We start from the raw sequence: 251,637 nt of genomic DNA, 5'->3' as shown, positions 1-251,637 counted from the left end.
AAAGATAAACGCTAGATAAACTGACACACTTGACATGCATGTTCATACACTGGCATGCTGCATAAACCAAAAGCTTCCTTCATCACTGAGTGACTTATTATTATGACTGTAAGGACCGTGAGAACTCAAAGCCTGAGGATGAGGTGGGACTTACATAACCTGGCTCCAGACTATATGTAAACTGGAACTTCGGAGAGTATTAAATATTAGCTGTTCTTTCAGGCGCACTAGTTTGAAAATGTCGTGTGATAACAGTAAGGCTGATATGTCAATCAACTCAGTTAAGAACGAGAAGTTCCGCATGACTTGTGGGTGAGCAGTTTTCTTTGTGGAACCTGAATTTAAGTTTGTATCCAACCTCAGCTGACTTGGGTACAGTAAAGGCTAACGTCAAACTTGCTAGCAAGCTGGTTTCCTTAACTGTGAATGATTTGTCTAAGCCAGCGGTGTCCAAATTCAGTCCTCAAGGACTGGTAGATGTTTTAGTTCTTTTCCTGGTTCAACACAACTGAGACAAATGATGGCTTGTTAGCTGACCTCTCCAGAACATTATGACGTGCTAGTTAGAGCGATTCAATCAGCAGTATTAGAGCAGGGACACATCTAAAAGTGGCCAGACACCCCTGAGCCAAGCTGTGTGTTTTTCAGGGCAAAGACTTACATGCTATCCTTTTTCATTCAACTAACATATGTATGTGGGCCCACCTTATGGGTTTTGCTCAGTTGGATGGGTAGAAAGTCAACCTGGGTCGACAACAGAGTTTTTGTGTGGGGGTTTGGTTGATTCAATGCAATGCATAATGACAAAACCGTTTGGTCACCCTAGGTCTACGCTGGGGCTTTAAATGGTGTTGAGAGAATTGCTTCAAATTGCACAGCACATCTAGAACTCATACCCACAGCTCTCATGTGGGTATGAGTATTAGACAGGCATAACGGGGTTATGCCTGTCTTCCTATATGGGTCCCAGACAAGCATAACCTGGTTATCTCTATCAAACGTCTTCCAAAAGTTGTGGTTTCAAAGCCACTATAATTTTCTGTCATTCTGTTCTTATGACATTTTAGTTTGTCTAAAGTTTCCCAGTCTTGGTGTGAAAACTAAACAGTCATCTTTTTAAGGGAGCATTGTTTCTAAACTAAAGTTGGTAAGACACAGCCGGTATGTCTATATACAGTAACTATAGCAACAACTGGTTCTGGGCATTTTTACAGTTTCTGCTCAGTAATACCGGTGCCTACAGGGATTCATCCATAAGGTACAATAGAAACCAACCCCACCATACCTTTTCTATGTTCAGTGTTTGGCTCTAGTCACCATATGATGGCGTGTGAACCTGTTAATCTGTGAACTGAAAACTTTAAAAGATCATAAAGTCGTGTCAGCCCCAGTCAAAGCCCTCACTTTGACTTTGCCTTCAGGGGAGCTACCATGAGGCTGGTAATTCCCAACCTGGGGCTGGATCTACGGATCCAGAGCCACCAGTAGCTGGAGAGGATGGAGACGGAGGAGGTGAGCGACAGGCCCAGGTGGGACAACAAAGCTCAGTACATCCTCACCTGCGTGTGCTTCTGCATTGGAATTGGCAACGTGTGGCGATTCCCTTATCTGTGCCAAACTCATGGAGGAGGTAAGCTTGGGTGGCCATCACTGAGTCGAGTGTTTGTGAAATTTTGCAAAATGAGCCATAAAGCTCAAGCTGCATTGTTGCTAAGATGACTTTACGAGAGCTTTGCAAGAGAGGATTCCTTTTTCCAGTTATTAGAATAATAATTCCCACATTACCTTGCATTTGAAACAATTATAATTAATTATTATCAAGAGTTGCATAAAAGTTCAGTCCTGACTTTTCATGTTTGAATTAGGGTGTTTTAGGCTCCTAATACAGTACTTTATTTTTTACATATATATGATCAGATTTGGGAAGAGAAGAGCTGTAGTTCCAGGTTAGAACTGACCCCGACCCTTCGCAGGTCCACACAGTCATTCACCCACACTAAAATAGCTACACACTTGGCAGGTATTATTGTCATTCTCTGAGCATAATCTAAACAAAGTTGATCAATCTTAGCTTCCAATTAATGTGTGTACAATTATAACTCTGAGAAAAATCATGAAGTTAAAAAACAAAGAAGGAACTCTTTATTTCTGACATGCCTACTTGCTTAGTCCTTTTCTTAGCATTTTATTACCATTTATGGGCAGGTTAAAGCAACAGTGCCAGCATAATGACACAATTATGTGTCATTATATTTATTGGTATCCCTGGTAAAGATATGCAAAGCCTCTAAAAATAAATTCATCACCAACTTCAGTACATTTATTGGTTTTGGGGACATTCCATGTACGTCATGATCTCAGGTTTATAACTGTGATAGAGATTTATTTCTCGTAACCATTTACTCTCTCCCATGCTTCACTTGAAGGCGAACAGTCAATTGGTGGCTGTGTGGTTGTATTTGCACACAGCTTTCACACAAGACGCAGACCACCGGTGGACACCACTACCACTTCAGTATACATCACACACTAATCATATAGGTAAATGAAACAGAGAGGGCACCGTGCTTTCGCAATTGACATTGCAATTTGCAACCAGAAGGTTTCAGCCGATTGACTATCTTTGTAGGTATTTTGTGAAGAATCGTATAAATGTACTTAACTCCTCACCATGTCTGATAAACATTCCTCAAAAGTATTCATGTCTCCTGCAGATACAAAAACTCAACAGCTGCAGCAAACTAGTTGAAGCAAAATATCAACATGCTGTCCATTACCACATAGAATATACCCATGAACTTCTGACTAATCGCACAGAGTTCTGCTCGAACAGAGCCTGGTGTCAAGAAGGGTGTTGGGAAGGGAAGGAGGAAGCCTCCTTGTGAACAAGATGACACAATTTCCGTCACGAGTCTAAGTCAATGAGAGCCGATTTCCTTTGGATGAAGAACGGGAGAGCTTTAAGAGTGAGTGGGGAAGCAGTCTTCATTTTTCCAACCTCTGAAATATTTCAGGTGCCTTTCTGATTCCCTACCTGATCCTGCTGGTGCTACAGGGAATGCTTCTCTTACTGCTGGAGTTCGCCATTGGTCAACATCTGAGAAAAGGCAGCGTTGGTGTGTGGAGGACCATCAGCCCCTATCTGACTGGAGCTGGTGAGTAAGGGAATGAAAACACAACTGGCTTCTTCTTCAGTGAGAAATCAGATGAGTATCACCACATCCTGAACAGGATACGGTACCTCTTCACCCTGGATGTGTGTGTTAAAAGTCTATGTCAAATAAGCAACATACACTTTGTACTACAAATCCATATGAGTCTTCAATGCATGTCTTTGCGTTCCAGGTAAATGAGTTGATCAATCCAACAACCTGGTTGGATGCAGGTGCCCAGGTGTTTTACGCCTTTAGCATAGCGTGGGGCGGCCTCATCTCCTTCTCAAGCTACAAGCTACTGTTCAGTAAGAAGCTTTCAGTGTGTTCTGGACTCACTTCATTGTCAAAAATGATTTTGAAGACAAAAGGTTAAGTATTCTGTCGCTTTCTTCCCTCCCAGCAACAACTGCAGGCAAGATGGTGTAATGCTGACCGCAATAACAGGTCTCACTTCAGTCTACGCTGCCTCGGTCACGTACCCCATCACTGGCCACTGAGAAATACGACACTCGTGTCTCAGAGTAAGTGCAAGCAAGACTAATGTTTGCCTTTATGTGGTTTGTTCAAATTTAGAACAAAACTTGTCTCAGGGATCAAATAAATCATTTACCCATACTTTAGAGTCCTACTAGCTTGGGTTTATGTGATCACCACATATACATATACTGTATATATATATTGCTAAGAAAATCAGCTTGGTCAAGTGGAGTCTTGAGTTTGATTGGCTAAGTAACTATGTGATGTGTTCCTGCTCCAACTACCAATTCCCTTAATTCAGGTGTGTTGAAACAGGCAATCAACTAACTGACTTGTTAATGCCACTGGTTTAGATCAAAAACCTTCACGTTTTTGAAGGTTTTGAAGGAAAACGTGAAGATCAAAAACCTTCACGTTTTTGAAGGTTTTGAAGGAAAACGTGAAGATCAAAAACCTTCACGTTTTTGATCTAGTTAAAAACCAGACCCTTATTCAACTGAGGACCTGTGGCAAGACTTATTGTAAACTGATCTTCACAGACGTGGCGATCATCGACCTCGATGACATTTCTTAGAAAGTACTGGAAAAAATACCTTAGATATGAAAAGCTGTTAAGACATGCACCCCAAATGACAGTGATGTAACATCTATAGACCAAAACACTGAAGTCAACAACAGCTCACTAAAAATCAGTGACATGTGGTGAAGTTCATGACTGGTGAGGGACAAGCTCCTCAAGAGTCAGATGTAAAAATCCGAAATTCAATATTGAAGTTTATAGTTTAAAGTTGGCCATAACTAATTAAATCGGTTGAGTATGCCTTAATCAATTCAACAATATAATAGAGAGAAAAATGAAATATTTTATATGAAGTCACTTTTTATTTGAATGTTTATTTGGCTGATCCCTCTCTCTTCTAATTAAAATAGAAAAAAAATCGTATATGATCTTACCTTGATTTTGATATGAAGTCCGTGTACCTATCCCTCTCCATGAAAATGTCACTCTGTAATAAAAATAAGAAGCAAAACGTCATTCTCTCCTATTTTCCTTTCAATTCTAAAAAATCTTGCAGCCAGAGAGCGTGGCCTTGAACGGTTCTGTGACGACTCTTGTTTCTTTTCCTCGACTGTTTTCAGTCTTCAATGCGTAGAAGAAGAACAACCTCTGTGTGTCTATCAGTGAGGCACTACGCAGAAATGCTAAATATGTCACTCACATTCATTAAATATATCTGGAGCGTCAACATTGAACTTGTGCAACTAAACAAGCCTCAGCTCTCCCCCTTGACCAAGATATAGGAGACAAAAGTGAAGGATAAAATAAAAAAAACTGAAGAACTTTACAAAACTTCAAAGTGTTCAGGGGTTTGATTTTTCTCATTCCTTCACGTACTTGACGTTTCACCAACTGCTCCACTCACAACCTCACACCAGGTTTCTGGTTGTGATGTGACACAATGTAGGCATTGTGATGTGAAGGTTTTCACATTTTGACAAACCATCAACTTCCACACAGTGAACAAAATATACAAAAAAAATGTTTTGTGACAGAGACGGGGGTTATAATTTAGGAGAAGGACATTTTAAAAATCAATGTACAACTAAAATGTGGAGTAGATTTATGGAATGGATTGAATGATGAGTTCACAAAAAGTACAAATGTAAAAAAAAACTGTTTCAAATTTTGCTTATTGGGAAATATGCTGAGTAAGATGAGTGTTTCAAAGTCCATATATGCCACTGATGATATAATTTTTTTTTTTAAATAATTGTACATTTAAAGATAAGAATGTGAGATTTAAGTGTCATGTAAAGTGGAAATTATTTATCTGGTGTTTGGAGATTTAACTGTTTATAAGCTGATGATTATTAAAGAGGTAGGAACTCATAAGACCTCGTATCTTCCACCTGCTCCTTTTTGAACAGATAATGCAAAATTGCATGCCAATTGGGTATGACAGTTTGTTGTAATTTTAATTTCACATTTTTATCTTCTTTCTTGCTTTTACTTTTGTCTGTTTCCAGGAAGAGTTTCCGCTTCAGGCATCGGTACCGCACCCTGCGTGGATCTACGCCGTCATCTTTCTGCTGGCGGCCATGCCCGCGTACGCAGTATGTCGGCTGGTCTACGTTAAGTGCAAGCAGAAAGGAAAAATTTATGAGCTTAGCTTTATCTTTGGCAACACTTTATGTATTACTGCAGAGTGTTTTGCCTATTTATTGTCATAGATGTATTTCAGTGATGCATTTCTGTTTACTCAATCAACAACACTTATAAAGTGACATCACTTTATCCATTTTCTATAGCTTGAAAATATGTTTTCCTATTAAAACATGCATGTCTTATTGCCAGGCAGAGTAACATTTTGGAGTGAGTGAATAAAAATGAAATATACACTATATTTTGCATTCAACGCATCATTTGTTGCCAACAAAGTCAGCAAAATTACTTCCTTTTTTTTTTAAAAATAAGGCACTAGTTGAAACACAGAGGATGTAGAAGAGTAAACCGTCCAGTGGAGGGCGATCTTACAAAGACGAAACCTGAGGGTGAGCAAAAACAAAGAGGCATCTAAACACAACCATGTGGTATTTGCATGAATAAACAACCAGAATGTGTTCATTTTCAAAGACTTACAGGCTCTACGAAAAAGTACAAAGAAAAGTTTGTCAGTGTTAGAAATGTACTACTCATGCATTAAAGCTTATATCCAGCTCTAATTGCTCCTTTGTGCTGTCAGCTGTTTGGCGTCACTCTAAGGATTTCTGTCAACGGTTGCACACACAAGTAACCCGCGAAACATCGTGTTTTGTTCTTTTTGTTCTTGGCTTCTGTCTGAGCAGAACTCCCTCCTTCACGTTCCCCCTGCAAAACGAAAAGCGCTGCTCAAACCTGATCTTCGGCAACGTGCACACACAAACAGCCTCCATAGAGGTTTGCACAGATTTTGTAATAAAAATATTTCATCACATGAATATATTAATAATAAATACATGGCGCCCTACAGATGTCTTTTTTTCACCTCCTTTGCCATCCTGCCCAGATGTGTGGTGTAAGGAAACAGATGTGTGGTGTAAGGAAATGCTCAGGATCTCGACTGTTCATATTTGCAGGTTTATCTTATGATCCCTTGGAGTTTAAGTTCTGCTTGTCGCCTTCTGTTTTTGTTGTCCCAGTCACGTTGCGTGAGCGATTCCCAGTATCTGTCCTGCTCTGAAGTGTTTACATTTTAATCATTTTCCCTCTGCTCCCCGTATTCATGCTCCCCACACAGCTGTTACTCATTGAGTTCATTCAACTTCCCCCTTCCTCGCTTTGGTAATCATTGCTCTTGAATTTCTCATCCTCAAATTTTCCATCTCTCCTCACTGGAGGGTTTCCCCCCCCCCCCCCCCTGTGTTTCTGGTTCTGCGTTCTTCCTACTGTTTGGTAAGCTCTTCCTTCCTACATCCTCGTGACATTGCCTACTTCCTGTCTGCAGTTGGGTCCTTCAATTTAATTAAATATGGCAACGTAGGAAAGAAGTTATTTTCTTGTAGGCATTTTCTCAGTTTTAGAGATAAACACACATCTGGAAATTTGGCTAAACAAGATGGGCCCCTGCGCTAAGCCTTGTTAACACCCCGGGGACTGAGAAAGTTTTGGATTATTTCAAAAATATCCCTAGACAGTATGAACAATTTAAAAATTTTAAATAAAGTTATTTCAATTACATAAAATTTTCTGAACATTATACATGTAATTGTGTGGGGAAAAAAATTATTGTCTATCAATGTTGGATTATTTTTCCCCCCCAGTGATTAAACACATTCGAACTGAAGAATGCATCAGCAGTAGATGTTTTCTGTCTCCTCTCCATTCTGAGAAAAAGTTGTGGTTATTTTTGCGACACCATTTTAGCCACAGATTTTGCAACATTATTTGCAGAAAGTCACACAGGGAGAAAAGAACCAAGAGTTCAGGGGATGAAAGTGAAAAACAATTTTCTCGATGTGTTGCGCACGGTTGTTGGCTGACAACAGGTTCTGGTTGTTTGAAAGCAAAGTAAAACAAAAAAAAGATAGATAGATAGATAGATAGATAGATAGATAGATAGATAGATAGATAGATAGATAGATAGATAGATAGATAGATAGATAGATAGATAGAGAAAAGAAAACAAACACAGCCATGGTTAAACATTTTCACACTGGTCTGCAATAAAACACGAGGCAATGTGAACAAAAGGAGGACTCACCCAGATGAGACACCATGACAACCAGGGCATGGAAAATTACAAGCCATTTGCACAATTTTGACATAGAATAGCTTGTTGTGACAGCCTGACATTTATTCCAGCCGAGCTACAGACAGTAAAAAAAAATCAGACATCGAGTGCCAAATGCGGAGGTTACTGATTAATTAGCTTTTGATGTCGTTTCGATTTTGACTACAAAACAGTAGAGGCTGTTGAGTCTCATAGGCGTAATTAAAAGATAGCTAAAATAGTTCCTGGTGGAACTTTTGTGGTAAACCTTCATCTTTTTTTTTTCCCTTCTTGATTCATTGATTAGGCTTTACTAACTCCTTATGTTGTTCTAATTTACTGATTTAAAAACCATTCTTTGTTTAAATCTAACTGCTGTGCTACTATGGGAGAGTTGCAGACAGTAGTGGTTGTGGATATGGCTCACCTCCCAGGGTAGAATAACCTGGGGAGGCGTCACAAGCACTGCTAACCACTGATTATAATGTTGGTGTTTTAGTGAAGCTCTTGATTCAAAGCTAAATCCAAAGGCCGATAAGTGGATGTCTGATCATCTGCATTCATGCAAGATCTGCCAATGTTTGCAAGGACTAATTGAGGGCAGACCACAACTGATCACTCCGCCATTTTATGCAACACATAAAACATTTTACAGCTTTGTGTATCCTCCATTTTATTGCACTACTAAAAACTTAGCAGTTTTATCGTCTAGGCAAGAATTATGCTTTGTTTTTTTTAAACTATTACACAGGAACTAAAAAAAAAAACACACACGAGTTAAAAGTTTAAAAAGTGACACTTTTATCTAACCTGAAAACGGATATCAAAATTCCCACTCCCCATAAAGTGACACAAGATGCCAGCTTTTTTGTTTCTCCTGCTTTGTTACATGTACATAAAGTAGCAACAGCTGCTTCACTGGATTGGACATTCTGATCTGTGGTCTGTTCTGAGCAGCCGAACCACAATACGCAATTACAACTTGTCCTGCACTGCAGATGCTCAACAGATTAGCCGTAAGTGGGAAAAGTAAAGAAAGAAAACCTTTAAAAATATATAGAAAAAAATTACCTCATTTGTGTAAAGTCTTTTTCTTTTTTTTTCCTTTTTGTTATGTTCCGACTCGGTCGGAATGTGCCCGACATTCCCGACCGAGCACGGACATGGCCCGCGGTCGGGGAGAGCTGCGGTCACGATGCCTCTGTGCGATCGGTTCTTCCTCACGCAGATGTCGTTCACTGCAGCGCGCAGCATCACCAGGTTATCCATTAATTAGCTGGGAACACTCCAATTTTGAACACGGAGGGAGGTTTAACCACTAAATCACTCGTGCTGTGTGCTCTCACTCCCTGTTTGTGACCTGATTTCACCATAAAAAAAAAAGAAGATCCAATAAAAAGCTGCTGCTCTTGAGTCAGAAGCTGTAGTTCCATTGGAGGAGAGGCAGATAAAGGACAGGGAGAGGAGCTCCGGGAATCACTCTGACAAGACCGCTCCGGACTGTGAAATCTGGACCAAATCAGAACTACCTGCATGAGGGAATAAGACCTGGGTTAATACAACAACTGCGACCTTGTTGAGCCTTCTTTCTTTGGGAGGGAGGTTTATTTGCATTATCCAAGGATGGGGGAAGAAAAGAATTCTGCTACGGAGGAGAGACCCAAATGGGACAACAAGGTCCAGTACCTGCTGACATGCATTGGCTTTGCGGTTGGGCTTGGCAACGTGTGGCGGTTTCCCTACCTGTGCCAGATCTATGGAGGGGGTGAGGATGCTGCCTTTGAGTTCCTCGTATCTCATGTGTGTCTGGATTTCTGACATCAGGAGGACAGGTGTTCGGATCAATGCGCCCAACTTCTGTGTTTACTTCCTCATAGTTCCCAGGGTGGTATGTCAAAAGCTAAAGAGTTCCAGAGAACAGGTGAAGTTGTGCAAGCAGGCATTTCCAGTAAAAGGTGCTCAGCCTCTATCAACTTTACATATTGACTCTGAGATTTAGATTCGCACGGGGAGGATCTTGCGTTTTTGTGTAACTGCCTCAGAATGATTAGCCGGTGAAGTGTTCATGGGTTCTTGGTTACAAATCTAGTTTTCTCAGAAAAAAAAAGCCCCTGTTATTGGCACAAACATTCACTTCATACTTTAGTTAAAACATATCAGAATTGTTATGATTTATTGTATAACGATAAAGCCTCCCAGCCTTGAGGTCTCAGTTTTCATGGTGTTATCAGGTGCATTCCTCATCCCGTACCTGGTTGCGCTGGTGTTCGAGGGCCTCCCCCTGCTGTACCTGGAGCTGGCGATCGGACAGAGGCTCCGCATGGGCAGCATCGGCGTTTGGAACAACATCTCTCCGCTGCTGGGTGGAGTCGGTGGGTGGAAGTTCAGCTCCTAATCCTGCGGGATGCATCCTTGCTTAGCATTTGTTCGTTTCGTGGAGTTAAAATTTTAGAACGATTTAAAACAGGTTTGTCCAAAGTGTGAGCCGGGGGCCACTCTTCTGATTTTGTGTGGCAGCAATTTGAAAATGAGTCAAATTTGCCATCAGGTGGCCGATGCCGACGGAAACTTTTTAGTCTTTAAATTAAGGCAAAACTTTTTACCCAAAAATGTCCGTTTTTTTTTTCTTGACACAGTAAGAATGACTTAAGATGCAAAGTATGTATCACTCCTTGTGCATTCAGCGAATAAGTGACTTTTACTCAATGGCAGACTCAAATATGATTTTAATGAATTTATTGAGGTCGGTCAAAAACAGTAATACAAACTGTAATCAGTCAAATTACAGCCTATATCGATACAGTCAAATACAGGATTTGACTGTATTTTATACAGTTATAAAGCTATTTTTATTATGAAAATATTACTTTCATAATTTGAAAGAGTGAACCAAATTATATTCTTATCCTGGAAAATAGACGTAATTTTATTTTAAATTTTGCCAAAAGGTTTTTTTTCGTTTGTTTTTTTTCCCTCGCGGGGAAGAAGCTTATAAATGATTGAAATGATTAAGATGATTATGACTGAAACTTGAGCCCAATGTAAAGTACAAAAATACCTTGACCTAATACCTTACCTGTCTAATAGGTTATATTTCAGTTAATAATTAAAGCAAGTTAGATATAACTCTATGTCCATTGCGGCTCTAGCAATGGCCTCTGGTTCTGATAAACCTTTAGGTTAACTAATATTAAATACACCACAAAATAAGCTTGAAAATGCTTATTGCTTGTTTGAGCCAACTACTAAAATCCCAGTTTTCAAGGCAAACGTTGCACATTTTGATAGCAGCTCTTTGAAAAATTACAATAAGTTTGATAAGAAGTTGTTTACTTGTGGTATGAAAGCCCGTTTCGTGTTCGGCTACACTGTTTCCTCAGACTTCTTTGGAAAAACCCCTTCCGACTGACTGTTTTTCTTCCTTGTGTTCAGGCATTGCCTCCATGGTGGTGTCATTCCTGGTCTCCATGTTCTACAACACCATCATAGCCTGGGTGCTCTGGTACTTCTTTCACTCTTTTCAAAACCCGCTGCCATGGAGCCAGTGTCCTTTGAATGATAACCTAACAGGTGAGGAAAAATAACAACAAAAAAAAAAGTCCACGTTGGTGTCGTGTTGTTGCTTTGGATACCTTTTATTGAACGCAGTGTAATAATAATAAAAGAATAACGATTCACTAGGAAGTTTAAAGCACAGTGGTGCCAGTGGAAGTTGTCCGAGAGGGTGGGGGAATTTGCTTTGAGAAGATCGTTTAAGCTGAAAACTACAGTTAGGGATTACCACTTAACAGCCGAGTTAACCATCAATCTTTGAGCGGCAATTATTTTTGATGGATTTATTATACTGGCAGGTGAACTGCTTTATGACACCAAGAGTTATTGATTTAAATGTGTTTTCTTTTAAACCTATCCTGTAAGGAAATCAGAAGTAATTTTAAGTAAAAACATCACCTAAAGTTGTTCTTTCTTTTAATATCCCAGTTATTGTGTTATGGGTGTGGTGTGTTCCCATAGGCTACAGCCTCGAGTGTGAGAAGAGCACTCCGGTGAATTACTTCTGGTACCGCGAGACGCTGAACATCACCGAAGACATCGAGATCAGCGGCTCGCTGCAGTGGTGGATGGTCATCTGTCTGGCCACGGCCTGGTCCGTCATCTACATCTGCTTCATCAAAGGCATCGACTCCGTGGGAAAGGTCAGCACGCAAAATCTGTGATTTGGCATGGGCTGCTGGCTGGTACCAAGACGCAGCCAGGTTTTAAAAAGTCAATGTTTCACAATTTTGTGAGATTCTAGAGAACCTGTCGAAATATTTTTCCATCGTTTCATGGAAACAGTTGAATTAATCCTGTTAATGTAACTCTGGTTTAAAAATACAGTGAGGAAACTACGAGCAATGTGCCACTTGCAGGCAAGTTACTTGAGCTGTTTCCTCAACTAAGTACCAGTTTTTGTACTCTCAGTGATACTCTGAGTGATACTCAGTGATATCACAGTATCTCAGTGCTGTTTTTTTTACTTCTCTGTAAAAAACAGAGAAGTACTACCACACTACATGCTAGGTATTTTTACCCCTTCACCAATTTGTACCTTCGTAGTTTTGGTCATTTTCCAGTGGTGGGCACACGTTCGCTAATCGGCTAATGGGCTAACTGTGGAGCTAATTTTGTGCGTTAGCAGTTTTTGCTAATTTTGAGAACATTTAGTGCGGCTAGCTTCCTCTTGCTTGTTTTATACGACTAAATTCTGATTTATTCTGCTATTTTGTGAACTTTCTGTTGAAAAATGATTGAAATCTGTGTTGAAGTTTTGGTCATAAGCCGTAAAAGATTTCTTCTAGTCGTAGACATTTACACTCGTTCTTATTTTTAAGTGGGTGAAAGCTATACTCATGAGTTTCGCTTTTAACTTATTTATTTTTTCCAGAAAGCTCTGAGAAAATTGCAAATATACAACAAATGAACGAACGAGATACAGAATAATTCAACACCACCATAAACAACCAGGAGTGTTAATGAAGTACATGAAAACATTCACCTATATGAATTAGATTGAGAGCACCCTCACATTCTCATTGTGACGCGTTGGATTTCAATATTGCTGAATGTAGCGCTTCAACAGTAGATCCTGCCAATATCTTTTTGGCAAGATATTGATAGTGATCTGCAATATTTTTAGATCACTGTAAAATCAGTTAATAAATGTTATGTAACCTTTTTTTTTCTGAAACAATGAAATGATGGTAATTGACTAAAGGTCATCTGATAGCATTCCGCACCTACTGCAGATGAATAAACAACTACGGTACCTTTGATTTAAATGAAAACCAGAATCTCTTATCGAGATGTTTTGAACCTTTTCAGGCTGTGTATGTGACGGCCACATTCCCTTACCTGGTTCTGACCATATTCTTGGTCCGTGCCCTCACTCTGCCTGGAGCTACTGATGGGCTGCAGTACCTCTTCACTCCTGACGTGGGTTTGCCCGTGACATAACATGTTTTGTACCCTAGACAAAAACAAAACAAAACCAAAAAAACAGGTGTAATTGATATGTTGTTCTCCTTACTGCAGTGGGAAATACTTAAGAGCCCCCAGGTTTGGTTAGACGCTGCAACCCAGATCTTCTTCTCTCTTTCTGTGGCTTTCGGAGGTCTAATAGCATTCTCCAGCTATAATCCAGAGAGGTGAGGCATCAAACAACAGGTCAAGTTGAGAGGCAGGTCAGTTGCCTCTCAACTTGATATGCCTCAAGTTGAGAGGCAACTTGGGGCAGATCAAGTTAATGGGGGGGGCACCCCCAGTATTGGGGGTCCCCCACCCACCCACTATTGGGGGTGGGGGACCTCAGCTTTATTTTTTTTTCTTGACTTTTAGGAATGACTGTGAGAGAGATGCTCTTGTTGTGGGAATAACAAACAGTGCCACATCCCTCTATGCATCCATTCCCATTTTTTCCATCCTGGGGTTCAAAGCTAGGACTGGCTTCAACACCTGTCTAGAAGAGTACGTTTGCGTGGCTATCTGTGGTTGCTTCTACGGAGAATGAAGTGTGGCCCAGCGAAATTTGTAGAAATAGCGTCTCTAATCTCGTCTACAGGAACATCCTGACTCTGACTAACCACTTTGACATCGCAGAACGAAACATGACACTGGAAAACTACGACCAGTGGTTTGATTACTTAAATCTGACACATCCAGGAGAAATATCTTCTTTACCCTTAAGGGTCTGTGATCTACAGGAGTTTCTTGATCAGGTACTCTTGTTTTCTGCACTCCTCTTGTTCAATCATGCCACACACTATGATCCTTTGTGTTGCTCCTTGTCCTGTAAAAGACTAAACATTCTTTTTGTACATGATGAAGCATTTTCTCCTGCCTGACTTTAATCTCCTTCTCCAAGAGTGCTTCTGGAACAGGCCTGGCCTTCATTGTATTCACAGAGGCAGTCTTAGAGATGCCTGGGTCCCAGGTCTGGGCCATATTGTTCTTCGTTATGCTCTTCAGTCTGGGACTGTCCTCCATGTTTGGCAACATAGAGGGAATCCTCACGCCTCTCAAGGAGCTCAAACTGGTCCCAAAGTGGCTCTCCCATGAAGTTTTGACAGGTGATTCAGCTTGTATCCGGTCTTATTCATGGAGGAACTGAACTCCCTCTCTGAATTAACATTTCCCTCACTTCTTTAGCGATCGTCTGTTTGGTCTCGTTTTTGGTTGGCCTCATCTTCACCCTGGGCTCCGGTAACTATTGGGTGGAGGTCTTCAACAGCTATGTGGGATCCGTACCGCTACTCATCATCGCATTTTGTGAGATTATCGGGGTCGCTTACATCCACGGAATGAAAACGTAAGGATTCCTCCATGTTCCCCATGGCCCCTCTTACAATCTTACACAACTATACAATTAAAAAAAATTGAGTTTGGTTAATTATTTCTGTATTGCAACAATGCTTCTTTGTGATAAATGTCATACCAATGGAAAGCCTGTTTATCGGCTTTTAAACGACATCACATTGGCAAGGAAAATTCATTTCTATATCGACAAAGTATTAGAGCCAAGTTAAGACAAAAACATTTTAAACTACAAGAAAAGAGTCACAATATTACAGGAACAAAGTCAGAATATTGTGAGAACAAAGTCATAGTATTACAAGAATTACAAGAGTAAAGTAGAATGACGATAAAGTCAAACTAATACCTTAATAGCATAAATAGAATAAAGTGATAACGAGATTAAAATAAGACAATGAAGTTGGAGTAATACGAGAATAAAGTCAAAGAAAAGACCTAATCTTGTAATACATCAACATCAGTGGTCACGAGAAGATCTGATAATCTTAATAACTATCAAAGTTTTTTTTTCTCATTGAAACAACTTTTTTCTATAAAAGGTTTAAATAAAAAGATTATTCCATAGTGGATTAGTTATGATCCATTGGATAGGATGATTAAAGGTCAAAGGTCAAATACAAAGATAAAATGAAAATTTTACAGTTTATGATTTTGACAAGCAGTGGCATGTCGGAGTACCTTACACTATCACCAAAGTCTGGCATCTCCTCCTTATAGTCACCAGCTTGGTCACACGTCATTGTGGGATGGCATCCTATTCTTGGATTCAAATTTCCCACAAGTCATCCAATGTAGTTCTAATGATTCCGCTGGCATGAAAAGCAGCACCCAGCTGAAAAATGCGTTCAATGGAGTTGAGGTGTAGAATATGAGCCGACCTTATGCTCCACTCTAAATTCTGAAGGTGGTCTCTGGAAATCCCAGCTTTGCTTGGAGAAGGCGCTGACATCTCGGAGTTTCGAGTTTGGTCCCTAAAAAGGGAAGATATGGGATATTTTCATGTCTCGCTGCATTGACATTGCCTCCACAAAAAGATTTTTTGACATTGACAGACAGGATATGGCAAGTTTTCATTACATCGTCCTTAGGAAGTGACATTGAAGGGGCAATAAAGAGACTTTGCTTAAATAATTATTACAGAGAATAATTCTTTAAGGACGAAAAATCAACCAAACATAAAGTTGCTTACCTTTTTGTGCAAATTACATAATCCTATCTTCCATACAATTCCGTTTCCTCTGACAGATTTAGTGAAGACATTTACTTCATGACTGGGAGGAAGCTCAACATCTACTGGAAGGCATGCTGGATGGTGATTAGTCCATTGCTGCTCCTGGTGGTTTTTGTTGCTTACGTGGCTCTCCAGGCTAATGCATATCCAACATATCCTGCATGGAACCCAGATTATGTAAGCAAGTCAACTTTTGCATGACATCATACTTACAGTTGGAAGTTTTTAATTATTGACTTTAAAATGGCATACACACACACACACACACACAAACACACAAAATTAAAACCTCAACAGACTCAACTTAACAAATTGTTAATAGTAGAAAAAAAATTCCTTGATCAACAAAATAGAAACATTTTCTTTCAGCTAAAACGAAGTGAAATCTATTTATCACTTGCCTCAAAAAAGTGACATCCCCAAGGTAGCTGGCTTTAAGCTTTAAAGGTACAGTGTGCGTCAGGTTTATGCTATGCTAGTTCTGCGCTCATTCTTTTGAAAATAAAATAACTTGCCGATTTCTGAACAGCCCAAATTTTCAAGAGCGATATATTCTTTTTTAGTTTTAACTAATGTACAGACACGAAAGGTAATATTGTACATATCAGGCCGTTTAACCTAACCGTAATGAGCAACACATGTCCTACTGTAAGAAGAAATTTAGCTTAGCGTAGAAAAAAAAATGTAATTTGCAATGTCACATTTATATTTCAGCCCAACCCATTTAAAAGCTATTAGTTATGATCAAAAAGATAGAAATATGGTTCATTCAGATCAAAAGTTCTTTCACTGCATTTATTTTCAAAGTATACTCCATTTTTCTGAGCTTCTGTATTTCTTTTTCCTTAGGACAAATTTCCTCAAACTGAGCCGAAGGAATACCCAAAGTGGGTGTTCGGCATAATCGTCCTCCTCATCGTTGTCCCCGTCCTTTCTATCCCTGGGGTGGCCGTCTACAACCTGATCTGCTGTGGAATTAAGAGGTCTTCTGCCAATGTTTCCCCCAACCCCTACAACAACGAAGCCTTTGAGATCGAAACACAGGAACGGAGGAAACAAAGCATTTAAAGGATGAACAGCATTTCCATCCAAAGTCGCCCATTATACTCCCATTAATTTGATTATGAAGATACATTTGAACTGGACATGTGAGATAATAAGAGACATATTTCTACACTTCAATCAATTTTCACACTTGAAAAGACTTTTATTTAACAGTGAATTCCTTCATATACTTTGCATGTCGGTGTAACATGTTCTGAAACAGAGACTCGATTCTTTTATTTGAAAAAGAGATTTCAAAGATTCTGTAATTCCAAATGTCAGAATTTTATTTTTTCAAATTGGATTTGGATGAGTTTATGAAATTGGCATAAAAAAAAGTAGAACATCATGTTGTTAGCATACTGTATTTGAATATTTTCTTCAGTGACATCATGCTTTCTATGTGGAAAACTACCACCACGATTAAACCAAAGTCCACAGACAAACAGTTCAGGGATAAACCCTTGGTAGCTGGGCGATGTTTAAATATTCATCTTTACAAGATTTCCTGTTGTTTAATAGGCCATGTTTATGACGCAGGTTTATCTCCTAAATGTTTTACACCATATGACTAAAGACTGTTTTCCTCCATGCGCTGGGAATAAAAACATCAATTCTTTGGCATGGTGACAGGGCAGTAAAACACCAGAGGTCCTCTCTGTCAACACCAGAAGAAACCCTTGCGTTTTCGTTTTGACATTTATATCCAATGACATTTGGGGAAACCATAACCCTCCCTCTGTCCCAGCTCGACGCTCAGGAAAAGAGCCGCAGCCGTCAACGGGGAAGGGATGGAAGTGTTGCGTTAGCCCGTCAGTTTCTGAAAACGCACCAAAAAAAGGAAGAAAAAAAGCCCGCAAAAGCGCACGCAGGGTCAGTAGGTTTCTGCTGGGACTGCGCACAGGGTGAAAACGTTCCCGCAGAGGGCTGCCGATTACATTCGGATGGCCAAGAAGTCCACGGGGGTCCTGGGGTTTGAGGCCTGACGAACCCTGGCCAGCCTCAAATCCCCCAGCCGTCGCTCCAGTCTGCGCTTCCCTGTCAGGAAGAGGAGAGCGGCGGATGAGGCGGCTTTTTCAATTCTATAGCAATACAATTAAACAATCCATCCAGTAAAATCAGATAAAAGCTGGCAATAAAAAGCAACTCAGGTTTTCATAGAAAGTCGTATTTTGATATTTTACCTTGGAATAACACCTGTAACGTAGTTCACACTTCAAACAATGGGCTTTCTTTTAACGGCAATAACTGCTTTCATGCAATTTATGGATAGCTTTCTTTGGCAACAACATGAGAAGTAAAGTTCTAATTCAACATATTTATCACAGAGTGGGGCAAAAAGCACATTATGGTAAGCAGTAGTGGTAAATTTGTTTGGAGATGAACAGTGTGTGTTAGCATGCGAGAAGTTGTTGGAAAAACTCACATTTGGCCGACATAGGTCCACTCACTTATAACTTTATTATGCCATCTTTAGCTTCACTATATAAGTAAGAATATTAAGTCAGGGTTCAAACTCAAATCCTCAGAATTAACAAATAAAACAGCGATTTATTATTGATGGGCAGGTAATCCAGCAAAGACGAGCAGAGAAGATCCTGCTGCGCTCTAGTTTTCCTCTTAGACCATCAGACACATGAAGAGAAAAAGTGGCTATTTATTTACTTATCCAACTGAAGACTTTGTTAGCCAACAAGTTAGAAAACAGTCAGGATTTTATAAGAAGGAAGAGTGTGGTAGCAATTACAAACCAGTATTAAAATACGCTAATTTGGAAATGACGTCATGTGACGATATGATGAACTAGTGGAAGCTAAAACTCAAACTTACTTCAAAACATTTAGGTATTGATCTACAAATTCATTCATTCAAACCCAGTTAAACTGAATGTAGATCTAGTTGTCATTAAGGATGAACTGTCACAACACTGATGGCAACATTTCATCTGCCCGATACTAAATGTGTAATGTTTGAATCCAACTCTCAGGGAAACAGATGGATGTTTTTATGACCTCTTGCGAATGTTGACATGTTTTGATAAATATGAAATTTTATTGCTTTGCTGACACTTGAAAGGAAAACACTGCAATGTTCAGGATGTGAGAAATGAGAAAAAGCTTTTCTCAATTGTGAAGTTTGATTAAAGTTGATCAGATTCATCTTTATCAGCTGATAATCACTAAACAGTCCCACTCTATTAAAATATTTTATCAGGTATAATTTTGAGGAAAAGTGCTCTATGAAAATGTAAAACATCTTGTCTGATTGGGTGTTTTGGTTTGTTTTTACTTTTACTAGGACACTCATGACTAAAATTATCAGACTCAACTGTTGCCACAGATTTCCAAATAAGTTGATTTGGCTGTATTAAATTTAGGGCTGCAACCATTAATTAATTAATTGCTTCATAAGTTATTTTGGCGATTAATCGGATTTTTAAAAAAGTCAGATTTCATTTCATTCTTCATTAAAACACTTTGGTTTATTTCGTGCAATATAAAAATTAGAAATAAATAATTAAATTCCTTTTTTAAAATAAGAAATCAAACATTTTATATCCTAAAATGTGAAATTATAGTATTTCTTTAGTTTATGCTTGATCATTTGTAGCAAAGGATTCATTTGCGACTTTTAACGACATGTGAAATTCTCGGCCCTTTCTGCTCGACTTCAACACAGAGACGTTACACTGCTTACTCAGATGATGCTCTAAAAATAAAAGCAGTAAAAGTTTTATCAAAATAACATGTTGGGTTTGTTTCGGGTTCGGGCCAATAGTCGGGTTAAGTTGGATTTTTTTTTAGGCCTGAACTAAACTCTACCTCACGTCATTGCTAAAACATTAACTACAATCATTTTCTTGGAAAATGATTCTCTGTGGACACAAACGTTTGTGTAGATGCGTCAGCAGGTCCCTGTAGAGCTGACGGTGTTGAGAGAGCACCAGCAGGAAGCTGAGACAGAAAAGCAGCTCCACCGCCTCGTATTGCACGATGCCTGTCTGGGCTTTACTGCCTAAAATTAGCCCTGAAGAAAAGAAAAAAAAACACGAAACTATGCAGGGAAGATCTAAATACGGTGCTTTTCTTAACTCTTTTGTGGAAATGTTACCCTTGTTGCTGGACCTGAGGAGCTTATTGGCATACTGAGCCATGTCCCAGATCATCTGCAGGAAGTAAAGCGGATTCTTCGCAACTGTTTGACCAAAGGGCAAACTCTGTGCACACACATGAAACCTGGAAAAAAATAAAGATAAAACTAACATTACCTTTAGATAAGTGTGTTCTGGGATTGACAGGCTGAACAATTAAGTTCCAGGTCAGAGCAGATATTGAGTAACAGCAGTTTAGTTTGGTATCGGTATTATCTTAATGAGGTTATTAGGTCGAGGTTGGTGAGTTTACATGGGGAAGGCATGCGAGTCATGCATGTCCTCCCTGACATGTTTAACATGCGGAAATCCTGACGATGCAGGCAGGAGATGGCCGAAGATATCTTGTGGGGCTTTAAACAAAAACACAAGGAATGCAGAAAGAGTCGCAACTCAGTTGTTTTTACCTGCATGCATGCAGCACCACCAGCTTGTAGATGTTCCTGTAGACCGCTTCAAGGGAGTTAGTCTAAAACGACGTGATCGTTTCGAAGCATGAAAGCAAAGAGAGAGAAATATTTTGTCATCTGTGAGTATTTCTGTTGTGCGTTGTACATTTCCTGTACTGTGCAGTACTGCAAGTCTAGTTCTCAACAATGTGCCGAGAGTCAAACCTGTTGGTTTAAATTCATGACAGTTGCTGGCCAACCTGCAGCATTTATGTTGGCCTGGTTACACCAAAACCAGTCCAACGCTCAGTAAAAACTCAAACCTTGCCATAGTTCGATATGGTGGGTGTGGATGAGCTTCGACTGATTGTCGGACCGCAGTCTGAAGGGGAGAACGGCGGCTTTCGCCTTAGATGTGAAACTGTGGGATGAATCTGGTCATTAGAGTTTGGCCGTTCATTTCACTAGTGTTTAGTGGACTTAGATAAGGTCGACCTATGAGGCATTTTGGGAGATCGGTCAATACTTGCATTCCGGCAATGGCAGAGGTAGAGAAGAAACCAATCTGACAAGCCGATATTGAGTATCAGCCAATCGCAGATCTCCCAAAATCAAGGAAATTAATACCGATTTCTCCACATCTATCCAGCCTAGTGTGATTGTTAAAGCTGCAACCAGCTGTGACAAAAAAAGGTCCAAGCCTTTCACTGGCTGTACATTTTTCTAGCATCTATCAGAGTAGAAACCCAAGTTGAGTTTTAACATTTCTAAAATTTTACAAGGTCCTTTCAACTCCAACCTTCAAGTCCAAGAAGAGAGGATGACATTTGAGCCTAAGGATGGCCATCAGCTTCCTCTTCATTTGGTGTCCAGCTGAATGGAAAGACCCCAGAGAGAGGGAGTATCGTAGAGACAGGCCAGCATAGCTGTAAGAGATAAAAAAGAATTAGATATATATATATGGATATAAAATGCATATTGTAAAAGATACATTTTTTACAATATAAATTTTTGTACATTGTAAATATACGATGGATGTAAAAGAAGAAGCTATACGTCTAGCTAGCTGGCTACTTTTCTTACAACCATCATGGTTAATTGCAAATTTGGCTATCTGTTAATATACCCTTGCTAGATAGCTGACTAAATTGCATAGTAAAAAAAAGCTATGCAGCTAGCATTTTTATTTCCCTCTAGCTGACGGATGTTTTTTTGTTACATCCATTATGGGTAAGTGGAATTTTATTGCCAGTTGACTAAACAATGTTCGAGCCATACAACTTATTTATTTGTGATTTGTTTGGGGGGGACATTTCCGTCGTGACGCAGGTTTTGAATTTCATTAACAACAGTCTTAAAGCAACCTTAAAAAGTCTTAAATCCGAGTTGTTGAAACCTGCAAAAACCCTGCGACGAAATTCAGTGTCACATCACAAGTGCTGCATTTTATTGTCATCTAAAAAAAAGACAAAAACCTTGGCAAAGCACTGAATGCCAGGAAAAACATCCTCCATACTAGCATGGGAGTCATTTACGACTTGGCGCAAAGTGCATGGAGGAAGAGGTCACACAGTTTACAAGAAACCATAAAGGAAAGGCAAAAAGTGCAATAACTTGAACCAAACAGACTGCAGATAATGGCTCAGCTGACGACAGGTTTCACCTTGAATAGTCTTTATAGACGTCCAGGGAGTGGGTGTCCAGCAGCAGCCCGCACCACGGGAAGAGACAGTGAGGAGGCAACATGCGAATGTCCGTACAGGAGCCCACACTTCCCGGTAGCTGGAAGTTGACCGCCACCTTTTGTGGATTGACCATTAGACCATACTGTGGTACTCCAGCCAGCAAGGTCCTGCACCCAGTGTTCCGAGTTCAGACTCATTTAAATTCATACGAGTGTTTATCTAAAAACAGATCATGAAAATGAGGTTTCTCATGTATGAGCCATACTTCAGAAAGGTTTGTGCTTGATGTTGGTCTGGAGTAATAAGGAGGAAGTCGTCCACCAATCTCATCAAACACCTGAGAACCAAAGAGACAAGTGAGATCCAAAAACACTGCCCCCTTCTGGAGAAGATGGACCACAACAGGAAGTTTCTGCCCTACCCTTTGCTTTTAGTGATGTCTTTGAATAGAACGTTCTCCATGTGGCCGTAACACAAACAACAGAGCAGACAGGACACGACCGATCCCTGAGGAATCCCTCGGCACTGGTGGTACGTCCTGCAACGCGCGGGGTCGTGCTTTGGAACAAGTGTATTAAACAAACCAGGATGTTTAGTAAGATAAGCATGACTTACTTCTTTCCATACTGAACTACGCTGCCTGTTAGCATTTGGGTGAAGAACTGTGAAGCTTCTTTGCCTCGGAGATCAGAGCAGAAATGCTGCAAAAACGGAGAAAAATTGAGGTTAATGTTGTGGGAAAATTTATTTAAATCCCAACATAAAAGAGCGTCAAATTGTAATCCAAGTCTCACTTGTTCTACTAGGATGGCATGGTGGAGTTTTGCACTCTTCTGCAACGACATTAAAAATCCCTTCATGTTGGTGGATCCCATGTTGTCCTCCAGAAAGTCTGCCTATGGCAACAAAAAATGACAGCAGAGAAAAACAGGCATTTTCTTTCCCCAAAGAAGAAAAGTGAAATGTGAGACACACTTTTGTAGTGGGCTCTGCTTTCCCCGAACGCCGCTAAAGAAATACAGATGCAGTGCTTCAAAAGTCACTCAGTTAGAAATTAGAGACCAACTGTGTGTGATTTAATCTAAAGTTGTGGCAAGAAGAAAAAAATAGTATATATAAAAAGTTCTGTTTGCACTTTGCCACAAACGTAAGGAACAGAGAATGCTAGTCTATATGTAAAAAGCTGCACCCAGTGTGAAACATGGTGGCAAGCAGCATCAGGGCTGCTTTTCTTCAGCAGCTACAATAGCACAGCTTACATCAACACATTCACATGTATTAGATTGACTTAGTCAAAGTTTATCAAGTTAGGAATCTGAGACCAGACGAGAGAATAGCCCAAAAAAAAAGAAAAAGGCATTTTTTTTTGTAAAATAAAATTTAAAAACAATGTGTCTATCACCTAAAACCCCTATTAGGTGTGTTAAAGTTAGAGGCTGTGACAAAATGCGATAGAGCTCTAGGGATGCAAATAGCATAAATATTGTACCAACAATGAATTGTTTTCTCCAGCATGGTCAACGTGTTTTATAAAAATAGATAAAAACAGATCGATGAAACAAACATAATTGGTAAGATTTTTTTACTGCAAGGATTAATAGTTGATTAAAATCAGCAAAATGAGACAAGAGTATGTTCATTTCATACTTATGATATTATATTGAGAATTGGTTGTAAACCAACTACATAAAGTAACTGTGCATATATGGTATATATCCTTCTATACCGTAAAATGATCCTTCTAGCTGCTAGAAGGATCATTTAAGATTCTAGCACTACACTAGTCACATAGCATAGTTATCCATGAAGTTAAATAACAGCACCTGTCTAACAAAGGCCTTTTTCAGGCCCTCGTGGGAATCTGCCCAGATCTTGGCATAGCGGCGGATGGTGAAGAGCTCATTCTGGACGGGACACAAGGCCTGGCCAATCACCTCTATGAGTTTGTCATGCGGCAGGCTCTCGTAGGCTCCGCTCACATCCACCTGTTAGACAAATAAGACACTGATACAAATCTTCCTCAGTTGTCATTTTACAAAAACAGGTATTTTGCAATAGCTTGAGAGAAAAACCAAACTATCAGAAGTTGTGACTCACTTTGACAAAGTAGAGCGGTTGCGGTCGGTCTTTTTGGGCTGGTGCCAGAGAGCTCAGCACCTTGTGAATATCCGTCATCCCCCACACCGTGGCGCCGAGGAGGGATGGAGTGGAGCGCACGCAGGCCCTCAGCATGTCCAGCAAGTCCCGCACCCGTGCCTGGAACAACTGCACGAGGAATTAAGTTACAGCTGTAACTTCCATAAGCTACGGTATCTAAAAGTCCCGGCGTACCCTCGTTTTGGGATCCGTTCCTATAACTCGTGTGATGGGCCTCATGCCGTCTGACTTGGGAATGAAACGAAGTCGGGAGATGACGGTGCCTTTGGGGAGAGACGCTGCCTGAGCAGGAGACAACTCCTCCATCTGACCTTTGGAGAGGTGACCTCTGTGAGAACAAATTTTTATTTTTAAATGAAGCTGTCTGTTCTGTATCCCAAACTCGGGTGTAATCAGAGAACCACCTCAGTACATACTTGAAAGCCAAGTCCTGAAGTTTGGTCCAGACTTCCTGTCGGTAGAACCTGATGGCGTTCTTCTGCCCCACGCTCTCCGTGGCATAGAAACAAGCGCGGACGAGACCCACGACAAAGCCGTCCAGCAGCCAGGTCAGGAAGTGACCCAGGATCTGCGTCCGGTACGCAAGCTCGCTGGGTGGGATTCGGCCTGAAAGTAAGACGAGCCAGTTCAGAACGTCAAAAACAAGAAGCGCAACTAAAACCGCACCAATCAGAGTTCTATGGCAAAGTTCACTTCAACCAAACCAAGACCTCGGCTTTTAGGCAAACCGGAGTTTGGTGTTTAGGTTCTCATCAGAGTTCAATTGTGCATTCAGACCTCCCCAAATGAACCGGACCTTCTAAGGACTAAACGGTGTGTGTAACAGAACCTTTGCTTGCATGAACTGCAGACATCTCTCAACCTTTCAATAACAAAAAAAATAGCATATCTGAGAGCATATCTGACTTACCGGTTTTACTGATCTTCAACCAGTCGCAGTCATTCACCTTCATGTTCCACATCAGCTCAGCCAGCGACAGCCTCTCAAACTTGCCGCTGTGGAGAAAAACCCTGGCTTTGGCGAAGAAATGGACCCGGTTGTGGTCCGAGCCCCACATCTCTCGCGGAATCACAGTAGAGAGGCATTCTCTGACGAACAGGAAGACCCGATGGGGCGCACAGTGTTTAGGTAATAGGGAGTTTAGCTCTCCGGGTCCAGTGTTACACTCTTCGACCAAAGGGCAGATTCTCTGAAGGATCTTGCTGTAAGGGCATTTCTTGTGTTGCCGTAACAGCCGACTAAAGAGGGGAACCATGTTGAAGAACCTCTGGGGAAGCTTTTTCGGTTTCCTCTCTAAGCCGTTCAAATACATCAAGCCCTCAAAGAAGACGACTCGTATCAAGTCTTTCCCTTGTAACCTTCTGGATCCATCGGTGCTCTTTTTCTTCCTGTTGAGAAGGAAGCTGTGCAGGCCTCTGCCGCCGTACAGGAATCCCAGCGTGCGGATAAAACATTGTGAGGGCGGCAAAGGAGGAAAAGCTCCTGACCGCCAACTGGGACCGCCCTCAGTTGATGGCAACTCAATTGTCTGTTTGAAACCAGTCGTCCCATTTTCCACATTCCTCCTAGACGTTGCTGGTTCCATAAACCTAGCCTGTCTTTCCTCAACCGTTTGCTCCTGATTGCTTTCTGTGTTTGCTAACCGTCTCCTCTTTCCTGAGGAAGTCCCCGTCTCCTCCTCCAGCTGATCGAGTCCCCTCTTTCTTCTTCTCTTGTTCCCTTTTTCCTTTCTTCTTCTCCTAATCTGGCACTGAGCCAGATTCTCAACCTCCTGTCTTCTCCTAAAGCGCCGTGACCTTTGATCTCTTCCAAACTGAGGCAAACTGCGCCCCCTAAGTCGAGGCTGAAGATGAAACCCACTCGAGGGTGGGCCCGTGGACACCCTGTCATACACCGGGACGCCGCACACCTGGAAAACGCACGAAGGTGGCACCGCCACGAATACGGAGCAGCTCTCCAGCAGGTAGCGTGTGATGTCTGTGCCCAGGCGCAAGGTGACTTTTTTCCACAGGTCACTGCCATGGACATAGGCGGCACTTTGGGTCACGTCTCCTTGGAATTTGAAGTGGTCTGCGTCCCGATCCTCCTGCGGCAGGGCCAGTAGGTTGTAGCCATGCGCCAGGACGTTTCTTCTTCTTTTCCTTTTCATGGTGTTGAGAACAAAAGCCAGGAGTTCTGGTAGAGTGCAAATCTAGCAACAATATAAAATAACTCATTGTTAGGAAAACCAAACCTCTCAATATGATTGAGGTTGTTTTTGCATCAAAAACATGACATATTTATATTCCACTTTGAAAAGGAATATAAGTACTTTCTCAAAGTACGGCTTATTTTCACAAGTTACATAACATCCTGTTACTGTGCAACTTTGCAACTGTGTATATAACTGTGTTATTGGCTCTTATATTAAAGAGGCTCAAAATCACACTTTTAGGATTAGGAGTTGGAGTTTTTCATTATAAAACATATAATAAATGAGCTATATTATAAAATACATTTTATTATAAAATGTATAAATTTACTAGAATGGCTTGAGTTAGGCCATTTTGACATATACCTATTTCGGCTTAGATAGTCCAACTGGCCTGAAGGATTTTATCTAGCAGGTGCTTTTGTTCTGTAAATAAGGCCATTACCTTATCAGTACCCTGTTAATGGCCTCAACGCATCTCACAGTTGCACAATTGTTCCTTAGACTTCGACTTCGACTGACTTTGTTGTCATTTTCAATGCACAGGGTGTATACAGAACGAAATTTCGTTGCATACGGCTCAGGATAATGTTTGAGGTTCCAATGTTGTGAGTAAAATAAAATACAGTATAAAATATGAATATAAATCTAAATATAAAATATAAAGTGCAGGACTGACAGTAAAATAGAAGTTATTTAGCTCTGTACATGTGCAAGGTATAAAGTGGAGACCAGTTTTTGAGTGCAGTCCAGTTAAGAGTTCAGCAGTCTGATGGCAAGTAGGAAAAAGCTGTTTCGGAACCAGGTGGGCCTGCACCGGATGCTGCAGAACCTCTTTCCAGAGGGCAGCAGGGAGAACAGTCCATGGTGGGGGTGTGAGGGGTCACTGATGATGTTTCGGCCTCAGGACACGCATCCTGCATCGATGGTTGACCTGACACTTCACCCTTTTGCCTGAGCTGGGTGTGGAAGGTTGTTGCCGAAGCAGTTTCTCCTTGTGTGCCTTCTTCTCACTCACATGAGAGTTACCGAACTCTTTTGCAAGCTCAACCAGGAAGTCCACCCGTCTCTCCTGCACCCCAATGCATGCCTGATAAAGCACAGGTGCATTCAGTGCTGCCATGTCAATCATGTTTGCCAGGTTTGCTGACCAGCTGTCACATAGTGATGGAACCTTGGTCACCCCCCGCAAGATAACGACTGAAATAAATGCCATTAGTTCTTGTGAACTAAATAGGTGAAGCAGTCACCTATTTATCCTCCACAGCACAAAAGGCTGCATGCAAATTTGCATGTGCAAAGTCTCCCAGATTTCTTTTGCTTACACTTTTTGCATGATTTTTTTGAGGTGGATCAACACAATTAATTTGGTTAGTTTATTTCTAAACTGTCATGTTATACCCTCTTAGCTTTATTTCAAAGAGAAACATTACTCATTTCTTTTAGAAAAACCTTTGCATATTTTTTGAAACAGATTGTATGTTTTGCAAACTCTATGTACATTTGGCAAAATGACCTGGATAATGCAGCACAACATCATGGATCAGCTGCAAAAGGTCACATCTCTCCCAAAACACTTCATGTATGCTTCAAAACTAAACTGAAGAGCACTACCTACAGGAGATCTGATCTCCTGCAGGTATCATAGATACCCACCCCCAACATGGACTATTCACACTCCTACCTTCTGGCCTGACGGTCAACGACCACATTTACAATTGAAGAAGGGATGCTAATTTGAGCCATCAGAGTCGTCAGGGTGGACTCCGGCCTTTTGGCCCTGTTGAGCCGATATGGGAAGGACTCGAAAACCGTATCATCCTAGTGTTAATAAAAATCTGAAAAGTGTGAATTTGAGCCTCCTTATTATAGCAGTCAATAAAATTCAGGACAACTAAATGAATTTAGAAGTACCCAATGTTTTTTGAGTTATGCACTACTTTGTGCCATTACATAAAAAGCATTCAAACATGCACTTGTTACATGGAGGAAAAAGGTCAAAGTGTATGAATATTTTTGGAAGACACTGTATTATCTTCCACCAGTAGTCAATATTTAGAATGTGTCGATAATGAAGAGGGTTGTTGTGCCCTCTTCATAAAGCTGCTGAGTTCATCTCACCTCGCTGCAGCTGGGACTCTGCTGTAGCTCCTTATCAAAGCACACAAACACACCTCTGACAAACGTTTTGAAGCGGTTCGGGTCAACCTGCTCAACCAGAACCGGCTTCTTTCCTTCCTTGAACTCGATGCTGTCAGCGAACTCCTCCAGCGTCTGTATGTGCCGATACAGAGACCGGAGAATGTTCAACACGGCGGACATATCAGCCGCAGACATAATGACTTAAAGCCCCCTAACTCACGGTGGACACGGACCCCGTTATGTTGGCTAGCAAACAAACTACTTCCTGCCTTGAGGTATTGAGTTCGCCCGCCCGCCTTGCCGTTAGCCAATGAGGATTGGGTTTCCATATTCGTCCAATCAGAAAGCCTCCTACTTCAACGGTGAATCCGGCGTTCACCAATCGCCAACAAGAAAATGTTTGTTGTCATAGATCCCCGTTATGATGAATAGTCGCACGTGAAAGTAAATTAAAATAAATTAATATAAATTAATATAAATTAATTTAATTAAAATAAATTAATTTAAATTAATTTAAATTAAGTAAATTAATTTAAGTAATTAATTAATTACACTTTTAACTGCTTTAAAGCAGTTTAAAGTGCTTTACATGGTTAAAAATAAATTTAAGTACTTAATGTTATTAAGATTGAAATATTTCTATTGTCACAATTTTTTAAACAGACATCACTGAAAGACAGAAAATTACTATTTACTGAAAAAGCTGCATGGGTAGAAAGGTGGTAGCAAACACATCTCGCAACTCTGCAAGGACAAGTAGGTAGACATGACGTAAGGATTCTGTGCATTTGTGAATTATAAAACTGTTTTAGTTCCATATAAAGGTTGCTAAAACTACGAACATCCCAGAAGAAAATCCAGTAAAACCCTTCAGCATACCATACATGAATTTAGAATAATCAAACACGGAATGAAGCAGCAATGATATTTTGTGGCTCATTTAAGCGATAAAAGATGTAAAAAGAAAAGACACATTTCCACATATCACCTCTGATGTCCACCGGACTCTCAGCTGCCATGTCAACTGTCAAACTGAAGGACACGTGTTCAGTTTTCTTGAATGAAATTACTTTGAAGGAAGATTTTGTCATTTCATTGGTAGAGCTATGTAGGAAGTGACATTAATGTTCCAGATGTACATACAGTATGATTAACAATTTGATAGTTGTCATCTGTAAATTTCTAAATGACCACAAGAGGGAGTAACAATATTAGCAACAGTGTTAAAAGTGCAATTGCATAAGAAGTTAATGTCCGGGCTCAAGTTTTCATGGTCCATAGACAATCCTGAATCCATGGTTTGGAATGACAGAGAGGAATATTACAGCATAACATTAAAACGGTGTTTGTTGTGGATACTGTGTCCTGTCAACCTTCTACTGTTTCTGAGGCGGATGATGTCCATCCGCCTGATGACTTTGTGTTGCAAAAGGGAAAAAAGTCAGGAACCTGTTTGCTTTTTGTACGTGAGAGAGGTATTGAACAGAAATAAAAAGAGGAGTGAAGCTATATCATTTTTGATTTTATTGCCATTTCTCAGATATATTCACTTGCCTTCCCAGACATCCGTTAATATGCAAATAAATGATTACATCAGTCAAAGCAAAAAGAATATTATTCCAATAAAAAGTAGGGGGAAAAAAAGGTTAATGCCCAGTGTTGTTGCGCAACACCCCCCCTCCTCCTTTCTGTCTCTACTCTCTCACTCTCGTACTTCCTCTTCTGAGAGGGGAGATGTGCTACCAGCTCTCCGTCTAACGGGTCCGTTGAGTTTCCTAAATCTGCTGGGATTTACCCTGTCCAGAACTGAAGTAAACTCTGTTTAAGCTGGTTTCGAGAAACGATTCGCCTGGTTATCTGACGGCCTACATCCAGGTGTCCCACCCTTCTTCCCCCTGTGAATTAGCCAGACTGAGCAGCCTACAGCCAACTAGTTTCACAGAGCACACCTGTTAACGGTCGCTCGTTCTCTATTTTACAACTTGCATTTGTTATTGAACCAGGTAGGTTTTAGTAACTCGGGCGAGTCCCAAGGTGATGTTTTACGTTTGGGCTACCAGCAACCTAAAAACATTTTCCACCTCTTCCTCTCCAGAATCAAACATCACAGCTATTTTACAACCATCAAAGAACTTTAAGGTGACTCATTAACTGAATGTCCACAACATCTTTTAGATTTTCTTTATGCTAAATATTTTATTAGTAAGGCATTTTTGCAAGGGTCAGTACAGCTTAATTCAGTAGCAGAAATAATCAAATAAGTAAAATCAGTCATCTAGTCTATCTTTCCCTACTGCTGATACTGAGAACTAAAAAAGGGAACCTTTGAGAGAGACGGACGGAGTTTGGCGTTTCGAACCCCAGACCTGGCTTGATGATGAAGAAGGTGTGGCAGCAGGAGGAAGATGTTGATCGGCGAAGGCCAGGATCTCCGCAGGTCTGATGAGCCTCCTCTCCGCATGGATGCTGAGGTCACACAGGACTTGGTGCTGGCAGGAAAAAAGGCACCAGTTCTTCTTCCTTGTCTTTGTCTTCATCTTTGTCTTTGGGGTCAGAACCCAGCCGATGAGAGAAGTGCGATTCGAAGCCACAGATTGTGGGCCTGACCGGTTGGTCCCCATGCGCAGGACAGTCTTCGGCTCTGTGGCCCCGGCTCTTCTTCAGCTGCAGAGTTCTTTGTCCATCTCGATCTTGGCTCGAAGCTGCCCGGAGGATCCAACGAACGGTTCCTCTTTTGCACCCACCTTATATAGGGTTCATCTGTCTGCTTAGACAGATGATCTCATATCCGTCACTGTCTTAAGAGACATCATGTCATGATGTCTGTGCCAATGTCTCAGGGCTGCTCAACCTCCTGTTTCCATATAAGGTGCTGATCATCTCTGCTCTCCTGTTAGTTCCCCTTTTTCCCTTCCTGTCACCTTTCACCTACCATCTACCTCCAACATATCAGTGATGTTTAATTGCAGTTTTACAACCTTTTACACCATTTCAAGTTCAATGTCAAAATCACATTTATATCACATTTATTTTCTTTAGCTTCTCTGATTTAGCATTCATTTATAATTTTATAACCATAACTTATATCACATTTATTTTCTTCAGCTTCTCTGATCTATCATTCATTTATGATTTTAATGTGAGTTATTACAGATGTTTTTCTGAAAAGAAACCAAGAATAATACATGATTCTAATTATTTACTACTAAAGTTACAGTTACTTGTTTTTCTTGTAGGTGTTCTCACAAATATAAGTGTAAGTATTATTACAAGTAAACCAATATTAATATAAGTATTTTACTTTGAATCTTATCAAATTACTCAAAATGTTTAGATTTAATTTTTTAAAACTTTCATGCTTTAAAATAGTCTCAGCTATTTTTATAAATCTGCAGGCTGGAAACTTCCTCTTTTTCCAGGAAACCTGCTTTTCTTGTTTCATGAATCTCTCTGACTGACTATGATTTCTTATGATTAGATAGAAAAAAGTAGAATTAAAGCAAAGTTTGCATGAGACAAAAACAACACACACAACTAGATTTATTTTATTGACACTTAAGTCTACTGTTGGGCCTTGATGTCACTTGAGTGATTCATTTTAAAGATAACTTTATTTATTATTACTGTTAAACTAAAATCTCCAGCATGGGGAAGTGGGATGAGCTCGGATTTTCTTGACACCAGTTAGCATAATCTTGATCGTGTAGTATATAGTTTTGCGATGTCCGTGAATAGATATTAAGTTCTTGATGATTTAGTACATAATAGGTTTCTGCATTCAAAACTTTAAACTTTGACTGTTTCGTTGTTCGTTGGTTACAGAACAACGAAAAATCTCCAGGAAAGCCAATACAGCTAATTGAAGTTACAGTTTTCCAAGACATTTGCACACTCTTACTCTTCCTGTTACCTTAAAGTAAATTACATTACATGGAAAAACAACAAGATTAATTCCTAAAAACAGATTCCAAAAAAGACGGGACAATGTCCTAAGGCGCAATGCCTCAACAACAAATAACCATGAACCAAAGACTATAGAAATAATTAATCAGTCACCCTAACACTGTACACCCCCCCGGCCCCCCCACCGCCCCAACGCCCCAAGGCCTGCTACGAGGAGCTTCGATTAAAATCCGAAGCAGAGATTGCTGAGAGGAAACCGCAGGTTGACATGCAGCAGGCCTATGAAGACAAAATCATGCAGGACCAAAATCTGCTAGAGAAAATGTCCAAGGAGATCGACGACTTCAAGGAAAGAGAGAAATGTCTGCAGAGAGAGCTGGAGCAGATGAAGGGTTCATACCAAGAGCTAAAGCAGAGGTATGAATCACATGCTAGACAGCAAAAGGAGAATTATCCAGATGAAATGAATCATGAGAATGAAACTCATTTGGAAAAAGCAAAGAATGACCTTATTAAACTGATCAATACACTAAAAGCAGAAAAGTACAATCTGGATCAGAGAAAGGCAATAGAGTTTTCTTTCCTACGTTATGAATCAAATAAGATAATAAAACATCTTCAAAGTACTCTGGAGTTTGCAATAGTTACTTACCAGAAACTTAAAACTAAATATGAGGGAAATGTTTCTGCTCTAATAGATCAGGCAGAAATTTTTAACCAGAGTGTAGATAAAGAGATGAAGGTTTATTCAGAGAAAGTGACAAATGACCAGAAGATTATCAACGAGCTTCAAACTCAGAAGGACAATCTAGAAAAACAACTGACTGCCTTCCGACAACGGCACTCCGGCTGTGGGCTTCATTATAAAACCAAGAAGGAAAAAATGAAAACTGGGCGTCAACACAGAGACAGACGAAAAGTGGCAAAGTGGCAAAATCCAGATGAGGAAGACACGACCTCTGTAAATAACATTTCTGACCCTGCGTCCTTGAGTGTGGGCCTTCTCTTAGAGGAAACCCTATCAGAGGACCTTCATGTTCCTCATGTTCCCAAGGATGGAAGTGACTTTGTGGTAGACAGGCTGAGTGACATGGAACCCAGGGAAGTGACAGAGCGCCGTGTGGAAAATCTGTCAGAGGAATCAGGGGAGGCAGTCGACAAAAAGAAATCGCTGTGGAAAAGGATACGACACAGTTTGGGGCTCAGGAAACCACAAAAGTGGAAGAAAAGCAAGAAAACCTCAGAATCAAGCGACTCAGAAAATATGTCTAGTTAATTTATGAACCGTGTGCAAAACCCCAAAACACATTTCTTATTTTAGACCAGAAAAAAAAAAGGTCAGCACGGTGGTGCAGTGGTTAACACGGCATCTTCACAGAAAAGACGTCTTGGTTCTCAACCGGGCGCCTCTTTCTGTGGGAGTTTGTCTTTTCTCTCCGTGTTAAGTGGGGGGTTTTCTCCGGGTGCTCCGGTTCCCCACAGATTTAAAAAAAAAATGATGTAACTTTTGGTGATTGACCAATGTAAATCGTCCTAAAAAAAGTAGCATTGATTTCTAGAAAATTGAATTTGCAAACGGTTCAGATTGTGGAAACAACAACAACAAAAAGAGAAGTCATTTGTTGTGAGAAAAGCAAGAAGCTTGTTTTAGAGGTCAGTCCAGGTCCAGGTCAGTCCTGAACCATTTTCAAAACCCCAAATTACATCTCATATTTTTGACCAAAAAAACCGGGTGCTCCGGTTCCCCCCAGATTTAAAAAATGATGTAAATTGGGGTGATTGACCAATGTAAGTTGTCCTCAAAAAGCATAGGCGTGTGACTTCCTGAAGGACTGCTGTGGACATGTCCCAATATTTCCTGCACTTTCTTTTCTTCATGTTCCTGCATCTCTGTAACTCGGCAGCAGCTGCACGTTGTATTAACAGCCAGGTAAGGCTTTTTAAAATTCCTTTGTGAAACGTAAATGGCAAATCCGCTCAGTGATCTACAATCTCCCCGTTTGTCTCCTAATGTTGTAAATATCCTACAACACTTCTCCATACACACCTGCGCTCTTTTCTTCCCCTTTCTTGTCCAAACAGTTCTTGTGTCTTGCTGCTACCAACCTTCATTATGTTTTTGTTCCTACAAAAACATAATGAAACATAATACATAATACAACACTATAAATTCAACAGTTTGGTGGAATTTAAATGAGAAGAAAATATGGTTGACATTATACTGCATCAGATTACAATATTCTAGGTTATCTACAGAAGGGGTTCAGGGCCACTGAAGTCAGGTTTCTGAGATTAAAGTCACAATTCAGTTGGGGTGTTTTTCAGAGGCCTAATCCGGCCCTAATTCTCTTCCGTAGTTATCCAATGTATCTTTGCAATTATTATATATAATGTTTGTTTACTGCTCAGTTTTACACCAAAACTTTGGATGCATTATTCTTTTAAGATTCAAACATTGCCTCGTTCTTATTTACCTACTTGCTAACCTACATTCTTTGAACGAAAAACATTTTTGTGAAAAGATTTTTTTCCCTTGAAATTCAGTTTTAAAGCAGTCCAGGTACCCACTTAGGTTTTTATTTTCCATTTTTATGTTCAGCATTTTAATGTTGCACATAGTCCACATTTGACTGAATTTCCTTAAATATATCTGGAGCGTCAACATAGAACTTGTGCAACTAAACAAGCCTCAGCTCTCCCCCTTGACCAAGATATAGGAGACAAAAGTGAAGGATAAAATAAAAAAAACTGAAGAACTTTACAAAACTTCAAAGTGTTCAGGGGTTTGATTTTTCTCATTCCTTCACGTACTTGACGTTTCACCAACTGCTCCACTCACAACCTCACACCAGGTTTCTGGTTGTGATGTGACACAATGTAGGCATTGTGATGTGAAGGTTTTCACATTTTGACAAACCATCAACTTCCACACAGTGAACAAAATATACAAAAAAAATGTTTTGTGACAGAGACGGGGGTTATAATTTAGGAGAAGGACATTTTAAAAATCAATGTACAACTAAAATGTGGAGTAGATTTATGGAATGGATTGAATGATGAGTTCACAAAAAGTACAAATGTAAAAAAAAACTGTTTCAAATTTTGCTTATTGGGAAATATGCTGAGTAAGATGAGTGTTTCAAAGTCCATATATGCCACTGATGATATAATTTTTTTTTTTAAATAATTGTACATTTAAAGATAAGAATGTGAGATTTAAGTGTCATGTAAAGTGGAAATTATTTATCTGGTGTTTGGAGATTTAACTGTTTATAAGCTGATGATTATTAAAGAGGTAGGAACTCATAAGACCTCGTATCTTCCACCTGCTCCTTTTTGAACAGATAATGCAAAATTGCATGCCAATTGGGTATGACAGTTTGTTGTAATTTTAATTTCACATTTTTATCTTCTTTCTTGCTTTTACTTTTGTCTGTTTCCAGGAAGAGTTTCCGCTTCAGGCATCGGTACCGCACCCTGCGTGGATCTACGCCGTCATCTTTCTGCTGGCGGCCATGCCCGCGTACGCAGTATGTCGGCTGGTCTACGTTAAGTGCAAGCAGAAAGGAAAAATTTATGAGCTTAGCTTTATCTTTGGCAACACTTTATGTATTACTGCAGAGTGTTTTGCCTATTTATTGTCATAGATGTATTTCAGTGATGCATTTCTGTTTACTCAATCAACAACACTTATAAAGTGACATCACTTTATCCATTTTCTATAGCTTGAAAATATGTTTTCCTATTAAAACATGCATGTCTTATTGCCAGGCAGAGTAACATTTTGGAGTGAGTGAATAAAAATGAAATATACACTATATTTTGCATTCAACGCATCATTTGTTGCCAACAAAGTCAGCAAAATTACTTCCTTTTTTTTTTAAAAATAAGGCACTAGTTGAAACACAGAGGATGTAGAAGAGTAAACCGTCCAGTGGAGGGCGATCTTACAAAGACGAAACCTGAGGGTGAGCAAAAACAAAGAGGCATCTAAACACAACCATGTGGTATTTGCATGAATAAACAACCAGAATGTGTTCATTTTCAAAGACTTACAGGCTCTACGAAAAAGTACAAAGAAAAGTTTGTCAGTGTTAGAAATGTACTACTCATGCATTAAAGCTTATATCCAGCTCTAATTGCTCCTTTGTGCTGTCAGCTGTTTGGCGTCACTCTAAGGATTTCTGTCAACGGTTGCACACACAAGTAACCCGCGAAACATCGTGTTTTGTTCTTTTTGTTCTTGGCTTCTGTCTGAGCAGAACTCCCTCCTTCACGTTCCCCCTGCAAAACGAAAAGCGCTGCTCAAACCTGATCTTCGGTAACGTGCACACACAAACAGCCTCCATAGAGGTTTGCACAGATTTTGTAATAAAAATATTTCATCACGTGAATATATTAATAATAAATACATGGCGCCCTACAGATGTCTTTTTTTCACCTCCTTTGCCATCCTGCCCAGATGTGTGGTGTAAGGAAACAGATGTGTGGTGTAAGGAAATGCTCAGGATCTCGACTGTTCATATTTGGAGGTTTATCTTATGATCCCTTGGAGTTTAAGTTCTGCTTGTCGCCTTCTGTTTTTGTTGTCCCAGTCACGTTGCGTCAGCGATTCCCAGTATCTGTCCTGCTCTGAAGTGTTTACATTTTAATCATTTTCCCTCTGCTCCCCGTATTCATGTTCCCCACTGTTGTTGCGCAACCCCCCCCCCTCCTTTCTCTACTCTCTCACTCTCGTACTTCCTCTTCTGAGAGGGGAGATGTGCTACCAACTCTCCTTCTAACGGGTTAATTGAGTTTCCTAAATCTGCTGGGATTTACCCTGTCCAGAACTGAAGTAAACTCTGTTTAAGCTGGTTTCGAGAAACGATTCGCCTGGTTTCTGACGGCCAACATCCAGGTGTCCCACCCTTCTTCCCCCTGTGAATTAGCCAGACTGAGCAGCCTACAGCCAACTAGTTTCACAGAACACACCTGTTAACGGTCGCTCGTTCTCTATTTTACAACTTGCATTTGTTATTGAACCAGGTAGGTTTTAGTGACTCGGGCGAGTCCCAAGGTGATGTTTTACATTTGGGCTACCAGCAACCTAAAAACATTTTCCACTTTTTCCTCTCCAGAATCAAACATCACAGCTATTTTACAACCATTAAAGAACTTTAAGGTGACTCATTAACTGAATGTCCACAACATCTTTTAGATTTTCTTTATGCTAAATATTTTATTAGTAAGGCAGTTTTGCAAGGGTCAGTACAGCTTAATTCAGTAGCAGAAATAATCAAATAAGTAAAATCAGTCATCTAGTCTATCTTTCCCTACTGCTGATACTGAGAACTAAAAAAGGGAACCTTTGAGAGAGACGGACGGAGTTTGGCGTTTCAAACCCCAGACCTGGCCTGATGATGAAGAAGGTGTCGCAGCAGGAGGAAGACGCCGATCGATGAAGGCCAGGATCTCCGCAGGTCTGATGAGCCTCCTCTCCGCATGGATGGTGAGGTCACACAGGACTTGGTGCTGGCAGGAAAAAAGGCACCAGTTCTTCTTCTTTGTCTTTGCCTTTGTCTTCATCTTTGTCTTTGGGCTCTGAACCCAGCCGATGAGAGAAGTGCGATTCGAAGCCACAGGTTGTGGGCCTGACCGGTTGGTCTCCATGAGCAGGACAGTCTTCGGCTCCGTGGCCCCGGCTCTTCTTCAGCTGCAGAGTTCTTTGTCCATCTCGATCTTGGCTCGAAGCTGCCCGGAGGATCCAACAAAAGGTTCCTCTTTTGCACCCACCTTTTATAGGGTTTATCCACCACCCTGGTGCGCCCGCACCGGCCAGCACTGTTGCTGGGCTTGTTTCATTGGCTGTCTGCTTAGACAGATGATCTCATATCCATCACTGTCTTACAGACATTTCCTGATGTCTGTGCTAATGTCTCAGGGTTGCTCAACCTCCTGTGTCCATTGTCTGCACGACATTTTCTCTGAAACGTTTCACCTTTCACCTACCATCTACCTTGCAGTTACACCTTTTTACACCATTTCAAGTTCAATGTCAAAATCACATTTATATTACATTTATGTTCTTTAGCTTCTCTGATTTAGCATTCATTTATGATTTTATAACCATAACTTATTAATTATACTTATAATCTTAATGTGAGTTATTACAGATGTTTTTCTGAAAAGAAACCAAGAATAATCCATGATTCTAATTATTTAATACCAAAGTTACAGTTACTTGTTTTTCTTGTAAGTGTTCCCACAAATATAAGTGTAAGTATTATTACAAGTAAATCAATATTAATATAAGTATTTTACTTTGAATCTTATGAAATTACTCAAAATGTTTAGATTTCATTCTTTAAAACTTCCATGCTTTAAACTAAGGAATAGTCTCAGCTATTTTTATAAATCTGCAGGCTGGAAACTTCCTCTTTTTCCAGGAAACCTGCTTTTCCTGTTTAATGACTCTCTCTGACTGACTATGATTTCTTATGATTAGATAGAAAAAAGTAGAATTAAAGCAAAGTTTGCATGAGACAAAAACAACACACACAACCAGATTTATTTTATTGACACTTAAGTCTACTGTTGGGCCTAGATGTCACTTGAGTGATTCATTTTAAAGATAACTTTATTTATTATTACTGTTAAACTAAAATCTCCAGCATGGGGAAGTGGGATGAGCTCGGATTTTCTTGACACCACACAGCTGTTACTCATTGAGTTCATTCAACTTCCCCCTTCCTCGCTTTGGTAATCATTGCTCTTGAATTTCTCATCCTCAAATTTTCCATCTCTCCTCACTGGAGGGTTTCCCCCCCCCCTGTGTTTCTGGTTCTGCGTTCTTCCTACTGTTTGGTAAGCTCTTCCTTCCTACTTCCTCGTGACATTGTCTACTTCCTGTCTGCAGTTGGGTCCTTCAATTTAATTAAATATGGCAACGTAGGAAAGAAGTTATTTTCTTGTAGGCATTTTCTCAGTTTTAGAGATAAACACACTTCTGGAAATTTGGCTGAACAAGATGGGCCCCTGCGCTAAGCCTTGTTAACACCCCGGGGACTGAGAAAGTTTTGGATTATTTCAAAAATATCCCTAGACAGTGTGAACAATTTAAAAATTTTAAATAAAGTTATTTCAATTACATAAAATTTTCTGAACATTATACACGTAATTGTGTGGGGAAAAAAATTATTGTCTATCAATGTTGGATTATTTTTCCCCCCCAGTGATTAAACACATTCGAACTGAAGAATGCATCAGCAGTAGATGTTTTCTGTCTCCTCTCCATTCTGAGAAAAAGTTGTGGTTATTTTTGCGACACCATTTTAGCCACAGATTTTGCAATATTATTTGCCGAAAGTCACACAGGGAGAAAAGAACCAAGAGTTCAGGGGATGAAAGTGAAAAACAATTTTCTCGATGTGTTGCGCACGGTTGTTGGCTGACAACAGGTTCTGGTTGTTTGAAAGCAAAGTAAAACAAAAAAAAGATAGATAGATAGATAGATAGATAGATAGATAGATAGATAGATAGATAGATAGATAGATAGATAGATAGATAGATAGATAGATAGATAGATAGATAGATAGATAGATAGATAGATAGATAGATAGATAGAGAAAAGAAAACAAACACAGCCATGGTTAAACATTTTCACACTGGTCTGCAATAAAACACGAGGCAATGTGAACAAAAGGAGGTCTCACCCAGATGAGACACTATGACAGGGGTGTCCAAACTTTTTGCAAAGAGGGCCAGATTTGATAAAGTCAAGATGCCTGGGGGCCAATAGTTTGCTCGGACATTTTTTAACTACAAAAGTGTCATGCAAATACACACTGTTATAAAACAATTTTCATTGTCACAGTTATCTTTATTTTTCAAATGACAAAATAACCAAATATAAGCCACTCAGGCAACTCTAAAAGCAGAAATTCTGCAGATAACATTGAACAAACTGTATGAAATACCTTAAATTTACATGAGTTTAAAAATATCTTTGCCTCAAGAACATTTTAAACAGGAGTTATAAGTAATACAAAATTGTCTGTTATTATTAAATTTTAAAACAAGTGAATTTTGCTCGTCATTTACAATATCTTTCAGAAAGTAATTGTTAGAGATTTTTAGGTATTATCATTTTATTTTCTTACTCTAGTTGACATTAAGTCTATAGATCTTTGTGATTTTCTGTTTAAAGTGTTCTCTTCTTTAAATGACCTGGAGGTCACTACTGTCTGTTCAACTTTACGAGAAATAGGTAACACTAAGTTTCTCAGACCTTAAACCCTTTTGCAAGAACACCTCCTAATTTAGTAACCACCTGTGAGCAGTCGTATTTTGTTTTCTTGACACTATTGACCGAGATTTGAACCGGGCTCAGACCTTTGATCAGATATCACATCTGGACCTGGGTTGTTAGATGTTTGGGTTAGAAACTTTACGACCTCTGTTGTTTTCTTGACTGCCCCCTTGCCTGTTCTCCTTTGACAATAAAAACAGGGGTTTTTGTAAGGGCAGGTCAGAACGCTCTGTAGAACTGATCGGAGGAGAGGTTCGATAGAGTGTTCTCCTTTTGCAAAAGCTCTACATAAAATTCATATACGTTGTCTGTGGTTCTTTCTTTTATTTAGGTTCGAAAGGAAAATACCTATCAGTAATAGTTTGTATCACATCTACAGGTTCATAACCAAATCTTACTCAAGAGTTTAATAAAAATAAGTGCCATAAATCCAAGTGCATAAATGTTCTTTTGGCTCTTCACTGCTGATAGTGACAGACGTTTCCATTCAAAACACTCAGTTTCATGTCCTCAACTCTCAGTGCCACACTGTTACTGCCAGGCAAACATTTTTCTCAAATTCTTGCTTCTTCTCAGGGCAAAATGTTCTCCACCATTTTCATAACACAGTTTTGATAAATGTACCTTCAGTAAAAGGTTTGCCATGTTTAGCTATTAACATTAACATCGTAGCTTGCTTTGGTGGTATTTTCTTTTGACTCAGGCCCAAAGAAATCGCTGTTGTGATGCCAGTCCAGCTTGGAGCTGCTTCAGTTTTTCAGCACGGTCACTTCCTGTTAGCTTGTTGTATGTGTTAGCATGTTTAGTCTGGTAGTGTCTCTTTACGTCAAAATCCTTAAACAAGGCAACCGTCTCATTACAAATTAGACAAGCACAATTGCCTTGATTTTCAGAAAAGAAGTATTGTAATTCCCATCTCTCTTGAAAGCGGCGGCCCTCACTGTAAACTTTCCTCGTTTTCTTTGCAGTGGCCATGGCAGAAATGAGTGGAGAGCGGTTCGCTGCATGGAGGCAGAGACTGATAGTATTAAAGTGGTGCTGCCACCATTTGGTGAAAGGAGGAATTACAGTTTCAAGTTTTATGATTTATTTATTCTGTTTGACAGTGCAGGCGGGCTATAAATAATACATTATAAGACCGAAGCTGCGGGCCGTATGAAATCTGGCCGTGGGCCGTGATTGGCCCCCTGGCCGGACTTTGGACATGCCTGCACTATGACAACCAGGGCATGAAAAATTACAAGCCATTTGCACAATTTTGTCATAGAACAGCTTGTTCCAGCCGTGCTACAGACAGTAAAAAAAAATCAGACATCGAGTGCCAAATGCGGAGGTTACTGATTAATTAGCTTTTGATGTCGTTCCGATTTTGACTACAAAACAGTAGAGGCTGTTGAGTCTCATAGGCGTAATTAAAAGATAGCTAAAATAGTTCCTGGTGGAACTTTTGTGGTAAACCTTCATCTTTTTTTTTTCCCTTCTTGATTCATTGATTAGGCTTTACTAACTCCTTATGTTGTTCTAATTTACTGATTTAAAAATCATTCTTTGTTTAAATCCAACTGCTGTGCTACTATGGGAGAGTTGCAGACAGTAGTGGTTGTGGATATGGCTCACCTCCCAGGGTAGAATAACCTGGGGAGGCGTCACAAGCACTGCTAACCACTGATTATAATGTTGGTGTTTTAGTGAAGCTCTTGATTCAAAGCTTTGTTTTTTTTAAACTATTACACAGGAACTAAAAAAAAAAACACACACGAGTTAAAAGTTTAAAAAGTGACACTTTTATCTAACCTGAAAACGGATATCAAAATTCCCACTCCCCATAAAGTGACACAAGATGCCAGCTTTTTTGTTTCTCCTGCTTTGTTACATGTACATAAAGTAGCAACAGCTGCTTCACTGGATTGGACATTCTGATCTGTGGTCTGTTCTGAGCAGCCGAACCACAATACGCAATTACAACTTGTCCTGCACTGCAGATGCTCAACAGATTAGCCGTAAGTGGGAAAAGTAAAGAAAGAAAACCTTTAAAAATATATAGAAAAAAATTACCTCATTTGTGTAAAGTCTTTTTTTTTTTTTTTCCTTTTTGTTATGTTCCGACTCGGTCGGAATGTGCCCGACATTCCCGACCGAGCACGGACATGGCCCGCGGTCGGGGAGAGCTGCGGTCACGATGCCTCTGTGCGATCGGTTCTTCCTCACGCAGATGTCGTTCACTGCAGCGCGCAGCATCACCAGGTTATCCATTAATTAGCTGGGAACACTCCAATTTTGAACACGGAGGGAGGTTTAACCACTAAATCACTCGTGCTGTGTGCTCTCACTCCCTGTTTGTGACCTGATTTCACCTTAAAAAAAAAAGAAGATCCAATAAAAGGCTGCTGCTCTTGAGTCAGAAGCTGTAGTTCCATTGGAGGAGAGGCAGATAAAGGACAGGGAGAGGAGCTCCGGGCATCACTCTGACAAGACCGCTCCGGACTGTGAAATCTGGACCAAATCAGAACTACCTGCATGAGGGAATAAGACCTGGGTTAATACAACAACTGCGACCTTGTTGAGCCTTCTTTCTTTGGGAGGGAGGTTTATTTGCATTATCCAAGGATGGGGGAAGAAAAGAATTCTGCTACGGAGGAGAGACCCAAATGGGACAACAAGGTCCAGTACCTGCTGACATGCATTGGCTTTGCGGTTGGGCTTGGCAACGTGTGGCGGTTTCCCTACCTGTGCCAGATCTATGGAGGGGGTGAGGATGCTGCCTTTGAGTTCCTCGTATCTCATGTGTGTCTGGATTTCTGACATCAGGAGGACAGGTGTTCAGATCAATGCGCCCAACTTCTGTGTTTACTTCCTCATAGTTCCCAGGGTGGTATGTCAAAAGCTAAAGAGTTCCAGAGAACAGGTGAAGTTGTGCAAGCAGGCATTTCCAGTAAAAGGTGCTCAGCCTCTATCAACTTTACATATTGACTCTGAGATTTAGATTCGCACGGGGAGGATCTTGGGTTTTTGTGTAACTGCCTCAGAATGATTAGCCGGTGAAGTGTTCATGGGTTCTTGGTTACAAATCTAGTTTTCTCAGAAAAAAAAAGCCCCTGTTATTGGCACAAACATTCACTTCATACTTTAGTTAAAACATATCAGAATTGTTATGATTTATTGTATAACGATAAAGCCTCCCAGCCTTGAGGTCTCAGTTTTCATGGTGTTATCAGGTGCATTCCTCATCCCGTACCTGGTTGCGCTGGTGTTCGAGGGCCTCCCCCTGCTGTACCTGGAGCTGGCGATCGGACAGAGGCTCCGCATGGGCAGCATCGGCGTTTGGAACAACATCTCTCCGCTGCTGGGTGGAGTCGGTGGGTGGAAGTTCAGCTCCTAATCCTGCGGGATGCATCCTTGCTTAGCATTTGTTCGTTTCGTGGAGTTAAAATTTTAGAACGATTTAAAACAGGTTTGTCCAAAGTGTGAGCCGGGGGCCACTCTTCTGATTTTGTGTGGCAGCAATTTGAAAATGAGTCAAATTTGCCATCAGGTGGCCGATGCCGACGGAAACTTTTTAGTCTTTAAATTAAGGCAAAACTTTTTACCCAAAAATGTCCTTTTTTTTTTTCTTGACACAGTAAGAATGACTTAAGATGCAAAGTATGTATCACTCCTTGTGCATTCAGCGAATAAGTGACTTTTACTCAATGGCAGACTCAAATATGATTTTAATGAATTTATTGAGGTCGGTCAAAAACAGTAATACAAACTGTAATCAGTCAAATTACAGCCTATATCGATACAGTCAAATACAGGATTTGACTGTATTTTATACAGTTATAAAGCTATTTTTATTATGAAAATATTACTTTCATAATTTGAAAGAGTGAACCAAATTATATTCTTATCCTGGAAAATAGACGTAATTTTATTTTAAATTTTGCCAAAAGGTTTTTTTTCGTTTGTTTTTTTTCCCTCGCGGGGAAGAAGCTTATAAATGATTGAAATGATTAAGATGATTATGACTGAAACTTGAGCCCAATGTAAAGTACAAAAATACCTTGACCTAATACCTTACCTGTCTAATAGGTTATATTTCAGTTAATAATTAAAGCAAGTTAGATATAACTCTATGTCCATTGCGGCTCTAGCAATGGCCTCTGGTTCTGATAAACCTTTAGGTTAACTAATATTAAATACACCATAGATATGATAGCAGCTCTTTGAAAAATTACAATAAGTTTGATAAGAAGTTGTTTACTTGTGGTATGAAAGCCCGTTTCGTGTTCGGCTACACTGTTTCCTCAGACTTCTTTGGAAAAACCCCTTCCGACTGACTGTTTTTCTTCCTTGTGTTCAGGCATTGCCTCCATGGTGGTGTCATTCCTGGTCTCCATGTTCTACAACACCATCATAGCCTGGGTGCTCTGGTACTTCTTTCACTCTTTTCAAAACCCGCTGCCATGGAGCCAGTGTCCTTTGAATGATAACCTAACAGGTGAGGAAAAATAACAACAAAAAAAAAAGTCCACGTTGGTGTCGTGTTGTTGCTTTGGATACCTTTTATTGAACGCAGTGTAATAATAATAAAAGAATAACGATTCACTAGGAAGTTTAAAGCACAGTGGTGCCAGTGGAAGTTGTCCGAGAGGGTGGGGGAATTTGCTTTGAGAAGATCGTTTAAGCTGAAAACTACAGTTAGGGATTACCACTTAACAGCCGAGTTAACCATCAATCTTTGAGCGGCAATTATTTTTGATGGATTTATTATACTGGCAGGTGAACTGCTTTATGACACCAAGAGTTATTGATTTAAATGTGTTTTCTTTTAAACCTGTCCTGTAAGGAAATCAGAAGTAATTTTAAGTAAAAACATCACCTAAAGTTGTTCTTTCTTTTAATATCCCAGTTATTGTGTTATGGGTGTGGTGTGTTCCCATAGGCTACAGCCTCGAATGTGAGAAGAGCACTCCGGTGAATTACTTCTGGTACCGCGAGACGCTGAACATCACCGAAGACATCGAGATCAGCGGCTCGCTGCAGTGGTGGATGGTCATCTGTCTGGCCACGGCCTGGTCCGTCATCTACATCTGCTTCATCAAAGGCATCGACTCCGTGGGAAAGGTCAGCACGCAAAATCTGTGATTTGGCATGGGCTGCTGGCTGGTACCAAGACGCAGCCAGGTTTTAAAAAGTCAATGTTTCACAATTTTGTGAGATTCTAGAGAACCTGTTGAAATATTTTTCCATCGTTTCATGGAAACAGTTGAATTAATCCTGTTAATGTAACTCTGGTTTAAAAATACAGTGAGGAAACTACGAGCAATGTGCCACTTGCAGGCAAGTTACTTGAGCTGTTTCCTCAACTAAGTACCAGTTTTTGTACTCTCAGTGATACTCTGAGTGATACTCAGTGATATCACAGTATCTCAGTGCTGTTTTTTTTTTACTTCTCTGTAAAAAACAGAGAAGTACTACCACACTACATGCTAGGTATTTTTACCCCTTCACCAATTTGTACCTTCGTAGTTTTGGTCATTTTCCAGTGGTGGGCACACGTTCGCTAATCGGCTAATGGGCTAACTGTGGAGCTAATTTTGTGCGTTAGCAGTTTTTGCTAATTTTGAGAACATTTAGTGCGGCTAGCTTCCTCTTGCTTGTTTTATACGACTAAATTCTGATTTATTCTGCTATTTTGTGAACTTTCTGTTGAAAAATGCTTGAAATCTGTGTTGACGTTTTGGTCATAAGCCGTAAAAAATTTATTCTAGTCGCAGACATTTACACTCGTTCTTATTTTTAAGTGGGTGAAAACTATGCTCATCAGTTTCGCCTTTAATTTATTTATTTTTTCCAGAAAGCTCTGAGAAAATTGCAAATATACAACAAATGAACGAACGAGATACAGAATAATTCAACACCACCATAAACAACCAGGAGTGTTAATGAAGTACATGAAAACATTCACCTATATGAATTAGATTGAGAGCACCCTCACATTCTCATTGTGACGCGTTGGATTTCAATATTGCTGAATGTAGCGCTTCAACAGTAGATCCTGCCAATATCTTTTTGGCAAGATATTGATAGTGATCTGCAATATTTTTAGATCACTGTAAAATCAGTTAATAAATGTTATGTAACCTTTTTTTTTCTGAAACAATGAAATGATGGTAATTGACTAAAGGTCATCTGATAGCATTCCGCACCTACTGCAGATGAATAAACAACTACGGTACCTTTGATTTAAATGAAAACCAGAATCTCTTATCGAGATGTTTTGAACCTTTTCAGGCTGTGTATGTGACGGCCACATTCCCTTACCTGGTTCTGACCATATTCTTGGTCCGTGCCCTCACTCTGCCTGGAGCTACTGATGGGCTGCAGTACCTCTTCACTCCTGACGTGGGTTTGCCCGTGACATAACATGTTTTGTACCCTAGACAAAAACAAAACAAAACCAAAAAAACAGGTGTAATTGATATGTTGTTCTCCTTACTGCAGTGGGAAATACTTAAGAGCCCCCAGGTTTGGTTAGACGCTGCAACCCAGATCTTCTTCTCTCTTTCTGTGGCTTTCGGAGGTCTAATAGCATTCTCCAGCTATAATCCAGAGAGGTGAGGCATCAAACAACAGGTCAAGTTGAGAGGCAGGTCAGTTGCCTCTCAACTTGATATGCCTCAAGTTGAGAGGCAACTTGGGGCAGATCAAGTTAATGGGGGGGGCACCCCCAGTATTGGGGGTCCCCCACCCACCCACTATTGGGGGTGGGGGACCTCAGCTTTATTTTTTTTTCTTGACTTTTAGGAATGACTGTGAGAGAGATGCTCTTGTTGTGGGAATAACAAACAGTGCCACATCCCTCTATGCATCCATTCCCATTTTTTCCATCCTGGGGTTCAAAGCTAGGACTGGCTTCAACACCTGTCTAGAAGAGTACGTTTGCATGGATATCTGTGGTTGCTTCTACGGAGAATGAAGTGTGGCCCAGCGAAATTTGTAGAAATAGCGTCTCTAATCTCGTCTACAGGAACATCCTGACTCTGACTAACCACTTTGACATCGCAGAACGAAACATGACACTGGAAAACTACGACCAGTGGTTTGATTACTTAAATCTGACACATCCAGGAGAAATATCTTCTTTACCCTTAAGGGTCTGTGATCTACAGGAGTTTCTTGATCAGGTACTCTTGTTTTCTGCACTCCTCTTGTTCAATCATGCCACACACTATGATCCTTTGTGTTGCTCCTTGTCCTGTAAAAGACTAAACATTCTTTTTGTACATGATGAAGCATTTTCTCCTGCCTGACTTTAATCTCCTTCTCCAAGAGTGCTTCTGGAACAGGCCTGGCCTTCATTGTATTCACAGAGGCAGTCTTAGAGATGCCTGGGTCCCAGGTCTGGGCCATATTGTTCTTCGTTATGCTCTTCAGTCTGGGACTGTCCACCATGTTTGGCAACATAGAGGGAATCCTCACGCCTCTCAAGGAGCTCAAACTGGTCCCAAAGTGGCTCTCCCATGACGTTTTGACAGGTGATTCAGCTTGTATCCGGTCTTATTCATGGAGGAACTGAACTCCCTCTCTGAATTAACATTTCCCTCACTTCTTTAGCGATCGTCTGTTTGGTCTCGTTTTTGGTTGGCCTCATCTTCACCCTGGGCTCCGGTAACTATTGGGTGGAGGTCTTCAACAGCTATGTGGGATCCGTACCGCTACTCATCATCGCATTTTGTGAGATTATCGGGGTCGCTTACTTCCGCGGAATGAAAACGTAAGGATTCCTCCATGTTCCCCATGGCCCCTCTTACAATCTTACACAACTATACAATTAAAAAAAATTGAGTTTGGTTAATTATTTCTGTATTGCAACAATGCTTCTTTGTGATAAATGTTATACCAATGGAAAGCCTGTTTATCGGCTTTTAAACAACATCACATTGGCAAGGAAAATTCATTTCTATATCGACAAAGTATTAGAGCCAAGTTAAGACAAAAACATTTTAAACTACAAGAAAAGAGTCACAATATTACAGGAATAAAGTCAGAATATTGTGAGAACAAAGTCATAGTGTTACAAGAATTACAAGAGTAAAGTAGAATGACGATAAAGTCAAACTAATACCTTAATAGCATAAATAGAATAAAGTGATAACGAGATTAAAATAAGACAATGAAGTTGGAGTAAAACGAGAATAAAGTCAAAGAAAAGACCTAATCTTGTAATACATCAACATCAGTGGTCACGAGAAGATCTGATAATCTTAATAACTATCAAAGTTTTTTTTTCTCATTGAAACAACTTTTTTCTATAAAAGGTTTAAATAAAAAGATTATTCCATAGTGGATTAGTTATGATCCATTGGATAGGATGATTAAAGGTCAAAGGTCAAATACAAAGATAAAATGAAAATTTTACAGTTTATGATTTTGACAAGCAGTGGCATGTCGGAGTACCTTACACTATCACCAAAGTCTGGCATCTCCTCCTTATAGTCACCAGCTTGGTCACACGTCATTGTGGGATGGCATCCTATTCTTGGATTCAAATTTCCCACAAGTCATCCAATGTAGTTCTAATGATTCCGCTGGCATGAAAAGCAGCACCCAGCTGAAAAATGCGTTCAATGAAGTTGAGGTATAGAATATGAGCCGACCTTATGCTCCACTCTAAATTCTGAAGGTGGTCTCTGGAAATCCCGGCTTTGCTTGGAGAAGGCGCTGACATCTCGGAGTTTCGAGTTTGGTCCCTAAAAGGGGAAGATATGGGATATTTTCATGTCTCGCTGCATTGACATTGCCTCCACAAAAAGATTTTTTGACATTGACAGACAGGATATGGCAAGTTTTCATTACATCATCCTTAGGAAGTGACATTGAAGGGGCAATAAAGAGACTTTGCTTAAATAATTATTACAGAGAATAATTCTTTAAGGACGAAAAATCAACCAAACATAAAGTTGCTTACCTTTTTGTGCAAATTACATAATCCTATCTTCCATACAACTCCGTTTCCTCTGACAGATTTAGTGAAGACATTTACTTCATGACCGGGAGGAAGCTCAACATCTACTGGAAGGCATGCTGGATGGTGATTAGTCCATTGCTGCTCCTGGTGGTTTTTGTTGCTTACGTGGCTCTCCAGGCTAATGCATATCCAACATATCCTGCATGGAACCCAGATTATGTAAGCAAGTCAACTTTTGCATGACATCATACTTACAGTTGGAAGTTTTTAATTAATGACTTTAAAATGGCATACACACACACACACACACACAAAATTAAAACCTCAACAGACTCAACTTAACAAATTGTTAATAGTAGAAAAAAAATTCCTTGATCAACAAAAAAGAAACATTTTCTTTCAGCTAAAACGAAGTGAAATCTATTTATCACTTGCCTCAAAAAAGTGACATCCCCAAGGTAGCTGGCTTTAAGCTTTAAAGGTACAGTGTGCGTCAGGTTTATGCTATGCTAGTTCTGCGCTCATTCTTTTGAAAATAAAATACCTTGCCGATTTCTGAACAGCCCAAATTTTCAAGAGCGAAATATTCTTTTTTAGTTTTAACTAATGTACAGACACGAAAGGTAATATTGTACGTATCAGGCCGTTTAACCTAACCGTAATGAGCAACACATGTCCTACTGTAAGAAGAAATTTAGCTTAGCGTAGAAAAAAAATGTAATTTGCAATGTCACATTTATATTTCATTTCGGTCATGACCGAAAGAACGAGATCGCGGATACAAGCGGCCGAAATGGGTTTTCTCCTTAGGGTGGCTGGGCTCTCCCTTAGAGATAGGGTGAGAAGCTCAGTCATCCGGGAGGGACTCAAAGTAGAGCCGCTGCTCCTTCACATCGAGAGGAGCCAGTTGAGGTGGCTCGGGCATCTGGTCAGGATGCTTCCTGGACGCCTCCCTGGTGAGGTGTTCCGGGCACGTCCCACCGGGAGGAGGCCCCGGGGAAGACCCAGGACACACTGGAGGGACTATGTCTCTCGGCTGGCCTGGGAACGCCTCGGGATTCCCCCGGAAGAGCTGGAAAAAGTCGCCGGGGAGAGGGAAGTCTGGGCCTCCCTTCTGAAGCTGCTACACCCGCGACCCAACCTCGGATAAGCGGAAGAAGATGGACGGATGGATGGACATTTATATTTCAGCCCAACCCATTTAAAGACTATTAGTTATGATCAAAAAGATAGAAATATGGTTCATTCAGATCAAAAGTTCTTTCACTGCATTTATTTTCAAAGTATACTCCATTTTTCTGAGCTTCTGTATTTCTTTTTCCTTAGGACAAATTTCCTCAAACTGAGCCGAAGGAATACCCAAAGTGGGTGTTCGGCATAATCGTCCTCCTCATCGTTGTCCCCGTCCTTTCTATCCCTGTGGTGGCCGTCTACAACCTGATCTGCTGTGGAATTAAGAGGTCTTCTGCCAATGTTTCCCCCAACCCCTACAACAACGAAGCCTTTGAGATCGAAACACAGGAACGGAGGAAACAAAGCATTTAAAGGATGAACAGCATTTCCATCCAAAGTCGCCCATTATACTCCCATTAATTTGATTATGAAGATACATTTGAACTGGACATGTGAGATAATAAGAGACATATTTCTACACTTCAATCAATTTTCACACTTGAAAAGACTTTTATGTAACAGTGAATTCCTTCATATACTTTGCATGTTGATGTAACATGTTCTGAAACAGAGACTCGATTCTTTTATTTGAAAAAGAGATTTCAAAGATTCTGTAATTCCAAATGTCAGAATTTTATTTTTTCAAATTGGATTTGGATGAGTTTATGAAATTGGCATAAAAAAAGTAGAACATCCTGTGATTGGTATTTTCCTTACGAACCTAAATAAAAGAAAGAACCACAGACAACGTATATGAATTTTATGTAGAGCTTTTGCAAAAGGAGAACACTCTGCCAATTCTTCCTCCGAACAATCCACAGAGCATTCTGATCGGCTCTCACATGAGCTCCTGTTTTTATTGTCAAAGAAGAACAGGCAAGGGGGCAGTCAGGAAAACAACAGAGGTCGTAAAGCTTCTAACCCAAACATCTAACAACCCAGTTCCAGATGTGATATCTGATCAAACGTCTGAGCCCGGTTCAAATCTCGGTCAGTACTGTCAATAAAACAAAATACGACTGTTCACAGGTAGTTACTAAATTAGGAGGTGCGTAAAGTTGAACCGACAGTAGTGACCTCCATACACACGTAAGGAAGAGAACACTTTAAACAGAAAATCACAATGATCTATAGGCTGAATGTGAACTAAAGTAAGAATAAAATGATAATACCAAAAAATCTCTAACATTCCCCCCTTTTTATCATTTCATTATGCGCGTAAACCTTATGCAAAAGCTAAGCATAGAAAAGAAAAGAACCAATAAATGCAATTTTTTTTTCTCTAAGCTAAACACAGAAAATACACAATGAATAATTAGAATATAATGCAATAAATGAAAAAAAATAAAAGAAACAGCAAAAAATCAAAAGCAGTTTTCTCATCCTTAACACCACTTGTTTAACATTTTCAGTGTAGGAATCATTCAGCAAATGAATTTATCTGTTTATTTATTACAGGACTTCATCATTGTTCAGAAAATCGTCAGAAACTTGAAACAAGTCATCTTCAGTTGTCTCATATGATGCCTTTGCCAACTGATAGTTGATAACAGTTGTGTTAATTGTTTTAAACATCATTTTTCGTAGACAAGGAATAATGCAACCCGTAAAAAGGTAGAACAGAATTAAAACAACCAGAATAGGCGTCACGAGCTTTAACAGCAAATTCCACCATGGTCCAGATGTAAGCCATGAAAGCAAATCAAAAGAGGTTGAGCCGCGTGTTCCACTCTCTACATATTGTCTGAGATCTTCCAGCTCATATAGAGCATCAGAAATAGTTCCTCCAGTACCTGTTTCATCAGGTATAAAAGTACAGCACGTTGGGCCAATGATTTTACAGACCCCTCCCTGAGGGGCAGTGAGGAAACTGCATCCTGTGCCATCACCTATCACAGGTTGTTAAAACAGACATTGCATCATCGACAGGAGTTTCATTAGCATCATAAACATAAGTACAACATTCTCTAGTGTCATCTTCATCAGTGTCAGCATAATCAAACAATGGCTTAACTTAAAGAAAATAAATTTGGCTTTGTCATTCTCCATCAGGGGAATTACTTTAATTTTTTTTATCAAAGAACGCAGACTTTGAATGAGACCACATCCGCAGGGCACCAGGAAAACAGCTACAAAACTGTAATGACAAAACAGAGTTCAGATTTTCCAAAGGCATCATTCATTTGTGTAGTCATCACAAATATCTTCAATTCACTGTGTGTCCGAGTGAATTCTCCAACGCTCGTGGCTCTGTGGCTGCTATCGTCGAAATAAATGTGAAACCGCTTCTCCAAGCAGTCACACTCCTCCTCGAATGACAACAGCTTTTGTTGCAGAGTCCAGAGTCCTGCGTGGAGCTCTGAACTCCAGGCCAGTCTGTGTAGAAAGCCATGAGCAACTCATCACGTGAAGCCTTATCTCCTACTTGTCCAGTTCTGCTCATTAAATGGTGGATGTGATCCATTCAATTTACGTTTCCATTATTTTATATACCCGTAACACAAACAACAGAGCAGACAGGACACGACCGATCCCTGAGGAATCCCTCGGCACTGGTGGTACGTCCTGCAACGCGCGGGGTCGTGCTTTGGAACAAGTGTATTAAACAAACCAGGATGTTTAGTAAGATAAGCATGACTTACTTCTTTCCATACTGAACTACGCTGCCTGTTAGCATTTGGATAAAGAACTGTGAAGCTTCTTTGCCTCGGAGATCAGAGCAGAAATGCTGCAAAAACGGAGATAAATTTAGATTAATGTTGTGGGAAAATTTATTTAAATCCCAACATAAAAGAGCGTCAAATTGTAATCCAAGTCTCACTTGTTCTACTAGGATGGCATGGTGGAGTTTTGCACTCTTCTGCAACGACATTAAAAATCCCTTCATGTTGGTGGATCCCATGTTGTCCTCCAGAAAGTCTGCCTATGGCAACAAAAAATGACAGCAGAGAAAAACAGGCATTTTCTTTCCCCAAAGAAGAAAAGTGAAATGTGAGACACACTTTTGTAGTGGGCTCTGCTTTCCCCGAACGCCGCTAAAGAAATACAGATGCAGTGCTTCAAAAGTCACTCAGTTAGAAATTAGAGACCAACTGTGTGTGATTTAATCTAAAGTTGTGGCAAGAAGAAAAAAATAGTATATATAAAAAGTTCTGTTTGCACTTTGCCACAAACGTAAGGAACAGAGAATGCTAGTCTATATGTAAAAAGCTGCACCCAGTGTGAAACATGGTGGCAAGCAGCATCAGGGCTGCTTTTCTTCAGCAGCTACAATAGCACAGCTTACATCAACACATTCACATGTATTAGATTGACTTAGTCAAAGTTTATCAAGTTAGGAATCTGAGACCAGACGAGAGAATAGCCCAAAAAAAAAGAAAATGGCATTTTTTTTGTAAAATAAAATTTAAAAACAATGTGTCTATCACCTAAAACCCCGATTAGGTGTGTTAAAGTTAGAGGCTGTGACAAAATGCGATAGAGCTCTAGGGATGCAAATAGCATAAATATTGTACCAACAATGAATTGTTTTCTCCAGCATGGTCAACGTGTTTTATAAAAATAGATAAAAACAGATCGATGAAACAAACATAATTGGTAAGATTTTTTTACTGCAAGGATTAATAGTTGATTAAAATCAGCAAAATGAGACAAGAGTATGTTCATTTCATACTTATGATATTATATTGAGCATTGGGTGTAAACCAACTACATAAAGTAACTGTGCATATATGGTATATATCCTTCTATACCGTAAAATGATCCTTCTAGCTGCTAGAAGGATTTAAGATTCTAGCACTACACTAGTCACATAGCATAGTTATCCATGAAGTTAAATAACAGCACCTGTCTAACAAAGGCCTTTTTCAGGCCCTCGTGGGAATCTGCCCAGATCTTGGCATAGCGGCGGATGGTGAAGAACTCATTCTGGACGGGACACAAGGCCTGGCCAATCACCTCTATGAGTTTGTCATGCGGCAGGCTCTCGTAGGCTCCACTCACATCCACCTGTTAGACAAATAAGACACTGATACAAATCTTCCTCAGTTGTCATTTTACAAAAACAGGTATTTTGCAATGGCTTGAGAGAAAAACCAAACTATCAGAAGTTGTGACTCACTTTGACAAAGTAGAGCGGTTGCGGTCGGTCTTTCTGGGCTGGTGCCAGAGAGCTCAGCACCTTGTGAATATCCGTCATCCCCCACACCGTGGCGCCGAGGAGGGATGGAGTGGAGCGCACGCAGGCCCTCAGCATGTCCAGCAAGTCCCGCACCCGTGCCTGGAACAACTGCACGAGGAATTAAGTTACAGCTGTAACTTCCATAAGCTACGGTATCTAAAAGTCCCGGCGTACCCTCGTTTTGGGATCCGTTCCTATAACTCGTGTGATGGGCCTCATGCCGTCTGACTTGGGAATGAAACGAAGTCGGGAGATGACGGTGCCTTTGGGGAGAGACGCTGCCTGAGCAGGAGACAACTCCTCCATCTGACCTTTGGAGAGGTGACCTCTGTGAGAACAAATTTTTATTTTTAAATGAAGCTGTCTGTTCTGTATCCCAAACTCGGGTGTAATCAGAGAACCACCTCAGTACATACTTGAAAGCCAAGTCCTGAAGTTTGGTCCAGACTTCCTGTCGGTAGAACCTGATGGCGTTCTTCTGCCCCACGCTCTCCGTGGCATAGAAACAAGCGCGGACGAGACCCACGACAAAGCCGTCCAGCAGCCAGGTCAGGAAGTGACCCAGGATCTGCGTCCGGTACGCAAGCTCGCTGGGTGGGATTCGGCCTGAAAGTAAGACGAGCCAGTTCAGAACGTCAAAAACAAGAAGCGCAACTAAAACCGCACCAATCAGAGTTCTATGGCAAAGTTCACTTCAACCAAACCAAGACCTCGGCTTTTAGGCAAACCGGAGTTTGGTGTTTAGGTTCTCATCAGAGTTCAATTGTGCATTCAGACCTCCCCAAATGAACCGGACCTTCTAAGGACTAAACGGTGTGTGTAACAGAACCTTTGCTTGCATGAACTGCAGACATCTCTCAACCTTTCAATAACAAAAAAAATAGCATATCTGAGAGCATATCTGACTTACCGGTTTTACTGATCTTCAACCAGTCGCAGTCATTCACCTTCATGTTCCACATCAGCTCAGCCAGCGACAGCCTCTCAAACTTGCCGCTGTGGAGAAAAACCCTGGCTTTGGCGAAGAAATGGACCCGGTTGTGGTCCGAGCCCCACATCTCTCGCGGAATCACAGTAGAGAGGCATTCTCTGACGAACAGGAAGACCCGATGGGGCGCACAGTGTTTAGGTAATAGGGAGTTTAGCTCTCCGGGTCCAGTGTTACACTCTTCGACCAAAGGGCAGATTCTCTGAAGGATCTTGCTGTAAGGGCATTTCTTGTGTTGCCGTAACAGCCGACTAAAGAGGGGAACCATGTTGAAGAACCTCTGGGGAAGCTTTTTCGGTTTCCTCTCTAAGCCGTTCAAATACATCAAGCCCTCAAAGAAGACGACTCGTATCAAGTCTTTCCCTTGTAACCTTCTGGATCCATCGGTGCTCTTTTTCTTCCTGTTGAGAAGGAAGCTGTGCAGGCCTCTGCCGCCGTACAGGAATCCCAGCGTGCGGATAAAACATTGTGAGGGCGGCAAAGGAGGAAAAGCTCCTGACCGCCAACTGGGACCGCCCTCAGTTGATGGCAACTCAATTGTCTGTTTGAAACCAGTCGTCCCATTTTCCACATTCCTCCTAGACGTTGCTGGTTCCACAAACCTAGCCTGTCTTTCCTCAACCGTTTGCTCCTGATTGCTTTCTGTGTTTGCTAACCGTCTCCTCTTTCCTGAGGAAGTCCCCGTCTCCTCCTCCAGCTGATCGAGTCCCCTCTTTCTTCTTCTCTTGTTCCCTTTTTCCTTTCTTCTTCTCCTAATCTGGCACTGAGCCAGATTCTCAACCTCCTGTCTTCTCCTAAAGCGCCGTGACCTTTGATCTCTTCCAAACTGAGGCAAACTGCGCCCCCTAAGTCGAGGCTGAAGATGAAACCCACTCGAGGGTGGGCCCGTGGACACCCTGTCATACACCGGGACGCCGCACACCTGGAAAACGCACGAAGGTGGCACCGCCACGAATACGGAGCAGCTCTCCAGCAGGTAGCGTGTGATGTCTGTGCCCAGGCGCAAGGTGACTTTCTTCCACAGGTCACTGCCATGGACATAGGCGGCACTTTGGGTCACGTCTCCTTGGAATTTGAAGTGGTCTGCGTCCCGATCCTCCTGCGGCAGGGCCAGCAGGTTGTAGCCATGCGCCAGGACGTTTCTTCTTCTTTTCCTTTTCATGGTGTTGAGAACAAAAGCCAGGAGTTCTGGTAGAGTGCAAATCTAGCAACAATATAAAATAACTCATTGTTAGGAAAACCAAACCTCTCAATATGATTGAGGTTGTTTTTGCATCAAAAACATGACATATTTATATTCCACTTTGAAAAGGAATATAAGTACTTTCTCAAAGTACGGCTTATTTTCACAAGTTACATAACATCCTGTTACTGTGCAACTTTGCAACTGTGTATATAACTGTGTTATTGGCTCTTATATTAAAGAGGCTCAAAATCACACTTTTAGGATTAGGAGTTAGAGTTTTTCATTATAAAACATATAATAAATGAGCTATATTATAAAATACATTTTATTATAAAATGTATAAATTTACTAGAATGGCTTGAGTTAGGCCATTTTGACATATACCTATTTCGGCTTAGATAGTCCAACTGGCCTGAAGGATTTTATCTAGCAGGTGCTTTTGTTCTGTAAATAAGGCCATTACCTTATCAGTACCCTGGTAATGGCCTCAACGCATCTCACAGTTGCACAATTGTTCCTTAGACTTCGACTTCGACTGACTTTGTTGTCATTTTCAATGCACAGGGTGTATACAGAACGAAATTTCGTTGCATACGGCTCAGGATAATGTTTGAGGTTCCAATGTTGTGAGTAAAATAAAATACAGTATAAAATATGAATATAAATCTAAATATAAAATATAAAGTGCAGGACTGACAGTAAAATAGAAGTTATTTAGCTCTGTACATGTGCAAGGTATAAAGTGGAGACCAGTTTTTGAGTGCAGTCCAGTTAAGAGTTCAGCAGTCTGATGGCAAGTAGGAAAAAGCTGTTTCGGAACCAGGTGGGCCTGCACCGGATGCTGCAGAACCTCTTTCCAGAGGGCAGCAGGGAGAACAGTCCATGGTGGGGGTGCGAGGGGTCACTGATGATGTTTCGGCCTCAGGACACGCATCCTGCATCGATGGTTGACCTGACACTTCACCCTTTTGCCTGAGCTGGGTGTGGAAGGTTGTTGCCGAAGCAGTTTCTCCTTGTGTGCCTTCTTCTCACTCACATGAGAGTTACCGAACTCTTTTGCAAGCTCAACCAGGAAGTCCACCCGTCTCTCCTGCACCCCAATGCATGCCTGATAAAGCACAGGTGCATTCAGTGCTGCCATGTCAATCATGTTTGCCAGGTTTGCTGACCAGCTGTCACATAGTGATGGAACCTTGGTCACCCCCTGCAAGATTATGACTGAAATAAATGCCATTAGTTCTTGTGAACTAAATAGGTGAAGCAGTCACCTATTTATCCTCCACAGCACAAAAGGCTGCATGCAAATTTGCATGTGCAAAGTCTCCCAGATTTCTTTTGCTTACACTTTTTGCATGATTTTTTTGAGGTGGATCAACACAATTAATTTGGTTAGTTTATTTCTAAACTGTCATTTTATACCCTCTTAGCTTTATTTCAAAGAGAAACATTACTCATTTCTTTTAGAAAAACCTTTGCATATTTTTTGAAACAGATTGTATGTTTTGCAAACTCTATGTACATTTGGCAAAATGACCTGGATAATGCAGCACAACATCATGGATCAGCTGCAAAAGGTCACATCTCTCCCAAAACACTTCATGTATGCTTCAAAACTAAACTGAAGAGCACTACCTACAGGAGATCTGATCTCCTGCAGGTATCATAGATACCCACCCCCAACATGGACAATTCACACTCCTACCTTCTGGCCTGACGGTCAACGACCACATTTACAATTGAAGAAGGGATGCTAATTTGAGCCATCAGAGTCGTCAGGGTGGACTCCGGCCTTTTGGCCCTGTTGAGCCGATATGGGAAGGACTCGAAAACCGTATCATCCTAGTGTTAATAAAAATCTGAAAAGTGTGAATTTGAGCCTCCTTATTATAGCAGTCAATAAAATTCAGGACAACTAAATGAATTTAGAAGTACCCAATGTTTTTTGAGTTATGCACTACTTTGTGCCATTACATAAAAAGCATTCAAACATGCACTTGTTACATGGAGGAAAAAGGTCAAAGTGTATGAATATTTTTGGAAGACACTGTATTATCTTCCACCAGTAGTCAATATTTAGAATGTGTCGATAATGAAGAGGGTTGTTGTGCCCTCTTCATAAAGCTGCTGAGTTCATCTCACCTCGCTGCAGCTGGGACTCTGCTGTAGCTCCTTATCAAAGCACACAAACACACCTCTGACAAACGTTTTGAAGCGGTTCGGGTCAACCTGCTCAACCAGAACCGGCTTCTTTCCTTCCTTGAACTCGATGCTGTCAGCGAACTCCTCCAGCGTCTGTATGTGCCGATACAGAGACCGGAGAATGTTCAACACGGCGGACATATCAGCCGCAGACATAATGACTTAAAGCCCCCTAACTCACGGTGGACACGGACCCCGTTATGTTGGCTAGCAAACAAACTACTTCCTGCCTTGAGGTATTGAGTTCGCCCGCCCGCCTTGCCGTTAGCCAATGAGGATTGGGTTTCCATATTCGTCCAATCAGAAAGCCTCCTACTTCAACGGTGAATCCGGCGTTCACCAATCGCCAACAAGAAAATGTTTGTTGTCATAGATCCCCGTTATGATGAATAGTCGCACGTGAAAGTAAATTAAAATAAATTAATATAAATTAATTTAATTAAAATAAATTAATTTAAATTAATTTAAATTAATTATAAAACTGTTTTAGTTCCATATAAAGGCTGCTAAAACTACGAACATCCCAGAAGAAAATCCAGTAAAACCCCCAACATACCAAACATGAATTTAGAATAATCAAACACGGAATGAAGCAGCAGTGATAGTTTGTGGCTCATTTAAGCTATAAAAGATGTAAAAAGAAAAGACGTTTGATAAAAGATGGCGGAGCAGCCGCTCTATTTGCTGCACTATGATTGGGAGGTGAGTTATGTTTGTTCGTAGTTAACATTTTTAACTGAATAAACATAACCACATATAATAAACATATATAAAAATGACCTTTATATATAGTAATAAACATTTCCACATATCACCTCTGATGTCCACCGGACTCTCAGCTGCCATGTCAACTGTCAAACTGAAGGACACGTGTTCAGTTTTCTTGAATGAAATTACTTTGAAGGAAGATTTTGTCATTTCATTGGTAGAGATAAGTAGGAAGTGACATTAATGTTCCAGATGTACATACAGTATGATTAACAATTTGATAGTTGTCATCTGTAAATTTCTAAATGACCACAAGAGGGAGTAACAATATTAGCAACAGTGTTAAAAGTGCAATTGCATAAGAAGTTAATGTCCGGGCTCAAGTTTTCATGGTCCATAGACAATCCTGAATCCATGGTTTGGAATGACAGAGAGGAATATTACAGCATAACATTAAAACGGTGTTTGTTGTGGATACTGTGTCCTGTCAACCTTCTACTGTTTCTGAGGCGGATGATGTCCATCCGCCTGATGACTTTGTGTTGCAAAAGGGAAAAAAGTCAGGAACCTGTTTGCTTTTTGTACGTGAGAGAGGTATTGAACAGAAATAAAAAGAGGAGTGAAGCTATATCATTTTTGATTTTATTGCCATTTCTCAGATATATTCACTTGCCTTCCCAGACATCCGTTAATATGCAAATAAATGATTACATCAGTCAAAGCAAAAAGAATATTATTCCAATAAAAAGTAGGGGGAAAAAAAGGTTAATGCCCAGTGTTGTTGCGCAACACCCCCCCTCCTCCTTTCTGTCTCTACTCTCTCACTCTCGTACTTCCTCTTCTGAGAGGGGAGATGTGCTACCAGCTCTCCGTCTAACGGGTCCGTTGAGTTTCCTAAATCTGCTGGGATTTACCCTGTCCAGAACTGAAGTAAACTCTGTTTAAGCTGGTTTCGAGAAACGATTCGCCTGGTTATCTGACGGCCTACATCCAGGTGTCCCACCCTTCTTCCCCCTGTGAATTAGCCAGACTGAGCAGCCTACAGCCAACTAGTTTCACAGAGCACACCTGTTAACGGTCGCTCGTTCTCTATTTTACAACTTGCATTTGTTATTGAACCAGGTAGGTTTTAGTAACTCGGGCGAGTCCCAAGGATGATGTTTTACATTTGGGCTACCAGCAACCTAAAAACATTTTCCACCTCTTCCTCTCCAGAATCAAACATCACAGCTATTTTACAACCATCAAAGAACTTTAAGGTGACTCATTAACTGAATGTCCACAACATCTTTTAGATTTTCTTTATGCTAAATATTTTATTAGTAAGGCATTTTTGCAAGGGTCAGTACAGCTTAATTCAGTAGCAGAAATAATCAAATAAGTAAAATCAGTCATCTAGTCTATCTTTCCCTACTGCTGATACTGAGAACTAAAAAAGGGAACCTTTGAGAGAGACGGACGGAGTTTGGCGTTTCGAACCCCAGACCTGGCTTGATGATGAAGAAGGTGTGGCAGCAGGAGGAAGATGTTGATCGGCGAAGGCCAGGATCTCCGCAGGTCTGATGAGCCTCCTCTCCGCATGGATGCTGAGGTCACACAGGACTTGGTGCTGGCAGGAAAAAAGGCACCAGTTCTTCTTCCTTGTCTTTGTCTTCATCTTTGTCTTTGGGGTCAGAACCCAGCCGATGAGAGAAGTGCGATTCGAAGCCACAGATTGTGGGCCTGACCGGTTGGTCCCCATGCGCAGGACAGTCTTCGGCTCTGTGGCCCCGGCTCTTCTTCAGCTGCAGAGTTCTTTGTCCATCTCGATCTTGGCTCGAAGCTGCCCGGAGGATCCAACGAACGGTTCCTCTTTTGCACCCACCTTATATAGGGTTCATCTGTCTGCTTAGACAGATGATCTCATATCCGTCACTGTCTTAAGAGACATCATGTCATGATGTCTGTGCCAATGTCTCAGGGCTGCTCAACCTCCTGTTTCCATATAAGGTGCTGATCATCTCTGCTCTCCTGTTAGTTCCCCTTTTTCCCTTCCTGTCACCTTTCACCTACCATCTACCTCCAACATATCAGTGATGTTTAATTGCAGTTTTACAACCTTTTACACCATTTCAAGTTCAATGTCAAAATCACATTTATATCACATTTATTTTCTTTAGCTTCTCTGATTTAGCATTCATTTATAATTTTATAACCATAACTTATATCACATTTATTTTCTTCAGCTTCTCTGATCTATCATTCATTTATGATTTTAATGTGAGTTATTACAGATGTTTTTCTGAAAAGAAACCAAGAATAATACATGATTCTAATTATTTACTACTAAAGTTACAGTTACTTGTTTTTCTTGTAGGTGTTCTCACAAATATAAGTGTAAGTATTATTACAAGTAAACCAATATTAATATAAGTATTTTACTTTGAATCTTATCAAATTACTCAAAATGTTTAGATTTAATTTTTTAAAACTTTCATGCTTTAAAATAGTCTCAGCTATTTTTATAAATCTGCAGGCTGGAAACTTCCTCTTTTTCCAGGAAACCTGCTTTTCTTGTTTCATGAATCTCTCTGACTGACTATGATTTCTTATGATTAGATAGAAAAAAGTAGAATTAAAGCAAAGTTTGCATGAGACAAAAACAACACACACAACTAGATTTATTTTATTGACACTTAAGTCTACTGTTGGGCCTTGATGTCACTTGAGTGATTCATTTTAAAGATAACTTTATTTATTATTACTGTTAAACTAAAATCTCCAGCATGGGGAAGTGGGATGAGCTCGGATTTTCTTGACACCCCCTCCACGAGGTCAGACCTTTCACATGCTGGGAGTCCATCACCCTCCTGCAGTTCGCCGTCCTCATCCACTAGAAAGAGAAGAAGTTCGTCTGGGATGTGAAGATGCAGATTCTTCATCCTCAGTTGTCACAGAGGGCTCGGTGTAGTCATCAAAACTCCACTTCTCTTGACACCCCCTCTTTGGAGTTTTGATTTCCCCCATGAGGTGATGAATGTCGAAGAAAACTTGGATCGCTCTGATTCTTCTACAGGAACCTTCGCTGGATGAACTGTCGGTTCTTCAGGATGTGGAATGGTTCTTTAGGGAAGATGGGCTGAGACAGAAGGCCTCAAGAAAAAAAAATCAAATTCTGGCTGTTCAGCAGAGCAAAGCAAAAAGCATAAGCATCATGACGCTTTATCCGTAATCATGATCCTATTCCATAGCTGGGGTCGTTAAGGGGTACTGGAGTTGTCAAAGGCATCAGGAATTGTCCAATTAAAAAACTGCAGTCTTTGGACCCGTTCATCAAAACTTACAGCCAGGTTGAAGTGTGATGAAGGTGGAAAAAACACAAAAACAAAACAGTTCCTTCTGTGGATGCAATCCATCGTGTGGGACACAATTAAGTCCTCCGGTTGCTTGTAGGCTTGTAAAATAAGCTTCTGATGCCATGCATTGAGGGGTGAATTCAGCTTGCGTTTGGTTTGATAACACACATAGACTGTAAAACATTTGAGCCGTCTTCAATTGTTTCTACTATCTTCTATTTGTTAAGTCAAATAGATTCAGCAAGTTTTAGATTTTAAATCTAAATGTGTGAGTCCATTAAAGATAAATTTAATCGTAAGTTGTTTTAAGCATTTATTCATTCTGCAATCCTCTAAGAGTCGAATAAACTAGAGTTCCTAGGTCATCAAAAAAAAAAAAAAAAACCCTGTTCATACTAGATGTTTCTGAGCAGAATTCATTGTGATGTACAAAAAATTTTATCAGATCAGAAATTTTATTAATGCAATTTGAAACAAAAATCTAAATAATTCTAAAGTAAAATAGGCATTTACTTTAACTCAATATTGTGAATGAAACTAACAGAGAAATGTCTGCTCCTTTACTAGGTGACAATAGTTTTCTCCCTCCTATTGTGAAATAACTATTTTGTTTAAATTTAAGGCATTAAGTAAAACGCAGAATTCAAGACAAAAAAATTCTAGATAACTTGTCTCTTGTTGTTAAATCAACTTCATAAACTAACTTCTGAGATAAAACCAAAACAATTTTGTGGACTTGAACTACATTTTCAAGGCAGCAGGTGGACTCTCATTTTCAAATTAAACCACCTTCAAATGTTTCACAGTGTACAAGTGGCATCTTCTTTTCTTTAAAAAACAGATTTCCATCCATACCTTCCAGGTGTTGGGTCTGACTTCAATGCCTTGTTACAGAATTGATCTTGGTGATTTTCTATGACGCCGCTTCTTCCTCACGACTTCAGCCCCTTTTCCAGTTTAATCCATCAGGTTGTGACAGGACTTCTTCTTTAGCATAGTCCAATTTCTTCACGGCCCTCCCAGTCCAAAGCCTTGAAGTTGTTCTTTGAACGGCAACCTTCCCGTAATAGTGGCCAGTCTAATATAGGATGGCATGGTGCTTGATTCTCTGGCCATCTTCTCGTAATGTTCTGGTTCGCTGTAGCTAAGAACTGGCTTGAGCACTGCTTCCTCATGGACCCCTTTCTTCATCAGTAGTACTGTGTTGAAGTTCAGTACTTACTTTACAAAATCTTGGGCGTTGAATCTCAGCTTGATCACCGTAGTTGCAGGCCGATCTTGAGCTTTAATCCAAACTCTCTGCCCTGCTTTCAGTGACACTTCAAGCTGCAACTTCCCTTTTCCTTCTCTAAGCAAAAAGGAGAAGTGTCTTCGCCTCCCTGCTTTCTGTGACGTGAACGGAGTTCCTCTGCAGGGGAAGACCTGCTCTTCTAGCAGTTGTCACTGTGTCCATCAGCACCAAGAGGTACGTCTCACCTCTCTTTCCTGTTATCCCATTGGTTCTGCTACATCCATGCAGACTGAACCCCATGGGACTGTGCTCTTGATGAACAAACCTTCCATCCGCTGCCCTGGGTGCCCTGCGTATCGACCACATACCTCAAAGTCACACAGCTGCATCGGATGGGCTGAAGGGACATCCAGCAGTCCTGCTTGCTCAGTTCTTCACGGGGGTGTAGCACGCCTGCATATTCGAGGGCCTTATGCACGCACCGTACTACCTGGTCCCCGTGCTACTCTAGGACCACCTGTCCTTAGGTGTTCTGTCCCACTTCTCGGTACCGACAAAGACGATCTTCCTTTGTTGGACATAACAGTCCACTTCATCATTCCCACGCCAATGAGCTCCCTCATGCGTGTGTGCTCTTTGATGCTCAACTTCTATCTCCAACTGCATTTTTAGCTCAGCAATCTTTTTCCACAAATCTTTGTGTGCCACGGGCTTGCCCTTTGCAGTCTCGAAACCATTTTCTTCCCAAATGGCCAAGTCCTCTCTAAGGGCCTGAGCACAGTAGTAACTGTCAGTTACTAACCTGGCACTCTTGATTTTCCTTTTCACCAGCTCCAGCAATCCTTCCAGTACTGCCGTTACTTCTCCGGCTTGAGCACTACCGGGAGCTTTTCCTTTCTGACGGCATCTCTCTTTGCCGTCTTGCTTCAGAATAAATCCCCAGTATGCCGACTGGTCGGACCCCTTTCTGGATCCATCGGTGTAGATTGTCCATTCCGGTTGTTCTGGCTTCTCAGATGTCTCTTGCGGTCGTTTCTTACTGGTGGGTTGTGCTGGCCCAATTTCAAGCTCCGGGTCCAGCAGGATGTCTTTAACCATGTCTGCGTCTGTGTGATGATGTCAGCTGCTGGTGTTTGTTCCTCTGTTGCCGGATGTCTTCTCGATGGCTGCAGTGGAGGACGCGGTGTGCTTCCTCATCCATCGTCGGCTGATGACACCTTTCTCCGTCTCCTCTGCATGGTTGCTGGCTGGTCTGGTCAGCATTACATCACGAACCACTCCAGCAAGAGTGAGCCAACTTTCCTTTGTCAGGGGTTGATGTTTCAGTTCCTCATTCTTGGAACCAACTTCCCCACTTGCTTCAGGTCTGAGTCACAGTAGCTGTGTAGAAGCTGATGCAGTTCTGTTGAGGTCTCCTCCTTTTCCAAACGATCTGGACGGCCGGCTTCCTCCGGTTTCTTCCCCAGATTTTCCTCCTCGAAGTGATCATCCATCACTCCGTCTCTCTGTCGGTTCGAGTTGTCTATCCCCCAAAGCCTCTCTAGCCTTCGAGCAGGGATGGGTCTAGACTATGTTGGCTACTAGCTTCGCTGTCTGGATCCGGTCATTTATCCTCAGTAGGAGCCATCCCTCACCTGTATGCCATACAGTTACTGCAAGGGTTGTGACTGACGGCCTTATCAGTCACCATTAACTCTATTCCTTAAGAGTTAACAAGCCAAGTGAGCTATTCAGATCCTCACATCTGTTTTTACTAACTTGGCCATAGGGCCCTCCTACTCCGTTGGACTGGGCCCCACGTTGGGCGCCACTTGTTGTTGCGCAACACCAGCAACCTAAAAACATTTTCCACCTCTTCCTCTCCAGAATCAAACATCACAGCTATTTTACAACCATCAAAGAACTTTAAGGTGACTCATTAACTGAATGTCCACAACATCTTTTAGATTTTCTTTATGCTAAATATTTTATTAGTAAGGCATTTTTGCAAGGGTCAGTACAGCTTAATTCAGTAGCAGAAATAATCAAATAAGTAAAATCAGTCATCTAGTCTATCTTTCCCTACTGCTGATACTGAGAACTAAAAAAGGGAACCTTTGAGAGAGACGGACGGAGTTTGGCGTTTCGAACCCCAGACCTGGCTTGATGATGAAGAAGGTGTGGCAGCAGGAGGAAGATGTTGATCGGCGAAGGCCAGGATCTCCGCAGGTCTGATGAGCCTCCTCTCCGCATGGATGCTGAGGTCACACAGGACTTGGTGCTGGCAGGAAAAAAGGCACCAGTTCTTCTTCCTTGTCTTTGTCTTCATCTTTGTCTTTGGGGTCAGAACCCAGCCGATGAGAGAAGTGCGATTCGAAGCCACAGATTGTGGGCCTGACCGGTTGGTCCCCATGCGCAGGACAGTCTTCGGCTCTGTGGCCCCGGCTCTTCTTCAGCTGCAGAGTTCTTTGTCCATCTCGATCTTGGCTCGAAGCTGCCCGGAGGATCCAACGAACGGTTCCTCTTTTGCACCCACCTTATATAGGGTTCATCTGTCTGCTTAGACAGATGATCTCATATCCGTCACTGTCTTAAGAGACATCATGTCATGATGTCTGTGCCAATGTCTCAGGGCTGCTCAACCTCCTGTTTCCATATAAGGTGCTGATCATCTCTGCTCTCCTGTTAGTTCCCCTTTTTCCCTTCCTGTCACCTTTCACCTACCATCTACCTCCAACATATCAGTGATGTTTAATTGCAGTTTTACAACCTTTTACACCATTTCAAGTTCAATGTCAAAATCACATTTATATCACATTTATTTTCTTTAGCTTCTCTGATTTAGCATTCATTTATAATTTTATAACCATAACTTATATCACATTTATTTTCTTCAGCTTCTCTGATCTATCATTCATTTATGATTTTAATGTGAGTTATTACAGATGTTTTTCTGAAAAGAAACCAAGAATAATACATGATTCTAATTATTTACTACTAAAGTTACAGTTACTTGTTTTTCTTGTAGGTGTTCTCACAAATATAAGTGTAAGTATTATTACAAGTAAACCAATATTAATATAAGTATTTTACTTTGAATCTTATCAAATTACTCAAAATGTTTAGATTTAATTTTTTAAAACTTTCATGCTTTAAAATAGTCTCAGCTATTTTTATAAATCTGCAGGCTGGAAACTTCCTCTTTTTCCAGGAAACCTGCTTTTCTTGTTTCATGAATCTCTCTGACTGACTATGATTTCTTATGATTAGATAGAAAAAAGTAGAATTAAAGCAAAGTTTGCATGAGACAAAAACAACACACACAACTAGATTTATTTTATTGACACTTAAGTCTACTGTTGGGCCTTGATGTCACTTGAGTGATTCATTTTAAAGATAACTTTATTTATTATTACTGTTAAACTAAAATCTCCAGCATGGGGAAGTGGGATGAGCTCGGATTTTCTTGACACCAGTTAGCATAATCTTGATCGTGTAGTATATAGTTTTGCGATGTCCGTGAATAGATATTAAGTTCTTGATGATTTAGTACATAATAGGTTTCTGCATTCAAAACTTTAAACTTTGACTGTTTCGTTGTTCGTTGGTTACAGAACAACGAAAAATCTCCAGGAAAGCCAATACAGCTAATTGAAGTTACAGTTTTCCAAGACATTTGCACACTCTTACTCTTCCTGTTACCTTAAAGTAAATTACATTACATGGAAAAACAACAAGATTAATTCCTAAAAACAGATTCCAAAAAAGACGGGACAATGTCCTAAGGCGCAATGCCTCAACAACAAATAACCATGAACCAAAGACTATAGAAATAATTAATCAGTCACCCTAACACTGTACACCCCCCCGGCCCCCCCCACCGCCCCAACGCCCCAAGGCCTGCTACGAGGAGCTTCGATTAAAATCCGAAGCAGAGATTGCTGAGAGGAAACCGCAGGTTGACATGCAGCAGGCCTATGAAGACAAAATCATGCAGGACCAAAATCTGCTAGAGAAAATGTCCAAGGAGATCGACGACTTCAAGGAAAGAGAGAAATGTCTGCAGAGAGAGCTGGAGCAGATGAAGGGTTCATACCAAGAGCTAAAGCAGAGGTATGAATCACATGCTAGACAGCAAAAGGAGAATTATCCAGATGAAATGAATCATGAGAATGAAACTCATTTGGAAAAAGCAAAGAATGACCTTATTAAACTGATCAATACACTAAAAGCAGAAAAGTACAATCTGGATCAGAGAAAGGCAATAGAGTTTTCTTTCCTACGTTATGAATCAAATAAGATAATAAAACATCTTCAAAGTACTCTGGAGTTTGCAATAGTTACTTACCAGAAACTTAAAACTAAATATGAGGGAAATGTTTCTGCTCTAATAGATCAGGCAGAAATTTTTAACCAGAGTGTAGATAAAGAGATGAAGGTTTATTCAGAGAAAGTGACAAATGACCAGAAGATTATCAACGAGCTTCAAACTCAGAAGGACAATCTAGAAAAACAACTGACTGCCTTCCGACAACGGCACTCCGGCTGTGGGCTTCATTATAAAACCAAGAAGGAAAAAATGAAAACTGGGCGTCAACACAGAGACAGACGAAAAGTGGCAAAGTGGCAAAATCCAGATGAGGAAGACACGACCTCTGTAAATAACATTTCTGACCCTGCGTCCTTGAGTGTGGGCCTTCTCTTAGAGGAAACCCTATCAGAGGACCTTCATGTTCCTCATGTTCCCAAGGATGGAAGTGACTTTGTGGTAGACAGGCTGAGTGACATGGAACCCAGGGAAGTGACAGAGCGCCGTGTGGAAAATCTGTCAGAGGAATCAGGGGAGGCAGTCGACAAAAAGAAATCGCTGTGGAAAAGGATACGACACAGTTTGGGGCTCAGGAAACCACAAAAGTGGAAGAAAAGCAAGAAAACCTCAGAATCAAGCGACTCAGAAAATATGTCTAGTTAATTTATGAACCGTGTGCAAAACCCCAAAACACATTTCTTATTTTAGACCAGAAAAAAAAAAGGTCAGCACGGTGGTGCAGTGGTTAACACGGCATCTTCACAGAAAAGACGTCTTGGTTCTCAACCGGGCGCCTCTTTCTGTGGGAGTTTGTCTTTTCTCTCCGTGTTAAGTGGGGGGTTTTCTCCGGGTGCTCCGGTTCCCCACAGATTTTAAAAAAAAATGATGTAACTTTTGGTGATTGACCAATGTAAATCGTCCTAAAAAAAGTAGCATTGATTTCTAGAAAATTGAATTTGCAAACGGTTCAGATTGTGGAAACAACAACAACAAAAAGAGAAGTCATTTGTTGTGAGAAAAGCAAGAAGCTTGTTTTAGAGGTCAGTCCAGGTCCAGGTCAGTCCTGAACCATTTTCAAAACCCCAAATTACATCTCATATTTTTGACCAAAAAAACCGGGTGCTCCGGTTCCCCCCAGATTTAAAAAATGATGTAAATTGGGGTGATTGACCAATGTAAGTTGTCCTCAAAAAGCATAGGCGTGTGACTTCCTGAAGGACTGCTGTGGACATGTCCGAATATTTCCTGCACTTTTTTTTCTTCATGTTCCTGCATCTCTGTAACTCGGCAGCAGCTGCACGTTGTATTAACAGCCAGGTAAGGCTTTTTAAAATTCCTTTGTGAAACGTAAATGGCAAATCCGCTCAGTGATCTACAATCTCCCCGTTTGTCTCCTAATGTTGTAAATATCCTACAACACTTCTCCATACACACCTGCGCTCTTTTCTTCCCCTTTCTTGTCCAAACAGTTCTTGTGTCTTGCTGCTACCAACCTTCATTATGTTTTTGTTCCTACAAAAACATAATACAACACTATAAATTCAACAGTTTGGTGGAATTTAAATGAGAAGAAAATATGGTTGACATTATACTGCATCAGATTACAATATTCTAGGTTATCTACAGAAGGGGTTCAGGGCCACTGAAGTCAGATTTCTGAGATTAAAGTCACAATTCAGTTGGGGTGTTTTTCAGAGGCCTAATCCGGCCCTAATTCTCTTCCGTAGTTATCCAATGTATCTTTGCAATTATTATATATAATGTTTGTTTACTGCTCAGTTTTACACCAAAACTTTGGATGCATTATTCTTTTAAGATTCAAACATTGCCTCGTTCTTATTTACCTACTTGCTCACCTACATTCTTTGAACGAAAAACATTTTTGTGAAAAGATTTTTTTCCCTTGAAATTCAGTTTTTAAAGCAGTCCAGGTACCCACTTAGGTTTTTATTTTCCATTTTTATGTTCAGCATTTTAATGTTGCACATAGTCCATATTTTACTGAATTTCCTTAAGCAGCCAGTGAACCTACTTGTCTACATTTCCACTATGAGCTATACTAGTACCTTACTAACCCAGCAGGTAAGCTCACAAGTCTTTAATCTAACACTAAAGAGCTACAGCTTCGTCTCTGCGTTGTTGAGATGAGTGCCTGTCCTGACACATCGGCGCTCTCCTGTTTCCTGAGCACACTCACTCTATTAATTTGTTCCGCACTGTTTAGTTCTTCAAAAATCTTGCCCTTATAAGCCTAAGAAGCACTCTCTGTTCTTTAGAGAGACATTAAGTCATCAGCCAGACTCACACTGTTAGAAACACCAGGCCTTTATTCGAAACAGAAACCTTCCTGCATGGCGCGTCCTACTTTACAGGCAAACAATTTGGGTAAAGTGCGTACTTGAAATCTATGAAGCTCACTCTCTTTTGCAAATTCAAAATTACAACACAAATGACAAGGCTGTTTTCCAACCAAAAAGAAAAGCATCATCATGTTCTTCCTTGCTGATCACAGCTGTGGTGGACTTCAGTCGGTGTCCTACAGAAAGACAACAATCAGGTTAGATCCTTGAATCCTCAATATTAAACTGACAAAAATACAATGAAGAACCTGTAAAGCAGGAGCTGCTTGGTGAGGTTTTCTCTCAACTCCTCCAGGTCCTTTGTTTTTCTCTTCTGAATCTCCAGCTCTGTCCTCAGCTCTCGGATTCTCTCCTCCAGAAAACGCACAGCTTCCTAAAGAGGGGGTCAGAGGGCAGTGATTAGACAATCCATTGAAGGGAATGCCGGCGCCAGTTTTCAGAGATGCTCAAAAAGCACAGTTTGCCTACCTTGTGGCGACCTGCATCCTCCTGCCTCTGCATGTAGGTCAGTTTGAGTCTCTCCTCCAAACAGGTCCTCTCCAGCTCCAGTTTCTGAATCTCCTCCCTCAGAGGTTTGACCTGGACCCTCAGCTCCTGGGACTGCTCTTTGGCTTTCAGCAGGGCACCAGCCGCTGCCTCTTTTCTCTTCAGCAGTGCCTCCAAAATGGGCTCGTATCTAGGCGAGCAATATATCAACTCCAATTTGTCATCACAGTGTCAATGTACACAGAACATGAATGGCATAAGAGTGGATAAATACAATATTTGAGAGGTTTGCATAATTTAAATAACAGTTGCTTAAGGATCAAGAACTTTCACTGCCCTTGATGCCCATATTTGATAAGGATTTTATTGACTCAGATGCGGTAATTTAAGAAAAATCAGGAATAGATATTTTTGAATGGAGTATTTTTATGCACTCAAAGCATTCGATGACTGTGACAGCACCTGTCTTCCAATGCTTTCAGCCCACCCTGGACGTACTGCTGGACGTCCTCACAGGAATTCCTCCTGCACTCAGTCAGGTCCTCCTGAGGGTTGGAGGTCTGGCCGGAGCTTCTGCGCTGAAGCTCTGCTTCTAGCTCCAACACTTGTTCCTGCTGGTCTGATCTGAGTTGACAAGTCTCCTCTGTCAGCTGCAACACCAAAGAGTTCAACTTTTCCTGGGAAAAGGAAGAGAGGGAGAAAAAATTTTTTACTCAGTGTTTCCTAAAAGATGCGATGCATCTACTGCTGCTGGTGGTGGTGGTATTACCTCCTCCGTCTTCAGTAACTCCACATCACAGCGCTGATTGTTTAGTGTTGCCTGACTCTGGGCACAGTCCCTTGCCACAGTAAACAGCTTCCTCCTCAGCCTCCTGAGTTCGTCTTGCAGTCCCTGTCTCTCCAGATTCACCTTCCATGTCTTCCTCTCTTCCTCTGCCCTCTCTTCCCTGAGGCCTTGAATCTCCCTTTTTCTCTCCTCTCGCCTTCCCTCCTCTTCTGCCCTGAGAATAGTGAACAGCTCCACAGCTTTCCTGTCAATCGACTCCTCGGTCTCCTCTTCGTCCCTGCTTCCCCTTTCCACATCCTCTTCGTCTCTGGGCCCTCTCAGCTGCAGCACCTCCAACAGTAACTCCTTCCTCCGTTTCTCCAACCGCTGCACCTCCTCTATGCAGTCCTCCATCTGAGACCTCAATCTATTCATGTCCGACTCAAGATCCGTTTTATATCTCTCTTCAGTCATGTTTATGTCATCTATTCCTGCTTTGGCAATGTCTTCTATAGTCTCAATCTCTTCATTGAACCTTTGTCCAGTGCTTGTTTCCCCACAGACCTTTGGATCTTGGTTTGCTTGCTCCAGAGGCACTTGCAGATCTGAAAACAAGAAGTCAGGCCTCTGATCTACTACAAGATTACTTTGCCTCTCTGGTCTCTCCTTTGAGCAACCAACCAAATGATCATGTGGGCTTCCTTTTCTTGCTGAATTTATTGCTTCTCCAATCTCACCAGCCTCTGAAGCATTATTGCCTTTGCCAAAAGAATCAGCATTCACTGGCAACAGTGTTTGGCTCTCTGGCTGATCCTCGGTCTGGGCTGTACCAGTAGGATGTTGTGGATCCTTTCGGATGTGCACATAGTCTTGGCCTGCGTCTGCTGCCCGATCTTGTGGCTCGAACTCCATGCCAGCCTCCTCCATGCAACTTTCAAGCATGGCCAACATCCCCAACAGCTGGCCCTCACACTCCACCATGCTGGCACACAGGTTGTTGCCAACTGAGGATAGAGGCATCTCTGAGTGATAAGACGTCCCGTGCCTGTGGATTATTGTGCCTAAGTTTTGGCTTTCTGCCCGTTCGGCTTTTGTTTCAGTCCGGTCCATATGTGTGTCAATGTAGCAGGAGGAACTGCTATCTTGAGGAGAACTGCTTGCTTCGACATGGGTTTCTGTTCGGATCTCCTCTTTGCCTCGATTCCAACTGGACTTACTCAGACTTGCTTCGGAGTAACCCTCAATGTGGCGTGATCTAAAAGGAATACCTGTAAGCTTTTCACAACTTTTCAGTAAGACGTCCATTTCCTGTAGGTATGGCATTGGTTGTTTACCCGGTTTTCCAGTGAAGTTTTGCCCTTTGGGGTTTTGGTTACCATCACTCTGTTCCACGATGCTTCCATCTGTATCCCCCTGTTCTTCTCTGATAAAGAGTGGCCCAAATCCAGTAGATAAGTCCTCTTCTTGGTCCTCCATTGGGTTAGCCAAATTCTTTTACTCTGTTCTGGTGAAGTGATCTCCTTTAGGTCCTGCAACAACCCTTGACAAGAAGCAAGGACTATGTCAGGCACACAACGAAAATCCCAATTTTAAGGTTCCAGTTTTTAAGGTTTTGCCTGGTCAGCAAATCACCTGGTCATCAGCAAGTCTTAATATTTGGTAAATAACACCTCAGCTGAAAGGTAAGAGACACTATATTGCATCGACGTGTTTGTTTTTTTGTGAAAATATGAGCCAACTCAGAAAAGTATTCTTTGACTAGTACTTTCATATGATTCCAGTGGGCCAACCACTGATAATCAAAGACATCAACCTAGTCAGCAAGCAGGAACGCCTCTGTATGAGCAGATGTTTTGGCTCTTTTGCTTCTCTGGATCATTCAGGTGACTTTTAAGACCTCCTTATCAAAGACGAGGTAATTTCAGAACAGTTTGTTGCCTATTTTCTATGGCAAGAAAGAAGGTAAAATATTTAAGACAGTTGCCAGTGCGTAGCCAATGGTGGACCTAATCTAGCTGACCATATCCCATGCACATGTGAGCTCTCATAAGTTAAGCAATTGTCAGATCTACAGGCAGTATGAAGTGAAACCTATTTGGATGAATTCTGAATGCTAATCCATTAAAAGTTTGCCACTTATTTTTTACCTTAAGTCCTGTGGTCATATCAGTGCCTGTCAACGCTGCATCGCTCCATTGAGTTGTGAAGCCAGGTTACCCTAACATATGTCTTCCTCTGCTGTCAGTGCCTTGCTTGGTGTCTCATAACTGCAACAGTGACAGATTGACTCCATACCATCTGTCTTGGTTCTTTTTGGAAGTAACACAGAGATGTCCAGAAAGCATCTAAGATCCAATTCTGAGGAACATGGACTTCAAACTCTTTGGTTTTCACACTCTTTGGTTTTTATTTTTACAAAGTAAATGCTGTTACTCGTATGATCTTGCACTGACTCGTGTTTTAGACAAGTGCCAGAACATTCTGTTTATTACGATCAAACTGAAAACAGCTGTACTTATTTTATGAAGATGTTTCTATCGTGCCAGTGATATACCTCGCTGACACTGATGACCTGTTAACGGAGGGGTTAGGTTAATATGGCGAGACGCTGAAAGTTGTGATGCCACGGGGACTTCTGGGTCCGTGGAGGAGAGCAGTTTTGAAAATGGCAGGCTACTGACAGCTGTCTCGTCAGGAGGCAGGTGTCCAGGCGTCAAAGCTTTTTGGAATGTTTGGACATGCCTCGGCAGGCCTATTCATGATTTCACATATAAACACTGTAATGCCATGGGTACTAAAGCCAGCCTGATGGATTTGAAGCTGTGAAACTCCAGCAAGTGGCACTGCATGCATCCAAGAGCGTTACCATAACATGTCATTGTGTCTATCTATAGACGAGTATGTTTGTTTTCCAGTTTTAAATATTGTAGTGGTTTTTGTAGATTGAAGACTGTCTAGAAGCCTAAGAGGAAACTGACTAGATTGAGTCAATGATGTCTTTAAGGCAGAAGTTAGTAGGGCAGAATGGGCACAATGCTATTTGGATACATTCAAGTTGATTCTAGTCTGTTCAGAACATCTGTTCTCTTGGTTAGCATCACATTTAAGTTTTACAAAAAGAAAACTCTGAGCAGGATAATAAAGCGACCGTCTGTCTTGTTGCAGCACAGATGTGGACAAGAGGCTGCGTCGCACCCAGAGGGACTAGTGACCTACATCTGATGTAAACATACATGTAAACTTTTCCTCTTTTCCAGTAAAAGTCCCTCATTTAATGTTTATAAAGTTGTAAAATATGATGTTTTTTGCTTGTCCTCTGTCTTTGCAGCAGTAGAACATTGTCAGCATCAAAATTCAAACCTGGTCAAACCACAAAATGTCAATTGTAATTTAACTGTACTTACAATTAGCATATATATCCCAGGTCCTTTTTCAGTGTAGCGTCTCCTGATGGTGAATGTGTGGAAGGAGTTGGACAGTTTGTAGTTGGACGACAAAAGAGAGCTGAGCAGTTGGGGAATGAGCGGGAGAATGGGGTGCGGATGAACTCTAAGAGGAGGGGAGGGTGAAAAAGACAGCTGAGCCGACCTCCTTCTTCCCTCACACTCACTGTGCTGCTATGTGTGACCATGACGACCCCAGACATGTTTAGGTTTATTAATAAACACTGGATTTGGAGAAAGACACACAGGAGCACGTTGTTTCAACCTGACAGAGGAAAAGAATTGAACAGAATATATTCTTTAAAGGATTAAATTTGTCTTTTTGTAAGTTGTTCAGTGGTTGTGTAAATGTATACATGTGAGCAATGGAGGCACGTTTCCAACGAAAGAGCGTCGGTCCAGGATTCCAGCCGTGCCTCGTCATTATCGAGGAGTTTTTAAATAGCTGCCTGTACTTTTGTGACTACAGTACTTCCCGAGGGAGGATTGGTTTTCACCTAAACTTCTGACCTCACAAATTCGCCAGACAAGACAGGAAATACAAGGAAGTACGCAGTAGAGACGGTGAAAAATGATCCTTGGAGATGATGCAGAGGGTAATAAGTTCAGCTACACTGAGACAGGGCAGATCTACAGATGCATCCAAAATATTTGGAATATCAAAAGAAATATGAATAAACTTCGGTCTGTCTTACTTCACTGAATTTCTATATCTTATAGCTATAGGCACATATTGTATATAATACATAGAAGGACGAAACAGTGGTTTCAGTCTAGTGGTCCAAAGTCCGGTCAGATAAAAGTACATCTTGCATTCCATTTGAAAAATCAATGTTTCAGACTCTGGGGAGTGGGTTGGCACAAAATCCAAGTTGCTGGAGGTCCAGTGTGAAATTTCCATACTCAGTGATCATCTGGGGAGCCACGTCACGCTGGTGTCTGACCACTGCTTTTCTTGTATTCTTCATTGTTCTTTATTAGTAGTCAACCAGGACATTTTAAAACACAGAGGAGACGAAGGCAGCTGTGCTGCAGCAGGTACAAACACAAAAAGGAGCCTCAACGGCCTCAAGTACTGAGTTTACACACAGTACACTATCTGGACATGCTTTCAGTAGGATTTGTTTCTTCTTAATTTGGTTGGTTAATTTGTTGCTTGATTGCATAAGACAATACATTCAAAGACCACTAGATGGCACACTAGTGCAAACTTTAATCTCACCTGCTATGGGAAACAAACTTGTTGAATTTCTAAACTAATCCTCGAAAACACTCACTGCTTCTAAAATGTATCGAACTCATGACTGAAGAGTAAATTTCAGCACTAGTTGGTGTTGAATTTTATTGGAAAACAAACCTCTGCTTCCCAAAAAACATGCAGGCAGATTTCTCCTGCAAGTTTTCAGTAACAAATTACTGAGCCTATTTTAAAAATGTACTTTATCTGCTGTCAAGAGCCTGTAAATAAATGTCCGTTATCCTTTGGAGATACAGACTCAGGGTTTCTATGAAAACATTTTTGCTCCCTGTAGGCATAAGACGAGATGTAATGTTGATTCAACCCTCTTGACCAAATCACCTTGGTGATTTAGTAAGTCTGGCCTTCGGGAGACTGTAATTTACATGACGTAATGGACAACACGTCACATATGTAATGATGCACACCCACACAGCCGCTGGGATTTAGGGATTTCAGGATTGCTCCCTGTCACGTTTGCCATCAAAAGCAAAGTCTCTTTAGTTTCTTTTTGACTCTATCCTGTTCATTTCCTGAGCAAAGGATGCAGGGAGCGCATGTGTGTTCCGAGAAAACAGGGAAAACCACAGATTTAAGGGGGAGTTGTGGTTCAGGACGAAGTGTCTCGCTGAGACAGGCCATATGCTGGACTTTCTTTTGGATTGCTCTGTTACTTTCTGCTCCAACCTACAGTTTTGTCCAAACTCACCAGAGCGTCCTGTCAGTGTGTCCTCCTCCGCCTTCTGCTGCTCCTCTCCTCCCACCCCGTCGCTGCTCCACAAAGAGCCGTAACATATCGCTGAACTCCTGTTTCCTTTACTACAAAAAGATGGAGAGCACAAAAGGTGACTTTGTTATCGTTTCAAAGCTCTTGTGACTTTTGGAGCCGCCCAGCTAATTGGCTCAGCGGAGGACCACCTATACAGGTCACCATGCTGGGCATCAGTGGCTGCAATCCAGGCATGGGATCAGAGATAAGAGATACATTTTTGTGTGCTTTTATTCAACACGCCCCTCTTCTTTTTTTTTTTTTGGAGCAAAACTTCAAAGCAAACAAGGTTTTTTTTTCCCCCCCAGATGACTTCTAATGCTTTTCCATAAATAGTTTGTTCTTTGAACTGTTCAAATGCATGAAGACTTTTTTGATTCCTGCTTTATTTAGGTTATATGTGGTCTCAACATGTGTAGCTCACAAGAATAATTACGTCTCTTTGTTTTAAAAAAATATATATATATATATATTTCAAATCTTTTAAAAATACATCAAAAATTTTGGTAAAATTTAAATTCATTTTTGTGGAATTGTTGAAAAAGTCATTACAATGAGGAGTTTATCCCCCATTCGTGACATTTTTTCTCCAAGGCCTCCTTAAAAAAAACCCAGTAACCTTAGTAAGTACAGGCTCATTTTAAATCTTGAATTCCTCAGTAAAATAATGAAGAATTTGTTAAACAATTATCTTTATAAAAACAATTTTCATCAACTATTTCAATCTGGCATTAGGGTCAAATGCAGCGCGGAGACAGCTCTTTTGAAACTGCTGATTGATTTAACAATAAATCAAGATTCTTGTAATCTCACTTCTCTTGGGCTGTTGGATTTAACCGCTGCTTAAAATCTGTGTGGAATCTTGCTGAACAGGCTACAGAGCCAGTTTCACTTTTTAGGTAAATCACTGATTTAAGACACTCCTAACCAAACTTGATAGTTTTGCTTCAGGAAGAACACTTTCCTATTACCTACGGAGACCCCCAAGGCTCAATACTAAGCCCTGTCCTTTTAACCCTTAGGTGTACCAGTTAAATTGGATGCTGTTGAATTTTATTTGTTGTTGTGTTTTTCTTTATTTTTTCTATGTAAAGCATTATTAAAACACCACTGCTGTTCTTCTTATTTTTAGTAGTGGTAGCATTATTATTACTACTACACTATCGGTTTACAAATGTTGAAAGGTGATCTCACTGTATTATACTAGTCAATTTAAGCAGTAATAATTACCCATCCATCCATCCATCCATCCATCCATCCATCCATCGTCTGTACCTGCCCATCCTTGTGGTGTTTCCTCAGAGCTGGTGCCAATCTCCAGCAGTCATTGGCCAAAAGCGTTAGCATTTTGATTCACACTCATGTTTTGTAATCCTATTTTCACAATTAAGTTCTTCACTGAAATGCTGCCTTTGTTACTTATCGGCAAACCAATGACTACTTGAGGAGCAACAGAAGAACATTGCTTCCTTAAGTGTCTCTATGCAGCTTTCCCTTAAAGCTAGCTGGTTTTCTGTTTTAAGGACAGAACCAAAAAGCCAACCTCATAACGTCTAGCCTAATTTCTGCAGCAGTGTAACGCATACAGTGATGCCTCTCTACAGCCTAGAGAAACATAATGACAGAGAGCTTATCTGGTGTTTACTTCGATAAGAGAGCTTCTGTTACGTAACTATCAGCCGCACTCGTTGTTTTGAAATTAGGTGCCCATTGTTTGGACATGTTGTGCTTATGAGTCCAAAGGGATCACTTATTAATTTGCTTAAATGGTGCCAAGCCTTTGTATTTCCTCTGACGGATATGCATTGATTTTCCTAATGATCCCAACTCTTTCACCAGAAGCTTGCTTTCATTTTCATTTCAAAATGTGGGGATGTTTCTGGCAGGAATCCCTTTTTAGCAGCAGCCTTTATCCTAAGATGTTGATTGATTCTTTTTTTTCTTTCATCACATGACTCTTTTGTAACAATCGTTTCGTTCAGCATATCACCTTTAAGACGTTGCACAAGCTGATGAAAACGGCTGATAATAGGAGATGGGAAAACTGGAAAAGATTACATCTCCTTTGTTCAGTCATGAGAGACAAACCGTAAATCATGTGTTCGAGAAGATGCTTGTGATACTAAAATACAGGAAAGTTTGACAGGCTTGTTTTGACATTTTAAGCAACACTTGTGGCTGCGGGGAAAGTAGCAACAGTGTTGAGGAATGCTGGTCAATCAGGTGGTGTACCTGCACCTCACTTTGCATGAACTGCAACATTAGGAATGAAGTCTACCTGTGTCAGTCAACACCATGGCAACCAGTGTTTAAATTCACGTAGGTTTGCAGACTGCTTCTGCAAACAGCAACAACTCAGCCACTGAGTGGTAGGCCACCTAAAACAACAGAACACTGAAGGGGACAGAAGTCTAGAGAGATTCGTGGAATAGGTTTCCTCGACCATCCAAGCATTACACTGCCAAGTCCAGTACAAAGTGTCCAATATAATGGCGTGAAGCACGAAGACATGTTCCCTGGTATGATAAATCGCGCTCCACTATCTGGCTAAATTTGATGGATGAGTCTGCCGGTTGCCAGATAAACCTTGCTTGGTGACGGCATTGTGCCCAGTGTAAAGTTAGGTGGGCGGAGACCATTATGTTGTTTGGTTGGAGGGGATTTTTTTGCGTGGAACCCGTTTGCGGATTACACTTTCCTGTTCCAACATGACTCTAGATGCGTTTCCATTGACCGAATAATTGTGGAAATTGGAATTACGAAACTAATTTTGCTTAATGGAAACACACCAATTTAAAAAAAAAAAACATGGACGGGGAGTCAAGGTTTTTAATAAAAGGTTAACGCACGAGGACGAGGTGAGTTTTTCAGCTGTTTCGAAATAACTGCGATGGAAACATTTTTTCGCGAATCACATGAGTCGTGTGATCAACAAGCAGTCGTTACTGCTGGTGGAAAGACGAAGACGACAACAGGAAGTGGTAGGAGGAGGATGGCATGGCAGGACTTATTGTGTGGTTTTAATTGCAATTGCGCAATTGTGTGTTTTCGACATTAGCAGGATATCGACAAAGTTCTGTGGACGTTTGTAATGGAGACGCAGCTCCTGTTACAATGCAAAAAGGTCCATGTAGACATGCTTATCCTGGTCTGTCATGAACATTGGGCTCATTCTGAAAGCTTTGTTTTGTACTTTATGTTCTTTGTGTTGGTTTTCAAGTGTAGTCTTTTTATGCTTTGCACTTCTCTACATACCTTTTTGCTTTTCTAGCTGCACCTGTTGCTTTCTAGCTCTCAGCCTCAGACTTTCGTTTGGTGCTCAGTCACGCTTTGTTTTGTTTTGGTGTTCTTCCTCTGAACCTCATGTTCTCCTGGTGTTTTCCAGCTCCTCCATTCAAGCTCCCTCTACAGCTGTTTTAAGTACACTTAATCAGTATCACTTGTGTCCCATGCCAGCAATCACTCTCACTTACACATATTGCTTCCATTTCATCCGAGTCAGTTTCCAGCTCTTCGTACGGATCCTTGCTGCTCGTCAGTGTCTGACCACCCAAATGGATTTCTGGAAGAAATACTCACAAACACATCCCTAAAAATGATGGGAAACCTTAAAACATTTTTACTTGTTACAGCTGACAAGTGTATGTATGTTGAGGCAAACGTCTCAACAGTTTTGGATTCATTCAATCAATCAAAAAAATATTCTCTTTCCCGGACGATCTGACTCTCATACTTGATACTATTTTCATTTTCTCCCGTGTTTCACCAGCAGCTTTAAAATTCTCCCGACACACTCGCCTCAAATCTAAACACTTAAAGCTTACATTTTGAGTCGGCCTGTTAGTGTAATGAGTCATCGTCCAGCGTGGGCGCAGAAACACAACCCGATGCGTCTCTGAAAGTACAGTTCGCCGGAGCGGGATACCTAATGGCGTGCTGTAAATGCTGCTTAAAATACTTAAGTAGACTGCTATCTTTTAATGAAGTGGGTTTTATGACATTTGCGGAGCGGCCAAGAATGTTCCGGGAAAAAAAAAAAGAGAGAAACAACCTCAGACTTTGAGTGTGCCGGCGTCCTTATTTGAAAGCGGTTTTTGACCGGAGAGGATCGGCGCTCTGTTTTTAACTCCCTTAATGAGACGGCGCGGCGAGTCCCGGCCCCTGTTTTCGCGCTACAGAAACGGCGGGAGGTCACCTCAGGCTTCCTGATGGTGACATCACCGGGCGACCTGCTGCAGAGAGCGAAAACAGATCGCTGAACAGGGGAAAGCAGGAGAGACGGAGGCAGAGGGAGACAAATAGAGGGGCAGTCTGGGTGGGAGGGTTGGAAAGTGGCAGTGGCTTTGTTTTTGTCCAGCCCCCAAACAGCCCCGCGGCGACCACACCCTCTCAGAAATTCCTGCTGCAAAAATACTTTGACTTTTTTAGCAGGGCTGTTAGGAAAACATGTAAGTTTCCCCCCACTCATGTTAGAAAATGTCTTGTCTTTGCCTCTACAGGGCCTTGAAAGGGACATTTGAATATTTTCCCATGTTTTTAGAAGAATTGTATCAAGTTCAGTGTTGTGCAACAACACATCTGGTTTTGGTGTAGATAATTGCTTAGGGTAATTATTAGCAAAACTAGTAATTTACATCAAAATGAGCAAGTCGGGGCACAATCTAGTTAACAAGAAAATAACAGGCAAATAGTTCAGTTTCACTTATTGTGTATAAAGACTGATGTGACTGTTAAAAAGAGAACAGATGAAGAGATGAGTCCAGAAACATACGACACAAATATGGAGTAAATGTCAAAAACGTCTCTCCATTATACAAGTTTGTTGGCAAAATTAATTCAGCTTCAGCGTTAGAGTACTTGAACCAGCAAACTCACTGAAGAAAAAGTTTGAAAATAAAAAAAATCAAGATCTGAAAGTGGAAAATATGTTTGAGACTTAAAATAAGACTTGAATCTGAAAAGTAGTTTTGAACATTTGTTTCAGTTTCAAAACATTTTTCTTTCTGTTAAATTTTCTCCTGGCCCCAATTTAGCTCCATACATGTTCCCTAATGTTCTCTAGCAAACTTCAAAACCCTTTGGCACATCAGCTGGATTTTCACTAAAGGAAGTTGGTTACACTTTTTTTTTTTTTTTTTTAGAAACCCCAGTAAAGAGGGGCTGGAAAAAAAAGAAACAAAACAACTTCTGCAATGCCCAGCAAATTGACCTTTATGCATTGGATTGGGAATTTTCTGATTTTTGTGGCGAACTCTGCACAAAGGTGTGGATTTAAACCTCTGTGTGCGAGTCGCTGAGCAGCTGGCGCTCCACGCAGCTGGCCGGGTTTGGCTCAGACTGCTTTCCAAATTCTGGGAAATACTTCTCAGTTCAATTTGAAACATCTGATGGATTTCAGCTCCAAAACATGGAGTTCTGACTTTATCCAGCTCTTTACATCTCTTGTTGCGTAGCTTATTAGCTCGGCAGGGGCCCCGTGAACTTGCACCGACTAGAATTAACTTGTTCCTGCAGCTGGAAAGAGATAAAAAAATTTGACATACATCCTGTGGGGGTCCAGCGGCTGATGCTTTAACACATCGCAGGCTGAGTCCTACTCACCAGCTCCTCCTCTATCGGCGAGAGGGAAAACTTGGAAGCGGGGAACGTAGAGGATCAGCTCTACCCTTCAGATTGTCTGGGAACAACAGCTGGAGAAAGAAGGACTTCATGGTCAAATCCTTGCCATCAACAGTCGAGATGATTGATCAGATTGAAGTTATAGTGCCTAAAAAACACAAATGAAGTTCTTTTTTTTAATATATATATATTAAGATATTAAATGAACAACCTGTCTCTGTTGCCTGGATGCTGAGCCAAACTACTCAGATGAAGCACAACAAAACATGTGACTTTCATATCCCAGTTTTCCAAAATTTTTGACGTTATTTCAATTGTTTTGTTTTTCATTTTCAGTAAACTTCCAACACACCGGCGGTACGGTGTGTTGGGCAGTGTTGACCGCTCAGCTCCTTCAGACTAGCTAGCAGCAGTTAGCAAGCGCCTGGTGGCGTTTGCTAACTGCTGCTGGTTAGCCTCAGTGATCAGATGAGCTTACGATGTTCTGTCAGTGAAACGCTGTTAAAAATGTTCCTAAAGGGTTAATAGAGGAGCGCTGCTGTGATGACTTCCTGAAGGGGGTTTCAGAAAGAGCTGGAGTTTTTAAAGAGACAGAGGCCCAATTTCAAGGCATCAAATTAGAAAGCAGAGCTTCTTTCAAGTCCTATTTGGTACATATATCATTTTTATACCAACTGAAATAAACATAGATACTTGATTACGTTATAAAATGACACCATGTGCCTGGAAAACACATAAACACATTGATTCAAACTTTTATTATACTCTCCCATTTAATTGTTTCACTGAATAATAAATTTCAACAATTAAAGTATATTGAAAAGAATGTTTTTAGATATTTGATACATGTCTATCCATCTTAATTTAAACCATCAAATGTATTTATGTTGGCTTTTAATAGTTCTTTAGAACTTGTTGTACAGGGGAAAATTTAAAAACCAAAGTATGGAGGAGAAGAGGAGAGTGGAGGGGCTGGAGGGGGAATCTCAGATGAACTCATCCCAGGGAAAACAGTCAGCGGGTCTGGTCCAGATGGAGGCCCGTGGTCACAGAGGACATCCTGGAGGTCACGTCTGCACTCTTCAGGGCTCAGTATTGGATGGTGATTACTGTGGGTCGACCACTCCGGAGGAGGTAGATGAGTCTCGTGACTCCGTGACGTTCCGCCTGAGTCACGTGTTGTAAAAGCTGGTTGTCGTCGTTGTCCTTGCTGTTCTGAAACTTCAGTTTTAAATGCTGATTTTTGACGTACTTTCCTCCAACTCCTTCTCACAAAGCTGTGCTCTAGTGAATTAAGATGTCAAACAAAGAAATGCTGACACATTTTTGTCTTTCTCGGTTTACTCGGTAGTTCTATCTGCTCTTAACGTGGTTTAAACGTCTCTGCACCCGCCATCATCTCCAGTGGGTTTGGTCAGACGAACAGGAATCCCCTCTCCTTTCCCACCGCTCAGCATGGACCTCTCCCTGTTTCTTAAAACTGTTATTACAGCCATAATTCTCCTGCTGTACCCTCATTTCTCCTCTCACCTTCCTCTCCACCCCTCCCGTCCTCTCTGCTGCTCCGCGCTATAAATAACACACTGCCTGCTTTTACTGGAGGTAAAACACTGAACACCAGCGTTTAATTAGCGCAGCCGAAACAGATTCTGGTGTTTCGGTTTGGACGCGGCGCCGTGGTGTTTGTCGAGGCGAGCGCAGGGGGGAATTGTTTGGGTCGGTCGCGGGACAAAAGCAGGCCGGGAATGACAATGCTGCTCGGAGAGAGCGGGGCTTATCCCGGCCGGCAGCGTGGATTTCCTGCCTGCAGTCTGCTTTTGAGTCCCATCAAACACACATGGTCTCACACACAGGTCCCTTCCTGAAGGGTTTGGGTCGCTCTCCTTCAACCGAGTCAGTCAAACCAGATCAGGTTCCAAAATTCACTTAAGTTTTTGCAGATTCTGCCATCCCAGATGTCTGTTGTTTTATGTTTTTTTTTAACTTAAATATTAGAATATTTTGTTGAGCTACTATTTGTTCCACTTTGTAATTTTCCCTTCAGCTTACAATCATAAAATACTTGTGTTGATCCATCATACAAAACCAAAATAAACACTAATGGGACAAAAATATGAAAACAGCTTTAACACTTTATTTGACGGTCATAAACATGACGTAACAACCTGACATGGACACGAGTAAGTCTTCATGAATATTTATGACTGTTGTCATAAAGTGTCATTCGGTCAATCGTGACACTTTTAATACAAAGTTGACATTATTCAAAATGTCTTTGTTACGACAACTTGACATTAACCAAGAAATCACGATCTGACATGAATTTGTTATAAATGTGTTACTAATTAGACTTTAAAAATTATGTCGCTTTATGTTAATAAAGCTACAGTTTAATCGGTAATACTTTTATAACAGATAATGTTATAAAAGTAAACGAATAATGTCAACTTTGTATTAAAAGTGTCACGATTGACCGAATGACACTTTATGACAACAGTCATAAATATTTATGAAGACTTACTCATGTTCATGTCAGGTGTTATGTCATGTTTATGACGGTGTCATGACAGTCTTATTCACAACCCGTCAAATAAAGTCTTACCAAAACAGCTTTTCTGTAAAGTTTTTTTTTTAACCTTTACAGAAAAAGTTGTAAAAAACGTTAAACTTTTTTAAAGTTGTTATGCTTCCTTGAACAGTTAGGTCTATGGGCTATACAAGACATGTTCCTTATCTTTTTTTCTTTTTTTTTTACCTATGGAAAATTATCCTTAGACAAGATTTTAGTTTTTTCAGCTCTGCCTATTTTGAGCTCCTTTCAGAATGAGCTGTTTTAGGGCCTCTTGTCACTTTAAAGCCGAAAAAAACCGCTGCTTGGCCACGCCTCCTCTCCTCCCAACCCAAACGGTTAAACTCGCATATGAAAATGGCTGCAAACAGATGCTCAATTATACAATCGTACATGTTTGAAAAGCAGAAGTGCAGCCTCCTGCACAATCAGCAAGAACGCAGCAAATGGCTTCTGGACGTTAAGTCAAGGACAAAACGCTTATGTTTTCCAGCAGCCATTGTGCAGCGGATACAGTGGTAAAACCAGCCGACTAAATGTTTTGGAGCACCACTGGGGTTGCTAGGCAAAGGGTAGTGTCTGCTGATTTGTGACGTTACATTTGCAACGTTTTTGAAATGGCTCATTTTCTCTACACCAAAAAACGTGGATTTATTGCCAAAAAACAAAGAAAGAAACCAAGTAGTAGAGACCCAAATGGGAAGTACAAAAACGTGCAAAATTGCAACGTCATGGCAGAATCATGCTGTGGAACCACTTTTTTGAGCACTGCAGAAGCTTGTTAGAGATGATGAGAAGATGCATGGAGCAAAATGCAGGATGAGAGGGTCAGTCTTGATGTAACCCACATCTTCCATTAGAATTTGTGATCATGGAGAAATCTGTTTGTTCCAGAACTGTGAATTCCAACGAAATACCTTAAAATCAGCTTGAAAAAGTTGAAAAGCTGTTCCGGCGACGAGCCGTGATCTCTATTGTTTGACCAAACGGCATGACGTACAACCTTGTAATCCTCCACCAGCAGGAAGGAGGCTTGTAAAGAGGCATCCCCTGTGATTGTAGCAAAGAGGAGCCGATTACCTAAGGAGTGACTGGCGATACATTCCCCAGTAGGCTCACGGTGTTCTATGGGTTAATGATTTTGTGCCTCTCTCCACACACACACATTCCCAGAGGGACCTTTAGCAGACACACTGAGGATGACTGTTTTCTTCTCTATTGCCATGGAAACGTTAAACATTTCAGTCTGTTAAACACAAGTCGATGGAGCTATGACTCATTTTAACCCCTCCCCGGCTCGGCCGCTTACAGTACCGAGCCCGCTGTCGTCCCGCCCCACGCTCTCCCACACACACTGGGACCAAAGAAGCAAAACAAAAAAACTCACGTCAGAACCCTCACATGTCATTAATCATCTCACTTTCATAACCTGCCAACAGGTCTGATACATGGGGGGAGTTAATTAAGTTTTAATTACTTTAAATGGAAGCAGAATGGCGATCCGTCACCCCAATCTAACAGGGACATAATGGACACAGAGTGCATTCATTCTCTCTTGGCCGAAAATCTTCCTCAGAGTTTTCCATTGTTTGCCGATGGAACAGGACAAAAACCACTTCTGGCTAATGCTGAGTAGAAAGAAAAAAAAAATCGGATAGAGAGGAGGCGACCTGAACCATATGAGATCCATGTGTTGGAAGATTTTTTTTTTTGCCTCGAAGGTGGACTGACAGTAATGGGTTGAGGCGATGTGTCAGAAATAGACCAGGAATCCCGACGGACAGGTAATCTGCAGCCTCATCCCAGCAGCTAAATGAAGACATTGACCCACAAGTCGGCGGCTAAAGATGGCGCAGACGGAGCCAATTAGTCTTTGACCAAGTTCAGCTTTTCAAAATGTTTCTGGCACAACTTCACCCAGCCCCACGGGGCATGGAGAAGGTCACAACTCAAGCAACACTTGAAGGGCCAACACACAACTTGACGAAAGCCACAAATCGAAACACATTGGTCTCCCAATAAAGTAGTTGGTTTTTTTTAGGACTTTAAGTGTTGCTGGAGTCTAGCAAACGCTGCTTTTACAAAAAATCGGAAGTGTTTGGTCTGTTACAACCGGAATTCAACCATCTATTGTCTATAGCCAATTGTACTTGCAAGGTCCGGTGCCTATCTCCAATAGCCATTGGCTTAAAGGTGTAATACACTCCAGCCTAAAAGTTGGCACATTAAGAATTGACAAGCTATTGGGATTCTGACAGAACCTCATTTCATATAAATGTGTTTTTGTCTGGCGCTGCAGTGGAATTTATTTCTATTTTCCAACAATGGGGAGACAGGAAGCACGTCGAAGCAAAGACTGAGGTACTGAGTCTGAGGTACTGAGGTCGGAAGCTGAAGCTGGGACAATCGCAACAAAGACTATAGCCTCTATCAACTACACCATCCCACACCCTTTTATTTTCTTGACCAGTTGGAAGACAGAAAGTAGAAAACATGTAGTTTGTTTCTGTGCATTGGAAAAAACATTAGCAACCCTTTAGCTTTTCTGCTTTTTGTCCTGCTACAACCCAAAACTACTGCTACAAAACGTATTTCAGAATTGTGAAAAATAAGGAAAATGATGCATAATTAGTTTTGCCAGCTGTTTTGTGAGAGCCTTTATAAGATTACTTTCCAAATGGCATCATGAATAAACAAATGCCTAATTGTCCATACTTGAGGAAATTTGCCGTTGTCTTTAACCCAACTATACCAGACAAGACAGGAAGACCAAGAGACACCTCAGACGGGTCAGGGATACAGTTGTGAAGTGTCACATAGGGTTAGGATGGTGAAACAAAAGCTTTAAGCATCTCACAGACCTCTGTCCATCTGTTATCTGAGAATGTAAAGAGTATGGCACGACTGCCAAGCTGCAGTGAAAAACTCTCCACCTAAATTGACAGGATGGGCAAGGAGAGAAATAGTCAAAGAAGCAGTCCACACACCAAGAGAGCAGCACAGAGAATGGTAACTCTTAAACATGCACTCCACTAATCTGACCTTTATGAAGGAGGAGCAAAAAGTGAGCAATTGTTTTTAAAAGAAAGTTATAAGAAGTTCATCAAGCCAGATTTCTTCCATGCAGGAAACTCTACAAGCCGCGTTTCCATTGCAAATGCGTGCAAAACTTTGTTGGTATTCCGCTAATGTTGGAAAACACAATTTCTCAATCGCTGTGTTTCCATTACATAAGAAACGCAATTAGTTTACTCACGCGACAAGTCATTAAACAACACGCGCCGCCACGATCTCCCTCACTTCCCGCCCTTTCCAACTACTTCCTGTCGTCGTCGTCTTCTTCGTGGTTTAGCGCCAGTGGCAACATCTGGTTGCCACTCCGTTTCCTGTCCGTCCGCCTTCGTTGCTGGATCCCCCCCCCCTCGCTCAACGCGCTCGCCTGCCTGTCCACCCATCGACCCCCAGTGGATGCTCCGTCCACCTGTCTGACCCCCCCAACCCCCGCTGCTGGTCACAAATAAATTCGAACTTACCTTTGCTGGTGTGGCGTTTGTAGTTGTTTCTGCACTAGAGTCTAGTAAACAAACATGTCACCCCATTCCACAGAGCAATCTGTAATTCATGACAGATTTCTTCCACAAAGTTTGCTTTAAATGTGAATGCAAGCAAAACATGACAGACTCGCAGGTAACTGGCCCCTTGTGACTCACCCTACCTGTCTCCCTAATTACGTGTGTGTGTCACATTTAACAAGAGGTGTCAGGTTTCCTCTGGGCTGCATGGGGTCAGGGGACAGCGTCAGGAAAACTAAACATCTCAATCGTAATCTAGTAGCTTTCTTTATATTTGATCCAGACTTTTCTTTTCCTCCCACCAAATAAATGCACAACTCAATCTCAAATCAGCAAACACCGCTGCCTGGCACCGTAACTGGAAAGAATTCAAAAGGCTACGGCGCGAAAACGTGCAAAAGGTGCAGAAGGAAAAACCCACCGAAAAGCTAAAAAGTCAGTTTGGAATGTGGAGAGAAGCAGGCAACGCCGGAGCTGTGGGGCCGACTGCAAACAGCAACGCGAGAGGGTGGAGGAGAGGCTGGCTCTCTGGCAGAGGGGTGGGACAGGCTGTTTCACAGAGCATGCAGCTTCATTCACTCTGCTAAAAAACACACACGCACACTCGCCTATCCCTTGGAAAGCTGTTCTCTGGCCGAAGGGGGGGAAAAAAGCAAGGAGCAGCAGAAGGAGAGGACAGAACGCTTCGCTGAGTAAGTTGCTTAAGATAGTGTCTTTTGCAGATTGTCATGCAGCAAAAGCAAACATGTTTGGATTGCAACGACAGGTAGAGGAAGCACACAGTTGACTCTGACCCTTTTTGATTCTGCTTTAGTCAAACAGCAGGCTTTTCCTCGCTCTCTTTCTGCACTTCCAGCTCATCCTCAGTTACTTTTCTGCTTGTTTGAGCCGCATGTGCGCTTGTAAATGCGACGGTACAAAGATCTGGCTTGCCTGTGCAGGATGGGTGTGGGAGGGATGTGGAAACTTCAGCTGGACAACAGGAGCATGCTCAACGCAGTGCAGCTGGAGTCTGGTGTCTGTTTTTTTCCCCTCAGCCTGGGTTATTTTCTAGCTCTTCTTCTTGACGTCTCACTCGCTCACCCCTTCCCTACGCCTTCCATCTCCGGCTCCACTTTGTGTGTCTCATCCTGCTGATCTCACTGTTATCCCAGGTGGTTGGACGGTCAGGAAGAACTGACACCAGGGGAGAGGCCAGAGAGGGACTCTCATCGAATCCTGGAGAGAAATTTCGCACCCGGTGAATCGTTCCAAGCGGAGACAACTGAAGGGAGTGTTGTGGGGGGGAAAGATATCTACCCACTGGGACCAACCTCACAATGTCCCGGAGGAGGTCTACAGGTGACCTGGTGCCCAGGGACATCTCTGAGATCTTAGCCAAGGAGGCGAGGGCTCAGCGTGGACAGAAGAAGTCGGGAGGCTCCCTGGGACAGGCCTTCAGCTGGTTGAGGAAGAGCCGGAGGAAGAAGAACCTCGGCAACGGAGTGAGCCGTACTCCCACCGGGGTGGCGGATAATAAACCGGGACTTCTCAACCACGACGCCGCGAAGGGTTAGTGTCCCTCTCATGCCGTAGCTTCTCTGTAAATGCTTCACTTCACTGCAGCTTCGGTGTCATGATGGTGTTGTAAACCTACGACGATTTTGAATGTTGGAAACATTAAAAAAATTAAGAAAGTTCCCCATCGGCTAACACACACACACAGGGCAAACTTCAACACGGACTCTTCCTGGCGTTAAAGTTACGGAGCAGATTTTCAGCAGGAAGGTGAAAAAAGCAAATCCAAATCTTTTTTTCTCATAGGGGTAAAACGATTTGTTTTTATGTTTTGTACTAGAAAAACTTGCACATTGCCCTGTGATGGACTGGTGACCTGTCCATGGTGTACCCCTCCTCTCACCTGTTAACCACTGGGCACCAGCACCCCTCCCAACCCCACTAGGGTTAAGGGTATAAGATAACGGATGGATGGATGGAAACACTTGCACATAAATGATTCCAAGAGGGGGAAAAAAATTATTTTCAAGGTCATCGTGTTTGGTCTTATGATACTTCTCTACAGGTCGATCAATCCCAAAAGTTAATCTGTTTCAGTACGTCAGTTCACCTATTGAAACGCATTGTTGTATAGATTATAGGTTAATTATGTAGACTGATGTTGTCAGGCCATTAGATCTGTAAATTACGTCGATTTTCCACTTAGAGCTCATGAAAGCATAACATTTAGCATCATTAAATGCTTACTAAGGTACTTCAAGTCAGACAGCTGCATCAGAAACGTGCCCGTATATTTATTTTTTATGGCCCCTGTTGCCATTTTACACTTTTATTCCAGACCGAAACTTTGTCATTTTGTCTGTTTCTACTCTCATTTCATAAATAATCTGTTAGGTAATGACATACTTTTACTTTTTCCCTCGTTTCCATTGATTATTATTATAATAACTTTAGTAAGTGACTCTTATGAAGTATATAGGTGTATAGGCTTCGGTGAGATAAATAAGATGGAGAAAATGTGCTTTTTGGAGACATCCACGATTACACCTTTTTGTTTTGTCTTTTTTTATGTTAGTGAAAGTTTCACAATTCACAAAAAGATTTTGCTTAAAACACACACACACCCACACACACACAATTTATCTCTTTCTTAAATGGTTAGACACAAAAGGAGCTGTTACGTTTGAGTCTTATCACTGTTACTGGCTGACAGGAAGTACGCCTGTGGAGGTTTTCTCCATTCACTGAGGGTCTGTCATTGATGTTCCTGTAGCAGTTACTTTTTTTCTTTTGTAGATCAGCTATTTTAAGTCTTTCTCGTTTCTCTGGCAACTTTGTTGTGGCTTTTCTTTTAATCGCAGCCTTCTCGGTGATGATTTATATCTGAGGAATGTGTTGGTAAAATGTAAAGAGGGATTTATTCTTGGTCAAGACATCAGTCTACACATCTGTATTTTGGCCAGTGACTCACTGATGCGACTCAGGGGTCTAATCCCCTTTTTTCTGTTTACTGGTGCGTTTGCTTTTTCGGCAGCAAAGAGATTACCCACACTCGCCATTTCCTGTTTTTGTTCCATCCCTATAGCATTCCCTTTCTCTCTTGTCGTTCTGTGTGTGTGTGTGTGTGTGTGTGTGTGTGTGTGTGTTTGTGTCATTGTCATGAATTCAGGACTTTTATTGACTTGTCCAACCAAAACGACTGGCTTCCGTGATTCATTAGTATCCTCAACATTCTGGATGGGTAACAGACAGCGTCTCCTTTAGAAGCCAAAGTTGAACTAGTTAATAGTTTAATAACTTAATAGTGCTAATAAATCCTTAGCAGAGGTCAAAGGCTGATGCTGAAAATGTGTGGGAACCATGTTTTTTTGGCATTTTGTGTCAGGGATTTTTCCAGCGTGAGCCTGAGGAGAACACATCAAGAGGCATGACAGGCAACAGACTGAAGAGGCCAAAGTCAAATAGGACAAATTGTATTTAGGACTTCCAGCTTGTTCCCTGAAGTCATTTTTAGATTTAGGTGAAGAAACATTGCATTAAAATACTTGGTTCAACTCAATGAACCCCAGAATTTGTTCACTGTTTTCCTGTCCAACTTAGCTGAGCTTGTACATAGATCTGTATCGCTTCCTCTTCTTTGTGGTTTTAGGCGACCTATCTACCCATACCAATGTCACTACCCCCTGCTTGGCGAATCAGAAAATAAGGCAATTAAACACGTTTTTCTGGTTTAGTTTAACTAGCCTGTGGTCCACAACGCTGCAGACCTGGAGGTCTTCTGAGGGGAGGATTCCAGAGAGAACAAAAGTAACTCTTGACTGCAGTGAAAATGGTACACGGAAAATAGCACTGCATTTTGGAGAACGTCAAACTCTCTGACTCTCGTGTCTGTTTTTGTTTGTAATAAAAGAATCTATGCTGAAATGGTTTAATATTCGACTTGCAAATTCAAGAAATTGCTTTAATAGAACTTCACCGACAACATAACGTAGGCTAAACAATGTCATACAGAGACACGCCATTCGATACAAGAACAGATGAGGAGCAAAGTTATTGACATCTATCTTCTGGTCTGGTAAAAGTTACCAAGTCATTTCCAAGAGTTGGGGACTCTAACGAGCCCACAGTAAGAGCCAAAACATATAAATGGTAAAAACTGTAACAGTGGAAAACATTCCCTGGTGTGGCAATCCTTCCAAAGTTACTCCAAGAGTATGTCGGCGACCAAAAGTAACTTCTAACCCAAAGTATCCAAGGGAAACTTTTGAGGCCAAAACTCCCTCTAACCAAAAAGAACACAACGTGTTTCCCAAGACTTTTAGGAAAAAATTACATGGACTGATGAGACGGAGGGAGAACTTTTTTGCAATTGCAGCTGGTGTAAAACAAGCAGCATTTGAGGAAATAAAAAAAAAAACCACCATGCTAGCGTTTAGACATGGTGATAGTATAGTGTCAGGTTGCCTTTACTCTTCAGGATCTGGGTGACTTGCCATAATTGGTCAAACTCTGAATTCTGTTCTCCAGCAGAAAACGAAACCCAGGAATGTCAGGTCATCGGTTTGTGAGCCTTTTAGAATGGCCTCCTCATGCAAGCTGTACATTATCACTACAAAGACGTCCAGACTCCGAGCTGCTTTCGACCATTCATAATCACAAGTGGAGACAGCAATACGCCACACAGATGTGATTTTTCAAAAATAAAGCCCACAGTGTTAGACAACAGCCATGTCGTGCGTCATTGACACCAATATACCGTACATGAAGCCTGTGTCAGAGACTCACCAAGGCATGTTGTCAAATCAATAATGATGAACAAACACAGTTTAGTTATCCATTTGTTGGTCAAACAAATACCAAGAAAAGGCATTTGCTTTTGTTGGTAAAAAAAAAACGTGATGCTTGGCCAACAAATCATGTATCTCACCTTCTTACTCTTCTTGTCTGAAATGATTTCTGCATCTTGTTTACTTTCTTAAAACCAGTAGCTAGAGATCACTGGACTCAAAAGACCGTCCCTATGACATGGCTTTGCCTCTATGCCAGATGATCAGGGTTGCACCAATTGTAGGCTTCTTGCCAATCACTGATCTTTAAAAAACTTGACAAGGCAATTTAAATTTTGGCCAATTGCGATTTTTTTTTAAATAATTGACTGACTGACTTTGTGGCCAGTCAGTTTTCTCTTATGGCAGAGCAATAAGAGGACAGTGGCTAATGTTCAGACCTTTGTGGAAATAGATAAGATCAATGGATTAGATCACCTTCACATTTCAGTATCGGCCGATTGCCAATCACCCGAAATTAAGGAGGGATGGTGTACCCCTACTTCTGATGCAGGGTGGTTGCTACATTTCTTAGCAAGACAGGGATATTAAAGAGGTTGGCTGACTTTTCCTTCGCCTCAGTAGATTAACCTCTTCACAAAACACATAGAAAAGTGGCAAAAAGTGGCTCAGTCCCAACTGGCGTTTTGGAAAATTGGACACATGTACAGTGTGATAGCAGCCATCGACAATGCCGCAGTGACATGTTCCCTTTCACCAGAATGTCTTAGAGTTTGCGTAAGTGTGCACTCTGGTGAAGTTTGTACTTTAGAGATTTGAACTCTTTCAGGCTCCCTTTTGAGTGTCCAATATGTTTGCAGGACATTAGATTTTTCTTGCCATGTTGTTACATGAACTAACTAAAATAGTCAACTTAATTGTGTTTGTGTTGCTGATTTTCTACTTTTTCAAATCGGATCAGACATTCGTTTCTCCCTGAATCTCAGTGAAGCCAACTTGTTGATCCTCCTGTCAACGCTGGACGTCTTGATTCGCGTCTGCCTCAGATGCGCCCACTCTGCAGTCCGGCTTTGATCCATCAGTTAGACGTCGAACAGCCTGTCCAGTTTGTCCGGTCTGTTTTTACGTGCTGAATTCCTCTGAGCCGTGCGGCAGAACGCGTTAGCGTGCGTGTGCGCGCGCGCGCAAGCACGGCGGCCGGGATGCCAGATTGGGCCCAGAGTTATGCGATGCAGGGGAGAGATTACAACGAATCACAAAGCCCTATTCAGCCTAAAGAGGACTCTTAGGGAAGCACTCTCTCAATGCTTTTTTAATTAGAGAAACTTCTCAGAGCAAACACACACACACTCACACACACGCCTGCAAGTCTCGCAGTCTTCACGTTTTCATCAAACTTATTACTTTTTTAAAAAAAAACAATTTGCATCTGAAAGTGTTTTGTTCTGCACTTCACGTTAACAGCTACGGGCGCGAGCGCGGATGTCCCCGCGTGGACGGGTGCAACCCTGTATCAGCGGGTGTATCTGTGTTTGTGTGTCAGCCGCATATTGCCAGGGCTTCAGGGCGGCGCCCGCATTCATTACATCACCTCTCCGAGCATAAGGCCTTTATCAGAAAGCGCTGCGACTGTCTGCTACGTGACGCATGGCGCTGTTCGGATCCTGATGTCATTTTCCCATTCCCGCGTGTGCGTCCGTGTGCTCAGACATCGTCTCCTGCACGCGTAGGGCCTGCTCTGTGTGTCACAGACGCAGGCCTTGTAAAACAGTGCTGGTAATGCATGCCATTCCTTTTTGCTTGGGTTTTCCTTACGTGCATGTGTGTGGCTGCCACATCACAAAACACGGCCGGGGTGTGTAGATTTACAAACTGTAATGCAGATTACAGGGCCTGGCAGAGCAACGGAGCTGCCAACGTCTCATTACGCAGACAACGTTGTATATAGCTTTTAGTTCTATTACAGGCCACAACTCAGAGCGGCTTTAATACAGTTTGGCAGGCTAAGGGCAGCGACCGAAAGTGTGCCGGCGTATACAAGTTTAATGCAACCCCGCCATGATGTCCCTGTGCAACCATCATTCACCACACACACACACACACACACACACACACACCCACACACACACACACACACACACACACACACACACACAGTGGCAAGCCAATGAGAGAGGTAATTTTACCTGGGTAAGCAGATACCGCCGACCCTCATCCATCACCGCAGACCTGAAGGTGCAGCTCTTAGGTAAATGTCTCCCAGCAACGCGTTACTGTGGCAGGAATACAGCAAGGCAACAATAAAAACCGAGACATTCATCGTCCTTAAAGGCCAAGACGGTGAAGGTTGTGTATTGGATTGGAGTAAATCTAAAACACGCCCTCATCAGGGTGTGGCACGGCAAATGTCAAAACATACTGAAAAATGGTTAGAGCCATTTTGATGGTTATCTAATTCTAACAGTGGCCTAACGGCATTAAAAGACACTGATTTTTTTGAGTGTGCTTTCGCAAATAACATACACGTTTCAAACTCTGATCACATTTACTGTGGCAATGGCTTTTAAAGAAAGAGTCTGCATGTACAATTTTCATATCTTTTGAAGATATGATTGAAAGTTTGTCTTTATTCAGCTTTGGAGAATCTGTCCTAAAATTTGGTTAAAATCTGGTTCACATTTAGCCGAAAGTTCTACAAATTCCCTATTGGTTACTGCACTTTTATGTAGTCTAGATAGAACCAATATTTTTTTCAATTAAATTTGTCTGTGGGACTCATTGAAAATGTTATGTAATATTTACTGCATACCAGTAGGTGGTGACAACATCATTATAAACCACATAAAAATGCAGATGGATATCCTTAGCCAGGCTAAATCAGTGCTAGGCAAAACATTCGAAAACGTCTCCTAGCATCACTGTAGTTTCTATGACGGCACTTTTTTACATTTTATTTGATTAATTTTTTTTTAAATAATTTGTGGGTAATCAAATTGTCAGAGGCTAAATATTGTATTGAGAAGTAGGGTTGATTGAATAGGCTCCATAGCCATAAAGAACTGTGAAGCAGCCTTTTAGTTTAGCGCCAAAAGGAAACTCCAGATTACAGGCCTTAGTATTGCTAGCAGCTAACAGTTAGCCAGCTAGTTGTGGTACTACTTACTACTACCAATTCAAGACTGTAAATGTGTAGCCATTTCTCCCAGTTTTATGAATTTAACCACTGAAAGTACATGTGATTGATTTCATGAAAGACATACTGTCAGAAGAGTTGATAAACAGTTTACACTTTATATTCTCGGCAGCCATGTTGAAAAATAAACTTGGAGACTTTAGACTTTCCGAGTCGGGATTCTCTCTTCATTTCAGTCTTTTGCATTTTCGACTCAGAATGCCAAGATGTCAAATTTGTCAACAAAACATGGCAACTCGAGAACTACTTCCTTTCACACTTCAAAATAAGAGTCTCAGACATATGGTTTCAAGGCCGTCCAATTAAATAGCTAACACCTGCTTTATCACACTAAGTCATCCTAACGACAACAGCGTACTTCATCTCGTTGAAATATTTTGACCATGTTTGTCTCCTACTTTTTGTTAGCCCTACTTTTTAATTTACTGCAGATAAGCCTGTTTCATAAAAGCACATTTAAACCGATCTTTGTCCACGTTCACCAAACAGAACCCCAGATGCAAACCAAATAGACATCATGGGCAGTTCACCAAATTCCTGCAGCTTTTTCTTTATAGGGTTAGTGATAATGTTTTGTTTCATTGGACATGCAGGATGTTTGAAGTGGTGGAAGAGCAGCTGGAACACATCAGCCTGGACTGAGGGAGTGGGTCTCTGTTTACACTGAGATACACAGTTAATTTCCCCTCAGGACAGTCCGAGTGTGTGTGTGTGTGTGTGTTTGGGGGGCGGGAGGGCTCTTCTTATGTAACACGGATTAACAAATACACCTGTTGAACTCTGCTTATTCCTCCCCACTGAGTCTCTCTGTGTGGAAAGGGTAGGCGACACAATGACAGAACAACCTGGGAATTCAATCCGTCTTTAGCAAAGTAATCGTCAATCCTCTGATGATTTCTGCATGTTCGAACTCAAAGAAGTGCTGCTTAATCGTCTGCTTCTCTGGGTCTCTTGTGTCTTCACAAACGCGCGAACTCTGATGTTTATCTCATGCGGCTCAGGGCGCCTTACGGGAATTGTCGCAACATCGACAATTGGCAGTAAATTTAGCAGCAGTGATGTACCTGGGCGCCTCCCGTTGCCCCCTGCTGGGCTCGCGGTGGTAGTGCGTGTGTGTTTGAAGCGCACACCTTAGAGCAGGGGTCTCAAACTCCAGTCCTCCAGGGCCGCAGACCTACAGTCTTTAGATGTGCCACAGGTACAAAACACTGGAATGAAATGGCTTAATTACCTCCTCCTTGTGTAGATCAGTTCTCCAGAACCTTGCTAATGACCTAATTATTCTATTCAGGTGTGGTGCAGCAGAGGCACATCTAAAAGTTGCAGGACTGCGGCCCTCGAGGACTGGAGTTTGAGACCCCTGCCTTAGAGGGTGTGCAAAAAAGGCACGCTTTGCAGAAGCTTTGACTGGGCGGATGATTCTCTCTGCTGCTGGAGATGATTAGCCTTTTGGGTTTCATCCCCTTTGAGGTTCACTGAAAATGCTCTGTGTTGAGATTAGACCGACGTCTTCGTCAACACCGGCGCCAGTCGCCTGTTTGTGCCGCAGCGTGTCGAGGGGATTAAGTGATACCTTATATTCACATCTTCATGTTCGAGCCCAGCTTAGGCAGTAAGTCCAGACGCAACGCTGAGGTTTGCACTGCTGCTTCGGAGGACTAGAAGTCAGGAATCCACCTGAAACGTAAAGAAAAACGCAATAACTTTCCTTGAAACTTTCTTTCCTACGAGATAACCAAAGGGAAATGTGTAAGCTATTTTTCATCCACGCAAAAAACGTTCAGGATTCTGCATCGGAAGCAGTTTTACTTATGAATGCAACACAATGGGAGTTCTCCCACTACTGTCAGCTTTTTATATTTATTTGGTTTTAGAGGAAGGCAAGAATATTTTGTCATCTGGAAAGTAATAAAATAAATAAATAATAAATTATTTTGTACTGGGAGGAAAAAATTTAAAAAAACAATATCACCAGTCAACAAAAAATAAATACTTTTTGTTGCCAAGTATGCATCCACTTAAATAATGTGAAGAATGGTCGTTCAAAAGGTTAACCAGAGCAAAACATGTTTGATGTTATCCTCCATTACATAACATCATAAACTAAGATACATTCAAAGTTGTGGTTCTTGCATGAAGAGAATGTAAAGTCCACATATTTCTTGTAATCTGTACATGAATCAAACATATTCCACTCCTCTTCTGGTTCAACAGCAGCCTGAACTGCAATGGCGATGGCGGCGCTTTGCCACTAGATGGGAGTACTGAGTTGACTTGTTGGCTTTCAGAACTCGTCCGTAAAGACATGAATCAAGGTCAAACGTAGCAAAGGCAGCAGAATGACGGATAGAAAGATGATTGCTTTTTCTTTCAACAAGTCTTCCCGCGCCGTTTACGTCGACCGTGTTGGAAAGGCGCAGAAACAGAGGGAAGCATTCAGAGCAGCATTCACGTCTTTTCACGCTTCTAACGGTAACCCTGACAACCACTTTCCCTGACAGCAACCTGTCTCCACACCGGAGTCCTTTAATATGTCCACACACACGCACACACACACACACTGTTGTTCACCTGCGAGTTTCTTGCACCTGTCTAATGGTGACATGTGTCACAGACTTTGATGGTTTTCCCATTGAAATGGATCTGGGGCATGTTTTGCATGGCGCTTTGCAGCTCGGGGTGTCTGAGTGCTCTCTCTCTCTCTCTCTCTCTCTCTCTCTCTCTCTGAGGCGGTACTCTACCATCACAAATGTACTGGGCGCGGTTCTGCATTAAGAGGCCGCATGATAGCAGATCACTTTACAGCCCAACACCAACGCTGAGTAACGTCCTACACAGATACATTCCCCTGTTTCCCTCTAAGCAGCCATGTTTCACCGTCACAAAAACTCTTCCCGCTTCTCGGATTAACAATCGATACCAGAAAAAAACAAGGCACTGGAAATGTATTCTTGCCCCACACTGACTAAACAAACTTTTAATGGTAATTAAATATATTAAGTAGTTCCTCCTCATTTGTACTTAAATATTCTGATGTGCTTGGAAAGTGATTTATCGGAGTTGTATCATCTGGTAGGATTTATTTCAAAGTGAGTAAGATTCACCGATCTGTGAACGCAAATAAGTAAATTTAAGTCACAAAAATGTGAAGCTACTCAACTTTTTCATGTAATCTACCTTTTGTGAAGAAAGATTTATTCATTTTACTTTTTTTATTAAGTACATGTAACAAAAAGTAACATTTACTTAATTTATTATTTAGCTTTCTGCTTAGCATAATTTACAAGATATAGATGGGGTTTTTTTGTTGTTTTTTTTAATACACTTGCATTCATGGTATTTGAATTTAATTTTTTTTTAAAAAAACGTTAGTGCAAACTGTGTGAGGTTTTTTTTTTTTATTTTAAAACGTGAATCTGACGTCAGTTTTTCAGTGTACAACGCCGTCCACCATCACTGTGAATCCGCTTTACTTCTCAACTTCATCTCCTCTTGTTGTTCTCAGCACATCAGAGACGTCTGGGAGAAAAAACATGAACATGGCGTCCACTCTGATGAGCGCGCGGCTTCATTTTCTCTCCCTGCCTCCGCTCCCGCTCCCGTTCGGCTCCTGGGAGAAATCTCGCGTTACACATGGAGGTCAGAAGCGGCGACTTCCGTCCGGAACGGCGCGCGTGTCATCTTCGCCCTTCCTCGCGTCGTCTCTCTCCGACGTGATTCTGGGTGAAAGGTGTCGATTCAGAAGCTCCAGAATGAAGGTCATGGCGACTGAGTGGCTGCACCGGCTGCGAGTGTCAAAAATATCTGCGAAATACAGGAGCTGCTATATTTGCATTTGCGGCGCCTGCACCTTTTGACGTTTTTTGCTTTTTTTTTTTTTGTTGGTGTGTTCAACTACATCTTGTTCACTGGATTGTCTGAATATCACAAACTCCAAAGTAACTTAGAGGGTCAGTATTATGTAACATTGAGATCTACATCATGTTAGAATATTATTATTCATCAAAAACATGCCTGGGGTTTTGCCTTGATTCTTTCGTGCGTGTTTGAGAAATCCTAAAGTCTCCTGCGGCAACCACTCAGCTGTGTGAAACACCTCTGTGGATCTAGCTCTGCCTTGAAGACACAGCTCCTCCTCACAGCCGCAGTTTCCAAGTTTTCGCCTCACAGAGCGGCCCGCCCCTGCGACTCCCCCAATCAGCTCCTTCAGACTAGCCAGCAGCAATTAGCAACCACCTGGTGGAACAGCGCATGTGCTGCAGCACTGGTAAAACGTCGTTAAACAGTTAACAGAGGAGCAAAGTTGTAACCACTCCCTGTATTGCAGTGGTTCCCAAAGTGTGGGGCGCGCCCCCTAGGGGGGGTGCAGTGCCATTGGGAAGCGGTATGGATGAATGGGAAAAAATACAGTTACACAACTGTGTTTCACTGAAACAGGTTGTTTTGTTGCAACCTGAAGTGTGAAATAAACTTCAGTGGAGTTTGAAAACAAAATGTGTGTATAGGTTTATGTCTGGTTGAACGATGTGTATGCCCAGTTGATTTTTTTTTCTTTTTTGGGGGGGATTTTATTGGGGTGCCCAGAAAATCCATAGGGGGGCCCAGAAAATCTTTGGGAACCACTGCTGTACTGGAAAGAGCATGTTTTCCTTAAAGAGACAGAGACCCAATTTCAAGGCATTAAATTACAAAGTCAAATTTCTTTTATTTATTACAACTAAAGGTAAAATAGTTTCTTGATTGTGCTCTGAACACACATAATGCTTCCCCTTCAAAGTAAAGTACCGTTATTCCTGTTCTTAGATGTTTGAACAGTCCTATTAAAAACCTGGTTTCAAGAATGGACAGATGGACAGAGCACCCAGCCAAAGTTTACACTTAAATCCAATCGAGACGTTCTGGCTGGACTTTAGTACCGTTAGACACATGTCCTGCTCCCCGAAGTGCTTAATTTCAAAAGCCTTGAAATAAATTCAGGAGCAGCATCTCGTTCAAATGAGAAGATGCTTCCGTCATAACGCGATGTAAAACCCGTCAAGATGAGAAATTCTTCTCAATTCTCAATTTAATGAGATTTTTTAAAAAGCGACTTAAAACATTTGCACCTCATTAAAACCAAAATATCTTCTCTTTTAAATAAGAAAGGAAGCAGCATTAAAACCAGCAACGCCTCTTGGGATTTTTGTGTGTCGTCTGCAAGAAAGCAGGCGAGAAGAAGCAGAATCCGAGGGAGGAAATGTATGCCTTTTTAAAAAGTCATAATCTCAGAGAAGCGTGTGCTTATGTCTTGTTAAGACTAACAAGACATAAGTTACTTTCATTTGTAATGAGAATAGATATCAAATTCATCTCATTTTAACAAGAAACTTAAGTCGCAGCGAGTTTTACATAACCTGAAAGCTTTTTGTCGCAACGACAAACTGCTCCTGAATTTATTTCCAATCTCTGGCAATTAGACACAAACAAAACCGCTTCCAGGTTTTCTGTTTTATTTGCCAAAAATCACACCTAATTGCCTTTTCTGTTTACCAACATCGACTATGTTGCGTTGGTATACGGCGGAAAATTCCGCAAAATCCATTTTATATAAAGTGGTTGCTAACAAGATCGGTTTTACTTAAATGGGACATATTGTGCACATCCATGAACGCACAATGTTGTCGTAAATATGTCGGATTTAGCAAAAATGCTAATTTTGGTCGAGTTGGGACTTCCATCCACAGTCCCAACTTGACAAATGCGAGAAGGTCCAAACGGGTTGAACGTTTCTGAAAGCCACCGAAGGAGTTTAGCTTTAAAAAAGAAAAGACACTGATGCGTTGGTGGGTCTCTTTAAAAAAAATCAACAACAACCTCAGGTTCCAAAATTCCCCGTTATTTTTTTCGTGTAAACCATCTGGCTCCATGTCTGTATTTTCTCCAAACGTAGTCGGAATGCTCTCATCTCAAAGCCAGCTTTGATCGGTGGGACTGGCTCTCTGGCCTGCGTCTCCTCAACCAGAGTCTGCATGTGTGCGTTCAGAAAAATCACAGCGCATTATTAAGCACGTCGTGGCTGTTTACGGGTTTCACGTTTCCGTCGGACAAGCACGTTTGATGTGCCGCTCTCTTCCCGCTGGTTCACTTTCCCTGTTCTGTGTGTGTGTGTGTGTGTGAGAGAGAGAGAGACACACGCACAGAGGAATCTGGGTTCCTCCAAGTTATGTGGACATGACCTGCCGGCTGCGCTTGTAATGTTTGGCAGCGCAAACAACCGATCGCCTCTGACGCCGGGACGGTGGGAGGAAGAGGAGCGTGTGAATTATTGAATGATCCGTACGATGGAGCTCAGCGTGAAAGAGTGCTCAGATGTGTGAAGGCGCGGTTTGAGAGCGCAGAGAGGCTGAGGAGGAGTGGGAGTGGCACACACACACACACACACACATATGCAACACACACACGCGTGCAACACACTTGTGCGTCTCAGCGTTGGATGTTGCCATTCCGTCAGCGGCTGGATGCACACGAGCAGCTGGGTGTCAGCTTCGAGACGCTCGACTGATTTGAATGCGCTTGTGTGTGTGGGTGTGTGTGTGTTTTTTTCCTCTGCTTTCTTTTCTGGATCCGCATGTTTAATAAGAGCTCTTGTAGGAATGATGTCAGTAGGTCTGTAGCTCAAACACTCAACAACCGGGTGTGTTTGGAAGGGGGGAATCGTCAGGAATGGTTTGACCGGCGGGATTCAGGAATGCCTTGCCGACGTCCACTCAAGCTGGTGAACGCGGACGTAAAGTTACCAAGGAGTCAAGATGCTGTAGACGCACTTTAGGAACGGCCCCAGTATGGGGAACAGCATCCAGACGAAGAAGAAGAAGAAGAAGAGCGCGTTGACCGAAGAGGGCTCTCCGTCGGTGACCCCGAGTCCCAAGCGGCAAAAAGCTGCAAGCTTTCGTCTGCCGGGACGTGTGGACAGACAGAGTCCAGGTAGGAGGACAGCAGGAAGGAAGGAGGAGTTAGTCATCTACAAAACAGCTTTTCAAAAAAAAAAAAAAAAAGATAAGAGTGAAGTCATCTTATGTACAGTAGTTTGTTGTGTCTGTTGGTGTTTTGTGTGGTCATGTGAAGACCTGCTGTAAGCTCTTTTTGGTGACTTTATTCCCATGCTGACTCTATCTTAGTCAGCTTCAAGCGTCCCTGCTTATTGCACAGGCGTACAAAAGAATGTGTGTGTTAGCAAAAGTGGATTGTTTTCCCCCCCTCCTCTTTCCCTGTGTTTTGGTCCACTGGTTTGGACTTCTTGCTGACAAATAACTAGTCGAGCATTTTGCAGGCCGAGTCCGACCACATCCTCTTCCTTCCTGGTGCTAACACAGTCTGCTGGACTCGATCTCAGCGCAAATAATGGGAATCTTTTTTTCCCCTAACTGTGTGGAATGCCGTACCTGCTATGGAAAACTGATCCTTGTCTCTCTGTTAATTGTTCCAGAAGCGACAAAGAAAAAAAAACACCACCTGACGAACTGGTTCGACACAATCGCACATTGACAGGCATGCAGAGATTGTGAGATAATGCTCAGCGGATGTGAATTGTTTTTGCACTCAGGTTCTGCTGACGTAACCAGTTTCTCAGAAGTAGATTTCCATTTCTCGCTTCTCAGTTTGTAGGCGGTGGACGTTGTTCGTTTTATTTGGGGCTGTCAGGGGTTTGGCATGTTTTTACTGCATCCTTCAAACAGCACACCTAACGACGTAGATGTGTCTCATGTAGAAATGCTGTTGTCCTCTCAGTATGTGCTGCATATTGTAGTGTTTGGAGTATTGCCGTATTCCGGAGGCTACTATTATGACGAGTCCTCAAGAAAGAGGTTATTTAATCGAGGTTTCACAGAACACAAAGCAAAAGTCCAACACGTTGTTCTGATTTCAGCTGACTTTTAACCTTCCACTCCTTCCCCACTGTGAGTGAAGCCTTACCCTGCAAAGTCACCACCTATCAGCAAGATTGCAAGACTGAAGAGCGTTCCACGGTTAAGATTACTAACTGGACATACGTGGGGTCTACCAAATTCGCACTCTGCTAGCTGATAATATATTTGGCAGTTTGCATGAACTCTTCCTGCCCTTGATGCCCACAGCCGATGTGGATTTAAATGACTGGCTCATATTGGAACGGAAAGGGCAACCTTCAAGCAGCTGAAGAATGTCCGAAACTCAACAGGCGCGTCCCTACAAACCAAAGTCTGAATTTTAACACCTTTTAAAAGGCCAACGTGTAACAAATTAGTGAGAATTTGTGCAAAATTTCCTCAACATTCACATTTCAAATGTGCAAAATTTCTACTAGCCGGACAGGCACCCAAACCAGTTGATTGTAGAAAGACAATGGATCAGCTACTCTCTACACAAAACTACTATGGACATCACCAGGCAAACCCGGAAAGCACATGCATGGTTCTTTCTGCAAGTCAGACAATGTGTCCTTGGGCCCAGAAACACAATAACAGGTTAATGTCTGTGGATATGTGTGTGATTATCACCACTTGTTGCACTCTGTTCACTTCCTCTTTCACTTACAGTTTACACAGAAACATGTGGAGTGGATGCATACGGAAGGGTAGTTTTCTCAATTTTGTTGGTAATGGAAACTGAAGGACTGAAGCCTCTGAACATGGATTAGTTGATGGTATATCATCTCTTTGTTGTATAGAAAGGTTAACTCAAACATTTATTTCCTGGACTGTTATTGAGTCAGTTTCAACTCCTTTGCAAAAATTCTAGACAAGATTAGAGACTTTAGGACTACCCCTCATCCTAGTCATAACCCTCCCCCTTAACTCCAGCCCATTGCTCCAAATCTTCTATATAGATTCTTCTGCATGTTGTGTTTCAGCGTTTTTGGCAACACGAGTCCCAAAACTAAAGGAATCTTCATCTTTCAAAGCTTGAATGGAAAACATCTGACATGCCATAAGTGTTACTTCCAGTCTGGACTGACATCTTTTTGTAACCACACGATGCAGCTGTTTCAAATCAATTTCCCATCCACCTTTTTCTCTGAGAAAAAGAGAGATGATTTCTCTTTGCAAAGATAAGACTTCCAACAAGCTGTCTAATAAAACAGTACTACTGCAATGCTGAATTATCACTGGATATCCTTGAAATACCATCCCTTCTCTGGCTTTTCACTCCCTTTCCACTCCCCTCCTCTTGCCTCGCTCAGTGACGCTATCTCCTTGACCTTCGATCGCTGCCTAACGGGCTTATCTCCCAGCGTTTGAAAGGTGAGATATTTGGATGCGAGTGCACGAAGACTTGCGCTCATTCAAAAGGAAGCTGTTGACAGAATTAGGGAGGGACGATGGAAACAAGAGCAGAGATTACAACGGCGCGGGAAGACGAGAAGAGACAGCGTATAGTCTTCTGTCTAATTCGGGAATAAAGCCGCCTGTTGACGTCCCCGCCATTTTAATTTCAGCTGCCTTGTACGGAAGGCGTGATGTCCCACATTTTCATTTTCCTTGCTGGGGAAAGCTCGCCCGAGCCTTTTGATATCTGCAAGCGTGGCTAAGACGCTCTCCGCTCCCTTCGTGGTCCTTCCTTTGAAGATCCCATTCAATGTGTGTCACTGTCAAAGTCAGGGACTCCCCGCAGAGCAGCTTAGGCAACACACAGTAAAATAAGGAGAGGATGACTTTTCATCTCTTCTGCCTTGTCCTCCCACGATCTTGTCCCCCAGCATTAATAAGCTGAGTTGAGCTCTTGCTCCTCATTTAACTCTTATGGACTTGGATCTACAGAAGCATCTCAAAGGTCTTCCCTACTGACCGTCATCGTTTCGTATGTTGCTGATATTTTGGGTAAAGTACAATTTGGGTTGATATTCTGTTCTCAATGTCACATCCGGTGACTCCACTGGATGGCATATACCAGATTTATATTCTCTAACGGATGTTACACCAGGAGGAGTTAGTCGTGTGTCTTCAGGTAATGTAAGATACGTAACTATCGATGTCATTCAGACGGCACCAACAGGTGCTTATAACAATAATTTGATGCAGTGGCTGAAAGACGGAGGCGTAACAATGGAGTCAAGTCCTCCGGCTGCCTTTGAATTGCAAAATTGCTCAGCATAGGTCATGGCTGAGTTGAGAGAGCACAGGTAGGGCAAGCCTCTAGTCCGGCGAGTCGTCAGTAGGGGATAATAAATCTGAAAGAACTTTGAAAGAAGTCCCTCAAAATGTGTTGGAATATAACTTTTGCCGATGTTTTTGCTGTAGTCAGTTTTGTAGATTAAAATTTACATTTTTTTCTCATTTAACCAAAAAAGTATTTATCATTAGAAACGAGAGAAAATATACAACATTGTAAACGGAGTAGTATGTGTATTTCTGTTTGTATTTACATCTTATTTCAAAATGGTGACTGGAAAAAATCGTTGATAACTTTCTTAATCAATAAAACACTTTTTGTTGGAATTACAGCAGTAACACTCTTTGCATAGTTGCTAACCATCTGTTTGCCTGTTTCCACTGGTATTGTAGGGATTTAGCATTAGTGATGAGCTCCAAGTGTTTGTGGTTGGAAGGCATTCCTGCCATCACCCTAATCTTTAGCTCCTACCACAGATTTTACATCACATTCAAGTTGGGACTCCAGAATCTTAATATTACTTGCAAGAAGAAGAAACCTGTTGAAAACTTTAATCTTCTGGGAATAAAAATAAGTTTGGGCTTAAATGTGTCTTCAGTGGCAGAATAATCTTGCTGTGAGAAATGGAAGAAATTTGACAGGATTTTCTTTTTAATTAAATGTTCAGGAGTTTTAATGTACAAGCCTAGAGGATTGACTTTCTCTGTAAGGACCCACCAATCGCTCGTGTAAAAGCCATCAAGTTCCGCATGGGATTACACTTGTTCATTCATTCCCTCGCAGGCCTAGTTAGAGCCTGTCCTAAATCAAAATTTCGAAATTGTCAGTGAAAAATAATTCCCTGCAGTGTGCTGTAGCTTACTGTAGAATAATAAAGCTTCTCAGGGAATACGGTTTTGTAGGAGAGATGTAGCTTAGGTGCAATGTTTAGGTTTAGGACGTAGGTGTGAAAGTAGCATTCCTGTGAGTGGCTGGAGTTAAGGTTTCCCAGCAGAACATTACCTATATGTATCACTTAACCTTTGTTTCCAAAACTCTAGACTGAAATAGTTGTAGACATGCATTGACACAGCTGTCAATTGATCCCATGAAGGGTTATGCTGACATTTAGACCCTGAACTCATTTCTTAATCAGTGTTTTTTTTTTTTCCCTGCTTCAGTGGACGGATATATTTAGTGCCATGCTGTATATATATAAATTGCAATATCATTGTTGCAAAATTGTTTATTTTCCAATTAAACTGTGCAGATTATTTGCAATTATAATGGGGGGAGGGGATCCTTGAAATTATTTATTATTATCGTCATCTCAATCCTCTTTTCACTCAAACCTAGCATGTTAGCTACGAATTAAACCATCTCTGTATTTATCTTTTTTACATAAAATCTAGTTTTTCATTTGTCGTTTGGACCATGACAATCAGCAAAAATAATAAATAAAATAAAAGAGAATTCACTCTGAAAATATGGAATAACATGCACCATGTTACACTAAGATGGACGTGGACCAGCAGCATCAACTACCTTGACTTGTCTTGGAAACATGACAGTAGTTTGCCTCCTGTGAAGATGCAGACATTTAACATCTGTTGAATCAGTGTCATGTCCCAAGGAGACAAAATGTTTTTGTTTTAATTGTTATAAATGACTAACATCAGCTTAGAGCCGTCACGTCTGTTTAGCTGTTAGCAGGGTACCTGTTAGCTCGGTAGCTGTTAGCCTTCCACTGCTCTGACTACAAAATCACTGATGCGACATATTTACAGTAATCAGAGAAAACAAAACTGAAACTACTTAGCTTCAAAAAGGCATTTAACATGTAAAGATAACTTTGAAGTTTGCTAAAATCTTGATAAATGGTTGAAGACGTGCGTCTGCACAGGAATATTTTCAACATGTTATGTGGAAGACTCCAGAAAAGCGGCGACCGTTCACTTTTATCTCTGGACTCCATGTTGCTGCTCAGATTGTAAACATGTTACAGTGGAGTGAGCTCACTCTTCTGAACAGAAGAACTAAGGATTGCTGTGTAATAGGCCTCAGCCTCTGGCTTCCTGTATTACCATATAATGTAATTTGAATACCAATCCATGCTTTGAAACACAGCGCACACAAAAACAAGCCCCGTGCAGTTAGTGGTCATCACTCTGGCTTTGAGGTTAAACAGAATTTGATGCAGTTTGGCTTATATACACTTTATCATCTTCAGCTGCATTAACTGCCTTTTATGACGTTACATTGTCGAATACAATAGAATAGAATAGAAGTATTTTACTCATCCCAGCAGGGAAATTACTTCGCAGTTACAGCATAGAGACAAGACACAATAACAACTGCCACTGAGTAGTAGTTGTCTATAAACTGTAAAAATATGAAATGCTGTTAATATAAAAAGCAACTTAAGAGCAGTCCTTGCAAAGATTCAAAAAATGCAGATATGTATATGTAAATATATGTACAGCAAGTGTGCCACAGTGTAGTTGTGCAAAATCGGACTGATTAGTGCAGGACAATGATTTAGCTTTTATTGTACAGTGAGATGGCATGTGGCAGGAAGGATTTCCTGTATCTGTCCCTACGACAGCGGAGCTGGAGCAGCCTATGTGAGAAGGTGCTCCGCTGTCTGTCCACTATGTGGTGGAGACGGTGCTGTGTGAGTGAGTGACTTAGCATGTTCTGTCCGGCTGATGTAAGAAAAGCACAACATAAAGTATGCAAATAACTTCTGGCCCCAAGTTTGTCCTGTTAGCTTGAGTGTATAAATGTGGAAGCCCTGAAAGATGCATAACTACTTCAATATTTTTTGTTGTGGAAAATATGGACTCAAACCTGGAGCAAAGGTTTCCTGTTTCATAATTATGATGAAACATTTTTCCCCGAAAAAGATGAGTGCTAAAAATAAAAGACTTAAATAATTCTACATCCGACATGACAACTTACGTTCATGTAGATGTCTTCGTATTTACCGAGTCAATTTAATTTGCTTGAAATAAATAAATTGCCTGTTCTGTCAAATATTGCTACTGGATAAAAAATGTAGCAAGCAGATCTTACCCGTTACAAAAGCTCCAATTATTTTAGATTTTTCATTACAACCCTCTGCAAACAGACAGGTAAATGACTGAAGATGCATATGTGGGAGTTATGTAACCTTTATAATTATATATAAATTATATATAAACTCCGTTAACTTTTTGGGACCTAAAATTTGATGGCGTTTGCCAGCAAAATCCGGAGCAAATATTTTTCATATCATTTTCCTGATGCCAAGAAACCTCGGGCTCGAAAGATATTGTAAGGTTTTGACTTATTTTAGTCTGTGCCAACCCTGGCTCATTTGTTATACGCCCGATTTACTCCTTTTCACACGGATTTACAGACCGATTCCGTCGAAATCCCTCAGATTTGTTTACAGAAGGGAGACTTACTCTGTGTGCCGTGCGTGTTGGTATTTCAGGGGGCGAAGCGCGAGGAGGAAGAATTTGTTTCCAGCAGCATTAGTGAAGTCTCGCAGTTTGGCGCGTCTGCTGGCCACTCAGTCCAACACAGGAAAACTTGTTCTTCTGTCTCTCGCAGACACGCGCGTATTGTCGGCGTCTCTATCGCTACGGCGACACTTGCATGTGTTGCAATGTGAAAATATTGGGAACAGACTCAATCTGTTCAGGTCTAATGTGTCTGCCATGATTCAGACGACACACAACAGTCAGGCTCGTCACTTCCACCCCACAGCAGATGGTTTTTGGTCTGGAGTTTAAACTTGACCTCTTTGTTTCTCCTAAATATGCTCACATTTTTCTTTCTCACAGTTCTCATGTTTAGATTTCCTCTGGTTTGTCAGCAAAAAAACTAATTAGAATATAAGCGAGATTTTTGCCAACAACCTCTTGGCTAAGTTGTTTATTTAATAGCTACAAAATTGACTTGATTAATTTTGGTTTAATAGAGAAAGTTGGGTTCATAAGCTGACATTTCCTTCGTTCAAGAATAAGCTGCTGGAGATTTTGACATTTGGACTTTGAGTCATTATTGCAATTTAGAAAAAGGTTAAGAAGGCTGGGAATATGAGGAGCTGCAGCCATGAGCACATTTTCCTAAATCTGAAATGAAAATATTTCAGAGGATTTATCAGAACAAGAGGTTTTGTGTTTTTTCATCTAGAGAAACAGGATTTTGGATACATTATTTTAACCGTTTATAAAGCAGTTGAATGTTGTTGTTTTTTTTAGTTGTCCTGAAAACAGATGTGGAATCATTATTATTATTTAAAGCTTTCAAACTGATAAGATATATCTTTTCTTCAGAGCAGATGAAAAACATTTCACGGATTAGTTCAGTCAGGCAGTTTGACAACCTCGGTTTCCCAGCTTGAACTCGCACTAAATGTGTTCGCAACAAAGTGAGAGTAGTGTGGGATTAGCAACAGTGTGTCTAAATTTAAAGGTCATCACTGGTAAAATGTTGGACTTTCCCACGAGGAACCTGAAGCCTTGTGCATGAGAGTATATCATTTAAAACGAAGGTTGTGGTTAATGTTTGTTTTCCTTAAAGAAAAGAGATGAGCTACAACAAAACTTTCAATTTTACCTTGGAGTTTACAGGCACAAGTAGGGATTTAGTAACTATTAGACAAAACTAAATATTTGTTAACTTTTTGCTAATAGGCTTATTATTTAGTTCACTTTATGCTAACGGATGTTTCCACTACCGGAGCTTTTTTCCAGGTACCAGTTGATTTATTTATTTATTTATAGCCTTACAGTTTTCTGACATCATTTGAAATAGCTTAGCAAAGCTCATACTTTGCTAAATTTAACTGTAATACAATTTATATTATTAAACATTTGTTTATGGTTGTGTGTGTCTGAAGTTTCAATTGTTTGATTATGAACAATTTTGGTTACTTTTTGCTAACAAGCTAACTATTTGTTAGATTTTGAAAACGAGCTATTGTAGTTTTTGCAAAATATATATACTGTGTGTATATATATATATATATATATATATATATATGTTACTGTGTTGACATATTTCAAATGTCTGTTACTTTTAGGTAATATGCTCACTATTTCTATTTTCAAGCTACAATATATTTCAATTACTTTTTATTAAAAAGATAACTATTTTGATCATTTGAAAAAGGATAAAAACTAAATATTTGCTCATATGCTAACTATTTTGGGTTTCCTTAATATGCTAAACATCTGGTCTCTGATACTATTCCAAATATGTATGTAGCTTTTTGCTAACATGCTATTCTTATTCGTTACTTTTTGCTAACAAGCTATCCCTATCTGTTGCCTTTTGCTAACAAGCTATCCCTATCTGTTACTTTTTGCTAACAAGCTATCCTTATCTGTTACTTTTTGCTAACAAGCTATCCTTATCTGTTACTTTTTGCTAACAAGCTATCCTTATCTGTTACTTTTTGCTAACAAGCTATCCTTATCTGTTACTTTTTGCTAACAAGCTATCTGTATCTGTTACTTTTTGCTAACAAGCTATCCTTATCTGTTACTTTTTGCTAACAAGCTATCCGTATCTGTTACTTTTTGCTAACAAGCTATCCTTATCTGTTACTTTTTGCTATCTGCTACCATTTTCTGGTACTTGGTACTAGTATGCTAACGTTTCCAGTTGCTATTTGCTACTATGCTACCTTTTTCTGTTGGTTTTTGTTGATATGCTAACTTTCCGTTAGTTTTTGCTACTATGCTAACTGCTAGTGTCGGTTTTTATTAATCCTAAGGCTGTTACTGGCGATAAATAAATATTGCCGTTTCCTCTTTTGAAGTACATTTAAAATGGCTTTGACTTCTAGCCAAATCATAGGACTATGGACACTGATGCATTTGAGAAGATGTTAGTTCCACATGAGGAATCAGACGTATTATTGGAAAGGCTGTTGCATCTCAAATAATCTGAGAAGCGTTATATTCCATGATTTCTGCCTAGAATTGAGTTTTTTCAAATTTTGCATCGATTGGCTTCAGTCCCTGCGTCACCAGTGGACAATCTGCTGTCTGTCTTCTGTCAGGGTGGGGTTTTCTGGACAATATTGCGTCACTAATATTCCCTAATTTTCCAGGGGTCACCCTGCGGACTCCTGCACTCACTCCCACCCACCACTTAGCAAGCAAACAGATTTATTATCTTGTTTTCGGGTCTGTGGACGGCCGCCTCGAACACAGGCTGAACTGTGCCTCTGCTCTGACTCATCGTTGTGTGTAACTATGTCTGCAGAGCTTTCAGTTTTGCTCTCAAAAAGCGTTTTAGTTGAAATGACTAAAAGTGATAGTCATTTCCCTGGAAAAATCCCCACAATTTTCTTACCCGCCAGAGGTAGAGACAGAAAATAACGAGCAGAGCCAGAGAGGAATAATAAAAACAATTTTTTTAAAAGAGTGACACTATTTTTATGCGCAGCTGGAGCTAAGTTTAGCTCCGCGGCTTTGCACCCTCACAGGGGGAACCTGAGGTGCAATCAGTCACCTCAGTTTGGGATTCAGATTGATTCAGGTCAGGATGAAAGACTCCAAATTATTTATTTCTTCTGCTTAGAAGCAGCTCTGCATGAAACAAGGCTAGCTAAATTTATTTACACTTAATTTCTGAGGTCTTGGGTCTCAGTAAAGGCAATTCTTTTAATATCCCTAAAGATGCATTACAACTAGCTTCACCCCGTCTTGTTTAGTTTTATTGCATCTCTATGACCAGATCTGTTTATGAGTCGGAATAATGATTTCAGAAAGAAATTCTGGTCGTTTCCTCCCCACCGAGTAAAACTCAGACATTCCAACAAAACGAGGTTTGTCGCCACAGAATCCAAGCTGGACTTGTCCATGAAAAGTGCCGATTGATTTTTACGAGGATTTTATCTGATTGGCCAATGTAAAGCAGCACATAACTGGAGTGAAAAGGAGACACAGTTTGCAAAATACTTAGAAATGAAAAGTCAGAAAAGCCTCGCTTTAATCTAGTTGAGCAGATTCCAGGGAAACCAAATGCTATAAGAAGTCGATGTGTAATTTCATCTCCGTCTTTAAAGACCTTCAGAGGTTTTTCAGAAAACAGTCGTGAACAAACAGCATCTTGGAGACCCAAGGACAGTTTAATGTTTAAAGCTGTTGTTTTATTCCCAGCTTTTGGCGTCTCTAGGAGCTCTGCTGATTTTGTTACGTAAAAATGGAGGCAGTGTGAAACATCAGTAAACCCATGCAGTCATGGCTGTCCACCTAAACTGGCTGACAAGAATGACAACTAATTAGAGTTTTTAAAAAACCTCAAGTTTTTGTGCTACGAGGTGTTTTTATAGCGTTTCGCAAAACTGCAATGGAAACACTTTTTTCACGTCCCACGAGTCACAAGACCAACAACCGGGCGTTACCACTGGAGAAAACGTAGAAGAAGATGACAGGAAGTAGCGGGAGGATGATGGTTTGTCCTTGTCCCGAATCCGTAGCTCTTCTGTAAAGTCGCATACAGCAGTTTCCACAAAACGCAGCACACGTAGCCGCTCCAAAGTTTAAGGGGTTTTTGTCATTCCAACGCCTGAATAAGACGTCGACGTCTCCTGATGGGTAACGGGTGCTGGGCTCAATTCTAAATATATCTCATGTTTCTAGTGAACATCCATCACTGCCATGATTTCTAATGATTTATTATGACTTATTAAATTGCATTTCTTACGTAATTGAAACACCGCAATTGGGAAATTGTGTTTTATCGACATTAGCAGAACAGTGACAAAGATTTGCGCACATTTGTAATGGAAACATGGCTACTGAAAACATGAGGAAGTAGATGCTCTGGGAAGCTGAGAGTAAGAGAACCTGCACGCAAAACACTTCGAATGTAGGGGTGCGTATAGATCACACACCCCTACATTCAAACATGGTGGTGGGAGGATCATGCTTTGGGGTTGGTTCCCCATAGAAAAAATAATCTGTTAGAGGCTGCAAAAGATCGGAGATGAGAGGTTGACCTTCCAATAGGACAATGACCCAACAGCCAGAGCTACCAGAAAGTGGCTTAGATCAAAAGTTACCCTGCTAAACACACCGGACACCAGAGTGTGAGGATATGAATAGTTTTGCATGGAACTATATCACTAATTAGCCATGGCTTCCAAAGTCATTCAACACAACAACGAACTAGGCTTTCTGGTATTTCAAGTTGAATTTAGAACTTGGTTAAGGAATAAACTTGGAACCTCAGTAGAAATACTGGACCAAAGCTGTAACCTGCACTTCTGTCCCTCTTTAATTGGGCTTTTTCCTGTTCTCAAGTTAAGAAAACATGTTTGAGAACCAGTTTTAGGTTTACATTTTGTCTCCTCAATCCTCTCTGTTCGATTAATTCGTCATTACGTTTCAGAGTAACCAAACTTTCACCACTGGTCCACAGTCTCGTCCGGTCGCCTTATTTTATTCTGAAGCTGCCAGAACGAAGGAAGACGGGGTTAAAATGTGACCAGCAATAAACACACACATAACCACGGGCGTTATTACTCCGTTCATGGCTGCACCCCTGATTTGTATTCAGTGGCTGTTGTGGAGCTGAGTTACGAGGTCTCTTACTCCGAGAGGTTTAATATTAACCAAAGAGAAGGCGAGCTAAACTCAGCGCTCCTCTCCTCTCCAGGCAGAACGCAGCGATGAAAACGCTGCCTGTAAAACAGGGGGAGGCGCGCTCCAAAAGAACTCTGAGTTGTTAGATTGAGCCAATTCATCACTGAGTTAACAGCCAAAGAGGAAGAATAAAACACACAAAACTTGCGCTAAGGGGCCATAGAGAGGCCGAGGAGCGGAATCGAAACAAGGCGAGGAAGGTAAAGGGAACCTGGAGGACGGCGCACAAATCACAGCCTACACTGACGGTCACTACACGCAAACCACTGAAGCTCTCATTTCCACTGGGTGGGGCGCAGACAGCTTCAGGAGGAAAGATTTGAAATCAACAGTACTGAATAGAAACGAGGCTCGGATAGACGAGTCAGATTCTTTGACTGTCAGGTTTTATATTTACTCAATTTGAACTGACCATAGCTATGCAGAAAGTGGTTTTATGTAGATTTCTTTATGTAATTAGACGGCAGAGTTATTTGGGGAACTAATCTTGTTTCAGAAAAAACTAGTTTGTCAAATAAGTTGAACCTTTATGTAAAAGTTTCTTCTTGACTGTATTCTTTTCCAGATATTTAACACATACACACAATATGCTTCCATCAACAAAATCCAAACTCGTGGGTAGAGATGATATCCAATGATGGCATCTACAGAACAAGATATTTTAGCAGAATACTTTCATAAATCATGTAAAGGCCTTAAACATTACCTCACAGAAACCTTTGTTTCAGGAATATAATAAGAGCTAAATTATTCAGTCCATGTTGCATTAGACCGCACATTGTATATGCATTTTCTGGTTTGGGTTCAAAGCTTTGAAAATGCTGGTTTATGAATTTGAGTGCAATTGGGTGTAATTCGTTCCGGTGAAATGTATAATAAGGAAAACGCTGTTTAAATTAAGCCAATTTTCCATTCACAGAAAGCTAAAATATATGATTAAAAATGAAAGAAAAGCCTATTGATACGGTATGCTAACTGTAGTAGCACAACTGATGCTAAAATCAGTAAAGCAAGCAACTTTTTCAGTGTAAATGGGACCGTTGAAACTGATACCAACTTCAACATCATTACAGTTAGCCATTCGTGGTATTCTGAGAGCAATGACAAATCCTTTGCATCTTGGCTTTCAGTGCTTCGTTATGCTAGCCAAAATGCTGCCAGACAAACGGTGTCTGACTGTTGTCAGTAAGTCCAAACCTTTGAATTATAAAACTGCTTCATTTCTTCAGTATAAGAGATGCAGATGTTCAAGTTTGAACTTGAACTAAAACAGGAACTAAGTAGCGCTATATGACTTAGCCACATTGAGGAGAGATGCGGCATTGTTAAATTATACCGAAATACACCAACATATCAAGCATTTTCAACAAAACCAGTTAGATACAACAAGAACTAAAGCAGGACTGAAGTCTCTGTCTCCAGGTTATGGAGAGGTCTTTTAAAAATGTTCCAGGAGACCATGTCCTTTTAGCATTCTGCTAAAAGTTATAAGTTTTAACCAAACCCTGGTTTTCCTAACTCTTTAGGGACATTTTGTGCAGAGAACCAGGGGGACCCAACGGGACCGATGTGTCCACCACTAAAAACTGGTGGCCTCTGTGAAACACAGGGCGTCCATGTTGGAATCCAACAAAGTCCAAATCCGATGAGAACTGAAACGGTGTCAATGTGTCCACCGATCCCACAAAGCATTCCAGTCTATGACCACGTTTGTTGACAAGTTTTAAGCTAAAATCTCATTATCATTAGATTGTACCACTTGCCTCAGACTGACCTCGAACCTGATAGGACCTCCGGCGGGGCATGAAGTGAGACCGCTCTGTTTGTCCACGATAAACTTTGCTGACTGATACCTTGATTCTCTCAATCACAAAGGCAGCGTTTGCGTAAACCCCCGTTTTAGTCCACCCTGTCTTTGTCTCAAGAGCAGCAAACTCGAGGGTGAGTCGAGGACATGACGTGAACTAACACACCCCATGTGGTCAAGGAATTACATTTTCCAGAGCTGTGTGTGTGTGTAGATGGGTGGGTGGGTGTGTGTGATGGGTGGGTGGGTGTGTGTGCGCGTCAACGTCAGCCCTCTGGGAGTCATATTTGACATTTGGCAGCTCATCATCAATACAAACTGGTCATGTGAATCCACAGCAAACAGCCTCATCAAATGTCCTGCTGCTTTTGCAGTCTCATACCGGCGGTTAAAGCGCAGGTCCGGGCTCATTTAGCACTCCGTAGAAACTACGAAGCCTCGTCGAAGGAGAGGTTTGTGTTTTAACTGGTACCTTCTGCTCTGGCGGCGCCGGAAGACTCATTTTCTAGAGATTAATAGAAAGAAGAAGAAAAAAAAAGGTTCAGCTGTTAACTGTTAATTATTAATGCTGTTACTTTTAAAGGCTTGCCCTATTTATTGTTTTCTCAGTTGCCATGCCAACTGTTTCGACGCGCTACGGTCGCGGGGATCGCAAAACGACTTCTATCCTCGATTGTTCGGTTCGGCCCATTAAAAACTCAAAGAGTTACTTATGTGGCTTTCACGTGGCGTTTCTTTGAAATGAGAGTGAAATGAAGCCTCCTGGTGCCGCTCGCTTCAGGAAAAAAAAAAGAAATAACACGCTGAAGCAATCACTCCTTTTGATATGGGCTCTGCTTATTTAACACTTTACTTGAACCACATAATTGTGTTGGAAACTGGGCTGCCTCGCTGTACTCAAACTGTTAATTAAAAGTCATAAGAGTCGGTATTTTCAGAGTTTGGTCGATGTAATGAGAGATTCAAAGACTTGGGCAAAAGTGCAAAGATCGCTTGTTGTGGTCGAAAGATATGACATATACTAGAGTGAGAGCAGTAAAAAAAAAAAAAGATTGAAAATCTGCACTGAATTTGCCATGCGGGCCGCATGTACTGTTGAGAAAGACCCCCGGGTTCAGGACCTTCTTACTCTACAAAACACAAAGCGGCTTAAAGCGACAGAAATACCTGGCTGGAGTTTTCAACGCGAGACGGAAATCAATAAAAGCAGAAACCCGCGTCTGGTGCTTGTCATTTTCTTTAAACGTTTCTGTAATTAAGTGGGGTTCGTAGGGTTTTAAACCGAGCTTGTGCATTTTAGGTGTTTCCTCCTAACAGTGCCATCGGCCAAGAAAAACAAGTGATTTACAGCTTTTCCCTTTTTGTTCTTGCTTTACAGGAAAGATTGAAAATAACTTCCACACTTGGCCGATTTAACAGTGCTGGGAAGGTGTGAGTCTATTATTTATTTATTTATTTTTACAGCTGGACTGCGATCTCCAAATCTGGCCAATAGGAAGCCTCGCTCTGCGGCCACGTGCTCGTGGCTCGCTCAAGGGAATGGTGGGGTTTGTGCGGTGAATCAAAGGCATGCACGCGGCTCCCCTCTCTCTGCCCTCTTCCCCAAGGAGCAGATGGCGTCTCAGTTGGCCCTCTTATGAATATTGATACAAAGGGTCTTGGTAAACAGCAGGGGGGTAGCCACGGTTGGACCAGAAATCCTGCCCAAAGAAACTTCCGCAAAAAGCGACAGAGTGAGGAAGGGGATTTGGTTTTGCCAAAAAAAAAAAAGAGAGAGAGAGAATCAAATCAGGTGTGAAGGAGTGTGAGCGTAAGGAGGAGGAGGAGGTAGTAGCTAGTGATGGAGTCAATCCGCTGGAAAAGCTCTGAGGCTCAGGATCCACCTGGAGACCAAAGCCTCCCCAGTCCCACCAGCTTTCGTTCGGGGTCTGCCGGTCCATCACCGGACCCCGGGGCCAGGAGGGAAGCTTAGCATCCCCAACACGTCCCAATGCCTGGAGTCTGGTGAACGGACCAAGATCCTTGTCCTCCAGCTGGTGCCGGCGGCCAGCTGGAGCGACTCTTATCCAATCAGAGAGCAAGTGGATCAAAAGGGCGGCTCCTCCAGCGCAGAAACATTCCTGAGAATTAAGAGTTTGTTTTGTGGAAAATCTGAATCTGTGCAGCAGAGGGCATCTGCCCTTCAACATTAGACCCGCCCGTAGTCTGGAGCACTTCCAACCACTGCTTGATACTCATTTTTATGCTTTGGCATTTACATAAGGCCTGATATTGTAATCTACCTGACCTGTTTAATTTGATTGATGAATGCTGCACAGGATTTTGATGACGTTAATAACTGATTTCTAAATAAAGTCGACATCTTGAATCACTTCCTTGCAATAGGATTTGAACTCCTTGAACTTTTTTTCCACTTTGTCTGCAATAGAATCACAAACTTCAGTATGTTGTGTCAGAATTTCTTGCGCATTAACTATGTTGTGCGTTACTGTGCAGTCGAAGGAAAACTAAGTTTTTCTTCTTTTTTTACAGATAAAAAGTTGACCACACTAAAACCATTTTCATTAAGTCCACATTTCTGTTGTGAGAAACAGATTGAGGTAACGTTCGAATTTCAAATGCCGCGTTTTCATTAACTGTCGGTGGGAAATCATCGTAATTAACAGAAATAGGGGCAATGAAACATCCATCTGCGTGTCATAAATCCATTTAATGTGTTTCACTTAGTTCCTCAAATAACTGTGCTTCTCAGTAGTATTCTCCTTTAATGAATGCGTCCGAACGCGCAACTTTGTGTTGGCCTCTGGCGTCAAATCCTAACCAAATAAACCAGTAAAGTTCGTGGTTCTAATGCAACCAGAAAAGCGGAAACAGTTCAAAGGAGTTGTGATTCACGTGGCCAGGCGCCGCGTCTCCTGCAGCTGTGTCTGCGATGCGGCTCCGCGTAGGGTTAGACGGGAGGAAGGAAGGATGTCAGACCGGCAGAAAACTAAAGGAGAGGAGAGAGAGAGAGGGATGGAGAAGAGGAGAAAACATTCGGTATTATAGTTAAGAGTTGTTCGGCTCTTGACTGTGAGGACACAACCTCTGCCTTGAACAGGAAGCCCCTGTAGCCCCTTGCATAATGAGACAGTCAGACAGATGCACTTCGCTGAAGGCCTCCATCAGGAACAAACAAGACTTCATGTCTCTTAATTACAGGAGTTGTTGTGGGATAAATCTAGATCACGCAAACACTCTAAAAGATAAGAAATAACACAAAAAATACAAATTTGGGGGGGGAGGGTGAGGGGATATATTTTTGTACTTCTAGGCTCTAAAATGTCTTCAAATCCATCCGTATGAGATGGGTTAAACTGAGAGGCGGAGAGTGTTGGTGGTACACACACAACCCCACACACGCGTGTGTCTAGATTGGGGGAAAGTGGGGACGGCTGAATCCCTAAAGCCAAAGTTTGACAGTCGTTTAAAGCAAGAGGGGATGGAGAGGAGCGGGGCGGCGGGGAGGGGGTGTCACTTGACAATAGAGAGAAGAGAGAGAGAGAGAGAGAGATTCAAAGGGAACCATCAGAGAGGGGAGGGGCGGAGGGTATCAGACCCAGAGGATAAGGCAGCTGGGACGGGCAGCTTTGGCTGGGAGCTGATCTCATTGTGCACTTGTCTCTCTCTCAAAAACACTCTGCACGAGTCGCTACGGCAAACAGGAGCCAAGCTGCAGTCTGCATCTCCGTCTCGTCCTCGTCATTTTCCTAGAATCCGAACGGGCCGGAGCATCTCCACCCTGGAAGCGAGTTGAATTTGAGAACTTCCTGCGCTCGCCAGATTTACCGCCACGTTTGGACTTTTGCGCGTGCCATGTAGTGCAGGCATGGTGGTCTACTTGAGGAAGAGCGTCCGCTCTCTGCTGTCGCTCTTCAAGAAGAAGGGTGAGTGCCGGCTCGGACGGGAGGTCGTTTCGAGGCTCGGGCTCGGAATGACTTGTGGAGTTGGAGATGTCATAGGGATCTGAAGACGGTTAGAGTTTGCCGGCGACCGTCTTAACCCCCCCCCCGCCCCCCCCCAGGCTGGCTGTGGGGGTCTTCTTTAATGAGATAAAGGAGCTTTACTGACTTTTTCATTGATCATCTTACTCAACCAAAAAAAAAAAAAAAATCCCTCAACCTTCTGCAGGAGTCTGGCAGAGTCTACGATGAGCGTCTTAACATTATTATTATTCATTATTAGCCCTAAAATGACTGCAGTTGTATTGTTTTCTACTGTTCTATACAACCAAGTCCGAGATTTCCCACCTCCTTACATGAACGGTTCAGATGGTTCTGGTGAATGCAAGAGTGTGCACACACACACACACACACACACTCGCATGCAGAGTGAATGCACGGCGTTACCTAATCAGGTGCAACTGAGAGTCAGTGTTGAAAAGTGACAAAGGAGGGAAAGAGGACACCTCACGTTGAGCCTTGTTTAGCTCAGCTTTTAGCCACTCCGCTTCCCTTAGCTTCCTCTCAATCTCGCAACTTGAGACGCAATTAGGCTCTTTTCTGCTGCATTTATGTATGGAAACGGAAACCCCCAAACAGAGGACAAAATAGAGCACGCACACACACACACACACCGACTTTGTGAAAAAAATAATTAAAGGGGACGGGTGTGGGGGGAGTCTCAACATATACACACATTTATAACAAAGGTGCCAGTAGAACACTGTAGCATCGCTAACAATGCACCTGAGCAGTCTGAAGTGCGTTTATCCTTTACTTCAGCGAATCAAGGCGTCTACAAACATGTCATTAGTAAAATCCACAACATCTTGAGTCATTTACGTTTTGGTTCTCAGAATGGGGAAAAACAAGAGAACGTGAACACGTATGTTGGTCTTCACAAGTCAAAAGCTGGTTTCTCGCCTAAAATGGACCATATTTGCAGTGAGTATAACTCAACATTTGGGACAGTGGCCATCGAGAATGGAGGAGGAGTCGTGTTTATCTTCTCAAAACAGAGGAGAAAATACTTGAAGCGCAGCAAAAACAAAATCATTTTTCTCGTCTACTTTTCTATGTGTTTCCACAAAAAGCTCTAAACATTTCCACATTTTTCAAATATCTTCTGCAGGATTTTCAACCCTGTAAAACATTTCTACAAATAAAACGTTTAGGTTTTTTTTCTTTCCTTTTTAACATGTAAAAATTCTTGTGCCATCATGCCTGGTTAATTCATCTCTTTCGTGTTTTTGGTGGTTTTGTTCCCGACTCTCGCGTATGAAACAGAACCATCCTCTACTGATCCGTTTTTGCTACAGCAGATGATTTTAAATGATTTTCTAGACACTTTTCTTAGTGTGTTGATCTACCAGTAGAAAAATGGTACTTTATTTTGATTATGGATCATAATTCATTATTGTTGCACAGTAATGTAAATGAACAGCCTATAGGGACATTTAAAACATTTTTTTGACTGTATTCTCACTAATTTTGCTTCCAGATTACCAGCAATCAAATGGCAATATCTTTTTTTCCTCTTCTGTGTGTTTGGCATTACTGTATTATAAAACTTTTAGAATCTGTAAATAACTCAGAACGCCTCCTTTGAGACTTGTTCCTGGTTTTTGTCGTGACCACTTCCATATTTAATAATAATGCGGTGGCAGATGCTTAGTGTATGCGGTTCAGAACGGACTAAATGGTAACAAAATGGCAAGAATATGTTCTATATGTGCAATGCTGGACATAAGTCCATTATGTTCTATATCGTCACTTACGCTGCCATTATGGGCTAAGTCTGTAATTACGTTGATGACTTGTGTGCACACCTGCATGGGTTCTTCAAATATATCTTGACTAATTTATGTGTTTTGTTTCAATCAACCTGCTGAGGGACTAAGTTTATGAAAATTATTCTTGGGTTAGAGTTGTTAATTAATGTGCAATGTCCCTCTTCTAAGTACATAAATCTGATCATTTGAAAACAAATATAAAGTCGGACTAATTTCTACAAAATGTCCTGTACTTTTTGGTACAAAATGGCAAATGAAGCCAGAGCGGGTTTGCCTCCTACAAACCCAACAACCCAAAACTACGTTTATATTCTTCTTTCCCTCCTGCAAATCCAAACACTGTTAGTCAAGTTAAAACTATCTGGGTTTGGCACAAAAACTGGCCACATTCTCCATCAGGTCGACAAAGTCAAGCAAGTTCGGCTTTGGTTTCGTCCGCATCGTGTTTGCCGGTGCTGCAGGAAGAACTCGATCCATTTCCCACACACAGGAGGTCCCGCCGCGATGGGTCGCGTAGCATCTTAACAGGCGGACGGGCCAGATTATCTTATCCCGCAGGGACTAGCAGCGAGGCATTAAAACGCAGCAGGAGATTAGCCAGGTCGTGGCTGTTCAGCTAAAAGCCTCGGCCACGTCGGGACATCTGTCCTCCGAATTCCTGAGCGTCAAAGGTGCAAGCAAACAAGCAGCCGCGGCAGGTGGAGTGCAGGATTCAGTGTGGGGAAGATGTGTGAGTCCACAGACACCTGCTGGCTGCGTGGAGGCAGTAACTTGAAAACAACACCATAACGGTTTAAATGATGATTTTGTGTGATTTTGGCTGAAAGGTGAAACAGAAGGGGTAGTGTATGCTAGGGGTGGGCAATATGGACATGAAGTTTTATCGCGATATTTTATGGTGCTATCGTGATAAAGATAAAAGTGACGATAAGAACTATTTACTTTTTTTTTTTAAGGTAACTGTGGTTGTGACTGCATGGCGAAGCAGCAATCGGAGCCCCACAAACACAAATACTGCTTTTAAAAAACGTTCCCCATTTGAAATGGTCACCTTTAGGTAGAGATGCAAGTCTTTCAGCGTCTAGTGAGCCGATTCAATTCCGAATTTTAGGGTCACGATTCCATTCAGAAACTATTTTTAAATCAAATGCAACTTTTTCTATTCAAACGGTCTAGAGATTCTGTTTCAATGTGACTAACAGTGTAAACAAACAGAACATGTATTTAAAACAATTCTATAAGGTTCCATACTGTATCAATTTTCATCAGCACGATTGATATACGACTCATTTATTGCCACACCCTTTTTAGAATCTGACATTTTCTCTCTTTTGTTTCCCCCTCAAGCAGCTGGCCCGAAGGGGAATGACGACCAGAAGCGGTTGACGGTTCACTACACGGCCTCCCAGCACTACCAGGAGAATGTGTTCATCGAGGGCAGCAGGCCTCAGTACCTGGAAGACTTACACACCGAAGCTCAGGAGGGGCTCAAGATACTACAACAGGAAGGTACGACACTCAAAGGCATCATTTATAAAACTACAGATGTGAAAGATGTAATAAAATCAGCAGCTTTGAGACTCACTTCCGTTGTTGATTTGTTTCGCGCAGAGGACAAGAACGGAGTAAACTTTGCGGACGATGAAAGCATCATCGTAAGTCGCCGAATAGCTTTGTAGATAATACCGCATCCACTTCCTGGAGATTATAAGAATTCCTTCTAACTTATAAATGTATGTGTGTGTGTGTGTGTGTGTGTGTGTTTTTACCCCTCCAGTCTACAGATACCCTCTGCCCGGAGCAGGACATCAGCTCCAAGGACAGAGGCGGCTCTCTGGGGTCGAGACCCAACGCTAACAGTGATTCCGCAGCAACTTCTGCTGTGTTGAATCGGCCTGGGATTACTCACCAAGGTAAACATTGCGTGTGTGTGTGTGTTTATTGGTGCTTCGCATCAATATTTTCTGCATCTTAAAGTTACAGGAGCTAATTATGTCAGCAGAGGAGCGGGTCTGAGTTTATTCCTGAGGTCACTGCTTTAACAAGAGTCATAGCCGGGAAAACTTACTAAAAGTGCATGACTCATTCTTCACTGCTCGGTGCCGCTTTGAAGAACTTGACACACTCATATGCAGAGATAAGGAGGGTTTTTTTTTACTCCTGGAAGCATGTGAGACAGCTCTGTGGCGTTCTCTACACATCACCGCTGGAAGGCTGAGTCTGCCTGTCAGTACTACTGAGACTAAGCGAGACAGAGGCTGGATGTGCCCACGCAGTGAGAGCAATTGGTATTCTGATCATATATGATACTGATCGTACAGATGAAGGTTGTTGTTGTTTTTTTAACCTCAAGGAAAGAATTTACTCAATGTGCCTTGTTGAGTTTTTAGTGAAAACAACAATATGGTCTCCTGTGGAAAATATAAATCGTCAGAGACGGTGCCCTGTACGTATTTATACTGTTCAACTTTTTATCACTTTGATACTAGCTTTATCATCTATGTAGGAAAAACAGCAAACACTAAGAGGTTTGCCGAATGAGACCAAAATGAAACAAACACCGCACGCCACTGAAATACACCATTTCATTCTGTAGCATTCAGAATTTGATCAGCATTTTTTCATCATATTCAACCGAATTTCAGCCAGACAACTGTGTAGCAGTTCAGAAGCCCTTTATGAGTATTTTGAAAACCTAAAATATTCGCTTGGTCAATAACGTTTTGTGCTCTTGCTAAAATGCTTGTATGATTTTCCAAATTTGGGGTAGGTTTTTTATTGTTCAGTTTCATTACCGCTATGTTCATGATTGTATTATTTACAGTGTCATCTGGTTAAGTATGTTATTTAGTGAGAATTGTTGCCTGAAGAATAAATTACTTTAACAATTATCAGTTATCCAGCACTAATTAAAAAGTGTTATGTTAGCATGCTAAACCAAGATGGTAAACTCGTAAGTGTACACGCACAGATTTGCTCAAGTTATTTTCTTTTGGAAGGGTAAGCTGCTAAATATTACCTCAAGTCTAACCGAATTTATGGCCTATCTTGGTGAGTAAAACGCTTTCATCTTTCCATCAGGCTCCACATTCAAGCCTTTGAATCCAGTGAAAAGATTCGATAGAAGCAGAAAGAGGAACAGGAGGACCACCATCATGGGCATTCCCAACCAGGTCCAGAAAGAACTTGGTACGTTCCCATCCATATTCCTTATGAAACAGAAAAGTGTTTAGTGTGACTTTATGAGTAATGTGCCATTAACAGTGGCTCACATTGTTTACAGCTCTGAACAGAAGTTCCACCTTTCAGCCGCTTGTTTCGACTAATCATGAAAATCACAATGGTGACAGCCAGTCAAGTGTTGTTATCATTCCTACAGTGGACGGAGGGACTCCGTTAGCAAAAAAAGAGGGAGCAAGGGTACACCTTTCAGAACTGGAGGTAAGAAGATCCAAAGATTGAATTCTAAATTAAAACGTCTGCTTCTGTTTTTTTCCGCCTTAACGTGGTCTTCTGTTAATGCCGGAGCAGGTCTTTAGGGATGAGCAGGTGGTGAGGAAGCACCTTCAGGGAGGGTACCAAGATGAGCAGACCTATCTCTGTCCTACAGTCAGACCCAAGTCCCTGGCATTTCCTGGAATGACAACATCCTTTTCACTCTCTCCATCAATGTTGCACTTCCTCCAAGAGCCTCAGGTAAGAATACCATCAGGGTTTGAGTTGAGGATTTACACACGTTTCATTTTCTAACATGAGACACTGCAGTTCCTCAATGTAATTTGAGCAATCATTTTATTAGGATGTAAAGCACTTGCTTCTGATTCTTTGTAGGGTCCGGTGATGTCCATCTCTCCTCAGGCCACTTACTTGTCTACGATCATCCCTAATGCTGTTTTACCGGCTGCAGTTGAAGTAATTGAGATTGACCGCAGCAACAGTCGAACTCGAGGCAGCAGTGTCAATCATGGCAACAGTGCTTGCGCTGTCAGCAAAAGCAGCCTGACATCTGAGGAATCAGCAGTTAGTCCTCTGTTGTCAAGAAGATCAGATGGTGACGGTTCCCAAACAAATAGCTCTAACTATGACTCTGCACTAATGCCCTGGTCAGCCTCAGGTTCAAACTGGAGTGAGTCTCAATCCTCTAAGACTATTATTTCAGACTCCTCAGTTTCATCTTCTAATAGAGGGGGGTTTAATGTACAAGAAAGCCAGACACAGGAGTCTGGTAACAGCCAAGATCTCACAAGTTTTTGTATCCCAGCTAATGCAATTAGCAGCCTGAACAAAACAGAAGTAAACACAACAGAAGCAGAGTCTGGGCATGAAGCAACACAGTCATTGACTGCTGGCGATCAAGTAAAGAACAAACGGAATTGCATACATAGTCTTTCGGTTACCAAGACCAAACATCCTCCAGCACCTCCACAAAGAACTAACTCTCTGCATGGCAAAAAGGTAAAAAGTGAGACCATGATTGTGGTGGAACTGGAAGATCCTAGAAACTCAGGAGAAGTAAAAAGTTCATCAGAAAATACAGTAACAGAGGATGAAGTTAAATTGGTTGCTACAAATGCCAATTTGAGCCCAGAACCTTTGTCAAACTCTACTGGGCCAAGCTCAACAAACTCGTCCTCCACATTTCTAACGCCTTTGCAGGATTCCCCTAACCAGGCTGAAGAAGTGACAGCATCACAACAAGAATCCGACCCTTCCTCTCCACAGAAAACAGCACCAGATGTAGGGAAATTTGAACGGACAATGTCTCCTTCCAGTGGCTATTCTAGCCAGAGTGGAACTCCAACACTTTCCCCGAAAGAAATCTCCCCAAATTCTCCAGACAAACTGAAAAAGAAGCCCATCAAACCAGAGAGATCCGCATCCCGTGCCTCATCCTCAGCAGCTTCTCCCTCCTCCTCACTCACCTCCCTGTCATCAGGTACATCTGAGCCTGCAAATGCCGATGTTACCACATGCAGCACAATTCTGTCTCCGCAGGATTCCTCACCAACAAATGAAATAACTCCAAGTGGCAAGCTCTCATCTTTAAGAGCAGATGTACAAGAACTGTTAAACATCCCTTCTCCTCCTAAAGTGAAAGCCCCTCGCCCGCCGCCTCCGGAGACATGGGCCCACAGCAGACGGACTGTTGAGCTCCTCTGTGGGGCTCCTAATGTCATCAAAACTCCACTGAAAGGAAAGCAAGTAGAAACTCAAAGAGAGCTCAGAAAAGACAGTGAAGTTACAGTCAAAAACCAGACAACTCAGGAGAATCTTGTTTTGGAAATGTCTGTACATACAGAAAACACTGTGACAAAAGATCTTGAATATGGCAAAAGTGAATTAAAGATTAGAGAATCTTCAGATAAAGAACAAATGCATAAAAATGAGGATCACACGGATTTTAACAGCAGAGTAGAGAGTAAAATCAATGTTGTAAAGAAGCCAGAAAGTCAAGAGACAACTCCAAAGAAACAGCCACCCCCTGTCATGAAGAAACCAACAAAAATACCGTTCAGAGACGAAATAAGGCATCCATTAGAGACACAAGAAAGGACATTGAGCTCCACTGCTGCAAAAGAAGTTCACTTGTCTGTTGAGGACCATACAACGCCATCCCAAAATGCTGCAACAGTTCCCGCTGATAAGAACAACATGGAAAAGAGTGAAGTTCAGCCTATGCAGACACTTACAGTTGAGGTCCCCAAAATGAGTAAGCTCTCACCACCACTTACGCCTCCTCCAGCTTACCAGCCTACACCTCCTCCGATAAGGAAACCTGCTGCTTCATTAGTGTCTCCAATGCCAAATGAGTCTGAGAAGGAACATGACATGTCACATGTTGTAGATTCCTGTTGGCCACCTCCGCCTCCTCCATTAGAAGGGGAACCTGTCTTTGATGGAGGAGATGAGGTGGATTTCCCTCCACCTCCTCCACTATCCATAAGAGATGATGTAACAGAGATGACAGAATTAACCCCAGTCGCTCCAGTTTCACTTTCAGCTGACAACAAATCCGCTGATGTTGAACAGATTTCAAAAGCTGACACTGCTCTTGAGACTTCTTCCCAAGATACTTCATGCACTACAGACATAGTTCCACTCTTGCCTCCTTCACCACCTATTGCCAGAGTAGAGATCCCAATGCCGGTCCGGGAAGTGTCTCCTTCCAGCAGTTATCTTAGGCGAAACTCCCTAAAACTTGAAGAGCAGTCTCCTTCTACTCTTCCAGTAAGTCCTGAGCTTTCAGCTCCAACTTCAGTGCCAAAAGCACCTCCTCCACCAATGGAAAATGTAACCCCTGGAGTTAATTTCAGAAGGCAACCCAGTGGCACATACAGAGACGCCAGGAGCAAAGAGCTACTTTCTCGCCACAAAAGTGCACCAATTCCTAAAGAGGACGCAAACATACCACTCGTAACCCCCTCGCTGCTGCAGATGGTTCGCCTTAGAACGGTCAGCATGACTGAAGATCAGGTGCAAGCTCCATCTGAAGACACAGCACATCAGGCAACTCCAGCTCAGGAGAATTGTTCCGTCTCAAGCCAAGGACCTCAAGACATTCCTCCAAAGCCCATTCGGAAGTCTTTGTCAATAAAATCTCCTCCTCAAACAGTAAAATCGTCCACTGTGACAATGAGTTCTCCTTCCCTGCGTCTGCAGGAGGCCATCCGAATGAAAACTGCAGCCATGTCTTCCAGAGACTGTCTTCCCCACAGACTGGGTGTTAAATCCCCTACTTACAGTTCCATTGGTGAACAAGGGGGACACTCTCTAAAACCTCTTGAAGGATGCGATATTCTTAAATCCCCAGCATCTACAGCTAGCTTTATCTTCTCTAGAAGCACAAAAAAGGTGGTCATTGAGCCTGTAGCCGCCTCCTCCTCAGAGGCTCAGGCAAGTCTGAAGCAAAGCTTAGCAGCAGAGCTCAGGCAGGTCTCTGACCAATCAAAGGCTGGTGTTCTCTCAAACGGCAGAGTCAAGACTGACAGAATTCCTCCGCCGATAGCCAAGAAGCCAACTCCTGGAAGTACAAGTCCCTTGCTGAGCTCCCATAGCTGTTCAGCAAAGATGGAGCTCAGGGTTGAGGGAAGCAAAGATCCTGGAACTGCACAACCTGTGGCACCAACTACAACAAGTAAGTGGATTGACTTTGTCATCGTCTTTGGCACCTTTCGGATCATTCTTTGAATCTACAATCCACATCTGCTCTTTATGCCTGGCAATCAATAGAGTGGTTCCAACATGGAAAGAGGAGGGTTGAAGTGAATTTTACAAGCTTACTCCTCTGATCCATCTCAGGAGGTTGTCAAAGACCCATAACTGTTATGGGCTGTCTGGTGTACCGCAGAATTGAGGCAAGATGAGATCAAATGCAAACCGAGCAGCCAAGTTTTGGACTACAGACAGAGCTGAGCAACCAACTGACTCTTCAGGAATAATCCTAAATTAATCAACATGAACTGACAAAATTCTTATACATCTTATATTATTACTCAGGTGAATCTCACAGAGTTGTATAACACCCCTTTGGTTCTGTAATCCCAGAACCGTGTTTGCTCCAAACGCAAACAAAGCACACCTTGTGGCGTGATTGACCAATTGAACTATAAAGGGCGGTCTGTGGTTTATGGCAGGGTGAAAATCTTAAAGCGACTTTAGTGAAAGTTACAAGCATTTGCATGTTGCTGCTCAGTCTGTAACCTCGTGGACACCAGAGTCGGTGCTTGCATTAATCCTTGAATTATCAAAGCATTCTTATCATCAGAAAGCACAATGCTAATTCTTGCAACATCCTGATTTTGAGCAACAAAGCAGTTTTAAGCTTACCTTTAAAGAGGAATGCTGCGTGCTCAACATACCCGCAGGTCAGAAACTTCACTAACAAGCTACATTGTGGTCTGTGTGCATACAGTACAGATACTGCTGGCTCACCTGCAGCTTTCTTCTAGTCAAGCACGTGCTTTAATCAGCCATAACCTGAAGCTCATGATCATGTTTCAATAATTCAATAAGATTGGGATGGAATATTCATTAGGTGTGTTCCGGTAACTGTATTATACTAATGGCGCATATCCTCCTCTCATCTCCTGCCTACAGCTACAAGAGTGACGGTGGACACGATTGAAACGTTGTTTTGAACGAGTAATCTGTGACCAGACTCGCAGGAGGAAGAAAACAAGATGGCAAGCAAGTGAAAGGATGACTCACAACATTTAGACATTACTAAGAGACAATAAACCCAGTCTTGTTGTGTTCTATCCAAAAGCCTTAGCCTGTAATGGCCTTCCTACATATTTATGCAAAAAAGAAAAGATCGTGTTAAAACCCTCGACTTCTAAAGAAAGCTTTATTCTAAAGTATTTTTCTACATAATCTAATCTAAGGACCCCTCAGGGTGGACTGATGCACATAACATGAAATCTCAGCTTGGCTTGTGTAAGATCGCCTCCCAGAGGTTGAATGAGGTAGTGCATCCTCAGAAGAAAAGTTGGAGAAAGGGGTTTATTGTACATTTTAACCCCATGCTGCAGTAAAAAGCAATGCATAGTAATGATTCTCACTGGGGCTGACAGAGTCTCCAACCAAGGACAGGATGAAACATTGTCTCCTTGGTTACGCTTGTACAGAAATTACTCAACGTAGTTTTAGTCTTGCTTTTCACTGTGTGTAAAAGTATTAAAGAAAAAAGGGAAGACGATTAATCCTATGGGATGTTTTGTTGTTTAGGACAAAATGACTTTTGTAAAGCTGCAGGTGATAATTTGTTAACAGGCAACAAAAATCTTTAAATACAGTATCTGCCAACAGAAGCACATGTCAGATCATTGAAGAAATGTTATCAAAGACAACCCAACTAAATAAAAAATTTAGTTTCCAGAAAGGGATTCTTTAATAAAGGAGAAGCTATCCTCGCCAACTTGGCCCTATGTGAAAAAGTAATTGGCCCCTAAACCAAATCAGTAGTTTTGAGACCCTCGGCAGCAACAAATGCGAGAAGTTTTGGCCTAATTTTTATTGCAAAATAGTTCTAATCCACCCGTATTAGATGCTTTCTGAGTATGATTCGCCTGTTTAAGGTTTAAGGTCATGCCTCAGCTTCTCAATTGGATTCAAATCTTGGTCTTGCCACTCCAAAGACTTTCCTTTGGTTCCAACAGAGATTCAGGAGAGGACACTCCCGTTTGAGTTGGATCCTTATCCTCTATATATTCTATTCTCCATCGGAATTTTCTGGGAGAGAGCAAATTTGTAGTTCCATCAATTATGGCAAAACATTTTGATATATAGCAGTAAAAAAAGCCCTAGGCCACCACTCTACCACCATCTGTCATTATGATGTTCTCTGTCTGAACAGTCCACAGAACATTTTCCTGGAATCTTGGGGATCATTAACAAATTTCGGCAGATATAAGAGTTTTTGGAGGTTTTTCGATCAGCATTGGGTTTTGGTCTTGAAGCTGTCCCATCAATGCATTTTTATGCCCTGTCAATTATTTTTTGACTTTTGAACACTGACCTTCACTGAAGCAAGTGAGGCCTGCAGGGATTTAGATGCTCTTGAGTTCCATTTTGACTTCACTTGTCAAAATAATGGTTCTCACTGTGGTTCACTGAAATACCCAAATTTGTAGAGAGATCTCTGTTACCCTCTTTCAGACTGATGTTGATAAATTTATTTTCATTGAGGCGTGATTTCTTGCTTTTTAAGGTCTTTTAGCTTTTTTTTTTTTTTTTTACTTTGGTTGTCTTTGTTGATGTATTTCTGATTAGCTTAGACATGTAAGCATGACAAACAAAAATTTAAAACAAAAGAATTTGGTACAGGTGCAAATACTTTTTTTTACATGAAGCATAAAGCAGCAAAACAACTAGATTTTTTTTTTTCACTAGCAGCACTGGAAGTCACCGTTTCCTACCAAATATTAAATAAAAACCACTTCTGAAGTAACAAATCTGGTGACTGACCTTGGGAATTTGATACACTGGAGCTGGTTCGGTATTTTTATTAAAAGATTTTGTTCCTAAAACTTTGACTTAGGCTTTTAGAATGGAGAATTAAGCTCATCACTGTTTGCACAAAAAAAAAACCCCTTCCCCAGGGGAATCATATAAAGTCAATTCTTGACTCTTTATAAAGGGTGTTTTAAAAAAATCTCCATTTTGGTGATTATAAAGAATCATGTACAGTTATTACTTCTATTAATAAATTCTACTTGTGTCAAATGTTTCTTTTGTTCATTGTTTCAAAAATACGCTCCCTCTCTAATGTGTGGAAGTGAAATGAATCAGATGCTTTTTACATGAAGTTCTCTCCATCAAACATCTATGACGACAGGTAAATACGTTTTAGTCTAGGGTTTGTGCAGATTTTACCAACTCAAATATAAGACTTTTAAGACCATTATGAATGTAATTTAAGATGTATCTCTCCACAGATTCGCCCAGTCAACTGGTGATAAATTTTCACTTGACGCAAAAAAAGCATGCTAGATGGTAGCAAGGGTACGTTAGCAGCTAGTTAGCAGAAGCCTAATAGCTGTTATATACACATATATACAGTACAGACCAAAAGTTTGGACACACCTTCTATTTCAATGGGTTTTCTTTATTTTCATGACTATTTATAAGGCAAGAAATCCCACTTATTAACCTGACAGGGCAGGTTGACCTATGAAGTGAAAACCATTCCAGGTGACTACCTCTTGAAGCTCATCAAGAAAATGCAGAGTGTGTGCAAAGCAGTAATCACAGCAAAAGGTTGCGACTTTGAAGAAACTAGAATATAAGGGGTATTTTCAGTTGTTTTACACATTTTTGTTTAGTGCATATTTCCATATGTGTTATTCATAGTTTTGATGCCTTCAGTGTGAATCTACAATGTCAATAGTCATGAAAATAAAGGAAACTCATTGAATTAAAAGGTGTGTCCAAACTTTTGGTCTGTACTATATATATATATATATATATATATATATATATATATATATGTATGTGTGTGTGTGTATAGTCAGTGTCTTTCAGTCATTTTGAAAAGCTTTTCTTCATCCCTCCAACATCTTCATCCCCCTCCCTCCTCCATTTTCTGTTTTATTCTACCACTGATAGCTTTTTTTTCCTACTGCTCCATCTTTACCTTGTCAAGTGCCCTATATAAGACGATTAAAATTTAAAATAAAGAAAAAAAACGAGCCTGAGTTCGTTCTCGAAGGGGCACATGCCCAATCGACCTGTGTGGGAGGGGAGGTGAAGGAGCGGAGAGCCCCTAATCAGTGCCGTTCCTCTGTTATTGATCATTTCATACATTCACAAACAACTGTTAAATACAGAATATTCCTATTAGAAAGAAAATGTCCCGTTTTGGCGCCCTCTCCAGTGCAGCCCCTATGCGCTGCATACAGTGCATGCCCACTTTTTGCGCCACTGACTCAAGCTTTTGCCTGACAGAAAAGGACCGCTAGAAAAAACAATACAAAGAATTATGCGAGATTAAACAGTCCTGTAAAGACAAAAGTTAAAACTTGTGATTGGCATATTAAAAACCAACTTGCTTTTTAAAAATGAATTTAAAACATTTTAAAACCTTAATTTTAGATACATCAATTTAAGGCTTTACATTTGTTTTAAGGATGAACGGACATCCTGCGGTCTTCTTTAGACCAGTTTGGTACCCGAAACAATAGTAGTTGTTTACTTGATCAAAGTGGTTAGAAAGAAAAACAAATATTTGGAGACTCTGGTCAATTTGTGTCCTAACAGGTGCATCTCTGAAGATAACACTAAAAGACACTAGAAGGCTGAAGAGGCACAGAATACACAATGCTGTCAGGTTTCCACAAGCAGTGATGATTTAGGGAGCCATGGCGTCTGCTGTTTTATTAAGTCCAAAATCATGGCGGCACATCTGCATTGTCATTTTAGAGATCTTAATGTTTCCTTTTTGCTTTCAAGCTTTATGAAGGCGCTTTCACTTCCCCGCAGAATTGGCACCAACTGCTAAAGGTTCCAACGCCTGTTCGACTGGCCAGCAAATACCCCGACATGAACCTCACAGAACGTCTTTGGCAGGAGGCCTCAAATCCGGGCCTCGACATTCGGTGTCCTGCAGCTTTTAGATGCGTCCCTGGTTCGACACACCTCAGTCACGTAGCTGAATTACCGCCTCAGTGCAGTCAACTTCTCCAGTATCCTGCTAATGACCTGATTATAAGACTCAGGTGTGGTGAAGCGGAGCCACATCTAAGACCTGCAGGACAGCCGGTCCTTGAGGCCTGGATTTGATGATCTCTAGTTTATGGGTTAACATCAACAAGCTGAGACCTTCAATCAGTCACATTAAGACAGTTATTGCCAGCAGCTCTCTGATTCTGCCAGTGTTTATTTCATTTTACGGATGATGCATTAATCAGACAATCAGACAGAGATTTTTGTGCGTTACCCAAAAGTACAACCGTCTTCCATATGGCATATGGATTTTACATACATGAGGTGTATAGAAAGTTTGAAAGCATCTCTTTTTATCGGATTTGGCAGACTGACCTCTGTCTTGACACTTTTAACCCAGAAAAACACCAAAACGTTGAGTTCCCCTTCAGAAACCTGAGATATCATTACTTAGACCTAGAAAGGAGCAAACTGATCACCGACCCATACCTCCACTCAGTCAAATATTTGTTGTACAAGTACAATAAGTGCCTAAGTAACAAACTTTGATTAGTTATAGTTAGTCATAGCAAATGACTTCATACTTTTTCCTCAGTCAAGATAAAACAATTGGTCTATTTAGACAGAAATATCCCTTCACCCTTCCAAAACCATCCAGATGAAGCTTCATGGTGTTGTCATGGAGATGTGTGGAGCAGCGTTGGCGATCGACGGGAGTCCGTTTGAGTACTTAGCTGATGTTGCCTCCTTTTAGCGTCTTACATGTGACCTGTCCCAGTTTGGTCAGCAGCTTTCTGTCTTTCCACTGAGCCACACACTCGTCTGAGATCTTCAGGTCCGCCTGTGGGATGACACGCCACGTTAGCCAGTGTGCTCTGGGAGGGGGCAGTGTGTCCGAACGTTGAACCAGCAACGGGGCTCGAACGCACCTGCAGTCTCTCCCACACCTTCTTCTTTGGGTTCAATTTTTCATCCGCTTTCCCCGACTCGTAGCCCTCCACGAAGACCCGATCCCCCGGCGAAGAACCCTCTGGAGGGTCCAGGGGCTCCACCTTCCTGGGCTCACCTTCTCTGGAAGCAAGAGAAACCGTGGAGTTGTGATGTAAACAAAAACGTGCTGGAATTACAGACGTGCGACCCTTCGTTTTAATGTTTATTAAGAATCTATGTATTAGCCTTTCAAACTGATGAGAAACTCATTATTTTTTACTCAACACAAGCAGTTTACGTGAACTGTGGGAAAATTACGGCACATAATTCTCCTGGTGGCACTTGGTCCGCAAAAATGCTGACAGAACTTAGTTTTCCAACAATAACTGAATCCATTTTATGAGAATGGTATCTTCTGTTGAGCATTAATCACCCAATCCATGTGTGCATAAAGCAACACAATGCTTTGGTTCATTTTTGGGTGCAGAATTCCAAAAAGATCGAAATCTGAAAAAACTAAAACTCCCACTGTAACTAATAAAAAGTAAACAATAACTAATAAAAACTGGCAAACTCACTCCAAAAACCAACTAAAATAAACTGAATTAGACAAAAAGTCACAAAAGAAAAAAAAAAAAACTACAACTAAAGCCCAGAACTCCTTTAACCCTGGACGTGACGGCGTTTTTAGGCTGCCCTGTCAGTTTTAGTCGACTCGCTTACATGGAGGCGCACAACAGCATGGCTTGAGACTCGATCCCTCGCATCTTCTGCGGCTTCAGGTTGCACAGCACCAACACGGCTCTGTCCTGCAGGTCCTCCTGGGAAACGTAGGCCACCAGCCCGCTCACCACGGTCCTGGGCTCCGGCTCCCCCACGTCGATCTTCTCCAGGTACAGCGAGTCGGCGTCCGGATGCTGCGGGTTGCGCGCGTTACAACGTCACAGCTGCAAACCGAGGCTCGTTTCACGGCATGCGGCGACGATCCAAGCCACTAACCTTCTCCACGCTGACGATTTTCCCCACCCTGATGTCCAGTCTGGAGGGCGCCAGCTCGTCGTCGTCCCCTCCGCCGCCTCCGGCTGTCTTAGCGCCTTTTCCTCCTGCTTCTGTGAATCAACCGGATAAAACGAGGTTTTAGCGTGAAGCGTTCGCATGGGACTGTTTTTGTCGCGGTTAAAACGCTGACTTGTCTTGGACGGATCGGGATAAGCTGAGTTGGTGAGCTTGCGGAGCTCTGGAGACTGAAACTTCTTCCTGATTGGCTCCAGGAGCTGATTCAGGGCGACTTCCACCGAGGCCTTCAAGTCTCCGGGATGGATCATCTGAAAATGAGGAAAGCGTTCATCGGGGCTCGTACAATTTACCCACAGGAAAATTCAGGGACTTCCAAGGCAAGTTTTCAAACTTTGCAAATAAAAACAGTACAACTGAACTACAGAAGTTTCAATTCACTATCACATTTACTACTGTTAATAATAATGTCTTGTGATAATGTTCTACAGCAGGGTCGAGGACATGAGTGAAGTTGACCCACCCATCTTTTGTCAAATCAAACGTTTCTGCAGCAAACGCGTTCATTTGTCCTGCCGTCATTTTAAAGATGTTAAAAAATGGTTCCAGAGGTCAACCAGACTCCCCGCCAGAGGTCTGCGTTAACGGAATATTTTCTGTATTTGACCGGGGATTTTTTTTTTAAACGACGGAAAAATTTGAAGCCCGTCGGTCATTTGACAGGTTATAATGAACGCCCCTGATTGGTGCACATGGGCAGACATTATAGACTTTAGATTTCATCGCAGAGCCAACTAAAATCAATCAATAAAAAAATCCTTTTTGAATATCATCTCATGGACACTGAACTAAATGCGTCTTTCTGACCGGGAGCTGACGGCGTGTTGAAGGGTTATGGACCGGATGCTTTGGAGCGTCTGGGTTAGGAAGCGCATTTGGTAGAAACCTTTGGTTGAAACGGCGCGTTTCATTCCAGTCTCCATTACATACAGAACAGAGACAACTAAAGAAAATGCAACGTTGTGTTAATCCATTTATAGTGTAAACAGAGGAGCCGGGAGTTTATCTTGAGGAAATAAATAAAGATAGCAGAAGTTAATTAGCCGGTAACATGCACAGTGCGCTGCACAACCAATGCGGACGCGGCTACGCCACTGAGAAGAATTAAACTCAACTCATCCTGCGGTTTAAACAAATGGAGCTGGAAGACATTACCCTCCTACACCCAGAAGGACCGCGGCGCTCAGAAGCGCGGCAGACATAACATCTGTTTGTTTCGGGGAAGAGAAACCACGCAAAAGAAAATCCTCGTAAAAGCGCAGGCCAAAATAACTTCCAGTAATACCTTCGAAGCAAACATAGCACAAACTTACATTTTTTTGCTGCACAAACGTAGCAGAAGTCACAGAGTTTTGTTTGATTTTGTAAATGTGGAGGGGCCGGTTTCACCTCTGGAAAGATTTTTATTAAAATATTTCAAATGAAAGCGGTACAAACCAGAATTTCTGCTGCACAAACATAGCAGAGTTGACAAGACGCTGATTTTGTTTAATTTGGGTAAGGCGGGGGTTGACCTTTTGACCTTTAAGCTTCAAAACAAAAGCATAAAAGTGAAAGGCTGGTCGACCTTCCGTGACCTCTGGTAATGTTTATTAATATCCTCGAAACAAAGCGCCAATGACTGACGCCGTTTTATTATTTGAAGAGGATGGGGGCCGATGGGAACGACCTCAATCAGGTGGGACAAGGTCAACTAAAATACAACAACATGTTGTCTAACATAAAATCATTTTGGTGATTGGTCTGATTTAACTTCAGACAATAAGATTTCTTTTTTTTTTTTTTACGTGGAAATACCTAGTTTCAACTGTAAATAACAATTTCCAAATTTGGACTTTTTTAAAAAAAAAAAAAAAAACCTGTTTGAACTTGTAGTTTGAAAGTCAAGCACTCTCCAGACCTTGAAAACCCCTCATTGAAATTCAAGCCTTTTCCAGGATTTCCAGCACGCTGCTTACTAGCAGACGGGATCAGATAAATGTAGCTTTACCTCTCCTTCAAAATCCTTCTCCACCTCTTCAAAGTCCGCGTAAACCTTGTCTCCGCCCCATTTTGGATCCCGCTTGATGGAGAATTCTGAAAAGCAAATCAAGTCAGGCTGTGAAGACGACGTTCACAACAACACTGAAAACAAAAAAGAGAAAGAAATTAATCAGCTTTCTAACCTCCTTGGAGAGGAAAGAGGACGTATTTAACAAAAGAGAGGACGCCGTTGTTGTGGATGTTTCCCGGCTCGCAGAAAGCCTTCTTCAGCTTCTTCTTCACGTCTTCTTTGGAGTCCAGCAGGTCGATCTTGGACTCCTACGCGCACGTGTCGGATATCAGCGTAAAGGCTGGCAGGAAACGTTTCAACAGAGTGTTTGAACAGAGCCTTACTTCCTCTGAGGAGCTCATTTTAGCCCCCGTCAGTCCTGGAACCATTGGGTTCATCAGATGTGATCGTTTTGCATAACCAAGAGAGGGAAGGTACTGGGAAAAAAGGAGCAAAATCGGAGCTTATTTGGACATATTCTAACATCTTGTATAAATTCATTCCATCCTAGTTGAGCTGAGTTTTACCTTCTCAGCCAGAGTGAAGATCTTCCTCTGGTCAACTCCTCCGAACTGGGCGTCAACTTTCAGATACTCCTCGTCTAAAGCCTTAGAAAATTGTCAACAGTTTAACTAAATACTCAAAGACACTAATACTCAGATATTGGTACCGATGCCAATATCTGAGGTTTGGCATCGGCCGATACCGATCTGATACAGAAACTGTATCAGAGGATGGGGGCCGATGGGAACGACCCGCCTTGTAAATGTATTCAGGCCCTTGAAACTTTATCCAATTTTGTCTTTCATCTTTATTTTCATCATTTTCTCTGCTGAGAAAATTTTTTAAAAATCCCCCCTACAGCATGGTGCTGCCACCACCATGTCTGACCATAGAGATGGTGTAAGAAGGGGGCCGAATACAAAAGCATTCCACTCTTCTTACTATTTTCTTTGTCACCATTTTTGAGAACCGAGCGTTTATTCTATATTATTCATTTCCGATTCCGATCTGATACAGACAAACAGGGTTGTATTTACTTCTTTTTTTTTTTAACACAGACACAAATGTCCTGAATTACAAATGTAACTGACAACTCTGCACCAGTACAACACACTGAAATACACCAACAGCTTCACAAGCTTGGTCAAACATGTACAATAGAAAACAACTTTAATTTGCTCCATCCGTGAAGTAGAACAGCCAACAAAAATAAGTAATAAAGAAACTGAAACTGAGAAAAATAATAGGTTAACTACCTTGGTCAAACACGTACCGTATTTCCCGGACTATAGAGCGCACCTCACTCTAAGCCGCACGCACAAAGTATTTTTTTTTTTTAAACTGGAAACGTACATATAGAAGCCGCTGGTATCTCCGCCGCTCTCGGTTTTCCACAAAGACGCAGCAGAGGGCTATAAGCCACATGGTGCAAAGCGTGGGAAAAAAATGGCGGCTTATAGTTCGAAAAATACGGTAGTCAAAATTCTTTCAAATGGTTCAGAAAGTGCAATTAGGAATTCTAAATATAAAGATAAATTATAACGCACTCAGAGCGCAAAGAATGCAATGAGATTGACTAGATCTGCCCTTATGGATCATCACAGGTACCCGATCCGAAATGTTTTTAAATATCGGGATCGATAAAGATATTAATATCGGATCGGTGCATCTCTCATTTTGTTCACTCTAAGTCCAGACGAAACAAACTGAAGTTTGTGGAGGAAACAGGACTACATGTGAACAAAAATGAAAAGGCTCTGAATACTTTTACAGCAATCGACCCTCACACCACTAATTATCTGAATCATGATAGTCGCGCTTCGCTATTACCTGCAGTCCAGGATAGAGAAGCCCACTCAGCAGAGGATGCTCCACCTGCTTCACCACTTCAGCTCCAGCCTTCTTGGCGTCATGCTCGGTCACCATGGAGGACAGGCGGTACACGTCCAGGGTGTACTCTCTATCCGACGTCACAGGACAGAAACAAAGTTCAGCTACGAGGCTAAGCGCTAGTTTGGGCGGAGGGCATGTCACTGCTGGGTCAAACTGACCGGCCCAGCTGGAAATCGGTGCCTTTGATGAAGCGCAGCTTCTCCAGAGGAACGCCGATGCTCTCCAGCATGGCCTTGATCACCTGCTCGTAGTACTTCACCCGGAGCTCCAGCAGCTCCCAGGGAGCCTTCATGTTGTCAAGGTAAGCGTGCAAGTCTGCGAACAGGATCGTGACCTGAGGATCGGAAGAGACGGCAGAACGTGAACATGAGAAAAATATTAGACGTCCAGTATGGAAGTTATATTGAGCTCATTTCAATGTATCATGTGATTAATGGCTTAACTGGGATTCTAATGGCACAACCTGGCAGGTGTTACAACTGATGGGACAAATTTGGTACTTTTGAAGATAATGTGAGACAAAATGACTGAAGTTAATCCAGAAAAAAAAAATATATATATATCTTTTGCCTCGCTTCATTTATCAGGAGATGTTGTGGGGAACAACAAAGCCACGTTGTTGACGGTGTAACTAAAACTCTTAATTTCACTTTCAGTTTGTTTCACTGTTCAATAGGCCTGTAGCAGTAAGAAATAAATCAATTAATGGCATGATGAATTAAGATGAGCTCAATCATTTCCATTTGATTTATCGTTTTTCTCTTTTTCTACCAAAATCTGGATGATAGAAGTCTTCAGTTCGGCGCTTTGGTTTCAACTAAGCCCCCCCTTTTTTTTTTTTTGAAGGACAATTTCTTCATAATTCACTTTATTTGTTTATTCATTTTGGATATTTCAAAACGTCTTCCGGTGCCTGTGTTAAATGTTCTCTAGATTTTAAATGGATCTTTTGAGAGTGTGCTCCGGCATCATTACTTCTTGGAAATGTTCATCACGACGCAAAAGCTGTCGTCGTGGCAGGCCTGACGTAAAACACAAAACAACGAGAGCACAAAGTTGAAGCTGAAATGAATGTGAAAGTTTTCGCTTGCCCCCACCTCGCAGCCGGCCCGCAGGAAGTCGGCTATCTTCGACATGGGAACAAAGTAAGCCACGTGCGGCTTGCCGGTGGTCGCCGTGCCCCAGTACACCTTCAGCTCCCTCTCCTGAAGGACCTGCTTCAGCTTCTCCTCACCGAGGACCTCCTGCAACGCGACCCGAGCAGAGGCATCACGACGCCGGCTGGCGGGAAGGGAGGCTTCGCGTGAGGTTGTTGCTCACCTGCAGGTTCCTGGTGATGAGGTTGAACTTCTCCTCCGGACCGAGCTGACCTGCCATGATGCCGGGGGGCCTCGTGACACAAGAAGCTGTCGGTTCATATGGTCAAGAGTTATCACTACTGCGTAGTAACAGCACTGGGAACACTGGGAACGATGACGCGCGCCTTAAACAAAACCTCGACCTCCTAAATATTCACGGAAGCACTCGTTTTTATGTCATATTTCATTTTTATTAGCTTCAATAAATCAGCGAGCTCCACTTTTACATTTAATACAAGTCGGTGAAATACTGAATGAATGAATTCGGAAGCTAAGACTTCATCTAGTTAGCAACAAAACCATGTGAAGCTAAAGTTACCGAGGCGGTGGCCCCGGACGATGCTATCTGTTCAGCTAACGTTAGCTTCACTTGCTATACATCCGTGTTAGTTTGCTTTTAAGATACAATCCTGAAAGCTGACCGCTCACCTGTAACCTGGTGCTCACAAAACGAGTCTCGGAGAAGAGAAACTGCCGCCCGAGTGGAACCTGTCAGCAGGTTGCATCAGCGGCAGCCTCGGCTCTGGGACCACTCCAGGGGAAAGCAATCGAGTGCAGAGAGCAGAGAATCAAAATCCGAATAACTTTATTGGCCAAGATGAAATGGAAAAACCAGACATTTTCGACGTCGGTTTTCAAGCGCTCACAGCGTGCATACTTAAAAGTATAAATATATAAACTTTAGGTTAAATAAAGTAGCCATAAAGAAACAATGTGTAGATATATTTGCCAAATTTTCTCGTTTGTTTTATAGATTCAGAAACAAGTGTTGATGTGACAGTGCAAAAAAAAAAAAAAAAAAAGCCTACTTTGGTGATTGTGTTCATCAAAGAGACGGTATGGGACAAGAAACTGCTTCTGTGGCGGCTGATAATTTTTTTTCTTTTGCAAATATCCCTCCATAATAGAGTCAACCTGATGGTAAAAGTTTAAACAGTTTGTGATCAGAATGTGTGGGGTCTGCAATTTTTTTTTTGCTGACCTGAACAAATATTTAAAAACTATTGTCCTGTCTTGTACCTCAAAAATATTACTTAATATTCAGAACCCCCATCCTCTGATCCCAAAACCTTGGCTCAGCCGCAACCTAACTGCCTGCAACTCAAGACTTAAAAAGTGTGGAAAAATATCTTTAAAATCACAATGAATCAATTACAGAAAAAAAAAAAAAAAGTCATATTTTTGTTGACTTAGAAAAATCCTTTATACACTTTAGAGGTGGCAGCTTAAAGTCCAGAACATTGACGTTCAGATCTTAGAACGTATAAGCTGCTTTCAAAACAGAGGGGGGGGGGGGGGGGGGGAGAATATTAATTTTAGGGAAATAAACACATCTTTTAGCTGCACGTCGCATTTCTGTACACAGTACAAAGGCAGAAATAAAGAAATGGATAATTAAACACACTTGAATGAAAATTACAACGATGAAAACCTGTAATGGCAACTAACAAAACATAAACATGACGTACAGAGAGTAGTACTGACTAATGTATGTTACATAGTATGAAACAGAACAATCGGCTGTGTTACAGACAGATGGGTAGATAGATGTTGACTAAAAAAGGAAAAAAAAAATATTGTAGCCATTTTTTCCTTATAGTGCATACACTGCACAACATAAGGCAGGTGGAGGGCATCTAATCTACATGAACTAGAACGGACAAAAAAAACAATAGTCTTTAGAGATTCATCTGTTGGACCACTTTTTCTCCTTCAAGTGTTCTTACGCCCTCTGACTGAAGGGCACCCTGGCAGAGAGCCATAACTCTGGCCGTAAACTGTAAACACTGTTTGTGGTCCAGTAGCTTACTCACAAAATGTACTGCTAGTCTTCTACTTGCAATGAAAACAGAAAGTAAACATGACATAGATATGTAACTCTTTAACTGAAGGTTTCATACTTTAAGCTTATGAACGACATTCTGAACCAGAAATAACTTTCTTACGTTTCTATCTCATAATTTAAAAAAAAAAAAAGTGACCAAGAAAACACCGTGGTGCCACTCTTCAGTTCACAGCCAACAAGCTCCGCTTTTTAGTGAGTTCAAGTCGGAGCACCAGGATCAGCCGTACTGCTCAGTCAGAGGTCGGGCTCCAGTCGGGGAAGCACCGGGAGGATGAGGTTCCCGAACGAGGAGTCCTGGGTGATGAAGAAGCCGGAGGAGTGGACGTGAGCGTGCTGCAGGGCGGCCTTCTGCTGGGCGGCGATGTGCTGCTGCTCCGCGCTGTCCCTCGCCTCCTTCAGGCTGCTCCGGCCCGAGAGCGGGATGTTGGCTCCGGGGCTGTTCATGGACTGGCCCTGCATCAGCCGCCGCTTCTCCTTGTCCAGTTCCGCCAGGATGGCCACTCGGGTTTTGTTCTGGAAGCCCTGTCCGGGAGGGTTGGCGGCCATTACGGCTTAATAACAAACCAACGAACGGAGCTGAAGAGGATTAAGTTCCCTTTAGGTGTCCTTATTCGGGGTATATGTTTTGGTGGGATACCTTCCGCTTTGTGGGTTAAACTTTGTAAATAAATTTTATAGCTTTTTGTTGGTTAATTACGAGAACGGAAGCGCTTCCGGTTTGAGGGCTGGTTTTCACAATAAAATAAAACGCATCGTCAATATTGTTGAAAAACAGCTTAAAGCTATGTCTGTTTTTACCATCTATTTGACGCATTTTTATTATTTTATTTTATTATATATGTAGTGACATTACAAACAACATGCCACAGTGTAGTATGAGATTTTATGTCAGATCAATGCAAAGTAGGGCATAATAAGCAGATGGAAAATGATACGGATTTTTCTATTTGCGATAAACCTCTAAAAAGTGTGGCACACATTTGTGTTTACCATTTTGAAAAGTGTAACAGGTTAGCACAATTTAGCTAAACATCATTTTTTAATTTTCTTTTTGCCAATGTTCTGTTTTATACCGCGCCAACACTAGGTGGCAGTATGCGCTAGCTTGAAGACGTCGTCGGTTTGTAATATTGAAAATATTAAACACATCAAGTTCAACCCTTTAATGTAGAATTTCAAGGTTTCATTAACGTAAAAAAAAAATTCTTTTAACCGGATTTACTGCTGATATTTTATGAATATTAAGCCCAGCCGATTCTAAATAAGTTTGATCAAAAATTGAACCTATTACAGTAAATTCTCTCTGTAATTTACTGTAATCGGTTTACAGTAAATTACCCTAACCCATAAAAGAAGAGTCCGCCATTATCTTATACCTACACATAATACCTAATGTGTAGGTGTAAGTGAAACCTACGTATTATACAGATTCATCACAGTACTACATTAAGCATTTGTTCCTATTAATATTAAAAATGTGTTAGAAAATCATATTACATGTGCAATGTGAAAAATTGCACATGCAATATGCAATGCTTGTGTTACATAGAGTGTATTTTGCATGAATTGGGGGAAAAAAGTCATTTTCATTCCACTTTATCATGTTTTATTATTTCCTTCCATCACAGTATTCTTTGTTTCCTTAAATAACTACAGTACAGTGTACAGAAATCCATTCACTTGCAAACAAATATCAGATCTATTTACATGTTTACGTACAATATTTACACATGAACAGGAGGAGTCGCCGCCGAGGCCTGCGTGTCCCCAATGCGGGACTAAAGCGCACACATTTTGTCAACAGCCTCGGTCATGAGACGCACGAGTAAAAACACTACGCAGAACCAAACATTTACAGGATGTACAATAACTACAATTTCAGTGAGTGACGATGGCACGTACAGTATCGTTCGGAAGAGATGGAGGAAGAGGTTAATGCATTCAAAAGAAAATGTTTTAAAAATCACTATGGCAACTTGGTTGTCACGTTCAAGATGTAACAGTATGTATAACATATGACACGACATATACACATTTCCATACCGGTAGATATGAAACATGTCAGTCCTCGAGTTTTGTTTTTTTTTCACTTTTGGAGAACTGAGGCGATCACAAAGTGTCCTGGTTGTTTCAATAAACAATATTTAAAGATTCAAGGAAAAAAAAAAACACACACTCACTGCTCTGTCTTTTACACTCATTTTTCCAATCAAAACTGTGTGTGTTCCCTTTTTTTAAATACATACAGTGTTGTAGAAGAGGTAAGAGTAGCAATAGAAAAAAAAAAAAAAGTCCACACACTCCTGTTGTAACGGCAGGAATTTACGATGTAAAGGTGAATCGTTTCAAAATCTTATCCGGCACATTTTCTGTCTTTCTTTTTTCTTTTACTGCCGTTTTAACAGGAGCGTACAAACTTTTTATTTACTGTAAGATTGTAGTAATGGCAGCATCCACTGAAAGATGCACGGGTCACATAAAAAAAAATTTTTTTTAAACTGAACAAAAAGCTCTGCAGCTTCTGTTAGCGCGACTGTACAGAACCTTAAATAGGTTTTAAATGCTGCAAGGAGGAGGACTGTGAAAATCACATTAATAAATATTTAAATTAATATTTAAACATATGTGCTAGCTGTCGTCAAGGTTTCGCTCCAGGCTTCCAGGAATTAAAGCGTTAAGAAATGACGCGGTCATCAGCAGCTGTTATAAATTAAAAAAAAACAAAACAAAAACTGTTGACTGGAGAAACTGTGCAGTTTTTCTTTGTCTGTGCGCACACTCGCTGCGCTCACGCGACGCGAACGTTTGATCCGCTTTTGTAAACTACAATGAGATATTCAGTGAGCGATTGGCACTCGTCGTCGGTTTGTGTTTTGTTTTTTCAAATTTTGCCTCTGCAATATGAGTGAAATTCAGGCAAAAAAAACCACAAAATGACAAAATGGCAGCTTCTTCCGATGTTTGAAAGTCTACTGTGACGTTATTTCCAGCGCAGTGCTAAAGGTCGTTACTGTTCAGTGTCGCACGTACAAAAGCACCATTAATGCAAAGTTTACCCCTCCCGCCCTCCTTCTTTTTTTACTTTTTTTTTTTGTGCAATTTCATTTAGAGACCAACCTTTAAAAGGAAAAAAAAGTTTCTCACTTTGTACTCGATAGTAGCATGTCGTACAAAAAGGTAAGGCTTGGCGAGGCGTCGAAAGTCACACCAGGAAAACATCGCGGAGATAAAAAAAAAAAAAATTTAAAATGGAGGAGCGGGATGTTTTGGGAAAGGCCAGCGCGGCTCATACGGTTTGTACTTGGATCCTCAGCAGCAGCAGCAGCAGCAGCAGCGTTGGTCGGACGATGCGGTTTCTGTGCGATCCTACGGGCACAGAAAGGTCCGGGTCCTGGTCCGTTGGTCCCGCCCAGTGCAAAATGTCAGCCGGCCAACAGATTGGTCCGGACGTTGCTTCCAGAAGACGCGCTAGATCATTTCCGTCACCTCCGTGGAGTCCGACTCCGAGTCCGCCTCGTCCCTGCAGCGGGAGGAGAATTGTTTTTGTTCAAGCGTGTTGAAATGATGACACGTTTTAGGGACGCACTGATGTGAACATTTGGGCTGACGTCGATATCTACCAATATTTTAAATACAGTTTCGACACTTTTTGGGGGGAAAAAAAAAAAAAAAAACAGACATGATAAAAAAAAAAAATCTGTTGTTGGTATTTATCAGACCGATACAAATATGTTAAAAAAAAAAAAAAAAAAACAACTAATATCAGCAGACAACGGTGTTAGAGTTGTCGTATTGTTCATCCTTGGAAAATTATTTAGTATCTTTAGATAAAAATAGAGAACAGTTTCCATGGCAACTGTCCAAGACATCTTACCTCAGCTCTTGTAGGATCTTGCGGTTGCCCTGCCTCCTCTCCTCGGTGATGGGGTACGTGTACAGGATTCCCAGGCCGATGAAGATGAGGGCGATGGGGGCGGCCGAAACCAACAGCTTCAAGGTCAGGTCCACTTCCTTAGGCTGGGAGCAACCTCTGGTGATGTATCCAGCAAAGCTAAAAACGGGTAACAAAAAAAACGGTTATGCATCGGAAACAAACCTTCGCAGCGAATCAACTGAATCAGAGGAGTGAAGAGCAGAAAGTTAGCTGCTCTTTGGGATTTGGCTGATCTGACTGGATTTAGACTTTTGATTAGAAACCGACGCATCTCCCTTGAAGGCCTGGCAGAGTCGCTATGCTTTCACCATACCATCGTTTTCTCACATTCAATTTTCTGGATTTTTTTTAAAACTCTGTGTGTTTTCTGCACATTTTCTGAAAAATTACCTGATTTCACTCTATTTTTATTGCCACAAATCAAGAAACGACAATGACTGGGGCGCTTCTTAATCGTCAGGGACGCAAAGGCATATTTCGCTCTTTTTGGCATCTGGACAAATTTCGATGCGTCAAAATCAGAGGTGCACAGACGAATCGGCCCAGATTTCCTTCGTCTTGGGATACTACAAAAAAATAAAAAATAAAAATAAAAACTGATCTTATCCACCTCCAAAGTCTGAAAATAAACCATGTCTGGTTAACAATCACCACCTTCACTTTTGCCAACTTTTTAGGCCAAGAAAAAAAAAAAAAGAATATCTGTGTTATGGTGATCGGCCAGAAAACTCCAATCGGTGCACCGCTACTTGTACTCTGTAATAATATTTATAAAATCTGGATGGACTTTAATCCAAATCCTTTAAATCACACCTTCACTTCACACACAGAAAACATATTTTTCAACGCAGCAAACTGTAAAAATCAACTTAAAAACCTTTATATCCTTAAGCAAGTCAGACTAAGAGTTTCATTTTTAGACATTCGAAAAGAAGTTCTCCAGTTTCCAATTTTCCACATTTAAAAATAATCTAATCATATTCCATTATTTTTAGGAATGCAGGAGAACCGTGACGTTTTAAAAGCATTTATGTCATGCTGTTTCTAGTTAGACTGTTTGGTTCAAGTTGGGGAAAAAAAAAAAAAAAGAAAACATGGGGGGGGGGAATGTCCCAAAAGTGACTCCGTATATTTTAGTTTGCATTTTGTAAATCCAAGCCTGTGCCTGGTCCAGAATAGTTTAGAATGTGCAGTTGTTTTTTTTGTTTGTTTGTTTTTTTGAGTGTGAGCTCTTACTCTAAACTCAGCGTGGAAACGCCGAGCGAGATGCCAGAGGCGAACTTGGTGAAGAAAACGTAGAAGGAATAAAAGATGGCTTCGTGTCCCGTGGAGTCCGGGTTCTGGACCTGGAAATCGTCGACGACGTCGGGCAGCATGGACCTGAGGAGGAGGAGAACAAAAACCCGGTTCGTAAAAGCTGCCCGCAAAGTGCCAGAATAAAAAAAAATCCAGATCAGGGGTTAGCGTTGGGAGGTTTTACCAGGGCAGCAGGAAGGCTGCAGCCACCGCCACGCCGGAGGCAAAAGACACGAAGTAGGTGATGATGAGGTTTCTCGGTACGCACACCACCATGATCATGAAGGGAACGGCAGACTGTGAGGAAGAAGGGGAAAAAAATAAATAATCACAGGGTTAATCAGAATTCCAAAATTTTACTAGCAACACCAGATCTGGAGAGGAAGCGCAGCTTTACCAAGGATCCGACGTAAGCTGCCATTTTCTTCCCGAAGCGAGTCAGGAACCACTGCCAGAACGGGATGGCCAGCGTAGCGGAGACCTGCACAGGGAGGAAAAGAAAGAAAGAAAGAAAGAAAAACATCAATATATTTGCAAATAAGAGCTCAACATTCCAACTGATGGCCCTTCAGTTGTGTCCCTGCCGCTATTTTACCAGAAACGCCCAATATAATAAGGCTCCAACGAAAGCAAATATGAGCCGCTTTCTGACCCAGCTGGACATCTTCATGAGTGAGCAGGAAAAAAAAAAAAAAGGTCATTGTGCAGGAGTAGTTTTCCACCATGTTTTTGGGGTTTTATCTGCTTCTTCCAGAGGAATCAAACACACTTGTCAGCCACCTAGGTTTTTATCATGTAAACATGCCGACCCAAGTCAATTCAAGCTAAATTAAAACTTTTTTTTTTTTTTTTTTTTTTAAATGCTGAAAGTCACAGTGGAATCTTCTGGAGAAGAATCCAAAAAGCCCCCAATTAAAAATGCTAAATAATTTTATAGTAAAGCCTTCATTTTTTTGGTATTTTAAACAAGTATATCGTCATGAAACGAAGTCCTCGCCGTCTTTAGCAAAGCTTAATGACAGACTGCCTAAGTCTGTTGAGAAAAAAAACAACAAAAAAACATGGCTAATTAACAAAACAAACTGTTGCAGTGGACATTTCTCACTTAAGAATATCTCATCTCAAAAAACGCATATAAAAATAATTAAGGGAAGTGTTTATCGGCATCGACTCCATTTGCTGGTGGATCAAATTTGCAGACAAATAAACCGACTCCAAGGGCCACAAACGGCCCTCGGCCCTCAGTTTGGACACCAGTGCTATAGAAAATCCATTGTGAAACTTTGAATAGAAGATCTACGTCCAATTTGAGTAACTCTGAATGTTGCAGTGAAGAAATGACAATAAGTATTAGTTGGTTTTTTTTAAATGTCTGGCCATGTCACAACCAGAATGATGTGAATATTTTTTCCAAGACATGAACGTCCCGACTCTGTAATCCCGTCGGATTAGCCAGACATTTTCACTAAAATGAAAAGGTAGGGATTAGGACGTCTTAGTGCTGATTATGGAAAATTTCATGTGGGGTTAGTTTATCTTTTTTTTTTTTTTGGTTTTCAAAAAAAAAAAAAAAAAGAAAATTTCGCTTCACTAAATGTAATGTACTTACATTAAAGTGGCTTTGTAATCCTTTCCATAAAGTAAAAGCTTAAAGTAATCTTTTCGCCCTCGCTGACCTGGACTCGTTTGGCCCCGCCGCTTGTGATGTCAAATTAAAAGGTCGGGATCCGCCGACTCGATTCTCAGGTTTATATCAAACCGGGGGAACAAAGGCGAGAGAAGAATGTGGCTCCCTGACCGTCTGTGGGAACGGCGCGGCATTCAGAGGCAGAGGCGCCTTGAGTTACAGAAAGGTCCAGCCAGGAGAAACTGTTTTATGTCCAACCACAGAGCCGGCCTTGTACTGGACACGATTTATGTCCTCGCCTCGGGCAGGGAGAGCTTTTTGTTCCGCGAGAAACGGACCCGTCGCGGGTTCTGTCCCGTCTGAAAACGCCACCTGTCCGTGTGAAGGCGTGCGAGCGCTCACCATGATGACCAGCAGGATGTTGTGGAAGTCCTTCCTGAATCCCAACGTGGCGCTGCAGAAGAGAGCGAAGTTTCCCTCCAGGAGCTGAAAAAAAAAAAAAAGAAACAATGCTCGCTAAGTCACGTTTTTATAAAAAACACACTTGTGTCTGTGATGGCGTGTAGCATGATGAATAAATCCAAATATGTTTGTAATAGAATAATATGAAAAGTTTAAACCCCTTGTATTAAAATGTCAACAAGTCAATTCATTCGAGAACTTTTTTCCTCCTTTAATTTGACTTTTAACCAAAACAAAACAAAACCAGCTTTTTAACTTTTTAAAAAATTTGTCTTATGCTGCTTCAGACTACCAATTCTGATTTTTTTTTTTTTTTTCTGTCTGAAAAGTCACTAAATATAGCGACATGGTTGCTAAGTTGGCAACAGCGACTGGAATGTTTTGCCAGTATCCCAAAATTAGGAAAATCAGAACCATATTTACAGTTTTATAACTCCAAAAAGTACAACTACAACCTCACATCGTGAAGCATGGTGTTGGCAGCATTATGCTTTGGGCTATTGCGATGTCCAGCTGGCTGTAGTAAACTTGAGAACATTTCTAACATTTCTCTTGCACCAAGAGGAATCAAGTTGCAGCATGACAGCAACCTGATCCAAATCGATTCACACGTTCGGGCGTGGAGACTTTTACTTTTGTGTGCGATGTGACGAGGTGGAAAAGGTTCTGAAATGATTTGTTCCCCCCCCCCTGGGTTTTTCACGTGGGTTGGTACGCACCATGAAAGCCAGCGAGGTGAAGAGGAAGCCCATGACCAGCTTGGCGTACGGCCCGTACCCCATCACCATCTTGATGCCCTGTAGGAAGGGCATCGGCTTCGATTTGATCCCCACAGCCTCTGAAAAACACACAAAGTAAAACAGCATTCAGTAAAACATTACTAATTGAATCTGATGCCTACGTCAGAAATCACCCTCTCTCTGATTCTTCACGCATTTTTCCCCCACATCAAGCCGTCTTCAAAGCTCATCACTTACTGGACAAACCCGCTTTGTGAGGCTCTTTACGCCTCACAAGGCTTTCAGTTTAAAACCACAGCTGGCTGAGCCCTTGTTCTCACGTGCGAGTCAGCCCACAGAGTCAGGCCACATTCGAGGCTTCCTATTGGCCAATCAGCTGATGTGACCGAGCGAGAGCTGATGTGAACGGAGTCGGCGCTCACCGTGTTCCCTCACGCCGCAGAACAGGACGACGGCGCACAGGATGTACATGGAGCAGATGACGGCGGACGCGATCATGTACGCGTTCCTCTACAACAGCAAGAGAAGAAGAGGAAATAAAGAAAAATGTTTGAGGATATTCGTCATTTCCAACCCAAATTTCACTTTGACTTCTGTTAAAGATTAAAAAAATTTAAAAAAAACGTAAGAAAAAAAAAAAAAAGTGTAAAGAGTATTTGTTTACCGTGTGCTGCAGGGAATGGTCGGAGATGTTGTGGCTCGGGGGAATGGAGGAGTTGGAGGACAGGCAGGGGGCGTGAGCGTTGCCCACGATCTGACCCTGGATGGCCGTGCCGAGGACGGTGCCCAGAACCTCCACCGTCATCCCTGATGGGACCAGCAGAACGCATCACGTCAGGCCACCAGAAGGAAAATCTGTTTTGTTTTTTTTAAGAGTTGAATAAAACGTTTCCCGCGTGATGAGGTCGGACTTACTGTACGCCGTAGCGGAGTCCCTCTCCTTCTGCTCGGAGGTGATGAACATGGTGAGGGCAGAGTATGGCACATGGAAGCACTGGGGGGAGAAAAAAAAAGATCAAATTGATGTTTATGACTCAAAAAAAAAGAAGTATACTTCAACTTTCTTTGAAACAAAATTTTGGACAAAATTTGAGGAGGGGGCTACAATATGAGCTGAGCAAATTATTTACCAGCTTCTTTAGTGTTGCCTTCTAACAACACTAATCAGGTGTTATTAGAAACCTTCAGGGTTTCTGCAGGTTTCATCAATTCAAATATTAGACTTTTTTATACCATTAAAAGTGGCTGCGTTTCCGTTACAAATGTGCACAAGTCTTCGTCGATGTTACGCCAACGTCGAAAACGCACAATGTCGCAATTGCGGCGTTTCCAATCACATAAGAAGCGCAATTAGACTCATACGTGAAAAAGTTTGTTGATGTGTTAAGTCGTCAAAATAAAAATACGCCTCAGCATCTTCCTCCTACCACTTCCTGTTGTCTTCTTTGTATTTTCCACCAGTAGTAACATCTGGCTGTTGATCAAAGGTGCGAAAAGAGTGATTCAACTTTTTTGATACAACCGAAAAACTACCTCATCTTAGCGCAAAATGTTTTTAATCAAAACAGCTAGTTTTTTTTTATGTTGTTGTTGTTTTCAACAACAAGGAAATGTATTTTCGTACTTCCAATTTGCGCAGTAATATGGTCATTGGAAATGCAGCTAGTGAAATTTAAGACCTATATTATGACAGAAATTTGCAGAAGAAATTGCATATTTTGCAATGTTCTCTAACCCCCTTAGTGACAAGCCTTTTTTCACTTAACCATGAGAGACATACAAAAAGACTAAGTTAGCAAAGTTTTTAGCAGCTAGTTAGCGTTAGCCTCAACCGCCTCGAGCTGTTTGGTCACAACTCAAACTTTTGCCTGACAGAAAAAACAACAACAACAAAAAACCTGCTTCATGTAATATACAAGAATGACAAATATTAAGACCCGTGATTAATACATCTAAGGCCAACTTACTTTTTAAAACTGAATTTAAGACATTTTAAGGCTTTACCCTTAGATACACTACTGACTTTTTAAGGATGCGCCGACACACTATCCCTCAAATGACGAGGATTAAAACTTGGAAAACGTTCCAGACACGAAACGTCTGGAATGTCGAGGTCATTGACGGAACATTTCCTGCTCCATTTGGAGAGAGAAAAAGGTGAGTGTAGATTGCTCAATTCCTTCCTCCTTCCTTCTAAATCTGCAGCCCCGCCCCTCTCCGTGTTGAGCCACACCTGTCTTCTACGTCTGCTTTACGGAACAGGAAGCGGGCTGCTCATCCTGCTCGCTTAGAAATGCCTGAGGCCTTACCAAGCTTTGACATGAAGTCAAACGCACACATAAGCATAATATGTTCCAAAGTCATTGTACTGAAATAACAACATGCCCTCCTAATACAATGGGGTGATGACAGATTGACAGATACTTTAGTGGGGGTTTGTGTGTATATATATTTGGGTCAGGGTCTGTAATTCTGACCCTGTAAGTAGTGTAGAAAAAGAATAAACAAAGACATTCAAAACACACAAAGTTCAGGACTCTGATCTGGGTTTGATACTTACTGTCTGCAGGGTCTGGAAGATGCAGTAGAAGAAAATGTACCAGATGACTTTGCCGTGTTCAAAGGGGGGGACGTACCATATGAGGAAATAAGACATCACGGCAAAAGGCGTGGACAGTAAGATCCTGCAGATGGACGAAAAGAGAGAACAACATCAGAGACTGAAGATGAGACGAAGCAGAAAAACACATTTATTTATTTCAAACAGATGATAAAAAGTAAGAACAGAAAACTAAGTTAAATAGTCTTGAATTTTACACACTTTAATTGAAAAGGAGCAGGCAGAAGAGCAAAGATCTTGTGATTTCCTTTTTGGACAGCTTTTTCTTTAAGCTGGCTTCTATTCGTACTTTGTTTGAGCTCATAGTTTAATCACTTCCATAGATCTACCGCACACACTGATATACAGACACTCTTGTTGGTTGTTCTGGTACATCTCTTTTTTTTTTATTTCCTTCTCTTAAATTATAACTCCACTCTCTGTCACTAAACAATTTTTGAATATTGTGTGGGAGTTGATAGTTTCTTACTGTGAACATAAATGGTAGCGTTTTGAGTTTTACACGCCGCTGAATTTCAGTATATCTGATTTAAAAAAATAAATAAAAATGGATTTGTGCCAACAGCGCTGATAGTTATGCATGGTGATGTTAGAGGCCCTAATCATGGCCAATCATTGAAAAAGACGATACAGACCCTTTTATTGTTATTTAAAATATTGTTTTGCAATATGTGCTCTCTCACACAGTGTGACGTCACCTCTGCTACTTATATAAACATCAACATACAAGCAGGGGGAAAAAAAGCCTGAAAAAAAATCTACTATTACAGAAGGTTAATGTAAAAACAGAACTGGAAGAACCACCAGAGATTGGACATCAGCTGGTAAGCTCCGACTGGTCTGTCTCTGGTGGTGTGACCTTCAGGTATGGTCTGATCTCCGGGTTACATTTGGTTAAAAAAAGAAGAATGCGGCTACACAACATGTTGTACGGAAGATTTCCTGGATCTTTCTTTCCAGGAAAAAAAAAAGATCCAGGAAATCTCGTTTAAAGAGAAAAAGTGGGCCAACCAGCACTCTTAACACTTGCACTCTCTGGAATGTAACAGAGAAGGAAATGAACTCGTCATTCCGATTGTCTAAAATATCGACGGGAATACCAAAGCAAGATGTGAAGTCATGTGCATGTCAAGACGATCAGTCATTAATGTATATAAACAAAGCGACACGCTCCGATTCCTTCCACGGAGTCGCTGGCGAGGATCCAAACAAATCCTGCCTCTCATTATTTCTAATGTAGCTCTGAGGCACAGTGGGGGGGAGAGGTGGGGTGTGTTTATTTTGCTCTACTTATTGTGTGATGTCATTAACTGGAACCTAGTGAGAAGAGACAGGCAAGTCACGGCGGCATCAAAGATAAATGCATCTCACACAGGATCAAGCATGATGTCTAGTTTTGTTTTTTTGTCCTCAGCAGAAAACACTACTGTATTAATGACATTGTCTTGTATCTTACCAACAGATACAAGACTTTTCAACACTTGCACACCCAGTGACCCTGCAGAACGGAGCCGACAGCTTAGCCTATATTAGCGCTAACCTGATGCCCGCGGCTGGAAGCATATTATTAGCTTTGCTGATTGGGGGGAAACGCCACTTTAACTGACAGACCACTCAACAAGTGACAGCTTTTTAAAAAAAATAACCTGGCCACACAGAACTGCCTGAACTTGTTTTAATTCAGGTTCATATTATTGGTTTAGGGTGTGTCACTGTAGCAATAATTGGCCAAACATTCTGGTTCTCGAGCGGCGGCTTGTTGACTTAATGCTTTAAAGACATTTTAGAAATGTTAAAAGTGCTCATAAATGCCTCAGTGGTGAGGCAGAAAAGCCACTTATTGACCTTCCACAACATTTTATTTATTTTAAAACTTGCTCACTTGTAGCCCTGCTGCAACAGAGAGCCTCATTCTGAAATCTGAACTGGAGTAACCTTCTGGATTCCTCAACCAATCTTTAAAAAAAAAAAAAGAAAAATTCCACAGGTCTGTGAGCTGCTACGCGATTGGCCCAGACAGGTGGTGTGTTCTCAGCTAGACCAATGAGAAGCTGCCTCTATTCCCCCCCGCCTCCCTCACAGCCTTCACAATGGAGCCCGCATCCTCCCGTGTCTCGCGTGCTTCGCTCATCTGTACTACCGAGCCGAGCCGGGGGACAATGTGACCCAACATGCCAACCATTCCTCCTCCACCCACTCCCAGAACATTTCCCCACCCACCTCCTCCTCCTTCTCTTTGCCCCCCAATGACGAAATAAAAAGTGGAGGAAACGCGTCTCGCCTCGTCACGTCAGCATCCTGAGTGACCTGGTTTTAAAACGTGCTTTACGGTTCAGCTAATCATGAGGACGGTTTGTTTTATTCCATCAAAAGTGAAGCGCGGCTGGAAGTTTAGATGCGATTTAAATGTTTTATGAATGAATTGATGCTTGTAGCTCAGGCAGGAAACCTCCACTTAATCTCTTTTTGTCATTACTGAATGAAAGCACAGGCTCTTGTGTATTGAACACCTGAGGGAGAATAATGCATCTCCCTTTAGAGCTCGTTTGAAGATGTTCAGTTGGGACCACCGAGACGTTTCCTTTTTTAATCTTTTCCTCAGCTGGCCCGTTTCCACCCCCTAACAATCACACTGCCATGTGCTGACAGGGAACTGACCAGCTCTTCTATAATCAGACCCTTCGCTGACACCCTGCACCCCCTTCCCCTCGGTGTGTCAAATATGGCCACCAGATATGAGGGCCAAAGTTTGCAGGAGACACTTTTGGACTTCTACAATACACACACACACAAAAAAAATCTACTGAATTTGAAACAGACTCATGCCGTATGACTCAGTGTGATACTATTTACACATTTCATAGTTTATCACCAGAACAAAACAAAGTTTCAAAGTTTGTAACGAGACAAAACGTGAGAAACAAAGGGTACCAACTGGTGTCATGACGTATTAATGCTGTCAGATAACACTTTAGAGTAGGAGTGTGTCAGTAGGGATACTTTCTGAAAAGTACATTGTGTACTTTGTAGGAGAGAGAGAAAAAGAAGGGCAAGTTCTGTATCAGGTGGGAGCAGGGGCGTGCACAGATATTTTTTGGGAGGGTGGCAGGAGCTCAAATGGGGAAAAAAAACAAACAAAAGAGGACTGTCTTAGTTGTATGAAATTTATAAAGGCACAGCTTAAACATCATGTACTTCTACCAATATTCTGTCTGATGCAGATGTTTAATAAAGTTCACCCAAAAAATGTTTTAATCATACTAAAAAAAAATTTAAAAAACAATTTCAAAAGGGCACTTTTTTTTATCTAGAAGAAAAATGGTAGGTAAGAAATACAAAAATTACAAAAAATGTTGGGCAATAAATAATATAGGTTTTTAAATATAGACACAATGTCCTGGGCTACAAATAATAGTAATCTATATATAAAAAAAACAATTTCAGAAGGGCCCATTTTCTTGTCCAGATGAAAAAGGGTATGTAAAGTAGCTGGTGTCCATCTATCCACGATCCTGCATAGGAGTTATATTTGGCAGAACCATGCAAAGGATCTTGCAGTTGGAAGAGTGCGAGAGAACGTTTCTGCAGAAGCTCAATTTGTTTAGGCTCAACACCCAACAGCTTTGTTTGTTGTTCATACCTCCCGAAATCTATTCCGGACTCTTCCAGTGAAATGTTAATCACTCCACTGGATGAATAGGAAGAGAAAATAGAGCAGGAGGAAAGAGAAGACAAATGTGCAAAGCAGTGCAATGAGGAAGAGGCAGATTATGCATCATAGTAACCTCTCTCCTAACGATGACTCAGGCACTTCAAGCCCCGCCCCCAAACAATGACACGTGTCCAGTCTGGCTGGAAATCTTCCATTCACTTACTGGGCCGCTCCTCCACTCCAGTAAGCTGCTTCAGTACCAAATATGTGATAACAAGTGAAGTTATGTAACTGGGCCTCATCAGAAGGGGCCCGGTTGCATTTGGCAGAGCCCCAACTTCCACAGAGGTCTACCGAAAAGTCTCAGCAGGAGAAGCATAGTGTCGTATAAAAAACAAAAACAGGCGTACCAGGGCATCATCCGTCCGAAACGAGTCCACGGGCTCCGGGAGACCAGAAAGCCCACCGTGGGGTCCGTCACGGCGTCCCACGCTCGGCCGACGAACAGGATGATTGAGGCGTAGAAGGGATCCAACTGCAAGGAAGAAACTGTCAGCACTTTCAGTGTAGATGTTTTACAGGTACTGTAAAGGTTCCAGGTCAGATGAAAACATCTCAAACTGCTCCTGTAAAGTTGAACAGCAGCAGTAAAACAGTAAAAAATATATATATATATCTGTAAACTTTATAAGGCAACAGTTAGCAGGCGAAGGAGGCCTTTCGACTCCTGACTGAACGATCTGCGCCACGCCGTGTCACCCAAAGGGGGCCCCGTAACGAGCCGCCTTGGACGGCCGACAAAGACAAAACCCAGCAACGCCTCGGGCTCAACGGGGGCTTATTGTGGCCCGAGCCATCAGATTAGTGAAAGAGTGAAAGAGCCCATTAAACTAAGACCCTCCTCATTGGCCTGGCTTTGTTCCCCACCTCCAAAATATTTATAGAACAAGCACCCCACACATTAATCCTTTCAGATACAGTAGAGCCTAATCACAAAGCCAATAATGTCAGCAGGTTAGAAACTTTTTCATCTAGTTACAATCCCCGTCGTATTACGAACAGACTTTCTTTTTAAACTGTGAGGTTTTAGGTCACTTACCTGAGCTACGTCGAGTAGGTAGAGCTGCAGGAAGAAGCCCAGAGCACATCCTGTGATCTGGTAGGGCGCGCCGCCGATTGCATAGCAGATCTTGTTGCAGACCGACAACCTGGTCCTCTGCTCATGCTGGGGAGGGAAAAACAAACAAACAAACAAAAAAAGAGGCTTGATTAACCCAGTGAACACTTTTTGTGAAAAAGTATTTGAGTCTTTGTGTGCAGCAACAAGTTGGGAAGAGCTGCTCCAGCATTTTCTCCGTGATTCTTTGACTTATAGGTGGTAGTTTTGAATCCAGCAGAAAATTAAAGCTGTGAAAAATATACAGGAACGATTCTGCTGCTTTGATTTCAATGGTTCCTTATGCATAACAATGTGAAGGTGTTTCTACTTCTACTATTTTTTTGGTCTGCCATTAACAGAAATGTAAATATTGTTTATCCATTTCTATACTAGTTTTGTCTTTATTTCCGGAGTTGTGCGTTTTTTGTTTTCCTTTTATGGCATGTGAATGGAAAAGTTACTAAATTACCGAAAAAAGTAAAAATTATACAATTATTAATCAAAAGCTTGACAAGCTGCTAGTTGATTCAACTGTAGACCATGTCAGAAACTCAGTTTTGACCAGTACTTGCACCGATCACAATTTTTCATGAGAAAAATTAATCTTATTGCTTTCTCTCGTACATTTTGGCCGATTCTCGATCTCCCAAAACTAAGGAAATCTGGGCCGATTTATCGAACAGACGATTTATCGGTGCACCCCTTGCAATTTGATAATTGGTCTACTCTGATCCGTCAACCGACCTCTGCATCTTAAATAAATGTATCATGATGTCAATGGAGGTTCATTTTTAAAGTCAATGAAAGATGAACATTCGAGGAACCTTCCAGGTTTCGTTTAAACGTCCAGCATCAGCACGCCCAAACCTCTGGAGTCATTTTCTGAGCTTCCCCCCTCCGTTTCTTTCTAAACTCCTTAACTCGTCAGCGTCGCCACTCTCTCACCGCTCAGAATTGGGACGGAGAAACATGTTTGCAAGAGTCTCATAAGAAATTTGGCCCAAATCTTTAATCACCGCGGAGTCCTAGAAGAACAAGAGAGTTCCCGCTGGCCAGAAGAAACAGTAAGCACGGAGCGAGGAAACAACCGAGCTTGGATTCCCCAACAAGCGCCAATTCTTCTTCATTTTCTCCACCGTCGACGTAATTGATACTTCAGCAGACAGGACTGTAAACACTCTGTCTCATGACAGCACACAAACTGAGGCGACTAGTGTCGGCCGGGGCACGACAACGTCGCTGTTGTCGGTCATGTCAGGAGCTGCCAGGGCAACAGGACCTTGGCAGCAGTCTGGACTGACTTAATAGCCCAAAGCGGGGCGAAGGGCAGCGCTGCCAGTTTGACCACAGAAAGCGAGGTGAGAGCACACCCTATTCCTGACCAATTGGAGCGCCGGGATCAACAAAGCCGCCGCTGGGGCCAGTCGAAATGAACCCGCGTGATAGCATCTATGTATGAAAATGTTTCCTAAACCACACAGGTATATTTCCACCACTCCTTGTTCCACATGTGTCACTAGTGTGGACGAAATACTTGGCATAAAAACAATACATAGCATGACAACGCTGCGTCTCGAAGCGAGTAAATGGGCTTCTCCCTTGTTGATGTACTCAACTGCGCTTTGTTTAGGCCTCCAATGCCCTCTTTCTCAACAAAAGCGATCCCTGTGACAACAAGTGAGATTTTATTCACCGTGGCAGAAGCAAAACTTGATTTTCTGTCCTTCACCTTGCTCAATTGGGCCACACCCTGTTCAATCTGAATGCAAAAGAATTGTGCACCTTCCTGTTCCTCCACGTGTCACGTCTGGTGCTCATTCAGGTGTCCTCGCTTAGCTTTGTTGCCACACTAGTTAATATGGCAACATTGTTGCAATGAGGGAGAATAAACAAATACACGAAAATAAAAAACAAAACAAAAAAAATGAACCGATCACCCAGAGATCGGCATCTGACAATTTGTCCGATGACAAGTTGTTTTTTTTTATTCAAATCAGATTAAACGTCAGCTGCTTTGATGCATAAAGGGTGATCGAATAGGGGTGTAATTGTTTTATATCTAGATAAATTCTAAGCCAATGCATAAAGGAATATGCATCACATTTTTCCCCTCATTCAACAATCAGGTTTTTCCTAACCGATACCGATATCTGGGTTTCTTAGACATGCCAATTCTGATTTTGACAAGTTCTGATATTTTTCTTTTAACAAATGGAACACACAGCAGACGTAAATACGAGCTGTTGACCACCTTATAAACCCGCGGTTTTAACAGAACAGAAGAAGAATTACAAGATTATTCCCCTCGGAAGCACCAGAACATATATCCTCCATCTTTATTATCTTCCTTATGCACTCTGGGATGTTCCTGGGACGCAGTAAAACACAAGCTGACGTTTCACAAGTTCTAGTTTGATCTGAAATACATAAGTTATTTGAGGGGTGACACAAGGAGAAGCTTTATAACACTACTTCCAGAGCCTCGATATCAGCTCACTGGCTGTAAACAGCACACACATCAGTGCTGCTGCTACATGCTACTACTGTGCTCTGATAAGAGGAATTACGTGGGGAAAAGAGGAGGGGGACTTTCCAAACAAAGTCGCTATGAATTAGGTTAGTTGTGATTTCCAGCCTCTCGGTTTTGTTTGGGTACAGATAGAGAAGGTCGGGGACTTTTGACTGGCTCAGCTGTTTCTGACACGTCACCTTGACGGACGCTTCCTGTTGCGTTCAGGGCGATGGAAGATATGAATATTTTCCCCAAGATTACTATGGAATTTCAATTAGTTGTTGAGGTTATGTTGCAAAGTAGACAGACAAGCCCATACAGACTTTAGTCACACCCTTCTATCCCCCTATGGCTGTAGAGTTAGAGCCTAAGGCAAAGTTTCATCCTATTTTCGCACAGTAATTCAAAATTATTGTCGCGTTATTCCTGAACTGAACATAAAGTGCTTCATATATGTTGCTCGACGACCGATTTTTATCGTATTTTCAGCTGGGTAATTTTACTGAAATTAAAATGTTATTTTCTTACCGACACATTTTGATGCACGTGACAAATTAACTGCTAAGATGGCTGTGAAATGTATGAAATAACACGAATGTGTGAACATTTTCGAGGTTTACATTTAGTTTTGATGGCTTATTTGAGAGCAGAGGGGGAAAAAAATACATAACGTGCAAATGTAAAAAAAAAAAAAACAATTTAAAGCTTCATTTGCGCGTGATTCCTTTAAACGAGATTAGCATATTTTAAATATTAAGAGGACACGCTGACGAGAGAAAAAGAAGACAGGGCGGGAGGCACGCGTGGGCTTTTTAAAATTGAATTGATAAGGTTTGCCTCCATACACCTATTATATCTTTAATTTCATTCATTTTATGCAGTTCTGGGGTAATAGTGAGCCATATTTCGCTAAAACAATGTATAAAAGAGATCAAAGTGAGCGTCGCGCGCCCCTTCTCGGCTAACGTAAGTGATTCACTCCTTTGAAACGTCAGCTTGCCGGGTGTGTGCTCCATTCAATCCGGCTTTCAACTCTCACTCCTGAAAACGTGCCTCATTCCGCTTTAATGCGAAATAATATAAATAATATAAAGCAAGATTGGTAATTTTTTTTTTTTTTTTCCTCTTACCTTTCTTGAGAGCTTGATAGAATCCGAGCTGACCGACTTGTTTAATAAACTGGCATTGGAGTATTGTTCAGCTCCTTCTCCTTTGGCCATCGCAAAACAAAAACGGGGGAAGTGGGGGGGGGGACGGAGGGGGCAGATGAAAACAGCAGGTAGCTTCGTTGAACTTGGCCCAAAATAAAACCAAAAAGGTCTGAGCCACCGCGCCTGTAGTATCCTCCCTCTACGACAAAATGTTTGCAAACTGAGGAGGACGAGAGGAGGGTGAAGGTACGGTAGTAATGTTAGAGCGCTCTCTCTCTCTCTCACTGGGACCCCGCCCCCCGGTTTGAAACGCGCTATTCACCCCACATCTAGCCCCGCCCACTCAGTCGGAGTCTCCTGCAACAAGGTGATAAGGCGAGTACTTACTCATTTCTCCAGGAACTCTTCTATCGAGAAGTGTAAACAAAATGTTGTGTAAACCACGCATGCATAAAATAACGTTCTATTATCCTAGTTTCTCATTTTCAGTTTGATTTTTTTTTTTTTTATTAAATAAAAACATTGTTATTATTATTATTTCTACTCTTTTGACACAATTATGGTAAATTGAAAGCATAAACATCCTCTATAGTCTTAGGTTTGGGTTGAGTTTTTATGTTGAGATCAGTCCCAGTTTGCTTGAAGTCTTTTTTTTTCCCCCTGGTTTTTGATGTGATGGTAAAAAAAAAAAAGATGTACAGTGTGTCACCGTTTTTCCTTACTCGGACATGTAAAGTCTGAAGAATTCGCTGGGTTTATGTTAGCCTACGCAGAAACAAACAGATTTTTGTCTAAAGACAATAAGCTTTTGTTTAGTAAAGAAAAATCTGCTGGTTGCATATATATCATATACAATGTCATCAGCCAGTCACAACTGTTCAGATCGCAATTAGCACGCACATCTATAAATTTAAAGGATCCTCTACTGAGTACTCTATTAAAACAAATTATAGTTTAATTGCATGAACAAAAAAATAGTAGAAGCCAGTCTTCAAGAAACAAATTTCATGTTTTGCACAGTTGCAGTTTTGGTTTATGCGCGACTTTTCCAGGCGTAAAATGGCATACATATCATTTTGTAATATTGCAGCCTGTTATTTACAATAAAAACAGAACTTTTCACATTTTAAAACCAGAGAAATGTTCAAATTCTTCAATTGTGCTTCGACTATAGCTCACGCTCCTTCTTCGCGCAGAACAAGTGCACTGATGTGATTGTAAAATGGCTTTTTTTGGGGGGGCGTGGGTCATTTTCCACACATTTTTATCTCGACAACTCACCAGAAACATCTGGTATGTGAGAGTTGGTACGCAGGGGGGAATGGAACAGTTCACACGAGGTTCCAAAATCATAACAGAAACAAAAAGGGAGAAATCTGCAACATGGGGATTGAAAATGTGGGTAGAAATTGACCTTAAGATGCCTCCTTTGTTTATTTGGGGTTTTTTTGCTTTTACATCCTCGTGTGATGTCAGTAATATCAAAGCACATCACCTTTTAACTCCCACATCGGGCCTCCACTTTTGACGATTTTCTCAAGGAACCCCAGTGATGTTGTGTCCTTTTAAAAACAAGCTTAGACCAAATCTGTGCGTCTGTCTGCCTGTTTGCGTCTTTTCTCGACGACCACCCGTAAAAAGTACACAGGGGTCCGCTGGAAGTGACCGCCTCCGTCTGTTCTGACCATCAGTAAAGCTAAAAGTTACACCGACAGCCGGGCGGACCGACCGAAACGCCCACATGATTCATCAAACGTGGTGAAGGCCCCTGTCTGGAGACTATCCTCTAACTGCCCGTCGATTTGTTTTGGGGCCACAGTTTCGCACTGGGGGGGGGAAAGTATTTTCTGCCCTCTCGGTTTAGCTGAGCACACATTCCTAAAAACCTACAGCGTCATGCCTGTACAGGTCTGAATACTCATTTGTGTGTGTTTGCAGGACGAACCGTTGCTGGGTTGAAAACGTATAGACAGTCGCATGTTTGCTTGCGGTGACCTGCACAAACACAGCAGCTCATCGGGCAAACAAGACCTCGCACGCCTCGCATGCAGCGGCGCAGCTTTATCTCCGATTCCTATATTTGCTTGCAGGCCTTTAAAGAGCATTTCCAATCTGTGTCACTTCAATCTCCGACTGTTGAACCCTGACCTCGCCAACCGTGCAGTCAAGTTCAGGCCGCTTGCACCCGGCCAGTGTGAATCTGTGGCAGATAAATCGATGTGAGTAAACACGCCCTGCAGATTAGATAAAGCCATTCAAGTTTGGCAGGTAAATTCAGCCAGCACAGCAGGAGGGGACTGGACTTTACCGCTCGTCACCTTCCAATCCCCAAGTCTCTTCATTTCTGTAATATGTGACGGATCGACATGAAGTAGTGCAAAGTGAAATGTGGTTTTCTGTATTTTTTTTTAAAATATTTTTTTTACCTATAAAAATCTAAAAAAAAAAAAAAAAGTTGTAGATATTCGCTGAGTAATTTCTTGTAGAACCACCTTCCTTTTTTTTTTTTTAGGTGTCCAACTTTAATTTTTATTTCTTGCAAAAGTTCTCTGTAAACCTTGCCACAGAATCTTTGCCACATTTAGCTCTGCACATGAAGCGGCCCGTTGTGAAACGTCTGTGGTGTGAACCGTTCGGTGAATTATTTCCTCCAAGATGTGGCCACGTTCTAAAATTGGCAGCACCTCTTTTTTTTTTTCAAAACGTTTTTAAGTCTTCAACCGAACGACTGGATTCATAACGAGATTGCAACAGGAGGAGATGCTTAGCAGCTAAATTAGATGACTTCTGAAGGCTGTCATGTGTTTGTACCTGTGCTTCTATCGAACATGTAATTGCGCAATTTTGACATTTCAAAAATAAATTTGCTTAATGGAATCACCGCAATTTTGAAAAAAATTCTATTTTCGAGTACAAAAAAAGTTTTTCGAACTCGGTTTATTTGGCAAAACTGTCAGGAAAACACTTGTTTTCCCGCTTCACACGAGTCACATGATCAACAACAGGATGTTACCACTGGGGGAAACCGCGAAGAAGAAGACGACAGGATGTAACTGGAATGTCATGGGGTTTTTTTATTGACATATCCCGTGACAAACTTATTCACGTGTGATTTTAATTTCGTTTCTTATTTAATGGAAACGCCGCAATTGCGAAAATGTTTTTTTGTTTGTTTGTTTGTTTTCGTGCAAAACATTGACAAAGTTTTGCGCACATTTTGTAACGGAAGTGCAGTACTTTCATTTCTGTACATCTTCTAGTTGTCTGCTCCCATGACGAAAGAGAGGATTTAAAAGCAGGAGGACTTGTTGCTTAAATCAATCTCGCATCATAATCTGTGCAACCAAAAGAAACAACAAAAGTGTAACTGCTTTTAGCTAATTTCAGATAAAAACACGGTGTCACGTGGCATGTATCGCCGCCCGCAGTCATGTGAGCATCGGTAACCCCGAGCGTCCAAGTCAAAGGGCAAACATTCAACTCCTGTCCTCTTGCAATACCCAAAAGGACACCCCTTCCACAGCAAGCACAAATCAGCGTCCCTTCTCCTTTTATTGCAACAACGCAGAGGTTGTGCTCGGGGATCTAATCCAGAACCATCACTGTACTTTCCCATGGATCACCTTACACACTTCTCCTGGTTCTTTTCGAACTGCGCTGACGAAAAAAAAAGGGGGACACAGAGAGCAAAAAGACGTGAATCCCAGAAGGGACAGTTGCGATTCTGAGCCTGACTTGGAACACATGATGGCACAGATTTTACTTGTCTAGATGGGCCAACGAGTGCAAAGAGAGCGAGAGAGACTCGTTTTACTCAGGGGACAATCGGGGCCACAATAAAAGACGAACACGTGGGTACACTTGTACCATACCAAACCTGTTCGGCAGCTATCTAGATCTCAGCTCCGTATGAGTGAATATATGTTTATAATGCACGCGGGGCACGGGGCCTCGTGACCGGGGAGTTGTCTGTTGCCAAACACAGCGTGCGTTATGGCGCGGTGGGGGGGCTGGACGCCGTGTGCGTCAGCGCAGCAGCAGGGTACACGGAACTGCAGGTGGGGTGGAAAGTTAGAAGGGAGGGGGACAGATAGAGAAGACATAGGACCATGAAAGAGGAGCGGAGGGGCTCCGAATTTTCCCATGAAGTAAAGGTCGGGAATACAAAAGACGGGAAAAGGTCAAATCCTTTTGTTAAGTTATACAGTACAGACTAAAAGTTTGGACACACCTTCTAATTCAATGGGTTTTCTTTATTTTCATGACTATTTATAAGGCAAGAAATCCCACTTATTAACCTGACAGGTCACCTATGAAGTGAAAACCATTTCAGGTGACGACCTCTTGAAGCTCATCAAGAAAATGCAGAGTGTGTGTAAAGCAGTAATCACAGCAAAAGGTTGCTACTTTGAAGAAACTAGAATATAAGGGATATTTTCAGTTGTTTTACACTTTTTTGTTTAGTGCATATTTCCACATGTGTTGTTCATAGTTTTGATGCCTTCAGTGTGAATCTACAGTGTCAATAGTCATGAAAATAAAGGAAACTCATTGAATTAAAAGGTGTGTCCAAACTTTTGGTCTGTACTATATATGTTCCATGAGACTGTCATTATATTTAAGCCAGTGAGTCCCAGAGGAAACTCGCACCTTTAAAAGAAAAGGTGGGGCTTTCTTCGCTGGTTATACCCAGCCTGCTCTGACTTGCATCAATTACTTTCCTCCATCGTCGTCACTTTCCGACGCGTGTGGTTTTGTGTCGACGCTCTTTCCGCTCAGTTCAGTAATGACAGTGAGCGGGATGTACCGATGCAGAAATTTGTAGATTGGTTTAAGCTTATTTTGACCTTTGTGTATTTAATGTAGCCGTGCTGGGAAACACCCCCCAAACAAACAAACAAACAAAAACTAAGCACACAATAACGCTGAATAAAGGGTGGAGCTGAGTCAGAATTAAGAAATATGGGAGAACAACATGTCAGTTTAATTGCAGACATTCAATACAAATACAGTTGATTATAAATAACACCCATACACTCCCAGGCCTCTAGACTCATTATGTAATATTTGCAGTTACTGCCACTGTTCATTTTAAGTTTTTATGCTTCCCGTAGAAAGTGGCCCTGGTCCAGTTGGTTTCTGGAGGAGTGAATGCACCACTGAACTCTAATGTGGACCAAAAAGGCGAACTAACAACCTAGGTTGAAGTGAACTCTGGAGCGGTTCGAATGCTAAGCAGGAAACGAACTATAGCGCAGGGCATTCTGGGTAAATACAAACACATCAGTTTAGCGCTACACGAAGAAATGGCTCGTTGTCTTTTACCAGAGACAAATGAGAAATCCTCCAATTCTTCTTTCGTTTTTACCGGCAGCTTTGCATCCATCAATGTTGCACAACTGCAAAACTCATCATCTCCTTTCCTCAAATTCTCTTAATGGGTCTGGTATTGAAAATACAATTTAAAAAAAGCTAAATATCTTATCTTTCTCTTCATTATCATTCACTATCAGACCCTAGTACGCCCCTTTTGTGAAGGAGGACGATGCGCTGGCCTTCTTCTGAGGTTTCCGTGTCATTTCCTTCAGCAGTTTCAGGTGCAGCGCCACCCACAGGCGAGGACGTGAACAGGTTTTTCAGTTAGTTTGGATCGTGTTTACGCAGTCGTTTACCAGCTGAAAATGGAACGAACGTTCCATTTTTGGACCAAAATGGAACAAAGACTACCAGGCATTCTTCCAATTCTTCTCTGTTCGATCTGTCTTCTCAAACCCAAAGTGTGCGCACATACAGAGAGCCTGGTTCTGCCGGAGGCTTTAAGTGGACTGGTTCCTCTCTGGAGTCAAAGACTATGCAGCGTAGCAGGATTCCTGTCAGCTTCAGTTTAGCTCTCAGCAATGTTCTTACCGTGGGAACACAAAGTGTCAAGAATGAACAAGTTATGATGACACAGAAACAGATACATTTTTTGGTATTTCCTTTCATCCATATAAGTGATGGAAAATACCACATAGACAGCACAGGAAAATGTTGAAATTGCGAAATGATTTTAAATGTCATCGACTTGATTTAAACCCTTCAGATCAAAAATGTTTTATGCATTTCAGAAAGAACCTGTTTTTTTATTATTATTTAATAAAGGGATGCATTCAGGTTACAAACACGATGCAAAACTTGTAAGAATTTTCAACCTATGTAATGTAAATTAGCACCAGAAAGTATAAAGCAGCTTATAAGAGCGCCAAATCTTGCGGGGTTTTTTTTGCAGAAGACTTTACATTGTACCAGAAAATTCAATCTAAACAAGGTTCAAAAGTGTTGCAGCACTTTTCTGAACCTGATCTGACGCAGGCAGCTGTCCTGAGGTTGGGACATAGCACGACTTGAAATTCTGGACGCCGCACCTCAGATGCCTCCTCCACACGAAGGAGGAGACGAGTCGTTCGGGACGCTTGCTCAAATGTAAACCGAAAGCATTTGGCACATAATTTCTCTGGTTTAAAGAGATTAATTCTGTGCAATCAACAAAAAAAGAAAGGAGAACTTGTCACTTTCAGAATTACAATGTAGATGAAGAAATGGCCTGAACTGCTACACACGTTTAATATTGATTTAAATTTTGCGTAGTAGACAAACATTCAGTTGACATCATTGTGAAGATGACAAATAGTAACACGCAGTCGTCGAAATTTCACTTTGACTAACGAATGTGCTGTGTATTGGTACTTTGTAAAACCACTTATGGCTGTAATTCCACTTTGAAGGTTTTGGAGGCATGTCTGTAGCATAATTCAGTCTGAGAACGAAGCACTCCGTTGGGAATGTATGGAAAAATGTTAAGAATTAAGGGCTTTTTTTTATTCTATTCTGGATTAACAGAAAGCTAATGAAAAAAAGCTAAAGTTTGGAGAAAGATATATCACTTTATTATTATTATTATTATTATTATTGTTATTATTATTATTATTTCACATCAGAAGTCCTGCTCCAGCATTTTGGAAATGTTGAAGGTTTCCCCCCCCCCAAAAAAAAGCAAAAACACAAAATGACTTCCTGATAATAAAGAATTATAAAAGTAGAAACCTTGAAGGAACAAATCTATGGGGTAGTTTTTCTGCATAACCTTTCATATATTGGCAAAACAGTGGAGGTGATGATGATCATGCAACCTGTGGAACAAACTGGACCCAGCTGACGAACATTACATAAGTGTTTGGAAATGTTCCAGTAAGTCCTAAAATATCTTGAAATTAATTTCACACCAGATTTAAATGATTTATCATGAACAAAAGCAAGTTGTTGTGTATTTTTTTTACTTTATTGTCGACCAATCTAAAGCCACCCAGGAGAAGAGATGTACCTATACCTAACTGACTGGCTTTGTAGGATGTTTAACTAAATATAGCAGAGTATCATCAGCATAGAAGGTTTTTTTTTAAGTGTAAACATACAATAAAGAGAATTGGCTCTAACACAGAACCCTGCTGTGTTCCACAAGTAATCCTGGAACGCGAAGACAATTTTCCATGAACAAGTTGAATTTTGCCAAATCTGACCCGAGGCAACCTAGTAGTGTTCCTTTGACCCCTGGAGCGTGTGTTGGACATGCATTAGGGATAATGTAATCGAAATTTATCAGATGTCTCGCAGAGACATAACAAGACAAGTACAGTCTAAAGTCCATGGACACTTTAATTCGTTCAAAACGGAGCCGTCGAGTTTTGATTTTCAAATCGCTAAGGTTATTTTTGACTGATGGTTCCAGATTTATCCGTAACATACCATTATTTAAATCCACAGTGATAAACCGACATCAACTGTGCCTTCCTCTATGTTCCCAAAAGAAGAAACGGTGGAGGTGCTTGCGGTTTGCGCTGTAACATGAGCGATGACAGCATGAATCAACACCCCGGTCTGTCCCTAGCATGACCCCGTGCGCGCTGCAGACACAACAACCCGGGTGACAACACACACAGAATCACACACTCCGACCTCGGCTGAGGTGAGAGGCTCAAGGTTCATCTTTTTGTCAATGTGGCTCAGACGGGCTGAACGTTGAACCTCCATAAGCCAGGGTGGTATGATCCTGTGGCATCGTGACATTTAACCCAATTTGGTGACATCAGTGTGTTTATGTTGGCTGTGCATCGACTTGCCCAAGTCCAGCGGCAAAAAAGAGACACTTTAATTTGCTTCCAACGTGTTCTGATTGACTGACTGAAACCAGGTCAATCGGTTCCACGACTCTAACCTGCACTGCAGCATTATTCACAATCCTTCATTCATTTAGGTGGGATTGTTTTAGAAAAAAACGCCATACTTGAACACATCATTTTGAAGTCGAAGGGAAATGATTGACAGTTCTCAAACAAATAAGTAAATAAAGATCTGAAACGTGTGGATACTTTGCAGAACCAACTTTGCCATAATTACAACTGCAAATCTTTTGAGGTATGCCTCTACCAGACGACACGAACATTATTTCTATTTCTCTAACGCAGATTGGACACAAAGAGTCGCTGAACTTAGAGTTTCATGCCTTTCAAGTCACTCCAGTCTCAAATATATTCAACTCCGTCCATGGTCCCCTCCGGTAAGTATGCAAAACCTTACTTATGTAGCTGTACAAAAGAGAAGTTAAAAACAACATACCTTAACGTAGTTGAGGAAAAGTAATTTTTTTAAGATGTGGTGTTTTTTGTATTTTTTAAAACCTGAGCAACCTGCACAAGATCAAGGAATGCTGTGTTCAGGCAGGCGAATAATGACTTGTACAATAATCCATATTTCCAATGCATTAGCAGCAAGTTCCAGATCACATTTTGAAGTTCATGTTACTTAATATTTCATAGGTGATTAAAAAAATATAAAGATTAAACATGAAAATAAAATCTAAGGTAAAAATTAGACAAATTTACCACAATGAAATGGAAAAATTTCAAATTCCCTTCATCTGTATAGCACTATATCAAGTCAAAGGACTCCAAAGCACTTTACACTAAAATTCATACATGTATATTCACACACTGGTGTAGGTTTGGTGAGCTTTATTCTGTCAATCAATCAAATTTATTTGCAAAGCGCATTTCAGCAACAAGGCCGTTCAAAGTGCTTACATCATAAAACCCCAAAAATAAAGTCATAAAAACCTCATACAGCCACAAAATGAGAAATAAGTAATAAACTTTACATTTTCATGAGTGCCATCATCGAGATAATCAATACACATCGAATATATTGGTCAATGTTCCATTTGTTATGGTTCAAAAGCAACTCTAAACAGGTGGGATTAAGGGCCTTGATTTTTTGGGGGGTCTTGAGTTTTGCAGTTTTCTGGAAGTTTGTTCCAGATTTGTGGCATATAGAAGCTGAATGCTGCTTCTCCGTGTTTGGTTCTGGTTCTGGTAATGCAGAGTAGACCAGAACCAGAAGACGTGAGCAGCTACATTGTAGCCACAGCTGCCCTGTCATGCAGTCGGTGCCTCCAGGGACGCTGACCACCACCAGGAGGTCTGACGGCTGGAATGTCTTCCCCAAGAGCACGACGGCTAAGGTGGACAGTGCAGGGGTTCAACTGCCAAGCCATCAGTTATAGGACAACTCCCTGCCTCCTGACTCACTGGCGCCCCCGTGGGTGGAGGAATGTGTTGTCTTCATTAAGCCAGGGAGAGTTCTCGTCGTTCAGGTTTTACATAATCTACCCTTAATTTTGCATGTAAGCCATGTAGGTGAAAGACGTCATGACTAGGGGAGTAACAAGATCCCGTCATACAAGATCTCACAAAATGCTTTTGATTGAGGTGACCGCTGCCTAGCAACCACCTGCCACTGGCGGTCAGCCTGATAACGACACAAGATGCCCAATTATCGTTAAAAATGCAAAGTAGAGGCCTTTTTACAGCACAAGTTTTCACAATACAAGTTTTCTTGAATGTAACGAGAATGTTCTCATTAACTCAATAAAGTGTCTTGTCTCATTGTGTGAGTCTAAGATACGGTTACAACCTGAGTCAAGAGCATAAATGAAATGGATAACTGAATATTATCCACGTAGCAGTGAAATAAACATCTTTAAAAGTCCTCAGAATGTGCCATATAGGGAGAACATGTAGTTAAAATAATCAGAAAATGTAAGGGCCCCAAAGCAGAACCCTGAGGAACACCATACTGAAGTGGAACTATCAAGCTAGATCTGGTGAAAAGCTCTACCAAAGGTTTTCAATCTGCACTCTGTTCCTACTGTATGGTAGTGAGGCTGTGATTTACAGTGGGGAGTATGGAGCTAAATTGCGGCTAAAGTTGAAACTGAAAGAAAATTGATACTGAAAAACATTGTCAAAAACCACTTTTCAGTTTCAAGTGGTTTTTGTTTTCATTTCAAACTATTTTTCAGTTTCAAAATAGTTTTTCCAGATTCAAATCTTTGGAAAAAAACTTTATGGCCCCAATTTAGCTCCATAGGGGAGGGTGTGATCGGGCTGATTAGCAGTATTAGTTTTCCATGTTAAGCTGAAAATGGGACGGTGGAAGGCTGTTTTCTCCCTCCACTTATCCTGGGAAGGCACAACCAAGTCGGTTGCCCTGTCACACACCCGAGTTGCATATCTCCGCAACTCCTCCAAAGTCATCAAGAAAAAATGTCAACATTTTAACACTTCCTTTCGGCGAATAGAAACATTGGGGAAATTCCTTTCCACAACATTTTTTTTTACAGAATGAACGTCAGTTTCAGAGTCAAAGCTTCAGCTTCTCAAACCTGTTTTTTGTTGTCGCTTATAACCGCAGGAGCTTTACGTTTCAGAATGGAAGTTAAACAAGTTTGTGAGCAAATGAAAACACAGTCGAGATGTTGGCCAAGACTAGACTGGCACCACAGGGCGAGATGTACAGAGCGGGATAATATTTACTGTTTTTAATCTCAGCGGGACGGTTTTCGCTGCGCTCGGTGTCTTGATAGTTTACTGGAGAAGCATGAAGGATTCCAGGCACCACCGAGGAAGAAAACGACAATGTGAGATTTGTGAGAAAGCTGCTGGGGAAAACATTCTGTAGGCGAAACGAAGGGGGGCAGTAGAGCTGTAAAAACGACACACTTATTGGTACATGTGGCCTATTCATTGAAGGAGTTCACTCTTTAATGGTCTCTATGCAAAAACAAAACCAAAACATTTTAAACAAATTGTAATTGCTGTCTAGTATATTATCAACAGTGAAGGCTAACTGAAAAGACCTAAACAAGAAATTAAACTAAACCAACATGTAGTTAAAGGTTTTGGAGCCTACTAGTTGATGTATAACCACCTTTTCTCTCAATTTATTTTTTTGATGTCTAGCTGTTGGTCTCTGTCTGAAAATGGATATTTAAAGAGGATCATCCAAAACATCAGAACAAAAATACATAAACATGATTCATCAGCGCGTAAAGGAGGAACCAGGACATGAAAGAGGGATTGTGCTCCAATGACCCCTCGAAAGTATATAAGGTAAAAGTTTCTGCCCAAACACGGCTACCTTTTCGCTTTTTATTTATTTGTATTTTTTCATTCATATAAAAATTTCTGTCGCATCAACTTCCTCATGTGCGTTTCCCTGCTGACGAGAAAGGCCTTTGCATAAATGCGGCGTGTTTATGAAAATAAGGGAGAGATATAGAAGTGCCTAAAAGAAGAAAATGCAAAAGTGACTTCCAAAGATGGCGCCAGCAGCTACTCTTTGTATTTCATCAAGAGCTGCTTTCTGTATTATTAACCGCAGTAGTGTTTGTGTCTTTGTTGCTTTCTAGTCGATGTTATCTTCCATTTTGTACTTTACGTTTTGGAATTTGGGTAGTATTAAGGTAGAAAAATAAACTAAAACACTCTGTGAAGTCACGACTGGGGCTGGGAAAGTCTATGGTTCCTCACCAATCCCAACCTCAAAATTCAACGTGGCTGTCGCAAACACAAAGCATCTTAATAGTTGCAGAAACAACCTGTTTATTTGTAAAGTTTTACAGAACTATTAATATCCCAGATTAACTCAGATTAAGATTCAAAATAATTATTTATTAAACCAAGTAGTTTGGAAATGAGGAAAACATTGCCAAAATGGTAACTACACAAAGAAAGAAAGTACATCTTAAACTTTGGTTTGTTGTACCTAAAGGAAAATTTTTAAAATAACAGCTATTATTGAAACAAATTGATGGAAAAAAAACCCCCAGATTAAACAATAACAACTGCAAAAATACAAATGTTTAAAAACATTTGTAACATTTCCATAGGGACAATTCTTTATTTTGTAATCAGTCATGATTTGGGCAAGTTCAGTCCTCCGTAAGTTTCCGTTTACTTGAGGAATCATGTCACCAGGAAGTAGGCTGCTGGACATTCAAATGACCTTCCTGGTCAATAAAAAGGTTCCAATAAGAAGTCATAAAGTCATTTTCAGCTGTTTACATGTTTAATGAGACTAATAAAGATCCACCTTTGAACAGAACCACCCTGGTCCGCTCCCCGTAGCTTCAGACCCGACTGCTGGGTGGCTCACATAACTCTCAGCTAGAAAACCAAACGGGAGGGTTTCCCAAAAAGTAAATAAAGAGTTACAAGGAAAAGGAGCAACAGTTAGAACTAAAAATAAAACTGTTTGCAGTTTACGGTTTAGGAAGAAAACACCTGAACACGTGCCGGAAACTGACAATCTGGATGCAATAAATACAAATACATAAATCCAGATGTTCTTTGATTAGTCATCGAACCGAGCGTGACACAACGGCAAGCCACCAAAACATGGCCGTCCACCTAAAAGACGATTGACCGGGCAAGGAGAGCATTAATTGGAGAAGCAGCCAAGAGGTCTGTGGCAACTAAAGAGCCACAACTCGGGTAGAAGAATCTACCAAAGAGCAACGTTTTCTCTTTGGTAGATTTTCTCTTGCACCTCATAAATCAGGCCAAAAGACCTTAAACTCGGGAAGAGGATTGTCTTCCACAGCAACGACGCCCCAAAAGCCACGACAAGTTCTACTGTGAAACGCTCTAGATTACAGTCAGCAATTAGAAAGTAAGTAAAACTTTATTTATGCTCCACCTTTCAAGATAGAAATCACAAAGCACTTCAACAAACAGAATAACATCAACTTAGCAGACTGCAGCCGATCTAGGGAGGTTTTGGTCAGACAGCCCAGGGATAAGCTTGGCAATGTTTCGAAACAGAAATGAAGCAGAAATCGGACACAATTTTTTTAGGGTACATCCTGGGTCAAAGGTTCTCGACGTCCAACAGAAGATTTAGCCAAATGACCAAGAGGTTCAAGGATCTGCTTTGTCCTTATAGTTGGTTTTTTTTCTGGTGCGAAGACTACTACTTTGGTGTTTTTTGTTTTTTTTCATTCTGCTGGAGAAAACTTTCAGTCATCCAGCTTTTAATCGAATTCAGACAGTTTAGTAAAATGTGCCATTTGGAAGAAAAGGGACATACAACAGCTGGGTTTCTCCCAGAAGGCCCGGCGGTATGGAGCGTTACAGAGGCCCGCCATGTTTTTGTGTTAGAAAATGTCAAAAGTTGATTGGAAATGTGAAAATTTGACTTTGTAAATATGGAAAAAAACTATTGACAGCACTTAAAAAAAACAACTACCGAGTCTTAAAGGCAAACACAATGAAGTACAATTAAAATAAATAATTTTGTTTTTTGGCACTTCACTTAAATCCTAATGAAATAATAATCAGCCAGCAGATCTTAAAACAAGATCCCATTTAAATTTCAATAAACAATGGACAAGGATGAGTCAGCACATTTGTATGCTTAGCTAATTATTCTTAGGGTGCAAAATTCAAGTATAATTTAAGTTTCCTTGTGTTTTTCTCGATCTTTTTGTTTTGTTTTAGTAAAGTCTGTAGTTTGGTGCAGGATTTTGATTTGCTGGTTCAAATGGTTCTATGCATTAACTATAAACCCAGCTTAGCTCGTCTTTGCTATTACTGTTACTGGTTTATAGAAAACCTTGTTTAAAATAAATAAAGAAACAAGTTTAGCCTGGTGGGAGAGAGAAGAGGGAGCAAGGATGAGTCAGCCTGGTGGCCCTCCAGGCTTACACGAGGAGGAAACCCTGTATATCATACTGTATTCACGTGTTTCGGTGGCCTAATCAAAGTACACACCTACATCCATTCGTGAGAAAACTTAAAAGCTGATACTTGCTATGCTCTCTATCCAATGTGAGCAATTTTGGCAAACAACCCAAAAGTTGTTTACTGCACTTCAGTCTAGCAGTGCAGGCAAACGGTGTATCTACAAAATATCAACTGTGAAAATTCAAGAGGTCACGTTCGTGCAATACCACAAGCTGCAGAGCTTGTGGTATTGCACAAGCTTTTCCAATATATTCGTACTGGATTTGTATTTATATCCGATCATGTGCTTTGTGCCACCGCTGCCTGCCTGCCTGACCTTTTAATGATTTACCCCTCCGGACGTTTCCTGTGGCGTTAGAAGAACGTCCCGATCCCGGGATCCTCCTCTGGTGGGGGCATTGGTTCAGATGTGGAAGTGACATGTGTCACAGCCGACCTGTTTTATTGATCTGCGGTGCTCAGAGCGCACATGCTCAGACGTTGTGCGTGTTGAGTCGTTTGTTCCAGCGACACTCCAGTTGTCATGTGGCCGAAACGAGATCATGCAAACGACTAACTTCGCATGGGGTTTATTTATGTTTAGGATGGGAACTGTGACGGGTGCAGGTCCCTACCTAAGGGGGCATGTGTATGTGTGTGTGTGTGTGTGTGTGTGAGGGTGTGGGTGTGTGTGTAATGTTCGAATTCCTGCCTCTCTCACAATGGGACACAAGGACAGTAGTCGTATTACATTTCTCTTATGTGTGAGTGGCATGTCATCATGTTTTCTCAACCAATATTCCAACGTTAGATATATATGTTTTACATCTGGTTTATTTCAGCTATAAATCCATTACAAAACATAGATAGTTTCTAGTTAAGAGCTTTCATCAAATTTATATCTATCGCAGTAAAAGATTAACTGACCTAATTAGCAATTATCTTTATAAGCTCAGTAAAGACAATTTATGCTATCACGGTTCAGCTGTCTCCTCTTAAAAATGTTGTGGTTCTTAAGTGCAAAAAGAGCGACTGGAAGCTCATTTATTCATGAAGTCATGTTATGTTTGGTTGGTTTTCTGTTTTAAGTTGCTGTGTACACTTTCTGTGAAATGTCATGGTAAGGATTCTGTGTTTTATTGACTTCTGGAGAAGTTTCATTCAGTTTGAATGAACTTTTGTTCTGCAATGACCACGTGGAGTCCTTCAAATGACACTGCTGAGGCAGCCAGGTTGCTACGGAAGCATGCGAGGGAGACAACGCGATTAAAATCAGCTCCACGGCATATTCTTATTTTTGTCCCTCTGCTGCCACCTAGTGGAAAAGCTTCAGAGGTAAGCCCGCTAACATGGCGGCGATCTGCACAGATCTCCGGATCCCAGGAGGAAAAGTAAGGTCCGATCCAACTTTCTGCAGCGGAAACGTCAAAACTACAAAAAGTTCATGATTTGTGTTGAAATGAAATACGAACCGAACATTTACGGTACATTTTTAAAATAAGAAACTAGTGGAGAAACCTATATTATTTAAAGATGGATCAAATGACTCAAATTCTGTGGAGAGTGAAGAGTTTTAATAAATTTACACATTTAGAAAATATATTTCATAAGTTACTTATGGTAATTTGGCACTCGTAACTCACCGTAAGAGCCGGAACATACTGGAGCAGCACTTTGTATTCCGTTATCAAAATGTAGGATGGAGGAAAAAAATATACATGTTCATTTTCACAACATTTCAAGTTGTGAAAATGTTATTTTTTTCTCAACTCAAACCAGTTTATGCCTAATACAGTTTTAGAATCACTTAGAGAAATAGCGAAATTTTGTTTTGCGACTTAGCTTAGCTCATAAACAAACATGGCGCCGTTCGGGAGGGTTGCCAGGTCTGACGGTTTTCAGTCCAAACAAAAAAACAAACAAAAACCACTCAACCTCTAATAAAACTCATGTTAAACTTTCTCTATATGTTTCCCTGCACATCTTGTGTGTAGGAAAACAAATGATCCAGCAGAGGGCGGTACAGACCTGTGGTATTTGGCTGCTGTTCCTGTGTGTAAACTAGTTTTTGTGGGGAGATGCATCTTTTTTAGACAGTACTATTAATTTTTTTTTTCTCCCCAAAGATATTTTATTGCGCATGATGGATGACATTGTTATAAATACCTAGCAGACAGTCGATTACATGCAGCCCTGAACACGGGAGGTGAAAGGTGACGTAAACCCCTGGGATACTGACCTTTGGCGAGGAAATGCAATCTGTTTCACACAGACAAAGCAATTGCAACACAGACGATCAGTTATTTGTTAGTGACAAACACTTCCTAATGAGAAAACCTGCAGCAATCGGAACGGCTTTGCTTTATGCGGCAAACTGAGATCAAACGTAGCCTGACTGACAATAAAAGCACATCTTGCTCGTTGCTGAAGACCTTGACGATTTCACACAGCGTTCAGGGTCTCTCAGAAGGAACTCTCGCACTTGTTGCTGGCGCATGAACGTTGCACCGAAAACACGATGCGAGTCGGAATGTGAAAAATGTGAAAAGAACGCGTCAAGGCTGTTGGAGCCCTTCTCACAATGAAGCCCGTGTCACGATGCAGGAGTTTTCAGAAAGCCGCCGCAGCGTTTTATTCAGATTCTCTGCAGTGAAGAGGACATTTGGATAGACTCTGAAGATTTTTGTTACCTTTTAAACATTGGGTATTACTGTATGCGATGAGGGATGCGTACAGGTCCGTTGTAAACGGACGCAAATCCTTTCCCCCCCTTCTGTCTGAAATGAAATCACAAAATCATGAATCATTGACTCGCGTTTTTGTTGGAAGGCCTTAGTGGGAACACACACACCCGTTCCTCGGCCATATCGTGCGCTTTGTCAGCCGAGCTGCACGTCAAACGGACACCTGTGAAAGGATATTTTAGATGTTTCAGTGGCTGGAACTCTGCATCAACATGGCAGCTACACCAGGAGCCAATCTGACCTCCAGCTGCCCTCGTTCGCTCCATGCTCGCCCACCGACGATCAAAAACACCACTACATGTCGGAGCATTGCTGCATACGTCTCGATTCATTTTGAATTGGTTGGCTTTTTTTTAGAAAACAATAGAGAATCAATGCAACGATTGATAGGAGTTGACCGAACAAAAAGCTTTTGTCCAATTCTTTTGGTCATTTCAGCGCTTGTTAAACTCTGTCACATGGAAAATGTGTTTTTGTTTGTTTTGAGAGACTTTCATTTAGTTTTGAACAAAAACGCTAAACATTAGTGTTAATGATATGTAACAGTAATCTGTTGGGTTGTTGGCTTTGCTTCAAAATGAGACAATTTGAGTAATCTGTAATCAAACATGTCATTTCTTGGCTTCTATAAATTTGTATTTGTGATATATATATATAGATATAGATATAGATATAGATATATTTTGGTCGATCTTTTATTTCTAAATGAAAATCTAAGTGAGACGCTGTGTGCGAAGCACGTTGTTAGCAGCAATAGTTTGTTTATGTTTTCATGTTAAATGAAATACAGAATTTACTTCAAAAGAATAATGCCTCCGTTTTAAAGTCTTTTTTTTTAAATTGGGAAGATGGTACGAAATTGTACCTATAAGAGGTTTTACCTGAATTAAAACTCAAAGACATCTAAGACACAAACATAGAAGTGGTGCCTTGTGTAGGAATGATACTTGACAGAACTGTAGGGATTTTCTATGCTTGAATATGTATGAGTTGCAACAAAAGTACTTAAAAATGTAAAAGTGCAGCTCTGGATAAGAAAGAAGAGTAGTTGGATTCCTGTCTCCTTCCATGTCGACGTGCCCTCAAGCTAGGCACTTAACCCCCAGCAGTCTGTGAGTGGGGCCATTGTAAAGCCCAAAAGCCCTTTAAGAGAGCAATATGCTTAGAAAGGTGGTATTTAAATCCAATCAGTGTAGCATTCAAATGCAATCTGAAGATGAGTCAGACACCACGGCAACTATAGCTGCATTTCCATTAGAAATGGGAAAAAACACTTTCTTCAGTATTTTGCTAATGTCGATAAACCACAAGTTTGCATTTGCAGTGTTTCCGCTGAACAGGAAATCCAATTAAAATCACGCCTGTTCGCGCAACAAGTAGCACTTTTGAATGACAAACTCCACGTTTCATAGACCGAGTGATGCTGTGAAACATCTGGCGGAGACAGCAGCGCATTTTACAAGGAGGCCATGTCCACAAAAACGTGGTTTCCAGTTACAGACAGACTGCCGTGACTCGTGTGATGCGAAAAAGTGTTTCCATTACAGTTCTACAAAATACACAAGTTTTGATTTGGCTGATTAACCATCTCTTCGCAGCGCAAAAAACTTGAGTTTTTTTTTCAACATCGTTTCCCTTAAGCAAATTTATCTTTGTAAATCCAACTTGCGTAATTTTACAGTCAATAGAAACACAGCAGATGTTCGCACGACGCTACCTAAGTGTGTGGTTTCCACAAGGATGAGGAATTGCGGTGCATCCAGGGATGTCTTTTGTGAAACTCGGGTAACAAGACGAAGACCCATGAACTGAACGCATAGGAAAAGATAGTCTGTAGAAAAGCCAGTGGATTGGTGTGAAAGACCAGGATGTCATGATCAGCAGTACCCAGGACCAGCGCTTCACTTCAGTCCTTTCCCCCCCCTGAAATTAAGGAATCATTTGGACTGAATACTTTCTGTACATCTGAGCTAACCACAGATCTTCCGTGTCTTTCTTTTAACTGCCTGTTGGACGTAACGGATGATGTCAGTGGTACCTGTCTCCCCGAATGCGTGATTAATCATGGGGGGTCTGTGAGACTTTGGAGTGGGAGGACAGGATGTGGAGGATTGGATTGGAATGAGGAAGGGAGGGGAGTGAGACTGATCAATCTTAAGGACTGACAGCCTGGATCTGAGCGAAGAGTTCCCTGGAGGACGCTACATCACCACGTCCAGACACAAGGCACAGACTAACGCACAAGATGCTCACACCGGCGTAGGAGCAGTGCAGAACAATAACATACTCAAAAACGCCCTGGAGTTCTACGTAAGACTCGCACGTTGGCTGTACAAACCGACACACGGGGTGTATGGTGGCCCCTGGCCGCCCAGCCCCTCCGCTCTTAATGAAAGTGGATGGATTTTTGATTTTTGATCCCAATGCTCCATCCATCTCCATTGTTTTGCAATGAAACGGCACAACAATGGTCAGAGCGCGCCGCTACCTCTGTCTCCCCCGCTGACCATGTCTCCTTATCAAAACCTAGTTTTAAAAGTCGACTCCGGTTGTGACGAGCATCATCCTTATCTTAATTTTCCTCAGCTCTCTATTCTTTCTTATCCTTTCCTGTCATTTGCTGTAGAATTTGATCAAGATAAAGATCTGTTTGCCCTCCTTTTGTTTTCACCCTCCACTGGAGATAGTCACCACTCAACACCTGGCCACTGAAGGTTTAGATATAATCACTTACTATTTAAGGTATATTTTAAAGGTTTGCAATCAAGAATTGGGAAATGAAAGGTATTTGTACCTCTTAGTCTTACATTCTGTAATAACCAATAACTTTAATATCATCTTATGTGACAGACCAACACAAAGTAGTTTGTAGTAAATACTGTAGAGTCCACATGGGTCCAATTTAACCCGAGGAAGAAGAAAATTGCAGATTATCAATTTGGAGTTTACCAGCATAAAATGCTGGTAAACACTTTTTATTTGTTCAGTTTAGAGTTTTATAGTTCATTTCTGAGTTCTGACCGCAAATGGAAAACATCATGAATCCACTGAAAGAAAACCTTTCAAAGGCCGACACTGGGGAGGATGTTCACCTTCCAGAAATACGACCGAAACATTCAGCTAGAGCTACAGTGAAATGGTTTAGATCAAAGAATATTCTCGTGTTAGAACGGCCCAGTCAAAGTCCAGATCTAGAACTAAAAAAAAATGGGAAATTGCTTCCTACAAACGTACTCTATCCAACCTGACTGATCTTGAGCTATCGTGTAGTGGAATAGAAGGATAAAAAACAGTTTCCAGTCCCATCAAAGCTTTTAGTACAAAGTGCAGCCAAAAGTGGCTCCAACAAAGTATCTACTCAGGATGGCTGAATGCAAATGCAGATGACTAAGCGCATACCGAAACGGCTTTCTGCTGGAGACAAACACCAATTGTTGGTCTTGAAAAAGATATCTGATGACTTTTAAAGACTCGGGTTGATGAATGCAAATTGAAAGTGCTCTGCTAACGGCGCCAACTGTTGGGTTTCCCCATCAGCATCGTAAGAGAACAAAGGGTGCGTTAGCATCCAGCTGCAGGTTTTACGCGATCAGCAGTAACTTAATCAACTTGGTGTGTTTGCCTTAAAGTTACCAAGACACACTAGAAGCAGACATTTTGAGAGAGTAGCCTGTTATTAGGGAACAGATTTGTGTTAATATCGTGGTTCCGTATGAGCTGTAAAACATTTGAGCCACATTTAGTTGCGTCTACTAACTCCTACTCGTTGAGTCAAAGAAATCTTGCAAGTTTTGGATTTCGAACTTAAATGCTTTTTATTTTTGTCATTGAAAACAATACAAAAAATACAAGAAATAAAACAATTCCACACATATTTACACTAGGCACAGTGGGGGGCTGTGTGTGTGAGTGGCATGTCCTTGTGTGACTGGCATTTCAGCACTCACTCAGCAGTCTGTCTGCACTGTCGGAACATACCTGGCACAGCCAGGGTATGACCCTGGTGCATTTGCCACATGTGAATTTGTAGCAGTCAACGCATCTCACAGTTGCACAATTGTTCCTGCATCGATGGTTGACCTGACACTTCGCCCTTTTGCCTGAGCTGGGTGTGGAAGGTTGTTGCCGAGGCAGTTTCTCCTTGTGTGCCTTCTTCTCACTTACATGAGAGTTAGCCAACTCTTTTGCAAGCTCAACCAGGAAGTCCACCCGTCTCTCCTGCACCCCAATGCATGCCTGATAAAGCACATGTGCATTCAGTGCTGCCATGTCAATCATGTTGTAGAACACCGCAACTGGCCATCTCCGTGTTCCTGCACGCACGCTGTACTCCCGCACCATTTGGTCCATCACATCCACACCGCACTTTGTTTTGTTGTATTGTGTGACCGTGTTTGGCTTCCTTTTGGTGGTATCCTCAGTCTCAACCACGCTGTGCATGCTGCTGAGAACGTAAACGGCCTTCTTCCTTTTGGGCGCATACACTGTCAGCGTGGCACCAGTGGTTGAAAACACCTGAGTGGTGAATTCAGTGCGATCCATCTGTCTAGCGGATTCAGGAATTTCCCGGCGTCTCTTGTTGACTGTGCCGAGGATAGTGGTTTTCCGGCTAAGCAGTCGTTGTGCAAGTGACAGTGATGTAAAGAAATTGTCCGTGGTTACAGTTCTGCCCTTGTCCATGAACGGTTCCATCAGCCTCATCACTACAGTCTCGGACAGTCTCTCCCCGCTGGGACGACTGGGGTCCTTGCCAAGATATGGGAAGACATTACAGATGTACTTTGATTTCAAGTCGCAAGCCACCCAAAACTTGATGCCCAACTTGTCCGGTTTTGTTGCAATGTAGTGCAGGAAACAGCAGCGAGTCTTTGATGGAAAAAGCTGTTCATCAATAGTGATGTGTCGACCAGGGTTGTAGGATGCGATGCAGTTAGTGACAAACGATCCCCAAACATCGGAGATTGCAGCAAGCTTATCGGTCTCCGCTCGCTCACTGCGTGTAAGCATGTCATCAAAGCGTAGGTGTCGCATGATGTCTTGGAAGCGGTTTCGGTCCATAGTTGTAATGATCCTTGGGTTTCCCAGGTTTGCTGACCAGCTGTCACATAGTGATGGAACCTTGTTCACCCCCCGCAAGATAACGACTGAAATAAATGCCATTAGTTCCGGGAGATCCATGAACAAATCCAGCTGCTCCGTGTGACGTGCATGTTGAGTAGTCCATTCTTGAATGCTACGAAGCATGTCAAGAGTGATAAAACAGAGGAAGCTCTTAAGGCGACTCCGGATACTTCGTCTGGCCTTAGCGCTTGGCTTTCCATCTGTGGCGTACGGTTCTATTGGAGTGAAATGGAGATGTGTCCCGACTTGTTCTTCACGCCACACTGTGCCATCTTTCGCGGTCTCTGACGGCTCACTCCCCAAACGAGCTCTCTTTTTTGGTAGAGGGAGAGTCTCCTCATCTGCAAGATAAACAATTTCAAATTAACTTTTTGTTTGGTTCTAAATAAAAAAATAGTCAGGAAAATAAAATAGGTAGGTTGAGAAATCTAACCTGAAGACAGCTCAGAGTCCGAATCCGGTTGAAGGTCTATGTCTTCTCCATCTGAATCACAAGGGCTGGCACTGCTCAGAATCAGCTCCAATGCCTTCTGAGTGGTGAGCCTCTTCTGCATTTTGTTTCTTGTGAACTAAATAGGTGAAGCAGTCACCTATTTATCCTCCACAGCACAAAAGGCTGCATGCAAATTTGCATGTGCAAAGTCTCCCAGATCTCTTTTGCTTACACTTTTTGCATGATTTTCCACTCCTACCTTCTGGCCTGACGGTCAATGGCCACATTTACAATTGAATTTGATGCTACAAATTAGCATCAAATTGATGCTAATTTGAGTCATCAGAGTCGTCAGTTTGGACTCAGGGTCTTTTGACCCTGTTTCGGTACGTCAAGGGAGAGGTCAAAAACCCTGGTGAGTGAGTTTGTGAAAAACAAACTTGCCGTAGAAATTTGAAGTTAACCTTTATTAATTATGTCTTATCTCCAAGAGTTCAGTAAGCGAGGGTTTTTAAGTTAGCACTAAATAAAATAAAATAAAAAGGCAGGAGTGGGAACTATTTCCCAGGATTTTGTATTCTGTGTTTTCTCTTGTGTGTTATTAAGGCAAATATTCTTTTTAACGCAACTATCAACTTGCAACGGTAGAAAGTAGAGGACGAAGTCTTCTCACGATGCATAAGCTTTGTTCAAAGTAACGTTTCTGAGTAAAATTTGGTGTGATGTGTATTAAAATGTATGTCAAAATGTTTGTTTGTGCAAATTGTGTCAAGAATTTAAACTGTTCTCACTTAAAATTAGAAGCTATTTCAATGTGACTGAAGATATTGCAGAAACACGTGCTTGCTCAACACGAAGGGCAAATTTATTGTACAATCTGAAATAATTGTTTGAACTGCATTTATATAAAAGTATATAAGTTGAAACAACTCACAATCTAAAACCAATTAACTTTAAAAACAATGTATAGGCTACTTGTCTTTTGCTGTTAAATCAACTTGATGAACATTAATGTCTTAAGTTAAAACCAAAGTTTTTAAGACAGCAGCTCAATCTTCAACTCCCAGTTAACACTGCTGGTACCAGAGAAAGGTCATTTAACATTTCTACCTTTGGAGTCCAGAGATGGGTCGATTGACCTGAAGGATTTTATCTAGCAGGTGCTTTTGTTCTGTAAATAAGGCCATTACCTTAGAAGTACCCTGGTAATGGCCTCAACGCATCTCACAGTTGCACAATTGTTCCTTAGACTTCGACTTCGACTGACTTTGTTGTCATTTTCAATGCACAGGGTGTATACAGAACGAAATTTCGTTGCATACGGCTCAGGACAATGTTTGAGGTTCCAATGTTGTGAGTAAAATAAAATACAGTATAAAATATGAATATAAATCTAAATATAAAATATAAAGTGCAGGAATGACAGTAAAATAGAAGTTATTTAGCTCTGTACATGTGCAAGGTATGAAGTGGAGACCAGTTTTTGAGTGCAGTCCTGCATGCAAATTTGCATGTGCAAAGTCTCCCAGATTTCTTTTGCTTACACTTTTTGCATGATATTTTTGAGGTGGATCAACACAATTAATTTGGTTAGTTTATTTCTAAACTGTCATTTTATACCCCTTTAGCTTTATTTCAAAGAGAAACATTACTCATTTCTTTTAGAAAAACCTTTGCATACTTTTTGAAACAGATTGTATGTTTTGCAAACTCTATGTACATTTGGCAAAATGACCTGGATAATGCAGCACAACATCATGGATCAGCTGCAAAAGGTCACATCTCTCCAAAAACACTTCATGTATGCTTCAAAACTAAACTGAAGAGCACTACCTACAGGAGATCTGATCTCCTGCAGGTATCATAGATACCCACCCCCAACATGGACTATTCACACTCCTACCTTCTGGCCTGACGGTCAACGGCCACATTTACAATTGAAGAAGGGATGCTAATTTGAGCCATCAGAGTCGTCAGTTTGGACTCAGGGTCTTTTGACCCTGTTTCGGTACGTCAGGGGAGAGGTCGAAAACCCTGGTACTCCCAGTCTTGTCTTTTGCTGTTAAATCAACTTGATGAACATTAATGTCTTAAGTTAAAACCAAAGTTTTTAAGACAGCAGCTCAATCTTCAACTCCCAGTTAAGCCACCTGAAATGTTTTATAGTTTGTGTGTGTGTTTGCGTGTGTGTGTGTTTCAGGCATCAGCGCTTCCTATAACCACATTTGCCAAACAGAAATTAGGCAGAGAGACTCGAATTTCTTCTTACAGGAGGTCACTTTCTGACATATGCTCCAGCTACATAGTGGAAGAAGATCCAGACACATTCCCACACAAACATGCATTTACTCAGCAAGTCTTAGGAGGGCCCGGAAGAGGCTTTGTTGATGCCAGCCATTGTCTACCTTCTCGGCAGTGTCGACTGAGTTGGAAAGGGGCCGCAAAGCGAGGACCCAAAACGGCCTGAATGAACACACACACACAAAAGCAGACTGTCTGTGTGGCCGGCGAACACTCTGTGTGTCATTTGGAAGACCGTCTTACGTCAAGAGCTCGCGAGTCAGAAGAAACCCACAATTCTTCTGGGGCCATCGCTGACACTTTTTTTCCTCTTTTTTATCACGAGTGAAGAAGCTACATTTTAAGCTTTATTATTTATTTATTATTGCTCCACGAGCTCAAAATGATCTTGGCTGGAGTGTCTTCACTGCCTGTTGGTGGATGAAAGTGTTTTTGGGGAGTTTCCCCCCCCCTCACCCAAAGATAACATGCCATCACAAAGGTAGGAAATTGGATTCTCATCCGATTCCGCCGTCCAGCCGGCAGATTGAATTTTGATTTCTGGCGGTCTTCTCCTGCAGAGTTATAACAAAACTCTATCTCCACTTCAGAAAGGATTTTTTCGTCTTGCACTTTATTGTGACGGTTTCCACAGCTCAAGAGCGCAGAACCGATTCTTAGTTCTCCACTTCTGTGATGGCATAAATTCTCCCACCTGAGCCGTGGATCTCTGCAGCTCCTCAAAATCTTTACCATTAGCTGCTATGACTGAACAGACACAAACTGACGTTATCATTGTCAGGATTTCTCCAAGAAAGCTTGCTGAGCCCCGTGGTAGGGGGCGCTGTGGCAGTCATCCAGCAACTTGTGATGTTTTTGAGTTAAAAAAACGTTTGAAGTCGACAGGAAATTTTTTAAAATAAGGCTTCATAATTATGTGTAATTGGAAGACACATATAAAGTCTTGCAAAAGCCAAAAAATAAAAGCAACATACAATTAAAATAAATATAATATTTTTGCACTTAAGTTGTGACATCCTACTGTCCAACATTTTTTAATTGTTTAATCCTTGACTTGTCACTTTATTCGCTTAAGTTGTTAAGTTGTGATGAATTAAAAATAAAAAGACTCTTTAACTTGTGACACTGTTACTAGTACGGAATAAAGTTAGCCTGTGTGGGGGAGCAAATAAAGCCTGGTGGCCCGCCACTGGTTATAACACAACGGGAGAAATCTGGATTTATGTTGGGGTCGTTTCCGTTTCCAGTCAACCAGACAGTCCAGTTGCAGAGAACCTTTGACGTGTTATTGTGGACGTTCAGCGTTTCCTGTTGAGATTGAGGTCGGCTAAACGTCCTAATCTGAACATTTCATGTCGCCTCCGACATCCTGGACATTTGAAGAAGTCCCTTTGACTCCAACCCTCCAATATGGTCGCCGCATGTATAAAGTGCTACAGCTTGTGTCTCATAAAAACAGTCACATACGTAAAAGAGTACTCTCAAATGTACTCTTCTAGAGTAAATGTATCTGTTTGAAGGCACAGAAAGGCAAATAATTATTTGCATTGCAAAACAAACTGTCCGCTATTACTGGGTTGTTTTTCTGTAGTTAGCTAGCCTGGTCATTGTGTGTGTCAATACTAAGCCAATCCTAACTGGTTTCTAACTGGTTTCACTTGGCCTACATAGATCCTGTTAAAATGTACGGTATGTCATGCTTTGTGTGCGAATGTGTTGGGCGGTTTGGGTGTACTTCCCCTAGAGCGGCATTGATATTAGTATCAATATCGGTAATATTTGTCCTGTATTTACTTGGTATTGGATCTATACCAGAATATGCAGAGTCTCACACCTCTATTATCAGAAGGTCCTCTGCAATCTCTTATTTAGTCACTTCACAATTACACATTTTTTTATTCAAACGTTTGTCTTTACCTGACAAGTCCTACTAAGCAGTTAGTCATTCGTTTCTCATACCCTCTGTCCAGACAGTATTAGATATAATCAAGAAAGCAGGTAGCACCTCAAACCAAAAGATTTATGTGGAAATGTTTAATAACTGACCCAGTGACAGAGATGATGATGGAAAAAAAGGACAACTCCCATCTTTCAAGTCACTTCTTCTAACAACACAACGCAGACCAGATATCTCTGTCAAAAAGCTTTTAGTGCTGACTGGCCAGAGTCACATCCCTGGCTTTGATCGCCGCGGGGCCCTCTGTATGTGTGGGAGTGGGGACGTGTATACGGGGGGCCTCTCTTCATCTCCGGGCTCTGATCCATGGGTTACATGTCCCTGCAGCGCGGGGGGTCCTTCAGGCTGCAGAGTTTAGGATTCCCCTCATTAAGCTGAGGATGATGTTAAACAAACACAACCTGGCTACTTTGTTACTAATGTAAATGTCACCGTCACTCTTGTAGCTTGAAATATTTCCAGATTTATTTATGTAACTTTGCCTTGACATGCTGGAAATGTAGCATCGTATCTCACCTACAGTTGCTGTTTCTACCACAAAAGTCACATTTCTTGAAGCGAGACAGAAATAAAATTACATTTAAAGGGGCATATCATGTAAAAAGCAACTTTTTTTGAGTTTTACATTATGCTGTGATGTTATTCCCTCATCAAAACCACACCTGGAGTGTTGCCTTGATTCTTTCATGCATGTTTGAGAAATTCTTTAATCTCCCGTGGCAACCAGTCAGCTGTGCAAAACATCTGGGTGGACCTAGCTCCGCCTTCGAGGATGGAGCTCCTCCTCAGAGCTGCAGTTTCCAAGCTTCGGCCTCACAGCCCTCCCTCACTCAGCTCCTTCCGACTAGTCAGCAGCATTTAGCAAACACCTGGCGGAGCTCATTAGACGAGCTGCTTCTCAGAGCAACGCTGGTAAAAACGTTGTTAAAGGGTTAACAGAGGGTTAATCATGTTGCTGTGACTTCCTGAAGGCGGAATTTCAGAAACAGCAGTTTTTAAAGAGACACCGACCCAATTTCAAAGCATTAAATTGAGAAGTTAAATTTCCTTCATGTTATATTTGATATATAGCGTTATATTATATTTCATAGTGTTAGTTGTTGACATAGTTATGCTATAAAATGGCAAAAAAAAAATCAGGAGTTTGCCTCATTTAAAGCTGCAAACTCCAATGTTTTTATTGGGGTTTTATGTGACGGACCAACACAAAGTAGCGCTAAATTGTAAACTGTTTGCAGAATACTGCATGTTTTATTATGTTTTTTTTTTGTGAAACAATTAACTAAAAATGTCTTCACAACTTTACCCCTGATCTGTCCGCTCTGCTCCCTAAACTTCATGTTGCTGTTTGTTCTCTGATCCAAACCCTGCCTCCATTTGCTGGGCTTGTTTTATTGCCGCATGGCAAATGTGTAAGTCCGGCTCTTGTTTGGTTTACCCCCCCTTCGGGGAGGCATCCTGCTTTTTAAAGAGACTAATTGCTCCATCCTGTAACACCACCTGGTACACTGAATTCAAAATAACATTTGGTACTTTATGCAACAGCTATGCAGATTTTCAGCTGGGGAAATAAAGAAAAATGAAAAAGGAGGCGCTACAGTTCGAGCTTGAACCAAAAACCGAGAGTGGCATAAGTCAAAGGCGACAGAAAAAGAAAAAAAAAAAAAAATCGACTCGGGTCATAACTCTCAGAGGGGGTTTGCTTCACAAGTCAACAGTTTGCTCATTTTATAGATCAGCTGTCCGCACACAGGAAGAGGGATGCTGAGGGGATTGGGTTTTCTGCAGACTAAAGACATGCAACTCAATGGACCTGCTGACAGGTGCGCTATCTGACTATTGTAACCTTTCAAACCTCCCATCCTGACGCCCAGTTTTAGATTATACAGCTTTCCCAAATACTTTAAAATTTCCTTTGGACATTTGTTTTTTAATATCTAATAAGCTATTTGATTATTGAATTTCATTTCTAGAGACGCTCTGTTTTGACAGCAGCTCTCCATGGAAACGCCATTGTGTTGCCGTCTGCACGAATGCCAGTTGCAGAGATTGTTCTATCGGCTTCCCAAGGTTGTGTTTTGTGTGCTCAAAAGTCAAGAGAGAAGACTTCAGTCCTGTCAGACGTCTGACGGCAGATTCAGGCAGAAGGCACCGTACGCTCTGTGCTGTCCCTGACGGATCCGTACGACGCTTTTCGCCGCAGTCTATACCTGATTGTATGCCTCGCAGTCGTCCCCGCACAGAAGGCTCAGGGCGGCAGAGGTTCGAGGAGCTGAATTTAATTTTAATGTCATTTTCTAAAGTCAAGGCCGACGGTCCGTTCAGATCGTCAGCAGTTCTGATGCGGTTCCTCCCATTAGTTGTCTCAGAACTGAAAAATTCATGCAATGCACAAAGAGGCTTGCAAGGACACAGAAATGTACAATTCTGGATTAGCATTTGCTGCTTTTTCTAACATAACCAGCAGTCCTGTTCGCTAGGAACGATGGAAGCCAAGTAAAACTGTTTCCAGATAGTTCAGATATGATGTTAGTAAAAACAATATCCCATATCAAATCCATAGGAGACTGACTGTGAAGCAGTACAACACAGATTAATTTAAAGATTTTGGCCATCTGACAGCTACAGCTGCTAGATGTCCAGCACCTTGGCATAGTTATGGTTATACAGACGTACACTCTATTCAAGATTTAGTGTGTTATGTCTGAGGACATTTTCAGTCCCAATTAATGTCTGGTTTGCACGATGGTAAAGTTGTGTTAACCTACTTTTAGTGTAAACAGAGGACTAGATGGTGTCGCCTGTTAAGGAAATAAAGTGAGAAGGGTGCAGGAGTTCAGGTCCGACACAATGCCTACGAGTTCGGGGCTTGATTTTTTTCCGTCGCGATCTAAATTCGTCGCTTGGCAACGTGTTCGCTTTGGCATCATGTTTCTCCGAAATCTTTCGGCATATTTGTTCTTTGCAGGTCGTCCCGTCACAAATTGGCAAGACGGTTGCCGATGACTACGGTTTTGTGTTGGATGGAAAACGGTGGTTGAGATGTTGTTGATTATCTGCTACTTGAATGGAAAGTTTTTTTGTTTTTTTTATTTTGTCTAGTTCAAACAGCAAATTTAGAATCTGTTGTTTGATTTTATAGATTGTTGAGGCTGGATATGAATACTATGCACAAAATCCAAGAGCTGAGAGAGGTTGTGTGTTCTTCTTCTGCAATGGGCTGTATAGTAGATTTACTCAAACCGTGTGTATGAATTATTGTGTTCCGTCGGTCATACAGAATTATTCATATATAAAGATCTTGCCTTACTCTGCTTGTATTAAATCAGAATGTTACCCAAAAAATTATTTGTCCAAAACACGAGATTTAGTTAACCGAGTATCTAAAGATGCTGTTTGTTTTTCTCTGCATATGCATAAATTTGAGGTCGTCTTCCGTTGAGCGACGCCGGACGGAGTGTGAGCGTTTGCATCTGCTGGTGGTGTGTGTGCGTGTGGGGGTGTGTGTGCGTGTGTGTGTCTGCACCACACTGGGAAATGCTTCATAAATGCTCAGAGATGCCTCCAAATATCAGTTATGTAATTGCATCATTTCCCCTCGTCTGTTCCTGCGAAGTCTCTTCACCTCCCTAAATATCCTTTTCTCTCTCTCTCTCTCTCTTTCTCTCTCTCTCTCTCCCTCTCCACCCCTTCTGTTCCTCCCTCTGGACCAATCGTTCCCCTGATGGAAAACATTTCTCAGCCAGCCCTTTCCTGGAAGCGTCCGTAGTCTCCAAACCAGGCCTCCGATTCGTTCTCCTTGCCTCCCATCCTTCATCTTGTTCTCCTGAACAACAGCTCGCTCTTCTCTGTGCCGCCGTCTCCCCAGGACGCTGCATGTTCCTCCATTGATTTCTCTGCGTTTCTGGTCACAAGCGGAGATGCTCAGACATTGCAGTGGCCACGTGTTAAGTAGACGTTAGAAGTCCTTTCAGTGCATCCTGTCTCCCTGTAAGAGCAGATGGATTTCCGGCCGCCTCCGAGCTCTTGCCTCTTAAGTGCTGATCAGTAGCTCAGCTGCTGTCGTTCGACTCCAATCAGTTTCCAAATTGATTTCACGCAGCTACTGTTTCTTTTTTGTTTTGTTTGTTTTTTTACCCCTCACAGATGTAGCTATGTAGGGAGAAACATGAGGCACACAGAAAGTCACAAGTAAACAACGCCCGCTGGAGCAAGAGGAAGATGGATTTGAAACTATGTTTCGTGCTTTCATTTCCCCAATCAAATTTTATTTTTTTAGTTTTTTTAAATCTGTAATTATAGGATTTTCTCCAAAGTGTGTGAAAGCGAAAATGTAACAAATGTTGCAATTTTGGTCCCCAATCGAATCGAGTCTATTGGACAATCAGGTAATAATCAGATTTACTCAGAATTTAGTCAACCAAATTATAAACCCAAAAGCAAAAGCAAGGCAAATTCGACTTCTTAATACCTTGGTGGCATGTGTTTATTTTTTTTATTTTTTAGGATAGAGTTTTCATTACACACTTTCACCAATTAACTTGTGCAATTTAAGACAACTTTATTTGGATTTTTTTTTTTTTTTTTTATTGTGGCAAAGTGTCAGAAACCAAAAATCTGAAACAGTTAAAACCAGATATTTACATACATTATAAAGAAAAACACAACTTTTTGTCATGATCTGACTTTAAATCAGACAGATTGTTTCTTAGGGCAGCTAAAATAGCTTAAATTACCCAAAGTCACCTCATTCAAATCTTAAACGTGAACAGTTATTGTTTTTTAAAGACATAACCTCAACTATGTACCTCTTGTAACTGATTTCTTTCATCCATTTGACAATGTGAAGGCTGAGATTTTCACTAGCAAATATGACCCAAAATTGGTGACAACTGTATTACTCTGTAGTTATTTTTATACCCACTTGTGAGAAGAAAAAGGAAAATCTCCATCTGTGGACACAAATCAATAGACTGACCTACTGTGCTGCTCTACACTTTATTATTGTTATCTTTTGAAGTGCCCCAGATTTCCCATTCCTCCTCGTACGTATACGGATGTCAAAATAGGTTATCTAAGGTCTCCGTTTTTTTGGAGGAAACGAGAGCCAGAAAACGATTCTTGAAGGTGAAACGTGTGTGTGTGTGTGTGTGTGTGTGTGTGTGTGTGTGTGTGTGTGTGTGTGTGTGTGCGCATGTGTTTTTGCGGCTCTTGATGGAATGAGCATCTGGACTGAAAGGCGATCCTCTCGCATGCCGTGTGCGTGTCAGCGGGAGGTCAGCGCCATCCAGTAGGCAGCAGCTGCCGCTTTTCCTCTCCGCTCCGACGTACTGCACCCAGAACGGCCTGCGTCCAGCACAGAAACAGAAACGGGCTGGATAGCCATTGATCAGTCTGGAAGGTTAAAGCGGAGCGCAGGGTGGGCCGTGGGATTTACGGGAATGGTGGCCTGCGAAGGAGGATGGGGGCGTCTTGAAGTTGCTGGTTTCTCCCTTTGTGTCCTTTACTGTTACTCCTCTTCATCTGCTTCGTCTTTTCACAGGCAAATGTAGACGTGCCACAACAATATGTCAATTTAGCTGTAAATGAGCTCAACAAATACAGAGAATACAAGAATATGTAGAGTATATACATATATATTTTCTCTCTTTTTTTGGACTTACCTTCTCAGACCCAGAACATTTTGTTCTTATGAATTTACATAATCTATCACAAACCTTTCGTCACATGGACCAAAATCATCATGATCAAAAATGAGGGTTTTTTCCCCCCTTGTCAACAATAAACTGAGCTTCTTCAGTTAAACAAATAAAGTAGCATCAGCTTTTGTTGGACAGGGATTGTATGTTGCTGCTGTTGTTGGAAAAAGGTTTGTGCCTCGTTAAAAGAAAGGCATCAAGTTTTTCCAATTCATTTATGTCTCGACTGGATTTGGTCCGTTCTGAGCGATAAAAAGAGGATTTTACGTCGGTTTTGAATTAAAAATGCTTCCTGTATTTAGCCCAGTTTAATTGAACAATTCCAATAACTCTATACTAATTTAATCACTACAACTGTAGTAAATTATAGTTGATCAGGGTGCTACAGAATTTGCTTTTTACATAGATGTAGACCTATATGAAAACAAAAGGCCTGCGTATTTCATGACAAACACTTTGTGTCGTCGGCATTATCTTCTGTTGGGAAAAGACTTTTAATCTGTGATCATTTTTTGCCCCAATTAAAAAAAATAAAGTCTTCATTTGAATCAACCTTGTGTGCATCTCTGAATGTCAAGGGCCGCAAAAAATCTGTCAGAGCCACAAAATGGCCTTCAATCAGTGATGGCATAGTTACTTTGAAAAAGTAACTTTAATCCGATTTTTGACTACTCCTTGAAAAAGTAACTTAGATTAACAATTACTTGATTTGGAAAGTAACTAAGTTACATTTAAAGTAACTTTTTAGTTACTTTCAGCAGCTGCTAACAACAACGCTGTGAAAATTACATTGATCTTTGCCAAAACCTAATTGTAAGTTATTTTATAACAACAGTGTGTCTCCACTTATAAGGTTGAACTGAAGGGGAGATTGTTTAATGGTTACAACAGTACAAAACAACTTTAGTAATGCCTGTTTTTGTATGTTCCACTATTCTCCACTAAACTCTAAGAAGAATTTTAGAGTCCACCCCCTGTGCCCCAGCCTCCAGGTTCTGCGTTACGGCCCTGCGTTTGTTGTCACAGCGCCGCTCCTGCGGCTCCACAACTCAGATGGCTCCTGCACAGATTTGTGACATTTATCTTAATATTAATAATTAATGGCGTTTAGTTGCACAACTTTACAGGCTCGTTCAGTCATGGCTGTTTTCACTTTTATTGTGCTGTTCATCTTAGTCTCCATGTTTGCAGTTTGTTGTAGCGCAACGCGAAGCTCGACGTAATTCAGAGGTTTAACTTGACATTAACAAAGACGCAGCGGGACGGATCATCCGGGAAATGATGGACTAAAACTAACTGGATGTCAGACAAATTCTGGGGTTTATGTCTGTTTATTTCCAAATAAGCAACTTCACGTTCAAAAACAAGCCCAAAAGCGCAACCCGCGGCTCATTAAATCTGCTAGCGACTTTAGAAAAAAACAAACCCAAAGCTGCTTATAATAATGGGGCTTGGCGACAGAAACTCAATAGTTCCTGTTTTTCCAGCAAAAAATGCGCATCTCCCTCCATTGTTTATGTTTCTGTCGCTGCTGATACTGTCGCATAGAAACGCCGATCGCTCCCCAAGACGCACGGAGGAAATGAAGTTACATTACAAAAGAAAACAGTAACGCACAGCAACGCAAAGTGGTTTCGATAAGTAACTGTAGTCTGACTACTGGATATGAAATAGCAACGCGTTACATTACTCGTTACTGAAACTGACATCACTGCCCGCGAACCCCTGATTTGTCGTGTTTTGTTCATCTTTATCCCGTTTATGTATCATTTTTAATTAATTTTGCACAAGTTTGATCTGATAACAATATGTAAAACACTTGAACCCAAGCCCAGCTGCTTTGTTTTAGCTTCAGGACGAAACTTCCTGTGTCCTTTAAAGGGAGCACAGTTCAGTCAAACGCACAAACCAACGTCCCAGAGGAGTGATCATCTTGAATGTGAGTTCATAAACTTAAGATTTACAAGGCAATTTGTTCTTTGAGAAGAAGAAGGAAGTCAGGAGAAATGGGAGACCTAACAGCACGGCACCCGATACAAAATCAGTCCTTGCTTTGACTCTGTTTACAGACGGACAAACTTTATTTATTTCTAGGGCTCCATCTGTCAGGCCACGAAAAGTAACTTCAGACGACGCACGTGATGGTTGGAAAGGAGGTCAAAATGTTGTCATGTGATATGTGGTTTACTTGGCTCAGACACTGAGAAAAAGCAAGTCACTGCTGCTGGCAGCTAACGGGTAAACACATCGAGGCGACAGCTGGAGGAGAGCGGTTATTGTTTTCAGTCAAAATGATCGGGATGTTTTTACACTGACAGAGGACACAAAAAGTAAAAACCTCAGTTTAAAAAAAGAAAAAAATCTCATCTGAGAAACTTTATGCTCACAAACAACACTCATAGCTGGCTTGAAAGTGTATATGTGTTTTTGAATTAAAGTTTTGTGCTCATTCATTAGCCTCACAAGGTCAATTCCAATTTTCTCCCTTATGCACATCCTAACCTCACATTTTCTGCGTGAGAAGTTTCATAAAATAAAATAAAAATCTAAAAACAACAAGCCCCTTCAGCGCTTGCGTACTTCCCTTTTTGTGCCGCTCAGAGCGTGGTAATAATCCTTCTTATTGCTTTTGAATATAAATGTGTAACTTAATTGATACCTCAGGAGTGATAATGTCTCAGCGGCTCTGAGGGTCGTATATATGCTGCATATATGAGTCTCAATAAACTTGAGCTGGCGTACCCAGCATGAACCCGGTTGTGATGCTAATAAGCCTCACTGAGCCAACAGGGAATGACTGTAAATTCCTCATCACAACGCCTCCGTGTTGGAGTTTGCTTTTATTTTTCATATATTATGTTCACATTTGTTCATCGCTTAAATGCTGTCTATGAGAAGGCAGCATTTAATTGCGTTATTGGATGTGTGTAAAAAGGAATGAACCCCTGCCCCCACGTCTCCCCCTTTGTGCCTTAAACCTAATCGCTTTCTTTATCTGAGGTCTTTGTGCGTCTGAAGCGAGCCGTCACTCACACTTACTCACTTTTTGATGATTAATTCAAAAGAAAGGGAGCCGATAAGGCGTTTCAAAGTGCAACAGAAAGCAGATGAAAAGCTGCGAGAGGAGAAACTCTGTGCCTCTTTTTCCACCGGTTTGTTTGTTCTGGGACTTTGTCACCTCTCTTTGGGGGGAGTGAGACGGGGGGGGGGGTCTCGTTCAAGATCCTTTTGTTTTTTTTTCTTCAGCTTTTGTCTTTCTGATGAGGGCCAAGCTCAAACTTGATAAGCAGAGAATCGACAGGTTTGGGGGGAAGGCCGGGTGCGAGTTTCGGGGCGGCGGACGAGGATTCAGGAGGGGAGGTGATGGGGGGAAAGGATGGCCTCCCGGTCCCAGTCATCGTCCTGGAGAAAGACACCAGGGAGTTGGTTTCATGTGGCAAAGAAAAACAGACATCAGCAGTTGTCGGTGTGTGTATGTGTGTGCAGCTGTGTAGAAGCCCTCTCTCTCTCTCTCTCTCCTTAAACACACACAGAGGAGGATGAGTGTTGCTTTCATATTGGCTCTCTCTCAAAAGGGGGGGGGGGGAGAGCTTTACATTATAAGCTTGATATTGATTGCAGGCACCAAGAGAGGGACGGCTGACACCAGATCCTGCAGCCATATGTCTGCATGGATGTGACCACAACAAACACCCTTTCTCTGCCCCGTTCCTGGTGGTCTCGCTGTAGGATTCACTGCCCCGTTTCAGGAAAATCATTTCTCGTTAAAAGAGCCATCGTCTTGAGAAACCTGGTTATAGTTTTGCTAAAATGTCTCATTTTTTTTCTGATTCCATAACACTTTTACCGTCTGTGCATAGTTTGTTCTGTTTTTTAAAATCTTTTTTTGGTAAGATTAAAATTTGGGGCGCACCGATTGATTGATCGGCCGACCGACCGGTGCCGATTCTCTTAATTCTGGGTGATCGGCCCGATACTTGCACATAAAAAAATTTTTTATCCACCTTCCCGACGGCGCCAACAATCAGCCACCGCCTCCTTTCGTTGTGTTTTGAGAGAGCGCTGACTGACGGACCAGGTCACGTCTAAACTTTTGAATTTGTTTTTGAGACCCCCAACCTCATCTGCAGCTGACACCTGTATTGTTACGCAAGTATTGTTCAACGTTTTTTAAAAGAAAACAAGACGGAGACATTGAACGTTTATTGTGACTTTGTAACACCCGATAAAAAAAAATTAATTGTCGGAATCGGCAGGAAAGGCTTTTTAAACCACAGCCTGATTTAAAAATGGTCAAATCCTACCCCCCAAAAATGACACAAATACAACCTGATCAGATGCAAAAAAATAAAAAAAAGATAATATGATGAATTCTTTTAATTAGATATCCAGACCAACTGGGACATTTGTGAAGAAGAGATCGCCTACTGAATCTAGAGAAGTTTGCGATAACTTTGAATGGGTCTTTTTCGTCACTGAGGATCCATTTTGGCAGAATTGTTTGAATTCAGCCATATTGAAATCTGATTGAGCATGTTTGTCCTGAGGTCACCACAGTATTTCAATTGGTTTTAAGTCCAGATTTAATCAGGCCACTTCACTCGGTAAATAATCCAAAGGTGTCATTATTTTTCAAAGGACTCTTCGTGACAACAGTCACGAACATTCATGAAAACTAATTCATGTTCATGACAGATGTTATGTCTATGTTACGTCTATGACAGTTTCACGTCAGACTTATGCACACAAAATGAAGAGTTGCCCATTTTCATTTAAAAATGAAATAAATACTGGAAAACTGCTTTTGTCTTGACTTAAGCTTTCTTTTTGTGCCATATTTCTTGACCAAAAGAAAACGATGCCAGATTGAAGCCACTGAAATTGTCGATTCTATCCATTTTACCCGACATCCTTTGCATATAAACTTGCTAACAACCCTTTTCAGCGTCTATGTAGATGAATTCTATGTGTGTTTACAGTTTACTGAGGCAGCAGAGTGAAACTGTGACCTCAACAACAACAAAAAGATTGCAAAAGCGCTCGTGGTTTATGAAAGGGGCATCATGTAACCTTTTTTTGGGGGGGGGGGGGGTTGCCCCTTTAAACAGCAGGCGTGGCTCCGCTTACTACGGGCCCCGCCTCCCGCGCATAACAGCCAATTCTCCGCTCTGGACCATATTCGTGCAGCAGTCCTGCGAAGAAAGTGACCGCAGCCGGGCCACTTGAGCGGCGGGGAGCGCGAACCGAGCGGACCGTCCGACGCCTCGCCGAGGGGATTCCTACCCTCCAGGAGCAGACGGGGAAACAGCGGGACGCTACGCGCTTCGAAGCGGCAGAGCTGGAGTCCAACGGAGCGGAGCGAAGGAGGGGACGGATGGCTCTCGTCGCTGCGGGCTTTTGGACCCTTTAATTTTACGCACAGGACCTATGAAGACGCGGACAGGTCATCCTCTCGCAACCGCAGGTAAACAAACTCTTTTATTCAGTCGGTTCCGGTCCGCACGTGAGCTTCTTGCACAGCAGACACAGGCGCGCGCGCGGACGGTCTCTTCGGCGGTGATTTAAAGTTTGAGGCTCGCGCAGCTTCCTCCGCGCTGCCTAATTAAGTGATGGGTGCGCTTCTCAGTCGCAGCTGCGCATTCTTGGAGCTTGATAAGCCTTATCGCCGAGGAGGAGCCAGATACATACGGCCGCCTGCTCTCTCCAGGCTTCCTCCAGCAGGCGGCCGAGACTCCTACCTTTACTCCAGCCGCGTAATCTATTTCAATCTAACCTAATCAGTCTATTTTGTGCTGAACCGACTGACCCCCCCTCCCTGTTGCCGCGCTGTGACAGGGAGCTGGTGGCGCTCTTGTTATGTAACGGAGGCACTGTTGCGAAACTTGTAGTTGTAGGTCGGAACTTGATAACTTTCAATCACATTTTCACCCAAACGATGCCCCAGAAAGACGCTGAACAAAAGCAATCCTAAATTCAGTCTGTATATATATTATTAAAAACTCAAACTGATTTATTTTTAATAGGGAAATGAATATAAAACTGTTTATTTATTCTGCATACCCCGGGCGCAAGGGGGAAAAATAAAATATTTTTTAATGGGTTTCTTGGAGCTAAAATGTGTATATATATATATTTTAAAATATAATTTTTCTATAATTGAATAAATGAACACACCTCTAATTCAGCCTGTGTACCTCCACAGACAGAAGCACCACGGAGTGATTCACGCCCCCTCCAGCCCCCGTCACCTCACCCCGCCTGTCTGCCTCCAATGCCGGGCTTTAGCTCCGCCGCGCCTCGTTATGAAAACAGGGAAATGGACCACTACCAGCACTACTTTTACGACGACCACGACCCGGACGAGGACTTCTTCATGTCCACGGCGCCCAGCGAGGACATATGGAAGAAATTCGAGCTGGTTCCGACCCCGCCCATGTCCCCCATCCGGCTGCCGGCGGAAGGGTCGGGCAAGGTCGGGCTGCTCTGTCCCTCTCTCGGGGACAAGCTGGAGTGGGTTTCTCAGTTCCTGGGGCAGGAGGACGAGCATAATCAGCAGCCGCAGCAGCCGCAGCACGCGCAGGAGCTGCCCTGCAAGCTCGCGACCAGCGGCGACTCCTTCGGCAACCTGAACTCCATCATCATCCAGGACTGCATGTGGAGCTGCTTCTCTGCCGGACAGCAGCTGGAGAGGGTGGTAGGGGAGCGTCCTCGGCTCGGCGCCGGAGGCAACGTTTTGTCTCCGTGGAAAGCCCAGCAGGGTGCCCTCGGCGACACGTGGTTCGCGGGTGGCCTGGCTGCGGACTGCGTGGACCCGGCTGCCGTGCTCAATTTCCCGCTACCCGGAGGGTGCAAGAGACAGATTTGGTCCGGTTCGGAGTCGCACACAGACTCCTCAGGTCAGTAGCTCATTTCATATTTCCCCAGTCAACTCTGTGTGTTTTTAGAGATTTAGCTTAAGACGTGAGAGTTGTGTGTCAGCAGCAGTTGGTAGGGTTCCTCCTGACCGCATTGCACCTTGCTGTATGCAACACATGCTTGAAGCCAAGAGTGACACACCCATTGAAACATCTGCTGCTTGGCAGGAGTCCAGCAGACCAGCTGCTCCCTCTTCAGTCTGACTTATGGCAGTAATGTCTTCCCAACTTCTGTTTGGCTCCGTTTTTTCCTGACTTTTTACACGAAGTGCCTTTTAGTTTAACTTTATGCTAGTTAAAAAGGGGGGACGGGGGAAGAGAAAGCCATTTGTATCTCGGCATGAGCTTGTCTGACGTTCTGGATGTAAGATAACTTTGACAATACAAGAGTGTTTACATTTCAAACAAAACCTGTGACATGAACTCCTCAAATTATATAATGCATTTACCATTACTGCCACAGTGTCAGTCTTTATTTCCACACAGAGATTTAATTAAAAAAAAATTATTAATTTGTAGATGCACTGATGGGTCTTCTGACCGGTACCGATTTCTGTCCCCTTTTAACATCTGATTACAAAGATAATCAATTCTGAACTCTGTTTTATAGATTTTTGATAAAACTTGTACTTTTTAATGGAAAATTAAATACAAGATCAACTTTTTTTTCCATCCATCCAAACATGGGTCTTAGATTTTTTTATCAGATTTTCTTTTTAAATTTAACCCGAAAAGCATGTCAATGTGCAAGTTGTTGATTCATTTATTTATTTACTTTTTAAAATTCTTTTTAATTTTTTTTTACTTTTAGAATTTCATGTCACTATAGTGGCATGAAATTCCATCATGTAAGCAAGGCGGGAAGTGTAGAAGTAGTTCAGCCAGCGGCCCGGCAGTTGTAACAAAAGAATATTAGTCATTTTGAAATCAAGACTTTTAAAACCCTCTAGATGCTAAGGAGCGACCCTACTTCATTCAAACCTTGCTTCCTCCTCCTACTCTTCCGCCCCAGTTGGAGCCCATATGACTTGAGTTTGGTATGCAGGCTGCCATGTGATCTGTCGGGGTCTGGACTGCGCGTAATGGTGTGTGGAATGTCACAAAGGGAGCCTGTTGCTGCATTCCTGTGCTCCGACAGGCTGCAGCTACTATTGTCTGCGTGTGTGTGATCCGAGCCAGCCGGGGCCTTGAATAGAGCAGGATTAGCCTTTTAGGAGGTCGGCTCGCCCCGCGGAATTCCCCTGGAGGAAGCTGGAGGTGTGTCTGGCCACATTCTGCAGAATCTTATCTGCTTCGCGAAGGTGGATGGGCAAACGTAGGGAGGGGTCCATTACAGGGTTACTCTGAGGGGAAAAACCCCAGATCTTTACTGGGTTTTTTTTGTTTTTGTTTTGTTTTTTTGGATTGATTCTCATGAGAATAAGTTTGTGAGAATCGAGTTGATAAGAGTTTAATGTTTTCTTTCCACTTGAGGAAACATTGTGGGAAACCTTTTCTCAAGCCATGCCTAGTTGAACATTGGCCAGCTTGTTTTAACAAGCTTTAAACTCTCCCCCCCTCCCCATGTCTCTCCTTCCTGCCTCGTCCTCACTCTCAACACATGAATGAAGCGAGGGAATTCCTACTGAGGGGGCTGATTTAAAGGAGCGCTGGCTCAGAGTGTGTGTCTGCTCTCTGTAAGAGTGTGTGTCATGATGCATGTCATAGTTTCCAGGGGTTTTGATTCATTTTTACAGTAAAGGTTAACTGGATCATACCATCCAGAGAGAATGTGGTGGATTTTCTCCTTTCATTTGTCTGATCACATTTATGTATCCCTTCTGGGATGAGGTTGGCGGTGGTTTGGCAGTTCGATTCCCGCTGCATCTGCCAATTTCATTGTATTTTTGAACAAGACTTGCCTGCTTGATAAAGCGCTCTGCAAGTGCTTAACATTTACCATATTCACTTTTCAGATAACGAAGACGAAAACGATGAGGATGAAGAGGAGATTGACGTGGTGACGGTGGACCACAAGCAGCAGCAGCAGCAGCAGCAGCAGCAGCAGCAACAACAGCAGCAGCAGCGTAAACCCCGTCGACTGGTCAACACCCGCAAACCGGTGACCATAACAGTGCGAGCAGACCCCCACGACCCCGGCACCAAGCGTTTCCACATCTCCATCCATCAGCAGCAACACAACTACGCCGCGCCCTCCCCGGACACTCTCCCCGCGGCTCCCGAGCCCGCCCGGAAGAAGGTCCGACAGCAAGTCCACGCTCCTGCGACCCAGCCTCCCCAGAACTCTCTCCACAACCAGCCCCGGCCCGGCCATGCGCCTCTGAACCTGGACAGCAGAAAGTCTCACACCGGGGCGAGATCAGAGTCCCCCAACCTCAGCGCGTCCTCTCCTACCTCGTCCTCGTCACCTTCGTCTCCACCCAGCTCCTCCTCGTCATCCCACCAGAGCTTGCCGTCGAAGCCCCCTTCCCGCATGTCGAGCCCCTTGTCCTCGGACTGCGAGGACACGGACAAGCGCAAGGCGCACAACTTCCTGGAGCGCAAACGGCGCAATGACCTCCGCTCTCGCTTCCTCTTGCTACGGGACGAGATCCCGGGGTTGGCGGACTGCGCCAAGACCCCCAAGGTGGCCATCTTGACCCGAGCTGCGGAGTACCTGCAGCAACTTCACGCCGCCGAGAGACAGAAGACTCAGGAGAGGAAGCAGCTGAAGGCCCGGCAGCTACAGCTGCTGCAGCGGTTGGCGCAGCTCACACGCTCCTGAAGGCCGGAATCGACCGTCGCCTTCACATGAACACTTGAACTGAAGGCGACTTGCATAAAGTGGGGAAAACACTGTTCACTAATCATGCTGGATTAGAGGAGTTGGATTTGTTTTTTCTATTTTTTTTCTTTATTTTTTTATTTTTGAAAACTTTTTTTGTGGTTTGCACATCAGCTTCTGAGTGACAGAGCTATCTGGACGGCCGTTTTCCGGCTGGTTTCCTTTTTACTATCCTGAGATCTCAAGGGATTTCTGTTGGATCTTGCAAGGTGGAATTTGCAAAAACACTGCTCACTAATCATGTTGGATTAGAGGGGTTGGGATTTTTTTTTTCCTTTTTATTTTTTGCTGTTTTATTTTTTTTATTATTTTTTGTGTGGTTTGCACATCAGCTTCTGAGTGACAGAGCTATCTGGACGGCCGTTTTCCAGCTGGTTTCCGTTTTAGTATCCTGAGGTCTCGAGGGATTTCTGTTGGATCTTGCAAGGGGGAATTTACTCAATATTTCTTAAATGTGTACCCCCCAACAAGAACTATTAAAACGTGTCTTAAAATAAAGTTGGCATTGTCAATTGCTTTGGTCAAAGCCCCTGTTCTTTAGTACCTGGTCAAGAATGTCAAAATTCATGATTTTGCTAATAAATCTTAGTTTTTCAGGCTTCACTAATGACTGTTTCGTTGTTCTTGTGACAATGACAATAAAGATTTATCTATCTCTCTAACCTGCCCTTTTTTCCCCCTATTCTTCCCATTTTCCTTAACAGCAGTTGGTCAGTCTTTGTTTGAAACTGACTTGTAATGGAGAAGTTTGAGCGACTTTCCCTGCACCCAACCCTCCCTCCTCCATTTATTACCCTAGTACCATTTACTGCTGCATGCTACAACAAAATCCTTGCAGTTACAGCCTTTTTTTTGTTTGTAGCAATTTCAGAAAACAGGCTATGTCTGAAACGTTTTTCAATACAGGTCATCTAAATAATAATAATAAAATATTTACTGAGATTTATTGTTGTGCCATGAAGATCAGCCAAAAGGTGAATGTCAGCTTAGGTTAAAATATTGGCTTAAATATTTGTTTTTTAAAAAATATACCATCTTCTAATTGAAGTCAAGAGTTGCAGCTGTATTTATTTAATCTTGCTGTCTGATTTATCCTTTTTTTTTTTTTATCTATTTGATGGAATGCCTTTAGGAGCCTTTCTATGTATGTAAGCTATCCAGTTGGATGTTCTGTTTATAGATCCTTGACTGTACAGCGAAACCAAAACCTGAGCTAAGTTTACTCATCGCAGTTTCTGTAGGGCTTGTTGGCTTTTCAAAGACGACTCAAAAGCTTCTATTTTTGTTAATAAAACTCTAAAGGAGGGGAAAAACCCCGTTGAAATAAAACACCACTTTGTCACTATGTTTTGTTTTTTCTTTTCATTGCTGAGGTTAATAGTTGGATTATGTTTCTGTCTCTGAAGTTTCCTTGCACAAGTCAAACAAGATAATTATATTTTCTTACAAGTTTGTGTTTTGGCAAGAGCTGATTAATATTTTTGTATTTGACGCAAACGCAGCTGCCGATAGCGATTTGGTATTCTGAAACGAGTAGGATGGGGCATCTGTTGTATGGTTTCTGTTTTAGTATCCAGAGGTTTCAGGAAAAGCATTGAACCACAGTCAAAAATAATCAGGTCTTACGAAACTAAAAATCAGACCAAATAGATTGGGACCACACACCTTGAAGGTCTTCAGACCAAGTGACGACAGACGGTCAACATCATCGCACCAAACAAACTCACCAATTGACCTCATGCCCTTTTGGTCGTCTGACGAAATATACTTCGTCCAATCACCTGCAAACCAAACGTACTCTGACTGAACCCCGTTTGACGAACCTTCAAACAACTTCAAGACAAGATGGCTTCAGGTCCAACAAACTCTAAGGGACCTAGAACCAACCCTCCACCGTTAACAACTGTTACATTCATTTGGGTGATCTTGAGTTTGGAGGAATCAAAATCTATACTTCCTGACTTTTTCTAGAGAGAGACTGAAAAACACTATGAACTCCCATTTTCGCCATGTAGGCTCTTGCAAGGTAAGTCTGGAGAAAGCTGTGACTTTTTGGATCATGTTTTCAGTTCATCCCTCGGTTCTACATCGACAGAAAAAAGAAAAAAACTTCCCCCAGTGGAATCGTAACTCAGAATTGGGTGTAACATCTGGTAAGGCCTGAGAAGGATTGGGTCCTCAGAATGGCTCCAGCAGTAAGATGTTTTTCTTTCAGGCATTTAGTCGGACCTTTACTGGACAGCTTCCTGAGACCCAATCTGACGTCTGATATTTTCCCAAGACCAGAGGACACCACACTGCTGACTTTACACAGTGGAGATCTTCTTTACTGTCATTCAGGAGCTTGTTTGCTTTGGACTGGTCGCAGTCGTAGAAACTGTGGGCATTGCTTATTTGCAATAAAGGCTCTACTTTGATTGTGGAAAAAAATAATATCGGCATTTCAGTCTCAGTATCTTATGAGCCTGTGTGGTAAATAAAAATAAAGTAATGTTTTCACATCAATTTCCATGGGCTAGCTGATTGTCTGGTTTCTATGTTGGAACTTTAAGGTTGCTCTCTGAGCTCGATTCGGGGGATATTTCCTACATTGGGGCAGCTGTAGTTAAATTTAAAGTTTAAATTAGCAGAAAGTAAAAAGGAAAAGAATGAAAATAAGAAAGCAAAGGAAAAGTTAATAATTGCACTGTTACAAACCAATCAGGGAGGATAGTCCTTTGTGTATTGTTGCTGTCTTTGTATGTGATGAAATCAGGCATTGGATAAAAAATAAATAAATCAATAAAAATCAATACCGAAAGATCAAAAGCCAAAGTGTTTGAATTCGTGTGTCTGATATACATCCAGTGACTGGCTGTTATCTATTAGCGTTTTTGATTTTTTTTTAATGCTCAGCTCTATCTTTCGATCCACTTTTGTTTTCCAGCAGTCTCCAAGGCAACCTCCAAGCATCTTTTGTCATGGTAACAAGCGTCAGACCTCATCACTGCAGCAGCATCGATAGTTTCCATAGAAACCACGCCAGCTGTGCCGAAAATGTCCCCCGTAAAGCGTTGTAAACAAACACGTGACCACAACTTGAACGCACCAACTAAATCCTCCCTCGAGGCGGTGAACATCCTGTTACTTCAAACTAGAAAAAAAAAAAAACTGTCACAAATCAAACAGTGGAGTGTAACCGACTGAAATGTCAAAAATGATAATAAACAGACAACACTGCATAATGACATGCAAAACGCAACGGCAGCCGCGAATAATCGCCAATTAACCAGTGTCGCTATAGCAACGGCGGCCCAGCTGTCTCGTAAACCACATGCCGCTTCTGCGCACGCGCGAGGGTGTCAGCTGGGCAGCGGGAGGAGACTGCATCATGGCGGCCTCCAGTCTGCGCGTGCAGTGCGTCTTACGGAGAGCGACGGTCCCGTCTTTAGTCGTGATCCTGGGAGCTACCGGTACCGGGAAGTCCAAGCTGGCAATCGAGATCGGAAAGCGGCTTCAGGGAGAAATAATCAGCGCCGACTCCATGCAGGTAAGAGGATTCGCTGCGTAACGATAGTGGCCGGCAGCCCACCACGCTGTAAACTGCATTCTGGAAGCCGTAGCTCAATTCCGACACCGTTTCGTAAGGAGATAAATGCAGATCCGAAAGCATGAGCTTCTTAGATAGATAATCCCTGGAGGACTGCGGTTAAAACTACCATGAATCAGATTGTTTTCTGTCTGCACTACCTGTGTTGGACTCTGCAGTGACCTGACATGAAACTAGTGCTCAAGACAAGGCGATCAGATCAGTGACAAAAAAACGTTAAACCCCGTTTAAAACATGTTCTCTGTAATGCACGAATATGGACAGGATCGAGCTGTGACTGTAAACGTGAATAGTGTGTGTAAAGAAATCCTGCAATCCTAATTGAAATAGACTAGCAGCGACATCATCTACAGCAGGGGTCCCCAAACTTTCTCCTGTGAGGGCCACATAACTTGTCCCTTCTCTGATGGGGGCCCGGGGTCATTTTGTAACAGAAAAAGTGTGACGATTGTAAGAGTGCTAAACATAAAAATGTATTGTTTTTCAGAAAGCACAATCAAATAACCTTTTCTGGATTCTTCAGAGAACAAAAGTCAGGAAATATCACTATTTATGAAATAAATAATAACCAAATAACACTGGGTTCTCCACATAAAAAAAAGGGTTAGGGTCAATTATATGCATATATAAAATAGTTACTAACTAATAGTTAATAATAAATAAAGTTCATTACTAAGGAACATTTTATTGCAAAAGTCCAACTTATCAAATAAAAATGCACATATATGAAAATACTCTGGTATTGTTCAGGGGGCCGGACCAAATGTGGAGGCGGGCCGCATCTGGCCCGTGGGCCGTAGTTTGGGGACCACTGATCTACAGTGTCTCGCAAAAGTATTCATACCACTTACACAGAAATCAGAGTATGTATGTTGCAAGAAACAACAGAAATCTTGACGTACACGTTGACTGTAAAGTAGGGAAACAGAAAGCCCTTAAATAAACCCTCCATCACTTTACATGACAGGACTGAGATTTTATTCTGATAATGTGAGGTTAGTTTGGTCTTCATTATGGCCTCACATTTCCTCAACTTCCCCTAGAACTCTTTATGTTGTTTGTTTTAAGGCTTGCTAACCCCTCCAGGACAGATTAACCAACGTCTTGTTGGGTCGGAGGGACAAGAAGATCATATTGCAAATCAGACTTCTTACAAAAATATAAATACTCTGACTAGGCAGAAAGTAGTTTTAGAAAATGACAGGTAAAAGTAAAAATTGTCTATGTTTCAATTTACAGGTGACAACACATTGATATCAGCCCTGTAAGTAGAACTGAGCGGATATTAATAACATTTCTTTGCACGTTGTGGTTTGTGTTTTGGAACGGTGTTGGGAAGCAGTGTGAACCGTGTAGTCGATTTATTTTCAGTTTTGAAAGGGTAGGAAAAATATGTTATCAGTAAATATCAATTATTGGACTTAACAGCAATATTAACATTGGATGTTGTTATTGGGACAATTTTTTTATTGTGACCTTGGACTTCTTTTTCAAAAATGGTTAAACACGTAAGAACATACACCGGCTTGAGTTGTATAAGTTTGGACTGACTTGTGTTGAATATAAACCAGAATATAAATCAGAATCCACGGTTACATTTTGAATCGAATCGAATCTTTAAGAATTTGACATCTTCTGTCTGGAAATCTTGTGCTTCAGTGATTCAGGAATCTCTGAGTGAGAAACGGCGTCTTCAAATGATTCAGAAATGCAGAATCGTTACTGTCTCTGGAAAAATGAGCAGAAGAAAGCTGCTGTTAAGGAAGACTTAACGGAAACGTGGCGATGGCAGCATCATGCTGTGGGGAGAGAGAAGCAGGTCAGAGTTCGCAGGTAAAAGATTTGAGGTCAACACATGAGAACATACACCAGGTTGGCACGCCTTCCGACAACCCTACATTGTTCTGGTGGAAGCCAGAGCTACGATGTCATCGTCCAATCAAATCAAAGTCAGGTCAATAAATGCTTTGATGTCAACTCAACTATAAACACAGGACATGTGGAGTGTGAAAATGTCAATGATTTGTGTCAGAATGGCCCAGTCAAAGGCCAGACATCAGTTGATTTGGAAATGTAATTTATGCATTCCTGAAATCGCTGTGGATGTTGCCCCTGACAAAAAGCTGGCAAATTGATAGACTGTGTGAACTTATTTTGTCTTTTTGTGATTCTCATGGATCCTGACTTTTTCCAGGTGGTTCCTTTAAATTTCTCTTGCGTCCTCGGACAGCTAAACCAACTTTTTAGGTAAAAGCATGTTTAATTAGGTAACAGTCAAACATGACTGTGTGGGAAAATAAATGAAGCCAAAATTATGTCATCACTTCTGATGGGCATCAACTCTCTCTCTGTGAAAACTCTCACTCTTATTTGCTCCTCAAAGCTTGTTTTTTTGGGGGGGGGGGTTCTCAGACTCTGTTGCTACAGCAACCCAAGGGCATGCACACAAAAGAAAAGGTTGGCGCAAAGGCCTGAGATTGGGTCACTTCCAGTTCTTCACACCTGTGACTGTCCAGAGATTGTTTCTCCCGAGCGCAGCGTTCAACTAATCACATCTTCCTCTTACCTCAGCAACAACACACCTCCCCCCCTCAACTGTGCACGCGTTGTCCTTGAAAGCCCGTGTCCCTGTGGGGCGTACCTCCTCCTGCAGTCACCTGGTGATGGGCAAACTGGGTCACACTAATAACATCTCAGCCCAGAATATCTCTCCACGATCGGTGGAGAAACGGTGGCCTAGTTACGGCGAGGCAGCCACAATCTTCACAATCCGCGGCCTTGTCGCGCTCCTCCTCTTGTTGGTGTGAGTGTTGGTGTCAGAAAGCGGGAGAGGCGCGCCGACACGGAGAGACGGCCTATGTGAGAATGGGGCTGTGTGTAGGTTCGAGCCGGACCGTGTTGTCTTTGGGATAGGAAACAGTCTGGTCTTGTTTGGGAGAAAGCAACGTTATGCTGAGCTGGTGCACATTCAGCGCCGTGCCGCGCCGGCCCAGCAACTGGTAGTGAATGGATACACTGTGGCCACTGGGAAGTGCCTATTGTCCCATGGAGAATTGGTTCCCACACTCCCTAACACTCCTATTGTATTACCGCCACCCCACTCATGCCCCCGCCCCATTCCCTCAACCCACAGTTCATTGGACATGCAGGAGGGATATTATTCACTCATTAAATGAACATACTATCTGTGGCACACACACAAGTGTCTTGCTTGTACTGTTCTTGAATGAGGCACTGCCAAGTAGTGTGAGTCTGAGGTTCCCAAACTGGGATCCAAGGATCAGTAGGGGGTCCTTTGACTAAGACTATGGTTTAGGAATAACTGATTTGAGCTTATTGGTTAGATAGGGACAAAATCCACTGTGCAGGGCTGAAAATATGTCCCTGCTTTTTTTTTGTTTTAATCGTAAATCGCAGTGGCAGCACCCGGTTGGCGGTTCTAAAGGGCTCAACATACAGGAGGCAACATCGCACCCTAGTTATTGATTTCCTACAGGACTTTCATGGTGAGGCAACAATCATTTACCGTCCTCCAACCAAGCGACCAGCGAAACTTGTGCATGTAAAATTTTGAGCTTGTAGACGTGCATGCGTGAGCCAGTGACACAACACAAAAAGGGTGAAAAATGTTAGAGTTTTGTCAGCGTCATCGGTAGCATGTCCCAGCTGCTGAGAAAATTGAACACTTTTCAACCTTCTTGTGTCGCGTCACTAGTCCGCGCGTGCACACCTCCGTGTACAAGCTCCAAATTTCACATGCACAAATTTCGTTGGTCGGACTTCTGGAAAAGATCAAGCAATGGTTGCCTCATTGTGCAAGTTATGTGGGAAATGAGTAAAGAGGGAGCAAAGTCGCGTCCCGTGTGTCCAGCAATGTATGCTGTAATCCCCTTCTAATCTGACAAAAATAGACCTTCAAGGAGCAACATTGGTGGCTTTTTCTTGCCGTCATTTGGCGAGAGGCAGGTTGTACCATGGATGTCTCGGTAGTTCATCCCAGGCTAACATGGGACACACTGGATGATTCACACATCATCTCAGTTCTATGTTAATTTCTAGAGACCAATTAATCCGATATTTACTGTGCAAAAAAGTCTCCATCCAATATAAAGAAGTGTATTTGTGTGCACTATTTAATTGGTCAAATCAGGTTCATGAGATCCTGTGTCCTGAGGCGAGACACTGACGTATCACAGCCTCGCTTGCAGACAGCACTTCACAAGGTGTTGTTTGCAACGAGAAGTGGCTGACATGGAGGGTGACGGCGAAGAAGGAAGGCTTAGCGACTCATGTGAGCAGCGCTCAGACTGAAATATTTCATCCGTGCAGTCTGAAGCGCTCGAAATCATTTTACGAGCTGCAGGTTCTGCCGCAGTGCAATCTGTCAGCTGCTCCCTCGTTTTCCATAAGTCAGTGATGATGCTGTTAGTTGTTATGGCGCATCATCAAGTATCACATCGTTCTGTGCATGTGCGACATAAGACCTATAAGGAGCAGTATAGCTCCCCTATGCATTCCAGGAGATCTTTAAGAGATTTAAACTGCTTGTAATGTCCAGCACAGAAACGTGTATGCTCAAAGTTTAGTCTTAGTGTATTTTTCTTTGGATGTCAAACAAATTGTATGGATGTACTTTTTGCAGCCGCCTTCCGAATCGGTCCGAGGAAAGTTGAGCAAAATTTAGAACGTTTGAGGCGACTCTGGCTCGTACAGCAAGTCTCTGCTCATTTGTTTGTCATTGCCGTGCTGCGCCATCCAATTCTTGCTTCCATTTTCTTCCCGTTTACAAATGGTCCACCAGTTTTCTCAAGGATGGTGGAATTCATGGCGGATTCTATGTTGGGGAACTTTTCAGGTCCTCCTTCAGCAAAGTATTCCCAGTGCATTAGATTTCCACCTCCGTGCGTCACAGTTGGTAGGAGGTTCTTTTCCTGGATGGCTCTATTTGGTCCTCTGTTCTGATGTCCAAATAATTCAATGTCAAACTAAATCTGCCACAGATGTTATCTATCAAGTCTGTCCTTCATGTTTTTGTTAGAGAGGGAAGCGGCAAGGACGTCATATTGATTCTACTAGGTTCGTCAAATTGTTATTAAAATTTAATGGAAAACAGTTTCTTCCCTGGCAGTCTGAAATTACTAATACAAAGGTACTTTAGTACTTCTCCCTCTCTACACCAATGTTTTGGAGAGAAGCTGGTATACGTTTGGTGTTCCTCAGCATCAAGCCGTAGAAACCCTGTGCAAGTAAGCAATTATTAAAGAGGTTGTATTCGTTTAAAAAAAACAAAAACAAAAAAAAACCCGGTGTGGGTTAGAGTCGTGGAAACAACTTTTTCAAATTGTATCCAGTCTGGATAAGGTGGGACTCAACGTTCTGAGCTGGTACCCAGTAAACTGGAGGGACAGACCAGATGTCTCCAGAGATGAAAGCGATCCCTATAGAAGATCTCCACTGCAGCAGTGAGGGAATTTTTATTCCTCCTTGAGCTTTTAATGTGTTACAACCGCGACCAGTGGAGCTTTTACCACCCTGCGGCTGCGCCAGTTTATGTTATTTGCTTGACACCAGTTAACGCACAAGTGGGATTTGCATTTCCTTCTTTGTTTTTTTGTTTTTTTCTTTTCTTTTTCTCCTTCTGAACATTGCTTCAGATTTGCTTTGCAAGTGAATGGAAACCCGGCTATTGTCTCCGGCAGATAGATTGTTGCACTGCAGGGAGTGAAAAGGAAGCTGGGGCTTTTTTGCAAATGGTGGGAGGGATGGGGTCATAATGAAGGGCCATCCGATGCCCTGGGGGGGCCGAGGGCGATTTTTACAGGTCATGCAAATGCATGCATCGTTACTTTGGTTTGCGTTGTGCTTGGAAGTGTTGGTGGCCGTTGACCTTTCGCTATATGCACGTCTGGATGTAGGCACCGCCCGTTTGCTCTTCAGGATGACATGAGCGGTGAGAGGGAGGCGGACTGTTCAGACTTATTTGTTTTCTGCCGAACGAGACGGAGAAGGGCCGAGCAGCAGGGCAGCTGTCAAGTGTCGTCTTGGCACTTACAGTCCCATAACAGTGCAGTAAACGAGGCTCCTAAATGGCGGACACCGCAAGATAAGGTTAGCTTTCCGTCATAGTTTTGGAACATGAGGTGGTGTCGCCGTTCTGCCAAAACCATTGGCTCATCCTTGTGTGAAAGCCATTGAATGACTGCAGCTATGTGTCACATATCCCTCTGATTCGCCCCACAGGCATCCCTTCCTCCTCTGCTCCTTCTCCTTGGGCATGTTTATTTCTCTCGCTCCCCACTTTGCTGTCTCTCTGGCTGTCTGCTGTGGCTGTGACCTGTCTGGGCTTTGACGCGTGTCTGTTTGCACCGCATCTGAGGCGACGCTGCCTCCCACATCCAGCATATACGACGCGCCGCTTTATGTCCTCTGAGCCGGTGTAGGACTGCGCCAGAAACGCCGGCTGACGAACCCAACGTGTTCAACGTGTTTGCGGGTCTGAGTGTGAATTACCGTCTGCGGGGCGTGGCGATTCTGGTCGGTACTGTAAGGCGGAAAAGGAGGATGGCAGGGTGAAGGAGGAGGAGGAGGAAGAAAGGAAGGAAGAAGAAGGAAGAGAGGAGGGTGATGGGTATTCATCATGAATGATTTATTAGTCTGGCATTACTGGGCCCTTCCCCACAGAGAGACAGAGCAAGAGGAAGATGGAGAGATAAACTGATGAAGGATGGTGCCTTGAAGGGAAAAATAGAAACTGTATGAAGAGAGAAAAAGAGGAAGACGGTGATTTATCTGTAAGTGTAACTCAGGAAGAGATTCAGAGGGAAGGTTAAAAACAAACTGCCTGGGGTCAAAGCGGGGAGGCATTCCACCATCTGCAATCTGTACAAACCGAGTCAGAGTGACCATTTGAATCAAAGCAGTAAGGATGGAGGCTTTATCATGTCTAACTTATTATTCGTCTAAGCTATTGATGAATGAATCGGGCGCATGTGTTTTGTCCTATTTGTCATTTTCTACTTTTGCCATTTTTGGTCACTTCACACTGAATTTTCTATGGAACGAAAACTGCGTTTAATGCCCATATCTAAAGCACATCGTACCTGTCTGAAAAACAAAATCTCACAGGCAGTGGGGACAACATTGTGTGAAAAGTAAAGAAAGAAAAAATTCTGTATGTTAAACGCACAACAGTCTTCAACAAAAATCAAGAATCACATGAGGCCATTGCTAATGTTTAGTGGAGGAAAGATGGCTGCTTTTAGAGAGGTGCTGATTTTTACGTTTGTTCATACACTTTTCACTTGTTTTTTATTTTTTATAAGCCCGACTGTTCCAATAGGTTGAGTTGCGAAGGACAAAGAACGCTTGGAGGTCAACGATTGGTTGGCTACAACCAATCAGTCGGTTGGTTACAAGGTTTACAATCGAGACACGATGCCGTTCAACATCCACACGCTTTTATATTCGAACACGGTATTTAAAAGTAGCTCAACCTCTCTGTCTGTCCACACAAATGCATCTCTTAGCGCCATGTTTAATTCCAATGAGGAAGTTGTTTGAAGGATTGTGATTGGCTGATGTAGGTTTTAGCTTTGCCCTACAGTGCCCCCTAAGGGTTTGGCATGTTTAAAACAACACTAAGCAGTGTGATTCAGCGGGATGAACACTTTTCTTAAATCGATCAGGTGTGGACGAGATTATGTTAATTAATATCTCTGCTACATCATTTTAAAAAGACTTGGCTACTTGTTGACTAGGCCTTAAAATGCAGAGTCTACAAAGGGTACAATATTAGAAGGAGCTCTGTATGCACATAATAGCAAATAAGCTTCCTAAATAATTTTTGATTAAAATGTATCCATGTCATGAGTAACCATTTCTTTTCTTGTCTTTGCCCTGTCCGTATCTTAGCTTTTACCTGAATGAGCGCTTGCTCTCTTTCATTTATCCTCCCTCTATTCTGTTTCTCTCTCTCTCCATTCTGCCTGGCCCCTTCCTTATTTATGTGGCAGAGGAACAGCTGTCTCGTGCAGGGCGTAAGGTTGGCCAGTCCGCCGGACTGCGGGCTCAAACACTGAGCTCATTGTCTCACACACACCCACGCACGCACCCACGCACGCACGTTAAGCCACACGGTCACATCCATTCACATTCATTTCACAGTAAGACGGTAGGAGGAGGGGAACTGAAACACCTGAATCCCCTGCTTTCTCTCTCTTCCCCCATTATCTGTGTTTTCATGAGATTAGGAATCAGAGACATTGAAGGTGATGAGCTCAGACTCCGAAACATTTCCTGAGGGATTCTCTTTTCTGCTTCTTCCAAAGAGTCACGGGTTGTTTCATTCCTTCGCTGCCTTGACGAAGCTTCCCAGTGCAGTGCCTCGGAAAAAGCATTCAGAGCCTTTGAACTCAGTCACATTTTGTCCCACTTCAACCACAAATCAAATGACTAGGTCATGCTGGCACATGAATGTCAGGGTTTCCCCCCAGTGTTTTATAAGCCTGGCGGGCCACCAAGCTTTACTTGTGCCCCCACCAGGCTTAGCATTCCTTATTTATTTAAGTCTTTATAAAATGTTTGCATTTTTGACACCTTATAGTTTGTGTTCAGGTATTAATCTTCCATCTTTCAAGTGATATTTTCAAATATCAACTTATATGTCAATATGTCAACTTTTAACGTTTTTTTTTTTAAACTCAAAAACACAATGACACAATGACTGCTCTGCCACCCAAATGTTTTGTTCATTTATCTTGGATGTTTAAAATGTTTTCCATTTCCAGCTTTAAATGTTTGTCAGTGTGTTTGCATTATTATTCCACTAGCATTATATTACTCATATAATCAAAAATGGTTTCAAAGCAGCAGTATTATCATTTATCGCAATAACCTCTGGAACGATTTATCGTCCAGAAAAACCTATCTTGACAAATGTTCTTATGAGATGTTCAAAGCTTGTTTTGATGGGGGTTTTTTCCCCTCTCTGACTTATTCGCAGTGTTGTCTTTGTTTTCTTCTGCTTTTTAAAAAAATACTCCTCTGAGGCCTCCACATGACAAAATGTTTTTAAAAAAAGAAAAGTGTTCCACGGGTGTGAGAACTAAACGCCTAAATTGTTCTGTTCTCTAAAAGGAAAAACGGCATCTTATTCCAAAAAGCGCTTTGTGGATTTATTTTTTCTCGCTTTAAATCGTCGGCCGGTGTGAAATATGAGCTCTGCCCACTAGATGTAAATGATTATCAATTCTTTTCCCGTCCCGTCTGTCGATAACCGTATTCTGTGTCGTCGCTCAGCTGACGGCGAGGGGAAAATGATGAGCGTCATTTCGCATATTTACTTAGCGGGCTGCGAAGAAGTTATGTGCTTGTCCTAATTTATGAATTTGTGAAGGCATTTTCTTTTCGTCTCCTCCAGACGACGTGTAAACACCATTAGCTCTGCCGGCTCTCGTCTTTGATTTCTTTATGACTCTGAGCTCCAACGTCGCAGCAATTTGTCGCTCATTTCCACCGCCTCGACTTGAAGTTTTAATTTCTCTCTCATTTTCTCTCATTTGCTGCCCTCGCTCAGAGCTTCTTTTTTTTTCTTTTCCCGCCTCTCCACATTTTCCAGTTGAGTGACTCTTTTCGTACGTTGAACTTACATCACCTGCCTTTTCGCTTGTCTTCTTCATCTTCGAGGAATTAATGAGCGGATGCTTCTGCATCTATTTGATGTACATTAAAGCCATTAAGAACAGAGAACGTGGCCTTCTGTCTCTCTCTTTCTTTTTTGTTTCCTTTCCTTCCTTTCCTTCCTTCTTTTGTCCTCACTTTCCTTCTTTCTTGTTTTTATGTACTTTCTTTCTTGTAGTCTTTCTTTTAATTCTTGCTTTCATTCTTGCACTATTGATAGTTTTGTTGGAAAATGTTTTTTTTTAACATTTTTCTTTTTATGTGGAGTTAATTTGTCTAAAGTGGCTTTTATATTTGGTGCCGGTTACAGAAAGTAGGAGCTACTAAGTAGAAATTGTAAAATGTTTTGATAGGACAAGTAAAATTTTCCATTTCTACATGTAGAATAAATGAGATAAATAATGTTGTAGGGGAAGAAGTTGACACAATCTTCATTTTGATGGTTAAAAAGAGCAAAAACTGAATTGGCAGTTGGCTCTTAGCTCTGTTTATGTAAATGTTTCTCAGGATATCAAATTCTGTTTTTTAAATGGATATTCATTGAAAAATGTGTGTTGTTAAAATAAAATAAAAAATCTCTACTTTTCTTCAAATAGATCCCCAGATTTCAAACGCAGTGTGCCGTTTAAACTTTACGTCCCCATGTGGGTTTCCATACAGTGTCATTCAGCCATAGATCATCCATTCATCCACTCGTGGTTTTGTCATGCAGAGAAGCCGTGCATAATTTATCACCCTGGGTTCTTCGCCCTCCCCTGCTCCTTTCTTTTTGGCATGCTGCAGAGCTGAGAAACATTTGGTGGAGTACACCAAAACCTCCCCTCCCCCGTCCCCTTTTTTACACCCCGTCACCCAGGATGTGATCAATAACCCTCACTGGTCTACCCAGGCCTGTTTCCTGGAGTGTGTCGTATTGTTGACCTGCTATAGAGCAGTTAGAGCAAACAAACACGGTCAATCCTTATCAATATGTGGAGGAATTGTAACAAATCTCCAGGATGACTCCATCTACGTCTTATATGCTCAGCGATTGCAGTTCAGGTTGAAACCAAACTGAGTTGAGTTTAATGGCTGAGCTTTAGCGTTGTTAGCAGCTAACAGTTAGCCAGTTGTGGTATGTCAAAAGTGTTTTTTTTGTTGTTGTTGTGTATTGTCCTGTCATTCACTTACCTCTGAACTTGGAAGCTAACTCATAGAGGTCTTGTAGTGGACGTATAGTGGACTCACGTTAATGACTAGCGCTTTAGGGTTAGCGCAGCTAACTGTTTAGTTTGTGTTGCCCACGACCGGAAGCGGACAGACCTATACGTTAAGGCAGCATAAATAACTTTCTGTTTGTTTCTAAATGAGACTCAAAGGAAAAATGTCCACCTTGAGCTCTATCAAAGTGTTTCACTGGACAAAGTGCTGACAGCAGCTACGCTGCTCTTCGTGAGGCAGACGGCACTGAAACGAGAAACATTCTGGCCTTTTCAAATAGCTAAATCTCTTGTTGTACGTCTGTATGTGATTGTTTCCGTTTGTATTGGGATAGAAATAACGTTAATTAAATCCACCCAACTCTTTCTAAATCATAACTTTGTAATTTAGCATAAAATTATTTGAAATTTCATTCAACACATAGTGTTTGACACTCTGTTTTTCTTCTTTTGAACAATTCTATACAGAAGCTATATTACAAATAATCTAATTTTAAAATATGAATAAAAAAACATGCAACTGTACTTTTTTTCTTTTTTTTTTAAAGTACAATGTCATTAACCACAAAACCGAATGTGCTGACGAGTAACAAAACTTACTTTCTCGTCCATGAGATTTGTGTCTCCTACCAGAACCTTAAAACACCCAGAGAAGGGGAACATGAGCGCAGCAGACGGTGTTCTGCATCTGTTCAAACTCCAGACACCGTGTGTGAAATGAAAATCCCAACTGGGGGCTGCTTGTCGCCTAGTTATCACATTCCCTCAGACGGCTTCCTCACTCACCGATGGAAATCGGAGCGAGATTGTGGACTGTCGTTGAATGTTGACGGCGAGCCCAAAATTCTGCACACGCCGGGTACATTTAGATGTACAGTAATTCATTATTGAAGAGGGTATAAGTTATTTTCAGCAGGACATTTTTTGATACAATGTCAATAAAACGGATTATATTTTAAAATTTAGCGACGGATGCCTGTCGGAAATCCTATTGGAACCAAACTTCTTGGTTGGATGAAACCACTTTGAAATCTAAACCTGCAAAAATGCACAAAGTAGCTGCATTTAATCATATTTATTGATACACCTTTATTTAACAAACATTAGAGAAAATACTAAAACTAACAATCCCGATACTACGGACAGTTTTGGAGGGTAAACATCCTTAAGAGAAATGTATCGTGACAAAAATAGATCAAAAGTGTTCTACAAAATTCATCACGATAAATAATAATACAATAAATAAGTAGGAGCGCCATGCAAATCGGAGCTTTACAGAAGCTCAGATTTGAACAAAATTTGGAGAAAAATAGTAAGACAAACAATCCCGACAATGCAGGACAGTTTCAGGTTTTATTTTTAACATCATTAATTGGAATTTGTGATGACAACAATGAATCAAGATATTATCATGGTAAGAAACTTATCGCGATAAAGGATAAACAATACGATGAGTGCCCGACCCAGAACGTTGTCCTTTGTAAAGAGGAACAGAACTGGAATCGGACCGCAAAGCAAATAGAGAGAGTCAGACCAACTGCTGCATATTTTATTGTCTACTCATTTCTGTCCCTTGCAGGTGTACAAGGGTCTGGACATCATCACAAATAAGGTGACTGCCGAGGAGCGCGCCCAATGCGCCCACCACATGTTGGACTTTGTGGACCCGTTGGTGCGGACCTACACGGTGGTGGACTTCAGGAACAAAGCGCTGGAGCTCATATCCTAAACTCTGCAAATTCGATAACCAAGAAAATGTTTCGTTTTTTTTTTTTCTTCTTCCACCTGATTCCACGGCGTGCTATCGACCCGCTACACGGCAGATTATTTGGCGGGAAACTTAGCAGGTCTAACGTGCTAATTGGCTCGAACGCAGCAGCTCTGTTGACGCCGTGTCCTGATTCTTGCCTCTTGCAGATGCTTTCCTGGAAAAACGCAAAGCAGGAGATCACTAGAGTTGATATTTATAGCGGAGTGCGTCTGCAGTGTGTCTTGACCAACACGCATGCTAACAGGCGCCGGCTCTGGGCAGTCACGCCCCGCAGACGCTGGCCACATCACACAGATGTGCAGAGAGGAGGCGATAACTAGAGAGAGAAAGAGGGAGGTATTAATAGATCGGCGCATGCACACACACACACACACAGACATGCTCGATTCCCGTTTTTTATTCCTGCACACACACACTTTGAGGGGATGCAGGAGCTCCAAGAATAGGGTCGGTGCAGCAGGAACCTGCTGGTGGCGAAGAGGAAGAGCTGAATACAGATTAGGAGGAAAAAGAGAGAAACGGAGTCGGTGTGAGCTTAAGTTTAAGGACACAGGATCTGATGTCGCATCATCCCCCCCACCACCACTAAACACGCCACTCGCATAAACCCCTCCCCCTGTGGCTTCCCATCCTCTTGATTTTTGTTGCTGCTGCTTGTCAATAACCTTCCTCCGCTCTTCCACGAGCGCGGAGAGGCAGGCTTGTAAGTGGACAAAAGGCAAGTGATGATGCCTGATGGGCTCTTATCTGGTTTGAGGGGTTATTTGATTAGCCCACAGTAAGAGGCGGGGGGGAGAGGAGGCTTAGGATGAAAGAAGATGCGACAGAGGAAATAAGGTGTGGCACTTCTGTCTGTGACGCCAAGGAGCTCACGTCCTCCAGTTTCTCTGTTTTTGCTGTTGCTCATTCGTTTGAATTTAAGTGAGTATTCAAAGTGAGGAATCATGAGATGATAGTAAAACACAAACATCAATTATCTCTCTTTTACGTCTTTAATAGGGATGCAAGGACTCTATTCTAGCCAGTCATGGATGTTTAAAAAGTCTTTTCTAACAAGTCCGATTTTGGCCGATACCAATTTATTTGATTGAAAGGTTGCTAAAAAAGGCAAACAAAGTTGCCAAGTTGGCAACAATTGGCTGATTATTGTTAACCGCTTGCATTCAGATGTGACCTGGTGTGTGGGGTAGGGTAACGGGGTAGGGTAACGGGGCAGTGGCTGATTTTCAGACTTTTGCAGAAAAAGATAAAATTGGTTTCTTATGTAAGCATTAGCCAATTGCATCTCAGATGAATATGAGGAAATTAATTGTTGTGGGTAGTTTTTCTAGTAGGTTGCCAACACTCCCTTTAAGTTACTTCAATAACTAAAATTTATATAAAGGGTGGAATTTATTTATTTTTTCTACAACAAAATGCAACACATCCTCAAAGGCTTCGACATCCTCCTTAATGTGCTCCAACGTCGGTGACATGCACAGCAGAAACAAGCTGCCCATCGTTGTTGGAGGAACAAACTATTACATCGAGTCTCTGCTGTGGAAGGTCCTGCTGGACACGGGGGTGAGCGAGTTTATGTAAACTCCTTACATAAACCTCCTTACTTCTCTTTATATTAAGTCAAAGGTTTAGATTTGGTGATGCCTAGTTAGCCTGTTTGGAATGTTTGGAGTCGTCGTTTTTTTTTTTTTTTTGTTATGCTAATGATGCCATACATGGTGGTTTTTGTACATTTGGCTAAATCTCAACTAAAAAGTCTTGAATAATTGAAGATATGTGAAGCGAACATGCCTCACAGCAGGAGAACGAGGACTCGGGGGACGGAGCAGACGGAGGCCAGAGCAGGAAGATGGAGCTGGAGAAACTGGGAGGAGAGGAGTTGCATAAAAGGCTGGCTGAGGTGGACCCCAAAATGGCCTCCATGCTGCACCCAAATGACAAGCGCAAGATAGCCAGGTGATGCAGCTGGTAATGTCATCAGCTCCATATGTCACGGTTTAAATGTTCTCTTTTATTAACAGCGTGTGGTCATATTGTTGTTGCTCTGTTCCTTGGGTTGTTAAGTTGGCTTCGAGTTGGTTTTGGTTTGATCTGGAGTCATATTCCGTTGAATATAAGAGTCACAGCGGCCCAAAGTCGGATCGGAGCCAAAACAAATGGGATGTAATGCAAAGTTTTAACAAATAATGTACGATCAGACTAAACCGTGTGAGACGATTAAACACTCTTATGATTGTTTTTCTCCACATTGCATGAAAATATTGGAGGAATGAGAAAAATGGAACATGATTTTTTGTTTTTTCTTCAAACCACCAGTTTGTGGTTTTCTTTGAGGTCTTGACCTGCTGGTTCCGTTTTTGACCATTTAAAAAAAAAAGTTTTTATTTATTTTTAGTTTAGTTATGGATTATTATACATGAGACTAAAGATTTGTTTAGTATTCCATAATTGAGGTTATTGTTTGGAATCCTAATTAAAAATAATGACAATCTTATTATCTCTATTTCTACGATAAAAGCATGTGCAAAAATTCAAAGTATTGCGTTTATACTATACTGTGTTTGACCTGGATCAGATCCCCTCAAGGAAAAGTTAGCAAATACCAATCCCAGTTCGATAGATTGATACATCTTTCAGAAATACCAAACTACAAATAAAAACAAACTAATGCACTTTGGTTTACGTGTACGGGCAAGAAACGGTTTGTTTGAAATGAATGTAGTGAGGGATGAAATGATGATTGCTAATACAGTTTCCTTAACTAGTCCTTTATCATTTAGCAAAAGAAGCAAAGATAGTGCTACTATGAGCAAGGCTTAGTATACAATGACACATATAATGGGTTGGGAATGTAATGTGTGAAAACATAGTCCATGATATGGTAGTTATTACTCTGCATTTTTTGTCTTATAACAGCTGTGCTAGAGGCTAACTTAAGCTAGTCAGACGCTAACAAAAGCGACGTGTACAAAAGTGTTAGCTTAGTGCTATGTTCTTATTTTTCAATAAACTCTTCTGATATAAAGATTTCACAGTATGAAGTTTTCTTTAACTTTAATCGACATTAGAAACAAAGAGGTCCTTCTTTCCAAAACTATAGATTTGCTTCATTTTACTTTTTAGCGACTGTTAGAAAGAGGTGCAAGTCTATGTCTGCTCTCCCTTCCACTTACCGTATTTTCCGCACTATAAGGCGCACCTAAAAACCTTCAATTTTCTCAAAAGCCGACATTACGCCTTATAATCCGGTGCGCCTTGTATATGGACCAATATTGAGCCACAACAGGTCTCGCAACTACGGTAAGCAGCTGGCGACTTCATTTCCCCATGTAGAAGAAGAAGCGCGCGGTGCACGCTGGGATTTGTGTAAAGACCCCAAAATGGCTCCTATTAAGAGACACGCTTACGATGCTTAAGCTCAAGGCGATCAGTCATGCAGTAGAACACGGGAATAGAGCAGCAGCGAGAGAATTTAACATGAACAAATCAATGGTTATAGCGGAAGTTGATATATATTGTGATTGCACTAACGTTTGATTTACCGTAACGGTATCAGACTGTTTTTACGTGTTTATTGAATCGAGGAAAGGTTCCCCTCCACTATATGTTACACCTTGCTGTTGTTAAAAGATAAACTGTGTCACAAAAATACCACGTCACTGACTTTACCTCGGGAACATAATAAAACAGCTGTTTATTCATTTTGGGAATGAACGGAGTTTTCAGAACGCTGGTTTGTAATCTATTAATAAAGTTTGACTGACCTATCTGACTGTTTTGTTGACATTCCCTTTAGCGCAGTTCCATCTAATGGATGCATAACGTAACCCCAGCCTCTACTGTAGCGTCTATTCTATGCGCCTTATAATGCGGTGCGCCTTATGTATGAAGAAAGTTTTAAAATAAGCCATTCATTGAAGGTGCGCCTTATAATGCGGTGCGCCTTATAGTGCGGAAAATATGGCACTTTCAACATTTTGCTGCTTGTAATGCCGCTGCAGCGGGGTAGCATACATTTTTAGCGTCGTACAAGTAAAAACAAACTTAATCTGCATTGTGAAAGAAGCAGGTTCCCGTCTTTATAACCTAATGGTAATTGACAGTAAATTTTAATAGCATTTCTGCTAACAGTGGTGTTATACATGAATCTTTGCCACTGTTTTAGTCAGAGGTAAATCTCGTTGAATAGCTTCTTGTTTATTCAGAGACTATTTTCCATTACGATGGAGTTGAACAATATCCTGTTTCGACTTGGTGTGCCGTGTACTCGTAATCCACAACTTATAGCAAAAGCTCACCTGATGGATTGCTTTATTACATCTGGAAGCTACTTTCTTTTTTCATTACAAAGCATAAAGTTGTTGCCACTGAAAGCCATCGGCGCAATGGGGAAATAACAGGAATCATATTCTTGCTAGAAGAAAAACAAAGTAGTTAGAAATAATTCAGCTACAGAATAAAAGGAGTTAATTAAACTCACATTTGCGAGTAATATCTTGCAGTTTGCTGGGATATTCTTAGGCGACACGTTTTTTGAGGTAAAACAGCACAGTAATTAGTTGCTTTTCTGAATCGCCTAATGCTGCAGATTTATATTTGTAATTCATAAAATTAGGTCTCCAACGTTCCGCATATTCCCTTAACTTCATTTACAACATCCCCACCAGAGGAAGAGAGCGAGAGATAAAACTGGTTTTATTAATAAGGGGTTTTACTCTGGAAATTGGTAAATATAGTGACAAAGTCAATAAGTTTTAATCAGTGACTATCTAGTTTTGTTTGAAGGGCCCAATATGAAGGTCCTAAGCAGAAACATGACCCTGAATTTACATTGAGATCTGCTTTTTCCAGAGGAGTGACATTGTCGGCATACGCGTTCTTTGTGTTTCAAAAGCAGCGACTTGTCTTTGTTTTCATTTTTTACAAAAAAAAAGTTAACTAGTCCTATCAGGCAAGTTTTTTTTTGTTACATTTACAGTTGAAACCAAATATTTAAACACACTACATAGAATGAGAAGTAACAGTTTTATTGCTGCCTGTCGCACATTTAATCAGACTGAGCTTTTCCTGTTTTAAGCTAGTTAGGATTAACAAAAAGAAGTTTTTTTTCTGTTTTTTTTTTTGTAATTTTGAAAATTTATTTTAGAATATTACAGACATTGTTCGCCATTTGAAAACAAAAATACTTAAAACATTTTTTTAACATTTATTTATACAGGTTATCCCATTGAGATCCAACTTGTCATGTACAAGAGAGACCAGTTTTGATGAAACAAAACAGAAAAACCTGCACAAATCACATCATTTTCCCTTTGCTTCACACCAGGCTGCTCTTTGTTTTTTCATATCTTGCGGTTCATAGCTTGAATTAAACCATTTGTTCCTTGGACCAGCTCTGCTTCCCACTAGGTTTTTTTCCTCTGGGTTTAGCCTGAAGAGACTGGGCCCTCTCGGCCTGACAGCTGCACGCCGGTTTCCTCTCATGAACGCCGCTTGATGGGTAGCAGCAGGAACGACGGTGTTTTATGTGAGCAGGTTAGGTTACCCTGTTCTTTATTCAGACTGGAGCTGACAGGCGTCATCTTTTCCTCCTGGCCTCGGTGTCCAGCCGGGCGTAACTAAAAAAAGATGCGCTTTGCATTCAAATCTGTTTCTTTGTGGGATCTTGTTATTTATCTCTTCACGTGTCCTTGGGGAGCGTTACCCAGCAGTCGTCGTCGTCGTCAGCGTTCACAACGACTTAACCCGCGTGATTAATAGTGTCTCAGAAAAGGGAGCTGAAGGTTTTAATTTGCAGCGGCTTTAGTGGATGAGTGGGCGGTTAACTCGGCTAATCTCGGTTTTACCCGGAGAGACTTAGGATGCGAGAAAAGGGAATCAGACTTCACGAAGTGAGAGCTTGCCCTCTTTCCCCGCTTTTGTTCGCAGAAGTCTTCAGATTCACAACGACACGGGTGTTCCTCACAGCCACTGGCTGGAGGAGCAGAGGCAGGGCGGCGACGGCCTGGGAGGGCCCCTGAGGTTCCCCGACCCCTGCATCTTCTGGCTGCATGCAGACATGGCGGGTGAGGATGGCAGAATCATCTTCTTGTACATCATTTACTTAAATTTTTAGCATGTTCCCAGTTCAAATTTTACAGAAGAAAAATCATAAATATATATACATATATTTTAAATTCTGAATAAAAATCTTAAAAGTGTGGCGTGCATTTTTTTCACCCCCTTTACTCTGAGTAACGAGAAGAAAGCCATTGTTGAATCACAGCTATAAAGAAGTATGGAAAACAGCGATATGAAGTTGAACTTTTGGCCTGTGCGTAAAATGCTACGCAAACTAACGCTACATTAGCCTGACCATGCTAACACCTGTTGGAAATATGAGGTTGGCAGCATCATGCTGAAGTGGATGGAGCTAAATTCAGGGCCGTCCTGGAAGAAAATCTGTCACCAGATTCCGAAGACTTAAGACTAGGATGGAATTTCACTTTCCAGCAGGACCAGAACCCTAAGGAGCTCCTGTCAAATGGTTAAGCACACAGCAAATTAGTATGTTAGAGTGGCCTAGTCAAAGTCTAAATCTATTTGAGAATCTGTGGCACAATTAAGGAATTGATGTTCAGACATTCCACATCCAATCTGACTGAGTTTGAGCCATTTCCTAGAGAAAAATCCTGTTCTTTATATACAAAGTATTTCATTAGCGTTAGGGATGCACCGATAAATCGGCCAGTAGACAAATTGGGCCCGATTTCCGATATTTTGAGAGATTGGGGATCTGCCGATATCTGCATGAGAAACCGATTTTATCCACTGAGGATTGATTAACAGACTTGCGCCGCTAACAAGCATCAACCACTGTTGCTAACTTACCTGACTTTATCGCAACTTCTCCGATAAAATAATCGGTATCCGCCAAAATCGGAATCAGCAGGTCTGGCTTTTGAAAAATCCCTGATGGGCTGGAAACCCACAATCGGTGCACCCCTCAGTAGAGCTTCAGCTCTAATTAAAACAATAACTGGTTCTACGAAGTCTTCACGTAAGGGGGTCAAAGACAAATGCACACCACACTTTTCAGTTAACAATGAATACATTTCCCTGCTTGAAGAGTTTCCTCTGACGCATAAAGTCCCAACAAGATGCGCTGAATTTTGAGATTGGCAACATGTGGTATGAAAACTTTTGCAAGGCACCATATTCGTAGACGTAAGGACAAACGAACACGACGACGTATCAGACCCGGTTTGTCTTTTAGCTCTGGACCAGCGCTTGGACGCCCGTGTTGATGAGATGCTGGCTACAGGCCTGTTAGAGGAACTCCGGGATTTCCATCTCCGATACAACCGACAGAAAGTCCAGGACGACAGGTGAGGAGTTCATTAATGCAACTCAAATTTTCGTCGCCCTTATTGAGATTTAGTTGCGTGTTCCCTTCCTCAATTACGCTCAAAGTGAAGCCTACAGAGGTCGGTGAAGCTTATTACTACAGCTTCTGAATCCAGAGGTTTTTAAGTTTTTTAAAAAGCGGCTCGCAGTCGAAGGAGACTTTGGCGATGTCAGGAAAAAGCAATTTCTCAGATACCATCTTTTATGGTCCCGCTGGAACCATAAAAGGCTCTCTCTACATTGTCCCTCAGCGCTCCCCCATAACCTGTAAACTCACTTTGAGAGGAAAGTTGCCAGTGTGTTGCTTTAGCACCCATTGGGAACGTTGCTTCTGTTTTAGCTCAAACAGAAGCAACAGGTTTGAGATATGGGTTGGTTTTGAGACATTTCTTTGCTTCGTAAACCAAAAACTCCTACCATCAGACTACCAGCGCCTGTTGAAGAACTGATTTTACTGATGCTGCTAAGCGAGCGAGAGGAACCTGGTGAGTACGGTTTTATTTCCCCATGCGCCCCGTCTGATTTGGAGATTGCCGCTCTCGATTCCTCTGCGTAACCAGGGCGATGGTAGGGAAGTGAGCTCTGCCAAGCGACAGTCCGCTTATTTATCTCCCCCGTCGCAGTCTGACGGGTCACTCTTTCTGCGCGCTGCTGGTTCCCAGTGGCCTGCAGACCTATTTAGAGACGGCCCAGACTGCCGAGAGCCCCATTCACGTCCAACTGACTAGTCCCTCCCTCTCTGTGTCAAGTTGCTACCTATCAAGAAGATCTTTGATCGGAGTTTATTCCCTAAAGGAATGTATTCCCCGATTGAAGATCCAATCTTCCCACAGATTTTGAGGCTGTGATCTTGTTTATTCAGGGGCTTCAGAGTAAAGGGGACGGCGTATCTCGTGTATGTTCTTCAAAGCAAGCAAGTGACCTTCACAGTCAACTCGTAGGCAGCTCCCTCTGATTGCTCCCAAGGCTGCCACTGTTGATCAGTCATCATCTGTGTGAGGCGTGACTAAACTATGAAAGGTCGCAAGACGCGGTCTGGATTCATCGGGATTGTCTCACTTTCTCGCCGGATTTTCAGAGTCCTTCAGACGTTCGGTTTGGCGTCAATGACGGAATGCCTTTCTGTTTTTCTTCTGATAATCCACATACCTGAGAAAGACGTTCCCTTGAGGCCTAGTGCAATCACGTGGCTTTCATTGTCTCATGTAATTGAAGAGCCATTTAAATTTTCAACATGTTGTTTTTTTATTTGGATAAGAGGACAGTAGTAAGAGAAGAAGAACCCCAGCACTCGTCCTTGAATTCCAAAGTTGGAGGCACCATGGAAAACGTCTGGATTGACTTTCCTGCTCTCCAGAAATTGATCCAGGAAGGGTCATTTGTATTTCCAGCTGCAAGCTTTTCCTCTCTGTCTGGTGCCCTTCCACAGGGCTGTTTCTAAGTTCTGATTTCGTTTTTTAGAGTTGCGCACGTTAGATTTACATGTCCAATTTCGAATCTCCAGTTTTTGTAAGGAAGACGTATATATTTTCCCTAGCTTTTCTGCCCTGAGCAGTCATTAATTATTTATAGTAGGAGCAGAGGAGCCATCAGACTGTGTGGGTGGAGTAGAGCGCCATGAAACAGGGTCATGTTAAGGTTTATAAAAAACCTTGCCGCTAGATTAAATAATTTAATGTTTTAGCTATCTCTTGCATCTTTTGTTAGCAATTAGCATGGCTAGCATAACTACAACAGCAGTCTCCAGGTCATTTCCCAAAAAACGTAGATTAGATTAGATTAGATAGATAGCATTTATTGTCATTGAACAGAATTCAATGAAATTTCCATTGCAGCTCCCGTGCAAAAGGTCAAATATATACAGTAAAAATAAGCAAACACACAATAATAATAACAATATATACAACTAAATTAACTAAAGGCACTCAACCACACCAAAGAAGTAGCAGCAGGTCCAATTATGGCAAAGTACAGATGATGTGACAGTGCAAAGTGCAGAACAATATGACTGTGTGGGGGTGGGGGATATGTATGTGTGACTGCGAGGTTATGATATGTGTAGCAGACTACTATGATATTCATAGCAGACTCAGGTTAAAAACTCAAAAGGACACATAGAGTGACTTTGCTGCTGAACCTCTGCTGAAAGGTTCAGCAGATAACCTTTCTGTTATCTGCAGAAAGATAACAGAAAGATAACCTTTCTGTTATCTGCTGAAAGTCTTGCTCTCTCTCACTCTTTTGGCAGCTTCAGTAAACCACAGGAATAACTGTCTTTCTTTAAGTAGAAACCAGGTACTTCCACCACACTGATTCCTAAATTACCTACCGCAGTAAAGCGGCGTCCTTGTCAGCCTGACCTGTTAGCGCTTAGCATCACGCAATCAGAGATAAGAAAACGTTACGATTTTGTTTGTTCTGTGTGAAGTTTGATCACGCCCCTCAGTGGGCTTCAGTAATAACTTAATCTCTGTGATACCCAAAGCAGTACTGTGTGTGTGTGTGTGTGTGTGTGTGTGTGTGTGTGTGTGTGTGTGTGTGTGTGTGTGTGTGTGAAATGGTGTTACTGTGACAGTCGGATGCCGAGCTTGCTGCTGGTTTCTCTCTTCTGTGCCCCCCGTTCCCTCTTCATCCCATCCCACCTTCTGCTCCTCGTCTTCCTTTGCCTTCCCGGCAATCTGATCATCCGTTCACTTTCCGCCCCACTCGCCTCTCGCTCTGCCGCTCTCTCTCTCTTCCACTTTCGTGTCTCCATCCCTTGCTGGTTGCTGTGACCAGACATCAAGGTCAGATCTCTCCCTCCTTCATTCCCTCTTTTCCTCCCTACATTTCCTGTCCTCTGGAGCTTGTACTCCAGTTTTGGCCTCTTCCCGTCTGGCCAGTTTTATTCTTCTTCTTGTTCCTCTTCCGAGGGTGTGGATTTAGGGATCGGGTACCTGAGACGCAACACTTTTGTTTTGTTTTTTTCTTTTTAGCAATAATAGTTGATTAAATATGCCTCTTTTCTTTTCACTACTCCAGTTTGGTTTCGGGTAATGCTTCAATCCAATAAAAACCTACAAACACAAAAAGCAATTTGTATTGAATCTGGCAGCATGCATTGATCCGTTTCTTTAATCAACATAAACTAAAAAAGTAATTTGAAGAAGGAGCAGTGGGCGTGTCTCATCTTGACACTTGCTAGAATCCATTTACATTTTTAAAATCATATACTTTGATGTTAAATATTAAACCAAATTACAATATGTTTACTGTAGCACTAGAGAGCTAGTTGAGCTAACCCTAACCCACCAACCATGAATGTTGGTTCTGCTAACGCTAAAGCACTGCACTAACACAATATTTGGCAGAAGCTAATGCTAAATGCTAACTTATGTTCAACTCCACTGCCTGTGTTTTACTTTGTTCCTGTATGTTGTTTTGTTTGAGATAAAGTTACTGGGAAAAACAAAATGAGAGAAAAGGTGAGGAGAGGAAGCGGAACTGCTACGTTCACCCTCTTCAAAGTAAAAGCATAAATATAAGCGTCTAGCTACTTTCATAACTCGATGATCAAAACTTGAACACAGATGTTAAACTTGATTCAATTGAAAGTTTACAGCACATTCAAGTAAATTAGCTCCTTTAGAAGTTACCTGGAAAAATAGTTCAGTGGAAGCTAAGTGTGCTAAAAATTAGCAATAGCGCTAAGCAGAAATTAGCTCCGCCATTAGCTCATTAGCATAAATTCGTCCCCCAACTGGGTGTTATAGTGTTATGAAAATATTTTGACTATCAGTACTGCTGAAAAGAAAATGTAAAAGAAGAATATTATCACATTATCTAAGAGCGACCACCACTTTTACTGCTACTGTTGGATGAAATAATCCACCACATTGTTCAAATATTGATGATCTTTCCAGTTTTTATGGAAACACTGAGGAACCAAGTGAGACCGGACTGGAAAAACGCTGCTCTCCTCTTCCAGTTTCTCGTGCTGGAAGCCGTCTAGACATGAAACCGTTAGCGTGTGGACAGGAGGTGCAAACATAGCAGAACGTGTGTTTTTGCTCACTTTCAATAAATACTGTTGGAACATAACAAGTCCACGGCCGTTTTATAACTTTTAGAGCGTCTCTCTGATGACACCAGGATGCCCTTTTATATAAACAGTAAAAAAAAGCTGCTGTATTAACCTGTAATGGTTTTTTGGGGGGTTTTGGAGACTTCTTTCAGCATCTTGCGGCTTGCTTTCAAGGTAAAATAACATGGGCTGAGCATGTTATCCCCCTAATTGCTGACTCCGAGAGTGAAATTTCTGATTTCGAATTCTTTTGAGAACTTTTTACCAGACCTCCTTCCTACAAACTTCCTTATGGATTCCTCAGATCTTATCACAACCAATTTCTACTTTTCTGCTCAGTGTTTAGTGTCTGACCCAGTCTGTGTCTGTAAACTAGTTGTGTATTTATTGCTAGGAGATTAGCCTGCCGAGTTTTACCACCTGTGAGTCCTCATGTCTTCTACATTCAGATGATTTTTTTTTTTTTTTTTTGCCAGTCACTCTATTTTTTGGAAGGGTTTTTATGTCTGCATGTGGGGCTGGAAGGAGTGATGGAGGGGAAGGAAAATGAGATCTGAATCACCGGCGCCATAAATGTCACGTCAAAGGAGGAAAGTTTACATATCGACGGGTCGTGTTTCCTCTGCTTCCTGCAGCCAAGACTATCAGCGCGGGATTTTCCAGTCGATCGGCTTTAAGGAGTTCCACGACTACCTGACGGCTCCGGAGAGCAGCAGCCAGCAGGAGAAAGACAAGCTGAGAGACAAAGGTCAGAGGAATACCTGCTTGGACTTCACACTCGCTAGTTTTGTGCTCTGGTTGACCGTTCTCTGTTTCTGCTTCATCTTTTCCCTCTGAGCTCTTTTTTCAGGCGTAGAAGCTTTGAAGATCGCCACAAAGCGCTACGCCCGCAAACAGAATAAGTGGGTCTGCAACCGTTTCCTCAAACGTGAGTTTCTGTCTGCCAACTTGTGCATGGAGTGGTGTGTGTGTGGGCGTGGGTGTGTGTGTGTGTTTTCTCCTCCAGAGCCGTGAATCTTAATGATCAGTCTCTGTTTCACAAACTGAGTTTCAGGCACCTTATTAAACGCCTAAAGAGTCTCTGTGAGACTGTATTTTATTGTGAAAATTGTTTCTGGCTCTCCTTTTCATACAGAGAGGCTTGTAAAAGTATTCCTGTGGCTTCGCTTCTTTTTTTCTTTTCTTTTTTTTCCGCATTAGAACCACAAACTTTGGTGTATTTTACGGAAACAAAACCCATTGCAAATTGAAACCCATTTGTCACGACTACAAACCAATAGTGATGCACCGATTCCAGTTTTCTGACCACTCACCGATCTTTAGAAAAATTTACCTGCCCATTTTGACTTTGGCCAATTCTGTTTGTTTTTTTGTTTTGTTTTTGTTTCAGTCAGAAAAGCTCCAAAATATAGCGACCAAAGTCAAACAGTGGTCTGACTGCTGCGCCTGGTGGGTGGAAAGAAGTTCTTGCTCGTCCGCCATGTTTTTCCGCATGGAACTGTCCGCGTAGTTTCAGAGATTCACGCGGAGGAGCACGGTTGCTGGAATGACAGAATATGACTTTGTGGACTCATCAAACATAACCCAAACTATTGTCTGGCACTTCGTAATTGTGGCTTTTTTTGGAAGAGTAGCAGGAAGAAAGGAGTGACGTGTTGGGAGGACTGGGCTGTCTGGTCAGAGGAGACAATAACTGAACCATTTTGACGTCCGTTTATCATGCTGCGTGTGCTAATAAGCTGACACCGGACACGTTGGAACATGTTGGGTAAATACATCATGCTGGTTAGCGTGGCCACCAGTGACTGCGGACAAACGGCTTTTTCTGTAACAGTCAAATGTTTCTCCGCCACTGGCACATTTAGCAGCGTGTTCGCAGGATTGATTGGCAGCGCTAAGCTCCTCCTCCTAGCTCTGATTGGCTGTTTTTGACAGGGAGCGGTGCACTTCTTCAGACGGCAATGGCAGAGGTGGAGGAAATTAATGTTTTCAAGGATTATCTGTTTCATAAACTGTCACAACACAGTGACAGTTTCAACAAATTTGTAAGAATTTTTTAAAATCAAATTTACATACTGCAGCTTTAAATTAAGAATAATGTATACAAGTATGAGAAGGGGGGCATGACTAAATAAGTTTATACTTCTGCCTACCTCCTTTTTGAATAAATAGTTATCAAAAATGTATATTATGAACATTTTAGAATGAGTAAACTAGACTTTGTAGCAGCTTCTTTTACACAGTTTTCAGACGGGGAAGGATAACGGCACGACAGGAAGTTTTAGGTGAGATGAGGTGGACAGTTGGAGCTTCTGTGTCGTAGAATAATGCTCCACCATCCATCCTCTCTGCACACCAGCAGCTCAGAAACTTTAGCTGCGTTCTCCCAGCTCTTGTCCTCCGCTGCCCCCCCCTGTTCTCCGCAGCGTTTGGGCGCAGGCCCAGAATAGCCGTCGCAGCACGATGGATGCGTGCCCACGAACGCTGGCGAGTTCTCGCTCCGGTCGCGGCCCGTTTCACCTCCGACTGTGTGTTTCCAAACACCCAGAAGGCGGCCGTGTCCCAGCCAGCGGCGTGGCCTTCAGTAACCCCGCCTCCTAATCCTGTTAGCCCCGAGTGGCTTAAAGGCCACAGCCGGGCCCTAAACCTCCACACCCCCTCTTTGTGACCGCCCGCCGGCTTGCCTGCCTGCGCCGCACGCACCATATGGCCTTGTGTGTGTGTGTAGGTGTGCGCGCACCTAGCTGTGTTACCGCTGCTTCACACACGCTTTAATCCGTATGGAGTCATCTGAATTTTGCACAGGCGTTTGTGTTTTAGAGTGCTTGTGCCTGGCTTCGGAGGAATCGTGTTGACGCTGCGTGAAGCTATTTACCGATCCTGGAAGGCTGGATTTAACGGTGCTTTATGTGACATAATTTAGGCAGCATCATGCTATGGGAAAGGTCTGATTTTTTTTTTTTGATTTCATTTTCTCATTCTTCCTTGCTTTGCATCCATCCATCCATCCATCTGTTGATCATCCATCTGATTGTCATTGGATATTCAACCATCCGTTTAACCATCCATCCATTAATCTCTGCATTCTTTCCTCCATTTTTTCAATTATTCTTAAGTTTGTTTGATTATCTCTTCATCCATCTACGTATCTATTAAACATTTCAGCCTCCAACCCATTGATTAGCCAATCATCCATCCATTAAGAATCCATCCGTTCGTCCGTCGATTATCCATTGATCCATACAGTCTATATTTATGGGCCGGCCCAAGGCATAAGCAAACTAAGCATCCGCTTAGGGCCCCAGGGCTACCAAGAGGCCCCCTTAGTGGAGCAAATTTTTTTTTTTGTAATAATTTCTATGTCATTATAATATCAAAAACACACAATGTCACTATGAACTGATTTGTTTTTTCAATTATATATATTTGACAATGTATGTAGAAATTATTATTTTATTGATAAAAAGAAAACAAATAAATTTGTAGGTAGGTACCGCACGCTTCGCCGGTAACATGAGCTGCCCTGCAACGTGCAGTGAGCATCCAAACGTCCAAAGCTCCGGTCAGAAGTTAAGTTAGCAAAACAATGTCTCAAAAAAGGACTTATCCTTCAGGGAGGGAGGAAAGAGAGAGGAAGAATAGAAAAAAGCCAAGACAAAGGTTTGTTTTAATGTGTCTTGGTAATGTAATGTAAAAGATTTGTAAAGCTGCTAATAGAAAATTAGCTTGATAGCGACGTGGAGCGGTCCAGTTCAACAGCCAAACATTTACGCTAGGGTCGTTGTGTTTGTGTGAAACTGAGTTTAAACTTTAAATGAGTCGATTCTCGTGGTTGGCTCTGGATATTTCTGAGGTATTTTTGGCTTCAAAACGCCGTGTTTGATAACAATAATTAAAACTTCTCAATGTTTGACATTATCTATCAAAATGTTTTTCCATCAGGCTACGTGACTGCTACATCGATGAGCTACTCTATGTTGTAGTTGGAAATATGTTGCTTGCTGCTCAGCATAATCATTTGTGGCTCAAACAAACATTATTTTTTACATCAACTTCTAAGTCATGTGAAACTTCTGTTAAAATCATTTGAATCATCAGAATCAGTCCAGTACCAGTCCACATTCTCAGTGGAGAAAGACTCACCTGGTATAAATTAAAATTTTAGCTACTGGAGTAACGCTAAAGAGAAATGTATTTAATAAAAGAATGTCATGAATATGTGTGTAGAGCTGCACCGATTGCAGCTTTCTGGCCGATCCCTGGTTACTGATCTTTAAAAAGCCTGACCTGCCGATTTTGATTTTGTCTGAAATGTCGCTAAATATAGCAAGAAAGTCACTGAGTTGGCAACAGTGGGGTGAATATTGTTAACTGTAAATGTGCAGACCGGTCTGTCAGTCAAACCTCTCACTGCACAGAGGAAGAGAACAGAGGCTGATTTTTAAACCTTTGCTGACCAAGATAAGATTAGGGGATAAGATCAGCTTCACGTGTAAGTATCGGTCAATCACGATCCCCCAAAATTAAGGAAATCGGCGCCCAGAAATCGACTGATCGATAAATAGGTTGGCCAATAAATGTATCCTATTATACATGTATAGAATGTAAACAGCACTGCCAGAGATGCAATAAGTTTATAGCAGGTGTGTGAATGAACTAATGATCAGACAGCTGATTGCAGCCAGTCCACATTGTTAGCAGTACTAGGGGGCCCCAAAACCAAATTTCGCTTAGGGCACCATGGAGGCTTGGGCCGGCCCTGATTCCAGGTTACATATTTTAAAGCCTAACCTTTACAGAAGGGTCCCCCATACATTCAGTGGGAGTTTTTTGTACATCTACCTTTAAACTTTTAAGTAAAAAGGAGCTCTTTTATTTTAAACATGAAAAGCTTAGGAATTTTGACACACACACACACACACACACATTATGTCTCGGAACGGTGTGTTAAGCTCAGGTTGAACCCGGTTCTCCAGCTGAATCGGTTCGTTAAACAGGCGTGCGGCAGGTGTTGGCCGTCCTCTCGGCTTTGGTTACCGTGGGGATTTAAACAGCCGGTCGGCCAGCTCAAATGAAAGCAAGTTCACAGTGACTTAGCTTTAAGTGCATGTGCAGGCCGGCTGTAAACATCCAGCGCAGGTGTGTGTGCGTGCTTGTGTGTGTGTCGGCGTCTTTCAGAGAGGGCTGTTTTAATTGAAGGATTTAATTACCCTTAATGAAAATGGTAATGTGAGGTTATATTCATTTTATTAAGTGCCGGAACAACGGCCCCCCACATTCACACGCACGCACCCACACACACACACACACACACACACACACACACACACACATCTGTAAGCACAATAAACAGGTGTAGCTTGACAGCGGCCTCGTGAGTGTTAAGTAACAGCGGTGTCTGTCTCTTTTATTTAAAAGAGTAAGTGAGTGAGTGGATGGAGTGACACGCGGACGGAGAGGGGAGGTAACCCGACTCAGCGGGGGGGAACAGGTGCGGGGCGAGTTCACACCTCCGTCTTCCAGCGAACGCGAAGCCGACATGAGCGCGTACACACACACACACACACACACAAGATAAAGCCAAGACTGGAATTGTTTTCACAAGGTACGAGTGCGTGTGTGTGTGTGTGTGACTGAAGAGTCCTTATTTAATTTCCAGACACAGGTCTGTGTTAGTCAGTGATTACCTGCTGGCTTTTAAAAGCATGTGACTCAGAGGAGGCAATTAATTAATAAATTACCTCTGTGTGAAGAAGAAAACTTTCTGATGTTATGGTTTAATTAGCTTGACTTTTTTTTTTTTTTACCTTTACGTCAAAAGAGTTGAGCCCCAGGATATTGTGTGTTCACGTTTCGGTATATCCCAAAGCATGATGCTGCCACCACCACCGTGTGGTTGGTGCATTCAAAGTGATCCGGAGATTTCTGGAACACATTTTACTTTTCTTTTTTTTTTTATTTCAGCTTTTCCTTACTCCATTTCTTTATCATTAAACATCATCCTTCCACATGACTTTATTCAGCCGATGCTATGGCTTTAGCTGCGTTTCCTTTGCAAATGTGCACAAAACCTTGTCAACATTCTGCTAATGTCGAGACCCTTTTCCCCCGCTATTTTGCATTTGAGGTGTTAACATTAAATAAGAAACACTATTAAAATAGTGTTAATAAAAAAATTAGTTTGTTCACATGATAAGTCATTAAAAAACATGCCACGCCATGATCTTATAGCTACTTCCTGTCGTTGTCTTCTTTGTGGTTTATGACAGTGGCATTGTCCAGTTCATCCTAGCGCCAAAACTTTCTATCGACAAGATATTTTTTTAGAAATTGCCCTGTGTGTTAAGTGAATTTATTTTCTAAATGTCAAATTGCTCAATTATATGGTGAATGGAAAGGCAGATAGCGATGACAAACGCCATTATCTATAAAATATTGGATGGCACAATTGGTAAATAACACACACATGCAATTAAAATTAGTAATTTTGCCAAAATGACAAATTAGCAAACTCTATTCTAGTTTGTTTTTGTTTAGTTTTTTCTAATTAAAAAAGTGCTGGTTGTAGTTGGGATAAGCTGAAAATCAAGCTATATTTATAAAGCTTTCATCCACTGGTTTCAAAATATAAAAACTCCATGAGCTTCTCACTCAGAAGGGATTTTTGTTTTCCACCGTCTTCATGGAAATGTCTGTATTATTCAGTGTGACAACAAACGGCAGCTCTGCTGGACCCCAAAAGCTAGCGTTTGGCTAACCTAAATTAAAACCCAATGGCTGCAGTCTGTTCATGTGACAGCAGCGGTTTAGACTTCATAGGAGACACTCAATATAACTAAGAAATAGTGACAGAAAAGACATAAATGACTTTAAAGTTCCATAAGAATAACCAAAACGGGGTAGCAGCTAGCGCTAACGATGCTAACGTTAGCATTTCGGTCAAAGGTTGCTATCAGGGTTAGCAAAAGAGCTTTTTCGCTGTTTCTGATGGATCTGGACTCATCGTGTCTAGTTCACCATCTAAAATGCTGCATTGTTTTACACCGCACAGTTTGGGGCTCGTTAAATATTTAAAGAACATTTTCAAAGCTTTTTGTTTACTACATTAGATTGAAACACGCACAAAATTCACAGAATATAGACTGGTCTGATAATATTCATCTCCTCACGCAGAATCTTTAAAGTACAGTCTGTTATTCAGAAACTTTAGTTGAAAAATAATATACATAGATTGTCAAATTCATACTCCGGGAAAACGGGAAATCTCAGATTACTAACTGGAACTTCTTCCACATCGCATCCAACCAAAACAACAACAACAACAACAAAAAAAAAAACAGGAAAGTACAGGTGGAAAAAGAAAATACAGTTAAATTAATTTTAGGAACATATATTTCCATAAGTCTCCTGTCGGTTATGAACAGCGGATTAAAGCGGGAGCTGAGGAAGACACAAGGTGGAAGAGGAACTGAAAGAAAGCGGAACAGCGAGTACGGGCGGCGTTCAGGTTGGAGCGACAGCCGGCGAATCCCAGCTGGTCCAGGGGCCGAGTTAACAGCAGCAGCACACACGCCCACACACACACACACGAGAGCGGGTGCTGCAAGTGACTCTTGGCCCGCATATTGCAACAGGTGGACTACTGTTTCAACACACAATACACACACACTCGAGCGCTGGCAAGCAGCTGCTGAGCGGAGGGTTATTCTCAGTCTTTTTAGCAAAACGATCCTGAAAGCGAACCTTTTTCGCTTTGTGTGTATGTGGGGCTCCGGGTTCCTCGTGTTGTGTGAACACCTAGATCTGTTTACAGTCAGGATAGTCTAACGGAGGATTAGATAATTAGATTTCAGGTTAAAGACGGGGTTTGCGGCCAGGATTAGACAGTTTAATGTCAGTTTAATGTTCTCTGAAGTGGTATATTTGTCGTTTGTCCCTTCGCCGTCGTCTTATCGGTCGTCGCCTGACAAAGGAGGGGATTAAAAGTTTTGGATTTCACGAGAACGGAGGACGAGGGGACAGGGGTTTCCGACCAGCACCTGCACCTCGCAGCGTCCACCGTTTCATTTCCCGCCGCTTCGCCCTGCCCCAGAAGCTGGTGAATGCCAAGGGCAACTATGGGATGAGTGGTTGTGTTCGGAGAGATAAAGACACAAAGCGAAGAGATTATCATTATGACTCTCAAGGCTTCTCCCTTACATCATCGGAGTCAGCTCTCAGTAACTGTGTTTCCGTTACAAATGTGCGCAAACCTTTGCCCATATTCCGCAAATACGGGAAGGAAAAAAAAAAAATCTCTACGCGCCATTAAAATCACGCGTGAATAAGTTTCTTCTCGCGATAAGTGGTTAGGAAACATACTGCGCCACGATCATCCAACTACTTCCTGTTGTCGTCTTCATGGTTTGTGCCAGCATCCGTTTGCTTGTCGTGTGACTCGTGTGATGCAGGGGCAAAAAGTTTTTCCATTGCAGTTTTGCAAAATAAACCAATTTTGATGTGGCCCGAAAATCCACAAAATGAGAGAAATTTGAACATTTTCTAAAATATAGAAAAATAAGAGAAGTTTGATCAATTGGTACAATATTCTGTGTCATAAGTACTAAAACTATATTTAAATGTAGCAGGTGTGGATTTAGTTTTAGCTGAAGTCTGTGCATCAAAAGTCAATTAATTCTAATGAAATACTGAATAGGTAAAGATTTGAAGTAAAGAGATGCCAGGCTACTGAAACTTATCACGTCAGTGCATCCTTCCACTCAGCTTTCCACTGATGTACATGGAGTTGAACAACTTTCTGTCCTTGTAGAGTGTGATCTAGATCATAACAGTTTTATGTTTTGAATTGGGTTTGTAAAATCACTTTAGAATAACATGCTGAATTTATTAAGACGCAACTGTTGATTGGTTGCGTTGCAGCGGTATTCATGGGTATGCTACTCTGTTCACATTTGTTACAGCATCTTAGCAGCAAACTGTTGACATTATGTTATACATTTAAGAACTTATGTTACGTTTTGTTGAAATAAAAAAAAAACTTTAAAAATGCCGCCTGTACCCGGATTCTTGCGTTGTAGGGAACGAGAATCTCAGACCTGGCCTTTTCCTGCGCGACTCTCACATAGACGGAAACGTGGTGAACAAGTAAACGGCACAGTTCTGATTAACCCCAATTGTGGTTAAAAAATAAAAATAAAAAAAATCGACACACTCAAACGGAGGCCAGAGCGTGGGGGGGTGAATAAACCCAGAAAAGCTCTCACTGTGCAACTAAATGAGGCAGGTGCAGAGAGAGACGTTGGCATTTTACAATCTGTTTATTCTGCTTTCACGCCCTTTGTCGGCTAGTTAAACGCGCACCGCTTGCCCCGACCTGAAAAAGAGCGAGCCACACCGCATGTTCAAACGCTCGACTGCTTATCAAACACGCCGTATGCAAATTCAAACGGGAGGTGGTTAAAATACTAAAACCGTTTCTGGATGCACGTTTCCTGTTCTTGTGAAGCCGAGGTAGTTTCTTTTTTTTTTTCTTTTCAGTCGGTCAAATTAGGCAGCCTTGTGGTCCTCTGTAGCAATTGAGGCCCAGACGGTTCCCAGTAGAGCTGCAAGCATCAGTCAGGATGCTGTCTGCTGCCCTCCAATTCACACTTGAGTCTGTGTGAAAAGGATTAGGCCATAATTGAGTTGGCAAACAGTACTTTAAAGGTTAATGGGATTCATTTGCATGAGAATCTGCTTAAAGGTGGGGCCGGCCAGTCTGCAGAACGACTGATCATATTTGAGCTCGGGAGACAAATAAATACATCCCTCTGTTCTGTCTTTCGAAAGATCTGACTTGCAAGGACATGCGGTGTTGGGTCAATACGTCCCACTGAAGGACAGTCTGACTAAATGTGAAAGCTTTCTCTCATACGTCTCCAGACTTCTAAATAATGGGAAGTTTGTGCACAATTTGGGGAAAAGAAACCCAGAAAAAATTAGGCATCAATCACAACAGGTCACTGTGGCAATTTCTTAGTCGAAATGCACCGATGCGATAGTAATATCTGTATCAGTCCCGATATTACAATAAAATCTAGATTGAATATCGGTAACAATGTTCCCAATCTGTAAGGGCGGAGCAAATCAGCCAGGTCAGCGTAATTTCATCAGATGTTGACGTTACGCATGGCTGGGGTAAACAGGAAGTTGAGGTTGCAAACTAGCATCCCTGAAACTAGCATCTCTGAAGCTAATATCTCTGAAACTAGCATCCATGACAGTAGCGTCTCTGAAGCTAATATCTCTGAAACTAGCATCCATGACACTAGCGTCTTTGAAACTAGCATCCCTGAAATTAGTGTCTCTGAAGCTAAAATTTCTGAAACTCGCATCCTGGAAACTCTCTGAAAAACAGAGAAAAATTTTTAGGAATGCGTCTCTGTTTGGCAAGTTGTTCAGTCATGTCAACTAGCATTGGCAATGCTATATGCTGTTTGGAGACATAGAGAAAAAAATGCTATTCTAATGATTATAACAGCGCAAACAGTCTATCAGTGAGGTAAACGTTCGCTATGTCAGAACTTATTCGGCGAATGTGTTTCCATCTTACCTTTAGCACTTGAACTCTTTTTGGGGGGGGAAATAAAACAACAACAGGTCAAGCGAGTGTAAAAACGTTTTTTGTGAAACTGGCTATTTTGAATTCTGCCATTTCCATAAACCTTTTCTAACGCGATACAGCTTCAGATTTGGACTTTAACTGGGCCATTGTAACACATAGCCACTCCATGTATGTCTGCATGTTCAGGGTTGTTGGAGGGTGAACTTCCATCTTCTTGGTCGTTGTCATGCTCTGTGCTACACTTTCCATTTTCATTCCTGCGTGACATGTTCAAAGTTTGCGATTTAAAAAAAAAAAGTTTTAAGTGGTGTCATTAAAGGTTTGTAGTCCAACAAACAGTTTCTGGACAGCTGAAGCTGAGCTTGAGGTCTTCCTGGTTGGTTATTTTAAAATAACGAGCCGTTTTTAAAGGGGGGGGCGAGTTAGCATCCAGCCTCAAATCGGAAACCTGACGGTTCTGATTGGGTCTACTATTGTTGTGCTGATTTGCAAACCCACTTGGAGCCAACTCATTTCATTTATGCCTAAAGCAGTTGGACAAAAGCTGTACAAATTAGTGAGGAATAGCTAAGAAGAAGGGGTCCACTGGCAGCTAAATGCCAGAAACGGACTAAATAAGCATGATTAAAATGAAAAAGTAATTGCTCTTGGCTCTAATCTATCCACATTCAAGTCTTCAATTGATTCGGCTTTAGCCACCCCAGGTACTGAAGAGTGAAAATAACAAGAAGGCAAATTTTGAAGTACCTGCCAAACGTTTGGGACCAGCAGGAGCTGAATGACGTTTTGTACTTTGAAAATGGGAGAAAGTGTTGCCTTTTCTCTCCAGTATCTCGTCTAAGTGGCGAGTTTAATGACGTCTTGGTGCCAGAAAGCCTCCAAATCTGAGCAAGCGAAACTATATTCAGACTTTCCACATGCGTTTCAAATAAGTGATTTTAACAACACCCCACTGTTTCAACAAGCTTGGTGTTGTTGACAGAAAGACGTTTTTAGCTGTAATGTGCCAAATTCTATTGTTTCTCTTCAGACTGGAAGTGGGCGTTTCCACAGGGCTAACAAAATAACTATGCCATCACTGGCTGTTTCAAAACGTCCAACAAGAAAATAGGAAGTTAAGGGTTTATATTATTTTTTTTTTAATCATAATTTTATTTTTGTTTCTTTATTATTTGTTTTTAACAACCTATGTCTATTTCACATTATTTCAGCGACCGAAACAGATTTTGTTTTTAACGTAACGGGCCGGTATCGACATTTAGCCCTCCCTACTTTATAAACATCTTTTAAATATGTAATCTAACTAGTATCAGTTATTAAAACAGTATTATTTATGTTGATGCTCTTATTCTCAAATGTTCTCTGTTGAGAGGAGTTATGTAAACGCCGCTAATGTCGGAGCGGCTAGCACAATCTGCCTGCTGCTATTATGTCTAAATGGCTAATAGGTTTTCTGATACACTGGGTTACAACTGCAACTTTCAGTTTCTCTATTAAACTAAATTAACAAATTAAAAGTAAGCTTGCAATAATTTTAAAAAAAGAACAAGTCAAATGACGGTCATTGATTTTGTCCAATCAGTTGCGGCTTTTAGGAAACGCCTACTTTGTCTCCAGACTTACCCACTTGGTTGCCACCCGGTCCCGACGTTAAAAAGAGCTTAAAGGGGCAGCAGCTCAGTTTTGGGGGGGCTGTGAAGACTTCTATTTTTCATTAATGCATGTTTTTGCGTTGTGTCTTATATAAAACTCATAAGCCCACATCGGGTGAATTGTATTAATCTTTTGGGATTTTTATGAATGTCAACACTATTCGAGCACTTGAAAATTAAAAAATAAAAATAAAAATTAGGGGGAGACTCTGCATACCTGCTTATGCATAGGACTACCTGTTAGTGTCATTTTCTATTAGTGGAAGAACTCCTCTGTTGCACATAGGGCACCAAACCGGCTCTAGCCCAGGGGCCCTCAGCCTTATACATCCGGCCCTGGTTACTGCTTATCTGAGTGACGCAACAAACCAAAACAGACAAGCAGAGATTTACTGCTTTCACTCTGGGTTTTTTTGTTTTGTTTTGGCTTTTGTTTAATGTACAAAAACGCCTTTATTTTCTGTGTAGGTGTAAAACAACCTCCATCTAACAAAAACTGCAAAATGTTTTCACACTCGTTAAGAAAGGTGGATAAAAAAATGCGTCACGGTTTTTAAAGCATAGGATTTGTACTCGGACCCCTTTACTTTGATACCCCTAAATGACCAGTGAACAGCATCTGTTCAGTCTGTCGCCTGGAAAGTGAAAACGTATGGAGCTAAATACGAGACACAATCAACATTTGAGGCTAAAATCTGTCAAAGTTTTTGTTTGTATAACAGGCTGCATGCTGGCGTTGCATCAGCCCGTCCTGACTCGGTGGAGGGCAGGGACGCTTTAAAGCGAAGGCCTGGCCCAGACACTGCTGACTGGTGCAAAACGAACACACACGCACACACACACACCCCAACACACACAGGGGGGGCAGGAAACTGTCAGAGAGCGAGGGAGTGACTGAAAGCCGAAACGAGACTGATGGCAACGGGAAGGGATGCTGCGCAGGAGGATGATGGGAGGAGGAAGGAGAGGAAGACATTATCGAGCTTCTGTGAGTCAGCAGGTTGACGGAGCTTCGGGGTGCGGCTGCGGCGCGTCACTCCCTCCCCCCATCCACCCACCCACCATCCCTCTGCCCGTCGTCTTCTTTCGGTCAAACCAGCCGGAGCCTGTTTGGTCCACTCAGAATCAGGCGGAGCGGGTCACGGACTCCGATGGATTGAATTTATCGCGTTCAGTTTCACGACGCCTGGAGTGTGAAATCGATCGGCACGCCCGCGCTCCACAGAGAGGCCGACACCGAGATTTAAAAGCAGTGCCGTCGTTAACCCGACGAGGGAGAGCAAATCGTTTCACATGATCAGCTAAATGTGTTGTTAAAAAGTTCAGTGATGGTGTGTGTGTGTGTGTGTAGGACCAGGCGACAGCGTCCCGGCTGTGTACAGCCTGGATGTGACTGACGTGTCCAGATGGGAGGAGTCGGTGCTGAAGCCTGCACTGCAGATCCTGGACAGTCTCAGCAAGGTGGGGCCGGCTGCCGGGGGGTCAGCCGGGTTCAACAGTCCTCCTGACTCTCCTTCATTAGTTATTGCTTACTTTGTGCTCTTTTTTTTTTGTGCTTTTCTTTACTTTTATTCCTTCTGTTTACCACATTTTGCAACTTTTCTGTACTCCAATTTTGTTTGTTCCTTTGGAACTTTCTTCCCTCGTTCTGCTTTCCTCTCCAGATTGGGTTTTCCATTTATTTTCGGAATTTTATCAAGTGAAACACGCGAAATAGATTAAATTCACACGGGTGGTTGTTAGAAAGCCTTCATTTCTGGTGATTATCATGTTTTAACACGTACATTAGATGAAAATATAACATTTAAAGTTAAAATATGACATCGGATCAATAATAAAAAAAAAATATATATTTTTGAAAACAGAAATGTGGTTTTGAATGAAAAGTATGTTTATTACCTGCTTAAAGGTTGTTATTTTGAAAAGGTACTTTGAAAAATGACACTCATCTGGACGTGTATTCAAATTTATGGAATATGACCGTAGATGTTTAAAAAAGCAAAGCAACTCAGATTTTTAGATGAGGTCAAACAATTCCAATCTTTTCTATAAAATTTACTTGTAACTTAACGGAGAATTGCAAATGATGAGGATTTTATTTCACGCCCCAACAAACAAATTTCGTGCTTTTGTTTACACACTGGTATGAAAGATATAGATAAAATAAATTTTCATATAAAAACAGTAAAGATAAAACTTTGGGATACTGAGAGACACAGCAGCCAATTGTAATATTTGCTCCTTTTTTTTTTTGTCCTTCGACGTATGTCGTAAGTACGAAGGAAAATAAACGAAAAATATGCAACTTTAAAATACTGTGAATGTTAAATCAAAACGTTTTTAAAGTCTTTATTGTTTATATCTAACAGATTAGCCGAGTCTAAAACATTGTCAGTACACAAGTATCTCAAATCAGTTTGCAGAATTAGCATGCTAATGTTAGCTTGCTTCCTCTGTGTTTTTATATGACTTGTTGATAATTTACCTTATAGGGTTTTTTCTTCTTGTGGTTCTAGTTTATAAAGGAAGGACTTTAGCTCTCCTTGTTTCCTGTTCGAACATCGTTTAGCAATATCGGCTCTCCTTGTTTCTCCGGTGACAGGGTGAGGAGCCGGCTTTCCCCCCTATCAGACTGCAGGGGCAGCGGAGAAACAAACGCAGCCACCACACCTGTGACGCGTGTGACAAAATCATAATCGGAGACGTGGAGTGGTCAGGTGAGGATGCTACGCCGCCTCCGTTTATTTGTCCATCTTTGTAATTGTGAAGCGTGTTGTTGTTTTATAACAGGCAGCAAGAAGTAACAAAGAAACCAATCTCTGAGTTTGGTCCCTTTTTTTTGTTTTTTTCTTTGTACCTGCAGCTCACCTGAAATCCAAAAAGCATCACTATCATGTAAGGAAGAAGAGGAAGTCCGATCCAGGAAGTGACCCGCCCCCGAGCACCACTGCACAAGCTGCTCATGAAGTACTGGACGGCACTGAAACCCCTCAGGCTTCTTCCAAAGAATCGAGGACGGAGCACACAGACGTTCCTCGGATACGATGAAAGCTCTCTGATCGACGTCTGCCTCAACTCAGGCTTCCAGATCCTCTGAGCTCTTCTGACTCGCATATTTTGCGTCATGTCGCCGTTTTTCAGAATTCTACACGATCTTGTAGAATTGCGCACAAAGCAAATCTTTAAAGAAATCCGGTTTTGTTGCACGTTTAATTCTTTTTTATATTTTGAATAAGAACTGTTAAGTTCTATATTTTTTGAAGAAAAGGCCTCATATGAAGTGCTATAATTTTTATTTATTTTCCTATTGCTGCAGTCGGTTTCCCGATAAACTGCATTTCAGGCTTTAACTTCAGTAAACTAAAGTTATATTAGGAGATCATTGTGAAACCTGTAGAGAAGTTAAAATGTGCTACCAACAGCACTGAGCACATTTCTACTAATGTGCTAATAGCTTATCTAATTTTTTGTTCAGCGCTTTCACATTTTTGCTAGCTTTGAAAACGCTTAGCGCTCTTAGCTTGTCCTGAAATAATTTTGCCGGGTTAAATTCTAAATTGCTAGTATTTTGGCTTTGGTTTTATATAAATAAAATTCAACTTCTGTTGGAAATTTTGGTTAGCAACTGTAAAGAATTCTGTTTTTGCTAATCCGCTCCACTGGTTTAGCATTAGCTTCCACCAAATTCTGCGTCGGTGCAGCACTTTAGCCTTTAGCGGAGACAATATTTAGGATTTGTGCCTTAGGTTACCAAGACGCGACCGTTGAGAGGAGCAGCAATCAGAGAAAAAGTTCTTGGTAACTCTAGGAGTTGTAAGATAAATAAATATGTTGGCAGGAATCATGTCAGTTGTACATGGCAAATAATATCTGTCTTGATTTTTAAAAAAGTGGGAATAACGACACTATTGTTGGACAAAAACCAGGGAGGACACATGGCAAGAAGAAGGTGTTGGGCAAGATCAGAATTGACCTTTTTGACCTGCATGTGTGACAGAAAACGAACAATGCACATCACCCTGCTGAAAACACCACACCCTCTGTCAAATTCGGCGGTGGCAGCATCATGCTGTGGGCATTAGTGTTTTATTTTTAATGTATAAAGCCGCCTTTCTTCCACTTCTCAGTTTTGCACTCCTTTGTGTTGCTCTGTCAAATTCAACCAGAATCCGAATAAAATGGTGTGGCTTAAAAATCGTTATGAAGTCTTTTCTAAGGCTCTGAGAATTTCCAAGTTTTCCACTCGACTCCACCAGCGGTGTTACCTTTCCGTCATTTGATCTCCCAGTGACGAGCTCAAACGCTAAAAGGTATTGTCCTTTGTTTGCCTGCTGCCGGCTTATTGTTGGACCTTTTTTCTTTTCTTTCGTGTGCGTTTTAATTACTGGCTGGCTTCAGGCTTTTTTAAAAAAAAAGGTCCTGTCTGTTTATCCAGCAGCAAGTTGAAGCCTTTTCAAACCTTTTGGTCTCTGCCTAGGCGCTAACACAACATCTTGGCGTCGCTCCAAAACGCCTTTTTTGGTCGTTCCCTCTCCATCTGCCGCTCTGCCACTTTTTCAAAGTGTCAATATTAAAACACTTGTTTTGTTTGGTTTGGTTCACATGCTCCTGCAGTTTGACCTCATCTCCACGGCTAAAAATACGGTTCAGTCGCATAATAGGTGGAAGTGTGTCCCACATTCTCTCCTTCCAAACTGGGCCAAGCTTACTGGGAGCTCGCTATACAGTATGGGAGCAGAGGTCAGAATGCAACTGGTGTCTGGTTTTCATAACCCGCTCTATGTTTGGATCATCTGTTTTTCCTCCCCATGCGTTTGGTGAGGTAAAACTCCTTCCTTCTTTAGTTTCCCATGTTTTCACC

The 251,637-nt window shown here is 41.7% G+C and overlaps 12 protein-coding genes across 30 annotated transcripts; 5 read left to right on the top strand and 7 right to left on the bottom strand.

The window, feature by feature from the left end:
- Positions 1-9,342: 9,342 nt before the first annotated feature.
- LOC114156362 (sodium-dependent neutral amino acid transporter B(0)AT3-like) lies at positions 9,343-17,293 on the top strand. Its single transcript, XM_028036742.1, has 12 exons — positions 9,343-9,647; positions 10,114-10,254; positions 11,315-11,452; positions 11,897-12,078; positions 13,247-13,357; positions 13,457-13,569; positions 13,760-13,888; positions 13,983-14,139; positions 14,286-14,490; positions 14,570-14,729; positions 15,980-16,142; positions 16,815-17,293. Exons 1-12 carry the CDS (start codon positions 9,506-9,508, stop codon positions 17,031-17,033), a joined length of 1,860 nt encoding a protein of 619 aa, XP_027892543.1. The 5' UTR covers positions 9,343-9,505; the 3' UTR covers positions 17,034-17,293.
- A 12-nt stretch (positions 17,294-17,305) lies between these two features.
- tert (telomerase reverse transcriptase) lies at positions 17,306-28,988 on the bottom strand. The gene is made up of 16 exons (XM_028036740.1): positions 28,705-28,988; positions 25,302-26,583; positions 24,808-24,997; positions 24,566-24,719; positions 24,332-24,499; positions 24,058-24,219; positions 23,029-23,130; positions 22,850-22,935; positions 22,656-22,772; positions 22,500-22,571; positions 22,213-22,401; positions 21,349-21,475; positions 20,568-20,629; positions 20,121-20,245; positions 19,899-20,036; positions 17,306-18,047 (listed from the first exon to the last, which is right to left on the bottom strand). Exons 1-16 carry the CDS (start codon positions 28,918-28,920, stop codon positions 17,944-17,946), a joined length of 3,294 nt encoding a protein of 1,097 aa, XP_027892541.1. The 5' UTR covers positions 28,921-28,988; the 3' UTR covers positions 17,306-17,943.
- A 14,323-nt stretch (positions 28,989-43,311) lies between these two features.
- LOC114155376 (sodium-dependent neutral amino acid transporter B(0)AT3-like) lies at positions 43,312-51,729 on the top strand. The gene is made up of 12 exons (XM_028035240.1): positions 43,312-43,667; positions 44,134-44,274; positions 45,261-45,398; positions 45,843-46,024; positions 47,195-47,305; positions 47,405-47,517; positions 47,708-47,836; positions 47,931-48,087; positions 48,234-48,438; positions 48,518-48,677; positions 49,928-50,090; positions 51,198-51,729. Exons 1-12 carry the CDS (start codon positions 43,526-43,528, stop codon positions 51,414-51,416), a joined length of 1,860 nt encoding a protein of 619 aa, XP_027891041.1. The 5' UTR covers positions 43,312-43,525; the 3' UTR covers positions 51,417-51,729.
- Positions 51,730-52,414: 685 nt separating this feature from the next.
- Positions 52,415-59,821, bottom strand: LOC114155381 (telomerase reverse transcriptase-like). The gene is made up of 9 exons (XM_028035245.1): positions 59,538-59,821; positions 56,135-57,416; positions 55,641-55,830; positions 55,399-55,552; positions 55,165-55,332; positions 54,891-55,052; positions 53,866-53,967; positions 53,687-53,772; positions 52,415-53,609 (listed from the first exon to the last, which is right to left on the bottom strand). The coding sequence occupies exons 1-9, from the start codon at positions 59,751-59,753 to the stop codon at positions 53,525-53,527; spliced, it is 2,445 nt and encodes an 814-aa protein (XP_027891046.1). The 5' UTR covers positions 59,754-59,821; the 3' UTR covers positions 52,415-53,524.
- An 11,645-nt stretch (positions 59,822-71,466) lies between these two features.
- On the bottom strand, positions 71,467-83,124 carry sync (syncoilin, intermediate filament protein). 10 transcript variants are annotated; one of them, XM_028037104.1, is made up of 8 exons: positions 79,496-83,124; positions 76,176-78,270; positions 74,919-75,038; positions 72,775-74,311; positions 72,468-72,682; positions 71,988-72,195; positions 71,768-71,892; positions 71,467-71,695 (listed from the first exon to the last, which is right to left on the bottom strand). In XM_028037104.1, the coding sequence occupies exons 4-8, from the start codon at positions 74,245-74,247 to the stop codon at positions 71,647-71,649; spliced, it is 2,070 nt and encodes a 689-aa protein (XP_027892905.1). In that variant the 5' UTR covers positions 74,248-74,311; positions 74,919-75,038; positions 76,176-78,270; positions 79,496-83,124; the 3' UTR covers positions 71,467-71,646. The 10 variants fall into 10 exon arrangements, with proteins under 10 accessions (XP_027892905.1, XP_027892906.1, XP_027892903.1 ...); XM_028037105.1 differs by having other exon boundaries at positions 72,775-74,300; XM_028037102.1 differs by lacking the exon at positions 74,919-75,038 and having other exon boundaries at positions 76,176-76,438; positions 78,161-78,270.
- A 7,387-nt stretch (positions 83,125-90,511) lies between these two features.
- nhsl3 (NHS like 3) lies at positions 90,512-134,519 on the top strand. Of its 6 annotated transcripts, none has more exons than XM_028035119.1 (10): positions 90,512-90,672; positions 91,135-91,531; positions 125,643-125,804; positions 125,907-125,950; positions 126,073-126,208; positions 127,377-127,484; positions 127,675-127,736; positions 127,827-127,991; positions 128,127-131,430; positions 132,393-134,519. In XM_028035119.1, the coding sequence occupies exons 2-10, from the start codon at positions 91,300-91,302 to the stop codon at positions 132,431-132,433; spliced, it is 4,254 nt and encodes a 1,417-aa protein (XP_027890920.1). In that variant the 5' UTR covers positions 90,512-90,672; positions 91,135-91,299; the 3' UTR covers positions 132,434-134,519. The 6 variants fall into 6 exon arrangements, with proteins under 6 accessions (XP_027890920.1, XP_027890917.1, XP_027890916.1 ...); XM_028035116.1 differs by having other exon boundaries at positions 90,513-90,672; positions 125,646-125,804; positions 127,579-127,736; XM_028035115.1 differs by having other exon boundaries at positions 90,513-90,672; positions 127,579-127,736.
- A 2,104-nt stretch (positions 134,520-136,623) lies between these two features.
- On the bottom strand, positions 136,624-144,315 carry yars1 (tyrosyl-tRNA synthetase 1). Its single transcript, XM_028035135.1, has 14 exons — positions 144,177-144,315; positions 143,710-143,795; positions 143,487-143,633; positions 142,548-142,723; positions 142,327-142,456; positions 141,021-141,101; positions 140,838-140,930; positions 140,627-140,762; positions 140,452-140,537; positions 138,577-138,712; positions 138,387-138,496; positions 138,111-138,304; positions 137,387-137,528; positions 136,624-137,298 (listed from the first exon to the last, which is right to left on the bottom strand). The coding sequence occupies exons 2-14, from the start codon at positions 143,764-143,766 to the stop codon at positions 137,188-137,190; spliced, it is 1,599 nt and encodes a 532-aa protein (XP_027890936.1). The 5' UTR covers positions 143,767-143,795; positions 144,177-144,315; the 3' UTR covers positions 136,624-137,187.
- A 611-nt stretch (positions 144,316-144,926) lies between these two features.
- On the bottom strand, positions 144,927-147,488 carry LOC114155325 (SOSS complex subunit C-like). Its single transcript, XM_028035167.1, has one exon. It carries the CDS (start codon positions 146,137-146,139, stop codon positions 145,828-145,830), a length of 312 nt encoding a protein of 103 aa, XP_027890968.1. The 5' UTR covers positions 146,140-147,488; the 3' UTR covers positions 144,927-145,827.
- An 873-nt stretch (positions 147,489-148,361) lies between these two features.
- mfsd2ab (MFSD2 lysolipid transporter A, lysophospholipid b) lies at positions 148,362-164,815 on the bottom strand. The gene is made up of 14 exons (XM_028035138.1): positions 164,726-164,815; positions 161,024-161,149; positions 160,335-160,459; positions 156,213-156,336; positions 154,568-154,646; positions 154,317-154,459; positions 154,075-154,162; positions 153,632-153,750; positions 152,853-152,936; positions 151,221-151,304; positions 151,008-151,120; positions 150,764-150,907; positions 149,468-149,644; positions 148,362-149,113 (listed from the first exon to the last, which is right to left on the bottom strand). The coding sequence occupies exons 1-14, from the start codon at positions 164,813-164,815 to the stop codon at positions 149,062-149,064; spliced, it is 1,548 nt and encodes a 515-aa protein (XP_027890939.1). The 3' UTR covers positions 148,362-149,061.
- An 18,925-nt stretch (positions 164,816-183,740) lies between these two features.
- Positions 183,741-187,297, bottom strand: LOC114156189 (uncharacterized). The gene is made up of 3 exons (XM_028036469.1): positions 187,141-187,297; positions 185,751-187,048; positions 183,741-183,914 (listed from the first exon to the last, which is right to left on the bottom strand). Exons 1-3 carry the CDS (start codon positions 187,259-187,261, stop codon positions 183,741-183,743), a joined length of 1,593 nt encoding a protein of 530 aa, XP_027892270.1. The 5' UTR covers positions 187,262-187,297.
- A 14,163-nt stretch (positions 187,298-201,460) lies between these two features.
- On the top strand, positions 201,461-208,180 carry myclb (MYCL proto-oncogene, bHLH transcription factor b). The gene is made up of 3 exons (XM_028035145.1): positions 201,461-202,561; positions 203,300-203,993; positions 205,967-208,180. Exons 2-3 carry the CDS (start codon positions 203,369-203,371, stop codon positions 206,773-206,775), a joined length of 1,434 nt encoding a protein of 477 aa, XP_027890946.1. The 5' UTR covers positions 201,461-202,561; positions 203,300-203,368; the 3' UTR covers positions 206,776-208,180.
- Positions 208,181-210,133: 1,953 nt separating this feature from the next.
- Positions 210,134-250,973, top strand: trit1 (tRNA isopentenyltransferase 1). Of its 5 annotated transcripts, none has more exons than XM_028035140.1 (11): positions 210,134-210,364; positions 222,881-223,021; positions 224,537-224,635; positions 224,874-225,028; positions 229,001-229,137; positions 230,328-230,439; positions 235,157-235,269; positions 235,372-235,449; positions 248,128-248,237; positions 249,379-249,493; positions 249,640-250,973. In XM_028035140.1, the coding sequence occupies exons 1-11, from the start codon at positions 210,149-210,151 to the stop codon at positions 249,822-249,824; spliced, it is 1,461 nt and encodes a 486-aa protein (XP_027890941.1). In that variant the 5' UTR covers positions 210,134-210,148; the 3' UTR covers positions 249,825-250,973. The 5 variants fall into 5 exon arrangements, with proteins under 5 accessions (XP_027890941.1, XP_027890942.1, XP_027890940.1 ...); XM_028035141.1 differs by having other exon boundaries at positions 224,871-225,028; positions 229,004-229,137; XM_028035139.1 differs by having other exon boundaries at positions 224,871-225,028.
- The last annotated feature ends 664 nt before the right edge of the window (positions 250,974-251,637 follow it).

The sequence above is a fragment of the Xiphophorus couchianus genome, chromosome 13 (genome assembly GCF_001444195.1).
Source record: "Xiphophorus couchianus chromosome 13, X_couchianus-1.0, whole genome shotgun sequence".
In the NCBI taxonomy this organism is placed as follows: Eukaryota; Metazoa; Chordata; class Actinopteri; order Cyprinodontiformes; family Poeciliidae; genus Xiphophorus; species Xiphophorus couchianus.
This window is presented reverse-complemented; position numbering and strand designations above follow the sequence as displayed.

What these genes read in the sequence shown, in the direction of transcription:
- LOC114155381 (XM_028035245.1), bottom strand. Translation starts at nt 59,753, where the DNA reads ATGTCTGCGGCTGATATGTCCGCCGTGTTGAACATTCTCCGGTCTCTG. An exon ending in AGAGTCCCAGCTGCAGCGAG is followed by an intron (nt 57,417 to 59,537) that starts GTGAGATGAACT and finishes TATTGTTGCTAG; the next exon opens with ATTTGCACTCTACCAGAACT. An exon ending in ATGCCATCCTAGTAGAACAA is followed by an intron (nt 53,773 to 53,865) that starts GTGAGACTTGGA and finishes CCGTTTTTGCAG; the next exon opens with CATTTCTGCTCTGATCTCCG.
- sync (XM_028037104.1), bottom strand. Translation starts at nt 74,247, where the DNA reads ATGGAGGACCAAGAAGAGGACTTATCTACTGGATTTGGGCCACTCTTT. An exon ending in CTGAAAGCATTGGAAGACAG is followed by an intron (nt 72,196 to 72,467) that starts GTGCTGTCACAG and finishes TTGCTCGCCTAG; the next exon opens with ATACGAGCCCATTTTGGAGG. An exon ending in AGGATGCAGGTCGCCACAAG is followed by an intron (nt 71,893 to 71,987) that starts GTAGGCAAACTG and finishes CCCCCTCTTTAG; the next exon opens with GAAGCTGTGCGTTTTCTGGA.
- mfsd2ab (XM_028035138.1), bottom strand. Translation starts at nt 164,815, where the DNA reads ATGGCCAAAGGAGAAGGAGCTGAACAATACTCCAATGCCAGTTTATTA. An exon ending in CTGCGGCGTGAGGGAACACG is followed by an intron (nt 153,751 to 154,074) that starts GTGAGCGCCGAC and finishes TGTGTTTTTCAG; the next exon opens with AGGCTGTGGGGATCAAATCG. An exon ending in GCAGCCTTCCTGCTGCCCTG is followed by an intron (nt 150,908 to 151,007) that starts GTAAAACCTCCC and finishes CCTCCTCCTCAG; the next exon opens with GTCCATGCTGCCCGACGTCG.
- tert (XM_028036740.1), bottom strand. Translation starts at nt 28,920, where the DNA reads ATGTCTGCGGCTGATATGTCCGCCGTGTTGAACATTCTCCGGTCTCTG. An exon ending in CAAGCACAAACCTTTCTGAA is followed by an intron (nt 22,402 to 22,499) that starts GTATGGCTCATA and finishes CACTGGGTGCAG; the next exon opens with GACCTTGCTGGCTGGAGTAC. An exon ending in GCTGACGCATCTACACAAAC is followed by an intron (nt 18,048 to 19,898) that starts GTTTGTGTCCAC and finishes TCTTCCTGACAG; the next exon opens with GGAAGCGCAGACTGGAGCGA.
- yars1 (XM_028035135.1), bottom strand. Translation starts at nt 143,766, where the DNA reads ATGGCAGGTCAGCTCGGTCCGGAGGAGAAGTTCAACCTCATCACCAGG. An exon ending in TCTTCACTCTGGCTGAGAAG is followed by an intron (nt 140,931 to 141,020) that starts GTAAAACTCAGC and finishes CTTTTTTCCCAG; the next exon opens with TACCTTCCCTCTCTTGGTTA. An exon ending in ATGCTGTTGTGCGCCTCCAT is followed by an intron (nt 137,529 to 138,110) that starts GTAAGCGAGTCG and finishes TCTTGCTTCCAG; the next exon opens with AGAAGGTGAGCCCAGGAAGG.
- trit1 (XM_028035139.1), top strand. Translation starts at nt 210,149, where the DNA reads ATGCCGCTTCTGCGCACGCGCGAGGGTGTCAGCTGGGCAGCGGGAGGA. An exon ending in GGAACAAAGCGCTGGAGCTC is followed by an intron (nt 223,022 to 224,536) that starts ATATCCTAAACT and finishes ATGTGCTCCAAC; the next exon opens with GTCGGTGACATGCACAGCAG. An exon ending in TCCTGGACAGTCTCAGCAAG is followed by an intron (nt 248,238 to 249,378) that starts GTGGGGCCGGCT and finishes CTCCGGTGACAG; the next exon opens with GGTGAGGAGCCGGCTTTCCC.
- LOC114156189 (XM_028036469.1), bottom strand. Translation starts at nt 187,261, where the DNA reads ATGCAGAAGAGGCTCACCACTCAGAAGGCATTGGAGCTGATTCTGAGC. An exon ending in GGACTCTGAGCTGTCTTCAG is followed by an intron (nt 187,049 to 187,140) that starts GTTAGATTTCTC and finishes TTTATCTTGCAG; the next exon opens with ATGAGGAGACTCTCCCTCTA. An exon ending in AAGAGTTGGCTAACTCTCAT is followed by an intron (nt 183,915 to 185,750) that starts GTAAGTGAGAAG and finishes CGGTTTGTACAG; the next exon opens with CCAACGTGCGAGTCTTACGT.
- myclb (XM_028035145.1), top strand. Translation starts at nt 203,369, where the DNA reads ATGCCGGGCTTTAGCTCCGCCGCGCCTCGTTATGAAAACAGGGAAATG. An exon ending in GTCGCACACAGACTCCTCAG is followed by an intron (nt 203,994 to 205,966) that starts GTCAGTAGCTCA and finishes TTCACTTTTCAG; the next exon opens with ATAACGAAGACGAAAACGAT.
- nhsl3 (XM_028035115.1), top strand. Translation starts at nt 91,300, where the DNA reads ATGTCCCGGAGGAGGTCTACAGGTGACCTGGTGCCCAGGGACATCTCT. An exon ending in CGGACGATGAAAGCATCATC is followed by an intron (nt 125,951 to 126,072) that starts GTAAGTCGCCGA and finishes TTACCCCTCCAG; the next exon opens with TCTACAGATACCCTCTGCCC. An exon ending in CCAGGTCCAGAAAGAACTTG is followed by an intron (nt 127,485 to 127,578) that starts GTACGTTCCCAT and finishes CATTGTTTACAG; the next exon opens with CTCTGAACAGAAGTTCCACC.
- LOC114155325 (XM_028035167.1), bottom strand. Translation starts at nt 146,139, where the DNA reads ATGGCCGCCAACCCTCCCGGACAGGGCTTCCAGAACAAAACCCGAGTG.
- LOC114156362 (XM_028036742.1), top strand. Translation starts at nt 9,506, where the DNA reads ATGGGGGAAGAAAAGAATTCTGCTACGGAGGAGAGACCCAAATGGGAC. An exon ending in TCCGCTGCTGGGTGGAGTCG is followed by an intron (nt 10,255 to 11,314) that starts GTGGGTGGAAGT and finishes CCTTGTGTTCAG; the next exon opens with GCATTGCCTCCATGGTGGTG. An exon ending in TCCAGCTATAATCCAGAGAG is followed by an intron (nt 13,570 to 13,759) that starts GTGAGGCATCAA and finishes CTTGACTTTTAG; the next exon opens with GAATGACTGTGAGAGAGATG.
- LOC114155376 (XM_028035240.1), top strand. Translation starts at nt 43,526, where the DNA reads ATGGGGGAAGAAAAGAATTCTGCTACGGAGGAGAGACCCAAATGGGAC. An exon ending in TTTGAATGATAACCTAACAG is followed by an intron (nt 45,399 to 45,842) that starts GTGAGGAAAAAT and finishes GTGTTCCCATAG; the next exon opens with GCTACAGCCTCGAATGTGAG. An exon ending in AGTACCTCTTCACTCCTGAC is followed by an intron (nt 47,306 to 47,404) that starts GTGGGTTTGCCC and finishes TCCTTACTGCAG; the next exon opens with TGGGAAATACTTAAGAGCCC.